General features: G+C 34.2%; 8 protein-coding genes and 1 non-coding gene across 12 annotated transcripts in view; 3 read left to right on the top strand and 6 right to left on the bottom strand.

Annotated features, from left to right (window-relative positions):
- LOC144196622 (plexin-A1-like) overlaps positions 1-11,160 on the bottom strand; it is a 247,589-nt gene extending 236,429 nt beyond the window's left edge. The window contains exon 1 of the mRNA XM_077716977.1: positions 10,967-11,160. The gene's annotated coding sequence lies outside the window, so the exon portion shown is untranslated. The remainder of the gene's footprint in view (positions 1-10,966) is intronic.
- A 34,881-nt stretch (positions 11,161-46,041) lies between these two features.
- On the bottom strand, positions 46,042-84,234 carry chchd6a (coiled-coil-helix-coiled-coil-helix domain containing 6a). Of its 2 annotated transcripts, XM_077731329.1 has the most exons (9): positions 84,195-84,230; positions 84,035-84,128; positions 82,777-82,849; positions 82,503-82,626; positions 81,180-81,300; positions 70,533-70,616; positions 65,993-66,063; positions 56,370-56,505; positions 46,042-48,653 (listed from the first exon to the last, which is right to left on the bottom strand). In XM_077731329.1, exons 2-9 carry the CDS (start codon positions 84,116-84,118, stop codon positions 48,630-48,632), a joined length of 717 nt encoding a protein of 238 aa, XP_077587455.1. In that variant the 5' UTR covers positions 84,119-84,128; positions 84,195-84,230; the 3' UTR covers positions 46,042-48,629. The 2 variants fall into 2 exon arrangements, with proteins under 2 accessions (XP_077587455.1, XP_077587444.1); XM_077731318.1 differs by having other exon boundaries at positions 84,035-84,234.
- Positions 84,235-86,554: 2,320 nt separating this feature from the next.
- Positions 86,555-97,494, bottom strand: LOC144205024 (E3 ubiquitin-protein ligase TRIM39). The gene is made up of 4 exons (XM_077729057.1): positions 96,918-97,494; positions 92,764-92,903; positions 88,968-89,135; positions 86,555-87,281 (listed from the first exon to the last, which is right to left on the bottom strand). Exons 1-4 carry the CDS (start codon positions 97,407-97,409, stop codon positions 86,573-86,575), a joined length of 1,509 nt encoding a protein of 502 aa, XP_077585183.1. The 5' UTR covers positions 97,410-97,494; the 3' UTR covers positions 86,555-86,572.
- A 5,474-nt stretch (positions 97,495-102,968) lies between these two features.
- On the top strand, positions 102,969-103,899 carry LOC144200661 (heart- and neural crest derivatives-expressed protein 2-like). The gene has a single exon (XM_077722911.1). The coding sequence runs from the start codon at positions 103,034-103,036 to the stop codon at positions 103,652-103,654; it is 621 nt and encodes a 206-aa protein (XP_077579037.1). The 5' UTR covers positions 102,969-103,033; the 3' UTR covers positions 103,655-103,899.
- Positions 103,900-110,156: 6,257 nt separating this feature from the next.
- On the bottom strand, positions 110,157-166,832 carry hdac7a (histone deacetylase 7a). The gene is made up of 26 exons (XM_077723952.1): positions 166,634-166,832; positions 165,948-166,021; positions 139,449-139,627; positions 138,087-138,177; positions 137,471-137,591; positions 135,845-135,945; positions 134,573-134,695; positions 134,383-134,492; positions 132,728-132,829; positions 131,704-131,875; positions 130,328-130,533; positions 129,064-129,252; positions 128,004-128,226; positions 126,973-127,106; positions 125,750-125,870; positions 124,228-124,277; positions 122,462-122,569; positions 121,114-121,169; positions 120,452-120,539; positions 120,263-120,382; positions 120,086-120,183; positions 114,524-114,642; positions 112,606-112,739; positions 112,460-112,541; positions 111,528-111,666; positions 110,157-110,599 (listed from the first exon to the last, which is right to left on the bottom strand). The coding sequence occupies exons 3-26, from the start codon at positions 139,593-139,595 to the stop codon at positions 110,557-110,559; spliced, it is 2,877 nt and encodes a 958-aa protein (XP_077580078.1). The 5' UTR covers positions 139,596-139,627; positions 165,948-166,021; positions 166,634-166,832; the 3' UTR covers positions 110,157-110,556.
- Positions 166,833-207,313: 40,481 nt separating this feature from the next.
- LOC144201360 (vitamin D3 receptor A) lies at positions 207,314-250,346 on the bottom strand. 3 transcript variants are annotated; one of them, XM_077723939.1, is made up of 10 exons: positions 250,247-250,346; positions 249,149-249,311; positions 230,445-230,592; positions 228,839-228,969; positions 217,293-217,477; positions 215,785-215,884; positions 215,522-215,699; positions 211,366-211,517; positions 209,680-209,796; positions 207,314-208,632 (listed from the first exon to the last, which is right to left on the bottom strand). In XM_077723939.1, the coding sequence occupies exons 3-10, from the start codon at positions 230,588-230,590 to the stop codon at positions 208,379-208,381; spliced, it is 1,263 nt and encodes a 420-aa protein (XP_077580065.1). In that variant the 5' UTR covers positions 230,591-230,592; positions 249,149-249,311; positions 250,247-250,346; the 3' UTR covers positions 207,314-208,378. The 3 variants fall into 3 exon arrangements, with proteins under 3 accessions (XP_077580065.1, XP_077580048.1, XP_077580056.1); XM_077723922.1 differs by having other exon boundaries at positions 215,522-215,702; XM_077723930.1 differs by lacking the exon at positions 249,149-249,311 and having other exon boundaries at positions 215,522-215,702; positions 250,247-250,310.
- Positions 250,347-261,377: 11,031 nt separating this feature from the next.
- Positions 261,378-261,449, top strand: trnaq-uug (transfer RNA glutamine (anticodon UUG)). The gene has a single exon. It is a non-coding gene; the product is annotated as a tRNA-Gln (tRNA).
- Positions 261,450-261,670: 221 nt separating this feature from the next.
- On the bottom strand, positions 261,671-280,574 carry calcrl2 (calcitonin receptor-like 2). The gene is made up of 13 exons (XM_077729313.1): positions 280,434-280,574; positions 273,232-273,289; positions 271,564-271,738; positions 269,084-269,191; positions 268,902-269,014; positions 267,768-267,859; positions 266,402-266,531; positions 266,172-266,325; positions 264,995-265,055; positions 264,791-264,857; positions 263,513-263,731; positions 262,380-262,421; positions 261,671-262,314 (listed from the first exon to the last, which is right to left on the bottom strand). The coding sequence occupies exons 1-13, from the start codon at positions 280,481-280,483 to the stop codon at positions 262,036-262,038; spliced, it is 1,548 nt and encodes a 515-aa protein (XP_077585439.1). The 5' UTR covers positions 280,484-280,574; the 3' UTR covers positions 261,671-262,035.
- A 3,808-nt stretch (positions 280,575-284,382) lies between these two features.
- itchb (itchy E3 ubiquitin protein ligase b) overlaps positions 284,383-288,358 on the top strand; it is a 25,653-nt gene continuing 21,677 nt past the window's right edge. Inside the window, exons 1-3 of the mRNA XM_077717367.1 lie at positions 284,383-284,468; positions 285,644-285,785; positions 287,860-287,984. Of these exons, the coding sequence (XP_077573493.1) occupies positions 284,399-284,468; positions 285,644-285,785; positions 287,860-287,984 (337 nt within the window). The 5' untranslated portion in view covers positions 284,383-284,398. The remainder of the gene's footprint in view (positions 284,469-285,643; positions 285,786-287,859; positions 287,985-288,358) is intronic.

A 288,358-nucleotide genomic window follows, 5' to 3' on the forward strand; every position in this document is an offset into this window, starting at 1 on the left:
TAGTCAAACGTGGGGCAATTTCAACGTCCGTGTCGCTATACTTTCAAAACCCCTGAACGTCAAGGTGCATTGGCTCCGTTTCATCATTTTTCTGAGCCCGTTTCCATTTGGCTCAGAGCGTAACAAAACGGAAGCGTTTACTTTCAACAGCACGCCGCTTATGTGCTCCATCATCCGTGTCCCTGGCGTCATACAACGCTTTAAAACGTGGCGTGTTGAGGTGGAATTTGAAGGTGACAGAATTGTACGTGACGATTAAAGAAGGATGGAGTATAAGGCGCAAGTAGACATGAAGTTTTAAAAAAATATTTGACGGATGGACATGGTAAGACAAAGATAAAATGGCGTAGAATGTTGACATGACGCCAAGATAATTATAAGACTTAGGACTGGTCGCTAAAATGATCATAAGGTAGAGTGGTTAGCACAAGAATGGGAAAAGTACGGCCGGCGGGCCACATACGGGCCCGCTAGGCTTTTTAACCTGGCCCGCCGACGTTGTCCAAAATGTTTTTTTTTGTTTTTTTGTTTTTGTTTTTTTTCCCCAAGATGGCGCCGTCACACAGAAGCCAGTGGCAGTAGCTGTGTCCACTCTTATTTGTTTTTGTGTTTTATAGCCCCTCTATCTTTTTAAAAATGATTTTAATATTTCCTTATACATTCCTTTTTACTTGACTTTATACTTTATACTTCTTACTTGAATGATGAGTGATGAGTATGTTAATACTTTAGTCCTTTTTTTCTCTTTGTTTCATATGTACTGTTAACGGATGCACTTTTTTATATGTTTTTTTGTGCTGACCAGGCCCTTTTCCTCATACCCACAACTAGGGGCAATTTAGAGAGTCCAATCAGCCTACCATGCATGTTTTTGGAATGTGGGAGGGAACCAGAGTACCCAGAGAAAACCCACAGAATCCCAGAAAGAACATGCAAACTCCACACAGGTGTTCAAACCAATCACAGGGCACAATAAGACAAAGAAAATCCAATCATAGCGAGGGTCAATTTAGAGTGTCTAATCAGACTACCATGCATGTTTTAGGAATGTGCGGGGAACCGGAGTACCCAGAGAAAACCCACAAAAGCCTGGAAAGAACATGCATACTGCCCACAGGTGGGCCATCCAATCACAGGGCACAATTTAGTGTCCAATCAGCCTACCATGCATTTTTCTGGAAAGTGGGAGGGAACTATATTACCCGGAGAAAACCCACAAAATCCCGGGGAGAACATGCAAACTCCACACAGCTGAACCAACCTGGATTTGAACCCAAAACACACTAACCACTCCTCCACTGGGCCAGTAAACACATTTCAGCAAAATATGATAAGTCAAAGCATAACCTTTCCCCTTAATGTTCAAGTGTATAAATAAGTTCTCCGGGTCACGACCCTGTCTGAAAACCACACAAAAGTCCAATCAATTCCACAAATCCGAAATGGTACGCTCCGATAAAACGTAGCACAACTTACACCAGTGGTGTCAAACATACGGCCCGCGGGCCGGATCCGGCCCGTCTGGTGGTTTGGTACGGCCCGGGGAAGAAGGCTGCATTGTATAAAAAAATATGAATTTTCTTTAAAATGTGTAGCTTTGTATTATCCGCTAGGGGGCGTAGTGTTTTAGTATGTGCAGACAACATGAATTGACATTTATTTATGTTCTTATGTTATTCTCTTGTTCATAATATATTGTTCATAATATAAAAGGAAAATTGTGTTCATAAACATTATGATAATTGACTCATTCTTTGCACTAATTATTAGTATTAGTGACTAATACAAAAGTGGAAAAAGTGGGTTTATTGTTAGTTCTATGTTATTTTCCAATGAGTTTACTGGTCCGGACCGCTTGATCTCAAATTAAGCCGTATTCGGCCCGCAGACCAAAGGGAGTTTGACACCCCTGACTTACACGCTTCCTTTTTTCATGAGCAATGAGAGGATGCGGCGTATGGTTGGCTAATCCTGTTCCTCAAAGTCAGACCCAACCTCGCAGTCACCTCACTTTCTCACATTTGACTGAGCACTCAACAAAATGAGGTGAGTTTCAATTTGTATGCGAGATGATCACAGGGTGGGTCAGTCTCCTCTCTGACTCAGCAGTTATGGTTCCTTCATTTATTTCATCCTCGACACGGAGCCAAGTGGGGCTCGTGCCAGGATTCCTTCGATGTTTAAAGCGCAAACGTGGACCGCAAAGTAAACTTCTGTCGGATAGTAGCATCATGAACTTAAGTCGTGCTGTTATAATGAAGATCGAGTCTTTCTACTGTACTTTTACTGTAAGTTGAAGGTTCCCCCAGAGACAATGAAGGTTCATCGGATGCCTATGACAGTCGATGGCAGCAGCTGGTGTTAAATTAGTGGTCTTATTGATATTTTGGTATTAGATATTTAGATATTAAACTCTCATGAATATCATTTTGAGAGCTGGTTTCAACAGTACTTAGATATTAAACAGTACTTAGATATTAACCTCACTCTCATGAATCAACAGTAGATATTTAGATATTAAACTCTTGTTTAGAGCTGTTTTCAACAGTACTTACGACCAATAGACCGGGGACCAAACGTCCGGGGTGACCAAAACGTCCGGGGCGACCAAAACGTCCGGGGCGACCAAAACGTCCGGGGCGACCAAAACGTCCCGGGCGACCAAAACGTCCGGGCGACCAAAACGTCCGGGCGACCAAAACGTCCGGGCGACCAAAACGTCCGGGCGACCAAAACGTCCGGGTCGACCAAAACGTCCGGGTCGACCAAAACGTCCGGGTCGACCAAAACGTCCGGGTCGACCAAAACGTCCGGGTCGACCAAAACGTCCGGGTCGACCAAAACGTCCGGGTCGACCAAAACGTCCGGGTCGACCAAAACGTCCGGGCGACCAAAACGTCCGGGCGACCAAAACGTCCGGGCGACCAAACGTGAGAAAATATAGTACGTATTTTAGAACTGCTATTTTTGTACTACTCTGGACTAAATCAGGGTTGGGCAAACTTTTGGGCCCGGGGGCCATATTGAGTTTAAAAATGTGACAGATGGGCGGGGTCAGCACAAGATAGGATACATATAAAAAAGTGCATCCGTTAACAGTACATATGAAACATAAACAGAAAAAAGGACTAAAGTATTAACATATACTCATCATTAAAGTATAAAGTACAAAGTCAAGTCAAAAGGAATGTATTAAGAAGTATTAAAATGTCACTTAAAAAAAGATAGAGGGGCTGTAAAACACAAAAAAACTAATAAGACTGGACAGAGCGCCATCTTGGTGAGAAAAAAACAAAAAAATGTCCAAAAAATTATTTGGACAACGTCAGCGGGCCAGATTAAAAGGTCTAGCGGACCAGATGTGGCTCGCAGGCCATAGTTTGCACAACCTGCACTAAATAAGCACAGGAATTTCTCCTATGATGTCGTGAATGACACAATTCAAATTAAAAATGATCGGGAAATGAACAAGTAAGCAACAATTACCCTAACAAAAGCAGACTAGCATGACCAGGTTAAATAACCAATGAAAAATATGACAAAAAAAACTATATTTCATAGCTCTAAATTGGCCTTTTGTTTGCATTCGCGATGCACTGATTATTCTGCCGCCTCAACGGTTTAAACCGCGGACTAAATTGGTCCTTTGGGACCGTGCGGTACAAACTGTATGCTCTGCAAATGAACAAAAAAAAATGCTAAAATGATTTGAATCGCTGACTAAACATAAGCGGAATAATCCAAGCGCACTCTGACTTGCGAGGGAAAACGTGACTTCAGAGCAGGTGTCAACATCTTAAGGTTCTCTGAGCAAGTTGATGTTTTCATCTTGAAGTGTTTTGTGTTTACTAAGCTGTCACATCAGCCAATGGGGTCTCCTTCCTCGAACAACAGGGACTATTTAGGTGGAGACACTCAAGTTTGATCTTTTGCTAAAATGATAGCAAGAACTTCAAATGCCTTTTTTTTCTACTTTTACGACTCCATGTTTTCCATCAAAGTACCGTATTTTCACGACTATAAGGCGCACTTAAAAGTCTGAAATTTTCTCCAAAATAGACAGTGGGCCTTATAATCCAGTCCGCCTTATATATGGAAAAAACAGAAAACGAAAAACCACCACTGTCGGATATTAAAAAAACACAAACGCCTGAACTGAAACAATACTGTTAAATATGCAGATGCCATCTTAGTTTACAAAATCTTCCATCATATAGCTCCTCCCCCACTGCAAGATTTTATACAAAAAAAATCCTAAACATCAACAATGGCTGGCTCTAGAGGTGACTGTAAAGTAGTGAGTGCTTCATACCTGGAAGTCAATAGCAATTACCGTATTTTCACCACTATAAGACGCACTTAAGTCTTACATTTTCTTCAAAATAGACAGTGCGCCTTATAATACAGTGCGCCTTATATATGGAAAAATGACATTCATTGCGGATGCGCCTTATAATGCGGTGCGCCTTATAGTCGTGAAAATACGGTAGGTGCATCAAGTTACTTTTACAAAGGAAGAGTTTAAAAAAGGAAAATAAGAGAGTTAAAGTCCATTCAAAACACTTGAATGTATCATAATTGACATTAAAGTTGGAGTTCTTTATAGTACAGAATATGCAGAAAGCCATAGACTGTATTAGCTTGAATAAAATATGATGTTTTTGCATTGTATTTTAAATGAAAAGGGGTAGGTCGTCTTATAATCGGGATCTAGACATATTATAACCAATCATAAGACTTGATGGCGAAATCTGAACACTTTGATTGATGGTTAAGTGAATGCCTTGAATGTCATTATTCAAGTATAATTGGATTTAAAGCTTCACTTTGAAGTGCACACATAAATAATCAATACATAAGTAGTCAACATGAATGTGTTACCTCGACAGACGAGTGCTCCAACATAAGAGTGATTTGAGATACGAATAAAATTTTGGGCAGATATTTAAAGCAAACAAACCTCGATAGGTTGCATCTGAAAATCAGGGTGGAGGCGGGGATAATAGAGCCAACCCGGGAGAAGGTATCAACATTTAAACCAAAATTTGAATTAAGTTTAGTGTAAAGTTGGATTAAATTTATTTTTGAGTGTGTCTGCATCGTAATCCAAGTTCATTAAAAAATACGTTATGTTACAAGCGTGTTGCCATGCAAAAAGTCTCTCTCCTCTCTGCGAAATCAGTTTAAATTTAGTACTAATAAACAAATTTTAGTACTATTAAACCACTAGTTATTTGTTACTTTATTAATAAATGGCCAATTTCAACAAAAAAAATGTTTTTCCAATCCAATATCCTGTTTTGGGTGATTTTTCAAAGGGTTGAAACAAATTAATTAGTTTTTAGTTCATTTCTATGGGAAACATCCATTCGAATTACGAGAAAATCAACATACGAGCTCAGTCCCGGAACACATTAAGCTCATATCTCGAGATCCCACTGTAGTCCGGTACAAAAAGTCTTTAACTCAGTAAAAAAAACACAGCAAACGGGAAGTATTGGCCAACTCAAACTAGCTGATAAAATACTCATAATAGTCATTGAAACAATGTTTTTCTACCATCTCATACTTGTATCTGATATTCAACTCAGCTCAAAAGCAGAAAGAGAGAAGTGCATTTAACCGACTTCCACTGCCACTGCAGCATGTAAAATTTAAATGTCACATCTCAAAGCGTCACATGGTATGTGTAACAACATCTTGGGACGTGTTGGAAGAAGCTTTTCCAGGGTGCGAGATGGCCATCCAACACACCGCGGGTGCTTCAAGTACCAAGCCATTCGGTACACACAGACCGCGGGGTGCATGGTTGACTATCAGCGGAGATCTCCAACACCACCCCCCAACTGCTCTATAGACACACCACCACAGCTGAAGCGGTGGGCGATTTGGTCAAAACATGGCAGTTTCTCACCATAGGCAAGGTGGCATAGAGCCCAAAAAAATGGTGTCATTGTTTTGTTATTTGCATGCCAGGCGGGATGACTCCAAAATGTGATATTTTTGAATAAACGTCATATAAAAGAACAGTGATGTGATGGGAAATGGAGCTATAAGTTGCTGTTAAGGAATATACATTAGTTTGTTTTAAATATGATAGATGTTTGTGAAGTCGATGTAATAAAATACTAGTAAATTTGATCCAGCAAAAAAATATATATATATTTTAAAAAATGAGTATTTTTCCATATTTTATACATGTTTTTGCAAATATTGCGATACATTTGGTCAAGCAAAAAAAAAATTGCGTATTTTTTGATCATTTTAAATCAAGTGTGTTAAAGTGGCGGCCCGGGGGCCAAATCTGGTACCGCCACATCATTTTGTTTGGCCCGGGAAAGTAAATGATGAGTGCCGACACAGTTTTAGGATCAAATTAAAATTAAAAGTTGACTCTAAAATGATATTTTTGAATAAACGTCATGAAAAAAGAACTGTAATGTCACGGTAAATGGAACTAAAAGTTGCTGTTAAGGAATATTCACTACTTGGTTTTAAATATAATAGATGTCTTCGAAGTAGATTTAATAAAATACCAGTACATTTGATCCAGCAAAAAAAAAATATATATATATATATTTTAAAAATGAGTATTTTCCATATTTTATACATTTTTTGCAAATATAGCAATAATTTTGGTCCAGCAAAATATAAATAAAAAAACAAGGAGACTTGGATGTATTTCCCATATTTTATGCGTATTTTTTGAACATTTTAAATAAAGTGTGTCAAAGTGGCGGCCCGGGGGCCAAATCTGGTACCACCACATCAATTTGTGTGGCCCGGGAAAGTCAATCATGAGTGCCGACTTTCTGTTTTAGGATCAAATTAAAATGAAGATGAATATAGATGTATATTAAATTTCCTGATTTCCCCCTTTTAAATCAGTATTTGTAATTTTTTAATCATTTTTTTCTGTGTTTTTAGTTCAAAATCCTTTTGTAAAATCTAACAATATATTTTAAAAAAAAAAGCTAAAATAAACATTGTTTTAGATCTATAAAAAATTGAATATTCAGGGATTTTAATCGAGTTCTTTTAATCCATTTATTTAAAAAAAACTAAATATTATATCTGAAATGGTCCGGCTCACATGAAATCAAGTTGACGTTAAAGCGGCCCACGAACCAACCCGAGTCTGACACCCTTGTTTCATATTGAGTACGCCGTACAACATCTTTTGTTCGAGTACTTTTTTTTGCAATAATAGCAATATATTAGGTCCAGCAAAAAGAACAAGGAGACTGAATCACTGACTACCACACCTGTCCACTTACAAGTCTTTTCCCATATTTTTATCATTTTAAATGGAGTACACTGTATAACAACTTTGTATGTTTTTTGTAAAAGCTCGTTTCAGCCATTTTGGCTCTAATCTGGATCGTCTCGGTCACTGGAATCAGACAAAAAACATCATAACTAATTGCTAATATTGTCATAATTTAAGCATGATATGCACATTCCCCTTTTCACTATATAAATATAGCGCATCAGCAAGCAATGTACCCAAAAAGTCAAGCTGTCAGCGTCATACAGCGACATCTACAGAATCTTGAATGTACTGCAACCAACTGATTGCGCACCTCGTCCACTTTGTAGAAAATTCTAGACTTTTAAGTGCGCCTTGTATGGTTTTTAATCGCTTAATAAGGGGAATTGCAATCATTAATAAGCCAAGTTTGACATTTTTGCGTCGTATAGTGTTAACTACCGTATTTTCACGACTATAAGGCGCACTTCAAAGTCTTAAATTTTCTCCAAAATAGACAGTGCGCCTTATAATCCAGTGCGCCTTATACATGGAAAATGTCATTCATTGGGGGTGCGCCTTATAATGCGGTGCACCTTATAATGTGGTGCGCCTTATAATGTGGTGCGCCTTATAGTCGTGAAAATACGGTAATCAATATTTCAGAGTCCTTTAAGAAGTAGTGATGCACATTATTGGTTCTTTTTATGACATTTGCAATAAATGCACTTATTTTTATGACATTTTTTTCATTTTTAAGGTTGAGTTATTAACTTCTGTGTGGCATTTTGTAAAAAAAAACACTTGATTTAAGGGGAAAAATGATTCCGTTCTTTAACCAAAGACCACCAGAAATTAGGAATCAAACCCACACTGCCCACACCAAAGTCAGCCGGATGAACCACTACACCGTCGGGCAACGGACGGGAACTAATTTAAATTAAAAAAAAACAACAACTCTGGAACTGAATGAGGTAATTAGGTTACAGGCAGCCAGAAGCAGACGCGGCATTAGAGTCAGAATACTGAGTCACTTTGAGAGCCAGTACAACGCATATTTACATACGAGACAAAATATGAGTAAGAAGCAGATGAATACAGCTTTGCCAAATGTACTATCACCTTCTAAGTAAAAAGTAGTATTTGTTATAATTGCAAGTACGGAAAAAAACTGTTAACTTGCCTTAATTTGACAAGTTGGATAGAAAGAGCCGAAATTTGAAAAAGAGTCAAAAAGCCACACTTGGTCAAAATCAGCCTAAAAAAATACAATCTATCAAATTATTATTTTTTAAATATATATATATATATATATATATATATATATATATATATATATATATATATATATATATATATATATATATATATATATATATATATATATATATATATATATATATATATATATATATATATATATATATATATATATATATATATATATATATATATATATTTGGTTTTTGATTGTCCTGATGAATTTCCAATTGAATGCTTTTAAACACTTGGTGTCAGAATCTACCAAATTATTATTTTTTTTAAATATATTTTTTTCAGATTTTTGATGAATTTCCAATTGTATGTTTTTTTTGCTTAATGCTTTTTTTATACAAGTATATTCAGATTTAAAGCTTCACAACCAAGTTTTTTTAAATGTATTTATTTGTATATTAATTTATTAACATATTTTTACCCATCTAATTTTGTCTAAAATGTATTTTTCTGTGTCTGTATTCTCACCCTCTTGCTACCGTAACGATGAAATTTCCCCAAAACGGGATGAAGAAAGTTATTCAATCCAATCCAAAGTGCACAAAAAACAACAAACAGCCAAATAAATAATCATAAAACGAATAATCAATAAATAAGTAACATGAAAGTAAATTAAAGTGCACAAATACTAACAACAAACAATGAACAGTTAAATAATATTAAGAGCGACCAAAAATAGGACAAACATAAAACAAGGCAAAGCGTCAAAGTATATAAAAAATCTGATAAGACACAACGAGCCGTCTTCACTTTGTCCGGAAGCCACATACGGCTCGAGAGCCGCGTTTTCACTTCCCCTGGCTTAATTCCTTCAAAAGTGCACCAAATCAATTCATGATTTGGTTCAATTCAGTAACAGCAAGCCAAAATCTGAGCCGCGTTCATTTCTGGCCGTTAGCCACATACAGCTCGTGAGCCACGTTTCCACCTCACCCTGGCTTAATTCTTTCAAAAAGTCCAAAAAGTGCACCAAATCAATTCATGATTTGGTTCAATTCCGATACAGCGAGCCAAAAACAATGAGCATACCTGTCAACCTCGAACCATTTGTGATCTTACCAAATTTTGTTTTCGCCCTTACATATATGTATAAATACATGGAAAATCTTACCACTTTACTTTTTTGTAAAAAATCACGAACAACAAGTAGAAAATGTATGTTTATGTGTTTATTGCTTTCAAAGTTCCACTACAACAGCTTCCTACAAAAATTGTTCCAATACCTGGTGCATTCAATAATATTTTAATGTGCGTTCACATGACATTTGTTGTACAACAGCTGATCAAATGAAAGTAAACATAAACAAGGGAACAGGAAACGGAAATCACATGGTGAAAGTGTTACAAAACGAAATGTTTATCATGATCTTTTTTTTTTAGCCAATCAGAGGCGCCGGTACATATATCACTTGGCAGACATGCGTTTCCGGGAAGAAACAATGGCGGATGGTGAAAAATGGCTAGAAAGTGCCTTAATTTATTTTTTTTTCTCAAAATCACCGTTTAGCGTACCATTTTCATGTGTACAGCGTACCAATATAAAAATGGGCTTTCAGTTGTACCAATTACGGCGAGAACGTACCAGTTGACAGGTATGAATGAGCCGCGTTCATTTTGGCCAGTGCCACATAAGGCTCGAGAGCCGCGTTTTAGCCTCCCCTCGGCTTAATTCATTCAAAAACTCCACAAAGTGCCCCAAATCAAATCATGATTTGGTTCAATTCCGATACAGCAAGCCAAAAAACAACCAGCCGCGTTCATTTTTAGCCGGAAACCACATACAGCTCGACAGCCGCGTTTTCACTTCCCCTGTCTTAATTCACTCAAAAGTGCACAAAGTTCAAAATTTGGTTAAATTCCGATACAGCGAGCCAAAAACTGAGCAATAAATGTGTTATTTTTTTACTGACCAAAACTTGAAACCCCTAAAAAAAAATCACTTCTTAAATAAAACATAAATCATCTTTATATACTGAATCAGTTTGCATATCGTCCTGGCAATCTTTTTCACAAAAAAATGCAAAATAAATAAATAAAATAAGTTGCTGTATCACAGTGGGCGGTGTCCCTAATGTATTGGCCACCTTAAGAAATTTTAAAACCTATTACCTGAAGGTGTACCTAATATTTTGACCAGTAGGTGCACGCGTGGAAACGAAGTAAGACTTTGCCATGGAGTGTTTAAATAATTGCAAGGAGAGTTCTTGTATTATAGCCGTGTTCTAATATTTATGGGCCCCCAAGGACCCCCAGACGGACGAAACGGAACCACAGCAGCCTTTTGTACTGCTGCGTAGAAGCCAATTTTGTCCATTTGTGCAAGCGATTAGGACATTTTTGGATGTTTAACATGACAAGGAAGAAAAAAATGGGGATTCTATGAGTAAAACATGACATTCGGTTGCATGGATCTAAAAAAAGGCTAAAAAGTTGTGTACTTACTGGTGATAAGAGTCCTGGTTGACGTATTTTGGCGTCTGAGGAAAAAGTCTTGGGGAAGAAAAGGAAGAAGGAGGCGCAGTCAGTCGTTTACATTCCCGGACGAGATGTGGAGATGGAGCGTTGCTCCGAAAAAGCTCGATTCCGAGGCTTCCTGCGTACACGAGAGCAGCAGCCAACATGAATGAGAGCGAGCTTGTTTGACTCAGACATCCAATAAAGCAGAAAGAGAGAGAGAGAGAAAATCCGAGGGAGAGTAGGAGGGGAAAAGAGGGAGGAGAAATGTCGCCCTCTGGCGGTGGAGTTGGGTATAGCGATTGGCGAAGTGCTGTGTTTGAATACCTGTAAGTGGCAGTATTGGACTCGAGGAGTTTATTAGGGATGGTTTAGTCCAAGTGTGTCAAAGTGGCGGCCCGGGGGCCGAATTTGGCCTGTCAAATCATTTGAAGTGGGCCGGGAAGGTAAATTATGAGTGGTGAGTATCTGTTTTAGGATCAAATTAAAATGAAGAGTATGGATGTATATCAAATTAGCTGATTTCATCCCCTTTAAATTAATAAGTGTAATGTTTTAACATTTTTTGGTGTTTTTAGTTCAAAAATCATTTTGTAAAATCGGAAAATACACATGAAAGCTAAAATAAACATTGTTTTAGATCTTTAAAAAATGGAATATTCAAGGATTTTAAGTATGAATGAAATTTATGCATTTTTGTGCAAAATTTCCTGGTCTGGGTTTTGAAAAAAAAGTCAGCTCCAGCACCCCCCGTGACCCTTGCAAGGATAAGTATATTAAAAAAATGAATGAGTACAATTAGTAGTACTTGAGTAAAAGTATTTTGAAGTAACACTTGTTTTATTTGATTAATTTTTAGGCTATTTTGCAGACCTCTTCATTTCAAATTAAATACTTTAACCAACATATTTCATAAATTTCAACATAAACTGTTTTAGTCATTGAAATCAGCTCCTATAATATTCATTTATAAAAGCTTTTGTCTCATATTTCTAATAACCACACATTAAGCTCTTACACATTACCTCAAGTTGTAAAAATGAGAGTAAAACATTCAAGCAATGCTACATTATGTTTATTATTATAGATGCATTTTGCACGGTTGCTGTGCCTCATAATGGGAGCTATTTCAAATGTTTTTTTCATAGTAGAGCAATTTTGGATGGTACAATAAAAGCTAGGATTTTGAGAAGTATTTTCAACACAGTACAGTACAACAGCTACTATAGTAACACGTTTTTTTGTATATAAATGCACTTTAGAAGCAGTTAAAAGTCATATTTCTATCAGTGTTAGTAGTGTCACTTACCATTTGTGTGTAGTATCATACATTTCCAAAGGATTAGTAGTTTCCAAGGTAAATACTGTTGATTTATGTTATAATACTTCATTTTTCTCACTGATTTTGCAGGGTTTGACTAGATTTGTCATTATTTGGACACATTATAGAAGTATTTCGAGCAAAAACTGGAATAAAGGGACAAATAGGGCTTAAAATCTGGGAGAATTCGATTTACAAACAAAAGTACTGGAAAATGAGGAACACCTGGGCAAGACACAAGATTAGGCTGGGGGAAGCTGATTGGTCAATGTGTTTGTGAACTTGATTGACATTTGCACAGTAAAGACAAAAGACAGGCAACATAAAATGAAAGAAAGGAAAAGTACTTTTAGTCATATCACTTGGTAATGTTTACTTACATTTTTAGATGATTTTCTGTTAATAAAACTAAGATAAGAAATGTTTTTTTAATTTTTGTTTATTGAAAAAAAGGGACAACTTTGACATCAAGATTATCTTCTTCCTATATACATATGTATATTAATTTATTTGTTTATTTTCTTAACTGCTCACTCTCACAAGGGTCGCAAAGGGTGCTGGAGCCTATATATAAATATATATATATATATATATATATATATATATATATATATATATATATATATATATATATATATATATATATATATATATATATATATATATATATATATATATATATATATATATATATATATATATATATATATATATATATATATATATATATATATATATATATATATATATATATATATATATATATATATATATATATATATATATATATATATATATATATATATATATATATATATATATATATATATATATATATATATATATATATATATATATATATATATATATATATATATATATATATATATATATATATATATATATATATAAGACAACAAAAAAATACTAAACATTGCTCTTCTTTGTGTCTTTTCAATTCCTTCACTATTGTAATCCTCAACATGTCCAGCATAATGCCCCCTAGTGGCCAAAATGCCCAAACCACAAACCACACATGAACATCATTCCCCATTCATTCCAATACAGAAACATCATTCAAAACCCAATAATTTGAATTACAACTGTAATCCAAGAAAAAAAACTACCATTAGCTACATACCATGGCATATTATTCAGATTATTAAAATGGTTTCATGCTATTTTACGACACTCATTCCGTGACACTGCAATCACCTTTAAGGCTTCCATGTGAATATTATCTTGATATCCATGCTTGACTAAGTGACAAATCAGCAAATCCACACACGCGCACACACACACACGCGCACACACACACACGAGCACACACACACAAGCACACACACACACACACACGAGCACACACACACACACACACACACATACACACACACATACACACACACATACACACACACACACACACACACACACATACACACACATACACACACACATACACATACACATACACACACACACATACACACACAAGACAGAGGATGTGGTAAATGGGATGATACTGCTCAAATTACATAGCTTGCGACCTGCACGTCCCACTTGAAACATTTCCTGTAATGAGCACCATTTTATTCATGACAAGCGCCACCTTGAAAGCACATTGATAAGAATAATCAATTATATATATTTTTTTATTACCGATATAACTTGGGGAAATGGGCGATTTGTGATGACGTCATGCTGATCATCATCAAAGCATCGATTTTTCATGTGACTTTTGGCGAAGGATGTTTTTCATTTTCTCCGACCTGGAAAATAATAATAATAATAATAAAAAGAGGAAAATACACAGTGAAGTGATTGTTCTTGTAAGTCAAGAGTCTTCTGGCCCTGCTGTTCATTGGCTATCATGCACGTTGCTTAAGGGAAGTCCCAATACAATAACTGCTTGTTAATACTTTACCTGCTATGGGCAATATAGTTCGAGCTATGGTGGTCAAATTAAGGGAAGATATGAAGATTAGTTAGATAAATTGAGATAAATTGCTATTTTTGTGTCTTTGATTAAGAGTCCAAATCTATAAAATGTTGATAGGTGATTAAAATTGAATTAATTGCTTTTCTTGTCATTACAAAAGTACTATAATGATATTTAAAATGTCACCAAAAAGTACACAAATAACAACAAATAAATCATTAATAAATAAAAACAATAAATACAAAAATAATAAATAAATAAGAAGCCAACATAGGTACTCAACAACATGAATCAAGAAGTGCAAAAGTAACAAAAAAAACACAAAATAAAAACAAATAAATATCTAATAAATAAAAACAATAAATAAAAAAGTAATAAATAAATAAGAAGCCAACATAGGTACTCAACAACATAAGTCAAGAAGTGCAAAAGTGACAAAAAATAAATAAAACACAAAATAAAAACAAATAAATAATTAATAAATATTACCAATAAATTAAAAAATACATAATAAATACATAAAGAAGAAGTCAACATAAGTACTCACCCAGAAGTGCACAAATAACAACAAATAAACAGACAAATAAATAATAAATAAAAATAACAATAAATAAAATAAGTAAGTAATAAATAAATAAGTCATCAACCTAAGTACTCATTAGGAAGTGCACAAATAACAACAAATAAACAGACAAATAAATAAAAATAAGAAATAATAAAAATAAAATTAAGTAAGTAATAAATAAATAAAAAGTCAACATAAGTACTTATTGGGAAGTGTACAAATAACAACAAATTAACAGACTAATAAAATAATCTATAAATAATAACAAGAAATGAATAAATGAAAATAATTAAGTAATAAATAAGAAGTCAACATAAGTATTCATTGGGAAGTGCACAAATAACAACAAATAAACAGACAAATAAATAATAAATAAGTAAAAAAATCATTGAGTAAATAATAATTAAATAAAAAGTCAACAAGATAAATAAGTCGGGAAGTGCACAAATAACAACAAAACTGACAAATAAACAATTAATAAGTAAAAATAAAAATCCTTAAGTAAGTAATAAATAAATAAGAAGCCTACACAAGTACTCAACAACATAAATAAGTCAAAAAGTGGACACATAACAAATAAACTGACAAATAAATAATCAATAAATACAAAATCATTAAGTAGGTGATATTTAAGAAGTCAACATAAGTACTCAACAACATAAATAAGTCGGTTTAAAAGGGAAAAAAATCATGTATTTCCTCTAAATTCTCCTACTACTAATACTAAATCATTTTGCATTACTCCAAACATGCCAAACAGCTTTAATGACCATATCTGGCAACCCAAACCATAATATTCCACACATCTTTTTTTAATATTGAACTCCCCCACCACACAAAATGCATCTCCCATTATTGACACAAACGAGAATGATGAAAAGAAACGACAACAACAAAAAACCTGGTGCAGATGATTGGACCCAAAAAGAAAAAAAAAAACAAAGCAATTCTGTTATTTTTTTATTTATTTCCTAGTTTAAAGGACAAGCAAGCATCTGAGCTCTCATTTTGTCCCTCCTTGATCTCTATCACACATCTAACAAAAGGCAGACGATGCACACCCGCAGATACCCAAGCGCGTTCATCCACCCACCCACACGGGTAGCCACGTCCACGGATGAAAAGGGGACCGTCTACTACTTTCAAGACCGTTTGGTTGCTTGTGTCTCCTCTGGATGCATCCCTAATTACAGTTCGGCTCTTCACGGTCCGCAAGGGGAAGCTGTTAATTCTACCGCTAGCTGTAGGCGTTCGACCTTTGTAAGAGTTCATGTGCTCGGGTGTGTGTGTGTGCGTGTGTGTGTGTGTATATTTGCTGAAAACTAAACAAAATGGCCCCAAGAATTAGTAAAGGAAAGCTATGATTTCCAGAATATGGGTTTTGTGTAGAAAATTAACTGTAGACATGCTTAAAAACATTATTTATTTGGGTGGTTTAGTGGGTTAGTGGTTAGTGAGTCGGTCTTGCAGTTTTGGGGTACTGGGTTCGAATCTAGGTTGGTTCACCTGTGTGGAGTTTGCAAGAATTAGTAAAGGAAAGCTATGAAGTTCAGGATATGGGTTTTGTGTAGGAAATTAACTGTAGAAATGTTTAAAAACATTATTATTTATATGGGTGGTTTAGTGGTTAGTGAGTCGGTCTTGCAGTTTTGGGGTACTGGGTTCGAATCTAGGTTGGTTCACCTGTGTGGAGTTTGCAAGAACTAGTAAAGGAAAGCTATGAATTCCAGGATATGGGTTTTGTGTAGGAAATTAACTGTAGAAATGTAATTTTTTATTTATTTTTGAGTGGTTTGGTGGATAGTGGTTAGCAAGTCGGTCTCGTAGCTTTGGGGTACTGGGTTTGAATCTAGGTTGGTCCATCTGTGTGGAGTTTGCATTTTCTGTGTGGGTTTTTTTGTCTGGGTACTACGGTTTGCTTCCACATTACAAAAAAACGCATGCTAGGTCGATTGGACACTCATGTCATAAAGTGGTGGTTCGGGGGCCAAATCTGGGCCACAACATCATTTTGTGTGGCCCGGAAAACTAAACAAAATGGAAATGAAATCCAGGATATGGGTTTTGTGTAGATAATGAACTGTAGACATGTTTAAAAACATTATGATTTATTTGGGTGGTTTAGTGAATTAGTGGTTAGTGAGTCGGTCTTGCAGTATTGGGGTACTGGGTTCGAATCTAGGTTGGTTCACCTGTGTGGAGTTTGCAAGAATTAGTAAAGGAAAGCTATGAATTCCAGGATATGGGTTTTGTGTAGGAAATTAACTGTAGAAATGTTTAAAAACATTATTTATTTGGGTGATTTAGTGGTTAGTGAGTCGGTCTCGCAGCTTTGGGGTACTGGGTTCGAATCTAGGTTGGTCCAACTGTGTGGAGTTTGCAATAATTAGTAAAGGAAAGCTATGAATTCCAGCATATGGGTTTTGTGTAGGAAATTAACTGTAGAAATGTAATTTTTTATTTATTTTTGAGTGGTTCGGTGTTGTAGTGGTTAGCAAGTCGGTCTCGTAGCTTTGGGGTACTGGGTTTGAATCTAGGTTGGTCCATCTGTGGAGAGTTGGCATGTTCTGTGTGGGTTTTGTGCAGGGTACTCTGGTTTCCGCCAACATTCTAAGAAAACATGCATGCTAGGGTGATTGGACACTCATGTGTTAAAGTGGTGGTTCGGGGGCCAAATCTGGGCCACCGCATTATTTTGTGTGGCCCGGAAAACTAAGCAAAATGGAAATGAAATCCAGGATAGGGGGTTTTGTGTAGGAAATTAACTGTAGAAATGTTTAAAAACATTATTTATTTGGGTAGTTTAGTTGATAAGTTGTTAGTAAGTCGGTCTCGCAGGTTTAGGGTACTGGGTTCGAATCTAGGTTGGTTCACCTGTGTGGAGTTTACAAGAATTAGTAAAGGAAAGCTATGAATTTCAGAATATGGGTTTTGTGTAGAAAATGAACTGTAGAAATGTTTAAAAACAGTATTATTTATTTGGGTGGTCTAGTGGGTTAGTGGTTAGTAAGTTGATCTCGCAGCATTGGGGTACTGGGTTTGAATCTAGGTTGGTCTATTTTTGTGGAGTTTGCATGTTCTGTGAGGGGTGTGTCTTGGTGCTCTGGTTTCCTCCCACATTACAAAAAAAAACATGCTGATTGGACACTCATGTGTTAAAGTGGCGGTTCGGGGGCCAAATCTGGGCCACCGCGTCATTTTGTGTGGCCCGGAAAACTAAACAAAATGGAAATGATATCCAGGATATGGGTTTTGTGTAGAAAATTAACTGTAGAAATGTTTAAAAACATTATTATTTATTTGAGTGGTTTAGTGGATTAAGTGGTTAGTAAGTCGGTCTCGCAGTTTTAGGGTACTGGGTTTGAATCTTGGTTGGTTCACCTGTGTGGAGTTTGCAAGGATTAGTAAAGGAAAGCTATGAATTCCAGCATATGGGAAATTACAAGTGTGTTTTTCAACAGAAATTTCCTCTCATACCAAATATGGTCATCTGCAATTATTCCACCAATAAAGCATTGGATGAACTTTGATATGCAACCCTGCTCCGCCCCCTTTTTTTTTGCTTTTATTCGACCACATCACCCCCTTTTTCTCTCTCTATCTCTCTCTCTTTCTTGCTCTGGACCAATTTAGGGTAGCAAGGCGATGGTTATCTAAATGCAAAGTGATGCTGTAATAGGGATGCTGTAATAGCATGCACAGAGACGGCATAAATGCTTGGCAAGACCCGGAGATGGTTGTGGGGGGTTTCGGAGGATGGAGGGGGTCTCTCTCTCTCTCTGGTGACGGAGATAGGATGCATACACACACACACATGGAGGAGGGAAAAAAAGAAGATTGTGCTTTTATGGAATGGAGATATGAGAGGAAGGGAGCCCGAGAAATGAAAGTAAATGAGCAAGTAAACGAAAGAGGAAAGACTAGAAATGTCTGTGTGTGTGTGTGTGTGTGTGTGTATTGTGTGTGTGTGTGTGTGTGTGTGTGTGTGTGTGTGTGTATGAGTGTGTGTGTGTGTGTGTGTGTGTGTGGTTGGGGGAGGGTGAGAGTAATGTATAAAAGGACAGATTGTGCATAAAATAGTAGTGGGCAGGGTTTAGGACAGGGGTGTCAAAGTGGAGACCCGCGGGCCAAATCTGGTCCGCCGCATTATTTTGTGTGGCCCGGGAAAGTTAATCATGAGTGCTGATTTTCAGTTTTAGGATCAAATTAAAATGAAGAGTGTAGATATATAATAAATTACCTGATTTTTGTCCCTTTTAGATCAATAATTGTCATTTTTTTATCATTTTTTTTCTGTGTTTTTAGTAAAAAAATAATTTTAAGAAATCTAAAAATATATTTAAAAAAGCTAAAGTAAATATTGTTTTAGATGCATAAAAAACGGAATATTCAGGGCTTTTAATCCAGTTCTTTTAATCCATTTATTTAAAAAAAATCAAAATAATTTTAGTTTTTTTTAATATATATATTTTTAGATTTCACAATGATTTTTGGACTAAAAACAAAAAAAAATGGAATAAAAAAAATTATATTTATTGATTTAAACGGGGAAAATCAGGAAATTTAATATACATCTATACTCTTCATTTTAATTTGATCCTAAAACAGAAAGTCAGCACTCATAATTTACTTTCCCGGGCCACACAAAATAATGCGGCGGTCCAGATTTAGCCCCCAGGCCGCCACTTTGACACCAGTTGTTTGTCTCATTATGCCCTGCGATTGACTGGCTATCTAGCTGAGACAGACACCAGCACCCCCCCTGCGACAATTAACTAAATGAATATTTAAAAACATTTTTTACAAGTATTTTGACTTCCAAGTCCCTAGAACAAAATCCTCAACTGAAATACTGGAAATGTAATGGCAACCCAACGTGACTTCCCTCATTAATTTTATTTTGCTTCCTCGAGAAAAAAATACATTCTAAAGCCCTTATCTACCACAGAGACCAAACCACAACAATTAAAACTAATCATCATGCATGAATTAATCACCCCTCCCCCAATTCCATTGCAGTGCTTTGCCCCAAAGCGTCATTTTTTTATTCCTTTTTTTCATACCTCTCAACCTCGGCCAATTGCATCCCTTATTAATAATTGCAATGTTGCTAATTAAGCGATTAAAAAAACATCGTACAAATGCAACTTTGGACATATTTACTCACATAGGGAGCACTTAAAAGTCTAAAATTTTCTACAAAATGGACAGGGCGCCCAATCAATTGATGCGCCTTTTGTATGCAGTAAATTCAAGATCCTGTAGATGTCGCTGTATGACACTGACAGCTTGACAGACATTGATTGCAATACTAACAAAAATATGTAAAAAAAATGGCCGCACGCATTACAGGAAACAAAACGTTGATATTTTCCCTATTTTACGTATTTTTTCGTATATAAGTCGCGTCCACGTATAAGCCGTACTCTTAAAATTGCCTTAAAATTGTTGAAATGTACAATTTGGCCACAAATTAAGTAGTACAATTTTTTTACAGTGTGTGTATTCGTAATCTCAGATGAATATGGCACAAACATTTTTTTTGTGTTGGGTCAAATTACGGGATTTTTTTTGCATATAAGCCGTACCCTTAAAATTGCCTTAAAATCGATGAATTGTACAATTTCTCTCGTATAAGCCGCCCCCTGATTCACAATTTTCCCTTCCATATTCATGGTTTCAATAGGGAGTACAAAAGTCTTATTTTGAAGGGAAAATAATAAGAAAAATTATCATATTTCTGAGCTACTTTATAAATCGTCTACTCGATTGCACATTCCAAAAGAATATTTAGTAATAAATGTGTCTGCCAAGGGTCCAACGATATAAATCAGGGGTGTCAAACATACGACCCGTCTGGTGGTTTGGTACGGCCGGGTAATAAAGTTGCATTGTATAAAAAAAAATATAAATTTTCTTTAAAATGTGTAGTTCATGTATTATCCGCTAGGGGATACACAGTTTTAACTGTGTAAAAGTGTTGTTAAAATTGCACATAATTTATTTATGTTCTTATGTTATTCTCTTGTTCATAATATATTGTTCATAATGTAAAAGGAAAATTCTGTGAATAAACATTTTGATAATTGACTCATTTTTGCACTAATTATTAGTATTAGTGACTAATACAAAGGATAAAAAAGTGGGCTTATTGTTAGTTCTATGTCATTTTGCAATGAGTTTACTGGTCCGGCCCGCTTAATCTCAAATTAAGCTGTTTTCGGCCCGCAGACCAGAAGTTTGACACCCCTGATATAAATGTTTATACATTTTATTTATTTATTTTCTGGCATATTGACAACCTCCACGTATAAACCTTAAAAGTGCCTTTTAATCATTGAATTTTACAATTTCTCTCGTATAAGCCGCCCCCTGATTCACAATTTTCACCTCCATATTCATGGTTTTAATAGGGAGTACAAATGTCTTACTTTAAAGGCAAAATCTTAAGAAAAATTATCGCACGTTGTATTTCTGAGATACTTTATGAATCGAAAGGATTATCCGCTGGATTGTCACGTAGCAGTCGAGTTTTAAGCAAGTAAAGTCTCTGGGTGCAATAATAGCATTGGATACACATTCCACAAGTATCAAGGCTGATATTTTAATGATCGACCGCAAGACCTTCGATCAGCCTTAACAACTATTGGGATGTGCCGACATAGTAAACACTAGCAACATATGTATCAAGGCTACCCGCGTTTGGCCATTCAGAGCACGTTTAGCTACAGTAAAATGGCGGCGCCCTAAGTGAGCAATGGCAGGTACAAGTAAGTGAGTTTTTCATGTTTTAGGCAATATAGATTTTTTTCTTGAGTTTCATTCATAGACGACAAAATTAATTTTGTTAAGCATTTTAGCATGACAATATTAGCAATTGATAATGACGTTTTTGGCTAGTTCTAGTGACCGTGACTATCCAGATTCGGGACAAAATGGCTAAAACGAGATTGGTTTTACGAAGAAAAAATAACGTACTTAAGAAAATCATGTAAAAAAGTTGTGATATAGCCCACAGGTGTCAAAGTGGAGGCCCGGGGGCCGAATCTGGCCCACCGCATTGTTTTGTGTGGCCTGGGAAAGTAAATCATGAGTGCTGACATTTTGTTTTAGGATCAAATTAAAATGAAGAGTATAGATGTATATTAAATTTCCTGATTTTCTCCCTTTTAAATCCATAATTGTAATTTTTTGATCCATTTTTCTGTTTTTAGTTCAAAAATCATTTAGTAAAATCTAAAAATATATTTTAAAAAATCTAAAATAAACATTGTTTTAGATCTATAAAAAACTGAATATTCAGGGCTTTTAATCCAGTTCGTTAAATCCATTTATTAAATAAAAATCCAAATATTACATCCAAAATGGTCCGGCGCACATGAAATCGAGTTGACAAAAAAAAAATGTATCATTTTTTTCCTGTTTTTAGTTGAAAAATTATTTTGTAAAATCTAAAAATATATTTAAAAAAATCTAATATAAACATAGTTTTAGATCTATAAAAAAAACTGAATATTCAGGTCATTTAATCCAGTTCATTTAATCAATTTATTTTAAAAAAAATCTAAATATTATATCTAAAATCATCCAGCCCACATGAAATCAAATTGACATTAAAGCGGCCTGCGAACCTGACACCCTTGGCCCTTGTACACAATATGAAATGATCAAAAAACGCATACCGTATTTTCATGACTATAAGGCGCACTTAAACGTCTTAATTTTTCTCCAAAATAGACAGTGCGCCTTATAATACAGTGCGCCTTATATATGGAAAAAATGTCATTCAATGTGGGTGCGCCTTATGATGTGGTGCGCCTTATAATACAGTGCGCCTTATATATGGAAAAAATGTCATTCAATGAGGGTGCGCCTTATGATGCGGTGCGCCTTATAGTCGTGAAAATACGGTATAAATTGACAGGTATATTTGAAAGTATTAGTTCTTACAGGCTTCTAATTCTTTTTGCCCAATGGAAATGGTGCGAGTGGAGACGGCAATGGAAAGACAAGTAGGGGAGTGAATATGTTATTAATTGCTCTGACGTGGATAAGATGAGTGGATCGCAGGCAGACATCCCACCAACACACTCTCCTCCAATTACATTTCAATTAACAACAGTCAGCCAGGCGTCACCTCAAGATGTGCGTACGAGATGATTGCTCTGTCAGTCACACAGCATTTGCAATTTGCCCAGCGCTATCCCTCTTTTAACACCAGTTCTTTCTTTCAAAATTCCTTTTTAGTCGTCTTCCTTCCGCCCTAAGGAAAGAAACGGGTTGGTGTAACAAAAAAAATAATGGACATTTTTTATAGGGTAGAATTGTTTTTGGATTTCAGTTTTTTCCATGTATAAAGTGGATTGGATTATAAAGCACACTGGATTATAAAGCGCACTGGATTATAGGGCGCACTGTCTATTTTGGAGAAAATGTAAGACTTTTAAGTGCGCCTTATAGTGGTGAAAATACGGTAATTGCTATTGACTTCCAGGTATGAAGCACTCACTACTTTACAGTCACCTCTAGAGCCAGCCATTGTTGATGTTTTGGATTTTTTTGTATAAAATCTTGAAGTGGAGGAAGAGCTATATGATGGAAGATTTTGTAAACTAAGATGGCATCTGCATATTTAACAGTATTGTTTCCGTTCAGGCCTTTTTGTATTTTTTTTAATATCCGACAGTGGTGGTTTTTCGTTTTTGGTTTTCAGTTTTTTCCATATATAAGGCAAACTGGATTATAAGGCGCACTGTCTATTTTGGAGAAAATTTAAGACTTTTAAGTGCGCCTTATAGTCGTGAAAATACGGTAATAAAAAGTAGTCCAGTCATGATGTCATCAATGCGATTCCTGAACTCTCAACATGTTATTGACCATTTCTTTGGCCTTTTTTGATGCAATTACTAATTCTTATTGAATATTTTGTTTCCACCTCTTCTAAAATGATGTAATATATAATTTTAACTTAATATCTTTATTTTTTTTTCCTGAAAAAAATCCGCGAAGCTCTGAGTCCGCGATAGCTGAAGCGCGAAGTAGCGAGGGAACACTGTATTTGATTAAAAAAAAACAAGACTGATTCAGTGCAATGGTTTAGTACCAATCAAGCCTGTCCCTTGTTAAACTCCATAAGAAGTTAAACTGACTGACTATTGGGTAAATGCAGCAGTCCGCTGACCTAATCCCTCACCCTTATTCACACTCAATCCCTCAAGCACCTTCTTGCCCAAATACCGTCTTTTGCTTCCCTTCTTCTGGAACAATGTACAGTGTTCCCTCGCTACTTTGTGCTTCAGCTATCGCGGACTCAGAGCTTCGCTGATTTTTTTCAGGAAAATAAATAAATAGAAAAATTTTAAGATATTAAGTTAAAATTATAAATGACATCATTTTACAAGAGGTGGAAACAAAATATTCAATAGGAATTAGTAATTGGATCAAAGAAATGGTCAATAACATGGTGAGAGTTCAGGAACGGCATTGATGACGTCATGGCTGTTTACAGGCGCATCTTCACCGCCCAAAAAAAAAACAATGTTCACAACTCCCAATAACGATGTTTCTTACGTGCAAAAAAACTGCAGAAGATCCTCCATCCGGACTACTATGATGTTTTTGCTTCCTGGTGCTTTTTTGCACGTTTCTTTAAGCATTTTTGAAGGGGCACGCCTACTTCACGGAAACGCAGCTATTGCGGGAGGGCCCGGTCCCCGTTAACAGTGATAAGCGAGGGAACACTGTACACTCGCCACAAGCCCGGCGATGGACTGCCTCGACCCGCCTGCTCGCTGTGATAGTAAAAGCTTTAATGAAAACACAGTTTGAGGGATGAGAATTGAATTTCATACTTGGGCGCGTCGACACTACATGTGCTTCTCTTTAATAAAGACAGGGAAAGCCAGGGAGAAGCCGAGCGACCATTCGCTAAGGCTATTTCGCTTGGGTTGTATTTACATTGGTTTTAATGGAGAATGAAGGAATGAAGTTGTACCAATTAAATGAAGGGGAAAGTTTACCTGCTTGTCAGCTGTATTTTACTGTAAGAATGATGGGAAATGGGAATTCATTTTCCTCGGTGTGTAAGGGGAGGTCCTTTCTGAAAATTGGGATATCAGGACAGAAAGTATAAGACAGTAAATCAAGGGTGTCAGACTAGGGTTGGTTCGCGGGGTGCTTTAACGTCAATTCGATTTCATGTGGGCCTGATTATTTTAGATATAATATTTAGATTTTTTTAAATAAATTGATTACCGTATTTTCACGACTTAAATTTTCTCCAAAATAGACAGTGCGCCTTATAATCCAGTGCGCCTTATATATGGAAAAAACTGAAAACAAAAAACGAAAAACCACTAGTCGGATATTAAAAAAGCACAAACGCCTGAACTGAAACAATACTGTTAAATATTCAGATGCCATCTTAGTTTACAACATCTTCCATCATATAGCTCCTCCCCCACTGCAAAATTTTACACCAAAAAATCCAAAACATCAACAATGGCTGGCTCTAGAGGTGACTGTAATGTAGTGAGTGCTTCATACCTGGAAGTCAATAGCAATTACCGTATTTTCACGACCATAAAGCGCACTTAAAAATCTTAAATTTTCTCTAAAATAGACAGTGCGCCTTATAATCCAGTGTGCCTTATATATGGAAAAAAACTGAAAACCGAAAACGAAAAACTACCACTGTCGGATATTAAAAAAACACAAAACGCCTGAACTGAAAAAATACTGTTAAATATGCAGATGCCATCTTAGTTTACAACATCTTCCATCATATAGCTCCTCCCCCACTGCAAGATTTTATACCAAAAAAATGCTAAACATCAACAATGGCTGGCTCTAGAGGTGACTGTAAAGTAGTGAGCGCTTCATACCTGGAAGTCAATAGCAATTACCGTATTTTCACGACTATAAAGCGCACTTAAAAATCTTACATTTTCTCCAAAATAGACAGTGCGCCTTATAATCCAGTGCGCCTTATATATGGAAAAAACAGAAAACCAAAAACCACCACTGTCGGATATTAAAAAAACACAAAACGCCTGAACTGAAACAATACTGTTAAATATGCAGATGCCATCTTAGTTTACAACATCTTCCATCATATAGCTCCTCCCCCACTGCAAGATTTTATACCAAAAAAATGCTAAACATCAACAATGGCTGGCTCTAGAGGTGACTGTAAAGTAGTGAGCGCTTCATACCTGGAAGTCAATAGCAATTACCGTATTTTCACGACTATAAAGCGCACTTAAAAATCTTACATTTTCTCCAAAATAGACAGTGCGCCTTATAATCCAGTGCGCCTTATATATGGAAAAAACAGAAAACCAAAAACCACCACTGTCGGATATTAAAAAAACACAAAACGCCTGAACTGAAACAATACTGTTAAATATGCAGATGCCATCTTAGTTTACAACATCTTCCATCACATAGCTCCTCCCCCACTGCAAGATTTTATCCCAAAAAAATCCAAAACATAAACAATGGCTGGCTCTAGAGGTGACTGTGAATGAATGATGTGGGACTAGAATAGTAACTTCCCAGCACTGTCAAGTAAGCCTCCGTCGGGTGAGATCTTTGTTGGAAGGACTTTCCCTCCTGACAGCGAGTTTACCGTCAGGGTCGGATGACCCGGCTTTGCGCCTGGGAGAAAACAATGCATTGTGGCTAAAGCGTTGTGACAGGCTTGCCCTTTTTACACGAGGAAGAGGATGGAAGTATGCTTGCTGGTGAACCACTGCTTGTGAGTGGGAAGGGAGGGTGACGGATGCAAATGTGATTGGGCCGCAGAAAATAAAGTAGTACTAATTTTTACTGTGTATGTGATCGTAATCTCAGATAAATATGGCACATATTGGGTCATAATACCGTATTTTCTTGCATATAAGCCACCTTTGCGTATAAGCCGTACGCTTCAAAGTGCCTTAAAATCGTTGAATTTTGACCATTTCTCTCAAATAAGCCAAACCCTTAAAATTGTTGAATTTTACAATTTCCCTCGTATAAGCCATACCCTTAAAAACGTTGAATTTTACATTTTCCCAACGTATAAACCAGGGGTGTCAAACATACGGCCCGCCTGGTGGTTTGGTACGGCCCGGGGAAGAAAGCTGCATGGTATAAAAAAATGAATTTTCTTTAAAATGTGTAGTTCTTGTAGTATCCGCTAGGGGGTGGAGTGTTTTAGTATGTGCAGACAACATAAATTGACATTTATTTATGTTCTTATGTTATTCTTTTGTTCAGCATATATTGTTCATAATGTAAAAGGAAAATTCTGTTAATAAACATTTTGACAATTTACTCATTATTTGCACTAATTATTAGTATTGGTGACTAATACAAAGGAAAATAGTGGGCTTATTGTTAGTTCTATGTACTTTTGCAATGAGTTTACTGGAATACTCAAATTAAGCCGTATTCGGCCCGCAGACCAAAGGGAGTTTGACACCCCTGGTATAAGCCATACCCTTAAAATCGTTGAATTTTACAATTTCCCTCGTATAAGCCATACCCTTAAAATTGTTGAATGTTACAATTTCCCTCGTATAAGCCATACCCTTAAAATCAATGAACGTTACAATTTCCCTCGTATAAGCCATACCCTTAAAATTGTTGAATGTTACAATTTCCCTCGTATAAGCCACACCCTTAAAATCAATGAATGTTACAATTTCCCTCGTATAAGCCTTACCCTTAAAATCATTGAATTTTACAATTTCCCTCGTATAAGCCATACCCTCAAAATCATTCAATTTTACAATTTCCCTCGTATAAGCCATAACTTTTAATATCATTGAATGTTACAATTTCCCTCGTATAAGCCATACCCTTAAAATCATTCAATTTTACAATTTCCCTCGTATAAGCCATAACCTTTAATATCATTGAATGTTACAATTTCCCTCATGTAAGCCATACCCTTAAAACCATAGAATTTTAAAATTTCCCTCATAAGCCGCCTCCTGATTCACAATTTTCACCTCCATATTTCTAGTTTTAATAGGGAGTACAAATGTGTTACTTTGAAGGGAAAATCTTAAGAAAAATTATCGTACGTGCCATTTCTGAGATACTGTACAAATCGATTGCTGATTTGCTAATTCCTAAAAGATGGATAAATTCAAAAAGGAAGTCATGTGAGCAGTACAACAAAGAAGTGTATCCATAGCGGTCTAGTTTGTCATCCCTAGATAAAATGTCGACGCCCTGAGCAAGCAATGGCAGTGAGTTTTTCAGTTTTTATGCAAGATACGGTTAATTTTTTTCTTGAATTGCTAAGAAACATTGTTCTAGATTGAACAAAAAACACAATTGAGATGGAAAGGCTTCAAAAATGTCCAGGTGAAGTGAGGATACTTGACTAGAGAGGAAATAAAGTTTGAAGAAAAGTCAAATTGCTGTAAAGATAAACCACTTGTTTTGTTTTACTGGTGAAGATTCGATGAGGCCATGCTGACATCCATCTTTAACCTATCTAACATTTTCAATCAAAAAAAAATCAGACTCGGTCGCAGGGATTAAAGATTTTCCTCTTGCTTTATCACAAGTCTTGTTCTGAGTGGTTTGCAGTTGCCCTTTTTTCTCAATTGATTTAATCTGTTCAACTTTACCGCAAAAGCATCAAATACAGCAAAACTGAAATTAAATTAGATCATTCACTTGCCCACATGCATTAAATGTATGTAAATGAGTCATAATCTCTGCCTAATCTGGTTTGGAAACGAACATAAAGTGTCAAAAATCATAGTTTTTATAAACTCCTGTTGGTACATTTGACAAGTACCGTATTTTCACGACTATAAGGCGCACTGCATTATAAGGCGCACCCTCAATGAATGACATTTTTCCCATATATAAGGCGCACTGTATTATAAGGTGCACTGTATTATAAGGTGCACTGCATGAATGGCGCACCCTCAATAAATGACGTTTTCTCTTCCATATATAAGGCGCACTGGATGATAAGGTGCCCTGTCTATTTTGGAAAAAAAATTTAGACTTAAGTGCGCCTTATAGTCGTGAAAATACAGTCCGTTTTTTTTAAAGATTTTTTGTTTTTATTCTGCGTGGAGGCCACTATTGGTTGAAGTACTATATAGTACAATATATTTTTTTGCATTTATCAGTGTCACTACAGATTTTGTTGTTTTCCAGCCTTGTTCTATTTCAAACTTGACTGTAGAAGCTAAATGCCGTATTTTCACGACTATAAGGCACACTTAAATGTCTTAAATTGTCTCCGAAATAGACAGTGCGCTTTATAATCCAGTGCGCCTTATATATGGAAAAAACCTGAAAAAAAAACAAAAAAACACCACTGTTGGATATTAAAAAAAACAAAAACGCCTGAACTGAAACAATACTGTTAAATATTCTGATGCCATCTTAGTTTACAACATCTTCCATCATATAGATCCTCCCCCACTGCAGGATTTTATACTAAAAAATCCAAAACCTCAACAATGGCCGGCTCTAGAGGTGACTGTGTAGTGAGTGAGTGCTTCATACCTGGAAGTCAATAGAAATTACTGTATTTTCACCACTATAAGGCGCACTTAAAAGTCTTCAATTTTCTCCAAAATAGACAGTGCACCTCATAATACAGTGCGCCTTATATATGGAAAAATGTCATTCATTGAGGGTGCGCCTTATAATGCGGTGCACCTTATAGTCGTGAAAATACGCTACCGTATTTTCCATATATAAGGCGCACCACATTATAAGGTGCACCCTCAATGAATGACCCATTTTATTTTTTCCATATATAAGGCGCACCGGATTATAAGACGCCCTGTCTATTTTGGAGAAAATTTAAGACTTTTAAGTGCGCCTTATAGTCGTGAAAATACGGTGGTAGCCATCAAAATATCAATTTGCAACAAAAGCGCAAACAAGTTTGGAAACTTTGCTCTAAATATCGTCAAGTCCTTCAAGTTTTACGGCCATTGCTCGTGCGCCAAGTAAGGCAGAGAGGCTTTCTGTCAAGAGAGGAAGAAGAACTAACTCCCGTCTCCCATCCAGCTCCAGGAAAATGCCAGGTTGTATTTTCAGCCTGAACGGATGGGACGTACATGGCGGAACCATCAATGTCAGCCGAGTACAGTATCTAAACGAGCCCCAGTTAAAGCACTGACAGGTTGGAGAGGTAAGACCAGAAGAAAAAAAACGGCACTCTAACTGTCGGTTTGCCCAAGGGTAGGTCGGCAACCCAAAATGTTCAAAGAGCCATATTGGACCAAAAAAAAAAAAAAACAAACACCATATTTTCACAACTATAAGGCACACCCTCAATGAATGACACATTTAAGTGATTTTTTACATATACAAGGCGCACTGTATTATAAGGCGCACTGTCTATTCTGGAGAAAATTTAAGACTTTTAAGTGCGCCTTATAGTCGTAAAAATATGGTTAAAATTAGCCTTACAATTATTAAGATTGCTTGTGTACTAAAACCATATTTAAACCAAAAAAATATATTCCCAGCCCCTTATCCATTCTCAAACTTTTTCAAAATATTCCAGGTAGCCACTAGGGCGGCGCTAACAAGCCTCATGCGACTCCAAAACCTAGAGTTGCTGACACCTGGGTTACCTGGTCAATACCAGCCTTTATTTCTCTTATTTGTTCCGAATTCAAGTTTTTTTTTTTTAAATACACGCACTCCATTTGACATTTTTTGTTACATAGTCCAAATTTGTTGAGATTTATTACCGCAACAAATTAAACGAGAATTGGTTGTTAATACCTGCTTAGATTTTGTTAACAAGGAATTAAGCAAATCTAAATGGATGAGCCGCCGAAATGATTAATTTTGACAAATTTTTTACAATTTTACGTTTATTCTACAGAAAAAATTAAGATTGCTTGTGTACAGAAACCATATAAAAAATATATTCCCTAACCCGCATTTTTAAGGCGCACCCTCAATGGATGACATTTTTTCCCGTATATAAGGCGCACTGGATTATAAGGCACACGGTCTATTTTGGAGAAGATTTCATACTTTTAAGTGCACCTTATAGTGGTGAAAATACGGTAATTGCTATTGACTTCCAGGTATGAAGCACTCACTACTTTACAGTCACCTCTAGAGCCAGCCATTGTTGATGTTTTGGATTTTTTTTGTATAAAATCTGCATATTTAACAGTATTGTTTCAGTTCAGGCGTTTGTGTTTTTTTAATATCCGACAGTGGTGCTTTTTCGTTTTTGGTTTTCAGTTTTTTCCATATATAAGGTGCACTGTATTACAAGGCGCACTGTCTATTTTGGAGAAAATTGAAGACTTTTAAGTGCGCCTTATAGTCGTGAAAATTCGGTAGTCCAAATTTATCGTTATTTATTCCCGCAACAAATAAAACGAGGATTTGTTATTCAAATCTGCTTAGATTTTGTCAACAGGGAATTAACCAAATCTAAATGAATGAGCTTCACAATCCCCCAAAATGTTTAATGTTATATTCTTACTTACTTCTTTCTTAGTAGCTCTACATGTTCTCTCTGGGTAGTCCCTCCCTTGGAAACAATCATAAAGCGTAGTGATGCAGCTCGGTGACCAACTCCTAAGCCAAAAAGGAACAAAGTCCCCCAGCTCAAAACCCAAAGATGTAATCCTCTTCGTAAAGCCAGCTTTCTTTTCCAGGGGAAACAATGGTTTCATTTTGTACCAAAACCATGTTCAACCTTTTACTGGAAAAAACAAAGAGCAAAGAAAATGAATTAAAAAAAACAAATTCCCAGCAAAGTAAAGCAACAAAAAAATTGTAAAACTACATAACGCCATCTTGTTTTTGTCTTTTAATGTCATAACAAATGCAAAAGTATTTAAAAATAGAGAAAATCATTCAAAAAATACAATGATAGTACATTAAAAAGGATTTTTTGATCTGCAATTTAGTTTTTTTGATTTTCGTTTTTGGTAAGAAGAATAAAAGATAGTATTTTCTTCCTTTTTTTGGGGGGGGGGTGACCTTTCTTTATCAAGCTTCAATGCATGACCAATCTTCTTGTTTTCCTTCAAGTCAACTTTGGCTTAAATGTCACCTAGTGAATCAGCAGTGATCCAAAAGATAGTTCGCTTGTTTATAGTAGTGAAAAAAACGCTTTATACCTATTTTCACCTGTCGTGACAATAACTTTTTGGGGTAGGGGTGTTAAAAAATATATACAGTGTTCCCTCGGTTATCGCGGTTAATGGGGACCGGGACCACCCGCGATAAGTGAATTTCCGCTAAGTAGGAATTCCCCTTCAAAAATGCTTAATTTGAATTTAATTCCAAAAAAAAAAGGTTTTTTTTATTTTTATTTTATTTTTTTACCCCCTGTATACAGTACACCATATAGAATACGGGTAGAGAGAGTGAAATTCATGTTATAACAAAAAAAACTGTAAAATATGTTGTTTCAATGTAATATTTGTATTTTTTTAATTTTATTTTTTTTCAAAAAAAATCCGCGAAGCTCTGAGTCCACGATGGCTGAACCGCGAAGTAGCGAGGGAACACTGTACACCATATAGAATACGGGTAGAGAGAGAGTGAAATTCATGTTATAACAAAAAAAAAACTGTAAAATATGTTGTTTCAATGTAATATTTGTATTTTTTTTTTGTGAACACTGTATATATACTTTTTTTTACCCCCCTATATACAGTACACCATATATAATACGGGTAAAGAGAGTGAAATCCATGTTATAACAAAAAACTGTGAAATATGTTGTTTCAATGTAATATTTGCATTTTTTTTCCAAAAAAAATCTGCGAAGCTCTGAGTCCGCGGTAGCTGAACCGCTAAGTAGCGAGGGAACACTGTATATCTAGAAGCATCTAACTTTTTTATTTTATATTTTGCTTAAGAAACCATCTGTGTTGACTATTCAGAGGAAAAACAACATGTATTTATTTGCACAGACCAGCATTTTTTTACAACTTTCGACTCTGAAATACATATTATAAGTACATTTTATTTATTTATTATTTTTTCATTATATTCATTCTTCAAGTGGAAAACGGGTCATATTTTTATATACAGTGAGTGGTATCTCGACATAAGAGGAATTTGAGATAAGGTGCATAAGGCGCACTGCATTATAAGGCGCACTGTCTATTTTGGAGAAAATGTAAGACTTTTAAGTGCACCTTATAGTGGTGAAAATACGGTAATTGCTATTGACTTCCAGGTATGAAGCACTCACTCACTACTTTACAGTCACCTCTAGAGCCAGCCATTCTTGATGTTTGGGATTTTTTTGTATAAAATCTTGCAGTGGGGGAGGAGCTATATGATGGAAGATTTTGTAAACTAAGATGGCATCTGCATATTTAACAGTATTGTCCAATTTCAGCCATTTGGTTTTTTTTTTAATATCCCACAGTGGTGGTTTTTTGTTTTTGGTTTTCTGTTTTTTTCCATATATAAGGCGCACTGGATTATAAGGCGCACTGTCTATTTTGGAGAAAATGTAAGACTTTTAAGTGCGCCTTATAGTCGTGAAAGTACGGTAATTGCTATTGACTTCCAGGCACTCACTACACAGTCACCTCTAGAGCCAGCCATTGTTGATGTTTTGGATTTTTTTGGTATAAAATCTTGCAGTGGGGGAGGAGCTATATGATGGAAGATGTTGTCAACTAAGATGGCATCTGCATATTTAACAGTATTGTTTCAGTTCAGGCCTTTTTTTAATATCCGACAGTGGTGTTTTTTCGTTTTTTGTTTTTTCCATATATAAAGCGCACTGTATTATAAGGTGCACTGTCTATTTTGGAGAAATTTTAAGACTTTTAAGTGCGCCTTATAGTCGTGAAAATACGGTAATTGTTATTGACTTCCAGGTATGAAGCACTCGCTACTTTACAGTCACCTCTAGAGCCAGCCATTGTTGATGTTTTTTTTTTGTATAAAATCTTGCATTGGGGGAGGAGCTATATGATGGAAGATGTTGTAAACTAAGATGGCATCTGCATATTTAACAGTATTGTTTCAGTTCAGGCGTTTGTGTGTTTTTTTAATATCCGACAGTAGTGGTTTTACGTTTTTGGTTTTCTGTTTTTTCCATATATAAGGCGCACTGGATTATAAGGCGCACTGGATTATAAGGCGCACTGGATTATAAGGCGCACTGTCTATTTTGGAGAAAATGTAAGACTTTTAAGTGCGCCTTATAGTCGTGAAAATACGGTAATAAAAAGTATTCCAGTAGAAATGTATGTAGCGTTACCTGTAGTAAAAGGACTCCATGATCACAATTTGTATGAGACCATTATGTGGAAAAACAGCTTGTTTTTGTGCATTTTTCCATTCTTCCCTCAGCACCTATTGCCATGGACACTGATAGAAAAAGCACACACACATTGAGACTGAGTCACCGTGATGGCCTCCATGTTTTTTTTACCTGCCAGCCAAGACTCCATCAGTAGTAGTTGCCTGGTTAAGTGGCTCAGGGTCTACTCTAAAAGTGGGATGTGTGTTGACAGCACGCACTCTTCTTCTCCAACTTCCTTACGTGGTTTCCTTCAGGCCTGCTTAAGGGATCCTTTTTTTTTGTTGTCTTTTTGGTTTTACGGTTGTACTGTCAGATGATTTGTGTACTGCTGTTACATTCAGTGCATATTGCTTTTGAAAATTGTGTCCGATTTGGAGGGATATGTAAGTGCAAGGGTGCCCCCTGTGGTCGTTTTACGAAAATCATCTTTTTTTTTTCTGAGACGAATTTTTCGTGGTGTGGCTAACGTTTTTCAAAGTAAAATATTTTAATTTTGTATTATTTATATATATTTTATTATATTTATTTGTTTTGTATATGTATTTGTTAATTGTATTTTTTTGTCTATTATATTTATTTTTTATTGTATGTTTATTATACTTATTTGTTCATTGTATTTATGTGTCTATTATATTAATTTTTTATTGTATTTATTTTGTTTATTATACTTATTTGTTTATAGTATTTATTTGTTTATTATATTTATTTGTTTATTATATTTATTTTTTAAGTATATTTATTATTCTTATTATTTTATCATTTAGAATTTTTCTTTTTTTCAATATTTTATTTTTTATTTCTATTTTTTTATTATTTTAAATTGTTTTCAATTATTCTTTCTTTTTTAATGGCAAAACAATTGCGGTTTCTGCTAACGATAATTTAAATTATTGAGTCCATAGCTCTATTGTGTTCATCATGAAAACTTAATTCTATGATTGAAATTAAATTATAATTATTTACACATATACAATTTTTTTTTATTGACAAAAATATTTTTTAGTCAAACATTGTACAAGTTGACAGGTATGCAACTCCAATACCAAATTTTCATAAGGCGCACCCTCAATTAATTACACATTTTAATTTTTTCCATATATAAGGCGCACTGGATTATAAGGCGCACTGTCTATTTTGAAGAAATATAAGACTTTTGAGTGCGCCTTATAGTCGTGAAAATACGGCATTAGAGTTGTTCACCTGTCAACTTGAACATTTTCTCATAGTTTTTGTCAATAAAATTCGGTTTTACAAAAAAACGTACTTAAAAAAATCTCATACAAAAGTTGTTATACAGCGTACACAATTTAAAATGATCAAAAAGAATGTATAAAATATGGGAAAACGTACAAGTTGACAGGTATGCAACTCTAATACCGAATTTTCAAGACTATATTACGCTCCCTCAATGAATGACACATTTAACATTTTTTCCCATATATAAGGCGCACTGGATTATAAGGCGCCTTGTCTATTTTGAAGAAAATTTAAGACTTTTAAGTGCGCCTTATAGTCGTGAAAATACAGTATTAGAGTTGTATACCTGTCAACTTGAACATTTTCTCATAGTTTTTGTCAATAAAATTTGGTTTTACAAAAAAACATACTTATAAAAAATGTAAGACTTTTAAGTGTGCCTTATAGTCGTGAAAATACCACAAAATGTACTTTAAAAAAATCCTGTACAAAACTTGTTATATGGCGCACACAATTTAAAATGATTGAAAATGGGTATAAAATACAGGAAAAACGTATAGGTTGCCAGGTATGGAGTACGTACGACTTATGGGACTGTTCCTCTTCTCATTTTCTAGTGTGTGTGTAAGTGTGTGTGTATGTGTGTGTCAATCAGTGCACCAGGGGGGGGGGGGGGGGGGGGGTAAAGCAGGACCTGTGCCATGCATCATTAAGTTGAGTTTGGCTCCAAACCTGTGGATGGAGTGGTATAAAAAAATGTAGTGTTGCCATGGTTAGCTAAATAATGATGTCCAGGGGCAGTTTCAGCCGTAGACTGCCTGCTAGAAAATAAATTGATGTTTTGCCGCCGGCTCATTGTTAATAATAGATTTCTAGTTTGCAGGTGAGCGTTGGCTGGCTGTACGTACTCAACTAATCCACTCATAATGTGAGCTGCTAAAAATGTTGCCATTTTAAATGTGGAAAATATGGGCTTCTCCAAGTTTACATAGGCATACTAAAGTTTAGCCATTTTGTACTGCAAATAACTACAAGGAATAGAATGTGTTGATCTAATGTTGGTCTGGTGGATTGAGTGGTTAGGCAGTCAGTCTCACAGTTTTGGGGTCATGGGTTCAAATCCAGGTTGGTCCACCTGTGTGGAGTTTGTATGTTCTTCTCAGGGTTTTGTGGGTTTTTTACAGGTACTCTGGTTTTCTCCTAAAACATGCATGGTAGGCTGATTGGACACGACAAATCACAGGTGTTAAAGTGGCGGTCCGGGGGCCAAATGTGGCCCGCCGCATTATTTTGTGTGGCCCGGGAATATGAATTATGTGTGCTGATTTTCTGTTTTAGGATGAAATTAAAGTGAAGAGTATAGATGTATATTAGATTTCCTGATTTTCGCCCTTTTAATCAATAATTGTATTTTTTTAATCGTTTTTTTTGTGTTTTTAGTTCAAAAATCATTTTGTAAAATCTAAAAATATATTTAAAAATACGTTAAAATAAACTTTATAAAAAACTGAACATTCAGGGTTTTTTATCCAGTTCTTTTAATCCATTTATTAAAAAAATCTACATATTGTATCTAAAATGGTCCAAAATAAATTAAATTTCACGATTTTCCCCCTTTTAAATCAATAATTGTAATTTTTTAATCATTTTTTTGGTGTTCTAGTTCAAAAACTTTTTTTGTAAACTCTAAAAATATATTTTAAAAAAGCTAAAATAAACATTGTTTTAGATCTATAAAAAACTGAATATTCAGGGCTTTTAATCCAGTTCTTTTAATCCATTTATTAAATAAAACTACATATTGTATCAAAAATGGTCCAAAATATATTAAATTCCATCATTTTCCCCCTTTTAAATCAATAATTGTATTTTTTAAATCATTTTTTGGTGTTTTTAGTTCAAAAACTTATTTTGTAAACTCTAAAAATATATTTAAAAAAGCTAAAATAAACATTGTTTTAGATCTATAAAAAACTGAATATACAGGGATTTTAATACAGTTCTTTTATTCCATTTATCAAAAATATCTACCTGAATATTCAGTTTTTATACATCTAAAATAATGTTAATTTTAGCTTTTTTTAAATATATTTTTAGATTTTACAAAATGAGTTTTTGACCTAAAAACACAGAAAAAAATTGATTAAAAACTGACAATTATTGATTTAAAAGGGAGAAAATCAGAAAATTTAATATACATCTATACTCTTCATTTGAATTTGATCCTAAAACAGATACTCACCACTCATAATTTACCTTCCCGGGCCAAATTTGGCCCCCGGTTCACCACTTTGACACCTTAAACTCTTAAGTGCCCCCTATAAAGGAATTGCAATTATTAATAAGGGGAGCCATTGGCCGAATTTGACAAGTATTCAATCATTCAATTGTCCTGATTCCAAAAAACTTCAAACATAAAGTTCAGTCAATGGATTTTATGAGGGTAATTGTATTTAACGTCTACCAGTATCTGAAGATTACCCCTATCAGAAAAGACCCTTCCTACCTTATCTACCCATTCTATATTCATCCTTGTCATCAACAATAAGTGAACATATAAAAAAATGACCATATAAACCCACCCCCATCAACGCAATTTCATCTCCCCAAAGAACCTTTCACAATAAAAGCGTATTGTAGAGTAATGACAATAGCCAGATAAAGAAAAGCCACGGCATTATGAAGTATTAAGCCACTCAGTACCGAAAGCAGCATTACAAAAGAAGAAAAATAACAGATGATGAAAGCAAGGATGAGTGTTAAGAAAAAAAATGGCAGCCAAGTTTGAAGAATAAAAAGTGGAAAACCCTGATAAAACGTAGTGCTAATCCGGGGCTCCGAGACAGGGATTAAATTGCTCTCTAACAGCGCGACGGTGGAGGTTAAGTAGGCTGTCCATTCCCTAAAACACCTCTCTTTTTCTCATCCTTTCTAATGGCATTAGAAAGGTGGAAGTCTTTAATCAGGGTTGAGGAAGACACACACAAAATAGGCTCGTGTGATTGGTTGTGCATTGATGAGGTAGTGACATGGTATGGTAAGACAAGACAAAGGGAAAAGTCACCTGACCAGAATTTTAGATATACAGTGTTCCCTCGCTACTTCGGGGTTCAGCTACCGCGGACTCAGAGCTTTGTGGATTTTTGGGGGGAAAAAAATACAAATATTACATTGAAACAACATATTTTAGTTTTTTTTTGTTATAACATGAATTTCACTCTCTCTACCCGTATTCTATATGGTGTACTGTATACAGGGGGTTAAAATATATATATATATATATATATATATATATATATATATATATATATATATATATATATATATATATATATATATATATATATATATATATATATATATACATATACATATACATATACATATACATATACATATATATACATATATACATATATATACATATATATACATACATATACACACATATACACACATATACACACATATACACACATATACACACATATACACACATATACACACATATACACACATATACACACATATACACACATATATACACACATATATACACACATATATACACACATATATACACATATACACACACCTATACACACATATACACACATATATACACACAAATATACACACATGTACACATACACACACACACTTACACACATTATACACATATATATATATATATATATATATATATATATATATATATATATATATATATATATATATATATATATATATATATATATATATATATATATATATATATATATATATATATATATATATATATATATATATATATATATATATATATATATATATATATATATATATATATATATATATATATATATATATATATATATATATATATATATATATATATATATATATATATATATATATATATATATATATATATATATATATATATATATATATATATATATATATATATATATATATATATATATATATATATATATATATATATATATATATATATATATATATATATATATATATATATATATATATATATATATATATATATATATATATATATATATATATATATATATATATATATATATATATATATATATATATATATATATATATATATATATATATGATAAATAAATACAAAAAAAATTGGAATTAAATTCAAATAGCATTTTTGAAGAGGAATCCCTACATGGCGGAAATTCACTTATTGCGGGTGGTCCCGGTCCCCATTAACCGCGATAAGCGAGGGAACACTGTATTACAAAATTCTTAGTTGTACCCTGGGATTCCGTGGGTTTTCTCCGGGTACTCCGGTCTCTACCCACGTTTTAAAACCATGCTAGGCTAGGTGAACACTCTAAATTGCCCGGATAAGTGGTTAGTACTTTGGGCTCACAGTTTTGAGGTCGAGGGATCGATCCCAGGACGATCCTGAATAAAGTTATCCAATCCAAACTTCAATATGTAGAATTTGTATGTTCTCTCCGGGCTTGCGTGGGTTTTTTCCAGGTACTCCGGTTTTTACACACATTTTTAAACCTTGCTAGGCTGGGTGAACACTCTAAATTGCCCCTAGCTATGATTGGTTGTCAGTTTTCTTGTGCTCTATAATTGGTTGAGCTCTGATTTACTGGTACCTGAGGTAAGCTAGAATAGGCCCCAGCACCCCCATGGCTCTTGTGGAGGTAAAGCAATTTAAAAATTACAAATATAGATGTCAAAGGGGGAAAATCAGGAAATTTAATATACATCGATACTCTTCATTTGAATTTGATCCTAAAACAGAAAGTCGGCACTCATGATTTACTTTCCCGGGCCACACAAAATGATGCGGTGGGCCAGATTTGGCCCCCAGGCCGCCATTTTGACACATGTTCACACTACTAGACGATCCTTTCCTTCCTCCTTTTCACAGTATCTCAGAAATACCACGTGCGATGATTTTTCTGAAGATGTTCCCTTCAAAGTAACACATTTGTTCTCAGTATTAAAACCATGTACATGGAGGTGTAAATTGAGACTCGGGGCGGCTTATACGAGAGAAATCGTAAAATTCAATTCTTTTAAAGCACTTTTAAGATTCATAAAATCAAAATGTATAAACAATTATATCACTAGACTGTTGGCACACCATGAATATGGAGGGGAAATTCTCAAATTCAATGGTTTTAAGGGCTTATACGAGGGAAATTGTAAAATTCAACGATTTTAAGGGTGTGGCTTATATGAGGGAAATTGTAAAATTCAATGATTTTAAGGTATGGCTTATATGAGGGAAATTGTAAAATTCAATGATTTTAAGGGTATGGCTTATACGAGGGAAATTGTAAAATTCTACAATTTTAAGGGTATGGCTTATACGAGGGAAATCATAAAAATGTACAATCTTACAAGACACTTAAGGTTTATAAAACAAATAGATAAAATGTATAAACATTTACATCGCGAAGACCAGGGGGGTCAAACATATGGCCCGCGGGCCGGATCTGGCCCGTCTGGTGATTTGGTACGGCCCAGGGGAGAAAGCTGCATTGTATAAAAAAAAAATATGAATTTACTTTTAAATACTGTAGTTCTTGTATTATCCGCTAGGGGGCGCAGTGTTTTAGTACGTGCAGACAACATGAATTGACATTTATTTATGTTTTTATGTTATTCTCTCGTTCATAATATATTGTTCATAATGTAAAAGGAAAATTCTGTTAAGAAACATTTTGATAATTTACTCATTCTTTGAACTAATTATTAGCATTAGTGACTAATAAAAAGGAAAAAAGTGGACTTATTGTTAGTTCAATGTCATTTTGCAATGAGTTTACTGGTCCGGCCCGCTTCATCTCAAATTAAGATGGATTCGGCCCGCAGACCAAAGTTTGACACCCCTGCGCTAGACCCTTTTTTTACTAAGTATCTATAGGATTTTTTTCCTTTTAGACCTGAGTGCTACGCTATTTAAAAAAAGTCTTTAATGTCATTTTTTCAGCTCCTCTGTAATAGTTTGAGGGGAAATCATATGCACCATATTTCCATATGCTTTCTTTCCAGGCATTTGACATGTTTGAGAACAAGCCAGCTGTGCAGACTCTAACAGTGTATCCCAACCTTTTTTGAGCCGAGGCACACTTTTTGCATTGAAAAAAATCTCAAGGGACACCACCATCTGAAAATCTTTGTCGCCTATATTTATAATAGTTATTCTCATCCAAGTTTTATCAGCAGAAATCGCATCCAAAATTATTCCAAAATCTAATTTTTCACAATGACCTAACTAATGTCACGGAAATTTGGCCTGTGGACCCTGAACAACTTCCGGTTTGATTGATGCAAATAACCAAGTAAAGTTATTGATCGCATCATTTAATGATTTTTCTCTAAATATTACTTAAATCTCCTAATATTCCGCAAAAAAAAATGTTCTCACACAGACTTTACGTCGGCAAAAGTTGATGCCCTAGAAACCAGACAACTTCCGTTTCGACTTAGAGAAAAATAAGCAACAAAATTACTGTTTCACAACTTGAATCAAATAATAGTATAATCTACAATTTAATGTTCATCATATTTTGATTTGAACCTTGTAATAGTTCCATTTTAATCTCCTTATATTCATATTAATATCTCTCTCTCAATATCACATTGTATGACTTCTTGCAATTTCCCACGGCACACCAGTGTGCCGCGGCACAGTGGTTGGGAAACACTGGAGGAAGAGGTGACCACCTCTCTATTTGATTGACTCCACATAATACATTTTTACTCAAGTGGCTACATTTCCTTTCTGGTGGCCAGTTTTGGTGTTGGTGGTAATTCGTTTGCCGCATCGAGCGAGACTCTAAAACACGAACATGTGGACATTTCTTCATAAAAGAAATCACGCAGCCTTGGCGAAGGGGGGAGTGTAGGCATGCATATGTTGCTACGGAAACAGTGTCAAGTGAAGGCTGCGGCGAAAATGAACAGGGATGACGTTTAGTGCATTCAGATAGCGTACTTGCTCTCCTCCTTCTTAATCCCATGCCATGTGCAATTACTACTGCAGCTGCGGAGGGTGACGGAGGGTAGTTTAGGGGGGGGGGGGGGGGGGGGCTGTTTTGTATGCAAGTGCAATTGGACAAAGATTACAGACCTGGAAATGGTCACCAAAATTGGATTAGAATACATAGGAGGTAAAAATCAGCTTGGCTTTATCACAATTTGTCAAATAACAACAGAAAGGAAGATATTCAATATTATGTTAAATAGTGTTGTGGTCGTAATTTTGTTCATTTTATAGCTAGGCTATAAGACAGGTGTCAAAGTGGCGGCGCGCGGGCCAAATCTGGGCCGCCGCATCATTTTTGTGTGGCCCGGGAAAGTAAATAATGAGTGCCGACTTCTGTTTTAGGATGAAATTAAATTGAAGAGTATAGATGTATATTAAATTTTCAGATTTTCCCCCTTTTAAATTAATAGTTGTAATTTTCAAACCCATTTTTTCTGTATTTTTAGTTCAAAAATCATTTTGTAAATATATTTTAAAAAATTTAAAATAACATTGATTTAGATTTATAAAAAAAACGAATATTCAGGGCTTTTAATCCAATTCTTTTAATCAATTTATGTATTTTTTAAAAATCAAACGTCAAAAATAATTTTGTTTAGCGTTTCATCTGTTTATCTTTCCTCCATTTTGAAATGAAAGACCGTATTGACCGAATTGTCCGTATTTGTCACCTTGCAGTTTCAGGCATGTCAAGTCTAATTTATGCGCATATAAGCCGCAGCATTGATTCAGTCATATTTTTTAAGTGACAAATACGGCTTATATGCGAGTAAATACGTAAATACAGACAAAAAACATTAGCAATTGGCTTGTGATTTAGAAGCACTTAAGATTGTGTTCTCAAATAGCGCATTTTACATTAATTTTCTCAACCGCTTATCCTCGTCAGGGTTGCCGACACCCTCGACCAATCACAGGCGAGCATTTTACCGTATTCTTAAACTCCATTGTTGACCAAACCAAGTACAATAACAATTAGAAAAAGATTACTATGATCTGTTTCATTTATAAATGTTCAGACTCCTTCACTGTGTAATTCAAATGTAGTACTACATTCACATATTACAAAAAACATTATATTAAAAGTATTACCTTCTTTCCTTCGTTCTTGTTATCAGCAACGCTTCAGGAGGAATTTCTTAAACCAGAATTAAGTAGCTCCAAAAATTTGGGATGGTCTCTGGAGCCCGAGTGAGGAAAAAACCCTAATTGGAAAATGGACAAATCCAATTGGAGGAAACCAATAAAACAGGCCCAGACAAAAATTGATAGTACTCAAAACTTAATATTTTGCCACACAATCTTTCGAAGCAATCACTGCAATCAAAGGATTTCTGTAAGTGCCAATAAGATTTTCTTTTCCATCTGTCAACAGCCATTTTGGCCCACTTCTCACTAGCAAACAACTCCAGCTGTCTCAGGTTTGAAGGGTGGCTTCTCCAGATGGTACGCTTTAGCTCAGATGTGGGTAAACTACGGCCCGCGGTCCACATCCGGCCCGCGAGGGGTTTTAATCTGGCCCGCCGACGATGTCCAAATAATGTTTCTTATTTATTTTTCTTCCCAAGATGGCGCCGTCACGCGGAAGCCAGTGGCAGTAGTTGTGTCCACTCTTATTTGTTTTTCGTATTTTACAGACCGTATGTCTTTATTTAAATTTCATTTTACTTTTTACATTTCTTTTTACTTTACTTTGTACTTTATACTTTACTTTGTACTTTATACGATACTTTGTACTATATACTTTACTTTGTACTTCATACTTAACTTTGTACTTTATACTTTTTACTTTACTTTGTACTTTATACTACACTTGTTTTTATACTATACTTTGTACTTCATAGTATACTTTGTACTTTATAGTATACTTTGTACTTAATACTATACTTTGTACTTTATAGTATACGTTGTACTTTATACTATACTTTGTAATTTATACTATTTACTTTACTTTGTACTTTATACATTTTACTTTACTTTGTACGTCATACTCTACTTTGTACTTTATATTATTTACTTTGCTTTGTACTTTATACATTTTACTTTGTACTTTATACATTTTACTTTAGTTTGTACTTTATACTTTTTACTTTAGTTTGTACTTTATACTTTTTACTTTACTTTGTACTTTATAATTTTTTCTTTACTTTGTACTTTATACATTTTTCTTTACTTTGTACTTTATACATTTTTCTTTACTTTGTACTTTATACATTTTACTTTACTTTGTACTTTATACATTTTACTTTGTACTTTTTACTATACTTTGTAGCTTTTACTATACCTTGTACTTTTTACTACACTTTGTACTTTTTACTTTACTTTGTACCTTTTACTTTACTTCATACTTTTTACTTTACTGTGTAATTTTACTTTACTGTGTAATTTTACTTTACTTTGTACTTTTTACTTTACTTTGTACGTTTTACTTTACTTTGTACTTTATACATTTTACTTTGTACTTTACTTTGTACTTTATACATTTTACTTTGTACTTTACTTTGTACTTTACTTTGTACTTTACTTTGTACTTTACTTTGTACTTTACTTTGTACTTTACTTTGTACTTTACTTTGTACTTTACTTTGTACTTTACTTTGTACTTTACTTTGTACTTTACTTTGTACTTTACTTTGTACTTTACTTTGTACTTTACTTTGTACTTTACTTTGTACTTTACTTTGTACTTTACTTTGTACTTTACTTTGTACTTTGCTTTGTACTTTGCTTTGTACTTTACTTTGTACTTTACTTTGTACTTTACTTTGTACTTTACTTTGTACTTTACTTTGTACTTTACTTTGTACTTTACTTTGTACTTTATACTTTTCTTCGTACTTTATACTTTTTACTTTACTTTGTACTTTATAGTTTTTACTGTACATTGTATTTTATACTTGAGTCCTTTTTTCTGTTTATGTTTCATATGTACTGTTAACGGATGCACTTTTTTATAAGTATCATATCATGTGCTGGCCCGGCCCATCTGTCACAATTTTGAAAGTCAATGTGGCCCCGAGCCGAAAAGCTTGCCCACCCCTGCTTTAGTTACATGTGATGTTAAGATCCAGGCTGAGAACGCCACGTCAGAAAAGTCTAAAGGTTTTCCTCTTCACCATTCTTAGTTTTTGTCTGTTTTGGGAGAGTAATCCTGTTGGAAGACTCGTGAGCAGTGACTGAAACTAAGCTTTATGACACTTGACAGTAAAGGTTTCTGCAAAAATGTCTTGATTCAATGAATATAATGCTAAAAAGCAGACCCAGAACTTTGTTGATTTACCTTCATGTTTCCCAGTAGCAACAGTTTTTCGTTTCTGGGTTCACCTAATTTTTGTGTCAAAAAACAGAGCTCATAAAAATCCTTTAAAAATGCCAAAACTAGACATTTTCAGGGCACGTTTTAAGGAAAACATTCTTTGGACCGATAAGACAGAACTGCAGTTTTTGGTTAAAAACCATGTTAACTCTATGCTAGGTAGACTTTGACAAAATAGAATGTAACATTGATTGGACCCTTGTGGATTCTATTAACCAAAAGAATACTGACAAGTTCAAATAGGTCATTTAAAGTTTAATAAAATAAAATAATGCAAATAAGTCATCGCCTTGACCAGAGGTCAACAACTCGTGGTTCTAGAGCCCCAAAGTGGGTCTTGGATCCAACTGTTGGGGCTAAATGTGCCTGCTAAGTAATTAGCATTTGATCAAATAGGATTTTATTATTATTTGTCCATTTTTAAATATTGTTACATTGAAAATACAATGGTTGTATTACTTTTGTCACCCAAATTAGGCATCACATCTGCCAATAGGTGCGAGTAGTTAAGATCTTGAGCCCAAATCCTGAACCCTAACCGACCCCAATTTTTTTAAAAATAAATAAATGTTTTAAAAATGTATACTAACAGAAAATTTGGATGGTAAAGTAAGAAATAGGTGTCATGAAATAGTTATATTGGAATTTTGGATAAAACAGAGAAGGCGCTGTAATGTAATTGCAATTGGAGGCGGAGCCTAAGAGCCAAAACAAGAATTTAAAGATAAAATATAAACACGTACCAGTACCGTTAAGAGTGAATTTTGTAAAAGCTTCAAATTGTTGAATATGCAAAAGAAACTATGCATATATATTTCAGCAAAAGGATTTTTATTAAGTAAAATATTTATGTATGTATTTATTTATTAACTTACTCATTACCTATCTATTTATGTCTAAAATGTCTTTTTCTGTGTCTGTATTCTCACCCTCTTGCTACTGTGTCAATGAAATTTCCCGAATACAGGATAAATTAAGTTATCCAATACAACCTGGATGCTGAGCAGGCATTTAAACAGTTGAAATTAAATCGAAGATCTATATTATCATATAAAAGATGTTTACAGTCTTGTTTGACTACGATTTCGTTACTAATGACTTTAATGCTTTAATCTGTTATCAGACTCGGGTTGGGAGTTCCGGGTCCTCACAAATGGAAAATATTAAATTTTTGGTTTAATTCGGGCCTGAAAAATCAAGGTAATTTCTCGGGTTTAGTCCGAGTGGGGTTTTTGGACCCATTGGGTCGGATTTTTTCAACCCGATCTTACCGCTAACACTCGTTTGCCCATTGCAAATCGGTCTAACAACCCGAATTATTTCAGCCTTCAACGTCGCCAATGTAGTATTGAGTTTTTTGGCTGTTACGCGGAATGTACGCAATTGGGACTCTGGCAAATTTTGCATCATATCTGTGAGCAGATGTTCTCTACCATGAACTTTCCAAAAAAAAAAAACGACTACTAACCCCTGACAGATGTCGTCTTACGCTCATGTTCGAAACTTAAAGTGGCCTAACCTGATGTGATATGTACCATATTTTCACGACTATAAGGCACACTGCATTATAAGGCGCACCCTCGAGGAATTACATTTTTTCCATATATAAGGCGCACTGTATTATAAGGCGCACTGTATTATAGGGCGCACTGTATAAAAAGGCGCACTGTATAAAAAGGCGCACTGTCAATTTTGGAGAAAATGTAAGATTTTTAAGTGCGCCTTATAGTCGTGAAAATACTATTGACTTCCAGGAATGGAATTTTTTGTATAAAGTCTTGCAGTAGGGGAGGAGCTATATGATGAAAGATTTTGTAAACTAAGATGGCATCTGCATATTTAACAGTATTGTTTCAGTTCAGGCGTTTGTGTTTTTTTAAATATCCGACAGAGGTGGTTTTTCGTTTTTGGTTTTCAGTTGTTTCCATATATAAGGCGCACCCTCAATGAATGACATTTTTTCCATATATATAAGGCGCACTGTCTATTTTGTAGAACATGTAAGACATTTAAGTGCGCCTTATAGTGGTGAAAATATGGTAATTGCTTTTGACTTCCAGGTATGAAGAAGCACTCACTTCACAGTCACCTCTAGAACCAGCTATTGTTGATGTCTTGGACTTTTTTTGTATAAAATCTTGCAGTGGGGGAGGAGCTACATGATAGAATATTTTGTAAACCAAGATGGCATCTGCATATTTAACAGTATTGTTTCAGTACAGGCGTTTGTGTTTTTTTTAATATCCGAAAGTGGTGGTTTTTCGTTTTCGGTTTTCTGTTTTTTCCATATATAAGGCGCACTGGATTCTAAGGCGCACTGTCTATTTTGGCGAAAATTTAAGACTTTAAAGTGCGCCTTATAGTCGTGAAAATACGGTATGTCGAGATTTAACAGCCAATTATCTAGGGACTAATATTTTGTTAAACTTAATTTTTTTTGTCAAAATGACCGATAGCTTTAGGTAATTCCTTTTGATTGGCAACTTGAATAGACACCAAAAAATTTCTGACCCCTGGCCTTGACAAATCAAAGTTTCTGAGTGAAATAGTAAAGCATACATTTTAAAAGCAGTGCATTTGAATACAATAATGTTGAACATAAACCAAAAACATTCATCTTTTTGATCGCCAAATAGAAGCAGAGTGAACTTGACATTTCTGTGACGCATGAAAGAACCTTGAATGCGTCTTCACTGTCTTCAATAGCGCAAATAGCTTCAAATGATGTAGTCAAAGATTGATTTGGAACTAGAGAGTCAGACCTCAAACTCAATATTGACTTTTTTTTCTTTCTTAAAAAGCCGCAGTGCAGATTTATAAGTGTAATTTCAATGGACGTAAACGGAGATAAATAACACAAAAGAACATTTCGACATCAAAACGTGCTAACGGCAGTTTTTAAGTCTGCCATAATTCAACACAGGTTTATGATCAAAGATGAGACTAAAAAAAGCTAGTATTGTCTTCATCCTTGGTTCACCGTGTACTTCTATAAACAAAAACAGAGAAAATTGAGCAAACGTTAAAAAACAAAAACTATGATCAGAGTGACCAATGTCAATAGAATAAAAAAAATTGCATAAAAATGAAACACATTTAGATACATACCGTATTTTCACGACTATAAGGTGCACCGCATTATAAGGCGCATTGTATCATAAGGCGCAATGTATTATAAGGCGCACTGTATTATAAGGCGTACTGTATTATAAGGCGCACTGTATTATAAGGCGCACTGTCTACTTTGGAGAAAATGTAAGACTTTGAAGTGCGCCTTATAGTGGTGAAAATACGGAAATTGCTATTGACTTCCAGGTATGAAGCACTCACTCACTACTTTACAGTCACCTCTAGAGCCAGCCATTGTTGATGTTTTGGATTTTTTTTGCATAAAATCTTGCAGTGGGGGAGGAGCTATATGATGGAAAATTGTGTAAACTAAGATGGCATCTGCATATTTAACAGTATTGAGTATTCAGTTCAGGCGTTTGTGTTTTTTTTTTTTAATATCCGACAGAGTTGGTTTTTCGTTTTTGGTTTTCAGTTTTTTCATATATAAGGCACACTGGATTATAAGGCGCACTGTCTATTTTATAGAAAATTTAAGACTTTTAAATGCGCCTTATAGTCGTGAAAATACGGTAATTCCAGTCCTCAAAATTGCTTTTAAATCGTTGAATTTTATAATTTCCCTCGTATATGCCATACCCTTAAGATATAAGTTATAAGATATGTTTTTTTTCTTGAATTTCATTCATAGACGTCAAAATAAATTCTGTTAAGCGTTTTTTCTGTTTATCTTTTCCCTATTTTGAATTAAATAACCATATTGGCTGCATTTTCTTGCATTATGCCATTTCATCTTTGCAGTTTCGTGCATGTCAACTCTAATTTGTGCGCATATAAGCCGCACCCTTGATAATTTTTTGTGCGACAAATATAGGGAATATGCAAGAAAATACGGTATCTATGACTACCTTACTACCCTAACCAACTTTTGTCCTAAATCTAAGGGATTCACTCATAAAAAACAGGGTTTCCAAAACTGTCAAAAATTAAAATCCTAGTTTTCACCTTATTCATTAAAAAAATAAAGTAACCAAGGGCATCTTACTGATAATTACCAACCAATCAACAGTCTTTTTCAAAAGAAAACAACTGCAAAATCCAATAAATGACATTTATTGTATTTTTGCAGTTGTAACAACATGCAAAACCACTCAAAAATCTCTTTTTTATCTTAACTAATCACTTCAATAGCAGAACACATGATTATTTCACTTTGCAAAACACTAGAAAATCAATTAAACGGGTGAAAAAAAAAATAAAGGCACTTTGGACAAACTATTGGAAAAAATCACAGAACCAATTTGAAAGTTTCAGTTTGAAAGTCCTCAAAACAGCCATTAAAAAAAGGGAAGAATAATGTGATGCTATTTGTTTATTTATTGACCAGAAGATATAGAAGAAAGAGAAATTGATCTCTTGGGGACTACAGGTTCGAACTGGGGTACGATCACAAAAGAAGCATAAAAAAAATAAAAAATAAAAGATGAGAGGCAGATAGAAAAATGGACAAAAGGCTTTTGAAAAAAAAAAAACGATGGACCACTTTGATAATGTGGTGGCTTGGGTGCAAAATAAGAAAAGGAAAGGAAAAAAATTGTGAGAAACCCCACTGCTGCACTCTCTTATCCCAGCGGGGGGTGCTTGAGTTCCTCAAACCTGCTTCTTGTGCAAGTTGTAAGTAGCAAAACCGAAATTCTTTGCTTTTAAAGGAACTCAAAGGCAACCAAAGTGGAATTATCAAGGGTTATTGTGAAGATGGGTTGTGAACTTCTATGTTTTTCTTGTATTTCATATGTTTTTTGATCATTTTAAATTGTGTACGCTGTATAAATACTTTTGTATGGGATATTTTAAGTACTTTTTTGTAGAAAACTATCTTGTTTTAGCCATTTTGGCTCTAATCTGGATCGTCACTGGTAGCAGATAAAAACGTCATTGTCAATTGCTAATGTTGTTATGCTATTAGCATGATACGCACATGAGCATTATCAACTTCCACCTTTATCACTATATAACTATAGCGGGTCAGCAAGCAATGTACCGAGACAGTCGAGCTGTCAGCGTTATACTGCGCGTGACTGGACGTTTGGTCGCCAGTCTTTTGGTCGCCAGTCTTTTGGTCGCCAGTCTTTTGGTCGCCAGTCTTTTGGTCGCCGGTCTTTTGGTCGCCAGTCTTTTGGTCGCCAGTCTTTTGGTCGCCAGTCTTTTGGTCGCCAGTCTTTTTGGTCGCCAGTCTTTTGGTCGCCAGTCTTTTGGTCGCCGGTCTTTTGGTCGCCAGTCTTTTGGTCGCCAGTCTTTTGGTCGCCAGTCTTTTGGTCGCCTGTCAAATGTACTTAGATATTAAACAGTACATAAATATTAACCTCTCTCTCTTAGATATTAAACTCTCTCTCTCTCTCTCTCTCTCTCTCTCATGAATATAATTTTGAGAGCTGGCTTCAACAGTAAACTCTCTGTCACCATTTGACTGATGACCAAAAGACCGGCGACCAAAAGGGACCAAAAGGTTGGCAACCAAATGATCGGCGACCCAAAGACCGGCGACCAAACGTCCGAGCACCCATACTGCGACATCTACAGAATCTTGAATTTAATGCATACTGATTGGGCATTTTGGATCAAATTTTAGACTTTTAAGTGTGCCATATGTGGGTAAATATGTGCCGAAAATTCCCCTTTTCACCACTTCACCGTTTCGCGTTACTCGGACGTTTGGTCGCCGGGACATTTGGTCGCCCAGATGTTTGTTCGCCAGTCAAATGGTGACAGAGAATAAGTACTGTTGAAAACAGCTCTCAACATGAGTTTAATATCTAAATATCTACTGTTGATTCATGAGAGAGACGTTAATATCTAAGTACTGTTTAATATCTAAGTACTGTTTAATATCTAAGTACTGTTTAATATCTAAGTACTGTTTAATATCTAAGTACTGTTTAATATCTAAGTACTGTTTAATATCCAAGTCCTGTTTAATATCTAAGTACTGTTTAATATCTAAGTACTGTTGAATCCAGCTCTCAAAATTATATTCACAAGAGTTTAATATCTAAATATCTACTGTTCATTAATGAGAGTTTTACTATATAAATATAGCGTGTCAGCAAGCAATGTACCCAAACAGTCAAGCTATCAGCGTCATACAGCGACATCTCCAGAATCTTGAATGTACTGCACCGACTGATTGAGCTCCTCGTCCATTTTGTAGAAAATTTTAGACTTTTAAGTGCGCCCTATGTGAGTAAATATGTGCCTCGTTGCATTTGTACGATTTATTATCGCTTATCGGGCGGATAAGTGGTTAGCGCGTCGGCCTCACAGTGCGGGACCAGGGTTCAAATCCAGGGTAGTCCACCTGTGTGGAGTTTACATGTTCTTCCCAAGCCTGTGTGGGTTTTCTCCGGGTACTCCGGCTTCCTCCCACATTGCAAAGGCATGCATGGTAGTCTGATTGGACACTCTAAATTGCCCTTAGCTACGAGTGATTGGTTGTTTGTCAACTTCTGCCTTGTAATTGGCTGGCCCCAAGTCAGCTGGGATAGGCTTTAGCACCCCCTGCGACACTAGTGAAGATAAAGCTAAGATAAAGATGAGATTTATAGCTTAATAAGGGGAATTGCAATTGTTAATATGGGTAGAAAATGGCCGATGTTGAGAGGTATAGGTTCACACTTAGTGAGGTGTGCAAAAAAATGGCTTTTTCTTCGTCTTGTTTGGGAACATTGCAGTATTTGAAGGCCAGAAAAGGCACAAAAGAGGCGGTAGATTTGACTCTTCGATAGCATGCGGCAGAGCAACAAAAGGTTGCGGGAAAAAGAGAAAGAAAAGTGAAGTGATAATGGGGGAATGGGACAAAGATGGTGGGCTGATAATGAGAATGAGAAAAAAAATGGAAAAGAAGGAAGGCTGTGCACATTTTACAACAGAAGGCTTAGAATGATGAAGGTAGGTGGGCGGGTGGGTCATGTCATAATGGGTGGGACGTCTTATAACACATTTTAAATCCTCGTTTGGATCAACGAAACAGTTTCTGAGTAAAGTGATGAAATTTAACCAGAAATAAATTGAAATATGTCTCTTGTAACTGTATAAATATGGCATTTCTGTGTCAATTTACACTTTTTTGTAACTAAACATGACTTTATATTGTTTTAAACACTCTAAATATTATTTTATTTAAATAGAAACTGTTTCTGAGTAAATTGATGATATTAAACCAGAAATAAATTGAAATATGTCTCTTGAAACTCTGAAAATGTTGCATTTTTGTGTCAATTTACACTTTTTTTGTAACTAAACATGAATTTATATTCTTTTATAGACTAAATATTATTTTTTTAAATTGAAACAAAGTTTTTGAGTAAATTGATGATATTTAACCACTAATAAATTGAAATATGTCTCTTGAAACTCTGAAAACGTTGCATTTTTGTGTCAACTTACACTATTTTTGTAACTAAACATGACTTTATATCGTTTTAAGCACTCTAAATATTATTTTTTTTAAAAATAGAAACAAACAGTTTTTGAGTAAAGTGATGATATTTAACCACTAATAAATTGAAATATGTCTTTTGAAACTCTGAAAATGTTGCATTTTTGTGTCAAATTACACTTTTTTTAACTATACATGACTTTATATTGTTTTAAACACTCTAAATATTATTTTTTTTAAATAGAAACAAACAGTTTTTGAGTAAATTGATGATATTTAACCACTAATAAATTGAAATATGTCTCTTGTAACTGTGAAAACATTGCATTTTTGTGTCAATTTACACTTTTTTTTAACTATACATGACTTTATATTGTTTTAAACACTCTAAATATTATTTTTTTAAATAGAAACAAACAGTTTTTGAGTAAATTGATGATATTTAACCACTAATAAATTGAAATATGTCTTTTGAAACTCTGAAAATGTTGCATTTTTGTGCCAATTTATACTTTTTTTTAACTATACATGAATTTATATTGTTTTATACACTCCAAATATTATTTTTTTAAATAGAAACAAACAGTTTTTGAGTAAATTGATGATATTAACCACTAATAAATTGAAATATGTCTCTTGAAACTCTGAAAACGTTGCATTTTTGTGCCAATTTACACTTTTTTTTAACTAAACATGACTTTATATTGTTTTAAACACTAAATAATATTTTTAAAAATAGAAACAAACAGTTTGAGTAAATTGATGATATTTAACCACTAATCAATTGAAATATGTCGCTTGAAACTCTGAAAATGTTGCATTTTTGTGTCAATTTACACTTTTTTTGTAACTATACATAACTTTATATTGTTTTAAACACTAAATATTATTTTTTTAAATAGAAACAAACAGTTTTTGAGTAAATTGATGATATTTAACCACAAAAAAATTGAAATATATCTCTTGTAACTCTGAAAACGTTGCATTTTTGTGTCAATTTACACTTTTTGTAACGAAACATGACTTTATATTGTTTTAAACACTCTAAATATTATTTTTTTTAAATAGAAACAAACACTTTGAGTAAATTGATGATATTTAACCACAAATAAATTGAAATATGTCTCTTGAAACTCTGAAAACGTTGCATTTTTGTCAATTTACACTTTTTTGTAACTAATCATGACTTTATATTGTTTTAAGCACTCTAAATATTTTTTTTTAAATAGAAACAAACAGTTTTTGAGTAAATTGATGATATTTAACCACTAATAAATTGAAATATGTCTTTTGAAACTCTGAAAACGTTTGTGTCAATTTACACTTTTTTGTAAATATACATGACTTTATATTGTTTTAAACACTAAATATTATTATTTTAAATAGAAGCAAAGTTTTTGAGTAAATTGATGATATTTAACCAGAAATAAATTGAAATATGTCTCTTGAAATTTTGAAAACGTTGCATTTTTGTGTCAATTTACACTATTTTTGTAACTAAACATGACTTTATATTGTTTTAAACACTCTAAATATTATTTTTTTTAAATAGAAACAAACAGCTTTTGAGTAAATTGATGATATTTAACCACTAATAAATTGAAATATGTCTCTTGAAACTTTGAAAAAGTTGCATTTTTGTGTCAATTTACACATTTTTTTAACTATATATGACTTTATATTGTTTTAAACACTAAATATTATTATTTTTAAATAGAAACAAACAGTTTTTGAGTAAATTGATGATATTTAACCAGAAATAAATCTAAATATATCTCTTGAAACTCTGAAAAGTTGCATTTTTGTGTCAATTTACACTTTTTTGTAACTAAACATGACTTTATATTGTTTTATACACTCTAAACATTATTTTTAAAATAGAAAAAAATATTTTCCAATGATTTGGTAGATAAAAAATCCCACTTTAAATCCAAATAACTTATTTTTGAGTTCAGTTTAAAACCTTGTGTTGCCAATTATTCACCATCTTTACTGTTAACATTGTATTTCGCCCCCCTGTGGTTACTTCAATTGCTTCGGGACATCTTCCCCAAGCATTTTTCATCATATTAATTGATCTGTTTTTTGATAAGTCACGAAGACATGTACAGGTAGAATCATTATGTTGTATTCCAATTACATTTCACACTGGGTTTGTCCTGCATCTCAATCAAATTTTTTTCATCTCAATTACCTCATTTGATTGCCTTATTATCAACGATTTATCTTCACAAAGTAAAACTACAGTCATACCTCTACTTACGAATTCCTCTAAGTACGAAATTTTCAGGTTACGAATTTTCTATATGCAAATAAGGGCCTTAAGATACAAATCCCCCCAAAAAAAGTAAATGTATTTCCTTACCCGTTATTTTATTTTGGAAAAATCCTTGCGACACTCTACTGGGCTTTCTCATTGGCTGTCACTCAACAACTACTATCCATTTTTCAAGATTCTCAAGATAAACAAATAAACTACCGTATTTTCACGACTATAAGGCGCACCACATTATAAGGCGCACCCTCAATGAATGACATTTTTCCATATATAAGGTGCACTGTATTATAAGGTGCACTGTATTATAAGGTGCACTGTATTATAAGGCACACTGTATTATAAGGCGCACTGTGTTATAAGGCGCACTGTCTATTTTGGAGAAAATGTAAGACTTTTAAGTGCGCCTTATAGTCTTGAAAATACGGTAATTGCTATTGACTTCCAGGTTTGAAGCACTCACTACTTTACAGTCACCTCTAGAGCCAGCCATTGTTGATGTTTTGGATTTTTTTTGTATAAAATCTTGCAGTTGGGGAGGAGCTATATGATGGAAGATATTGTAAACTAAGATGGCATCTGCATATTTAACAGTATTGTTTCAGTTCAGGCGTTTGTGTTTTTTTAATATCAAACAGAGGTGGCTTTTGGTTTTTGGTTTTCTGTTTTTTCCATATATAAGGCGCACTGGATTATAAGGCGCCCTGTCTATTTTGGAGAAAATTTAAGACTTTTAAGTGCGCCTTATAGTCGTGAAAATACGGTAAACCTGGTCTACATCGTAACCCAAGTTCATTTAAATTTGTTTTTGTTATGTTACAAGCGCGTTGCCATGCAAAAAAGGAGGTTATACCAAGTGTTTATTTTTCTATTACCACTGGATGTAGAAAAACGCAAAAAGAAAAACATTTTAAAAAAGCACTTACCCTCTTTGCCATATTGATGCATCGCATATATTCTTTGGCCAGATCTGAACATTTTAAAGTTTGCTGCCCATTGACCTTGTAGCATGATAGAATCTGAGCTTGAAGGCCTGGGCAGACGGCAGTAGTACTCCGAGACCTGCAAAAAACGCACACAAAAAAAAGAGAAATGTATGATATAGTGCTGGGATGTCAAACTCCCTTTGGTCTGCGGGCCGAATCCGGCTTAATTTGAGATCAAGCGGGCCGGACCAGTAAACTCATTGCAAAATTACACATACTAACAATAAGCCCACTTTTTCAAAACTGTATTAGTCACTAATACTAATAATTAGTGCAAAAAATGAGTAAATTATCAATATGTTTATTAACAGAATTGTCCTTTTACATTATGAACAATATATTATCAACAAGAGAATAACATAAGAACAAAAATAAATGTCAATTCATGATGTTTACACATACTAAAACACTGCGCCCCCTAGCGGATAATAAAGAACTACAAATTTTAAAGAAAATTCTTTTTTTTTTTTTATATAATGCAGTTTACTTCCCCGGGCCGTACCAAACCACCAGACGGGCCGGATCTGGCCCGCGGGCCGTATGTTTGACACCCTTGATAGAGTGAATAAATTTGAGCTGGAATAATGGTAGTTAATGATTGCTACAAAGCCACAAAAAACATCATTTTTTTATTTTAGCTTTTAACGGAGACCTTTATTGACTTTCATTTGTTGTGTTGATCCTTTGTTATTGCAGCCCTGTATTTGAACATGACGTTAAAAATTGTTTTCTTTACTTGTTTAATAATGGATCGTTTTATTTAATCATTTAAATTGGATTCTTTGTTATAATATTCACAGATAAAGTGTCAGGCTAAAAGACAACTTCTATAATTTATATTTTTGTGTGTTATTGGTTGTTTGAGGCTGCCTGGTGGATAAGTGGTTGGTGTGTCAGCCTCGCAGCTTTGAGGTTCTGGGTTCAAATCCAGGTTGGTCCACCTGTGTGGAGTTTTTAATCATTTTTTCTGTGTATTTAGTTTAAAAATCATTTTGTAAAATCTAAAAATGTATAATTCAAATGAAGTGTATAGATGTTTATTAAATTTTCATGATTTTCCCCCTTTTAAATCAATAATTGTCATTTTTTAACCCATTTTTCTGTGTTTTTAGTTCAAAAATAATTTTGTAAAATCTAAAAATATATAATTCAAATGTAGTGTATAGATGTTTATTACATTTTCATGATTTTCCCCATTTTAAATCAATAATTGTAATTTTTTTAACCCATTTTTCTGTGTTTTTAGTACAAAAATAATTTTGTAAAATCCAAAAATATATAATTCAAATGAAGAGTGTAGATGTTTATTAAATTTTCATGATTTTCCCCCTTTTAAATCAATAATTGTCATTTTTAACCCATTTTTCTGTGTTTTTAGTTCAAAAATCATTTTGTAAAATCTAAAAATATATAATTGAAATGAAGAGTATAGATGTATATTAAATTTTCATGATTTTTCCACTTTTAAATCAATAATTGTAATTTTTAATCATTTTTTCTGTTTTTCATTCAAAAATCATTTTGTAAAATCTAAAAATATATTTATAAAAATCCTAAAATAAACATTGTTTTAGATCTATAAAAACTGTATATTCAGGGCTTTTAATCCAGTTCTTTTAATCCAATTACAAAAAAAAATCTAAATATTATATCTAAAACTATTTTCCCCATTTTGATATAAATGACCATATCGGCCACATTGTCTTACATTATAGCATTTTGTCTTTGTCACCATGCAATTTCGTACATCTTTTTATGCGCATATAAGCCGTACCCTTGATTCAGTCTTCATTTTTTTAAGCGACAAATGCGGCTTTTATGCGAGAAAATACGAAAAAACAGACTAAACACTACCACTTGGTTTGTGATTAAGAAGCATTTAAGATTGTGTATTCTCAAATAGCACATATTACATTCATTTTCTCAACCACTTATCTTCGTTGGGGGGGGGGGGGGGGGGGGTCGACAACTGCGGCTTATATGCGAGTACAGTGTTCCCTCGCTAGTTCAGCTATCGCGGACTCAGAGCTTCACAGATTTTTTGGGGAAAAAATAAAAAAATACAAATATTACATAGAAACAACATATTTTACAGGTTTTTGTTGTTGTTATAACATGAATTTCACTCTCTCTACCCGTATTCTATATGGTGTACAGTGTTCCCTCGCTACTTCGCGCTTCAGCTATCGCGGACTCAGAGCTTTGCAGATTTTTTTCAGGGAAAAAATATATAAAAAATGTAAAGATATTAAGTTAAAATTATAAATTACATCATTTTACAAGAGGTGGAAACAAAATATTCAATAAGAATTAGTAATTGCATTAAAGAAATAGTCAATAACATGGTGAGAGTTGAGGAATGGCATTGATGACGTCATGGCTGTTTACAGGCGCCCCAAAAAAACAATGTTCACAACTCCCAATAACGATGTTTCTTATGTGCCAAAAAAATGCAGTAGATCCTCCATCCGGACTACTATGATGTTTTTGCTTGGTGGTGCTTTTGTGCACCTGTTATACGTTTCTTTAAGCATTTTTAAAGGGGCACGCCTACTTCGCGGAAAAGCACTTATTGCGGGGGGTTCCCGGTCCCCATTAACCGCGATAAGTGAGGGAACACTGTAATGTATACAGGGGGGGTAAAAAAAATGGAATTAAATTCAAATTAAGCATTTTTGAAGGGGAATCCCTACTTGGCGGAAATTCACTTATCGCGGGTGGTCCCGGTCCCCATTAACCGCAATAAGCGAGGGATCACTGTAAATATGTTGTGTATGTATACCCGGGTTCCACTAAAGTATATTTCCACGCAAAATGAATTTCCCCAGACTCCCATACACCCATACAATTAGATTTAACCCATCTTTTATGCCATGTTGCCTCAGAAAGGCGTAAAAAATATGCTGAAACAATTCAATGAATTGAAGCCGAAGAAAAAAATACAATTTCCACCCACGTAACCCATTTTAGCAAAAAAAAAAAAACGTGCGTGTGTTTCCCTGCAAATAATACAATTAGCGCAAAATAACATCTTCTGGAGAGAAAAGGATAATTCTGATAGAGCAGAAAAATAGGCTTTGACAGACTGAATTAGCCACGCTTAATTAGCAACGTGGGTTGTAAAATAATTGGTTTTAGCTCGTCTATCGGTGCGATTGTTAACAACAGTAGACTGCCTTGGGTACATCCTTTTTAATGGAGACTGACTGATTGAAGCTGAGATCAACAAGTTATATATGCACGCCCACTTTAGTTAGTTAGACAGCCCAAGCACACAAAGTATCGTACATGACACGCGCTATCTAGTCAACGTGCCAACATATCCAATTAGCGAAAACATACTGCAATTCTGTGGAGAGTATTTAACTCTAGATTTAATTGGAAAACAAATTAAAGGTTCCTTTCGTTTTTCATATGCGGGAGGAGGGCTGACCTGAGCGTTTTAATTGTGGCACATCTGTATGTTATCACGAACCGTATGACAGTAAAGTTCGTGTAAGTATGAGGAATATTGCTTAAAAATGAAAAAAATGAAGAAAGAGAGATGAAATATGAAGTTGTTTGGGTTTTTTTATGCGAATTTTTTTGAAAATGGTCAATTTTGCTTGAATTTAATCTGGGTTTTTGAGTTCTTTGTTTTATAACACAAAAAAATAGAAGATAAAGTGCCATTTTTACATAAATAATTGTAAATTTTAAACCTATTTTTTGTTTTTAGTTCAAATATCATTTTGTAAAATCTAAAAATATATAATTCAAATGAAGAGTATAGATATATATTAAATTTTCATGATTTTTCCCCTTTTAAATCAATAATTTGTCATTTTTTAACCAATTTTTCTGTTTTTAGTTCAAATATCATTTTGTAAAATCTAAAAATATATGGTTCAAATGAAGTATGAGGAATATTGCTTAAAAATGAAAAAAAAATGAAGAAAGAGAGATGAAATATGGGGTTGTTTTGGTTTTTTTATGTGAATTTTTTTGAAAAATGGTCAATTTTGCTTGAATTTAATCTGGTTTTTTTTTGAGTTCTTTGTTTTATAACACAAAAAAATAGAAGATAACAAAGTGCCATTTTTACATAAATAATTGTACATTTTTAACCTATTTTTTGTTTTTCGTTCAAATATCATTTTGTAAAAGCTAAAAATATATCATTCAAATGAAGAGTATAGATGTTTATTACATTTTCATGATTTTCCCCCTTTTAAATCAATAATTGTAATTTTTAAACCAATTTTTCTGTTTTTAGTTCAAATATCATTTTGTAAAATCTAAAAATATGTAATTCAAATGAAGAATATAGATGTATATTAAATTTTCATGATTTGCCCCCTTTTAAATCAATAATTGTCATTTTTTAAATATTTTTTTTGGTTTTTAGTTCAAATATCATTTTGTAAAATTTAAAAATATATATAAAAATAACTAAAATAAACATCTTTTAATTTGAAATAAATGGCGAGATAAAATATGAAGTCGTTTTTTTTTTTTATCGGAATATTTTTTTTAAATGGTCAATTTTGCTTGAATTTAATCTGTTTTTTTTGAGTTCTTTGTTTTCTAACATAAAAAATAGAAGATACCAAAGCGCCATTTTTTAAATAAAGATAAGTAGTTGTCTTTTAATTTGAAATAAATAGCGAGATAAAATATGAAGTCGTTTGGGTTTTTTATCCAAATATTTTAAAAAATAGTCAATTTTGCTTGAATTTAATCTGTTTTTTTGAGTTCTTTGTTTTCTAACACAAAAAATAGAAGATACCAACCGCCGTTTTTAAATAAAGATAAGTAGTTGTCTTTTAATTTGAAATAAATAGCGAGATAAAATATGAAGTCGTTTTTTTTTATCCGAATATTTTTAAAAATGGTCAATTTTGCTTGAATTTAATTTGTTTTTCGAGTTCTTTGTTTTCTAACACACAAAAAATAGAAGATACCAAAGCGCCATTTTTAAATAAAGATAAGTAGTTGTCTATTAATTTGAAATAAATGGCTAGATAAAATATGAAGTCGTTTGGTTTTTTTTATGCGAAATATTTTCTTAAATGGTCAATTTTGCTTGAATTTAATCTGTTTTTTGAGTTCTTTGTTTTCCAACCCAAAAAATAGAAGATACCAAAGCGCCATTTTTAAATAAAGATAAGTGGTTGTCTTTTAATTTGAAATAAATGGCCTTCAGCAGTGAAGCCAAAGGCTGCTGATAGCATAAAAGAACGTATTAAAAATGGCGCCTGAAGATAATATGGCTGCAGAAACGACAAAAAAAAACATGTCTACAAGCTACATAAACTGAAATTCTTTCTGATGGCTTCAATTTACACGGGTTGCTGCAGGTGTCCATGTTCATCCTTGTCAGGCCTTGATTGGGTTTTTAATTAAAATGAGCTACCGCGGTAATTTTAACTTGTTATGTGCTGATAAAATGGGTATCAGAACTGGCAACCTCCGTCCACCCAATTTTAGGAGTTCCCTTGGCCACTTTTTGGAGTTTTGTGGAGTGAATGAGATTTACCCAAAAACTGACATAAAATGTAACAAAAATAACAGAGTTCATTTTATGGGTGCGGCTTATATGCGAGAAAATGTAACAAAAATAACTCCGGAATTGAATTATTGTTTTTATTGTTATTACACAGGTATAATGAGATTCAAAGCTTTCACTTCGTGGATTCCCTGCAGAATTGCTCCTAAATATTATTCTATCGTGCGACCAAATAACAAAAAAAAAAAAATAGTTCAAAACGCCACTTTTTCGCTTCACACTTATGACATAGATTACGGTAATCCAGTAATTTCACATTAGTTTGAATTCAGTTTGCACAATTTCCTAAACCAAGGGTGTCAGACTCGGGTTGGTTCGCCGGCCGCTTTAACGTCAAAAAAATGATGTGGCGGGCCACATTTGGCCCCCGGGCCGCCACTTTGACACCAGTTTTTTTTTTATAAGTGGATTAAAAGAACTGGATCAAAAGCTCTGAATATTTAGTTTTTTATAGATCTAAAAAAATGTTTATTTTAGCTTTTTATATATATTTTTAGATTTTACAAAATGATTTTTAAACAGCAAAAATTGATTAAAAAAATACAATTATTGATTTAAAAGGGGGGAAATCTTTTTTAATCATTAGGTTCCATAAAAGTGGAAAACAAGAAATATTTTTATATATTTTTAGATTTTACAAAATGATTTTTGAACTAAAAACTGAAAAAAATGGATTAAAAAATTGCATTTATTGATTTAAATAGGGGAAAATCAGTAAATATAATATACATCTAAATCTTCATTTAAATTTGATCCTAAAACAGAAAATCAGCACTCATGATTTACTTTCCCGGGCCACACAAAATGATGTGGCGGGCCACATTTGGCCCCCGGGCCGCCACTTTGACACCAGTTATTTTTTTTTTATAAATGGATTAAAAGAACTGGATCAAAAGCCCTGAATATTTAGTTTTTTATAGATCTAAAACAATGTTTATTTTAGCTTTTTATATATATTTTTATATTTTACAAAATGATTTTTAAACAGCAAAAATAGATTAAAAAATTACAATTATTGATTTAAAAGGGGGGAAATCTCTTTTAATCATTAGGTTCCATATTAAAGTGGAAAACAACAATTATTTTTATATATTTTTAGATTTTACAAAAGGATTTTTGAACTAAAAACTGAAAAAATGGATTAAAAAAATTGCATTTATTGATTTAAATAGGGGAAAATCAGTAAATATAATATACATCTAAATCTTCATTTAAATTTGATCCTAAAACAGAAAATCAGCACTCATGATTTACTTTCCCGGGCCACACAAAATGATGTGGCGGGCCAAATTTGGCCCCCGGGCCGCCACTTGGACACCATTTTTTTTTTAAAATAACAACAACCATCCACATGCACAGCCTTTACACACCTGCTAAATTGACCATTTCTCAGTCTCGCAGGTAAAACGCAACACTCTATAAATGTACAGTATTTGAACGTAAAATCCTATTTATGCGAAAATGTGGGTGACTTTGCCACTGTAGGAATAACTGGAAGACTCGTTTCTTTTAAGTAAAGCTTTGATTATTTTTTTTTCTTCTTCAGTAGGGACATTATAAAAGAAAATGTTCTGACATCCCGTCAGGCTATAAAATTGGTGAGTGAGTGTATCTTTTTCTGTATATTCTCTGTGACTGATCTGGCAAAAAATATAAACAGTGAGATTGGATACTTAATTAACAGTGTTGCCTGTTATTTTTAATCTCTGACGGCAACAGGGGAGACGAATAAGAACACAGACAGGCCTCAGACTTGTGAACCATGTAGAAGAGCTTAGGGAGACAAAGAGAAGTGAAATTGGAAAATAAGAAAGCTGGGAATTAAAGAAAAAGGAAAGTTGAAAGACACAAAAACACATCATGGCAAACTGAAAGACTATTTGTCATAGTTTATGTGGAGTGATTAATAAACAGACGCTTATCAGTGCCAAACCATATTGTTACTGTATTTAATTTCCTTACTTTGACTACAGATTATTGGTTAGATGCCATTTTGTTCACGACAAAATGAAAAAAGTGTTTAATGCTGTTGTGTTTCAGAGAAATCTCAAAATACTTCAAAGGTATTTGTCATGTGTTGTTATTTTTTTTCTAATCGTAGCTTAAAAATGTCTACAAAAAAATAATCGTCATTTAAGGTGGAAAATTTTAAAAACCTATAAAGGTAACATAGTAAGCATAATCGGTCAATCAGGTTTTTTATTGTATTTTTGTGACTATTTTCATCGTATGATTTTTTTTTTAGGGAAAATCAGGTAGAATGACGTAGACAAATATTTTTGTACCGTATTTTCACGACTATAAGGCGCACTTAAAAGTCTTAAATTTTCTCCAAAATAGACAGTGCGCCTTATAATCCAGTTCGCCTTATATATGGAAAAAACAGAAAACGAAAAACCACCGCTGTCGGATATTAAAAAAACACAAACGCCTGAACTGAAACAATACTGTTAAATATGCAGATGCCATTTTAGTTAAAAAAAATCTTCCATCTTATAGCTCCTCCCCCACTGCAAAAAATCCAAAACATCAACAATGGCTGGCTCTAGAGGTGACTGTAAAGTAGTGAGTGCTTCATACCTGGATGTCAATAGCAATTACCGTATTTTCACCACTATAAGGCGCACTTAAAAGTCTGACATTTTCTCCAAAATAGACAGTGCGCCTTATAATACAGTGCGCCTTATCCTACAGTGCGCCTTATATGGAAAAATGTCATTCATTGAGGGTTCCCCTTATAATGCGGGGTGCGCCTTATAGTCGTGAAAATACCGTAACTATTTTTTCTTAAATCTGCAATACTAAAAATATATTTTTGTACTCCTGTGATTGAGTATGATTCCAAATTCCTAAAAAGAACTATAAACCACTAAAAATGAACCAATTGAAAGAATCATTCATGAGTTTTACGACGCAGACGGGGCGCAGACACTAACAGAATCCTGCCTATCAATGACCTCCAATCGAACAAGTAGGGATTTCAAGTGCATTTGTTAATACAAACATAACTCTTATGTTATACATCTTAATCATAACGGGTAAAAAACTTCCCTAAAGTACAGGTTATAGAGTTGTTATACGGCGTACACAATTTGAAATGATAAAAAAAACATAGAAATCACGGGAAAAACATATAAGTTGACAAGTATGAGACAATAATAGCATAGCAATCTGGTTTAAAATACAAATTACAAGCATAAAAGACAGTTTTCTATGTTTTAAATATATATATATATATATATATATATATATATATATATATATATATATATATATATATATATATATATATATATATATATACCCAACTTAAAACTACTACTGCGAGTCTGATAAGACACACTGTGTATTCATTATTTATCACGCCAAGTGTTTTCCAGAAAAAAAATAGTTTTGTTTTAGATTTTTGCATTACGCAATCCATTCTCTATCAAACTGATGTCATGGTAAAATATCCGGATAGGACATTTTTGTGGCCTCGTATGGTGGTATTTAATACTTTTTTAAAACTTAAGTGGGCTTGGTACACATGTATTTTTGTCCACATGCCAAAAACATGCTTCAAAAATTCAAAGATGGCGCTCAATTCCAGATAGACAATAAATGAAACTTTAAATAGTGATCGCCATTGGTAAGAATTGAGATTTCTCCATGTTATGGTTTATGAAAGGTCCACGTTGAAATGCCGGAACCAGAGGGAGTGAATGCATTGTTTGTATCTGCTTAATTAAAGGTAGCAATTAAAACACTTATCATATTAGCCAGGTTTGCCCTGGAGAATGTAGAAATTTAACCGGTTACAAAATGAGGAAAAGAACAGATCCATATCTATGACTGCTTATTAGCCAGAATGTTGTGTGGGTGGTAGATGTGAATTAAATGTGTGTGTGGGTGTGTGTGGGTGTGTGTGGGTGTGTGTGGGTGTGTGTGTGTGTGTGTGTGTGTGTGTGTGTGTGTGTGTGGTCAGTGCCTTGAGGTTTTTATCCAAAAAGAGGAAAAATTGTGTGTATCTTACCTCACGTTTGATTCCGTTTCGGATGCGGCTTGGTGGAATTTCTCCTTGCTCTGTTCATAGTTTTCCAAATTCTAAACAGATAAAAAGACAAAAATTTGGTCAGATAAATGTGTATGAATTCATACTTTATTGAGTTCTCTTTAATTCATGAATGGATCTTGATGTAATTTTATGGGTACTGTATTTTCTCGCATATAAGACGTATGTGTCGCAATAAAGTGACTAGGGTTAGGGTGTGTTTAAATACAAAATGGTTAGGGTTAGGGTTAAGGTTAGGGTTGGGGTGTGTTTAAATACAAAATGGTTAGGGTTAGGGTGTGTTTAAATACAAAAGGGTTAGGGTGTGTTTAAATACAAAATGGTAGGGTTGAGGTTAAGGTTAGGGCTAGGGTTAGGGCTAGGGTTAAGGCTAGGGTTAGTGTTAGGGTTAGGGTGTGTTTAAATACAAAATGGTTAGGGTTAAGGTTAAGGTTAGGGTTAGGGCTAGGGTTAGGGTTAGGGTAAGGGTTAGGGTTAGGGTTAGTGTTAGGGGGTTAGGGGGGTTGGGGTTAGGGTTAGGGTTAAGGCTAGGGTTAGTGTTAGGGTTAGGGTGTGTTTAAATAAAAAATGGTTAGGGTTAAGGTTAAGGTTAGGGCTAGGGTTAGGGCTAGGGTTAGGGCTAGGGTTAGGGCTAGGGTGTGTTTAAAAACAACATGGTTAGGGTTAAGGTTAGGGCCAGGGTCAGGGCTAGGGTTAGGGCTAGGGTGTGTTTAATTACAAAATGGTTAGGGTTAAGGTTAGGGCTAGGGTCAGGGCTAGGGTTAGGGCTAGGGTCAGGGCTAGGGTTAGGGCTAGGGTGTGTTTAATTACAAAATGGTTAGGGTGTGTTTAAATACAAAAGGGTTATGGTGTGTTTAAATACAAAATGGTTAGGGTCATGGTTAAGGTTAAGGTTAGGGCTAGGGTTAGGGCTAGGGTGTGTTTACATATAAAATGGTTAGGGTTAAGGTTAAGGCTAGGGTTAGGGCTAGGGTTAGGTCTAGGGTTAGGGCTAGGGTTAGGGCTAGGGTTAGGGCTAGGGTTAGGGCTAGGGTTAGGGCTAGGGTTAGGGCTAGGGTTAGGGCTAGGGTTAGGGCTAGGGTTAGGGCTAGGGTTGAGGTGTGTTTAAATACAAAATGGTTAGGGTTAGGGTGTTTAAATACAAAATAGTTAGGGTTAGGGTGTGTTTAAATACAAAATGGTAAGGTTGTGTATAAATACAAAATGGTTAGGGTGTGTTTAAATACAAAATGGTTAGGGTTATGGTCAAGGTTAAGGTTAGGGTTAGGGCTAGGGTTAGGATGTGTTTAAATACAAAATGGTTAGGGTTAAGGTTAGGGTTAGGGTGTGTTTAAAAACATAATGGTTTGGGTCAGGGTGTTTAAATACAAAATGGTTAGGGTTAGGGTGTGTTTAAATACAAAATGGTTAGAGTTAGAATTGGAGTTAGGCCCATCTGTCAAATTTTTAAAGTCAATGTAACCCCCGGGCCAAAAAGTTTGCCCACCCCTGATCTAAACTCTTGTAAGGAGAACATTTTTGCAAAGTCGAATAAACTAAACGGTAGTGTAATCTCGTTGCACAATGAGCCCCTGCATACAGGCACAGAAATGTGGCACACCTGATTATACAATGCATAGAAAAAAATGCTAAACTGCTCGCTCTCTCTCTTTCTGTCCTTCATAGCTGCACCCGCTGAGGGGTGTATCAACAAACATTCGAGGCTCAATAGCAAACACAGCTTGTAGCACCCGTATGCCAAGCTGCCAGTCTTCCAAGGCCTCAGATTCACTAACGGGCTGCTAATTTTAGTCTCAGATCTGACACCAGAATTGTGGTGCAAAGATTCCCTCTAAGGCACCAGTGCCAAATCTGGCCCGCCGCATGATTTTGAAATGATGGAATTACGGGTTGGCTCCATTGGCCCCGCCTCCACCCTGACTTTCAGATGCAACCTATTGAGGGTTGTTTGCTTTTGTATTCCCTTCAAAATATTCCCAAAATGATGCACACTAATGTCCTCACAAAAGGATAATGCATGACCTCTTGCCAACAAGAAATAGTATATATGTACTCCTCTCGTATTAGCGAGGAAGCTCCGCCATTTGCACTAAGGTGAAAAAATACTGAAAAAATGCAAAGCTCCGCCTAGTGCTCGTGTAGAGACATTACACGAAATAGTTGGGGGGAGAGTGACATTGGCCATCATGTTCTTATGAGCAGCCTATCCTGTCCACTGTCTGCTCATAAATCTAAATTTGTCTCGTATCTCAAGGTAAATATTTGTCCCAAATTTGACTCGTATCTCAAGATAAATATTCGCCAGAAATTAAACCCGTATCTCAAGATAAATATTTTTACCCGAAATTAAACCCGTATCTCAAGATAAATATTTTTACCCGAAATTTGACTCGTATCTCAAGATAAATACTTCCCCGAAGTTTGACTCGTATCTCAAGATATAATTTTCCCAGAAATTAGACCCGTATCTCAAGATAAATATTTGCCCGAAATTTGACTCGCATCTCAAGATAAATATTTCCCAGAAATTTGACTCGTATCTCAAAATAAATATTTGTCCAAAATTTGACTCGTATCTCAAGATCAATATTTGCTCAAAATTTGACTCATATCTCAAGATAAATATTTTCCCGAAATTAGACTCGTATCTAAAGATAAGTATTGCCCGAAATTTGACCCGTATCTCAGGATAAATATTTGCCCAAAATTTGACTCGTATCTCAAGATAAATATTTTGCCGAAATTTGACCCGTATCTCAAGATAAATATTTGCCCGAAATTTGACTCGTATCTCAAGATAAATATTTGCCCGAAATTTGACTCGTATCTCAAGATCAATATTTGCTCAAAATTTGACTCATATCTCAAGATAAATATTTTCCCGAAATTAGACTCGTATCTCAAGATAAATATTTTGCCGAAATTTGACTCGTGCCTCAAGATAAACATTTGCCCGAAATTGACCCGTATCTCAAGATAAATATTTGCCCGAAGTTTGACTCATATCTCAAGATAAATATTTGCTCAAAATTTGACTCGTATCTCAAGATAAATATTTGCTCAAAATTCTACTCGTATCTCAAATTACTCGTATGTCGAGGTACCAATGTATAATGTATATTATATTTCCTGATTTACCCCTTTTTAAATCGATAATTGCAATTTTTTAATCCAATTTTAGTTCAAAAAGGATTTTGTAAAATAGAAATATAAACTAAAAGATCACAACTTCCTAGCTTGGCAATTAACGTACTTAGCACCCCTGTATGAGGGTATGTGCAATTGTATATATATATGTGTAGTAATATTATTAATACTTCCCCCTCTCTGATTTCAATAGAACAAAGAGCTTACATTTGAACAGCAGTGTGCATATTTTAACAGTTTACTGCAAAATGTTAGTAGTTACATAGCAGTGGGAGGAATTGCTTTCCAACTAAAGGCCATACAAAGGTTCTTATTGGTTGGCACCTGTTGAGAAAGCCCCCTTTTTCTGTCCTGTAAATGTCATAGAGTTGAAAGGGTATGAACACAAATAAGGCTCCCTGCAGTGGCGGACTGTTGCTAAAATCTCTGATCTTTCACATTTGCAGAAACATCAGTTGTGTTTGCTTAACTTTTTTTTTTTTTTTTTTTTTAAAGATATTGAATGTATGTAGAGTGGTACCTCGACATACGAGTGCCCCGACATACGAGCAATTTGAGATCCGAGTAAAATTTCGGGCAAATATTTGTCTTGAGACAGGAGTAAAATTTTGAGCAAATATTTATCTTGAGAGACGGGTAAAATTTTAAGCAAATATTTGTCTTGAGAAACTAGACAAATTTTGAGCAAATATTTGTCTTGAGATACGAGTGAAGTTTTGGGAAAATATTTGTCTTGAGATACGAGTGAACGTTTTTAGCAAGCGTTTGTCTTGAGATACGAGTGAAATTTTGAGTAAATGTTTGTCTTGATATACGAGTAAAATTTTGAGCAAATATTTGTCTAGAGATATGAGTAAAATTTTGAGTAAATATTTGTCTAGAGATACAAAAACAATTTAGAGCAAATATTTGAGAAAAATTTTGATATACGAGCAAACAGCTCATAAGAACATCATGGCCACTGTCTTTCCCATTTTCAGCAATATTTAGAAGGGAATACAAAAGCAAACAACCCTCGATAGGTTGCACCTGATGTTATGTTCTGTTACGAGCTTGTTGCCGTGCAAAAAAGTAATTTGTTACTTTGTTAATAGATGACGAATTGGAACAAATAATAATGTTTTTCCAATCCAATATCCTGTTTTGGGTGTTTTTTCAGAAGGTTGGAACCAATTAATTAGTTTTTAGTTCATTTCTATGGGAAACGTTCATTTGAGTTTCGAGAAAATCAACATACGAGCTCAGTCCCGGAACGAATGAAGCTTGTATCTCGAGGTACCACTGTACTAATGTAAAGGATGCTCTTAAGGTGATTTTAACAAAACTTAATTCATGAGTGTATATTTATATTTACCCCTTGTTCCAGTTGTGCCACTTGCTCCTTGTAAAAAGCTTCAAGTGCTTTCAGTCGTAAATCTTTCTTCTGGAGTTCTTCAGCCTGCAAGAAGACAACCACACATAAAGTTGGATTTGATAAAAAATAAAGTACAACCCAGGCATAATAAACCAGTTCAAACATAACCACAGTCAATGTATTAATTGTATTTATCAGCTTTTTAAATAAGCATAGGTGTATAAAGTGAATATATAAAAATAGACAATCATTTGTGCTTGTTTTGACACATTTAACCAATAACAACGAAAAACACAAGAAAGTGAAACTAATGTATAAGACCAGATGCGTTGGATAGCATATTTATGCAAACTCATCCCAGAGTAAGAAAAATGAATAATCCAAGATATGTTAACAGTACTGTGAAGCATTAAGACAGATTTAACTTGGGGAAACCTACATACACTAGGAACACGATTCATCATAATTATCAGGGCTGTTGAACGTAAAATCAAAACAGATGCGTAGTCTGTACAAACTGAGGCCAAGAATAAAGTATTGTGATCTGGTTCATGCTTCCACCATCAAGGCACAGTAAAACTACTGTATTTTCACGACTATAAGGCGCACTTAAAAGTCTCACGTTTTCTCCAAAATAGACAGTGCGCCTTATAATCCAGTGTGCCTTATATATATATATATAAAAAACAGAAAACCAAAAACAAAAAACCACCACTGTGGGATATTAAAAAAAACACAAATGGCTGAAATTGGACAATACTGTTAAATATGCAGATGCCATCTTAGTTTACAAAATCTTCCATCATATAGCTCCTCCTCCACTGCAAGATTTTATACCAAAAAAATCCAAAACATCAACAATGGCTGGCTCTAGAGGTGACTGTGTAGCGAGTGAGTGCTTCATACCTGGGAGTCAATAGCAATTACCGTATTTTCACCACTATAAGGCGCACTTAAAAGTCTTAAATGTCTTCCAAAATAGACAGTGCGCCTCATAATCCAGTGCGCCTTATATATGGAAAAAACTGAAAACCAAAAACCACCACTGTCGGATATTAAAAAAACACAAACGCCTGAACTGAAACAATACTGTTAAATATGCAGATGTCATCTTAGTTTACAAAATCTTCCATCATATAGCTCCTCCCCTACTGCAAGATTTTATACAAAAAATTCCATACCTGGAAGTCAACAGTATTTTCACGACTATAAGGCGCACTTCAAAATCTTACATTTTCTCCAAAATAGACAGTGCGCCTTATTATACAGTGGCCTTATAATACAGTGCGCCTTATAATACAGTGCGCCTTATATATGGAAAAATGTCATTCATCGAGGGTGCTCCTTATAATGCAGTGCGCCATATTGTCGTGAAAATATGGTACATATCACATCAGGTTAGGACACTAAGTTTCGAACATGAGCGTAAGACGACATCTGTCATGCGACATCTGTCATTTTCTCCAAAATAGACAGTGCGCCTTAAAATCCAGTGCGCCTTATATATGGAAAAAACTGAAAACGAAAAACCACCACTGTGGGATATTAAAAAAACAAACGTCTGAACTGAAACAGTCATCATATAGCTCCAACTTCTAGTTTTATACTTTTTTTTCTACCAGTGGTGTATTTAGGATTGATTTTTCAGAATAAGTAGCCCTATATTTGACAACCCTGATCGGTAGAGCAGACGATGCACACAATAAATGGGTAAAAAATGACAGAAATTCCATTGCGATATTCTAAAAAGAACTATGAAAACCCACTTAGTCCTTCCCAGTGGGCATTGCATGTATGGTGTTTCTGTCAGATAAAATCTGCAGTCTATCCCCCCTTCTTACTACATTCTCCCTTTCTCATTATGTACTCCGCTGGGTTTATTTAACACATAGCTTCCAGCAAGACAATAACTTAGCACTCAATAATAACCTGACTTGTAATTAGAAGCAAGTTGCTACAGAGAGAAAGAGTAGGACAATCTACATCATTATATCTAACAGTATTTTTTTGGTTATATACATTTACAGCATTGTTAGTAGTGTATTTTCTCGCATATAAGTCGCATCCACGTATAAGCCGTACCCTTAAAATTGCCTTAAAATCGTTGAATTTTACAATTTCTCTCGTATAAGCCGCCCCCTGATTCACAATTTTCAATTCCATATTCATGGCCTGAACATAGACAAGTTCAAAAAGGAGGTCATGTGACCAGTACAACCAGGAAGTGTGTCTGTAGTATGTCTAGTTTGTCATCCCTAGGTAAGATGGCGGTACTCTGAGCGAGCAATGGCTGGCAAAAGAAAGTTTTTTCACTTTTTATGCAAGATACGGTTTATTTTTTTAATGAATTTCATTCATAGACGTTAAAATAAATCTTTTTAAGCGTTTTATTTGTATATTTTTTCTTGTTTTTGAAATAAATGACCATATCGGCCACAGTCTAAATTGTGCGCATATAAGCCGCAACCCTAAATACAGTCATCATTTTTTTTGGTGACAAATATGGCGTATAAGCGAGAAAATACGGTAAATGTATTCTTCCAAACTAATATCCTACTTTTCAGTGTTTTTTCGGGATGGTGGGAACTGATTAATTTGTATTTTACATTAATTTTGTTATTTTACATGGAAAAACTTGATTTGACATACGAGTGAATTTCCACCCAACCTCAGGTCCCACAAAGAATTAAGCTCTTATCTCAAGGCATCACTGAAATTTCACCTGACAAGTGTACAACTCTTACTGTACTCTTTTTAAACCATAAATTAAGAGTTGTACAACTGAAACTACGATTATTCCACAAAGTTTTTCAGCAAAATATTAAAATAGGGGAACAAAAATTTCTTATCCAGCTTTGTTTCTTTTTAAAACAAATCCACTAAAATAATACTCAATATTTGGGGGGTGTCGGAGCAAAGACGACATACAGTGCATGCTAGAGTGCTGCCACACACACACACACACACACACACACACACACCTAAACACACACTTTTGGGCCATTATCTTAACATGCAGAACCATATCAGTTCCTTCAGATCACAATTACCGATACAGGTATTGGCTTATCAGCACCTCCGTCTTTTCCTCTCCTGTCTGCTCTTTTGTTCAACATTTTTCAATCCACTATAGCCTCTGTTATCTCCTCAATACTCTCATTTTTCTCCAGTGCTTTGTACTTTTTTAATCCATCTTTTTATTTAAAAAAAACAACCCAAAAATCCCATGTATTCTTCTGCATTTTCCCTTCATTTCATTTATTCCACGGGTGTCAAAGTGGCGGCCCTGGGGCCAAATCTGGCCCGCTGCATCATTTCGTGTGGCCCGAGAAAGTCAATTATGAGTTCTGAATTTCTGTTTTAGGATCAAATTAAAATGAAAAGTATAGATGTATATTAATTTTCCCGATTTACCCCAATTTAAATCAATAATTGTAAATTTTTAATCATTTTTTCTGTGTTTTTAGTTCAAAAATCATTTTGTAAAATCTAAAAATATATTTTTAAAAAATCTTAAATAATCATTGTTTTATATCTATAAAAACACTGAATATTCAGGGATTTTAATCCAGTTTGTTTAATCCCTTTATTAAAAAAATATCTAAATATTATATCTAAAATGGTCTGGCCCTTAAAATGAGAAGTATAGATGTATTTTAAATTTCCTGATTTTCCCCCTTTTAAAATCAATAATTGTAATTTTTTAATCATTTTTTTCTGTGTTTTTAGTTCAAAAATCATTTTGTAAAATCTAAAAATAAATTTAAAAAAATCTAAAATAAACATTGTTTTATATCTATAAAAAACTAAATATTCAGGGCTTTTAATCCATTTATAAAAATAAAAACTCTAAATATTACATCTAAAATGGCACCCTTTCATTTTCTCCCCTTGTAAGCAATCTACCAAAAAAATGTAATAACTCATATAGACAACATACATTAGGCAATACGTATATTCTTTGAAAACATCCACCTAAAGTATGAAAATCCCCCCAAAAACTGCAACAGCTCGCCTTGAACTAGTTTCCACTCATTTCAGTTGCTTATTATCCAAGAACTCCAATTTCTTCCTAAATAAACAGTTGAAGAAGTACATGATAAAACAGGAGGGAATTCAGCATTTAATATATAACATGGAAATGAATCTTGTCCTCATCTACATCCGCTTTCATTTCACCAAGCGTGAACACAGCTGCTTCTTTCAAATGCATTACTAAAGTCTGAATAAGCTCTTCCCGAGTCAGAAAGACGGAGGGGGCGGGGCCACCAATGCCGGATCACCAGCTGACGACGTGTCATTAAGTGTAAACAAGGCAGGTAGGTAAGTCTAATCAAAGAAAACATCTGGATCGATTTGCAAGTGCGGCTTCACCAGCTGATTGGCTGACGAGAGAGAAATTGGAACTCGAGTACTATTCCTTTAAATGGAAGTCTTGGGGTTTAAATAAGGTGGTGAGTTGTTTCAGCACCAGGTGGAGCCACTTCAATTAAATATAGCCCTTACTTTTCAAATTTTTTTTTAGATCGTAATGCTTCATATTGCAGTGGTACCTTGACATACGAGTGCCTCGGACATACGAGTAATTTGAGATATGAGTAAAATTTTGAGTGAATATTTGTCTTGAGATAGGAGTAAAATTTTGAACAAATATTTTTCTTGAGATAGGAGTAAAATTTGGAGGAAATATTTGTCTTGAGATAGGAGTAAAATTTTGACTAAAATTTATCTTGAGATAGGAGTAAAATTTTGACTAAAATTTATCTTGAGATGAGTAAAATTTTGACAAAAAATTATCTTGAGATACGAGACAAATTTTCTGAAAATATTCATCCTGAGATACGAGTAAAATTTCGGCCAGATATTTATCTTGAGATACGAGTAAAATTTCGGCCAGATATTTATCTTGAGATACGAGTAAGATTTTGAGCAGATATTTATCTTGAGATAAGAGTAAAATCTTGGGCTGATATTTAACTTGAGATATGAGTAAAAAAAATTGAAGAAATATTTATCTTGAGATAGGAGTAAAATTTGGAACAAATATTCATCTTGAGATAGGAGTAAAATTTTGAACAAATATTTATCTTGAGATAGGAGTAAAATTTGGAACAAATATTTATCTTGAGATAGGGGTAAAATTTGGAACAAGTATTTATCTTGAGATAGGAGTAAAATTTTGAACAAATATTTATCTTGATATGAGACAAATTGTGAGCAAATATTTATCTTGAGATACGAGTACATTTGAGCAAATATTTAACTTGTGATATGATATAAATTTTGGGCAAATATCTTGAGATACGAGTAACATTTTGAGCAAATACATATCTAGGGAAAAAAACAAGATATTCCATTTATGAATAAAAATAATTTGGCTCAACTTGTCTTATTGTACATATTTGAAATATACCATATTTTCACGACTATAAGGCGCACCGCACTATAAGGCGCACCCTCAATGAATGACACTTTTCTCCATATTGAAGGCGCACTGTATTATAAGGCGCACTGTCAATTTTGGACAAAATTTAAGACTTTTTAAGTGCAACTTATAGTGGTGAAAATAGGGTAATTGCTATTGACTTCCAGGTATGAAGCACTCACTACTTTACAGTCACCTCTAAAGCCAGCCATTGTTGATGTTTTGGATTTTTTTGTATAAAATCTTGCAGTGGGGGAGGAGCTATATGATGGAAGATGTTGTAAACTAAGATGGCATCTGCATATTTAACAGTATTGTTTCAGTTCAGGCCTTTGTGTTTTTTTTAATATCCAACAGTGGTGGTTTTTCGTTTTTGGTTTTCTGTTATTTTCCATATATAAGGCGCACTGTATTATAAGGCGCACTGTTTATTTTGGATAAAATTTAAGACGTTTAAGTGCGCCTTATAGTCGTGAAAATACGGTAATCTTAAAGCACAATAATAAATATATTTCTATATGTTCAGTTTGAATAAAATAGAGCTAAAATGCAAGTTTTTAGGACTGTAAAAGAAGCTATTGGAAGAGAAGAGTCCATATCAGCAAAGATTAACAGAAGAACATGTGCAGGGGAAAAATAATAACTCAAAAATCATAAACCATAAAATAACTACTGCATCACCAAAAGCAGAAAAAATGGGGTTGTGTCCCTGCCAAAATGTCAAGGATGGTTTTGTTGCCCCCTGGTGGCCCAAAGTGGAGGTGGTAAGACCACCAATGTACTTATACACAAATAAATAAAAGTATACACTCTATTTTTCAGTTTTATTTAAGCATCTAAGCGGATTTAAAGTAGAAAAACTACCATTTTTGGTGTTCCAATATTTTTCATTTTTTATGGCATTCATATTTTTATTATGCTGTAAATACTTCCAGTCTGTGAATTTTTTGGTGGGACTTACTCATTTTTATGTAAGCCGATTTTTTATGACTTATAAATATTAATAAGATGAGTTTGGTTTAAATAGGACTACAAATGTAAGTCGTTTTTCTTTCTAGTGTTTAAATGGGACTACAAATCTAGAAAGTGGAGTTTTTTTCCTTCTTTAGAGTACAAGTCTAGATCATGTGAGTCTGAATGATTTTTTTAATATGAGCACAAATCGAAAAGTTGAGGTTTTTAAAGTAGAGTGAACATAACTTTGATTTTTACGATGAAAGAGCCATTTTTGTGGATTTGAGTGGAAAAAATTAGTGATATGACATTATGTATCAGTCAAAAGTCTCATTTTTAGCCATCAGGTGACTTGTATGTCATCTACATAATAGGTAAATATGAATATTGTACTTGTTTTTCATTCATATTTAAAAAAATACTGTGTTTTCTCGCATATAAGCCGTTTTAGTCACTAAAAAAATGATGACTGAATCGAGGGTAAGGCTTATATGCGCATAAATTAGACTTGAAATGCACAAACGCCATAAGCTATGATAATGCTATGATATGGTAATTTATTTCAAAATAAAAGAAAAGTTAAACAGATAAAACGCTAAATGAAATGTATTTTGACGTCTATGAATGAAATTTATTATTTAAAAAAATGCATTTTGAATAAAAATGGGTAAAAAAAAACGTACTTTTGCCTGCCATTGCTCGCTGAGGGTGCCGCGTTCCTACCTAGGGATGACAAACTAGACTGCTATGGACCCACTTCCTGGTTATACTGGTCACGTGACTTACATTTTGTATTTGTCTATGTTCAGGCAACAACCTTTCGGAATTTTTGATTCATATAATATCTCAGAAATAGCACGTGCGATGATTTTTCTTAAGATTTCCCCTTCAAAGTAAAACATTAGTACTCCCTATTAAAACGATGAATATGGAGGTGAAAATTGTGAATCAGGGGGAGGCTTATACGAGAGAAATTGTCAAATTCAACGATTTTAAGGCAATTTTAAGGGTACGGCTTATACGTGGATGCGACTTATATGCGAGAAAATACAGTAAGTGAGGAAAATCCCATTGGCTTCGTCTGATTTGTTTCCTGCAATGGGCAAGGCCATTTTGTGACACATTTTCGTCTTCTGTACAGATGGCTGTGCATGTGAACTTTAACTTTATTCGTGTGAAATATTTGTCTACGTTTTCTAAAGGTTTGCTGCGATTTTGCTTTGTATTAGTCACTAATACTAATAATTAGTGCAAAATAGAGTAAATTATCAAAATGTTAATTAACAAAATGTTCCTTTTATATTATGAACAAGAGAATAACATAAGAACATAAATAAAGTATGTGCAATTTTAACAACACAGTTAAACATATATTTAGGTGTGTTGTACATACACTGCGACCCCCTAGCGGATAATACAAAAACTACAAATTTTAAAGAAAATTCATATTTTTTTTTATACAATGCAGCTTTCTTCCCCGGGCCGTAGTACCAAACCACCAGACGGGTTGGATCCGGCCCGCGGGCCGTATTTTGACACCCCTGAATTGTAGAACCATGCATAAATCGCTGAGATAGGCTTAAGCACCCCTACTACCCTCTTGATGACAACCATTTCAGAAAATAAATATTCTAAAACCATAAATCTGACTTTTTACCACATTAAAATAACATTTAAAAAATGAGAAGAAATAAACTTCCCCCTACTTAAGCCTTCCAAGCACGAAAATATCCATTTATTTTTTTTCTTCCACGATAATAAGAAAATAGTCCATTTGAATTCCAAGTGAGTAAAACGGCAAGCTTCCTCACACACTTGACTTGCATGTGTGCGTATAAGAATGCACAAGGTAGGAAAAGTGTAATTACAAGGCGCCTTTGGCATCAAGCACGTCCAGTCTTGCTGGACTAGTTGTTGCGCTCACTATGTCCCTCTAGTGACTTTCTATTAACGGCGAGAGAATGTTGGAGTGAAGATAAGGCTTCTGCTACAGCCTGCCTTATCAAAAAGCCAGAGAGGGAAGAAGAAGCAAGCAAGGTGCAAAAAAATAAAAAAATAAAAACCGAAGAGTCACATGAAATAGGCCATGGCTGACGTGTAAAACAAGCTCTCCTCTTTCCTCCCAAGCAATCCACCACTACTACGCTACTCCTATCTCCAACGCCAGGAAATTCTCAGGGAGCAATTTACCACTTGCACTGTGCTGATAATGCGGTCTGCGGGGCAACAGGCTGGAGGTGATGGGTCGGGATGGACGGGGGGTGAAAGAGCAGGAGAGATACGGTAAAGCGGATGACGGTGGGAGGACAATAGAAGAATGTGAGGAAATGGTGGGAAGTGGAAAGTAGGGGTTTTGGGGATGGGAGGGAGAGCACCCAAGTGGAGATGAAGGGGGGGAAATGGGATGTAATTATGATCGCACTTTGGGGTGAAAAACTGGGGTTGAGAAGAAATTTGTCAGAATTAAAATAAAAACAAATGGCTGAACTGGGATAATGCTATTAAATATTCAGATGTGAAAATCTACCATTACAAAGCTCCTCCTCCACTGTAAGATTTTGAACAGAAAAAATCCAACATATAAATAAGGGCTGGCTCTAGAAGTGACTGTGTAGTTCCTTTAAAAAGAGTGCTAAATTAGCCAAAGCATTTTCAACCTGTAGAAGAGACTAAAGATGGAGATCTTACATATTTACATATGTTCATAAACATTAAGAACTACTGTGTGTATACATGTACATCAATGTGTATGTATGTATATGTATATGTAGGAATATGTATGTATGTATATGTTGGAATATGAATGTATATGTATATGTAGGAATATGTATGTATGTATATGTAGGAATATGTATGTATATGTAGGAATATGTATGTATGTATGTATATGTAGATATATGTATGTATATGTATGTATATGTATGTATATGTATGTATATGTATGCATATGTATGCATATGTATGTATATGTATGTATATGTATGTATATGTATGTATATGTATGTATATGTATGTATATGTATGTATATGTATGTATATGTATGTATATGTATGTATATGTATGTATATGTATGTATATGTATGTATATGTATGTATATGTATGTATATGTATGTATATGTATGTATATGTATGTATATGTATGTATATGTATGTATATGTATGTATATGTATGTATATGTATGTATATGTATGTATATGTATGTATATGTATGTATATGTATGTATATGTATGTATATGTATGTATATGTATGTATATGTATGTATATGTATGTATATGTATGTATATGTATGTATATGTATGTATATGTATGTATATGTATGTATATGTATGTATATGTATGTATATGTATGTATATGTATGTATATGTATGTATATGTATGTATATGTATGTATATATAGGTATATGTAGGTATATGTAGGTATATGTAGGTATATGTAGGTATATGTAGGTATACATGTGTGTATGTATATGTAGGTATATGTAGGTATACATATGTGTGTATGTATATGTAGGTATACATATGTGTGTATGTATATGTAGGTATATGTATGCATATGGTAGGTATACATAGGTATACATATGTGTGTATGTATATGTAGGTATATGTATGCATGTATGTATGTATATGTAGCTATATGTATGTATGTATGTAAGTATATGAAGGTATATGTATGTATATGTAGGTATATGTATGTATATGTAGGTATATGTATGTATATGTAGGTATATGTATGTATGGATATGTAGGTATATGTATGTATGTATATGTAGGTATTTGCATGTATGTATATGTAGGTGCATGTATGTATGGATTATATACATATTTCAGAAACACGCTTATTTATTTATATATTTATTCGTGTATTTATTTATTTATTTGTTAACTTAATTAATACCCATCTATTTATGTCTAAAATGTATTTTTCTTTGTCTGCATCCTCACCCTCTTGCTACTGTGACATCAACATTTCCCGAATACGGGATGAATAAAGTTATCCAATCCAATGAATATGTTCATTATTATTTTCCGTCTATAGGGGAGTAATATAGAGTGACGAGTGGGTTTAGTTGCACGTTACGAAGTGAAACATCAAGTTTTTATCGTCCCTAGCTTTTTTTCAATGCTTTCCATGGCTCAAATTTGATAATAAAACCTCCCAAAAAAATCCAATAACCTTCATCAGGTTGCTCAGTCAATAGTCCTTGTAATATATTTAATTGAATGTAAATTGAAAAGGTTTTGCAAATGATTAAATTCTGTACCAAGTGTCTTGTCTTCTCGGCCTCCTCCCGCGTCTGTTGTCTCTCTTGACTCATCTTTTTGATAATGTCCTCCTTCCTCTTTTCTGTCTCCTCTTTCAGAATCTTATTTTGGCGATCAGTCCTGGAAACACACACATGCAAAATCATATTTTCAGTGACAAGCTTCCATAAAAGTCTAAATTCCCTTGCCTTAATATAACCTACTACAATGGTTTTAACGTTAAATTCCTCAAGGGGTCAGCATAGACCACAGTTTGTTGGAGTGATTGTACTTCACTGAAATGATACTATTTGACGTTATTTATAAATTACAGATTGTTGCGCCTTGAGCAGCCATTTTGGCTCATTATAATATGATAATTGTGCAGTAATCTTCTTTGTTTTATCATGTATTGTAATGAAAACAAAGTGTAGCATTTTTTACGTGTTTTTTTTAAGTTAGTTAGTGAAGATATAAAGCATGAAATAATCAAAAAACATGAGTAGTTAACTTCTTTGCTTTGGTTATTGCACAAGTAGGTTTAAATGTAGTATAACATAAGATTAAAACTGTTTTTTTTTGTGTATAGGAATCAAAGTTAATTTAAATTAATTGTGTTAATGGTGAATTACAAACAATACAAATATTTTTTTCCATTGTAATATCCTGTTTTTGTGTTTTTTAGACGGCGGATACAAATTACTTTGTATTTAAGTCATTTCTATGGGAAACGTTGATTTGAGATAGGAATAAATTTGAGATGCAAATAAATTTGAAATGCGAGTAAATTTGAGATGCGAGTAAATTTGAGATGTGAGTCAATTTGAGATGCGAGTCAATTTGAGATGCGAGTACATTCGAGATACGAGTACATTCGAGATACGAGTACATTCGAGATACGAGTACATTCGAGATACGAGTACATTCGAGATACGAGTACATTCGAGATACGAGTACATTCGAGATACGAGTACATTCGAGATACGAGTACATTCGAGATACGAGTACATTCGAGATACGAGTAAATTCGAGATACGAGTAAATTCGAGATACGAGTAAATTCGAGATACGGGTAAATTTGAGATGCAAGTAAATTTGAGATGCGAATAAATTTGACATACGAGCTCAGTCCTGCAATGCATTAAGCTCGTATCTCAAGGTATGACTGTTGTTAGATTAGACATGAATAAAGCTAATGTATAATACAAAAACAAAGAAAATAAATAAAAACATAGATAAGTTAAGTTAGCATAGCATTTGATGGGGCTAATATGAATAGATACAGTTGCCCATATAACTTATTTGGTAAGAACCTGAAATGAATAGTCATAATTAATACTAACCTTAACTGATCTTCCTTGACTTTAGCAGTTGTTTTGCTCAGCCTGGATTGGGTGCTTGATATGGTATGTTGCTGAGGGTTCTGGTTTCCGGGTTTAGTGCTGGAACTTCCACCAAAAGTCAGACCTGGAGTAAACATAGAGTTAATAACCAAAATAATATGGCTAATTCAATAGAGTTGGTATTGTGTGATTTTATGACAGATATATGAAGTCAGAAGGACTACAATGTGTTAAAATATTAAGTACAGTCTACTACAATAAAGTGCAAAAATACCTTTATTATTCTGTACTCGCTTTGGAGGAATATTGGCCACGCCCCTCATTCTCGTAAGAACATCTTCGGAAAGCTAAGCCAAAAGATGCAAAATTATTGTTAATTTGACAAAAAAATACGGTTACTCGGATGTTTGTACTGTTTAATATGTAAGTACTGTTGAATCAAGCTCTCAAAATTATATTCATGAGAGAGAGTTTAATATCTAAATATATACTGTTTTTAACAGTACTTAGATATTAAACAGTACTTAAATATTGAACTCTCTCTCATGAATCAACAGTAGATATTTAGATATTAAACTCTCGCTCATGAATATAATTTTGAGAGCTGATTTCAACAGTACTCGGATGTTAAACAGTACTCGGATCTTAAACAGTACTCAGATATTAAACAGTACTCAGATGTTAAACAGTACTCAGATGTTAAACAGTACTCAGATGTTAAGCAGTACTCAGATGTTAAGCAGTACTCCGATATTAAACAGTACTCCGATATTAAACAGTACTCCGATATTAAACAGTACTCCGATATTAAACAGTACTCCGATATTAAACAGTACTCCGATATTAAACAGTACTCCGATATTAAACAGTACTTAGAAATTTCATGTATACGTTTCTGGTCATAGGACAAATATATACATGGACGTTTCTGGTCATAGGACAAATATATACATGGAGTTATTTAGGGAATTATATTACTTTAACAGCAGGTTGTTTTGCGGATTTTAATGTGTTATTGGACTGTCTGAGAGTGTCTGATCTGGCAACCCTGCCAATGGTTATATCAACCATGGTTGTAATAATAAACGCTCGCAATAAATTAATATGAAATTTATATAATGTATCTTTGCTTTATGATGCATCGTATAGCAACAATTTAATCGTAAATCACTGATTAAAACCGGGGATTTGGGGAGATGCATCTCACTACGACGTAACCAAAATTATGCCAAATTCATCCATACATAACCTACACGTTTAATGTTGTATTTAAACTGATTATCAACATGAGTAGCGATAATTCATAATATTCCATCGGTCGGATGGCAATGACGGTCGTGTATCAACCTGCATCCCTTTGCATCCTCCATACATTATCCCGACCTGATTGAACACTTATTGTCCTTTTAAGAAAGTTTAAATAGACGACACAGTGTGTGTTAGCATGTTAGCGGCTAACACTTGTCACCGGGACGTATACACACTAAAGTTAGCATAGCCTATCAAATTAATGCTAGCTGAATTAGCATTACCTTGATTCCACGAAGAATTCTGACTCTGTCCTCGTCATCCATACCAAAAGAGACTTTTCTGGTCGTGCTTTCTCCCGATCCCATTCCGGTTCTACCGTGTTGTTATTCGAGATTATTTTGTAGAGCAAAATATTTATTTTCTTTTAACTTAATATTGTGTCCCTGCTCAATGACAGACTGCTTGACAGGAGGTATCGGGTTGCCAGTTTGGAATATCATCCGCTTTTCAAGTTTATCACGTGATTTTATTTTTTTATTGGTGTATTATTTATTCGTGTATTTGGGGTAGAAGGTTGTTTTAAACATTTTACAGATTCCGATTAATTTGTCGAAATGTTGGTCTGTATATTTTATATACTTCAAAATTTAAATACACATCCGGATTTTTACACTAACATGGCAACCGCGTTAGTATTGAAACGTAATAATAATTTAAAGTAATTCTATTTGAATGAAATTAAAATAATATTTCTGATATCAATCGCATTACATAAATATATTCTATATTTAATACTGGATTCAAAGATTTTATGACATTTCCATGTTTATTATAGTGACAAGAAAACACATAATCAAGACAATTCATTTATATATAAATACGTATCACAATTTAAATTCACATTCAAGTGTAAAAGAAAACAAAATAAACAAAGAATGATTTCCTTTTTGATAACAATCATCGTGTGGCATATCAGACATTTATTAATAACAGTTTTATGTTGCATTAACCAATAAAAACACCCAAAACAATTGACTGAATGAATAATGCCTTTGTAAACAGCCTATTTTTATTAAGATTAAAATACCCAATCTTCGTGTACTGTTATACTAATGTAACAAATGAATTAAAAGTGTATTTCTGTATGAATATATGAACATTTTGGAGTATTGCTTCAAACTAGACATTTAATAGTAAATATATGATGCAAATCCAGTATGGTTAGTTCAGGGGCAATATTAATAAACGGAAACCAGAAGCTCAGCAATACATTGATATAAGTAGAAGTCAAGAAGTAACCTCCAGTCTGGGAAAGTGTTATTAAAACGTGTCTTTTCAATTCTCCTGTCTTTAGTTTATCCTCAACTTCTTGCTCCTCCATTTTGGGGATGCCAGGTCAAAATAGATGCTGACTTCCGAGGGGAGTTTTCCTCAGTTAGTATCCACACATCGTTTTTTAGTATACAGTAATCCCTCGAATATCGCAGCTTCACTACATTACAGATTTTTTTCTGAAGGATTTTTTTTTAATTGTGAATTTGATAAAATGTGAAAATCCACGCTGAAACTCATAAGCAGAAGCCACTCCCACTGTCTTGCTACTAGGAAAATGGCGTAAAACAAAAACTCAGCACTGAATCATTTTTTGAAGTTCATAAAAATGTGAAAATTCACGCTGAAACTCGTAAGCAGAAGCCACGCCTGCTACTAGGCCTCAACTGAAGTAATAAATATATATATATATATATATATATATATATATATATATATATATATATATATATATATATATATATATATATATATATATATATATATATATATATATATATATATATATATATATATATATATATATATATATATATATATATATATATATATATATATATATATATATATATATATATATATATATTAAATAGGGGTGACTGTACCCCTATTTTTATAAGCATTTATTTTCTTAAAAGTCAATAGTTTTAGTATATATTTTTTTTCTCAGGAAAACAGAAACCCGAGCCGAACCCTAAGTAATGATGGACATTTTAAGGTACATGTGTTAAAGTGGCGGCTCGGGGGCCAAATCTGGCCCGCCGCATCATTTTGCGTGGCCCGGGAAAGTAAATCATGAGTGCCGACTTTCTGTTTTAGGATCAAATTAAAATGATGAGTATGGATGTATATTAAATTTCCGGATTTTCCACCTTTTTAAATCAATAATTTTATTTTTTTAATCCATTTTTTCTGTGTTTTTAGTTCAAAAATAATTTTGTAAAATCTAAAAATATATATAAAAAAATCTAAAAAAAACAATGTTTTAGATCCATAAAAAAACTGAATATTCAGGGATTTTAATCAAGTTTTTTTAATCCATTTATATAAAAAAAATCTAAATACTATATCTAAAATGGTCCGGCCCACATGAAATCGAGTTAACGCGACCCACGAACCAACCCGAGTCTGACACCCCTGTTTTAAGGGCTCGAACTCCTCGAAACTAAACACGGCGGACAATTTTAGATAGTATATTTTGATTCCTTTTATAAATAGTTTAAAAGCCCTGAATATTCAGTTTTTACAGATCTAAAACAATGTTTATTTGAGCTTTTTTTTCTTAGCAAGGGAAAATGTCTTCTCATCATTATGTTCCATATTAATGTGTAAAACAAACAATTTTTATATATTTTTAGATTTTACAAAATGATTTTTCAACTATAAACAGAAAAAAATATTAAAATAATTTCAATTATTGATTTAAAATGGGGAAAATCAGTAAATATAATATACATCTCTTCTTCTGTCCATCCTTAAAAGAAATCTCACAACCCACACTGCAGTGTAATCCAAGACTGTGGCGTTGTCGAATGGATACTAAAAGCTGGGTATACTGTCTCTTTAAATGCAACCTTAAACGTATAAAGATGCTCCCGTTGACCTTTAATACTATGAAAAATCAACGTACCACCCTCATAGTCCAACGCTACCTCAATCTTCACCGGCTGGACTTTCATTTCACGCAACACCACGTTAGACGAAGACTTACAAACCGTCAATTTTCCACTTTTCCACTGGAGGCGCCATGACACCGAGTTATGACCCAATCGGCTATGGTCACCACGGCGTGGAATACTTTTGTAACACACCCCCAGTGACCACATACTCTCAGGTCCGACTTCCACGACCCAAACATGCTCGCCATTGGAGAAACCTTCGTGGCACATGACCTGCGGGGCGCTGGTAAATCGTTCTTTATGGTCGGCGTACGTCTGCTTAACGTCGATGTATTTAACCGTACGCTGGTCTGCGCTTAGTTGCAAGTTGGGGTGAGTTGTGGAAGGGTTAAAGGTCAACTCCAAAGGGTTGAAGAGGATGCAGAGGAAATCAGCCAAGCGGCTCATTTCTGCTCGGAAGGCATCCGTTCGGAGGCCTTCTTGCATTTGTTTGGTGTTGAGTGGCGCTTTTGCGGGTATGTTGCAGGCAATTGTTACCGTGGCGGCCGTCCTAAGCCTCTCTTCGATTGATAGAAACCTAAGAAGAAGAAAATGTTCAATTAGGTATGTTAGCATGGGTATTTTGGGGAGGTGGAAGGAAATTGGAGTACCCGGAGATATGCCACGCAAGCCCAGATGAGAAAATATGCAAATTTCACACTGGGAGGAACCATCTGGGATTGAGTCCTCGACCCTAGAACTATGTGGGTGATGCGTTACCCACTTCTTCACCGGACCGCCAGCTTTAATTAGGTGAAGTTACTATTTATATATATATAATATATAAATTATATATATATTATATTATATTATATTATATTATATTATATTATATTATATTATATTATATTATATTATATTATATTATATTATATTATATTATATTATATTATATTATATTATATTATATTATATTATATTATATTATATTATATTATATTATATTATATTATATTATATTATATTATATTATATTATATTATATTATATTATATTATATTATATTATATTATATTATATTATATTATATTATATTATATTATATTATATTATATTATATTATATTATATTATATTATATTATATTATATTATATTATATTATATTATATTATATTATATTATATTATTATATATATTAATATTATATATTATATATTAATTATATATATTTTATATTAAAACTAACTGAACCCACACTGAAGAGAAAATATGCAAATGCCACACAGTGAGGACAAGTGAAGTTACTATTTTAATTTTTTTTATTTTATTTCAAATATCAAAACTAACTGAACCGCACATGAACATCACTTTTTTTTTTTTGGGTTAAATATGCCATAATATCAGAATTCTGTATTCACCATTCTTGTATTTTCAATACTATGTTTATGTATTTGGGGATTATTCTTTCATTTTATTCTCACTCAGTTCGCGGAGGGTCCTAGAGCCTATATTTCATTTTTTTTTAATAAATGGATTAAATGAACTGGATTAAAAACCCTGAATATTTTGTTTGTTTTATAAATCTAAAACAAAGTTTATTTTAGCTTTTTTAAATATATTTTTAGATTTTACAAAATTATTTTTGAACTAAAAACAGAAAAAAAAGATTAAAACATGACAATTTTGATCTAAAAGGGGGAAAATAAGGAAATTTAATATACATCTATACTCTTCATTTTAATTTGATCCTAAAACAGAAAATCAGCACTCAAGATTTCCTTTCTCGGGCCGCACAAAATGATGCGGTAGGCCAGATATGGCCCCCCGGGCCCCCGCTTTGATACCAGTGATTTAGGGTGTCCAATCAGCCTACCATGTAAGTTTTTCGGAATGTGGGAGGAAACTAGAGTGCCTGGAGAAAACCCACACAGGCAAAACATGCAAACTCCACACAAATGGACCAACAGGGATTCGAACTCTGGACCCCAGAACTGTGAGCCCAACGCGGAAACCACTAATCCACACTATGCTGTCCGCACTTTCTGATCAATATAATATTAATACAATGAATACATTAAAATGAATAAAAACTGAGAAATAATTTCCGCCAAATGACACTGGAATTTTTGTCAGTTTTTTGCCTTAAATTAAACGAGTGCCCCATAAATGATTAATTTTCAACTAAATTTACATTAAAATCTCCCAAGTTTGTTTGGTGGGGGTAATTCTAAAGAATAACTGGTAAATAAATGGGTGTAACCTTTATTTCGGTCGATTACATACTTGTTAATGAAGCTGCAAGATTCCGTCAAACTGAGGGCATCATTTGCACTTTCCAGAGCGTCCACTAGTAGCTGCTGTTGCTCCTCAAGTCCACCTACACCCGATTGCCAGGTGTTTTTACGTTGGGTTTGCTCGTCGTCCAGAAGTTTATGCAATCGCTCACGGTACCTGAACACACCACCAGAAGGAAAAAAATGATTCCAATTCATCTTATTAAGCGATAATAAATCGAAAAAATGCAATTTAACACATATTTACTCACATAGGGCGCACTTTAAAATCTAACATTTTCTACAAAATAGATGACTTAGCCAATCAGTGTGCACCAAATTCAAGATTCTGTAGATGTTGCTGTATGACGCTGATAGCTTGACTTTCTGGGTACATTGCTTGCTGACACGCTATATTTATATAGTGAAAAGGCGGACAATATTAGGCGTGAACAATGACGTTTTTGTCTGATTCCAGTGACCGAGACGATCCGGATTAGGGCTGAAATAGGTCAAACAAGCTTGGTTATACAAAAAAATGTACTTAAAAATACAGCATACACATTTTGGAATGATCAAAAAACCTCTAAAATACTGGAAAAACTTATAAAATGCTGGAAAAACTTATAAAATACTGGAAAAACTTCTAAAATACTGGAAAAACTTATAAAATACCGGAAAAACTTCTAAAATACTGGAAAAAACTTATAAAATACTGGAAAAACTACTAAAATACTGGAAAAAATATAAAATACTGGAAAAAATCATAAAATACTGGAAAAACTTCTAAAATACTGGAAAAACTTCTAATGTACTGGAAAAAACTAAAAAAAATACTGGAAAAACTACTAAAATACTGGAAAAAAATTATAAAATACTGGGAAAAACTTATAAAATACTGGAAAAACTTATAAAATACTGGAAAAACATCTAAAATACTGGAAAAACTTATAAAATACTGGAAAAACTTATAAAATACTGGCAAAACGTATAAAATACTGGAAAGACCTTATAAAATACTGGAAAAACTTATAAAATATTGGAAAAACTTATAAAATACTGGAAAAACTTATAAAATACTGGAAAAACTTCTAAAATACTGGCAAAACGTATAAAATACTGGAAAGACCTTATAAAATACTGGAAAAACTTATAAAATATAGGAAAAACTTATAAAATACTGGAAAAACTTATAAAATACTGGAAAAACTTCTAAAATACTGGAAAAACTTATAAAATACTGGAAAAACTTCTAAAATACTGGAAAAACTTCTAAAATACTGGAAAAACTTCTAAAATACTGGAAAAACTTCTAAAATACTGGAAAAACTTCTAAAATACTGGAAAAACTTCTAAAATACTGGAAAAACTTCTAAAATACTGGAAAAACTTCTAAAATACTGGAAAAACTCATAAAATACTGGAAAAACTTCTAAAATACGGGAAAAAAGTTGCCATGTATGATAGTCAGTGAGTCAGTTTACTTGTTTTTTTAGGGTTTTTTGCAGGATTAAATTTTTTACTATTTATTGTTAAGAAGACGCATAAAATATTGATCAAAATGAAGCAAAATTTTGTTAAATTGGTGCTTTTTTTTGCCAAAGAAGAACATTTTTGGGGATATGCAATTAGATTAGTATGCAAATAAGGTCAACAACTATGTATACACATATATATAGAATTGTACTAAATACACACCATATACAGTGAAAATCAAAGAAAAATATTAAATTTTGCAACTAAAAATTAAGGTTGTTTGCGCATATAAGTCTGTCGATATTTGAGTTTTAATTTTAGCGCATTTTTAGTGCGTTTTAGTGCATTTTACAGTGTGAGAATTTGGCAATGGAAAATAACAAACATGATATGAGAAGTATAAAATGCTGATGGATGTTTTAGAACAAAAGAAGACACGCATTTCTTTCTCCGATAGTCATCATGTGATCTGGTTCTTCTGGTTTCATTGTGCTTTGCAATAATAAGGGTTGTGATGATAGGACATAACATGCTCGGAATCATACTTTCCCAACCATTATTGAGCCAATGTGTACTAAACAGTATTATTTTCCACACCACTTACAAGATCACAGCATGTAGATAAACTGGTTGGTATGGAAATTTGCTACTGTAATTTATCGGAACAGGATTATTTGTCTATATATGTCTATATATATTTAAAAAAATAAAAATAAATAAAATAAAAAAAATATATATACATAAATAAAACTACAACAAAAAAATATATGTTATTTAATTCTGGTGTATATATATATATATATATATATATATATATATATATATATATATATATATATATATATATATATATATATATATATATATATATATATATATATATATATATATATATATATATATACTAGTTTATATATAAATATATATAAAAAAAATTAATAATAATATTTTATATATATATATATATATATATATATATATATATATATATATATATATATATATATATATATATATATATATATATATATATATATATATATATATATATATATATATATATATATATATATATATATATATATAAAATATTATTATTAATTTTTTTTTATATATATTTATATATAAACTAGTTGGTATGGAAATTTGCTACTGCAATTTATCGGAACAGCATTAATTATGTCTATATATATATTAAAAAAATAAAAATAAATAAAATAAAATATATATATATATATATATATACATAAATAAAACATTTAAAAATAGATATTTTATTTAAATCTGGTATATATATATATATATATATATATATATATATATATATATATATATATATATATATATATATATATATATATATATATATATATATATATATAATATATATATATGTATATATATATATATATATATATATATATATATATATATATATATATATATATATATATATATATATATATATATATATATATATATATATATATATATATATATATATATATATATATATATATATATATATATATATATATATATATATATATATATATATATATATATATATATATATATATATATATATATATATATATATATATATATATATATATATATATATATATATATATATATATATATATATATATATATATATATATATATATATATATATATATATATATATATATATATATATAAATGTCATTTCAATCTGGTGTATTTATGTATATATATGAAAACAAAAAATAAACATTACAAATAAAATATGTCAAATAAATCTGGTGTATTTATGTATAGATATAAACACATACACATACACCAGATTTAAATGACATATGTTGTTTATTTCTTATTTTATTTTCTATTTTCGAAATGAATAGTTTATTTTGCCACATATTGTTGGAAATTGCATTTCCCATCTCGTTTTCTGAACTTTTTTTTACCCTCACTTGTGTCACAGGGGGTGCTGGAGACGATCCCAGCTGACTAAGATAACACCCTGAATTGGTGGCCAACCAATCAAAGGGTACAATAAGACAAACAACCAATCACTTTTGGCAATTTTGGAGTGTCCAATCAGCCTAACAAGCATGCCTTTGAAATATGGAAGGAAAACGGAGTACCCAGAGGAAACCCACGCAAGCCCAGGGAGAACATGCAAACCTCACACAATGATAACCGACCGGGAATCGAACCTCACACAATGAAAACTGACCGGGAATCGAACCTGCCTTCATTATTTTGAGGTCGATGCCCTAACCACTCATCCCTATTGTTGTAAATATGCAAAAAAAAGTGTGTTTTTTTTTTGTCTGCAGCATTACCCGTCAATCAGTTCAGCCATGACATCCACGGTGGTGACCGCCTTGTTGACCAGTTTGTCTCCAACAGTTTCGGAGAGTCCTTGCTCTTCCTTCACCCTCTCCACCAAAAAGTTGGTCATCTGCAACCTGTTGGAAACCACCTGCAAATGCACAAATATGATCTATATGTCATTCACTTGATGCAGAAACAACACAAAAACTTTGTATTGATTGGCATACAATGAATAAGATGGAATGATTTCAAGTCACATGACTGTTGCCTCATTTTTTTTCATTAGCAGATAGCTGTACTGTCTTAGAAAAGTGTACTTGACCGCTAAAATTGTGTTTTTATTGTACTGTCCAGATTCTAAAACACAGAGAATACAATAATAATAGCATAAATAGTATTGTGTAGTATTGTATAGTGTATTATAGTATTGTATAATAAACGTTTCATCGTACATTATTATACCATATAGTAAATATCGTATTGTAAATTTTGTATAGTAAATATCATATCGAATAGTAAGTCTTGTATTGTAAATTTTGTATCGTAAATATATCGTATAGTACATTTTGTATAGTAAATATATCGTATAGTAAATTTTGTATAGTAAATATCATATCGAATAGTAAGTCTTGTATTGTAAATTTTGTATCGTAAATATATCGTATAGTACATTTTGTATAGTAAATATATCGTATAGTAAATTTTGTCTAGTAAATATCGGATAGTAAATATCGGATAGTAAATATCGTATAGTAAATATCGGATAGTAAATATCGGATAGTAAATATCGGATAGTAAATATCGGATAGTAAATATCGGATAGTAAATATCGGATAGTAAATATCGGATAGTAAATATCGGATAGTAAATATCGGATAGTAAATATCGTATAGTAAATATCGTATAGTAAATATCGGATAGTAAATATCGTATAGTAAATATCGTATAGTAAATATCGTATAGTAAATATCGTATAGTAAATATCGTATAGTAAATATCGTATAGTAAATATCGTATAGTAAATATCGTATAGTAAATATCGGATAGTAAATATCGTATAGTAAATATCGGATAGTAAATATCGGATAGTAAATATCGGATAGTAAATATCGGATAGTAAATATCGGATAGTAAATATCGGATAGTAAATATAGAATAGTAAATATCGGATAGTAAATATCGGCTAGTAAATATCGGCTAGTAAATATCAGATAGCAAATATTGTAAAGTAAATATCGTATACGAAATATCGTACAGCAAATATCGGACAGTGAATATCGTACAGTAAATATCGTACTGTAAATATTTTACAGAAAATATTGTACAGTAAATATCGTACAGTAAATATTGAACAGTTAATACACTATCGTAAATTTTGTATAGTAAATATCGTATGGAGTATCGTATAGTAAATATTGGATGTTAAATATCATATTGTAAATATAGTATTGAAAATGTTGTATCCTAAATACTGGATTGTAAATAATGTATAGTAAATATCGAATGGTATATATCAAATGGTAAATGTCATATCATGAATATAATATCACAAATGTCGTATCATTTATATCGTATTGTAAATTCCGTATCCCAAATATCGTTTTGCAAACTTTGTATCGTAAATACTGGATTGCAAATATTAAATATCATATAGTAAATATAGTATCATAGTACAGTAGTAGGATAAACATAATAACTAGTCAGTAGCGCATAGCATGGAATAATAATTACAAAATAATTAGTGCTATTATAAATGCTACCGTACAGATACTTCCCTCAGGGTACTGTTATGTTGTAGATATAATGTACGAATAATTATTTCGTATAGTAAATATCGGATAGTAAATATCGTATAGTAAATATCGTATAGTAAATATCGTATAGTAAATATCGTACAGTAAATATCGAATAGTAAATATCGTATAGTAAATATCGTATAGTAAATATCGAATGGTAAATATCGTATGGTAAATATCGTATGGTAAATATCGTATGGTAAATATCGTATGGTAAATATCGTATGGTAAATATCGTATGGTAAATATCGTATGGTAAATATCGTATGGTAAATATCGTATGGTAAATATCGTATGGTAAATATCGTATGGTAAATATCGTATGGTAAATATCGTATGGTAAATATCGTATAGTACATATCGTATAGTAAATATCGTATAGTAAATATCGTATAGTAAATATCGTATAGTAAATATCGTATAGTAAATATCGTATAGTAAATATCGTACAGTAAATATCGTACAGTAAATATCGTACAGTAAATATCTTATAGTAAGTATTGTACAGTAAACATTGCATAGTAAATACCGTATCATAAATTTCGTATGGTAAACATCATACTGTAAGTATATTATAGTAAATATTGGATGTTAATTATTGAAAATTTTGTATTCTAAATACTGTATTGTAAATATTGTAATATAGTAAATATCGTATCGTATGGTAAATACTGTAATATAGTAAACATCGTATCGTATGGTAAATATCGATGGAAACATCATATTGCAATTATCGCATTGTAAATTTCATATCCAAAATAACGTATCATAAAGATTGTATCATAAATACTGGATAAATATAGTAACTAGTCAGTAGAGCATAGTAGTATTGAATAATAATTACAAAATAATTAGTGCTATTAAAAATGCTACCTATACATACTTCCCTCAGGGTACTATTATGTTGTAGATATAATGTACAAATAATTATTATTTCATAATATTACACTCACATTAATAAATACTCAATTAATAAATATTCAAATAAGCATCATTTTAGAATGACAAAACCACTTTTAAGCAAATTATCCACAAACATACAAACAAATACGACGTTTTCCTACCTTACTGCGGACCTCCAAAGCCCTCCTCATCTCCCCCTCCGCAACACTAAAGGTATTGTAGTATTGTATCGTATAGTAAACGTTGCATTATTATACCATATGGTAAATATTGTATTTTAAATTTTGTATAGTAAATATCATATCGTATAATAAATTTTGTATAGTAAATATCATATCGTATAATAAATATTGTATTGTAAATTTTGTATTGTACATTTTGTATTGTAAATTCAGTAAATATATCGTATAGTAAATATCGGATTGTAAATATTGTATAGTAAATCTCGGATTGTAAATATTGTATAATAAATATCGTATAGTAAATATCGTATAGTAAATATCGTATAGTAAATATTGTATAGTAAATATCGTATAGTACATATCGTTTAGTAAATATCGTATAGTAAATATCGTATAGTAAATATCGTATAGTAAATATCGTATAGTAAATATCGTATAGTAAGTATCGTATAGTAAATATCGTATAGTAAATATCGTATAGTAAATATCGTATAGTAAATATCGTATAGTAAATATCGTATAGTACATATCGTATAGTACATATCGTACAGTAAATATCGTACAGTAAATATCGTACAGTAAATATCGTATAGTAAATATCGTATAGTAAATATCGTATAGTAAATATCGTATAGTAAATATCGTATAGTAAATATCGTATAGTAAATATCGTACAGTAAATGTCGAACAGTAAATATCGTACAGTAAATATCTTACAGTAAATATCTTACAGTAAAAATTGTACAGTAAACATTGTATAGTAAATACCGTATCATAAATTTCGTATGGTAAACATCGTGCTGTAAGTATATTATAGTAAATATTGGATGTTAATTATTGAAAATTTTGTATTCTAAATACTGTATTGTAAATATTGTAATATAGTAAATATCGTATCGTATGGTAAATATCGTATGGTAAATATCGATGGAAACATCATATTGCAATTATCGCATTCTAAATTTCATATCCAAAATAACGTATCATAAAGATTGTATCATAAATACTGGATAAATATAGTAACTAGTCAGTAGAGCATAGTAGTATTGAATAATATTTACAAAATAATTTGTGTTATTAAAAATGCTACCTATACATACTTCCCTCAGGGTACTATTATGTTGTAGATATAATGTACAAATAATTATTATTTCATAATATTACACTCACATTAATAAATAGTCAATTAATAAATATTCAAATAAGCATCATTTTAGAATGACAAAACCACTTTTAAGCAAATTATCCACACACATACAAACAAAAACAAAGTTTTCCTACCTTACTGCGGACCTCCAAAGCCCTCCTCATCTCCCCCTCTGCAACACTAAAGGTCAAAAGGTCATGGTTCTGATGCCGACCCTCCATAAAACACTTGGAGCACAACAAGGTCATATCAGTCGAACAAAAGTACACAAGCGGACTCCGATGTACGTTGCACTCCTTCCCCGTCTCCTTCTCAGACGATTGGTCGCCAGGGATTTCCGTCAACTCCTTGTCCATCATCGCCGGCGGCGGAGGAGACCGATCGGGGTCGGAATTGGACGCGATAAAACCATTAATGATACTTCCCAGTTTAAAGTTCTTCTGTAGGGATTGAGCACCCTCAAATTCCACTCGGCATTCTGGACATTGTAGTTTTTTATCGTTGTTTTCGATGATTTTGAAAATGCAAATTTGGCAGTAGTTGTGGCCGCAAGGGAGAACTACAGGGTCCAAAAAAAGTTGAAGACAGATTGGACAACTTAGTTCTTCTCGCATAGAAAAATTCATGATGAAGGATTATGGATCATTGGATGATGAGATGTGGCTTCTGTGGCTCCGAGATGGAAAATGAAAGGAAAGCGACAAACGTTGGCTTGTTGTATGATTGACGGCACGTGCACATGCGCGTCAAGAGGAACGACATTCCTTTTTTGAGCAGGTGAAAAAAAAGAAAAACAAACACTCTGTGAGGTGTGTTGACGGTAATAATATGACATGCATTGTTTTTTGCAGGGTAGTTTGAGCATGTTGGATCCAGTTGGCCATGATATAATATTTAGATTTTTTTTTTATACATAAATGGATTAAAAGAACTGGATTAAAAGCCCTGGATATTTAGGTTTTTATAGATTTAAATCAATGTTTATTTTAGCTATTTTTAATATATATTTTTAGATTTTACAAAAATGATTTTTGAACTGAAAACACAGAAGAAATTGATTGAAAAAGGGCAATTATTAAAAGGGGGAAATCAGGAAATGTAATATACATCTAAACTATTCATTTTAATTTGATCCTAAAACAGTGGAGAGCAATATGCAACCATCAAAAGAGCCATACCCACCCAGCAAAAGAGCCACACACGGCTCTTGAGCCATCTGCACCAATCAAAAGAGCCACATACGACTCTTGAGCCATATGAACCCGTCAAAAGACCCTTGTACGGCTCCCGAGCCATATGAACCCATCAAAAGAGCCATGTGTGGCTCCTGAGCCATATGCACATATCAAAAGAGCTTTGTATGACTCCTGAGCCATATGCACCCATCAAAAGAGCCACATATGGCTCCCGAGCGATATGCACCAATCAAAAGAGCCACATACGGCTCCCGAGCCATATGCACTCATCAAAAGAGCCACTTACGGCTCTCAAACTATACACACCCATCAAAAGAGCCATGTACAACTCCCGAGCCAGGTGCACCCACCCATCAAAAGAGCTGCATACGGCCCCTGAGCCATATGCACCAAATGAGCCATGTACGACTCCCAAGCTATATGCAGCCTTCAAAAGAGCCACATATGACTCCCAAGCTATACGCACCCTTCAAAGGAGCCATGTACGACTACTGAGCCATACGCACCCATCAACAGAGCCATGTATGACTCCGAGCCATACGCACCCATCAAAAGAGCCAAATACGACTCCTGAGCCATTTGAACCCATCAAAAGAGCCAAATACGACTCCCGAACCATATACAACCATCAAAAGAGCTGCATACGGCTCCTGAACCATAGATTCCCTACCCCTGAACTAAAGGATACATCATTAATTCATTCATTTATCGTCACAAGGCTCGCGGGGGTGCCTACCCCGGCTAACCACAGATAGAACACAACCTGAATCGATGACCAGCCAATGGTAGGCCACAATGGGAAATGAAATAGCCAGGGGTAATTTAAAGTTTTCGACCAGCTAGCCTAGCATGTTTTTTGCGATGTGGGACAAAAAACAGAGCACCCAGAGAAAACCCACGCAAAACATGACAAGGAGCCACCTGGGATCGAACCCTCGACCTCAGAACCGTGAGGTCGACGTTCAAAACACTTTAAATAGTCAATATTTTAATTGCGAAATGATGTTTGAAGTGATCACGTTGGACGAACGCTTCACACGGTTGTTTTGGGGCGGATTGTAAATGTGGGAACTTGCTTTGGTATACACAGTGCGAATGAGTCATAATGTGGGTAAACACTACAGGGTGAAATACTTCCCGTTTTCACCTGAAAGACTGTCAACAAGCAACTGTCAGCTGACTTGTTGCACAGAAATGATAGCATCAAAATAGAAAAAAGAAGAAAATAATACATCTTGTTTTGTTCAGAAGAAGAACAAGAACTTCATGTTATTGATCCCGCCTTCATTTCTTGTTGTGTTCATTATTCATTTACGTAAACAGAGATTCTATATTTAGTGCCCAAGTGAAGTTGTTGTTTATTACTTATCTATGTTGATGAGTACTTATTTTGTATGTTGATTGCTAGTTATTTTATATATTGACTATTTAGTTACTTATAGATTATTTATTATTATTTATTGATTTATCAGTTCATGTTTGTTTGTTGTTGTTATTTGGGCACTTTCCTACTTATTTATGTTGTTGAATATTACTTATTTATTATTTTGACTACTTATTTATTTATTATTTCTCAGTTCATGTGCTCGTTTGTTGTTGTTGTTGTTGTTATTTGGGCACTTTCCTACTTATTTATTATGTTGACTACTTATTTATTATGTTGACTACTTATTTATTATGTTGACTACTTATTTATTATGTTGACTAGTTTTTTATTGATAAGTTATCTATTTGTGTGTTTGTTTGTTGTTGTTGTTTGTGCACTTCCCTACTTATTTGTGTTGTTGACTACTAAATGTAAACTACTTTTTTAGTTACCACTTACTTATTATTTATGTTTCAGTTGTTTTTATTTGGGCACTTTCCTTCTTATTTATGTTGTTGACTATTATTTATTATGTTGACTACTTATTTATTGATTATTTATCAGTTCATGTGCTTTTGTTGTTGTTGTTATTTGGGCACTTTCCTACTTATTTATGTTGTTGAATATTACTTATTTATTATGTTGACTACTTATTTATTTATTATTTCTCAGTTCATGTGCTCGTTTGTTGTTGTTGTTTGTGTACTTCCCTACTTATTTATGTTGACTACTAATAATGTAAACAAATTTTTTATTCACCACTTATTTATTATTTATCTGTTTGTGTTGTTTTTATTTGTGCACGTTCCTACTTATTTATGTTGTTGACTACTACCTTTTTACTATTATGTTGACTACTTTTTATTTAGTACTTATTTATTGATTATTTATCTGTTTGTGTGTTTGTTTTTTGTTGTTATTTTTGTACTTCCCTACGTATGTATGTTGTCGACTACTACTTATAATGTTGACTATGTTTTTATTTACTACTTATTTATGTTTTTGTGTTATTTTGTTGTTGTACTTTGTGTATTTTCCTACTTATTTATGTTTTTGTGTTATTTTGTTGTTGTACTTTGTGTATTTTCCTACTTATTTATGTTTGTGTTATTTTGTTGTTATTTGTGTATTTTCCTACTTATTTATGTTGTTGACTACTTATTATGTTGACTATGTTTTTATTTACTACCTATTTATGTTTTTGACTACTTATTATGTTGACATTTTTTATTTACTACTTATTCATGTTGTTGACTAATACTTATTTATTATGTTGACTATGTTTTTATTTCGTACTTATTTATTGATTATTTAATCGTAATTATTATAGAATTCACTTAAATTTAATTAATACTCAGTTAATTCTAAAAAGAAGCTCACAGGTTGTTTTTTTTCAGATTAAGATACGTAATGGAATCTGGCATCATGCATTTTTTCTTCAGGTCACACAAGTCCCACAGAATGTTGATATTCTAGTTTAAGATTTTCTTTTTTCAACTAATACTTTCTGACAGATAAAAGTCAAATCTTATCATCTTTGCTTCATCAAACATTTAACCTGTCCTTAACATAAAATTATTGCGAGGGCAAATCTTGATGCCGCCAACTGACAAATGTTTTCCCACGGGCAATAAAAACAACCTAAAAGAATAGTTTTAAGTTAGGTTATTGCAAAAAACTGTATAAAAATAGTTTTTGCATGGCAACATGCTCATAAAGTAATAAACTAATTTAAATGAACTTGGATTATGATGCAGACACACTCAAAAATAAGTTTAATCTAACCTTACACTAAACTTAATTCTAATTTTGTTTAAAATTTTGATACCTTTCTTGTCCCGGGTTGGCTCTTTAAGCCCCGCCTCCACCCAGAGTCTCGTATCTCAAGATAAATATCTGCTCAAAATGTTACTTGTATCTCAAGATAAATATTTGCTCAAAATTTTACTTTTATCTTAAGATAAATATCTGATCAAAATTTTACTCGTATCTCAAATTGCTCGTATGTCGAGGCACTCGTATGTTGAAGTACCACTGTATCAGATCCAAAATGATCCGGCCCACATGAAATGGAGTTGACGTTAAAGCGGCCCGCGAACCAACCTGAAATTTGACGCATTTGCTCTAAGCCACTGGTGTCAAAGTGGCGGCCCGGGGGCAAAATCTGGCTCGCCGCATCATTTTGTGTGGTCCGAGAAAGTAAATCATGAGTGCCGACTTTTTGTTATAGGATCAAATTAAAATAAAGAGTATAGATGTATATTAAATTTCCTGATTTTCCCCCTTTTAAATCAATAATTGTCATTTTTTAATCATTTTTTTCAGTTTTTAGTTCAAAAATCATTTTGTATAACCAAAAAATATATGAAAAAAGCTAAAATAAACATTGTTTTACATCTACAAAAAAACGGAATATTCAGGGCTTTTAATCCAGTTCTTTTAATTACATTTACAAAAAAATATCTAAATATTATATCCAAAATAGTCCGGCCCACATGAAATCAAGTTGACATTAAAGCAGCCTGCGAAGCAGTCTGACACCCTTGTTCTAGACCTACAACCAAAAAGGAGCTCAAACAAGAATAAAACCCACCATTGAGTTGACCCTAGCACATTCTCAACTCACTTTTTAAACACGGTTACTTCACCCTACCGGCAAATTACCATCACAACATAGTTTGTATAGACCAGGGGGTGTCAAACATGCGGCCCCCGGGCCGGATCCGGCCCGTCTGGTGGTTTGGTACGGCCCGGGGAAGAAAGCTGCATTGTATAAAAGAAATATGAATTTTCTTTAAAATGTGTAGTTCTTGTATTATCCGCTAGGGGGCGCAGTGTTTAGTACGTGCAGACAACATGAATTGGCATTTATTTTTGTTCTTATGTTATTCTCTTGTTCATAATATATTGTTCATAATGTAAAAGGAACATTATTTTAATAAACCTTTTGATAATTTACTCGTTCTTTGCACTAATTATTAGTATTAGTGACTAATACAAAGGTAAAAAAGTGGGCTTATTGTTAGTTCTATGTCATTTTGCAATGAGTTTACTGGTCCGGCCCGCTTGATCTCAAATTAAGCCGTATTCGGCTCACAGACCAAAGGGAGTTTGACACCCCTGGTATAGACGATACCTCACAAAAAATAAAATGAATAATGTGGTGTTGTACTAGAGGAGGGCTCAAAACTACAACAAGAAGAAGCGGGGTGGAGGGACCAGAACATGTTTCGGAGAAAAATCTGGAACCAATAAACTCGGGGGAAGCTTCCACAACGAAACCTAAACGTCACCAACGTCTGATTTGATTGGCTATCCCGAGACACCTTATTCCTTTGATCACAGTACTCGATAGTTTAAGTTTCCCGTTGTAGGAATCCAAAGAAAAAAAACAGTAAGACCTACTCACCAACCAAGCAGTGAATCAGATGGGCGGACCCGGACCGCTAAAAAACACATGGATGTCTCCTCCCTTTTCTGTAAAAAAGTTAGATTCCAGTTTCTGTTGGATCAGATGCAGCTTGAGGAGCAAGCAGACATGACGGCCATTGTGGAAGAACACCCGTGGCCTCCCCGGAGTGAAGATGCAGAAGAAAAATGGCGGTAAATCGTAGCTAAAAGTTCCTGAACAAAAAAAAAACAAAGTTTGAGACGAAACGTAAGGATTTTGGATGAAAAAACTACAAAAATGAGGGACGAGGACCAAACTAGCGCTAATCCTTTAGCGGTTTCCAATCAGGACAAGTCCGGGAAACAGATGTCCAACACTTGTCCTGTCCTAGTGGCGACTCCTGGATTCCGTAGACGGAAACGGCACCCCGTCACACCTGAATCGGACGACTTGTCCTCAGTCCCACTAATGGACAACGAGCTTAAGGACGAAATCCAGATCGAGACATCAACAGGAACCAAGAAACTGAAAAAATGTCCTCAAATTCCGCAAACGTCTCCAAGGAGTTCCTTATCTCCAGTTCTGGGTTCGAACCCTGGACCGTCGTCTCCTCTGGAGGATCCACATGGACAACGTGATATCGCTAATATCCGTGAGAGACAGAGGACGCAATCTCTCAACGATGCTTTTGCGTCTTTACGTCAAATTATTCCAACGTTGCCTTCGGATAAACTCAGTAAAATTCAGACTCTTAAATTAGCATCACGTTATATTGATTTTCTGTATCAGGTGTTGCAAAGTGATGAGATGGATTCAAAGAGTAATGGATGCAACTATTTGGCTCAAGAAAGGTTAAGTTATGCTTTCTCAGTTTGGAGGATGGAAGGGGCTTGGTCCGCCATGTCTGCTGGACATTAGTTTCATTTTTAATTTAATTTTTTTATGAAAATTTGTCATTATTTTTAACTTACAAGTCTCAGGTAATGTCATTGGATCGTCTTATTGGTCAAGGAAAGACTGTGACTTTTGATTAAGAACAAGAATGCTAATTTTATGCTAGTTTTTCCACTACTTTTGGAACAAAAAGGTACAATTCCGGAATAAGAAGGGTTGGTATTGAAGTATACCTGTCAACTTTTAGGTTTTTTTCATATATTTTATACTTTTTTGGTCATTTCAAAGTGTGGAGGACAAATAAGGACTTTTGTACTGAAAAAAAAGTAAGTTTTTTGTAAAAATGATCTGTTTTTAGGCATTTTGGCTCAAATCTGGGTCCTCTCGGTCACTAAAACGTCATTATCGATTGCTAATGTTGTCATTTCCACATTTTTACTTGATAAATATAGCGTGTCAGCAAGCAATGTACCCTGAAAGTCAAGTTGTCAGTGTCAAACAGTGACATCTACAGAATCTTGAATGTATTACATACAAAAGCGCCCTATGTGAGGAAATATTGTACATATTATTGTACATTATCGCTTAATAAGGGAATTGCAATCATTAATAATGGGAGTAATTAGCCGAAGTTGACAGGTATGCTAAAAGTTGTATCTTTCGCATACAAAGTATTTTTCTACGATTAAAAATAAATCTTACTATTGGTTATGGTCATATTTTGTGGCCCCATTTGTCATCCAATTGTAGTAATAATGTTCTTGGCATGTATTTTTTAATTGGCAGTAAAAAATGTATATATATGTATATATCAGTTTGTTTATTTGGGGGTACAAATGACCTGACAAAATGGCTGCCATTGTAAAAAGTGTCATTTTTTATATAAACATTATTTTGTACATGATCAGAGAACTGCATTTTACTTCTAATACTATACGAAGATTGTATTTTCTTCTTTAGCATTATTTTTTGAGGTTGCCATATCCAAATATAACAATATCAACTTTATGAGATTTTTAACTATATTTTATTTTTTGATTTTAGCAACTTTTTCCTAAAAAATGAAGACATTTTAGAAGTTTTAAAGCCGAAAAAGTCCAGTAAAATATTCGTCGCATTCGACTTTTGTTTACATTCAAACAGCTGTTTTCTAGAGCTTGATTATTTTCTTCAAGATGGCAGCACTACACGTTATAAACATTCTTTTTTTGCTTCTACGGGACATCGCTAACTTCAAAACGTAGCATAGCATTTGTGCTATTTAAGCCTAATTTTTGAAAAATCTGGACTTTGAGCAACCATCTTTGATTTGAACATTTACACTGTTGTTTTTAACCATTAGCGCTAAGCTAACATTGTGCTAATGTGTGTTTATGACGGGCAAACTTCTCTAACTTCAAAACGTAGCATAGCATTTTTGCGATTTAGGCCTAATTTTCGCAAAAATCTGGACTTTGAGCAGCCATCTTGGATTTGAATGTCATTTACACTGTTGTTTTTAACCTTTAGCGCTAAGCTTACATTGTGCTAATGTATGTTTTTGACAGGCAAACATCGCTAACTTCAAAACGTAGCATAGCATTTTTGCTATTTAAGCCTAATTGTCATAAAAATCTGGTTTTGGAGCAACCATTTTTGATTTGTTATGTCATTTACACTTGTTTTTAACCATTAGCGCTCAGCTAACATTGAGCTAATGTGTGTTTTTGACAGGCAAACGTCTCTAACTACAAAACATAGCATATTATTTTTGCTATTTAAGCCTAATTTTCACAAAAATCTAGACATTGCAGCCACCATTTTTGATTTGCTATGTCATTTACACTTGTTTTTAACCATTAGCGCTAAGCTAACTTGTGCTCATGTGTTTTTGACAGGCAAAATCATCTTTTATAACTCAGTTTAAAGCAAGTGTGGCGAATAAATTAAACACAAATAACAAAAATTTGAAAATGTGTAATCAGAAGGATAAAAAATACTTATATCTATATAATAATCTTATTTTTTCAATAGAAATTATGTATTTTGAATTAACCCTGATAAATTTGAGTGTGTTTTAAGAGTATAAATCTTTAAAAAAAAACATAAAACGAGGCACAACATATAGAAAACATGATAAGAAGCAAAAAAGCTGCATTAATTTTGTCCAAGAGCCACATACGGCTCGAAAGCCACCCCTGGTTTAAAAAGCTAGATTTCAGGCTGTTTTTTTGCTCATTATCAACAAGCGCGTGGAAAAAAAGTCCGCACTGCCGCCTGCCAGTCTTCGGTCGAGTTCTTGCGTGTGTTCTTGTGCCAAAAAAAAAAACCCTTGCAACCGCTTGCAAATTCTTTCCTCTCAAAATGTGCTTGCTTTGCACAAAAAAGTGCGCGATACAGTCGCGGCAAAGCTGACGTTGAAGACTAATGAAAACAAACGGCTTTTAAAAAAAATGAAGAAAAAAAACGATGAATCATGTGCGGTGGCATCAAAGGGAAAAGGTCTATGCGGGGGCTAGTCGGGGCCCTCCCACTGGGCCCCTAAAAACCACAAAAAAATAGGGAGGAAGTGCAATCTGATTTATGAAGAGCACATATATAGGTGTAATAATCGACCTCCTGCCTTCATCTAAACCAGGGGTGTCCAAACGGGGTTTTTTCAACTAGAAAAATCAAAGGTCGGGAAAGGTGGACGGGAAATGTGAGGGTGGAAATTGGTAGGGGGGGAATGTTTTTTTTAGGTCTTTAGGTAAAAAAAAAATGGGATAGGTATAGTTATCTTAAAAATAAATAAAGGTTATTGGGCGGCACGGTGGTAAAGTGGTTAGGATGTTGGTATCGCAGTTCTGGGGTCGAGAGTTTGGTTGGGTGTTCTCATTGGGGCTTGTGTGGGTTTTCTTTGGGTACACTGTTTACTTCCACAGACGGGGTCAGAAATTGAATGAAAACTGTTATTAAATAGTTTTATGCAATTTATAAGATTCATTTATGTGGTCACATAATATAATATAAAATGTAATCTAATCTTTAATCTAAAATATAATATAATAATTTAAACTCGAATTTCTAATCTAAAATATATTATAATAATTTATACTCTAATCTGTAATGTAATATCTAATCTAGTTTCTAATCTAATCTTTATTCTAATGTCTAATCTATAACAGTCTCTAATATGTCTTTTCTAATCTCTAATCTAATCTAATATAATCAAATTTAATCCAATCTAATCAAATCTAATATAATCCAATATAATATAATCCAATCCAATTTAATCTATTCCAATTTAATCTATTCCAATCTAATCTAATACTATTTAATCTAATCAAATCTAATCTAATACCATTTAATCTAATCAAATCTAATCTAATCAAATCCAATCTAATCCAATCCAATATAATCCAATTTAATCTAATCCAATCCAATTTAATCCAATTTAATCTAATCCAATCCAATCTAATGTAATTTAATCCAATCTAATGTAATCCAATCTAATCTAATGTAATTCAATCCATTCTAATGTAATTCAATCTAATCCAATGTAATCCAATCTAATGCAATGTAATCCTATCCAATCTATTGTTATCCAATCTAATCTAATGTAATCCAATCTAATTTAATGAAATCCAATCCAATATCTAATCTCATTTTACATAATCTATATATATATTTATATCTCATTGTATTTACGTAATACCAATAGAGACATTCTCTATTCTTTTCAACATATAACAGCAAAATCGTCATTTTCCGAAAGTATTTCTTTTTTTTAATCAGGAGGAAAAGACAAAAAGTACAAAATAGAAAATCTTTCTATACACATGGTAAGAAACTGGAAGAAAATACTATAACACATACAGTAAAGGTCATTAGAAAAGAAGAGCATTAAATCCATTTCGACAGTATTACTGCAAGTCCAGTTAGTTAAGAAGAACTACCAATACACATCCACCTACTCACACGGCTGATGTGTATTTTGGTCTTTGGGAATTATATTTACAGTGTTTTTTTGTGTGTTTTTTTTACCTTTAATACACTTAACCTCCGCAAAAAAAGGTAGTTAAGAAGAGGAAAGCCGTACTGGCCTTTGCATAAGACAACAAACGTGCCATTTGTGTTATTATGATCATAACAGATCACCCATAACAGTATTAAAAGTTCAGTATGCGTATACACACATACAAATATACACACACACACATCCACATACATTTTACTTCATGGATACTTCACATACAGACTCACCGTGTTTTCTATAAATGAATAAAACCTTGTAATAATAACGGTTTTTGGTCATTGGTCATTAGGTATATCATTCAATTTTTTTAAGACTGAAAATGAATCTTGTCCTGACTTGAGCTACATTTACACTGCATGATTCAAGTGATACTAAAACTAAAAAAATAAAGCTATGGAATGAGATGTTTTCACATCAGAATTGGATTCAATAGGAAATGTAGATTAGAAATATGACATCATGGGATGGTTAAGTTTTACAGTACAGTGGTACTTCGACATATGAGTGGCCTGATTTACGAGCAATTTGAGATACGAGTAAAATTTCGGGCAAATATTTGTCTTGAGATACGAGACAAATTTTGAGCAAATATTTGTCTTGAGATACGAGAAAAAATTTGAGCAAATATTTGTCTTGATAGGAAACAAATTTTGAGCAAACATTTGTCTTGGGATACGAGTGAAATTTGAAGCAAATATTTGTCTAGAGATACGAGTGAAATTTTGATCAAATATTTGTCTAGATATACGAGTAAAATTTGGAGCAAATACTTGTCTTGAGATACGAGTGAAGTTTTGAGCACATATTTGTTTTGAGATAAGAGTAAAATTTTGAGCAAATATTGGTCTTGAGATACGAGTAAAAGTTTGAGCAAATATTTGTCTTGAGGTACGAGTAAAATTTTGAGCAAATATTTGTCTTGAGATACGAGTGAAATTTGGAACTATTTGTCTTGAGATACGAATACAATTTTGAGCAAATATTGATCTTGAGATACGAGTCAAATTTTGAGCAACTATATGTCTTGAGATACACGTACAATTTTGAGCAAATATTGATCTTGAGATATTAGTCAAATTTTGAGCAAATATTTGTCTGGAGATACGAGTGAAATTTGGAGCAAATATTTGTCTGGAGATACGAGTAAAATGTTGAGCAATTATTTGTCTTGAAATACGAGTGAAAATTTGAGCAACTAGTTATCTGTTACTTTGTTACTAGAAAGCGAATTAAAACAAATAAAAATGTTTTTCCAATCCAGTATCCTGTTTTGGGTGTTTTTTCAGATGTTTGGAACAAATTAATTCGTTTTTAGTTCATTTCAATCTTTGAGTTACAAGAAAATTGACATACGAGCTCAGTCCCGGGCCGAATTAAGCTCGTATCTCGAGGTACCACTCTATTTGGGTTGGTATTAGCGGGCGTAAAGAGGTCTTAAGACATGGCAGGTTGAAGATAAATGCATATAGCGTTCTATAATATGGTAAAAAACAAAAAACGAGTGAGTGCGAATGTTGGGTTTTAAGAAAAAAACATATTTAACCCAAGTTTTGCAAATTCTTACACTTCACATTAAGGAATGAACAGTGCAATGAAGCATTCAGGAGGACCTTAGCCATTGGTCTTGTGTCTTCATACTCCCCTAGTGGTCAAACTGTATTTAGAACATTTGCAGAGCTGCCAAACGTCAAAATTCAGATTTAGTCGTAAAATAATAGGCTTTTTTTCTTAGATATATTGGTATAATCATTTGTTTCAGATGTTTCAGACACATTATTTTCTGTATGAAAAGAGAATCTGGTGTTTGTCATTATTTCATACCTGTCAATTTATACTTTTTTGATCATTACAAATTCTGTTCGCCGTTAAACAACTTTTGTACGGAATTTCTTTAAGTACGTTTTTTTTTTGTCAAAATAATCAGTTTTATTGTACAACCGATTTTATTTTTTTGCAAAATTGATCTCGTTTTTTTGTAAAACCAATCTCGTTTTTTTTTGTACAACTAATCTCGTTTTTTTGTACAACCAATCTTGTTTTTTTGGCAAAACCAATCTCGTTTTTTTTGTACAACTAATCTTGTTTTTTTGTACAACCAATCTTGTTTTTTGGCAAAACCAATCTCGTTTTGTGTAAAACCAATCTCGTTTTATTGGTAAAACCGATCTCGTTTTTTGGTAAAACCGATCTCGTTTTTTGGTAAAACCAATCTCGTTTCTTTTTGTAAAACCAATCTCGTTTTTTTGTAAAACCAATGCCGTTTTTTTAGTAAAACCAATCTCGTCTTTTTTTGTAAAACCAATCTCGTTTTTTTAGTAAAACCAATCTCATTTTTTTGTAAAACCGATCTCAGAATTATGGTAAAACCAATCTCGTTTTCGGTAAAACCAATCTTGTTTTTTGGTAAAAACCAATCTCGTTTTCTTGTAAAACCAATCTCGTTTTATCCATTTCGGCCCAAAAACTTGATTCTTTAAAAAGAGGGTGTCGTCTTATATTCGGGCCAATATAATATATGTTCCCAAAAATAGATTTTAGAAGTAAAAAGTGGCATGTAGCAAGCAAAGCTGAATAGTGGGGTTTGGACGTCTAAAGTCCTCCAATTGGTCCGAACCGGGAAGGCAAAGTTGAGGCAAAAAAGACAGCAAACCGCATTAGGAAACATTGCAACGGCGTATGTGTCTTCACAGAGGCACAATTCATGGTCAGTCAAGTTCCTCAAACATCTCGTATTGCTCTTTGGTGAGGTTTCACAAGGTTACCGCCGATTGTTTCTCAGCGTTGAGCTGCTTCTACCACCTGGATATGTCGGTGTGGTGGCGAGGTCGTCGGTTCCACCCTCGCCGCCCGTCGCCGTGCCCTTGAGCAGTACTGGAAATCCGGCGAGGACGGGTTTGGCCCGCCTTGTTCCCAAAGGTGAGACCCTTGGTCACATGGAGCTGCTATCATGTTCCATGGGTTCATCTGGAAGGCTGAAAGAACATTGGAGGTAAGCCCCTTTGTTTCACTGCTTCAAATCCAATGAATTCTGCCAAGGAGGCTCTAGAGCCGTATGCGGTTTCCAGCCTAAATGAACATGGCTCTTTGCTTCTTATTTGATTTTGTAGATACTGTGGTTCCAAATTCAAATGAAGAGTATAGATGTATATTACATTTCCTGATTTTACTCCTTTTAAATTAATAATTGTAATTTTTTAATGATTTTTTTCTGTGTTTTTAGTTTAAAAAACCATTTAAAAAAATCACAAAAAAGCTAAAAAAAACATGTTTTAGATCTATAAAAACTAAATATTCAGGGCTTTTAATCCAAAACAAAAATAAGTGTAATTTTTTAATCAATATATTCTGTGTTTTTAGTTCAATTTCTTTTTTGTAAAATCTAAAAATATATTGAAAAAAAAGTTAAAATAAACATTGTTTTAGATCTATAAAAAACTGAATATTCAGGGCTTTTAATCCAGTTCTTTTAATCCATTTATATAAAAAAAAATCTAAATATTATATCTAAAATGGTCCGGCCCGAACAAAATAGAGTTGACGTTAAAGTGGCCTAGAAAAATTTAAAAAGGAAGTCATGTGAGCAGTACAACCAGGAAGTGTCTCCGTAACTGTCAAATTTTTTCGAAAATTTCATTCATAAACGTCAAAATAAATATAGTTTAGCATTTCATCTGTTTATCTTTTCTCTATTTTGAAATAAATGACCGTATCGGCCATATTGTTTTGCATTTCGTCTATGTCACCTTGTAGTTTCGTGCATATCAAGTCTTATTTATGTGCATATAAGCCTTACCCTTGATTCAGTCTTCATTTTTTGGCAAAAAATACGGCTTATACGCGAGAAAATACAATACATCTTTGAGAAACCCTTTGTAAATGTATGAAACTGAAGTTTTGTACCTCTTGCTGGAAAGAACTCCAACAGAAAGTGAAGCCAAAGCATTTACGGCATCTGTTTCTTCGCAGTCCCGTCTCTGAGCGGCCAGGTAGGACAAACCCACAGAGCCACTGTAAGCCTTGACGCTCTGCCAGTACTGGCCTAAAATACACAAAAATACCAAAAATATACACAGAAATACACTAAAATACACAAAAATACACAATACACATACACAAACATACACAAACACACACAAAAAATACACAAACATACACAAACATACACAAAAATATGCCAAAAATGGACAAAAAATACACAAACAATTTACAAAATACACAAAAATACACAAAAATACACAAAAATACACAAAAATACACAAAAATACACAAAAATACACAAAAATACACAAAAATACACAAAAATACACAAAAATACACAAAAATACACAAAAGTACACAAACATACACAAAAGTACACAAACATACACAAAAATACACAAACATACACAAACATACACAAACATACACAAACATACACAAACATACACAAAAATATGACAAAAATACACAAACAATTTACAAAATACACAAAAATACACAAAAGTACACAAAAGTACACAAACATACACAAAAGTACACAAACATACACAAAAATACACAAACATACACAAAAATACACAAACATACACAAACATACACAAACATACCCCAAAATACCCCAAAAATACCCCAAAAATACCCCAAAAATACACAAACATACACAAACATACACAAACATACACAAACATACACAAACATACACAAACATACACAAACATACACGAAAATACACAAAATACACAAACATACACAAAAAATACACAAATAGTACAGAAAAATACACAAAAATACACAAATAAGCATCGGAAGCAGACTTAACCAGATTTTTTTTAAACAACACTCCAAATACTCACTTTGAATTTGTATGACCGTCTGCAGGGAGCGGATGGCGTTATCGTTTGGGTTCTGGAGCAGCACTTTTTCGGACAACGAGTCCTAAAATATAAACCAAAATGTTAAGAATTTTACATAAAGACGGTTAACGCCGAGAGTGGCTCACCTGAGCGCCTAAAAGTGCACTAACGCACGCCTCGGATGCGTCGCAGATGGCCGTGAGGTCGTGACCTCCCTCCAGGGACAACACCAGGCGGCCACCCGCGAGGGACATCAGCTGACGAGTCAAAAAGCTGAAACCTGGAAGACAAGGCGGACAAATGACTTACAACCTGGCAACCTTGGTCAATTACTCCCCTTATTAATGATTGTAACTGCCCTTATTACGCGATAAAAACAAAACACGGCACATATTTACGGCCATAGGGTGGACTTAAAAGTCTTAAATTTTCTCCAAAGTGGACAGGGCGACCAATCAATCAGTGCGCCTTGTGTACGCACTAAATTCAAGATTATGTAGATGTCGCTGACAGCTCTGTCAGCATTTGACTGGCGACCAAAAGACTGGGGACCAAACGGCGACTAAAACGTCCGAGCCACAAAAACATCCTGGCGACCAAAACGTCCGGGCGACCAAAACGTCCGGGCGACCAAAACGTCCGGGCGACCAAAAACGTCCGGGCGACCAAAAACGTCCGGGCGACCAAAAACGTCCGGGCGACCAAAAACGTCCGGGCGACCAAAACGTCCGGGCGGCCAAAACGTCCGGGCGGCCAAAAGCGTCCGGGCGGCCAAAAACGTCCGGGCGGCCCAAAACGTCCGGGCGACCCAAACGTCCGGGCGACCAAAAACGTCCGGGCGACCAAAAACGTCCGGGCGACCAAAACGTCCGGGCGACCAAAACGTCCGGGCGACCAAAACGTCCGGGCGACCAAAACGTCCGGGCGACCAAAACCGTCCGGGCGACCAAAACCGTCCGGGCGACCAAAACGTCCGGGCGACCAAAACGTCCGGGCGACCAAAACGTTCGGGCGACCAAAACGTTCGGGCGACCAAAACGTTCGGGCCACCAAAACGTTCGGGCCACCAAAACGTCCGGGCCACCAAAACGTCCGGGCCACCAAAAACGTCCGGCCGACCAAAAACGTCCGACGACCAAAAACGTCCGACGACCAAAACCGTCCGGGCGACCAAAACATCCGAGCGACCAAATGTCCGGGCGGCCAAACAACCGGCGACCAAGCGTCCGAAATGGATAAAACCCGATCGATTTTACAAAAAAAAAAAACGTACTTAAAAAAATCCCGGACAAAGGTTGTTATACAGAAAAAAACTACATCTCAAAACGTATAAATTGACAGGTATAAAATAATAACGAGCTATCACCAGCCAAGCAAATTGACGTTAGCATCTGCTACTCTCGCTTTAGTTCAGGGGTGTCAAACATACGGCCCGCGGGCCGGATCCGGCCCGTCTGGTGGTTTGGTACGGCCCGGGGATTAAAGTTGCATTGTATAAAAAAAATGAATTTTCTTTAAAATTTGTAGTTCTATTATTATCCGCTAGGGGACACAGTGCTTTAGTACGTGCAGGCAACATGAATTGACATTTATTTATGTTGTGGTTATTCTCTTGTTCATAATATATTGTTCATAATGTAAAAGGAAAATTCTGTTAATAAACATTTTGATAATTTACTCATTCTTTGAAATAATTATTAGTATTAGTGACTAATTCAAAGGAAAAAAGTGGGTATTGGTCCGGCCCGCTTAATCTCAAATTAAGCTGTATTCGGCCCGCAGACCAGAAATTTGACACCCCTGCTTAAGTTGAACGCCGCGTACCTATATTTGTTTAAGAGGAGCAAACGGTATATTTGAACTTCTTGCCGCACTATGCCAAACAACAATCACTATAATTATGGTTAACATCATAGATGAGTCCTGCTTTTTAGTCTAAACTTGACCTGGGCTATAATAATCTATTAATACCTCTTCGTAGTAATCAAAGTTCCTGGTTTCTCCGAACGCAACATTGCTAAAGAAGAAGAGATATTTGAGTATGTGGTTAGAAGTTTCGCTTACATTTGGCCGAGACCGTGTACCCCCCGAGGGGTGCGGGGTTGCCCTCGGCTGCGTCGAAGCCAGCGGAGACCAGAACGACGTCGGGGGCAAACTCCTGGGCGATGGGCATCATCACCGTTCTGTATTAGCACAAAAATATGTGTCGGTTAGAGTGGGTGGGAAATTATGCCTAATGAGGTTAGCACAGGGGTGGGCAAACTTTTGGGCCCGGTGGCCACATTGACTTTAAACAATTTAATAGATGGGCCGGGTCAGCACAAGATATGATACATATAAAAAAGTGCATCCGTTAACAGTACATGTGAAAGGACTCAAGTATATACATACTCATCCCTCATTATTAAAGTATAAAGTGTTCTAGTATAAAGTATTCTAGTATAAAGTATTCTAGTATAAAGTATAAATTATAAAGTATAAAGTACAAAGTAAAGTATAATGTACAAAGTAAAGTATAAAGTACAAAGTATAGCATAAAGTACAAAGTATAGCATAAAGTACAAAGTAAAGCATCAAGTACAAAGTAAAGGGTAAAGTACAAAGTAAAGTATAAAGTACAAAGTAAAGTATAAGGTAAAATAAAAAGTATAAAGTACAAAGGAAGTATAAAGTAAAATAAAAACCATAAAGTATAAAGTACAAAGTAAAGTCTAAAGTACAACGTAAAGTATAAAGTACAAAGTCAAGTATAAAGTACAAAGTGAAGCATAAAGTACAAAGTAAAGGATAAAGTACAAAGTAAAGTATAAAGTACAAAGTAAAGTATAAGGTAAAATAAAAAGTATAAAGTACAAAGGAAGTATAAAGTAAAATAAAAACCATAAAGTACAAAGTAAAGTATAAAGTAAAATAAAAAGTATAAAGTACAAAGTAAAGTACAAAGTAAAAAGTAAAGTAGAAGGTAAAATAAAAAGTATAAAGTACAAAGGAAGTATAAAGTAAAATAAAAACTATACAGTACAAAGTAAAGTATATAGTAAAATAAAAAGTATAAAGTACAAAGTAAAGTATAAAGTACAAAGTAAAGTATAAAGTACAAAGTAAAGTATAAAGTACAAAGTATAGTATAAAATACAAAGTACAAAGGATAGTATAATGTACAAAGTAAAGTAAAAATTAGAAAGTACAAAGTAAAGTAAAAAGTATAAAGTACAAAGTAAAGTGTTTTTTTTTTTATTTGCGTTTTTTTCTGGTCTAAGTCAACTGCGATAACCGAGGGATTACCGCAATAAGCTATGTATCAACTTGAAAATAGAGTCGTTAGGATTCATCGCTACGTGAATGTAGCGAGTACGTGTCATGCCATGTGGCATGAGTTATTATCCTTTTGGCGACATAACGTTCTGTGACTCAATGGCTCGGTATTTGTTATTGGCACCTTGGTACGTTCTTTCTGTATTTGGATCACCACAGTGAGTCATTTTCAGGTCATCAATTCAACCATTCAATGATCAGTGTTGTTATCTTCCAACACACACACACAAAAATACACACATTAAAAACAACAATGGCGGAGTTTTTAATGCGACATTGTTGTTGTGGGAATATCCCTCAAACTTTTTACACAAAGGTGAGGTTATCAACTAAGCCCCGCCCATTTTTTTGCAATCTATTTTAAGTGTTTTTTTTTTAAACAAAAGAAACAATACAACAAACTTTTTGATGGGGAGAAAAAATACAGCGTGACATTCATTATTGTCTTTCTGAATGTCAAAGTTTGCTGTTCGGTGAACATGAAATTCAAACAAAACCCTGCGAAAACTGGTTGTCGTCAATGATATTGTCAAAATAATAAAAGCATTTTTTTATGGTTTTAAAGAGAGTATACGATCAATGTTAAGAATATATGTGATCTATCATAAGATGGAATTTTGATCAGAATTTAAGAGTGAAAAATGGCAAATTTGGGGCGATTTTTTTGGGGGGTGGGGCTTGTCATTTGGTTTATAGTTTGTCATCTGTAGGTAAGATGGCGGCGCCCTGAGTGAGCAATGGCAGGCACAAGTAAGTTTTTTCATGTTTTATGCAAAATAAGTTTTTTTCTTGAATTTCGTATTTTTTTAAAGTTTTTTATCTGTTTATCTTTTCTCTATTAGGAAATAAATGACCGTATTGTCTTGTATTATGGTGTTTTGTCTTTGTCACTTTGCAATTTTGTGCATGTCAAGTATAATTTATGCGCATATAAGCCGTACCCTTGATTCAGTCATTTTTCTTTAGTTACAGATAAGGCTTATATGCGAGAAAATATGGTATATGTATTTCTATTTCTATGCTACTTCCAAGTATTGGCCTTGTTTGGTTGATATTTTAACTTTTAGTTAACCTTTATAACCTTTGTCACTTTGCAATTTTGAGCATGTCAAGTCTAATTTATGCGCATATAAGCCGTACCCTTGATTCAGTCTTTGTTTTCTTTAGTTACAGATGTGGCTTATATGCGAGAAAATATGGTATATGTATATTTCTATGCTACTTCCAAGTCTTGGTCTTGTTTGGTTGATATTTTAGCTTTTAGTTAACCTTTATAACCTTTGTCACCTTGCAATTTTGTGCATGTCAAGTCTAATTTATGCGCATATAAGCCGTACCCTTGATTAGGTCATAATTTTCTTTAGTTACAGATATGGCTTATATGCGAGAAAATATGGTATATGTATATTTCTACGCTACTTCCAAGTCTTAGCCTTGTTTGGTTTATGTTTTAACTTTTAGTTAACCTTTATAACCTTCATCACCTTGCAATTTCGAGCATGTCCTGTCTAATTTATGCGCATATAAGCCGTACCCTTGATTCAGTCATCATTTTCTTTAGTTACAGATGCGGCTTATATGCGAGAAAATACGGTATCTGTATATTTCTATGCTCCTTCCAAGTATTGGCCTTGTTTGGTTGATATTTTAACTTTTAGTTAACCTTTATAACCGTTGTCACCTTGCAATTTTGAGTATGTAAAGTCCAATTTATGCGCATATAAGCCGTACCCTTGATTCAGTCATCATTTTTTTTCAGTTACAGATGTGGCTTATATACGAGAAAATATGGTATATGTATATTTCTATGCTACTTCCAAGTCTTGGTCTTGTTTGGTTGATATTTTAGCTTTTAGTTAACCTTTATAACCTTTGTCACCTTGCAATTTTGTGCATGTCAAGTCTAATTTATGCGCATATAAGCCGTACCCTTGATTAGGTCATAATTTTCTTTAGTTACAGATATGGCTTATATGCGAGAAAATATGGTATGTGTATATTTCTATGCTACTTCCAAGTCTTGGTCTTGTTTGGTTGATATTTTAGCTTTTAGTTAACCTTTATAACCTTTGTCACCTTGCAATTTTGGGCATGTCAAGTCTAATTTATGCGCATATAAGCCGTACCCTTGATTAAGTCATTGTTTTCTTTAGTTACAGATACGGCTTATATGCGAGAAAATAAGATATATGTCCCTTCCAAGACCTTGTTTGGTTGATACTTTAACTTTTAGTCAACATTTATCATTTTGGATCACATGTTTGCCCTGTGTTTTTATGCTAATTTTATGAAAAACATTTTTTAATTCCCAACCTGGCAACCATTTCCCTCCATTTCCCCACTTTTCCCACTGGTAACCAGGACACAAACATTTGAAAACCACCTAATTAATCCGTAAAATCATTTTTTTGAAATATTTAAATGCTGGTCATAACTCTGGCATTTCCATTGCCGTGTAAATTTCAACTTTATAAATGACAAAAGGGCGATAAAATACAGCTAATAACATTTAGTCATGCTCCTTTGAATTTTTCTGTCATGCTATTTTCTTTAAAAAAAAACAACAAACGCAACAAAAAACTTGACTTAACAGTAAATTGGTTCAAAAACTAAGTGAGTAACTGAGAACAATTGTTTAGTTGTTAGTTCTTGCTTGTGAAAAAAGGTTAAAGGTTTCCATTGTGTTGAACATTTTGGGAAGAAAACTCTGTTTTTTGGCTAAACACGACTTGAGTTTGGGCCAGTCGGAAAAGTTCAAAGTCAAAGTTAACCAGTCTGTTTCCCATTAGAGGCCTGTCACTCTCCTCACGTCATTGACAACATGAAAAAAAGAGGAAAACAGTCCATCTGGAATCCATTTACCTTCATTATTCTGCCCCGGGATTTTGGAGAAAAGCCCCTCCACTCACCAGCCTCCCCCAAAACCCCCCGATTTACCCCACCATCATCATCATCATCCTCTTTGTAACACACACACACACATGGGCATAAACATACGTAAACAAATGCTGCTGTCATGACTGCATGCAGATGGACAACATGAGCTCATCGTGAAAATTGAGAGCACGCAGAGATAAATTGCGCATTCCCGCACAGTGAGGGGAAAACAACAAGAAAATACAAAGAGGAAAAAGACCAAATGAAATGTAAAGAGAATACATGATGGGAAAATAGGTATATACTAGTTTTTGTTGGCAAGTGGTTGTGCGTTATACTATTGTGAGGACATTTGTGTGCATCGTTTTGGGAATATTTTGAAGGGAAGACAAAAGCAAACAACTCTCGATAGGTTGGATGTGAAAGTCAGGGTGGAGGCGGGGCTAATAGAGCTAACCCGGGAGAAGAAAGGTATCAAAATTTAAAACAAAATTAGTATTACGTTTGGTGTAAAGTTAGTTTAAACTTATTTTTGAGTGTGTCTGCATCATAATTCAAGTTCATATAAATTTGTTCATGTTACGAGCAGTATTCACACATTTGGCCGCCGAACGTTTGGTCGGCCGGACGTTTGGCAGAAAGTTTACTGTTGTAATCAGCTCTCAAAATTATATTCATGAGAGAGTTTAATATCTAAATATCTACTGTTGAAACCAGCTCTCAAAATTATATTCACCCGGGCGACCAAATGTCCGGGCCACCAAACGTCCGGGCCACCAAACGTCCGGGCCACCAAACGTCCGGGCCACCAAACGTCCGGGCCACCAAACGTCCGGGCGACCAAACGTCCGGGCGACCAAACGTCCGGGCGACCAAACGTCCGGGCGACCAAACGTCCGTTTACGAGCGCTTTGCCGTGCAAAATCCTTATAATTTTAGAACTATTAAACACATTTTATCACTATTAAACCACTAGTTATTTATTACTTTGTTAATAGAGGCAAATTAGAACAAATAAAAATGTTTTTCCAATCCAAAATCCTGTTTTGGGTGTTTTTTTTCAGAGTGTTAGAACAAATTAATTACTTTTTAGTTCATTTCTATGGGAAACGTTCATTTGACATCCGAGAAAACAACTGCTAATGTGTTTTAAGCGCTAAGTGCAGTGTAGACAATCATGTTTTTTTTTGCTAGCAACCAAAGCTAGATGCTGATTGGCCAATAGGCTCAACAAAAACCAGCATCAACACCCACAAATGACATTTATTCAGCCGCAAAGCAGGAAATAACATCTTAGAGGGAAAAGTTAACAGCAAAAAAATAGTTTGAGAAGTGGAATATCCAACACAATGTATAAAAATGAATAAAAATTATTAATTGGTGCATGCAAAATAAGTATAAAGACATTAAAATCTGTATTTTTTTTGTCCTCACCTGAATGCAGCAAGGTACTCGGCGTCCCCCATGGGAGGGTCCAGTCCCCCTGTCCATGCTACATTTACGTTAAAACCTTCACCAGCACCAGAACCAACCTAAAAAATATATAAATTTTGTGAGAATTCATCTCTTGTACAGTCTTATCTCTTATTTTTCAAAAGTTTTGACACCCACCTCGACAGGTGAACCGCTACCCGGAAAAAAGTTGCCATGATCATAACGATGAAGCGACATATAAAGGACACTTGGGTCACTGTAAAAAATCTCCTGGGTCCCGTTACCATGGTGAACATCCTATTAAAACAGATGAGAAGATATTAATATGATTATGAACCCAAGCAAAAAATGTGTAAATGTTCTTACCCAATCAACAATGAGAATTTTGCTGACACTGAGTTTTTGTTGAAGTTGTTTAGCAGCGACGGCCACTGAATTAAAGTAGCAGAAACCCCTGAAAAGACAAAATTCAGGGAAAAGTTAATGTAGGATCCATACCTGGCAACCTAGGCTAATTGTTTCCCTTATTAATGATTGCAATTGCCCTTATTAAGCGATTAAAAACCATAAAAATGCAACGGGGGATATATTTATTCAAATAGGGAGGACTTAAAAACATAAAAGTCTCAGATTTTCTCCAAAATGGAGGTTGCGCCCAATCAGTCGGTGCGCCTATTGTATGCAATACATTCAAGTTTCTGTAGATGTCGCTGTATGACGCTGACAGCTTGACTGTCTGGGAACATTGCTTGCTGACGCGCTATATTTATATTGTGAAAAGGTGGAAGTTACTTGCGCTTAAAATATGACAATATTAGCAGTCGACAATGATGTTTTTTTTGTCTGTTAACAGTGACCGACACAATCCAGATTGGAGCCAAAATGGGTATAACGTCAACAGTTTTACAAAAAAACGGACTTTAAAAAAATCCTGTTTAAAGTTGTTATACTATTTGAAATGATGAAAAACCTCATAAAATACGGGAAAAACGTATGAGTTGACAGCTATGTAAATCAAATGCACTTACATTGGGTTGGACGGGTCGGCATGGTGCCCTGGTGGTCTGACCACAGCAAAGCCATTCTGTTTGTAAACAAAGGCATGAAAAAGCTTATCAATTCAAGTAAATATCAACACTTTCTTAAAAATGATTCAAATGCTCATAAATATACTACTACTACTACTACTACTACTACTAATAATAATACTAGTACTCCTCCTAATATTACTACTACTACTACTACTCCTCCTAATACTACTCCTACTACTCCTCCTAATACTACTCCTCCTCCTCCTAATAATACTACTACTACTACTCCTCCTCCTAATACTACTACTACTACTACTACTACTCCTCCTAATACTACTACTCCTCCTCCTAATACTACTACTCCTCCTCCTAATACTACTACTCCTCCTCCTAATACTACTACTCCTCCTCCTAATACTACTACTCCTCCTCCTAATACTACTCCTCCTCCTCCTCCTCCTCCTAATAATACTACTCCTCCTCTTCCTAATACTACTACTACTACTATTCCTCGTAATAATACTACTACTACTACTATTCCTCGTAATAATACTACTACTACTACTATTCCTCGTAATAATACTACTACTACTACTAATACTACTACTACTACTACTCCTAATATTACTACTACTACTACTCCTCCTAATACTCCTCCTCCTCCTCCTAATAATACTACTACTACTACTACTCCTAATATTACTACTACTACTCGTTAATATTACTACTACTCCTCCTAATAATACTACTAATACTACTCCTCCTAACAGTACTACTCCTCCTCCTCCGAATAATACTACTACTCCTCCTCCTCCGAATAATACTACTCCTACTCCTCCTACTACTACTAATACTACTACCAATACTAATAATACTACTACTAATACTATTAATAAAAATAATACTTTTTTTGTTCCCTGAAAATTTGGTTGGGGGAAAAAAATTACGAATATATAAACAAGCTTGTAGTTTAAATATCGTCACCTTCAATAAAAATAAAAAGAACAATAAAATTGTTCGTAAAAACAGCCACTAATTTTTAAGTTCCCTGAAAAGTCTGGAAAAATGACGAATATTTCAATTTGAAATGTAGATCACAAAAAAAGTTATTTATATGAATTTTTTTTCTTGATTTTCATAGAAAACAACAAAAAGCCTTTCCAGATGTAGCCTTGACAAACAGGTGGTATACTACATTGGGGGAAACAGGGCAGGCTGTCTGTTGAATTGACATAACAGTGTGAAATGCAATAAATGGGAGGATGGTGCAAAAAAAAAAATCAAAAAAAAATACATTTTCTACTTTGGCATGATAAGATAAACAGCAAAATAAAAGTCTTCTCACCTTGAGCTCACCCTTGGCTACTCTGACAGCCAACTCGACGACACTACCGGCGGCCATGCGTGACGCTGTAGAAGTATGCGACTCATTCCAGATGGTATCGTTGTCAACCTGCAATACGTTGACAAACAAAATCACTAGCTATAGCAAACAACCCATCAGACATCTTTACAGCAGCTGCCAAGGTTAAATTAAAGCCTCAGTTGTCCCACTTTCCTCATGACAACTTAAGATTTCATCCCTACCGTATTTTCTCGCATATAAGTCGCATCTGCGTATAAGCCTTACCCTTAAAATTGCCTTAAAATCGTTGAATTGTACGATTTCTCTCGTATAAGCCGCCCCCTGATTCAGAATTTTCACCTACGTATTCATGGTTTTAATAGGGAGTACGAATCTCTTATTTTGAAGGGAAAATCTTGAGAAAAATTTCATCTTTGTCACCTTGCAGTTTTGTGCAAGTCAAGTTTTATTTGTGCTTATATAAGCCGTACCCTTGATTAAGTCATCTTTTTTTTTGGTGCTCGGACGTTTGGTCGCTGGTCTTTTGGTCGCCGGTCAAATGATGACAGAGAGTTTACTGTTGAAACCAGCTCTCAAAATTATATTCATGAGAGAGTTTAATATCTAAAAGAGAGAGTTTAATATCTAAGTACTGTTTAATATCCAAGTACTGTTTAATATCCAAGTACTGTTTAATATCAAAGTACTATTTAATATCGAAGTACTGTTTGATATCGAAGTACTGTTTGATATCGAAGTACTGTTTGATATCGAAGTACTGTTTGATATCCAAGTACTGTTTGACATCCAAGTACTGTTTAATATCGAAGTACTGTTTAATATCAAAGTACTGTTTAAAATCTAAGCACTGTTTAATATCTAAGTACTGTTTAATATCCAAGTACAGTTTAATATCCAAGTACAGTTTAATATCGAAGTACTGTTTAATATCCAAGTACTGTTTAATATCCAAGTACTGTTTAATATCTAAGTACAGTTTAATATCTAATTACTGTTTAATATCTAAGTACTGTTTGACATCTAAGTACTGTTTAATATCTAAGTACTGTTTAATATCTAAGTACTCTTTAATATCTAAGTGCTGTTTAATATCCAAGTACTGTTTAATATCCAAGGACGGTTTAATATCTAAGTACATTTGATCGGCGACCAAAAGACATCCAGTCAAGATATTTTTTTGTTAATAATACGGCTTATATGCGAGAAAATACGGTAGGTCGTGTTTAATATCTCCTGAAGAAAAAGGAGAAACTAAAAAAGCAGTAAAATACAATTTCTTTTAAACACAGGCATTCCAGTTATTGATAATATACCAACAAAAGAAATGAATCACTGCTGAAAACTGTGGTTACTTTTTTAAAGCTTGAAATTGACTTCCATTAAAAGTTTTAAGCAAGTTTTAAGTTCAAACATTTGAAAAGACCTCATTAAAAACAACTTTCTTTTTCCTATTTCAAGGCTAAATCAATTTATACTCTTTAATTCAATTGTTCACTGAACGGCACCATTTTTTTAACCCCCAAGAGAATTAAAATTGGGTTTTGTTCATTATGTGTTTTTTTTTTGACACATTGCTTTTATTAGTCATGGTCAGAGGTTGTCAAAATCAGTGTAGAAATGTTTCTTTTATCCTTCTTTTTCATTCAAAGCCATGAAAAATAAGGATTTTATTTCTTCAACATAGAATAGGCAATTTTATGATGTAATGTCATAAATCATTTTTAAATATGAGATTTTAAACTTACCCCGACACCTCCACATGGCAACATGACGAACGTCCTTTGAGAAAGGATTCCTGTGGAAAGGTTTTCAGTTAATTAGCATAATAGTGTTACAGTGGTACCTCGAAATAAGAGTTCTCTGACATACGAGCAATTTGAGATATGAGTAAAATTTTGAGCAGATATTTATCTTGAGATATGAGACAAATTTTGAGCAAATATTTATCTTAAGATACAAGTAAAATTTTGAGCAAATATCTTGAGATACGAGTAAAAGTTTGAGCAGGTATTTATCTTGAGGTACAGGACAAATTTTGAGCAAATATCTTGAGATACAAGTAAAATTTTGAGAAAATATCTTGAGATATGAGTAAAATTTTCAGCAGATATTTAGCTTGAGATACGAGTAAAATTTCAAGCAGATATTTATCTTGAGGTACAGGACAAATTTTGAGCAAATATCTTGAGATACGAGTACAATTTTGAGCAAGTATCTTGAGATACGAGTAAAATTTTGAGCAAATATCTTGAGATACGAATAAAAATTTGAGCAGATATTTATCTTGAGATACGAGTAAAATTTAGAGAAAATATCTTGAGATACGAGTAAAATTTTGAGCAAATATCTTGAGATACGAGTAAAATTTTGAGCAAATATCTTGAGATACGAGTAAAATTTTGAGCAAATATCTTGAGATACGAGACAAATTTTGAGCAAATATCTTGAGATACGAGACAAATTTTGAGCAGATATTTATCTTGAGGTACGAGTACAATTTTGAGCAAATATCTTGAGATATGAGTAAAATTTTGAGCAGATATTTATCTTGAGATACGAGTAAAATTTTGAGCAAATATTTATCTTGAGATACGAGTAAAATTTTGAGCAAATATTTATCCTGAGATATGAGTACAATTTTGAGCAGATATTTATCTTGAGATTCGAGTCAAGTTTTGTGGCAGATATTTATCTTAAGATATGAGTAAAATTTTGAGCAGATATTTATCTTGAGATACGAGTCAAATTTTGAGCAGATATCTTGAGATACGAGTCAAATTTTGAGCAGATATCTTGAGATACGAGTCAAATTTTGAGCAGATATCTTGAGATACGAGTAAAATTTTGAGCAGATATCTTGAGATACGAGTAAAATTTTGAGCAGATATTCATCTTGAGATACGAATAAAATTTTGAGCAGACATTTATCTTGAGATACGAGACAAATTTTGAGCAGATATTTATCTTCAGGTATGAGTACAATTTCGAGCAGATATTTATCTTGAGGTACAGGACAATTTTAAGCAAATATCTTGAGATACGAGTGAGATTTTGAGAAGATATTTAGCTTGAGATACAAGTACAATTTTGAGCAGATATTTATCTTGAGATACGAGTACATTGAGCAGATATTTATCTTGAGATACAAGTAAAATTTTGAGAAAATATTCCTCTTGAAATACGAGTAAAATTTAGAGCAGATATTTATCTTGAGATACGAGTAAAATTATTGCCGGGGAAAAAATGACAGTGTGTGTTGTAACAAACCTGCTAATTTGCGATTGTCCAGTTTGAGCCGGTTGAGCGGGTTGGTGCCATAAAGCAAGACATGGCGCTCTGTATGGACGGACTGCAGTTCTTCCAACGTTGCCTTACGTCCTCGAATGCTCTTTTGACAACAAAATCAATCTGGTCAGCATATTTAAAAATGCTAATTTAGCACTAGGCTACGAGTATCCCATTGTTGTAACACCGGATTGGACACTGAGTAGATTAAATATGCAGCATCAATCAATCGAAAAATAAACATTTAGTCATTTTGTGCTACATTCTGTATATACTCAAAACAGGGGTGGCGAACACGTGGCTCCTGAGTCACATGTGGCTCTTTGCTTCTTATCATATTTTGTTGATATTGTCTACTTGTCCCGTTTCATGTTTGTCTTATTTCTATTGTCTCTTACAGTATGCTCAAATTTAGCAAAGCCCATTCAAAAGAAATCTTAAATTATTCATGCATTTTCTGAACTGTTTTATCCTCACTAGGGTCACAGGAGCCTATACCAGGTGACTATGAGCACCAGGCGGGGAAAACCCTGATTCGGTAGCCAGCCAATCACAGGGCACAATGAGACAAACAAAAAATCACTTGTTGCTAGGGGCACAATTTCGAGAATTTAGAATGTCCAATAAGCCTAGCATATATGTTTTTGTAATGTGGGAGGAAACCGGAGTACCCGGGAAAAAAACCCACGCAGGCCGGGGAGAACATGCAGGCAGGTGGACCGACCTGGATTCGAACACAGTACCCCAGGACTGCGAGCCAAATGCACTAACCACTGGGCCACCATGATAATTTTTTTATTTGTTTATTTTTTTATTTGTTTTAATTGTTTTATTTGTTCTGTCCGTTCATTTTTATTTGTTTACGTGTTTGTTTACATGTCCATTTGTTTGTGTTTATTTGTTTATGTGTTTATTTGTTTATTTGTTTATGTGTTTATGTGTTTATGTGTTTATGTGTTTATTTGTTTATTTGTTTAATTGTTTATTTGTTTATTTGTTTATTTGTTTATTTGTTTATTTGTTTATTTGTTCATTGTTATTTATTTTTTATTTTTTTAAAATAATAATTTAGGCAGATTGGATTATTTTTATGATGTTTCTGATGTAAGGTCTTACAATTTAAAATGTTGGCTCTTTGTGTCTAACTTGTAACTCCGCCCCTTGTCCTAAAAATGAAGAGACAACTAATAAGTGTGTATTTGTACCTCACACTGCCCTCTCAGGCCTCTCTCCTGTAGTCTGGACCATATGCTCTGTATTCTCCCAGCATGCTCTGGGTGATTACTATTGTCCCCACAGGCACACTGGTGCTTCAGCATCTGAGAATCATACACCAGGCCTGCAAAAGCAGAAGAACCCCTCATGAAGATATCACAAAAAACGTACATGTTAACTTTTAGCCCATATTTTTTCGATCATCATCATCATTTCGATCCCCAAGTTTTTCGATCATTTCAGTTTGTCCACGCCAAGGGTGTCAGACTCGGGTTGGTTCGCAGGCCGCGTTAACGTCAACTTGATTTTAGATATAATATTTAGATTTTTTTTTAATAAATTGATTAAAAGAACCGGATTAAAATCCCTGAATATTCAGTTTTTTATAGATCTACAACAATGTATATTTTAGCTTTTTTTTAAAATATAATTTTAGATATTACAAAATGATTTTTGAACTAAAAACACAGAAAAAATTGATTAAAAAATTGCAATTATTGATTTAAAAAGGGGAGAATCAGGGCATGTAATATAGACATAGTACTCTTCATTTTAATTTGATCCTAAAACAGAAAATCTAATTGATTTCACGTGGGCCGGACCATTTTAGATATAATATTTTTGTTTTTATGAATGGGTTAAAAGAACTGGATTAAAAGCCCTGAATATTCAGTTTTTTATAGATCTAAAACAATGTTTATTGTAGCTTGTTTTTAAATATATTTTTAGATTCTACAAAATTCTTTTATAACTAAAAACACAGAAAAAAATGATTAAAAAATTACAATTATTGATTTAAAAAGGGGAAAATCAGGAAATTTAATATACTTTTATACTCTTCATCTTAATTTGATCCTAAAACAGAAAGTTGACACTCATGATTTACTTTCCCGGGCCACAAAAAATGATCCGGCGGACCAGATTTGGCCCCCGAGCCGCCACTTTGACATTGTGGTAAGATGAAAGAAATATTTAAAAAAAAACGTTAAAAACGTTTTAAAAAAAAATGCCTCTCACTCACCAGTAGTGAAGCGGAATTTGCCACCAGCCTCCTGCCCGGTGAGGTTTAGAGGTTTTTCGGGTAGAGTAAGAGACGTGGAAGCCGGGGATGACTGTGCTCGTGACAAGGGCCGGTGGACGCCCAACGTGCTGCAGATGGCGCCGCTGCGTAGAATGGGAACGGTCAAGGTCTCCATTTGGCGATGCAACTGCTGCAGCTGTTTTTGTTGTTCCCAAAGTAACGACTGAAACATAAGAGAGGTACAGTGTTCCCTCGGTTATCGCGGTTAATGGGGACCGGGACCACCCGCGATAAGTGAATTTCCGCGAAGTAGGGATTCCCCTTCAAAAATGCTTAATTTGAATTTAATTTAAAAAATATATAAATTTTTTTTAAATATTTTTTTTAATTTTTATTTTTTTTCACTTTTTATTTTATTTTTTTTACCCCCTGTATACAGTACACCATATAGAATACGGGTAGAGAGAGTGAAATTCATGTTATAACAAAAAAAAACTGTAAAATATGTTGTTTCAATGTAATATTTGTATATTTTTTCCAAAAAAAAATCTGCGAAGCTCTGAGTGCGCGGTAGCTGAACCGCGAAGTAGCGAGGGAACACTGTATTGACAGCTATTGGGAAGGACAAAATGTCAATGCAAAAAAGTGGAACTCGCTTATTGAAACTAAAAATATAGACAGAATAAATATGGGAAAATAGTACAAATGTTAGAAAAAAATCAAGAAAACAGATTCAAATGAAGGTCCAAACAATGCAAATGTTTTAAAAATACGCTGAAACATGATAGACCCATCCAGAAGTAGATAGCACCCTCTAGAGGACAGTAACTGAATAACAACTAAGGATGATTTTACTAGTTATATTCACTAGTTTAGCACTTTAGACCACTCAACTGGTTTCAAATGAAGGTCGAAACAATGCAAAAGTTTTAAAAATAAACTGAAACATGATAAACCCATCCAGAAGTAGATAGCTTCCTCTAGAGGACAGTACCTGAATAACAACTAAGGAAGATTTTACTAGTTATATTCACTACTTTTGCTCTTTTAGATCTCTTACCTGGTTTAATATGAGTGCATGCTGAAGGTTCATCTGCTCTTGACTACTAGATGTTACTGGCTCCGCCTCTTCCCGCAATCTTACGCTCTGATAGGCTGATTCTGACGGTGATGAGCCGCCATCTTCTGAGTCCATATCTTCGGATGGTATTTGATGAAGTCGGGGTTTTTCACTGGATTTGGCCATGAGCTTTAAAATATGCATACAAAGTATGTATATTATTAGTACGTTATATATATTACTGACAAAAAGTCAAATTTGACACTGATAGATATGTATACCATGATTATAGGCCTTTTAAATAATATAATGGTTTAGCTTAGCTCTTTATGGAATTTACTAGACCAGCATTTTATTTTATGCACTTCTCTGTGTATTACATTAAATTGAATGCCTTTGATGTCATTATACATAAATAACTCCATTAATAATTTGACATACGAGTACCCTTAATACGAGGAATTTGAGATAAGAGTAAAATTCCGAGCAAATATTTACCTTGAGATATGAGATACATTTTTTTCATATATAAGGCGCACTGTATTATAAGGCGCACTGTCTATTTTGGAGAAAATTTAAGACTTAAGTGCGCCTTATAGTGGTGAAAATACGGTAATTGCTATTGACTTCCATGTATGAAGCACTCACTACTTTACAGTCACCTCTAGAGCCAGCCATTGTTGATGTTTTGGATGTTTTTTGTATAAAATCTTGCAGTGGGGGAGGAGCTATATGATGGAAGATGTTGTAAACTAAGATGGCATCTGCATATTTAAGGCGTTTGTGTTTTTTTAATATCCGACAGTGGTGTTTTGTTTTTGTTTTTCAGTTTTTTTCCATATATAAGGCGCACTGGATTATAAGGCGCACTGTCTATTTTGGTGAAAATGTAAGACTTTTAAGTGCGCCTTATGGTAGTGAAAATACGGTAATTGTTGTTGACTTCCAGGTATGAAGCACTCACTACTTTACAGTCACCTCTAGAGCCAGCCATTGTTAATGTTTTGGATTTAATGGTATAAAATCTTGCAGTGGGGGAGGAGCTATATGATGGAAGATTTTGTAAACTAAGATGGCATCTGCATATTTAACAGTATTGTCCAATTTCAGCCATTTGTGTTTTTTTAATATCCGACAGTGGTGGTTTTTCGTTTTTGGTTTTCTGTTTTTTCCATACATAAGGTGCACTGTCTATTTTGGAGAAAATGTAAGACTTTTAAGTGCGCCTTATAGTCGTGAAAATACGGTAAATAAATTCTGCTACCTTGCCAAGGTGAGTCTGCTGTTTTAATCGCTCCAGTAGTTGCGTGTTGTGATGCTGTTGGAGAAGATGTGAGTGAAGGGTCCTAGGGCTTTGTGGGAGGGGCTCTGAACGTGTTCTGCTGAGAGGCTTGTGGGCCTGTGTGCCACCTGGAGACAGTTGGTCCGAATGCGGGGAAAATTGAAGAGGGACTGATTCGAGTCCTGGAACTAGTTGGAGACAGATGGAGAGAGGGTAACAGGTATTACAATGTGTTCCAGGAATAGAAACAGAGTTAAAAAAAAACATATTAAAAGAGAAATATGTGGACAAATTACATTTAAAGGCAGGGGCGGGCAAAGTTTTAGGCCCGGGGGCCACATTGACTTTAAAATTTTGACAGATGGGCGGGGTCAGCACAAGATATGATACATGTAAAAAAGTGCATCCGTTAACAGTACATATGAAACATAAACAGAAAAAAAGGACTAAAGTATTAACATACTCATGACTCATTATTAAAGTAAAAAGTATAAAGTACAAAGTCAAGTCAAAAGGAAGGTATTAAGAAATATTAATATTTAGTTTAAAAAAAGATAGAAGGGCTGTAAAACACCAAAAACAAAGAAGAGTGGATAGAACTACTGCCACTGGCTACCATGTAACGGCGCCATCTTGGAAAAAAAAAAACATTAATTGGATAAAGTCGCCGGGCCGGATGTGGCTCGCGGGCCATAGTTTGCCCATATCTGACAGAGCCTTGGCAAAGTTCGATATTTTCATTATACTTATTGCAAGAATGTACTGCATTGAGCATATTTTATGGATGACAAGTCTCCATATTTTTTAATAGTTTGGCTGGTCATGGTCATTTATATTCAAGTCTGATTTTTATTTTGTCAAAATATAGACTTCCATCTTCATAATTAGTTTCACGGTGATCTATGAGGTTAGACCTAATGTGCAAACTACGGCCCGCGGGCCACATATGGCCTGTTAGGCTTTTTAATCAAGCTTGCCGACGTTGTCCTAATATTTTTTTCCCCAAGATGGCGCCGTTACACAGAAGCCAGTGGCAGTAGCTCTGTCCATTCTTATGTTTTTTCGTATTTTACAGCCCCTCTATCTTTTTTTAAATTTTAATATTTCTTAATACATTCCTTTTTAATTGACTTTGTACTTTATACTTTTTACTTTAATGATGAGTGATGAGTATGTTCATACTTTAGTCCTTTTTTCCTGTTTATGTTTCATATGTACTGTTAACGGATGCACTTTTTTATTTGTATCGTATCTTGTGCCATTTTTAAAGTCAATGGGACCCCCGGGCCCAAAAGTTTGCCCACCCCTGGTTCAGATTGAGCCAAATTGAAATCCAATCTATTAAGCGTGTGCTTTACCAGTGAGTAGTGGACCATGCACCAATCCGGAAGGCTCCAAGATGATGACAGGGAGTCGTGAGCTGAGTTGCCCCGCTTGATCTTCTCTGCCCAGTGGCAACAAGACCTGCGGAGCTCCGGCTGCCACTAGGGGGCCTCGACTAAGCTTCAGAGGGGAAAGATCACCTTCAACCTGCAAAACAGACGTTCAAATTGCCTTAAAATCGTTGATTTTGACGATTTCTCTCGTATAAGCTGCCCCCTGATGAACAATTTTTACCTCCTTATTCATGGTTTTAATAGGAAGTACAAATGTGTTACTTTGAAGGGAAAATCTTAAGATGCATCATCGCACGTGATATTTCTGAGATACCGTATGAATCTAAAGGATCTTCTGGATAGCGTATTCCGAAATTCCGAAATCTAATTTTGTCATTTGGTGTGTAGAGTCTTTGTCACTTTGCAGTTTCATGCATGTCAAGTCTAATTTGTGCGCATATAAGCCGTACCCTTGATTGATAGCCATAATTTCGGTTTATATGTGAGAGAAAATACAGTACTTGCATTTTTTTGCCTAGTGGTAGTCCTATGTTTATTTTGAAAGACAACTAGGAAAAAAATGTAATTGTAGGCCGACTGAGTGGTTAGTTCATTGGCTTTACACTTCTGGGGTCGAGGGTTCGATGCCAGGTTGGCCCTTATTGTGTCGAGTAAGCATGTTCTCCCTGGGTTTGCGTGGGTTTTCTCTGGGTACTCCAGTTTCCTCCCACATTCCCAAAAAAATGCATGCTAGGCTAGCTGGTTGAACACTCAAAATTGCCCTTAGCTATGATTGGTTATCCCATGTCTCCTTGTGCCCTGCTAGGAGCCTGTATTTAGCTGGAATAGGCTCCAGCACCCCCCGCGACCCTTGTAATGATAAGTGTTTTAGACATTTTAAGTTTTTTGTTGTTTTTAATCACATTCCTGCCATGGGTGAACATATTTTTTTTTATAAGTTGGATGTTTTTTATAGTTTAGTAGTTATGGGGGTGCTAGAGCTTACCCTGGCATTGGCTGGTAGTCCTAGAGTAATGGTGGGCAGCGTGGAAGGACTTTGGATGGTGAAGTTTGCAAGGGTGCCGTCCCTGAGCAGTAACCTTTGTGCCTATAAAAAAAAAACAAAAAAAAATATTTAGAATATTCACAATTATAGGGAAAATAGAAGCAAACATTTAATAATTTCCAAAATCTGAGATTTAACAGTTGTTAATCAGGCCTAGAATTTCATAATATGGTTATTAACGATGCTTTGTAATCCTGGAAAACACAGGTTAAGAACATTTGCCTAATTAGACACGACATGAATTACACAAGCGCAGCAGGTGTGTTGCCATGTTTTTTTTTACATTTCTGTGATTAAATCAATTATGTATAAACAGCTGACACACTCGGCTTGTGTGCCGCTGCATTAAACATGTTATTAGTCACTTTTTGGCCACAATCCAAGCACAAGAAACGACGCTTCTTATAATACATTTTTGCTGGTGTGAAATGAGTTGGTTTTCCATTTCATAATCACAAGTTAGATTCTATAAAGAATAAAAGACTTTGGCATTTAAATACATTGAATTTAGTTGATGGGTTTTGTGGAAACATTAATGAAACTGATTTGGCAACTGTTTTTTTAAAGAATTGTTTTGTTTGAACATGAACAGATATAACTTATGGTGCACAAGTGTAATATTTGGTTTTCTATAAGAATTAGGGTAAAAAAGTCAAATATGGCATAACATAATACTTTTGAACTAATGTACTGTATGTAGGCCGTTTTTACGATGATTGTGATTGTTGTATTAGTATATCTAGTGTTTTAATTACTACTTATATTTGTACTATTTACTACTTATGTATTGATTTTTTTTAAATATTATTTATTGATGATTTGTATGTTATTATTTATATATTAGTAATTATAAATTGATTAGTTATTATTAATTCATTATGTATAGTTATTTATTGATTATTTATTATGTATTGATTATTTATTATGAATATTTTTTAGTTTTTAGTTATTGATTATTTTTATTATTAATATTTGTTTAGTTTTTATTAATTTGTTATTTTTATTATTATTTATTATTAATATTTTTTAGTTTTTATTTATTGATTATTTTTATTATTATTTATTGATTATTTTTATTATTATTTATTGATTATTTTTATTATTATTTATTGAATATTTATTAATATTATTGATTGATTCTTTTTTATTTATTGAAAATGTATTAGTATTATTTATTGATTTATTTTACTGTTCATTTTTTGCTTGTTATTATTTTTGCACTTACCTACTTATTTATGTTGTTGACTACTTATTTATTGATTATATTATTATCAGTTATTCTTATTTATTCCTTTGTTTGTTGTTAATGGGGCTTTAAATCTCATCATACTTGTATAATAACAATAAAAGCATTCAATTCAATATGAAGCAACTAAAACTAAAATTAAATATTTTTATCCTGATTGCAGTGACATTTTTGCCCACCAGTCTTGCATCTCGAGGATCCCGGGGGTGCCGCAGACCATCCCAGCTAACTACACTAAGACCCTGATGTGGTTCCCAGCCAATCCCAGATCAGTCTTACATATTTCACCTTTAAAATTCAGCGCTATGTTTGAAGACGAGAGATGAATAAATTCCAAACATTTGTTCACCTCATGCGACAAGCCGCCAGCAGAGGGCACCAGCCCATTTTCAGTGGGAAGACTGTCATTAGGGGAACTACAGCCGGAGACTGGGGTGCTACTACTGCTGGGTGAAGAGTCTGCCAGAGAAATAACAACAACAACAAAATGTCAGAATATTTAACATACACATTGGAATGCAATGCGACCGATCTTTTACCCAGAGTGTCAGGTACTCGGTGTCTAACGGTGGGCGGGGCGCTCTCTTTGCGGGTCAGGGGGCTCTGGCGGGTGTTGAGATGTTTTTTCAGCTTGTGTTTCACTTTAAGATTGGGTTCTGATGCTGAAAATGAGAAGAAAACAATTAATTTGTGCATTGGGGAAGTACTTCAGGAGCTCATTCGAATTTAGGGGAAGGGAACCTATGGCTCTGGAGCCGCATGTGGCTTTTTAATGGGTGTGTATGGCTCGGGGTGTCAGACTCGGGTTGGTTCGCGGGTTGTGTTAACGTCAACTCAATTTCATGTGGGCTGGACCATTTTAGATATAATATTTAGATTTTTTTATATTTTAATTGGATTATAATAACTGGATTAAAATCCCTGAATATTCAGTTTTTTATAGATATAAAACTGTTTATTTCAACTTTTTTTCTTAATTAGGGAAAATATCTAATAAGCATTTGTTTTTCATTTCAAATGGAAAGTTTTCTTTTTTAAATTGCCTTAAAATCAATGAATTTTATAATTTCTCTCGTATAAGCCGCCCCCTGATTCTCAATTTTCACCTCCATATTCATGGTTTTAATAGAGAGTACAAATGTGTTATTTTGAAGTGAAAATCATACTTAGATGTGGTCAGTCAATATTAAAAATAAACTTTGAAATACTGAATTCCATGTTTTAGCCAGATTATCTTTTGTCTTCTGTTTTTACCTTGAATCAGTTTATACAGATACGAGCAAACTACGGCCCGCGGGCCACATACGGGCCGTTAGGCTCTTTAATCCGGCCCGCCGACGTTGTCCAAGTAGATTTTTTTTCCCCCAAGATGGCGCCGTCACGCAGAAGCCAGTGGCAGTAGCTGTGTCCACTCTTATTTGTTTTTCGTGTTTTACATCCCTTATATCTTTTTTTAATTGACATTTTAATATTTCTTAATACATTCCTTTTTACTTGACTTGCTACTTTATACTTTTTACTCTAATGATGAGTATGTTAATACTTTAGTCCTTTTTTCCTGTTTATGTTTCATATGTACTGTTAACGGAAGCACTTTTTTATGTGTATCGTATCTTGTGCTGACCCGGCTCATCTGACACATTTTTAAAGTCAATGTGGCCCCTCCCCGGGCCCAAAAGTTTGTCCACCCCTGGTTTAAATATTAAAGTGGAGAACCGGGAAAAAATGAGGCTATTTCAGCTAGATTAAATATATTCCATCTACGGAAACCATTGACAATTTGACAAAATATTAGCTAATGTGCATTTTACCTGCCCGACGCAGGCGGGTGCCTTCTGAACTCTCAGACGAAGACATTGAAGGCGGTGAAACCAGAGGTTGGGAGGAAATACTTGGATCCGGACCTAGTTTCCTGTGAGCACATTGAAAAAATTCCCATTACATTTGAAATACAGTCATGCCTTGAGATACAAGCTTAATGCGTTCCGGGACCGAATCTCAAATCAATGTTTCCCATAGAAATCAACTAAATATAAATTAATTTGTTCCCACCCTCTCAAAAAAAATGCCAAAAAGAGGATATTACAATGGAAAAACATTTTATTGGTTGTAATTAACCATCTACTAACAAAGTGACATAAAACTAGTGGTGTTGATGTTTAATACTAAAATGAGACATTATTTTATAAAACGGGAAGTTTGTGGATGTGGAGAGATTCGACGGATATGCTCTAAATTTAACTTAAATAAACTTAGATTCCTATACACGAAGGGTGCCGACGCTTTAACGGCAATTTGATTTCACGTGGGCCGGACCATTTTAGATAGAATATTTCGATTTTTTTAATAAATGGATTAAAAGAAGTGGATTAAAATCCCTGAATAATCTCAATGTGTTCGATTCTCGTGTAAATTACGGTATTTACTGTTATAACTCCTTTTTTTCTTCTGTCATTATAGTACTTACTGTTATAACTAGTTTCTTTGGCCTTGAATTAATGTCCTTGTTATTCTAAATGAATGTTATCATCTGTAAATTGTTATTCTAAATAAATGTTATTATCAGTAATTTGTTTTTATTCCAACTCAACAAGGATACATTTTGCAAGTGCAATCAGTTAATTAGAGTCAGGTGCTACTTATTTTAAAGACACCTGATTGGTTAAAATGTCGGCACTGGATCGGTAGGAACAAAAACCAGGACCCACTGCGGCCCTATGTGGAACCGATTTGAGACTACTATTCTAAATGAATGTTATCAGTAACTGGCTGTATAAATTTGTACACACACACGACCGGGGGCGGGGCGAGCGCGTCAGCTAAATGTTCTTTGGCTAGATAGTCGGTCGGCCAAATAGTCGTTCGGCAAATTCTACGTTCGGCCAGATGGCCTTTCGGCGAGTTGGCTGTCGGCCAAATGTCAGTTGCCTAAATGTCTTTCGGCTAGTAGGCCGTGCGCCCTTTGACACACATGCTATACACACTAAAAAATAATTAATCTTACGTTACACTAAATTTAAACCTACTTGCACAATAACCAAGGCAAATAAATTAATGTATTTTACCACATACACTAAAGTTTTACAATTATTTCATGTTTAATATCCATTATCATCATATGCATTTTCTTAGCACTATCCTTCATTGCATCGGCTTGCTTTAAATCTATAATTTTTCCCTTAAATCTTCACTAACAAACGCAAAAAAAACAAAAATTCCAATGCCCCGCCCAGTGCTCGTAGTCTCAGCCACCTGGCTGTTTCATATGCTCATATATAAAAAAATTTCCCATATCTCAAGACAAATATTTGCTCAGAATTTTACTTTTATCTCAAATTCCTCGTATGTTGAGGCACTCGTATATCAAGGTATGACTGTATGGTTACATGTTTTAAGCAGATGATGTATAGTACATTTGTGTAAGAATGCTATATTACCTGTAGGCTACAGATGTAGAAGTTAATGAGTTGGAACTTGTTCTTTCAAGTGCCGCTTGTTTTTGCTTTTTCAAAATAACTTCCTGGAGTTTCTGTTTCACCAAAGAACTGGCAACCGCACCTGTCCCAGCGACCAATCAGAAGACATTCACGAGTTAGGTTTGTCCAACAAATGCTTACCAAACATCCTTCAAAAATCTGATTTTTTTTCGCAAAAAAACTACGAAATCTGCCTTGAGTTTTAGTGATTTTGGTCCGTTTTACAGGTTTAGATCACTTGTTTTGTGTACCTTGTGTCGATTGGATAATTTGTGGTGACAGAAGGTGTTTAAGTCAATATTGACTCAATGACTAGTGTTCATATTCAATGCTATATTTAACTCTACGTCAGTCAGGTTATATTTAACTAAAAGTAGACAGTTTCCTGGAACACGAAAAAAAACATATAGATAAAGAATAAACAAAAAACGCTGTCGTTTTAGATGAGAATAGAACTTGATTTGTCATGGTAAAGTGAACAAAAAAAATTGTCTGTTTTTGTTTTGAACCGACTTAGTACTAAGATTTTGAAAGAAACGTAATTAAGTTAAAGGTGACTTTTATATTGTACACTTACTTTGTTGACTCTTGTCTTTGTTTTTGAGCTGCTGCAATTCTTGTTGCTTCTCCTGGTGCTCCTGTTCACGTCTCCGTTGCTCCATGTTAAACTAAACACAAACGTTGCAAAGTTGTTAAACTGATTTTACTAACTGACATATACATACATATATACACATATACATACATATATGCACACACATACATATATACACATATACATACATATATACACATATACATACATATATGCACACACATACATATATACACATATACATACATATATACACATACGTACAAATATACACATATGCATACATATATACACATATGCATACATATATACACATATACATACATATATACACATACATACATATATACAAATACATACATATAGACACATATACATATATACACATATATACACATATGCATACATATATACACATATGCATACATATATACACATATGCATACATATATACACATATACATACAGACATATATACATACATACATATATACACATATACATACATACATATATACACACATATACATACATACATATATACACACATACATATATGCACATATACATAAATATATACACATACATACATATATACACATATACATACATATATACACATACATATATACACATACATACATATATACCTATATACGTATATACATATATATACATACCTATATACATATATACACATATACACATATATACATATATACACATATACATGCATATACACATACACATGCATATACACATATATACACATATACACATGCATATACACATATATACACATATACACATATATACACATGCATATACACATATATACACATGCATATACACATATATACACATATATATACACATACATATACACATATACACACATATATACACATACATATACACACATACACACATATATACACATATATACAAATATATACACATACTAATATAAATGTATACATATATACAAATCTATCTATATATGGGTGTATATGTATATATGTATTTGCTTTTTGTTTTGTTTTATTTTTGTATTTGTATTATTTTATTTCATTTTTTTTTTTTTTTTGGGGGGGGGCAATTTATTAATACCTATATATATGGCTGGTGTGATTTATACTCACTCACTCGGGCAAATCAAAAATACAGTAATTGATTGACAGTCATACTATAAATGCATTATTAAAATAACCATTACTTGCTGTGTAAGCTGTCAATTTGATTAGTAAACGGATTCCAATTAGGGTTGATTGACACAGTACCGATTAGAGAAAGGAGCCCTATTTAAAGACATGGGAAAAGTTTTTATAGATTTTTTCATCGTACCCGTATGTGCTGTTGAAGTTGCTGTTGGGAAAAGGAGGTGCGGGTCTGCGGGGAGAACGGGCTGAGTAACAACGGAGGGTGCAGGGGTGTGAGGAGCGCCGTTTCGGAGCCAGGGCGCATCCCCCGCTCGCCGACCCTGAGGTCCATGGGAAATGAGGTGACGCACAACACGCAGGAATCTGTGACGTCAAAAAGATAAGATGCAACAATTCAGTGTCTCAACTACTTTTGCACCAAATGGAAAAAAAAATGGGAACACTTAAATCAAAATGTACCAAAATATTTTCCTGCCAGGCCACAAACTTTCCAGTAAATAAATTCCATTCCCACAAAATTGAACAAACCGAATAATGGTGACAAGAAAACATCATTACACTGTAGATTATAATATTTTATGAACTGGCTCCATCTTTCTTCTAAAATAGTTTTACATAAGCATAACTTGAAAGTTTGTATAATATATAGTTTGTATGATATTTACATGAACCATAAACTATCCATTCTGAAAAAAAAAAAAAAAAAAAAAAATATATATATATATATATATATATATATATATATATATATATATATATATATATATATATATATATATATATATATATATATATATATATATATATATATATATATATATATATATATATATATATATATATATATATATATATATATATATATATATATATATATATATATATATATATATATATATATATATATATATATATATATATATATATATATATATATATATATATATATATATATATATATATATATATATATTTGCACAAAAAACTATAAGTCCGCATGGAGTGTTACCTTGGCATACGAGTCCCCAGACATACGAGTGCCCCGACATACGAGTGCCCTCGACATACGAGTGCCCCGACATAAAAGTGCCCCGACATACGAGTGCCCCGACATACGAGTGCCCCGACATACGAGTGCCCCGACATACGAGTGCCCCGACATACGAGTGCCCCGACATACGAGTGCCCCGACATACGAGTGCCCCGACATACGAGTGCCCCGACATACGAGTGCCCCGACATACGAGTGCCCCGACATACGAATGCCCCGAAATACGAGTGCCCCGACATACGAGTGCCTCGACATTCGAGTGCCTCGACATTGGAGTGCCTCGACATACGAGTGCCTCGACATACGAGTGCCCCGACATACGAGTGCCCCCACATACGAGTGCCCCCGACATACGAGTGCCTCGACATACGAGTGCCCCGACATACGAGTGCCCCCACATACGAGTGCCCCGACATACGAGTGCCTCGACATACGAGTGCCCCCGACATACGAGTGCCCCCACATACGAGTGCCCCGACATACGAGTGCCCCCACATACAAGTGCCCCCACATACGAGCAATTTGAGATACGAGTCAACTTTGAGCAAATATTTACCTTAAGATACAAGACATATTTTGTTATACGAGCAGAAAGCGGACCCGCATCATTTTGGGAATATTTTGAAGGGAATACAAAAGCAAAAAACCCTCGATAGGTTGCATCTGAAATTCAGGATGGGAGGCGGGGCTTAAAGAGTCAACCCGGGAGAAGAAAGGTATCAAAATGTAAAAGAAAATTAGAATTAAGTTTAGTGTAAGGTTAGATTAAACTTATTTTTGAGTGTGTTTGCATCGTAATCCAAGTTCATTTAAATTTGTTTGTTATGTTACGAGTAGGTTACCGTGCAAAAAATCCCCCCCCCCTGCGAAATCTGTCTAATTTTAGTACAATTAAACACATTTTAGTAATATTAAACCACTAGTTATTTGTTACTATGTTAATAGATGGCGAATTTGAACAAATAAAAATGTTTTTCCAATCCAATATCCCTATTTTTGGTGCTTTTTCAGAGTTGGAACGAATTCATTTGTTTTTAGTTCATTTCAATGTTTGAGTTACGAGAAAATCAACATACAAGCTCAGTCCCGGAACGAATTAAGCTCTTATCTCGAGGTACCACTGTATTTGGGTTGGTAGTAGCTGTCATAGGTTTTTTCATAGGGTGGGAACCAATTAATTAGTTTTTAGTTCATTTCTATGGGAAACGTTCATTTGAGTTACGAGTAAACCAACATACGAGCTCAGTCCCGGAACGAATTAAGCTCGTATCTCGAGGTACTACTGTACTTACAAACCCCAAGTTTAACATGTCAGAAAAAAATGACTTTGAATGGCTTCTTATTCCACAGTAACTTTAAATGTCATCCAAATTTCTAATTTTAAAACATATTTTCACTCTCTGGCTGTCTTTTACTGACATAGACGGGTAGACACATTCATTTCCATGTTCTTTGCATGCTGCAGGGCATATTTGCATTTCAGGCTTGAGTCAATGGGAACTATTGCCTCATCTGGCACGGAAAACAAGATCCAGGAAGGGAAAAACTCAGGAAAATGCTGGGGGGTGCACACACACACACACACACACACAGACACACACACACACACACACACACACACACAGATACACACATGCCTTGAAGCAATTTGGTGTGACATCATTGTTGTGCTTGTTAGTCAAATGTCAACCTAAGGAGTGCGAAGTAAATGCCATTCATTGAGAAGGTTGCCATAGTTTGCTAAAACAATCCCACATAGTTCATTGAGGTAACATACCTGTCAACCTCTATGTTTTTTTCACGTATTTTCTAGGTTTTTTTATTATTTCCAATTGTGTACGCCGTATAATAACTTTTGTACAGGATTTTTTAAGTATTTTTTTTTTAAACGATGTGGTTTTAGCTATTTTGGCTGTAATCCGGATTGGGTGGGAAAACTTTTGTGCCCGGTGGGCCATATTGACTTTAAAAATTTGATAGATGGGCCGGGTCAGCACAAGATAGGATACATATAAAAAAGTGCATCCGTTAACAGTACATATGAAACACAAAAGGATTAAAGTATTAACACACTCATCTCTCATCATTAAAGTAAAAGGTATAAAGTACAAAGTAAAGTAAAAAGTATAAAGTACAAAGTAAAGTAAATAGTATAAAGTACAAAGTACAAAGTAAAGTAAAAAGTATAAAGTACAAAGTACAAAGTACAAAGTAAAGTAAAAAGTATAAAGTACAAAGTAAAAAGTATAAAGTACAAAGTAAAGTAAAAAGTATGAAGTACAAAGTAAAGTAAAAAGTATAAAGTACAAAGTAAAGTAAAAAGTATAAAGTACAAAGTAAAGTAAATAGTATAAAGTACAAAGTACAAAGTAAAGTAAAAAGTATAAAGTACAAAGTACAAAGTACAAAGTAAAGTAAAAAGTATAAAGTACAAAGTAAAAAGTATAAAGTACAAAGTAAAGTAAAAAGTATGAAGTACAAAGTAAAGTAAAAAGTATAAAGTACAAAGTAAAGTAAATAGTATAAAGTACAAAGTACAAAGTAAAGTAAAAAGTATGAAGTACAAAGTAAAGTAAAAAGTATAAAGTACAAAGTAAAGTAAAAAGTATAAAGTACAAAGTAAAGTAAAAAGTATAAAGTACAAAGAAAAGTAAAAAGTATAAAGTACAAAGTCAAGTCAAAAGGAATGTATTAAGAAATATTACATTTAATTAATTAAAAATTAATAAATTAAAAGAGGGGGTGTAAAACACAAAAAACAAAGAGTGGACAGAGCTACTGCCACTGGCTTCCGCGTGACGGCGCCATCTTGGGGAAAAAAACAAAAAAAAACATTATCTGGACAACGTCGGTGGGCCGGATTAAAAAGCCTAACGGGGCCGTATGTGGCCCGCGGGCCGTAGTTTGACCATGTCTAATTTAAGCATATGCATATTCCACGTTCACGACATTAATACAGCGCGTCAGCAAGCAATGCACCCAAACAGTCAACTTCATACAGCGACATCTACAGAATCTTGAATTTACTGCATCCTGATTGGCCAATCCGTCCATTTTGTAGAAAATTTTAGACTTTTAAGTGTGCCCTATGTGAGTAAAAATGTCTAAAGTTGCATTTGTACATTTTTTTATCACTTAATAAGGGCAATAACAATCATTAATAAGGGGAGCAATTGGTCGAGGTTGACAAATATGAGGTAATATAACACTGTGTCAATCTGTCAAATTGGCGACCAATCTGACTAAAAACCAAGACTGGCAAGAAAGAAATTCTTGACTAAACGTATTCACTGTTAATGAAGCAGATCATGAGAAACAAGGCAGTTGTTGTCAGGGAGGAGGATTATTCTCTGTGTTTTAACAAAGACTGTTACAAGTGGGAATACCAGTATCACTCCCTGACTCCCAGTGGTTATAAATACACACTTGTCTAACATTTACTAACAGTTATCCTTTTGTGTCTACAAGGGAAAACATGCCTACGCATGTATACATACACAACTGATAAATCCTGTAAAGTCACATCCACTTTGCAGTTATTGGGTGTGTGAAGGGTCACATCAAGTCAGGTTTTTATTTTTTTTTTTGTAGAGGAATATCAGACGAGGGATGTCAAGATAGTATACGTTTGTCCAGTATTTTATACGGTTTTTAGATCATTTCAAATGGTCAACTCGATTTCATGTGGGCCGGACCATTTTAGATATAATATTTAGATTTTATTTTTTATAAATGGATTAAAAGAACTGGATTAAAATCCCTGAATATTCAGTTTTTGAACGGTCTAAAACAATATTTATTTTAGCTTTTTTTTCATACATTTTTAGATTTTACAAAATGATTTTTGACCTAAATACACAGAAAAAAATGGATTAAAAATTACAATTATTGATTTAAAAGGGGAAAAATCAGGGAATTTAATATACAACTATACACTTAATTTTAATTTGATCCAGCCATTGTTGATGTTTTGGATTTTTTTTGTATAAAAAATGCAGTGGGGGAGGAGCTATATGATGGAAGATGTTGTAAACTAAGATGGCATCTGCATATTTCACAGTATTGTTTCAGTTCAGGCATTTGTGTTTTTTTAATATTTGACAGTGGTGGTTTTTCGTTTTTGGTTTTCAGTTTTTCCATATATAAGGCGCACTGTATTATAAGGCGCACTGTCTATTTTGGAGAAAATTTAAGACTTTTAAGTGTGCCTTATAGTCGTGAAAATGCGGTAGTAATAACCAATCCGTGAGTTCCTTTTAGCAGTGAACTTGAGAAGTACACCATTAAGTACACAACGTTTTTTTCCAATAGTTGCTCCTTCATTTTATTTTAACTCCAAAAACCACAATATAGTGGACCTCCGAAGGAAGAAATACTTTGTTTAACCACTTGGCAGCTTGGCTTCTCATGATTGGATGGATACACAATGTCCTTTGGATGTGAAAATAACTGATAATAGCAGACTTCCCATGTAGGAAACAGTACTTTAAGTGTAGAAAGAACAATGGAAATGTTCTGTGAGTGACCCTCGACAACCACATTTGTTTCCTCTCCTGTCATTTTCTCGAAAAAAAATCAGTATAAACTACAATGTATGTACATCCGCTTCAAAATGATATCCGATGATGGTCCAAATTAAGTTAAAATTGTGCATAATGCTCTTAGAAGGAAAATATTTGAAATCTGCCACAGTATGTGGTCCATCTTTATTGCATTTAAATAGGATCGTTTCAATGGAACAATTTTCTGTATGCGTCTTTTTTGCATGCAAAAACGTTTCATTTACATGTAGAATGTGTTTGAAGGGTGACAGATTAAATGGGTATTTACATAAAAATTGTTTTGTGACGGGAACCCTCATAAAAAGGCTTAAAAAACAGTTTAGCTGATGTTTTTTATTTATTTTTAAGTGAAAACAATGTTCTGTAAATTGATAGAAGCCCAGAAGAGTGTATTAGAATAATACCTTGACATACGAGTGCCCCAACATAAGAGAAATTTGAAAAACGAGGAAAATCCGATATTTTTTTATGTGTGTGCGTATGTTAAGATTCTCTCGCTACGTTTGTCCAAACCGTTTATCGTAGAGAGTTTAAATTTTTTTATGGTGGTCAGAAACGGCTGTCTGATTCTAATAAACGAGAATGGTTAAATATCTTTAATAGATAAATAAATAAATATCATTTAGAAAGTCTCATGGGTGACAGATTAAATGAGTATTTACATGAAAATTGTTTTGTGATGGAAACCTCATAAAAATGCTTAATAAAAACAGTTCAGCTGATGTTTTTTATTCTTTTTTTAAGTGAAAACAATGTTCTGTAAATTGATAGAAGCCCAGAAGAGTGTATTACAATAATACCTTGACATACGAGTGCCCCAACATACGAGGAATTTGAAAAACGAGGAAAATTCCGATATTTTTTTTATGTGTGTGTGTGTGTGCGCATGTTAAGATTCTCTCGCTACGTTAGTTTAAACCGTTTATTGTACAGAGTTGAAATTTGTTTGCGTGGTCGGAAACGGCTGTCGGATCCTAATCAACGAGAATGGTTAAATATCTTTAATAAATAAATAAATATCATTTAGAAAGTCTCATGGGTGACAGATTAAATGAGCATTTACATAAAAGTGGTTTTCTGACGGGAACCCTAAAAAAACGCTTCAGCTGATGTTTTTTATTCTTTTTTTAAGTGAAAACAATGTTTTGTAAATTGATAGAAGCCCAGAAGAGTGTATTACAATAATACTTTGACATAGGAGTGTCCCAACATACGAGAAATGTGAAAAACGAGGCAAATTTCGACAATTTTTTGCGTGTGTGTGTGTATGTTAAGATTCTTTCGCTACGTTTGTCCAAACCGTTTTTCGTAGAGAGTTGAATTTTTTTATGGTGGTCAGAAACAGCTGTCGGATCCTAATAAACGAGAATGGTTAAATATCTTTAATAAATAAATAAATAAATATCATTTAGAAAATCTCATGGGTGACAGATTAAATGAGTATTTACATAAAAAATGTTTTGTGATGGGAACTCTTGTGAAAAACGCTTAAAAAAACAGTTCAGCTGATGTTTTTATATTTTTTTTAAGTGAAAACAATGTTCTGTAAATTGAACAAAGCCCAGAAGAGTGTATTACAATAATACCTTGACATACGAGTGTCCCAACATAAGAGAAATTTGAAAAACGAGGAAAATTCCGACATTTTTTTGCGTGTGTGTGCGTATGTTAAGATTCTCTCGCAATGTTTGTCAAAACCGTTTATTGTAGAGAGTTGAAATTTTTTAATGGTGGTCGGAAACGGCTGTCGGATCCTAATAAACGAGAATGGTTAAATATCTTTAATAAATAAATAAATAAATATCATTTAGAAAGTCTCATGGGTGACAGATTAAATGAGTATTTACATAAAAATTGTTTTGTGATGGGAACCCTCATAAAAACAGTTCAGCTGATGTTTTTTATTATTTTTTTAAGTGAAAACAATGTTCTGTAAATTGAACAAAGCCCAGAAGAGTGTATTACAATAATACCTTGACATACGAGTGCCCCAACATACGAGAAATTTGAAAAACGAGGAAAATTCTGATATTTTTTTTGCGTGTGTGTGGGTATGTTAAGATTCTCTCGCGATGTTTGTCCAAACCGTTTTTCGTAGAGAGTTGAATTTTTTTATGGTGGTCAAAAACAGCTGTCTGATCCTAATAAACGAGAATTGAATATATTTTGAATTTCTCCAAGTGTGTAAATTCAACTTTAATTTGTCAAACCTGAAAGCAGAGTTGATGTATGAATCGTTTTTACATGATGTGCCTTAAACGCACCACATAACTGATTGGTCGTAACATAGAACGATGTCTACCCACAACGATTTTTCCCAAGGACACACCCGCATTCTTTTTTTGGAAAATTGTTTGACAAAATTCCCAATTTAGATCCAGAACTCATGATGTGTTCGTTATTACATTTGAACACAGTAACGCTGTCTACAAAAATAGAGTGTCTGGTGTGCAATTTTAGGACCGGTTGAACAGGTTGAACTACAATAAGACACTTGCTCCAGGTTAACAATTGTGCGATAATAACAAAATGGGAAGACAACAAGAGAATACTGAAGCTTAAAAAAAGGGGAAAAGAGAATTTTAGAGAGACAAATGTGGCAAACTGCACTTCTGCCAATGTTGGCGGATAATGTGAACTATTGTAAAGCAAGTGAATCATTAACACTTCCTACTTTATCCACACTTTCAAAGTTTTTTTTACATTTACTTCGTCCAGATACTGCAAATTTGAAATCCCTCCAGAATTTTGAAGTAGACAAAAAAAGTTTAGAGTTTAAAGTTGAGGAAAATTTGATTTGACATATGAGCTTGGTCCTGGAACGCATTAGCTGTCATGGGGGAAAAAAACTGCAAATAAAGTATTCTTTCAAATCTTTACAAAAATTGGACTATTAGTTTTCGATGATTCTGAAAAAATGTGTTTTATGAATTATCCCAACATATGAGAAATTTGAGATACGAGGAAAATTCTGAGCATATTTTTGCATTGAGATAAGAGAAAATTTTGAGATACAAGCATACAACAACTCTAGAAAAACAAGTGGTGTACGAGTGACTTAACTAGCTTTTAAAGTGACTGTGTATAGTAATTAAAGTTAATTTAAGTTAAATGTACAGTTTCTGTTATGTAACAGTGTCACAAAAGTGTAGTGTCGTAGTTAAGAACTCCATACAGTACTGTACTTAATACTCATGTCACATTTTATTGCAGGTTATAACTACTACATATGTATTTGTCACTTTAAGAGCATAGGTGGTGAATTATAACAATTCAAAACATGTTTTGAATTGCGATATCCTATTTTTAGGTGTTTTTTTAATACGGTGGGAACGGATTAATTTGTATTTAATTTGAGGAAAATTTGATTTGACATATGAGCTGGGCCCAGGAACGCATTAAGCTCGTATCTCAAGGTATTACTGTAAATTATTAAAAAAAATTCTGGCAAATTTTTGGGACACTAAAAACACATAGCAACACTAGTTAAAAGTGTAGTGTCGTAGTTAAGAACTCCATACAGTACTGTACTTAATACTCATGTCACATTTTATTGCAGGTTATAACTACTACATATGTATTTGTCACTTTAAGAGCATAGGTGGTGAATTATAACAATTCAAAACATGTTTTTTCATTGCGACATCCTATTTTTAGGTGTTTTTTTTTAGAGGGTGGGAACGGATTAATTTGTATTTAATTTGAGGAAAATTTGATTTGACATATGAGCTGGGTCCTGGAACGCATTAAGCTCGTATCTCAAGGTATTACTGTAAATTATTAAAAAAAATTCTGGCAAATTTTTGGGACACTAAAAACACATAGCAACACTAGTTAAAAGTGTAGTGTCGTAGTTAAGAACTCCATACAGTACTGTACTTAATACTCATGTCACATTTTATTGCAGGTTATAACTACTACATATGTATTTGTCACTTTAAGAGCATAGGTGGTGAATTATAACAATTCAAAACATGTTTTTTCATTGCGACATCCTATTTTTAGGTGTTTTTTTTTAGAGGGTGGGAACGGATTAATTTGTATTTAATTTGAGGAAAATTTGATTTGACATATGAGCTGGGTCCTGGAACGCATTAAGCTCGTATCTCAAGGTATTACTGTAAATTATTAAAAAAAATTCTGGCAAATTTTTGGGACACTAAAAACACATAGCAACACTAGTTAAAAGTGTAGTCTCGTAGTTAAGAACTCCATACAGTACTGTACTTAATACTCATGTCACATTTTATTGCAGGTTATAACTACTACATATGTATTTGTCACTTTAAGAGCATAGGTGGTGAATTACAACAATTCAAAACATGTTTTTTCATTGCGATTTCCTATTTTTAGGTGTTTTTTTAGAGGGTGGGAACGGATTAATTTGTATTTAATTTGAGGAAAATTTGATTTGACATATGAGCTGGGTCCTGGAACGCATTAAGCTCGTATCTCAAGGTATTACTGTAAATAACTAAAAAATGTCAGTCATGAGCATTTTCACCAATTTTTTGGAACACTAAAACACATAGCAACACTAGTTATGTTTGGAATAATTATTAAATTGTTCAAACTAAACTTTAACCACCCTTATAATTGATTCTTAATTAACTCACATTAAAATATCAAAACAAATGACTCAATGAATGCACAAAAAAACAAAAAAGGGTTTGGGATTGTCAGTTGGTGTGCAGCTGACTCATGCCACATAGGCAGTTTTGATTCATATTTGACATAAAACAGGCAAAATTAACATTTGGTTTTCCCTCATCCTTTTAAAGAATTAAAAAAGGCTAAAAAAATAATGTGATTTTCAAATTATTCATTCATTTTTAAGTGACTGTGTATCGTAATCAAAGTTCATTTAAGTTCAATTCACAGTTTCTGTTACGTAACGTAGTATGTATGTCTAAAATGGGGTTTTTTTACCCAAACTTGGATTTTTTTGCAGACCCTAAAACTGTGAAAATCCTACATCATATCAATATTTGGCCTTTAAAAAGTTGACCTTCAGGCTAAAAAAAAAATGGAATTTTCCATTTATTCCTTAATTTTTAAGTGACTGTGTATCGTAATCAAAGTTAATTCTAGTTAAATTCACAGTTTTTATTACATAACATAGTATTTATGTCCATGTCTTTTACTGTGTCTGTATTCCCATCTTCTTGCTAATAATGAAATTGCCCGAATAATCTAATCTAATCTAATCCATATTAACATTTTTGTCTTTTTTTTCCCAAAATGTGGATTTTTTTTATACTCTAAAACTGTCATTTAAATATTTAGCCTCTAAATCATTCACCCTAAATTCAAAGAGCAAATGATTCAATTTGGAAAAACTATCTTCACGATTTATGTTGCAACTCTGGAGACAATTTACCGTATTTTCACGAATATAAGGCGCACCGCATTATAAGTCGCACCCTCAATAAATGACATTTTTTCCATATATAAGGTGCACTGTATTATAAGGCGCACTGTATTATAAGGCGCACTGTATTATAAGGCGCACTGTATTATAAGGCGCACTGTATTATAAGGCGCACTGTATTATAAGGCGCACTGTCTATTTTGGAGAAAATGGAAGACTTTTAAGTGTGCCTTATAGTGGTGAAAATACGGTAAATGCTATTGACTTCCAGGAATGAAGCAATCACTACTTTACAGTCACCTCTAGAGCCAGCCGTTGTTGATGTTGTTTTGGATTTTTTGGTATAAAATCTTGCAGTGGGGGAGGAGCTATATGATGGAGGATGTTGTCAACTAAGATGGCATCTGCATATTTAACAGGATTGTTTCAGTTCAGGCGTTTGTGTTTTTTTATATCCGACAGTGGTGGTCTTTGGTTTTCAGTTTTTTTCCATTTGTAAGGCGCACTGGATTATAAGGCGCACTGTCTATTTTGGAGAAAATGTAAGACTTTTAAGTGCGCCTTATAGTCGTGAAAATACGGTACCCCAAAAAAAACTGTGCTTACTTTCCAAAATATGAAACAATAACTCTTCAAATTGCTGTATTTTTCTGCAGCTAAAATGCATTGATTTCCAGGAATTTCAAGGACCACCAAAAAACCTTATAATCAAGTCACAAAATTTGTCTACAAAAAAAACCCCAGTAGAACTAGTGTCGCAGTAACAGCTGTCTCTAAAATTAGCCTCCACTCCCCTTTAGTCATCTTTTACAGACGGTTACATCCTCTTTTTAAATCCTTCCCTTCATTCTTCCTCAAAAATCATCATTATACTAACGACAAACTTTAATTGACCTTAAAAAACACCATTTCATTCCAAATCATATAAAAAGGGAGATTATAACCAACTACAAAGGCCTGATAAAACAGGAAATTGATTGGATAACATTCTCCTACCTTGTACTTTGGTCAGCAAGTACAGATCAGGATACATGTCTGATAATCTTTACAATCCATCCCATTAACAACATGCATGGTAACCGTGGAAACAGTTCGCAGAGCCAGGCAGGAAGTCAAGTCTATAAAAACACAACAATGAGAGCACTAGGGCGGCTTCCTGTTTAAGAGCTGAGTTTAGACGCACATTTCCTCCCTGGCTCTTGTTGTTAGGTCGCTGCTATAGCGCCCTTGCGCACTTAACATTGATGTATGTGGCGTTCTACCTGAGAAAGAAAGCTAATCACATGCTTAAAATTGTGTATGTGAAAATAATTTGGGCCTGGAGACCTGTTCAACTAAGGTGTATACTCTAATTACCGTATTTTCACGACTATAAGGCGCGCTTAAAAGTCTTAAATTTTCTCCAAAATAGACAGTGCGCCTTATATATGGAAAAAACAGAAAACCAAAAACCACCACTGTCGGATATTAAAAAAACACACAAACGCCTGAACTGAAACAATACTGTTAAATATGCAGATGCCATCTTGGTTTACAAAATCTTCCATCATATAGCTCCTCCCCCACTGCAAGATTTTATACCAAAAAATCCAAAACATCAACAATGGCTGGCTCTAGAGGTGACTGTAAAGTAGTGAGTGAGTGCTTCATACCTGGAAGTCAATAGCAATTACCGTATTTTCACCACTATAAGGCGCACTTAAGTCTTACATTTTCTCCAAAATAGACAGTACGCGTTATATATGGAAAAAAATGTCATTCATTGAGGGTGCGCCTTATAATGCGGCTTACAGTTGTGAAAATACGGTGGCAACACTAGGGAAGTTTGGGTGAAAAGGGAGATTTGATGACCATGACAATTTGAAGAAGGGATGATATACGTAAATGTGTAGGAAAATAATTCCAAACAATGTGCGAAGAAATACAGTCATACATCTACTAATGGATTCTACAACTTTTTCGTAATCTGGATTTTTTGTAAATCGAGCAGTACTTTATATGTAAATTCTGTAATCCGTTCCACGGACCTCAATAAAAAAGCCTTTAAATGTGAACGCATTGTCCCACTTTGGTATGAAAGAGTTTCTAAATTATTCTGGTTTCTAAACGATTCTGGTTTCTAAACGATTCTGGTTCCTAAACGATTCTGGTTTCTAAACGATTCTGGTTCCTAAACGATTCTGGTTTCTAAACGATTCTGGTTCCTAAACGATTCTGGTTCCTAAATGATTCTGGTTCCTAAATGATTCTGGTTCCTAAACGATTCTGGTTTCTAAACGATTCTGGTTTCTAAACGATTCTGGTTTCTAAACGACTCTGGTTTCTAAACGACTCTGGTTTCTAAACGATTCTGGTTTCTAATGAGGAGAACAACCACTATTATTTCTTCAAGTTGTCTTCCTGGACAATCATTTTAAGTACTTCACGTTTTTTTATTTATCGCGGGCATGTCTGGTCTCAATTAACCGCGATAATCAAGGGATTACCATATTTAGGTGGGCCTCCTTCCCAATAGTCCATCTAAAAAAGTACTAAAATCAGGTTATTTCAGGTGATAGCTGCTAATTTTGCAACGTTACACGTACAATTTTTTTTTTAAAACCAACAGTCGATCTGGAAAGGGCGGGTTCAGATCAAAATGCAGTACATAGCACCCCTATGAATAGCTTGGCATTGAAAGTCAGGTTCTTTAATTAGTCTTTAATTAGTGCCAGGAACAAAATCGTTTTATATCATCTAAAATGTTTTTGTTTTTCTAAACCAAGCAATTGTATAACTTTAACTATCCCAATATTCGATGACATTTTTATATTATAAACCATTTTTACGTCTCAAAACTCAATCAAAACTCAACAATTGTCAAGTTGAACAGTTCTGGTTTTCTAACCAGGAGAAAAAAAACACTGTTATTTCTTCAAGTTGTCTACTTGGATAAATACCGCAAAAACTCGACATGCTACAGAACAAACATTTTTAGACTCTTGGAACACGAATTCTTAACAGCGAATAAAACAATCTACAACTTGCTTCACGCCAAAAAAATACAACTGTTGTAGACACCCACACACACACACACACACACCATAAAACTCTTATAAACATTCCACAGATCCGTGACATCTTCCACTTGACTAAGGGGCGTGCGTCATTGGCCTAAAGCTAACCACAACTACACAAAAGGTATGCAAAAATGATTGACATGCGACAAATTAAATTATTTTTATTTCATTTATGGCTGCTATGTACAAGTATAGCTACTTCGTAAAGCTACACACCAAATATATTATACAAAACAGCATGTAATACAGTCTGTTTCTTTGTAAGTGTAATTACTGAAAAACATACTTGGCAACCTTGGCCAATTTCTAACCTTATTAATGATTGCAATTCCCCTTATTAAGTGCTAAAAAAAACGTACAAATGCAACATGGCACGTATTTAAATACTCATTTAGGGCAAAATTAAAATTTTCTCCAATGTGGACGGGGTGATCAATCAGTGGTGACCAATCCGTGGTGCCCAGCCACCGTCCATCAGAGAAAAAAATATTTGTTTTCAATCTCGCCCTACTATTTGAAATGAGAAAAGTATTTATAATAATAATAATAAATAGTTGCTATCTTGCTTTGGACTTTTTTATGCCGTCATGGGTGCCGTTCATGCTTGTCTAGGTACATTGCTTGCTGACACGCTATATATTCATATATTGTGAAAAGGCAGAAATTTGACCCGCCGCATCATTTTATGTGGCCCGGGAAAGTAAATCATGAGTGTCGACTTTCTGTTTTAGGATAAAATTCAAATGAAGAGTATAGATGTATATTAAATATCCTGATTTTCACCCTTTTAAATAAATAATTGTCATTTTTAATCATTTTTTTCTGTGTTTTTAGTTCAAAAATAATTTTATAAAATCTAAAAATATATATAAAAAAAACAGAAATAAACCTTGTTTTAGATCTATAAAAAATGGAATATTCAGGGAGTTTAATCCAGTTCTTTTAATCCATTTATTTAAAAAAAATCTAAATATTATATCTAAAATGGTCCGGCCCGGATAAAATAGAGTTGACGTTAAAGCGGCCCACGAACCAACCCGAGTCTGACACCCCTGGCTTAAAGCATGAAAATATTAGCGGTCGACGATGGCGTTATCATCTGCTACAGGTGACCAAGACGATCCGGATTAGAGCCAAAATGGCAAAAACGAGATTGATTTTACAAAAAAACTTTTGAAAAATTCTGTACAAAAGGTTGTTATACGGTATACACAATTTGAAATGACCAAAATAACGTATAAAATACGGGAAAACGTAATAAATACAAGAAAAAAGGTAATAAATACAAGTAAAAAGGTAATAAATACAAGTAAAAAGGTAATAAATACAAGTAAAAACGTAATAAATACAATAAAAACGTAATAAATACAATAAAAACTTAATAAATACAATAAAAACTTAATAAATACAATAAAAACTTAATAAATACAAGAAAAACGTAATAAATACAAGAAAAACCTAATAAATACAAGAAAAACCTAATAAATACAAGAAAACCTAATAAATACAAAAAAAACGCAATAATTACAAGAAAAACTTAATAAATACAAGAAAAACTTAATTAACACAAGAAAAACTTGTAAATTGACAGATAGGGAAAAATACTTATTTTGATATTCATTCATATATTTTACTTTTCATATATTCCTGTTCTATGCCACTCATGCTCACAAGGGTGCTGGAGGCAATCCAGCTGACTCCGAGTAAATTACCATCTAATTGCGGTTTTGACAAACAAATTTTCACACTCACAATCTAACCGAGGGAAAATTTTGATTGTTCAATGCGAGTATTTTTTTCTTGTCAAAATGACTCAGCAAAAATACGTCTGGAATTTCCAAGAAAATTTTTCAACAACAAATGAAACAATCCTTCAAAGTCAAATGTTTGCAAAACTGTAGAAATAGCCCCGTTGGCTAAAATGTTTCTTCCAGCTGCTACAATATATTTCCCAGTGGAATAAAGAGGAAAGCAAAAAATACACAGTATTTAAAGCCCTGCATTTCTGAGTAACTTCCTGTTCATTTCTGTCGAACTATCAGATAAACCACAAGACTTTAAAAATGAAGTTTCTATTGGACTCAATGTAAAAAATCACAATGAAAAACCATACCTAAAAAAAAAAATCAACCCCAATCTTTCCCCAAATTCAGTGGCGGTCCGTGAATTTCAACAAATCAATCCAACCCTCAAAAACAAATTTATGGCAAAAAAAACCTCAACTGCAGCTACAGCTGCGACACAAAAATAATCAAAAAATAAAAAAATGGGTAAAAATCCACTTCTTAGCAGCATTTATTGATTAAATACAAACACTGAAGTTTAAATAGAAAATACTGGAACTTTTCAGATATTAGAACCGATCCCTGACTATCATTTCCCCGGGAAGAAGGTGGCGATAAACGTCGATATGTCTTTAAAACGTCTTGAAAATGGCTTTAAATCAACACAATAATATACTTTCTTGTGCAGCTAGCTCCAGATACAGTTTAGTAGCTGTGGCTAATCACTAGCTAACATAGTTGGTGAAAGCCATGACGTATCCCTCCGCCTGCAAGAAGGCATTGTGGTGTTGCCAACTCGAAATCTGATTGGTTAAAGCAACACGACCCTTGTTTAATGCAGCAGAGCCTGCAGGACTGATTGTGAAGGCCTTGAGGCAGATTTCTGGCCCTAGCAACAAATAATAGCTGAAATGTGATTGGTTAAATGCTTCAATATAAAAAATACACATTTGGAAGCAGTGCAACCAGAGGGAAATGCAATGAAAGGAAGCTAACAGGAATTATTTAATGAGTATTGATGGACAAAATATACCGTATTTTCACGACTATAAGGTGCACCATCAATGAATGACATTTTCTCCATATATAAGGCGCACTGTATTATAAGGCGCACTGTCTATTTTGGAGAAAATTTAAGAATTTTAAGTGCGCCTTATAGTGGTGAAAATACGGTAATTGCTATTGACTTGACCAGGTATGAAGCACTCACTACTTTACAGTAACCTCTAGAGCCAGCCATTGTTGATGTTTTGGATTTTTTTTGTATAAAATCTTGCAGTGAGGGAGGAGCTACATGATGGAAGATTTTGTAAACTAAGATGACATCTGCATATTTAACAGTATTGTTTCACTTCAGGCATTTGTGGGTTTTTTAAAATACCCGACAGTGGTGGTTTCACGTTTTGAGTTTTCTGTTTTTTCCATATATAAGGCGCACTGGATTATAAGGCGCACTGTCTATTTTGAAGAAAATTTAAGACTTTTAAGTGCGCCTTATAGTCGTGAAAATACGGTAGCTGAAATGTGATTGGCTAAATGGTTCAATATGGAAAACACACATTTGGAAGCAGTGCAACCAGAGGGAAAAGCTAACAAAAGGAAGCTAACAGACGATTTGGAATGATTTAATGAGTATTGATGGAGAAAATATATAATATATAATTCCGATATTTCTTAGGGCAGCATAGAAGGCCCACCACTGCCCAAATCCTACCACAGGATCTTATCACATTCGCTAATCCCCTTCGACATCAAACACATTCTTCTTATGTCACAACTTAGATAAAAAACACTCGACACCGCATCTTTTTTTACAGGATAACCCTAGTTTATCTTCTGACATACTTGAAGACAACACACAGATGGTCAGACGTTATCAAACCCGCAACCCAAAATACACACAAGAAACAAAAGCCCATGTTTAATAACCGTGGTTCAAATTGCAACCAATAGGGGGGTTTACGAGCGAAATATTGAACCTAGCATTCTTGATTTCAAGCCATCTGTTCGGGGTGTAACTGAATCTTGTTGCTTCAATTCTTTCCACAAAAAACAGGATAATCAAGGGGGTGACGGATGGAAGGATGATGGATTTGGTTATTGGTGTTTTAGAATGGAGTAATCGGGAAAATGTGGCAACATGGTGACTGACGTATCTGTATACCTGTCAACCTATGTTTTTTTTTTCTCCATATTTTAAACGTTTTTTTCTGTATTTTATACGTTTTTTTCTGTATTTTTTTACGTTTTTTCAGTATTTTATGTTTTTTTTCTGTGTTTTATACGTATTTTTCTGTATTTTATACGTTTTCTTCTGTATTTTATACGTTTTCTTCTGTATTTTATACGTTTTCTTCTGTATTTTATACGTTTTCTTCTGTATTTTATACATTTCCTCTGTATTTTATGCGTTTTTTCTGTATTTTAAGCGTTTTTTTCTATACTCTATACATTTTTTTCTGTTTTATACGTTTTTTTTTTCGTAAGTTATACATTTTTTTCGTATTTTATACGTTTTTTTTCGTACTTTATACGTTTTTTCGAATTTTATACGTTTTTTTCGTACTTTATCCATTTTTTTTTCTTAGTTTAGGTTTTTTTCTATATTTTATACATTTTTTCCGTTTGATACATCTTTTTGTGTATTTTATTGTTTTTTTTCCATATTTTATACGTTTTTTTCTTCTTATTTTATGTTTTTTTCCATATTTTATAATTTTTTTCCCTATTTTATAAGTTTTTCTCCGTGTTTGATACATTTTTCTTTGTATTTTATAGGTTTTTTTTTTTTAATTTGATACAGGTTTTTTTCGTATTTAATATGTTTCTTTCGTATTTTATAGGTTTTTTTCCGTATTTGGTCCGTTTTTTTCCATATCCACATCTTTAAAAAAACATTATATCTTTAAAAAATAATCATTAGAAATATCACATATTTAAATAAATAAATACATCAAAAACTGCAGCTGAAATTAGTGGCGGACCTTTTCTCAACATCAGTCCTATTTTAGCCAATCAACTGCAAGTAACCTATACTTTGCTTCCTTTCTTATGACATCAGTAATACACAATTTCATATAAATAGAAAAAAATGACCCTTTTGAAATGTTTGGGCAGCTCATAATTTAGTGCCAAGCAGATTCCCAGCTTGTGTTTAACTACTGCTTTCTCGATTATTAAAGGTCTGAGAAATGAGTGATCGCAAATCCATAAAAACTTTGACAACCATCTTTTTACATAAAGGCAATTTTATCAATGCACTCTTTAATCCTTCAAGTATTACAGAGTGGACTTGATCAAAGCTCAACTTTATTGTTTCCAACTAGCGAAGCAGAAACAGAACAAGTAAAGCAAAAACAAACTAATTAAAGGACAATAAGAAAAGGCCTTGAACTTGTTATATTGACTGAAGAACTATGTCAAAAGAACCACTTGAAACTGAGCATGTTTTTGTATTCAATTCCACCATTGTTTGAAATTCCTTGCAATAGAACACAATACAACCGTTTTATAAAGATATTTGTTCTTATTTGTTTGAGTAATAAGTGGTTATTGGTTGAATGATAGGTCGAGACATCACATGATTCCGTGCTATCTATTCTACATCAAGAAATCTGTCTGTCATTATTCTCTTGATGACTATCAAACTTGTTGTTGCCTCTCTGTAAAAGTCGAGTCATTCTGTCTTATGAATATGCGCACTCTCACACGGACACACTAACAATCCTGCAAATACATAATAAAAATTACAGACTAGTATGGACAAATAGGTCCATAAATGCAAAAAAAAAGCTTACACTTGACAAAAAATACAGAAAAGGTCCTGAAATTTAAGTGATTTAAAGCAGGTATTACTTTTCTTTGTTCATTGTCCAGTAGAATTATAAAGAAAAAAAATATATATATACATAGAAATACATATATATATATACATATATATACACATCTATATATACACACATATACACACATACACATATACACATGTATACACATGTATACACATATATACCCACATATATACACACATATATACACATATATACACATATAAACAGATACACACATATACACATATACACACATATATACATACATATACACACATACACATATACACATACATACATGCATACACATATATACACATATACACACATACACATATATACACAAGCCCACATATACACATATACACACCTATACACACATATACACATATACATATATGTATACACATATATACACATATATATACATATATATACACATATATACATATATGTATACACATATACACATACATATATACATATATACATATATGTATACACAAATACACATACATATGTATACACATATATACATACATATATACACATATCCACATACATACAATATACACATATATACATATATACACATATACGCATGTACATATATACACATATATACACGTCCACATACATACAATATATACATATACATATACACATATATACATATATACACACATATACACATCTACATATATACACATATACGCATGTACATATATACACATATATACACATATACACACACACTTATATACACATACACATACATACACATATACACACATATACACACATATATACACATATATACACATATATACACATACACTTGTATACACATATACACATACATACACATATACACACATATACACACATATATAAACATATATACACGCATGTACACTCGCATATAAGCCGCCCCTGCATATAAGCTGCACCCTTAAAAGTGTTGAATTTATAAAATACAGGGGATAAAAACTATCTGATTACTAGACCAGACAATCAATATGATCACTGACGTGAGACACCCATTAGCATATGTCTTAGCTCAGCTCAGACAACATTAAAATAAGGTAACCCAGTCCCAAAAAAAGCCACCATTGGTTGGACTACACTGTAATCGAAGGCAGAAAGGATCCTTTTATGGGTGTCATGTCGCACAATGTGGTGTTACTACAATAGAACTTGACTTGAATTACACAACAAAACAAACAGCACAATTGAAGACGTTAAGGAAGCAGTTTGAGCCAATTTGTCACCATTGAAAAAAAAAAAAAACTATGAACTACAAACAATGAAAAAGGTTACGATAATCATATTTTAGCTTGCTAGCATTTTCCTGTCATGCATAATTTGTTTTCTAGACGCGACTATTTCCAAGTTTTACACCAAGGGTGTCAAACTCGGGTTTGCGGGCCGCATTAACGTCAACTCGATTTTATGTGGGCCGGACCATTTTAGATATAATATTTTTATTTTATAAATGGATTAAATGAACTGGATTAAAAGCCCTGAATATTCAGCTTTTATAGATCTAAAACAATGTTTATTTTAGCTTTTTTAACATATTTTTAGATTTTTTTTTAAATTATTTTTGAACTAAAAACAGAAAAAATTGATTAAAAAATGACAATTATTGATTTAAAAGGGGGGAAATTTTATAAATCCAAAACAATGTTTAATTTAGCTTTTTTGTAACATATTTTTAGATTTTTAAAAAAAAATATTTTGAACTAAAAACACAGAAAAAATGGATTCAAAAATGACAATTATTGATTTAAAGGGGGGGGGGAAATTTTATAGATCCAAAACAATGTTTAATTTAGCTTTTTTTTTAACAATTTTTAGATTTTTACAAAAATATTTTTGAACTAAAAACACAGAAAAAAATAATTAAAAAATGACAATTATTGATTTAAAAAGGGGGAAATTTTATAGATCCAAAACAATGTTTAATTTAGCTTTTTTTAACATATTTTTAGATTTTTAAAAAAATATTTTTGAACTAAAAACACAGAAAAAAATAATCAAAAAATTACAATTATTGATTTAAAAGGGGGAAAAATCAGGAAATGTACTACACATCCTGATTATTCCATTCCTGGAACTTAATACCAATTGCCATATGTGAACTACCCACTTTGAACCCTTTAGCCAATCAAATTGCGATCACAACGCTGTCTAAAACTATGCTACGCTACATGTATGTGTGGGTGTGTGTGTATGTTTCATCATTCACTTCAACCCACACAAAAGGACCGAAGATAGAAATTAGCCCTCGCCTACAATCGCCCATATTGACATTAACGTGAATATGAATATGTTTTTTAAGATGTACTGATGTCCCTTTTTAAATAAATCAAACTTACGTGAACGCAACCTGCGCATGGCTACGTCTGCTAATGATTGAAACAGTAGCCGGCTATTTTTGACCTATGGAAACAAACAGCTCAATTGTGCTGCCTGGGGGTGCATGAGATGACTTGATATGCCTAGGGTAGTGTGTATTATACTCCCTGAGAGACCACCAATTTTTCGATGCTTCTAATCTTGAATTTGAGAACCAAATGAGGTACCAGAAAAGAACTGCTAATATGCTTTTACACTGTGTAAGTTTTGAAAGCTACAACCAACCCATGGGCATTTATCAGTGTCAAATCAATTCAACTTGTATTTATAGTACTTCTTTCGCTAAATACATCCTGCTGCGGTTGGATAGTAAAATTGTCAGTTCTTGTTCTTCAAATTGAGATGTACAAATAGTAGAAAAGGTTAGAAATCGAGGCATCTGTTTTTACAAGAGTTGATTCCTATGGTGTTTGGGGTGGAGTATCATCATAACCTCAGTTGTACTACCAAAGGTGACCACTTGAGTGTAAAACATGGTGTCAAAGTGGCGGCCCGGGGGCCAAATCTGGTCCTCCGCATCATTTTGTGCGGCCCGAGAAAGTAAATCATGAATGCCGACTTTGTGTTTTCAGATCAAATCAAAATGAAGATGTATTTTAATTTTTCAGATTTTCCCCCTTTTAAATCAATAATTGTAATTTTTAATCAATTTTTTCGGTGTTTTTAGGACAAAAATTTTGAAAAATCTAAAAATATATTTAAAAAAAAAAGCTAAATTAAACATTGTTTTAGATCTATAAAAAACTGAATATTCAGAGATTTTAATCCATTCATAAAATATAAAAAATATCTAAATATTATATCTAAAATGGTCCGGCCCTTAAAATGAAGACTATAGATGTATATTGAATTTCCTTATTTTCCCCCTTTTAAATCAATAATTGTAATTTTTAATCCATTTTTTCTGTTTTTTGTTCAAAAATAATTTTGTGAAATCAAAAAATATATTTAAAAAAAAGCTAAAATAAACATTGTTTTAGATCTATAAAAACTGAATATTCAGGGATTTTAATCCATTTATAAAAAATAAAAAATATCTAAATATTATACCAAAAATGGTCCGGCCCACTTGAAATCAAGTTGACGTTACCGCGGCCCGCGAACCAACACGAGTCTGACACCCCTCTTGCTTTAGACTTTACAAATCGGCACGTAAATCTAAAAAAACAAAAGGGATGGAGAACATTTGAGTGAATTCAGTGAAGCGTCAGTGTTTATCAGATGAGCGTGAAGGCAGAAACAATACTCAAGTCAGCTGCTTGAAAACCAAGACTAGGAAAAACAGAAACATGAGCGCCACCACCACAACAACGACAGCAATTGCGTCTGTTGTTATCGAAGTCTAAATTTCTCCCCCAAACAAAACATTCTCAAGTGAAGCGATAAATGTGGAAAGAGTAAAGGCAATCACCCACGTTATGTGATTTGGTTCAAGTCAAACTTTCCTTTGTTACAAGATTGTTGCAAAGAATTTTAAGTCTTTCTTTGGGCTTTATGGGGACAGGACTGACTGGTTCCTACATATGCTAAATCTCATTGTCTGAATGTGTACAGCTTGGGTAACATTTTATACATTGTGTTCTACTGTAGTTATTTGTTCCAAGGCTGAACGCATTATGAATATGTTATGCTACCTATAATAAGCGCAAACTAGCCGGTGTGCTAGTTTCTAACATCTAGTACGAGTGCAAAATGCAGAGTTTTTGTGCATTGCAACGAAAATCCATCCTTAGCTTATGTTAGCATGTGTGTTTGTGTTAGCATTCCAAAATTTTGTTAGCTAAAAGGTGATTTTTTTCCATTTCAATAGGAAACTTTTGTTGTAAAGAGGGTGGCAAGGTGGTAGAGTAGTTAGCATGTCTGAGAGTTTAATATCTTAGTACTGTTTAATGTTTAAGTACATTTGACCGGCGACCGGCTACCAAAAGACCGGCGACCAATCGACCGGCGACCAACCGACCGGCGACCAACCGACCGGCGACCAACCGACCGGCGTCCAACCGACCGGCGACCAACCGACCGGCGACCAACCGACCGGCGACCAACCGACCGGCGACCAACCGACCGGCGACCAACCGACCGGCGACCAACCGACCGGCGACCAACCGACCGGCGACCAACCGACCGGCGACCAACCGACCGGCGACCAACCGACCGGCGACCAACCGACCGGCGACCAACCGACCGGCGACCAACCGACCGGCGACCAACCGACCGGCGACCAACCGACCGGCGACCAACCGACCGGCGACCAACCGACCGGCGACCAACCGACCGGCGACCAACCGACCGGCGACCAACCGACCGGCGACCAACCGACCGGCGACCAACCGACCGGCGACCAACCGACCGGCGACCAACCGACCGGCGACCAAACATCCGGCGACCAAACGTCCGGCGACCAAACGTCCGGCGACCAAACGTCCGGGCGACCAAACGTCCGGCGACCAAACGTCCGGGCGACCAAACGTCCGGCAACCAAACGTCCGGCAACCAAACGTCCGGCAACCAAACGTCCGGCAACCAAACGTCCGGCAACCAAACGTCCGGCAACCAAACGTCCAGTCACTGATTTCAAGATGACCGCACTAGTCGTCCCGTCTCCCAATAGGGTACCACAAGTTTTTTTCTAATTCTTATTCCTTGTAAAAAGCTATTTTTCCCAATTTTCAGACCACCGCAAAGAACACAAGTAGGAGTTTTGGCATTTAGCTCCCTCTACAGACTGCAGTATGCAAACAATGCTATAAATATGGTTCATAAATTTAATATTTTTAATTAAATGGTTTATTTACCAGGCGGAACAACGTGTAATTGACAATGAAACATGTATTATTCAAAAGTTTAAGTCCAGAAACACAATTTCAAAACTGCTTAGCATTCCACACACAAAAAAGCCCTAATTCTCCACAATACTTGTCTCACAACTCTATCAAAACATCCTATATTTTGCATATGACTTTATCAACGTGACAGTATCTCATGACTTTTAACTAATCAAACAATGGGTGGCCTAAAGGAAAACTAATTCAACTGGCGAACAATAGTGAAAGAGCCAGTGTCAATTGCAGTGTGTGTGGATAGCACATATGTAACCAGATGCTGTAAACCATGGCCATGACTTCACCGACTTTTTTCCACAGGAGCTCAAACACACACACACACATCTCTACACACCCCCATTGAATACAACCGCAATGCAGAGTTAGCATACAGTTGTTCGAGGCTGGTACGAGATGAGCCAACCATCTTTCTTTCTCCCACCAGATGTCTATTGTAATATTACATCGTGCGATCACACGGGTTTGTACTTCTCACAGCAGAACACACAAAAAACACAAACAGCTGGCTAACTCGTTTGCGGCAAGCCCAGCCCTAACATTTGGATCTGATACAAGATGTCTTCAAACAAATTATCGGTTGTCTCTTTAACCAATGGGAAAGGTGAGATTAAAGTCAACGTGCCAATCATAGTTATACTTACCGTATTTTCACGACTATAAGGCGCACTTAAAAGTCTTAAATTTTCTCCAAAATAGACAGTGCGCCTTATAATCCAGTGCGCCTTATATATGGAGAAAACCGAAAATGAAAAACTACCACTGTCGGATATTAAAAAATCACAAATGCCTGAACTGAAACAATACTGTTAAATATGCAGATGTTATCTTAGTTTACAAAATCTTCCATCATATAGCTTCTCCCCCACTGCAAGATTTTATACCAAAAAAATGCAAAACATCAAAAATGGCTGGCTCTAGAGGTGACTGTAAAGTAGTGAGTGCTTCATACCTGGAAGTCAAGAGCAATTACCGTATTTTCACCACTATAAGACGCACTTAAAAGTCTTAAATTTTCTCCAAAATAGACAGTGCGCCTTATAATACAGTGCACCTTATATATGGAAAAAATGTCATTCATTGAGGGTGCGCCTTATATATGGAAACAACTGAAAACCAAAAACGAAAAACCACCACTGTCGGATATTGAAAAAAGACAAACTTAAAAGTCTTCAATTTTCTCCAAAATAGACAGTGCGCCTTATAATACAGTGCGCCTTATAATACAGTGCGCCTTATAATACAGTGCGCCTTATAACACAGTGTGCCTTATAACACAGTGCGCCTTATATATGGAAAAAATTCATTCATTGAGGGTGCGCCTTATAATGCGTTGCACCTTATAGTCGTGAAAATACAGTAACTCCAAAAATATGTGGAACGTAAATTGCATGAAACCCTTGATCCACACTAGTATTATCATAACAGACGGCAGACATCATTTCATGCAAACCCAAATGAAAAACAGAGTGAGCGACAACCGTCTTTCCAAATAGGCCAACACCTGTTCTGTGCTTTTTTATTGCCTTTCCCTCACAATCTAACCACTTAGATCATCATGGCGGCTGGAAAAAGTGTAGTCACCAGAGGCGTTAAAGAGACTCAAAGAAGAAAAAAACTCAAGATGTCATTCTAAAAGGGGGGGTTTGCGGAGTGAGTGGCGTTTTTCCACGTCGACGTCTCAATGTCGACTAATGTAGGCCAGTTTTGATGATGTCAATAAAAATGTTATAGTTATTGGTTTGCAATGTGGTCATAAACTTACCTGCCACCTGATGAAATATGTTGAATTGCCCTTGTTTATATCTTTATGGTGTTCCCAAACAGTGCTGATTCCATCTGTGGGGACAAACGTGCAAATTACATGCAAATACAATAAGAATGTTAAAATTTATCAGTGTATTCCCATCACTTTAATAACCGTGAGCCCATGTCGCCTGTCATAAAAAAATATTTTGTTTTCAAGTTGCAGGCAGTTAAGTAATACTGATAAAAGTTTATGAGATGTTGTTATACTTCCTATTGTACACCTTGGTGTATGCAAATATACACAAACTTGTCTAATATTTAACCCCGGATAGGAGTGAATGAATTACGCAATGTTTGTGCAGGTATTGCTGGGGCGACACAATGAAAGCTGCTTTACTATGCACAATACCTAAACCTGTACTGATGGGGGATAAAGAATTACATGGAGTTGAACTCAAAACGCTAAAAGAGGAAATATAAGTATGATATTAGAAGTAAAAGTATGGTTTATTGCGTTAAAGTTGAATAATGCTATAAAATACGACTCTTCTGACGTGACATTGAAGGTCTCACACGCTGCAAGTGAAAACACCTGTGCGCCTCCCCGCTTTGAAAAAAGTTTGCAACTCCCAAACGACGTCGCCGATCAAACGGAAAAAGAACGCGAATCAACTCCCAGAAGTTCGCGCGACGAATCCCTACCTTGGAAGACAACATTCGAACCGTATGAATCCAAAAGTCGTTGAATTAAATCCACCTAAAGTCCATACATCCGCGGGGAACCTGAAGTGGACTTGACAGTGCTGTTGTCAGCAGGCTTTTACAACGGAGCCGAGGAGGAGGAAGGAAAAAAAAGAGAGTTGTCGCGGCGAAGTTGCTGAAAGAAAGTCCGTCCCCTCCGGTCCGTCCCCCCCGGTCCGTCCTCCCCTTCCCCCTTTTCTCATCCTCCGCCTCCGTCGCTCTCCTGCTGACAGAAATAGAAGGCGAGGAAGGCGGGTTCCACCAAAAATAGCCTCGATTCGACGCGGACCCGGATCATTGTTTTCTTCAATGGCGTCTTCCCATTGGATGGTCGCGACAGCCAATCAGCATGCGTCTCCGTGCAGTCTACTTTTCCAATTAACGCGTGTTGCCATTGACGACTATAGACGTCCAATCTATTTAAACTGGGGGACAGTGGGATGAAAAAGGCCGATTGGACGCCTATCACTTATGCAGATTTTTTGTCATTGTTTTTTAAAATATATCTATTGGCGATACTGATCCGTTACTGACCCCAAATCATAATTTTAGACCATTAAATATGTAACTAATAAATGATAAATCCTATTTTTATTGTATTTAAGTGAGCACTAGTGGTTCCTCTTGAAAATATTACAGTAGACATAAATCAGTAACTTTCTTGAATAAGATCACTCATTTTCTGAACAAATTTTTCCTCACAAGGGTCGTGCGGGGGTGCTGGAGCTTATCACGGCATCATGTGGGTGACACTGAATCGGTGGCCAGCCAATCACAAAACACAAGGAGACAAACAACCAAGCATAGCTAAGAAAATTTAGACTGTCGAACCAGCTAACCTACCCTGCATATTTTTTAATTACCCAGAGAAAAACCAAGCAAGCCCAAGAGAAAAAAAACATTGGGTAACGAGGGACTTGGCACGGAAACGTGGTATAATACAAACAAAGCAGACAATCCGACCAAAACTAACAAACACACAGGGTTTAAATAGATTGACAAAGGCTGATTATCAATGACAAGCAGCTGGTCACAAGAGGAAGGGAAGCCTGGAGGGCCACAGCAGGTGAAAAGCACAGGTATAACAATAGGTATAACAAAACCAACAAACACCAATTCACCCTAAAGTGGATTTTCTCTGGGTAATTCGGTTTCCTCCCACATCCCAAAAACATGCATGCTAAGCTAGCCGTTTGAACACTCTAAATTGCCCCTAGCTATGATTGATTGTGGGTCCTCCTGTGTGGAGTTTGCATGTTCTTTCTGGGCCAGTGTGGGTTTTCTCTGGGTACTCTGGTTTCCTCCCACATCCCAAAAACATGCATGCTAAGCTAGCCAGCTAAACACTAAATTGCCCCTAGCTATGATTGATTGTGGTTCCCCGTGTTTGGACTTTGAATGTTCTCCCTGGGCCTGTGTGGGTGTGAATGATCTCCCTGGGCCTGTGTGGGTTTTCTCAGGGTACTCTGGTTTACTTCTATATCCCAAAAACAGGCATGCTAAGCTAATTGTAGAGTAAATTGTTTTTAGCTGGTGTTATGGTGGTTTGTCTCAGGGTTAGGGTTAAGATTAGAGCCTGACATCAGCTGGGATAGGCTCCAGCACCCCCTCACAACTAACAGTTATTTGTTTCCGATGATTGGTTGACTTTTCATCGTCTTTTTCGATCAAAGCATTCGTAACGGTTCCAGGGTGGTGCATGTGAGAAATACTGAAACCAAATGGCGTGACCGTCTACCACACTGGGGTGCCCGCCGCACGCCAATTTAGTTTCAGGTGTCCCACTGCCGCTGGGGGAAAGCAAGTTCCTTTCTTAGAAGACCTCTCTGCGTGGGTGTGAAGCACCACATTCTAAGCTATGTATGTCTATGTGAAAGTGTACACGCTCAATCCGTTCAATTACACAATCTGCCGTGAAGTCTGAATCACATCCGGTTTCAAGCTGAAAATAACAAAACCACATGGTGACAGAAAAGTAGTGCAGCAAGCAACCGCCCACAAGGAGAGAGCGCCACACACACATACACACACACACACACACACACACACACACACACACACACACAAAACATACACACTCCAAGTAATTCATATTTTCCACAAACATCTAGTTCATACATTTCCGTTACAGAGGAGTTGTTCTATTGAATTGAATGCTTTTGTCATTATAAAAGTAATGATGAGTTTTAGAGCTTCAACACAGAGTTCCTAAATAACAATAAACAGACCAAATAAATAATGAATAAAATAATAACAATAAATAATCAATCAATAAGTAATAAATAAATGAGTAGGGATGATATCAGTAAGTCATATAAAAGTAGTCAACAACATAAATAAGTTGGGAGGTGCACAAATAACAACATCAAACAAATAAACTAACAGATAAATAATCAATAAATAAGTAATTAATAAGTAGTCAACATAATAGATAAGTAGTTGTCAACATAATAGATAAGTAGTCGTCAACATAATAGATAAGTAGTCAAAATAATAAATATGTAGTCGTCAACATGATAAAAAGGAGTAGCCAACATAGATAAGTAGTCGACATAGATAAGTAGTCAACCTGGATAAGTAGTCAACATAGATTAGTCCACAGAGATGAGTAGTCAACATAGATGAGTAGTCAACATAGATAAGTCGTCAACATAGATAAGTAGTCAACGTAGATAAGTAGTCAACATAGATAAGTAGTAAACATAGATAAGTAGTCAACATAGATAAGTAGTCAACATAGATAACTAGTCAACATAGATAAGTAGTCAACATAGATCAATAGTCAACATAGATAAGTTGTCAACATAGATAAGTTGTCAACATAGATAAGTTGTCAACATAGATAAGTTGTCAACTTAGATAACTAGTCAACATAGATAAGTAGTCAACATAGATCAATAGTCAACATAGATAAGTTGTCAACATAGATAAGTTGTCAACATAGATAAGTTGTCAACATAGATAAGTTGTCAACATAGATAAGTTGTCAACATAGATAAGTTGTCAACATAGATAAGTTGTCAACATAGATAAGTAGTCAACATAGATAACTAGTCGACATAGATAAGTAATCAAGATAGATAAGTAGTCAACATAGATAACTAGTCAACATAAATAAGTAGTCAACATAGATAACTAGTCAACATAAATAAGTAGTCAACATAATAAATAAGTAGTTGTCAACATAACAGTTACATTGTCTTGTTTTCTTTCCAGTATATACAAAATATGATAAAAAGCAAAGAGCCACATTCATTTCGAAAGCCATATGTTCGCCGCCCCTGCATTGGCCAATTCAGGGGTCGGTTGCGGTCTACTTTTCACGAATTTGTCGCCTCCCATTTGTTGCAACAAAGCTCTTGGAAGTGCTGACAACCTTGGTTAAGTGAGCTCGATAGCATGTCGCGGTGAAGCAAGTGGATGACTCCTATTCCCAGATTGTTTGGAAACAAAGTTTTATTGACGGCATGAGTGAAATTAAATCATGGCGTCGGCGTCATAGGATGGATGGACTCGACGTGCGAAGATAACTACGGAGGTAGAAAAGGGGAAGAAAGAAATGAAAAGTGGGGGGAAAGACAGAGGGAGGTTGAGAGCACTATAATAATGTTTGGCCTTGGCCTGCCAGCGGGGTCTTTCCCCTTAAGAAGCCAACAGGAATGTAAAGAATGCGGCATGAGAAGAAAAAGTTGAGGAGCCAATGGAGGGGGTCGACTGGGCCTTTGGAAGACACAAAAGGGGGAAAATAGCAAGAAAGAAGAGTGGATATATATTTGGCTAGATTAAACAACAACAACAACAAAAATATATATATATGTGTATGTATATGTATGTATATATATATATATATACATATATATATATATATATATATATATATATATATATATATATATATATATATATATATATATATATATATATATATATATATATATATATATATATATATATATATATATATATATATATATATATATATATATATATATATATATATATATATATATATATATATATATATATAATATTTTATACACATTTATACACATTTACACACATTTATACACATTTGTACACATTTATACACATTTGTACACATTTATACACGTAGATACACATTTATACACAGATACACATTTATACACAGATACACATTTATACACATTTATACACAGAAACACATTTATACACATTTATACACAGATACACATTTATACACATTTATACACAGATACACATTTATACACGTAGATACACATTTATACACATTTATACACAGATACACATTTATACACATTTATACACGTAGATACACATTTATACACAGATACATATTTATACACAGATACACATTTATACACAGATACACATTTATACACAGATACACATTTATACACATTTATACACAGATACACATTTATACACACATATATATATATATATATATATATATATATATATATATATATATACATACATATATACACATATATACATATATACACATATATACATATATGCATATATGCATATATATACACATATATACATATATATACATATACATACATACATACATATATACACATTTACAATCCCCCAAAACTGCAAGTGACAATGAAATAAAATTGGTAAAACACATCATTTAATTATCATATTTTGCCTACAAATGCGAATGAGAAGCACGACTCGGACAAAAGCATAAAAAACTAGCTAGTCAACATAAGTAAACTAGTAAAATTACATCTGAATGGCAATAAAACCAAAAGATTTGCAGCCATTAGGAATCCTTAAAGATGTAAGCCCTAAACCACCAGAGGGTCAAAGGTCAAGAGGGGTGATGAGGTCAGAGTGGGCCCAGCAGCTCTACTTAGAACAGGATATCCTGTGAGGAAAACCCATCTGTCTCCCTCTTACGCACTCTCGTTCGGCCTCTTAATGTCGCACGGAGGGCACGGCGAAAAAGCGAGGTGTAACCTTTCACTTGGCGCACCAGAGAAAACACAAGCTGAGAAATCCTGCTTTCATCAATCATCGCTGACATCGACCAATGACAGCCATGTTTGCCCGCGGTCCCTTTCCGCAACGGGCTAACTTGTACGTCTATCGGCTCCCGCGCAAATCTCTTTCGCCACCGAGATAAATTTCCTCGCTGAGACAACAAAGTAACGCTATCTTATCTCGGCAGACGGTCCGTTCGTATCCCGAAAAAATAAAATCATCCGGTTGGGCATGACAAAATACTGCCCATCTCCTTTATAATTCAATAGTTAGCACTAGTACTATTTTAGCTATCTCATCCAAACAGCTAGATCAGGGGTGGGCAAAGTTTTGCGCCCGGGGGCCACATTGACTTTAAAGATTTGACAGATGGGCCAGGTCAGCACAAGATACGATACATATAAAAAAGTGCATCCGTTAACAGTACATATGAAACATAAACAGAAAAAAAGGACTAAAGTATTAACATACTCATCACTTATCATAAAAGTCAAAAGTATAAAATACAAAGTGAAGTAAAAAGTATTAAGTACAAAGTAAAGTATAAAGTACAAAGTAAAGTATAAAGTACAAAGTAAAGTATAAAGTACAAAGTGAAGTATAAAGTACAACGTAAAGTATAAAGTACAAAGTAAAGTATAAAGTACAAAGTAAAGTATAAAGTACAAAGTAAAGTATAAAGTACAAAGTAAAGTACAAAGTAAAGTACAAAGTAAAGTACAAAGTAAAGTACAAAGTAAAGTACAAAGTAAAGTACAAAGTAAAGTACAAAGTAAAGTACAAAGTAAAGTACAAAGTAAAGTACAAAGTAAAGTACAAAGTAAAGTACAAAGTAAAGTACAAAGTAAAGTACAAAGTAAAGTACAAAGTAAAGTACAAAGTAAAGTACAAAGTAAAGTACAAAGTAAAGTACAAAGTAAAGTACAAAGTAAAGTACAAAGTAAAGTACAAAGTAAAGTATAAAGTACAAAGTAAAGTATAAAGTACATAGTAAAGTATAGAGTACAAAGTAAAGTATAAAGTACAAAGTAAAGTATAAAGTACAAAGTAAAGTATAAAGTACAAAGTACAAAGTAAAGTAAAAAGTAAAGTACAAAGTACAAAGTAAAGTAAAAAGTATAATGTACAAAGTCAAGTAAAAAGTATTAAGTACAAAGTTAAGTAAAGAGTATAAAGTACAAAGTTAACTAAAGAGTATAAAGTACAAAGTTAAGTAAAGAATATATAGTACAAAGTAAAGAATATATAGTACAAAGTAAAGTATTAAGTACAAAGTTAAGTAAAGAGTATAAAGTACAAAGTAAAGTAAAAAGTATAAACTATAAAGTACAAAGTAAAGTTAAAAGTATAAAGTATAAATTACAAAGTAAAGTAAAAAGGAATGTATTAAAATTGTAATTTAAAAAAAGATAGAGGGGCTGTAAAACACCAAAAACAAATAAGAGTGGACACAGCTACTGCCACTGGCTTCCACGTAACGGCACCATCTTGGAAAAAATAAATAAATAAATAAACATTATTTGGACAACGTCAGCGGGCCGGATTAAAAGGCCTAGCGGGCCAGATGTAGCTCGCGGGCCGTAGTTTGCCCACCACTGAGCTAGATAAACAATGGACAAACTGAAAACAGAAAATGAGATGAGATGAGATCTCTAATACAAAAAAAAAATGTAACAAAACCAAGAAGTTCAAATAAAGGAAAAATCCAACTCGCTCTTTGTCTTTGCCGTCATGGCGTTGGACTTCGTCACCCCGCGTCGCCCTTTCCGTGCCGGTCCTCCCACCCTCGGCCATAGCTGGAATTCATTAAGTGATGAATAGTTATTTGTGTTTTCTTAGGCTCAATAGCGCCACCCCCGACCTATGTGGCCATGGTGGGAGATAACCAAACATTTGCCGTGATTAGGGGAATAATTAGCCAATTGTCCTCTAACCTACCCGGCAACCCGAGGGGTCAAAGTGGCATGGGGTTCCCAGGTGGCTTAGTATCCGGCAGATTATATAGTGGAGTGGTTTTATGGTGTAGACAGGTGACAGAAAGACCCCTAAAATATTTGTGTACCCCGGTGGGTACTGGAATTTTAGTCCATGTATGTGATAACCATCCCAGTGGGCCGAGAAAGTGGGATTTGTTGGGGTAGTGGGATGTCGAAATCGATATGTATGTCCTGCTTCCTGTGGTGAGAGGAAGTGCTACCATTGCTGTTTTCTTATCAGTGGTGACAGAGCCAATGGGGGTGGGGGATGCTGGAGGGTGGGCAAGTCGCCGAGATTCAGGGAAACCAATCGAATGGTGTTACAATTAAATAGGTTGATTATTTGTGGATGGTCATTGTAATGTTAATTCATGTAGTGACTTTTTTATCTGCTTATTTTTGTGGCTTATTCAATGTTGACTGCTTAACTATGTTGACTATTGTTTATGTATTATGTTGACTACTTATTTATATAATACTATTAATATTCTTATTTATTGATTATTTGTTTGATTTCTTTTGTATTGATTATTTATTTGTAAACTATTCTATTGATTATTTATTTGTATTAATATGTATTGATTATTTCTTTGTATTATTATGTATTGATTGTTTATTTGTAAGATTATTTATTGGTAATTTAGTTACATAATTGTTTATTTATAATTTATTTGTATTATTTATTATCTATTTGCATAAGTATTTGTATTATTTATTATTTATTTGCATAAGTATTTGTATTATTTATTATTTATTTGCATAATTATTTGTATTATTTATTTGCATAATTATTTGTATTATTTATTTGCATAATTATTTGTATTATAAATTATTTATTTGCATAATTATTTGTATTATTTATTATTTATTTGCATAATTATTTGTATTATTTATTATTTATTTGCATAATTATTTGTATTATTTATTATTTATTTGCATAATTATTTGTATTATTTATTTGCATAATTATTTGTATTATTTATTTGCATAATTATTTGTATTATTTATTTGCATAATTATTTGTATTATTTATTTGCATAATTATTTGTATTATTTATTTGCATAATTATTTGTATTATTTATTTGCATAATTATTTGTATTATTTATTTGCATAATTATTTGTATTATTTATTATTTATTTGCATAATTATTTGTATTATTTCTAATTTATTTGCATAATTATTTGTATTATTTATTATCTATTCGCATAATTATTTGTTGATTATTTATTTGTATTATTATTTATAGATTATTTATTTGTACTATTATTGATTGATTACTTATTTGCATAATTATTTATTGATTATTGATTTGCATTGTTATTTGTTGATTATTTATTTGGATACCTATTTATTGTTTTTATTGATTGTTTATTGTATTAGTGTTTATTGATAGTTTATCGTATTATCATTAATTAATTGTTTATTTGTATTATTTTAGCCTGTGTGCTTCCTTTCTTCGGGTACTCCGGTTTCCTCCCACATTCCCAAAAACATTCATGCTAGGCTAATTTAGCACTCTAAATTGCCCCTAGCTACGAGTGTGAGTGTCTTATTTATTTGTCTGTGTTATTGTTATTTATGCACTTTGTGGTGACGCTTTAAATCTCATGACACTTTTTACAATAGCAATAAAAGCCTTCAATTCAATCAAAAAAAAATGCAAACATGAACTTTCTACCCTAATTTGCAAACTTGCAAGTTCAACCTCATACAAAACACAGTTCGGGTCGGTCAAATTAAAGATGGAGACTGTAAAACCAAACTTTACGTCACTAAAAGGACAACAGCTGGGATTTAGGAAGCCATATTTCACAAAAACTGCAAAAAAAATCGAGTTTTCTTGTCCAAAACTCTTCAGTCGCACCTGGTAAAGACACAATAGGTCTGACAAAGATATAGGGGGGAAGGGGTGGTACTTTTAGGGGCTCAGGGTGGGGAAATTATGAGTTAGATAGATTGTCCCAGATGGACACAATCCACTCCCTCCTTTTATAAACAGCATCTGGCTTCTCGTTATTTTTCCACACATTTCCCAATTTGGAATTCCAGCCTGTAAACAAAACTTCTGGCAACCCAACCACAAATCATCTTGCGTGTCTTCTAAGCAATTCATTGTTTTTGGGGACCCCTTACAAGTGCCCCTACCCCCTAATTTCGGCCATTTTCAAAGGTAAACATGCCACTAAATATCAAGCTGACTCATTTCCATTGTGGGTGGTTCTGTTTTTAATTTTTTCACCACTCTAATTGCTCTTTGCAAGACTTTTTTAAAGAAATCCAGTAAAAAATAAATGATAAATGTTAATGAAATGAAAGATTATTTTATGGTACTTTGTATATTTCATAAATAGTTACTGTTTTTCTTCCGTTTGTGTCTTTTAAAAGCGTGGGAGTAACCTCGAAACACCGCGTGGAAACCACAGGGCTCAAAACAACGGGAGGAAACTGGTAACTTGAGTAACTTTGACTAAGGGGAGAGAGAGAGAGGGGGTGAAAGGCAAGAATAGGGGGTGTAGAAGACAGGGGAATGATGGTAAGGGTGTATTGCAGATGGGGAATGTCAATGGAGTTCATCCTAGTAATGAAAGCATGACTGTAGATGTTTTTTATACGTTTTTTGATCATTTCAAATGGTTTACGGCGTATAATAACTATTTTTTTGTAAAACTGGTCTTGTTTTACCAATTTTGGTTCTAATCTGGATCGTCTTGGTCACTGGTAGCATATGAAAACGTCCATAATATGCACAAATGCGTTTTTCACCCCCGTTTTCAGTGTTTTTTCCCAGTTAGTTAGTGCAAATGGTGTATATACTGTATTTTCACGACTATAAGGCGCACTGGATTATAAGGCGCACCCTCAATGAATGACATTTTTCCTATATATAAGGCGCACTGGATTATAAGGCGCCCTGTCTATTTTGGAGAAAATTTAAGACTTTTAAGTGCGCCTTATAGTCGTGAAAATACAGTACGTTTTTCTTTTTTTTAGGATTTTTTGTTTTTATTCTGTGTGGAGGCGACTATTGGTTGAAGTACTATTGTTTATTCAATATATATTTTTGCATTTATGAGTGTCAGCACAGATTTTGTTGTTTTCCAGCCTTATTTTATTTCAAACTTGACTGTAGAAGCTAAATACCGTATTTTCCATATATAAGACGCACCACATTATAAGGCGCATCGCATTATAAGGCGCACCCTCAATGAATGGCACATTTTTAATTTTCTCCATATATAAGGCGCACTGGATTATAAGGCGCCCTGTCTATTTTGGAGAAAATTTAAGACTTTAAAGTGCGCCTTATAGTCGTGAAAATACGGTACTACTTCTTGTTGGCAAGTGGTCGTGCGTTATCCTATTGTGAGGACATTTGTGTGCATCATTTTCTGAATATTTTGAAGGGAATACAAAAGCAAACAACTCTCGATAGGTTGCATCTGAAAGTCAGGTTGGGGGCGGGGCTTAAAGAGCCAACCCGGGAGAAGAAAGGTATCAAAATGTAAAACAAAATTAAAATTAATTTTAGTGTAAGGTTAGATTAAACTTATTTTTGAGTGTCTGCATCATAATCCAAGTTCATTTAAATTTGTTTATGTTATGTTACGAGCGTGTTTCCATGCAAAATTCCGCCCCTAGGCGAAATATGTCTAATTTTAATAATATTAAACACATTTTAGTACTATTAAACACATTTTAGTACCATTAAACACATTTTAGTCCTATTAAACACATTTTAGTACTATCAAACACATTTTAGTACTATTAAAACACATTTTAGTACTATTAAAACACATTTTAGTACAATTAAACCACTAGTTATTTGTTACTTTGTTAATAGATGGCAAATTAGAACATAAAAAAACATTTTTCCAATCCAATATCCTGTTTTGGTGTTTTTTTCAGAGGGTTTGGAACAAATTAATAGATTTTTAGTTCATTCCTATGGGAAACATTCATTTGAGTTCCGAGTAAATCGACATACAAGCTCAGTCCTGGAACAAATTAACCTTGTATCTCAAGGTACCACTGTACTTACAAAACACAAGTGCCAAGAAAGTATCAAAATTTAAAACAAAATTAGAATTAAGTTTAGTGTAAAGTTAGATTAAATTTATTTTTGAGTGCGTCTGCATCGTAATCCAAGTTCATTTAAATTTGTTTATGTTATGTTACGAGCCTGTTGCCGTGCAGAATGCTATCTAATTTTAGTATTAAACACATTTTAGAACTATCACACCACTATTAATAGATGTTGAATTAGAACCAATAAAAAAAAATTCTAATCCAATATCCTGTTTTTGGTGGGGGTTTTTTCAGTCGGTTGGAACAAATTAATTTGTTTTTAGTTCATTCCTATGGGAAACATTCATTTGAGTTACGAGTAAATCGACATACGAGCTCAGTAGAGGAACGAATTAAACTCGTATCTCAAGGTACCATTGTATATCTAAAATGGTCTGGTCGCGTGTTACCCTATTGTGAAGACATTTGTGTGCATCATTTTCAGAATATGTTGAAGGGAATACAAAAGCAAACAACCCTTAACACAACTTTAATAACATATTTAATATTTAATAATATTCAACACATTGTAGTGCTATTAAACCACTAGTTATTTGTTACTTTCTTAATATATGGCGAATTCCTGTTTTTGTGTTTTTATTTAGATGGTTGGAACCAATTAATTAGTTTTTACTTCATTTCTATGGGAAACATTCATTTGAGTTACGAGTAAATCGACATACGAGCTCAGTCCTGGAACGAATTAAGCTCGTATCTCGAAGTACCACTGTACTTACAAAACACAAGTTTAACATGTACCAAGAAAGGTATCCAAATTTAAAACAAAATTAAAATCAAGTTTAGTGTAAGGTTAGATTAAATGTATTTTTGAGTGCATCTGCATCATAATCCAAGTTCATTTAATTTTGTTTATGTTATGTTACGAGCGCGTTGCCGTGCAGAAGTCTATCTAATTTTAGTATTAAACACATTGTAGTACTATTAAACCATTAGTTATTTGTTACTTTGTTAATAGATGGCAAATTAGAACAAATAAAAACATTTTTCCAATCCAATATCTTGTTTTTGGTTTTTTTTTTAAGATGGTTGGAACAAATTAATTTGTTTTTAGTTCATTTCTATGGGAAACGTTCATTTGAGTTACGAGTAAATCAACATTCGAGCTCAGTCCCGGAACGAATTAAGCACGTATCTCAAGGTACCACTATACATCTAAAATGGTCTGGCCCACATGCATTTAAATTGACGTTAACCAACTTGAGTTTGAAACCCTTGTTAAAAAGCAATGAGAAATGTCGATTATTCCTCCCTTTACCCACATTCCTGACCCCAAGCCCCAACTCCCACGCAAGTCTCCTCATCACACACCCGCACAAACACACATTCTCACTCGAAGTCATCATATCTAGTGATGGGGGGCGACTTCCCCGAGTGGTGGCAGACTCCCCAAGATCCCTCTTTACAATGGCCCTATATTGTAGACCTCCTCAGATTACACATACAAGGAGATGCATTACACTCTGCTAATTCAATTTCCTGCCCTGTGGGTCAACTTTGGTGTATTTGTTAGCATGTCTGTCTGAGTAAACTGACTCGTTCTTGTTCTTTCCTTGCGCATTATTCAATGGAAGTTAACACACCGTATTTTGCGTACTGATATATAAAATGTACTACTATAAAAATCCTAAAGGGAAAAACAAACTATATAAATCGGCTGATACGTCATATTTTTGGGGGTTAAATGTATTTTTCATTAGTTAAAATAACAATAAAGAACAACATTTTATAGATATATTTAACCAGAACACAATAGTGATTGTTCATCTAAAATAATCTGTGCGTAAATATGTGTGTATATATATATATATATATATATATATATATATATATATATATATATATATATATATATATATATATATATATATATATATATATATATATATATATATATATATATATATATATATATATATATATATATATATATATATATATATATATATATATATATATATATATATATATATATATATATATATATATATATATATATATATATATATATATATATATATATATATATATATATAAATTGAATTTTAGACATAATATTTACATTTTTTTTAATAAATGGATTAAAAGAACTGGATTAAAAGCCCTTAATATTCAGTTTTTTTTATAGATCTAAAACAATGTTTATTTTAGCTTTTTTTAAATATATTTTTAGATTTTATAAAATGATTTTTGAACTAAAAACACAGAAAAATGGATGAAAATATGACAATTATTGATTTAAAAGGGGGAAAAGCAGGAAATTTAATATACATCTATACCACAGGTATCAAAGTGGCGGCCTGGGGGCCGAATCTGGTCCTCTGCATCATTTTGTGTGGCCCGGGAAAGTAAATTATGAGTGCTGACTTTCTGTTTTAGGATCAAATTAAAATGAAGAGTATAGATTTATATTACATTTCTGGATTTTCCCCCTTTTAAATCAATAATTGTAATTTTTTAATAAATTTTCCCCTGTTTTTAGTTCAAAATTCATTTTGTAAAATCTAAAAATATGTATTTAAAAAAAAGCTAAAATAAACATTGTTTTAGATCTATAAAAAACTGAATATTCAGGGCTTTTAATCCAGTTCTTTTAATCCATTTATTAAAAAAATCTAAATATTATATCAAAAATGATCCAACCCACATAAAAATCAAGTTGACGTTAAAGCGACCCGCGAACCAACCCGAGTCTGACACCCTGAATCTATACGAACCACCATTTGCGATTCTAAGGCGTCTACACGACATAACCTCACTGACCTAAATTAACATTGAGCCTTACATTCCGCAAGGTTGACACCATCCTTAAATAGAAAAATATGCTACGATGATTTGTCATGACCACCCTCACACAACCATTTTTTTCCCCCAAAACTTTACGTCGTAGACATGTAAATGATCCAAAAATTACGAATTGGGCGGAAATCCTCAATACACAGCAACATCAGTTTGGCATACTTAAAAAAATAAATAAATCAACATTCTTATTGCTTCATCTTTGTCATGAAAACATTGAAATAGTTTACAGGCCTGTTTTGGCATGTCCCATAAGAAGACGTATGTCATACTGGGTGGGACTTTCACATTCTCATTTGGATGTCCACGCCATCCATTTCCAAAACATCACCATCAAGCTTCCATACTTTTAATTTGCAGCGAGATGTAACATGGAGTCAAAAAGGCGGGATTTAAGGGAACCAATCAGATTGGGAGGTCATATCTGTCCAATCAAATGGGTTGATCATTCATTGCAATGTTAATGTAGTCACTTTTATACCTACTTATTTATGTGACCACTTGTTCAATGTTGACTACTGCTTATATATTATGCTGCCTACTAATTTATTGATTATTTGTCTGTTTATTTATGTGTTTGTTGTTATTTGTGCACTTCATGCTGAATACTTATCTATGTTGACTATTAGTACTTATCTAGTATGTTGACAACTTATTTATTTCTTATTATAATTTTTTAAAATTTATTTATTGATCATCTATCTGGCTGTTGTTATTTGGGAACTCCCACAACCTATTTATTATGTTGACTACTTATTTACTTATTATTATTAATGATTTATTTGTATTATTATTTTTGATGATTTATCTGTTTGTTATCTATATTGACTACTTATCTATGTTGAGTACTTAAGTAAGTTTACTACTTATCTAGGTGGACTACTTATCTATGTTGACTACTTATCTATGTTGACTACTTTTCTATGTTGACTACTTATCTATGTTGACTATTTAAGTAAGTTTACTACTTATCTAGGTTGACTACTTTTCTAGGTTGACTACTTTTCTATGTTGACTACTTATCTATGTTGACTACTTATCTATGTTGACCTCTTATCTATGTGGACTACTTATCTATGTGGACTACTTATCTATGTGGACTACTTATCTATGTGGACTACTTATCCATGTGGACTACTTATCCATGTGGACTACTTATCTATGTGGACTACTTATCCATGTGGACTACTTATCCATGTGGACTACTTATCTATGTGGACTACTTATCTATGTGGACTACTTATCTATGTGGACTACTTATCTATGTTGTCTACTTATTGATGTTGACTACTTATTTACTATGTTGACGACAACTTATTTATTATATTGACTACTACTTATCTATTATGTTGACTACTTATTTATTTCTTATTATTAATGATTTATTTTTATAATTATTTATTGACAATTTATCCGTTTTTATGTTTGTTGTTATTTGTGAATTTCCCCTACTTATTTATTATGTTGACTACTTATTGATTTTTTATTATTAATTATTTATGTTTATTATTATTTATTGGTTTGTTTTTATTTGTGAACTTCCCCAATTATGTATGTTGTTTGTTACTTATGTTGTATTATATTTACTCCTACTTATTTATACATCATTACATCCATTTCCAAAACCTCCCCATCAATCTCCCATACTTTTAATTTGCAGCGAGACATAACATCTGTCCACTTTCCCACTGTTTCTTTCTCATAAAATGTGTTTATCAGACGTGTTTAGCACATCTGAGCAAAATATAACAATGAACGCATACAAACACACTCAATCCAGATGTGTTTTTTTCAGTTTATGACCTTCTAGATATTAAAAGTACGACTTGTCTGATGGCTTTAAAGCATCCCGCACATTTTTAGTCGCTGACTTAGACTGAACTTTAGCCTGTAATGACATACGAGAAAAGATGTCATGCTTGTACACAATTGATTAGTGTGTGAAGATGATTTGTTGTGTATTTCCATGTCTCCCTTCTCTGTTTTGGATACCAGTCTCATCTGCTTAAACTCACTAATCAGGCATGCTGGTAGAAAAACAGGGCGGTCTAAACATTCAATCTTGACTAAACTACAGTGGTACCTCGAGATACGAGCTTAATGCTAACCCTAACCCTAACTTAAACGAACGTTTCCCATAGAAATGAACTAAAAACAAATTAATTTGTTCCAACCCTCTGAAAAAACACCCAAAACAGGATACTGGATTGGAAAAAATATTTTCTTCTGGTTCTATTTGCTTCATACCTGGAAGTCAATAGCAATTACCGTATTTTCACGACTATAAGGCACACTTAAAAGTCTGAAATTTTCTCCAAAATAGACAGGGCGCCTTATAATACAGTGCGCCTTATATATGGAAAAAACAGAAAACGAAAAACCACCACTGTCGGATAATAAAAAAACACAAACTCCAGAACTGAAACAATACTGTTAAATATGCAGATGCCATCTTAGTTTACAAAATCTTCCATCATATAGCTCCTCCCCCACTGCAAGATTTTATACAAAACAATCCAAAACATCAACAATGGCTGGCTCTAGAGGTGACTGTAAAGTAGTGAGTGCTTCATACCTGGAAGTCAATAGCAATTACCGTATTTTCACCACTATAAGGCGCACTTAAAAGTCTTACATTTTCTCCAAAATAGACAGTGCACCTTAAAATCCAGTGCGCCTTATATATGGAAAAAAACAGAAAACCAAAAACGAAAAACCACCACTGTCGGATATTTAAAAAACACAAACGCCTGATGTGAAACAATACTGTTAAATATGCAGATGCCATCTTAGTTTACAAAATCTTCCATCATATAGCTCCTCCCCCACTGCAAGATTTTATGCCAAAAAATCTAAAACATCAACAATGGCTGGCTCTAGAGGTGACTGTAAAGCAGTGAGTGCTTCATACCTGGAAGTCAATAGCAATTACCCTATTTCACCACTACAAGGCGCACTTAAAAGTCTTAAAAGTTCTCCAAAATAGACAGTGCGCCTTATAATACAGTGCGCCTTGTATATGGAAAAAATGTCATTCATTGAGGGTGCGCCTTATAATGCGGTGCGCCTTATAGTCGTGAGAATACAGTATTCAAGTGATGGAATTTAAGCCGAACAAGAGCGAAAGCAAAAAAACATGGTGGAAAAGAACATAGGGGGTGGGATTATGTGGTGTGGGACCCCTTGATGCCAGCAGCTGCTGCTGTTTTGTGGGTTGACATTACATCAATAGGTTTATTGAAACGGCTGGGAAGCTTTTCTCCACTTGACCTACTTGAAGACTGTTACCGTTATAGATGACATGCAATACTCCCTGATTACACATCGCTCACTCACTTCCCACCAACACATATTGTTTTGTCATCTTGTTGCTCAAAAATGGGCTACATTAAGACAACCAGGGCCTTGAAATGACTTGGAGATTTCAATGTTGTTTCTTGGAAATTTAGAAGGGTATTGGATGTAATGTTGAGCATTATGCTGTTAATACTATTAAGTGAGTGCTGGAGTGGAGTCAATTGGGCGGAGTTTAGGGAAACCAATCAGATTGAGAGGTCATTTTGGTCCCATCAAATGGGTTGGTCATTCATTGTAATGTTAATGTAGTCACTTTTATATCTACTTAATTATGCGACTATTTATTCAATGTTGACTGTTTATCTATGTTGACTACTGCTTATATATTATGCTGACTACTTATTTATTTAATACTTATTTATTGATTTTTGTTGTCTGTTTATTTGTTTGTTTGTTGTTATTTGTGGTCTTTTTCATGCTGACTACTTATCTATGTTGACTATTAGTACTTATCTATTATGTTGACTACTTATTTATTTCTTATTATTAACGATTTATTTTTGTTATTTATTGATCATTTATCTTTTTGTTTGTTGTTATTTGTATTTGTAAATGTATTATGTTGACTACTACTCATGTATTATGTTGACTACTACTCATGTATTGTGTTGACTACTACTTATGTATTATGTTGACTACTACTTATGTATTATGTTGGCTACTACTTATGTATTATGTTGACTACTACTTATGTATTATGTTGACTACTACTTATGTATTATGTTGACTACTACTTATGTATTATGTTGACTACTACTTATGTATTATGTTGACTACTACTTATGTATTATGTTGACTACTACTTATGTATTATGTTGACTACTAATGTATTATGTTGACTACTAATGTATTATGTTGACTACTACTTATGTATTATGTTGACTACTACTTATGTATTATGTTGACTACTACTTATGTATTATGTTGACTACTACTTATGTATTATGTTGACTACTACTTATGTATTATGTTGACTACTACTTATGTATTATGTTGACTACTACTTATGTATTATGTTGACTACTACTTATGTATTATGTTGACTACTACTTATGTATTATGTTGACTACTACTTATGTATTATGTTGACTACTACTTATGTATTATGTTGACTACTACTTATGTATTATGTTGACTACTACTTATGTATTATGTTGACTACTACTTATGTATTATGTTGACTACTACTTATGTATTATGTTGACTACTACGTATGTATTATGTTGACTACTACTTATGTATTATGTTGACTACTACTTATGTATTATGTTGACTACTACTTATGTATTATGTTGACTACTAATGTATTATGTTGACTACTACTTATGTATTATGTTGACTACTACTTATGTATTATGTTGACTACTACTTATGTATTATGTTGACTACTACTTATGTATTATGTTGACTACTACTTATGTATTATGTTGACTACTACTTTTCTATTATGTTGACTACTACTTTTCTATTATGTTGACTACTACTTTTCTATTATGTTGACTACTACTTTTCTATTATGTTGACTACTACTTTTCTATTATGTTGACTACTACTTTTCTATTATGTTGACTCCTACTTTTCTATTATGTTGACTACTACTTTTCTATTATGTTGACTACTACTTATGTATTATGTTGACTACTACTTTTCTATTATGTTGACTACTTATTTATTTTTTATTATTAATTATTTATGTTTATTATTATTTATTAGTCATTTGTGTTTTTTGTTGTTATTTGGAACTTGCCCACTTGTATGTTGTTGATTACTTAAGTTGTATTCTATTGGCTCCTACTTATTTATTACTTATTATTGATTATACAGTTTTTATTATTTATTGATCTTGTATCTGTTAGTTTGTTGTTATTGTTATTTTTTATCTTCCCTACTTATTCATGTTGTTTACTACTATTAAGTTGATGACTACTTATCTATCATGTTGACTACTTTTCTAATACTTATTATTGTATATTTTTTATTATTATTTATCAATCACAAGAAGGTTCAATCCAATGTCATCCTCTAAATTTTCGAGGTAAAAAAGTTTTTAAAAAACCCACCTGGGAAGAAAAAAATGCTTATTTTTGATTGCATTAATTATAATGACATCATTGAGATGGCTGTGTGGTCACAATGACGACACCTGTGAGAGTTGTTAATAGAGACGCGTGTCAACTTTAAAATCTGCTCCCAATTTTCTCATTAGTGAGCCGTCAAATCGCTGCCATTTCTACGAGGCGGCCAGATAACGATAAAAACTCAACGTGGCCTCAATAATAGCGTCTTTAGTACTAACTTTCCTTCCAAAAAAGGCTGAAATGGTTCACACATTTGTCCTTCAAACCTTTAGACAACAAAATATATTCTGGATTAACACCAATAAATAGCTCTTAAATAATACATATAATCAAGGACGTTTTTTTTATTTTTTATGTAACCTAACATTTTTTCCTAATGGTGTTTTGAGCATAAACTATTGAATAAATTATGTCTTTCAGTTTCATGACATAGTTGGAAAAAATTCGGGTGTTGAATAGCACAAGTACCCAAACTGGTGTCAAAATGTAACAGTTTAAAAAAAAATGGATTTGATTCATTTTTAAGCCTATTTAATCAGACTAGTAAACCTTCATGATTTAATTTTACATAGTTAATTACCATAATTTCACGCCTATAGGCCGCACCGCATTATAAGGCGCACCCTCAATGACTGACATTTTTTCCATATATAAGGCGCACTGTATTATAAGGCGCACTGTATTATAAGGCACACTGTATTATAAGGCGCACTGTATTATATGGCGCACTGTATTATAAGGCGCACTGTATTATAAGGTGCACTCACTGTCTGTTTTGGAGAACATTTAAGACTTTTAAGTGCGCCTTATAGTTGTGAAAATACGGTAATTGCTATTGACTTTCAGGTATGAAGCACTCACTACTTTACAGTCACCTCTAGAGCCAGCCATTGTTGATGTTTTGGATTTTTTTGGTATAAAATCTTGCAGTGGGGGAGGAGCTATATGATGGAAGATGTTGTAAACTAAAATAGCATCTGCATATTTAACAGTATTGTTTCAGTTCAGGCGTTTGTGTTTTTTTAATATCCGACAGTGGTGGTTTTTCGTTTTTGGTTTTCCGTTTTTTTCCCATATATAAGGCGCACTGGATTATAAGGCGCACTGTCTATTTTGGAGAAAATTTAAGACTTTTAAGTCCGCCTTATAGTCGTGAAAATACGGTAAATTAAGTCCTGGCGTCATCCCCTACTAGCATAACAGTCATTAGCCAGTTATTTTTGTAGACAATTGTCTTCTGTGGCCCATGACGGAGCCAGATGTGGTTGATAGATTTGCGACCTCTGAATACCGAGCTCGCGTGGATTTTGCGAGGGTGTGAGGATGGATGGATGGAGGAAGGAGGTGAAAGGGGAATACAATAGACCCGAGCAAACATGTAGAAAGAAGGGAGGCCGTGTTTCCCAAATACGAGCTAGTCAACAGGAATTCAGCTATTTATTCTCCCGCTTTTCTTCGGGTGACTTTCCCACCAAGATGAAGACACGCGTATACAGATGGGTTTTGTCCGAAAGAGGCCGCGGCGGCGCAAGTAAGAGCAACAGCTGTGGGGATTAGAGAGATGGAATGAGAAAAAAAATAAGGGAAAAAATGGAATGTGTGGGCGGACAAACAGTACAAAGTCAAGGAGGGGATGGGAAGGGTCTGCGGTGGGCATTAGACTCACTTAGCTGGCTTATTAACCCTGCTGTCATGTTGTTTTCTTGGGAGAAATATCGACTGGATGGAATTGTAAAGGGCGAAAAAGTCGCAGAAATTGCAATACGTTTGATTCACAACTTAGAGGACCTCATCAAGACTTAATACTAACCATTTCAGTCACTATGTACCTACTTGTTTATGTGACCATTTTTTCATGTTGACAACTACTCATCTATGTTGACTACTTATCTATGTTGACTACGTATATCTATGCTGATCACGTATCTATGTTGACCACATATGTATGTTGACTACTTATGTATGTTGACTACTTATGTATGTTGACTACTTATCTATGTGGACTACTTATCTATGTGGACTACTTATCTATGTTGACTACTTATCTATGTTGACTACTTATCTATGTTGACTACTTATCTATGTTGACTACTTATCTATGTTGACTACTTATCTATGTTGACTACTTATCTATGTTGACTACTTATCTATTTTGACTACTTATCTATGTTGACGACTACTTATCTATGTTGACGACTACTTTTTCAGTATGTTGACTACTTATCTATTTTGACGACGACTTTTTCAGTATGTTGACTACTTATCTAATTTATTTTGTTGACTACACATCTATGTTGATTACTTATCTATGTTGATTACTTATCTATGTTGATTACTTATCTATGTTGACGACTACTTATCTATTTGGACTAATCTATGTGGACTACTTATCTATGTGGACTACTTATCTATGTGGACTAATTATCTATGTTGAAGACTACTTTTTCAGTATGTTGACTACTTATCTAATTTATTTTGTTGACTACACATCTATGTTGATTACTTATCTATGTTGACTACTACTTGTTTAGCATGATGACTACTTATCTATGTTGATTACTACTTGTTTAGTATGTTGACTACGTAGTATGTTGACTACTTAGTATGTCGACCACTTAGTATGTCGACCACTTAGTATGTCGACTACTTAGTATGTCGGCTACTTAGTATGTCGACTACTTAGTATGTCGACTACTTAGTATGTCGACTACTTAGTATGTCGACTACTTAGTATGTCGACTACTTAGTATGTCGACTATTTAGTATGTCGACTACTTAGTATGTCGACTACTTAGTATGTCGACTACTTATTATGTTGACTACTTAGTATGTCGACTACTTAGTATGTCGACTACTTAGTATGTTGACTACTTAGTATGCTGACTACTTATCTATGTTGACGACTACTTATTTAGTATGTTGACGACTACTTACTTAGTATGTTGACGACTACTAATTTAGTATGTTGACGACTACTTATTTAGTATGTTGACGACTACTTACTTAGTATGTTGACGACTACTAGTTTAGTATGTTGACGACTACTTATTTAGTATGTTGACTACTTATCTATGTTGACGACTACTTATTTAGTATGTTGACTACTTATCTAAGTTGACGACTACTTATTTAGCATGTTGACTACTTAAATATTTTGTTGACTATACATCTATGTTGACTACTACTTGTTTAACATAATGGCTACTTATTTATGCTGTCAATTACTTAGTATCTTTAAACTTTTCACCCCCATTGAGGATTGACAGTACATTTCCCGGATCAGTTCTAATCAAATGAGGGATTCAAATGACATCACACTTGTTCCTTTGTCTCAGTTCCTTTGCAAAAGTCTGTCCTTTCCACCATGTTCTCGTCTTTATTCTCTCATTTGTCATTAAATTATCGTCCATCATCACCTTCTCGCATCCTATTTCGACATTAACACCCGCATATTTATAATCTGGGAATCCATAACATAGCTAAGATAGCATAACATAACATAACTTCGTTATCATTTCTCCGTTCATAGCTTTCAAACTTTCTTCTTTCCTGTTTTTTGGTCGTTTAAGTCCTTTTTTTGTGTGAGAAGCATGCCAGAGTACAATTACCAGCTTTTCCTCACAAAAGCAGTCGTATTTATCCTTGCGGTATTCCTAAAGTTTATTTTCAGTCCTCTTCAGGGACGACACATCTGCGGGAAAAGCGACGGGCCCACAACGGGTGTTTTCCCTGTGGGGATCATCGTCGCTTGCGTAAAAATAGGAAGGGCTTTTCTGGGTAGTGGAATTAAAGCTTGCCCAGTTACTCCTGTGGGCGCTCATTCTTACGATTGTGGACATCTTTATTTGTTTTATTTTTATTTTTTTTGCATGTCTTGTTCGGGTTTTTTTGTCTTTTTATACATTCCTTATATGGAAAAAAAGATGGCTTTTGGAACCGACATAATGGATAACTGTGAACTTTTACGTTTTGCCTGTATTTTATACGTTTTTTGATCATTTCAAATTGTCTACATGTGTCAAAGAGGCGGCCCGGGGGCCAAATCGGGACCGGCGTTTCATTTTGTGTGGTCCGGGAAAGTAAATTATGAGTGCCGACTTTCTGTTTTAGGATCAAAAAGAAATAATATAATATATAATATAATATTTAGATTTTTTATACATGTATTAAAAGCTTTCAATATTCAGTTTTTTAGACATCTAAAATAATGTTTATTTCAGCTTTTATTTTAATATCTTTTTAGATTTTACAAAATGATTTTTGAACTAAAAACACAGAAAAAATTGATGAAAAAAAATACAATTACTGATTTAAAAAGTGGGAATAGCAGGAAATTTAATATACATCTATTCCACAGGTGTCAAAGTGGTGGCCCGGGGGCCAAATCTGGCCCGCCGCATCATTTTGTGTGGCCCGGGAAAGTAAATGATGAGAACCGACTTTCTATTTGAGGATCAAATTAAAATGAAGAGCATAGATGTATATTAAATTTCCTGATTTTCCACCTTTTAAATCAATAATTGTCATATTTTAAATCATTTTTTTCTGTGTTTTAAGTTAAAAAATCCATTGGTAAAATCTAAAAATACATTTTAAAAAAAGCGAAAAAAAACTGTGTTTTAGATCTATAAAAACAGAATATTCAGGGCTTTTAATCCAGTTCTTTTAATCCATTTTTAAAAAAAAAAAATCTAAATATCATATCTAAAATGGCCCACATAAAATCAAATTGACGTTAATGCGGTCTTTTTAGTACAAAAAACATTTTGTAAAATCTAAAAACATATTTTTAAAAAAGCTAAAATAAACACTGTTTTAGATCAAGGGTGTCAAACTTGGGTTGGTTCGCGGGCCGCTTTAACATCAACTTAATTTCACGATGATTTTAGATAAAATATTTAGATTTTTTTGTATAAATGGATTAAAAGAACTGGATTAAAATTCCTGAATATTAAGTTGTTTTTATACATCTAAAAAAATGTTTATTTTTGCTTTTTCTTAATATATTTTTAGATTTTACAAAATGATTTTTGAACTAAAAACACAGAAAAAATGATTAAAAAATTACAATTATTGATTTAAAAAGGAGGAAAATCAGGAAATTTGATATACATCTATACTCTTCATTTTAATTTGATCCTTAAACAGAAAGTCGGCACTCATGATTGACTTTCCCGGACCACACAAAATGATGCGGCGGGCCACATTTGGCCCCCGGGCCGCCACTTTGACACTCTTTGTCCCCAAGGTTTCCATGCAAAACGTGTTCAACCCGTCCAGAGGTCGTACACGGGCGGGCGGGGTGTCCGCACTGAAAGTGGACATTGGGAGCGTGGGAATGCGGTGAGGGATTTTTGTGGTATTTTTAATGTTTGTTATTAAATATTACCGCAAGGGACCGCCAGCCAACCCCAGACTCTCCTCCGCGGCCTCCGCCTGTTTGGCCGCCTCCCACTTGATCTTCGAACAACAATGAAAACGAGTTGGCTGGAATCAAAATGACACCTGAGCAAAAGGCCAAATAAACGCGGCGTGGCTTTAAATAACCGGCGTTTATGAGGGAAAAAAAGGGCCCGTCGAGGTTATAAAAAGCGCCACGAGTTGTTCGGGAGGAACTAAAAGGAATTTAAAGTGAAGGGTAATGCTAGGGACTGTTGTGCGACAGCTGTTAGAACAGATATGGGCAAACTAAGGCCCGCGGGCCACATACGGCCCGCTAGGGTTTTTAATCCGGTCCGCCGACGTTGTCCAAATAAGGTTTGTTCTCCGCCCCCCCCCCCCCCCCCCAAGATGGCGCCGTCACGGGGAAGCCAGTGGCAGTAGCTGTGTCCACTCTTACTTACTTTTTTGTACTTTATACTTTTAACTTTTTACTTTTTTGTACTTTATACTTTTTTGTACTTAATACTTTTTTGTATTTTATACTTTTTACTTTTTAGTACTTAATACTTTTTTGTATTTTGTACTTTGTGTTTTGTACTTTACTTCGTACTTTATACTTTTTACTTTACTTTGTACTTACACTTTTTTACTTTACTTTGTACTTTATGCTTTTTACTTTTTTGTAATTAATGCTTTTTACTTTTTTGTACATTATACTTTATACTTTACCCTGTACTTTGTACTTTTTACTTTACTTTGTTCTTTATACTTTTGACTTTACTTCATACTTTATACTTTACTTTGTACTTTAGGCTTTTAATTTTTTTGTACTTTATACTTTACCCTGTACTTTGTACTTTACTTTGTACTCTGTACTTTATACTTTTTACTTTACTTTGTACTTTATACTTTTTACTTTACTATGTACTTCATACTTTTTACTTTACTATGTACTTTATACTTTTTTACTTTACTATGTACTTTCTACTTTTTACTTTACTATATACTTCATACTTTTTACTTTACTATGTACTTTATACTTTTTTACTTTACTATGTACTTTATACTTTTTACTTTACACCTTATACTTTTACTTTAGTTTGTACTTTATACTTTTTACTTTACACCTTATACTTCTACTTCAGTTTGTACTTTATACTTTTTACTTTACTTTTTACCTTACACTTTTTGCTTTACTTTATACTTTACTTTGTACTTTATACCTTTTACTTTAATGATGAGTGATGAGTATGTTAATACTTTAGTCCTTTTTTCTCTGTTTATGTTTCATATGTACTGTTAACGGATGCACTTTTTTATATGAATCGTATCTTGTGCTGACCCGGCCCATCTGTCAAATCTTTAAAGTCAATGTGGACCCCGGGCCCAACAGTTTGCCCACCCCTGTGTTAGCATGCTATCGGGATTTAGGGTCAAAGTCTTACTGAACTTTTATTAATATATTTCTATTTTTTCATAGCTATGCCTCAGTTATAAAGATTTATGTTGTGTGTTGACGTTGCATTCCTCCGGCTGAAATTGGCCTTGTTAGTGTGGTTTGTGGCCTGCTTGAAAATACACAATTCATACTCCGTCCAATCTTTTTTGGGAGATTGAAACAAAATTGACAGCATTTCATGCCAGTCGCTGTCATTCCAGTTCTCGATGGTTTTAGTTGCAAGAAATTGGCACTGCTTAACACAGTGTCACTGAAAACTAAATTAAAACATTCTTAAGACGGTGACGAACAGGGTAATGAGGCTAGGCAGGGTTGCATGCAACTTCAAAAATGTCCTTTCCCAAAATGTAAATCAGGCATTTAAAAAAATAGTGTATATATACAAATGCAGTATTCCCTCATTTTTTGTAGTTAATCCGTTGAGTTTAATATCAAAATACATTTACATATATATATATATATATATATATATATATATATATATATATATATATATATATATATATATATATATATATATATATATATATATATATATATATATATATATATATATATATATATATATATATATATATATATATATATATATATATAGTGAGTATATGTATATATATATACATATACACATAAACATACATATATATGTATAAATATACATGTATAAATGTAAATATACACATAAATGTACAAATATATGTATAAATGTACATATATATGTATAAATATACATATACACGTATAAATATACATATACACGTATAAATATACATAATGTATAAATATACATATACACATAAATATACATATATATGTATAAATATACACATACACATAAATATACATATATATGTATAAATATACATATACACGTATAAATATACATATACACACATAAATATACATATACACAAATATATATTTAAAAAAAATATATATATAAATATATGTAAGATTATAGTTATATTATATTTAGTCTTAAACTACATTACTAATAGTCTAAGACTTACTTTTAGATTTTATTCGATACAGAAATAAGTTGAGACTTTTAACATCGAAAAAAAAAATCCAGTTTTGCCGACCATACCAAAAAAAAAACCCGTCAGGAAATCCTCCTGTACAAACAAGCGAGTAATCTGTCGGGGACGCTAAAATTCAAGAATAACACGACGGGAATGTGCTTCCACCGTTCAACGTTTGGAATTGTTTCAACAGAAACGTACATGCTATTTTTTTCCTGTGTTGGGTCAGACTGGTTTTGGGTTTGGGGGGGGTTCGGGGGGGCTCGGAGACTATTTGGTGGAGGGGACGGCTCGCTGAGGAAGTCGTCAAAACAGGAAGTGTTTTATGTAGCTGAAACATTCCGTTTTTAACTCTCGCAGGCAGGCCAAAATAAAGAACCGACTCAGCACTCCACTTTAGCTGGATTGGGGCTATGTAGCAAATGTGGAGGTCAGGTGACCGGTGCTTTGGTGGGTATCGCTGAGGTGTGTGTGTGACCTTAGGGTGTGTCCTCACCATGTAAAGTTTGCATGATCTCTCAGGCTTGCGTGGGTTTTCTTTGGGTACTCCAGTTTCCTCACACATCCCAAAAACATTTATGCTAAGCTAGCTGGTTGAACACTCTAAATTGCCCCTAGCTAGGATTGGTTGTCCTTTAGCTCCTTGTTTGTTTTTCACTATCTAAAACAAGGGTGTCAGACTCGGGTTGGTTCGTAGGCCGCATTATAACGTCAACTCGATTTTATGTGGGCCATTGTAGATATAATATTTAGATTTTTTTTTAATAAATGGATTAAAAGAACTGGATTAAAAGTCCTGAATATTCAGTTTTTTATGGATCTTAAACAATGTTTATTTTAGAGTTTTTTAAATATATTTTTTGATTTTACAAAATGATTTTTTGGACTAAAAACACAGAAAAAAATATTTAAAAATGACAATTGTTGATTTAAAAGGGGAAAAATCAGGAAATTTAATATACATCTATACTCATCATTTTAATTTGATCCTAAAAGATAAAGTCGGCACTCATGATTGACTTTCCCGGGCCACACAAAATGATGCGGCGGGCCAGATTTGGCCCCCGGGCCTCCACTTTGACACATATGGTATAGATGTATATTAAATGTCCTGATTGTTCCCCCTTTTTAAATCAATAATTGTCATTTTTTCATCCATTTGTGGTTTTTAGTTCAAAAATCATTTTTTTAAACCTAAAAATATATTTAAAAAAAAAAAGCTAAAATAAACATACCAAAAAAACTAAATATTCAGGGCTTTTAATTCAGTTCTTTTAATCCATTCATTAAAAATAATCTAAATATTATATCAAAAATTCAATTTTTCAGTTCAATAATAATTTTGTAAAATCTAAAAATATATTTAAAAAAAAATCTAAAATAAACATTGTTTTAGATCTATAAAAAAACTGAATATTCAGGGCTTTTAATCCAGTTCATTTAATCCATTTATATAAAAAAAATCTAAATATTATATCTAAAATCCAGCCCACATGAAATCAAGTTAACATTAAACCATCCCGCGAACCATCCCGAGTCTGACACCCTTTCCCTGGGAGTATTTCTACACACCACGGGGGTCAAAACACATGGCGCAGGGTGGTACGGCGGCTCATGTTTGGTTGCATGCGGCGGTGAATGGCGAGATGACCCCACAAAGCGGTGAAAGCGTTAAAGGAAGACATTTGGTAAAAGGATTCCACAGCTTGGTTCTTGATTGATAGCGACAATTACACTGTGTGTGTATGTATAAATATGTGTGTGTGTATTGTGTGTGTATGTGTATATATGTGTGTGTGTGTGTATGTGTGTGTGTGTGTGTGTGTGTGTATGTGTATATATGTGTGTGTATGTGTGTGTGTGTATGTGTATATATGTGTGTGTGTGTATTGTGTGTGTGTGTGTGTATGTGTATATATGTGTGTGTATGTGTGTGTGTGTGTATGTGTATATATGTGTGTGTGTGTATTGTGTGTGTGTGTGTGTTCGTCATGTCGCCAGCGGCTTTCTGACCTCGTCTGGAGGTTTACTGATCGCAGCCAGAGATTCTTTTCCAAAACCCATCCCTCCCTCCCTCCCTCCTTCCCCTTCGTGTTTCTTATGTGCGTCAGCAATGATACCGCAACCCCCCCCAAAACCCCTCCTCCCCCCCTTCTCGCATCCCATGATCCTCTTTGGTTTTCCAACATCCCCACCCTTTTGGCTTTTTTTTGGGACCCCACCCTTTGCTCAGTTTAAAGATTGTTATGTAAACAGGCTGTCTTGTTTCTTAGTTTGTTTAGTGTAAATAGTATACAATTTCTTGCAAGGGGGTGCTGGGGCCTACTCTAGAGGGGGGGGGGGGGGTGAGTACAACTAATACATGTCGACATATAGGTTTTTTTTAAAGTTTTAAGATCATTTCAAAGTGTACACCGCATAACAACTATTGTACGAGTTTTTTTAAGTACGTTTTTTAGAAAACATATCTGGTTGGTCGCCAGATATTTGGTCGCCGGATGTTTGGTCGCCCGGACGTTTGGTCGTCCGGACGTTTGGTCGCCAGAGGTTTGGCCGACCGGACATTTGGTCGCCGGACGTTTGGTCGACCGGACATTTGGTCGCCGGACGTTTGGTCGACCGGACATTTGGTCGCCGGACGTTTGGTCGACCGCACATTTGGTCGCCGGACGTTTGGTCGCCCGGACGTTTGGTCGCCCGGACGTTTGGTCGCCCGGACGTTTGGTCGCCCGGACGTTTGGTCGCCCGGACGTTTGGTCGCCCGGACATCTAGTCGCCCGGACGTTGGGTCACCAGACGTTTGGTCGTCGGACGTTTGGTGTCCGGACGTTTGGTCGTCGGACGTTTGGTGTCCGGACGTTTGGTCGCCGGACGTTTGGTCGCCGGACGTTTGGTCGCCAGGGTGAATTTAATTTTGAGAGCTGGTTTCAACAGTAAAGTCTCTCTCATACTGTCAAACGTCCGGTTACCAAACGTCCGGCAACCAAACGTCCGGCGACCAAATGTCCGGCGGCCAAGCGTCCGGCGACCTAACGTATAAACCAATAGTAGTACATTATACTAGTGAGGCAGTCCAGGTTGTTCATTCATTTTGCGGACCGCTTATCCTCACAAGGGTTAAAGGAATCAAAAATCAAGTTTCCTCTGTTACAAAGTTACGACATACTGTAGCATTCCAGTAAATGTGAATGCGTCACAGTGTGCTGGATGTGACTGTGCAGTATGTGTGTGTGTGTGTGTGTTTGAGTGTGTGAGTGTGTGGGGAGAATGTGTGTGTGTGTGTGTGTGTGAGTGTATGTGGGTGTGAGTGTGTGTGTGAGTGTGTGAGTTTGTGTGAGAGTCTGCGAGAGTTTGCGAGAGTTTGTGTGAGTTTGTATGAGTTTGTGTGAGAGTTTGTGTGAGTTTGCGAGAGTTTGTGTGAGTTTGCGAGAGTTTGTGTGAGTTTGTGTGAGTTTGTGTGAGAGAGTTTGTGTGAGTTTGTGTGAGAGTTTGTGTGAGTTTGTGTGAGTTTGTGTGAGAGTTTGTGTGAGAGAGTGTGTGTGAGAGAGTTTAAGAGAGTGAGTGTGAGAGTGGGAATGTGTGTGTGTGTGTATGAGAGTGTGTTTGTGAGTGTATGTGTGTGAGAGTGTGTGTGTGTGTGTGAGAGTGAGTGTGTATGTGTGAGAGTGAGTGTGTGAGTGTGTGTGAGAGAGTGAGATAGTGTGTGTGTGTGTGTGTGTGAGTGTGTGAGCCCGTGTCTTATTGTGTCCAAATGCTGTCCAAAAAGACGGAGCGGCATGAAAAGTAAGTTGCTTGAATCAAAAGGGGGAGGGGGAAAAAACAAAACAAAAATCCTTAGTTTTATGTCACCAAGGTCCATTTCAACGATGTCAATAACGCCATTAATCTAGCTTTAAAAGTAGTGTCGGACTGGAGTGCCCTCTGCTGGTCAACTATTTTTAACAAATGAGCAATTTACCCAATTTTTGCATTGCGTTGCACAGCAACATTTTTTTAGATATATAATAAAACACTGAAGGACAGCCATTTCTTCCAAAAAGTTTATCAGATTATCACGATAATAATAATAATAATGTTATTAAAAATGCACTTTTGGAGAAACATCCCTACTTATTTATGTTAACTTCTTTATTATTTAAATTGTTATTATTCATTAATTATTTCTTTGTCTTTTTCTTATTATCACGATAACAACAACGTTATTAAAAATAAACTTATTTATTACTAACTCATTATTAGTTTTTAGTCATTTTTATGATTAAATAATTACATATTTCAGTTTAATTGTTGTTATCATTTGTGCACTTTGTGGTTAAGCTATAAATTTCATTATAAACAATCTACCACAATAAAATAAATCATAAAACATGCCAGAATTCAAAAAAATCCTCCAAAAAAACTGTCCTAAACTGTTTATGACCATTTTGTAAAGCTGCTTTTATTTATGATTTGCTCCAAACATATCAATATGTTCATTTTACTAGTTACAATGCATGTCAAAGTACAATGAACCAAAAAGAAAACAAAATAAAGGAGGAAGCCAGAATAATAGAATTCCTGTATGTACAAAGTACTTCCTGTTGAAGACGGTCGTCAAAATAAAATGTTCCAAAAAATGGAGGCATAGTTAGCAATGGTGTGAGGATGAAACGAGGTTTGGCGGATTTTACTGCACGGGTGGTGGACTTAACTGCAACTACAACTGGGGTACTGCTGGGGAGCGGAAAGGTCAAAGGTCGCAATAATGAGAAACTTGGTCAGGGGTGGCCAACAACTTTGACATAAAGAGACTAAATTTTCAAATGTGAGAGTTAAATAGTCACATTTTAAGTTAAAAAATACACTCTGCCAAATAGAAAAAATATATATATATATAATTTGTAGTTTTTTGTAATGGGTTCTGATTAATTTGAGTGTGTTTTAAGTGATAATAAAGAAAAATATGAAAGAGCCATAGTACAGTAATCCCTCGAATATCGCGGAAAATTAGACCAAAGAAAACGAAGGACTAAAAATCCCATTTATGTTTTTTATTTTTAATCACTGAGTACTTACATTTTTAAATGTATACATTATATTTAGATATATGAACTAAAATATCCATTTACCCTTTTTTAATTTTTATCATAATTTATATTATATTTAAAGTACTTACATTTTTAAATATATGCATTATATTTAGATTTATAAACTAAAATTCCCATTTTTTTAAAAAAAATGTATATCACTGTGAATACAGTATTTAAAATACTTAGATTTTTAAATATACAAATTATATTTGTACCTTTTTATTAAATTCAATGTGTGTGCAGTATTTGAAGTACTTTTACAAGGACTAAAGCTCCCATTAATTTTTATTTTTTTAAATTTATATCACTGTAAATACAGTATTTAAAGTACTTAAATTTTTAAATCCAAAAATTATATTGAGATATTAAAATATAGTATTTTGACTTGCTGTAATATTAAATATACACTTTGATAACTGTCCTTGTGTACATACTTGTATTTTTGTATCAGCGCAAAAACATTTATTATGGTAGTAATAATGCTACTTTGCATTTTTTTTGTGTATTGCGGCCATGTCTGGTCTAAATTAACCGTGATATTTGAGGGATTACTGTAGATTACTATAGCAATTTATGCTAAGAAGCAAAGAATCTCCTTCATTTTGACTGTGACCCATATGTGGCTCGTGAGCCGCATGTTCGCCACCCCTGAACTGAAGTCATTTTTTTGTCAAGTCAAATTGCGGTTACATAAACACACACATTTGAAGCAAGTTTTCACAAAACACGAAGCGAGCCGTGCGAAACTCCCAGGCACGAAATTAGCATCGACGTTAGCACGACAAAAAAAGAGAAAAAAGCCCTGATATTATCCCAAAAATAAGGCTGTGGGTTGTAGGCACACCAAGGTACGACTGAGCTGAGCAATTATGTGCATCGGTTGAATGTTTGCTAGTTTTTTTTTCACTTTAAAAAAAATTGGACATGGATTAAAGATTGTACAAAAATAAAAATTAACGTACAAGTGCATCGTTGGCAAAAAACTGCTGGTGAGAGAGAAACAAGTGCACTGTGATGTTCTGCATTTGAAAGAGTGTGTGGGAGTGGCCTAAATGGGCGTGGCCTAAATGGGTGTGGCCTAAATGTAGGTGGAGTAAAAGCGAGCTAGCGGATTTCGGTTCAAAAAGAGGTAGCGAGACAAGAACTACAGCCATTGGTTACAATTTGCGGCTTAAAAATTGGGGCAAATGATCAGTGCCGGGTTTCCCAGTTAAATAAATTGGACATTTGTGAGCATTTATGACAGTTAATGAGTTATAATGACTTAAAAATAAGATTTATGTATTTTTTAAATGCTCTTGAAGTCGGAAATAGGCCAAATTTGAGGTCATGTGACATCTTCAATGAGGTTTTTTAACTACAGTTTATTGTTTATAAATAAATAAAAGTTGATTTATTTTTTTTATGATGAAAGCAGCATTCAGATTTTTTTTAAACATATGGAGAAAAGGAATAAGCGTTAAAGATTGGAGTTTTGGTTTGGAAATGTGTTTTTTTTTAAAGGCTAACGGAGAAAGTGTCTTGTTAGCCGTTAGCATGCGAAAATGAGGGAAATTTTATAAGTTTGGGTTTTTCACAGTGGAAAAAAAGCACAAAAAAGGCATGTGTATTGTTGTTAGAAAGTAGAATCCATATTTTACAATTCAAAAAGTAAAGTTTGAAGAAAAATAGGCGCTAAAGTAGCATTTGAGAACCTTTAGCTAAGAATGCTAATGTATAGCTCTTCCCTCAAATTGCCTGTTTTTTTATTTAATTTTTTACAATTTTAAGACAGTTTGAAAAGTATTTTGTTTAAGTAGAGCTTCGTACCTGCATATTTTTTTCACATCAAGACAATATTATGAGCAAAAAAATGTTTTTCAAGAAATGTTATTTCTGTACATGATTATTAGCGGTAGCTGGTCTCGTACTTTTTCAGGTTAGTATATTTTTTCTTTTTTTTTTACATTCCCCTAATAAAGTATTTTTTGAGATATCAGCACCATATTTTACTTTTCTATTTTTGTGATGTTATTTTCCGACCACCAAAAAATATTGCAATTGTTTGTTTTTTTCCCTTCAAAAGTATTATTTTTTAGCCATGCCGGCTTTTCCGTGCCTTGTATTGGTTAAAAAAATATATGCGGACTTCTCGTATAGAATAGTCAAAAACCCTTGAGTGAAATACTTAATAATACCACTTGAAATGTGAAATAGTACAACTATTCAAACCACAGTACTGCTATACTTATTTGAAAGATGTATTGAGTGTTTTCAAGGCAATGTTTATTAATTTTATTTGATTTTTTTTTAGATATCAGCAATGTTTTTTTAAGGTGCCAAAATAAAATCAGTTAAAAAAAAAATAGTATTTTTCTCCTTCCAATTTACATTTTATTTATTAATTTTTGAGTTTTTTACATTGTAATTTAACTCAATTTTAATTGAATTTTAGCATACCTGTCAACTTCAGCCAATAGAAATGATTGTCCTAATTAATCTATAATAAAATATATTCACAAAAAAATTTCCCCAATGTGGGCAGGGCGCCCAATCATTCAATGCGCCTTGTATATGCACTAAATTCAAGATTCTGTAGAGGTTGCTGTATGACGCTGACAGCTTGACATTGCTTGCTGACACGCTATATTAATATAGTGAAAAGCCATATCATGCTTAAAGCATAACAAAATCAGTTTTTGTTGGCTACAGGTGACCGAAATGATCGAGATTAGAGCCAAAATGGGTAAAACCAGATCAGTTTTCCCAAAAAAACTTCAAAAAATCCTGTACAAAAATTGTACACAATTTGAAATGATAAAAATAAAACGTATAAGTTGACAGGTATGCTTTTGTCAGATTAGTTTGGACTTTTTGATAGACATTTGCGGCAAATTACTGTTTAATCCTTACTGAGAACTTCAATTTTGTTTAAAAATTTTTTTAAAAAAAAAATCTTGCTTTTTTTGGTGTAAATTAAGACATTTTATCACTCGGATCAACCCACCCGAATTTGTAGGCTCTCAAAATTCATAAACATAGCGAGTTTGTCAGCTTATCATCTTGTGTGTGATATGTCAAGTTAAAAAAAATATCCAGCATTTTAAAAAAGGCTCAAAAAAGAGAAAATGACTGCAAATATACTGTATACTGAATGTAGTATGTGCTAAAGGGAGAGGTAGTATGTATGCGTGTCTGGTTAACGCAGAAAAAAGTGATGATCTGCTAATTAGGATGAAAAAAATGCGACTCACGGCGACCAGTCGAATGGCAACTGGCCAAAAACGGTCATCCGGGATGAGAGAGTGTTTTATGTTTGGTTCCCTTCTAAGCTAATTACACCAAAAGTCATTTTGTACATGTTTGAGGTATCCGGTTTTGGTGGTGTGTAGTGAGAGGTTTTTGGTAAGGGTGCTTTAACCACCTTAGTTGGCTTTCTTTGGTCCCAGTGAGTTTGTAAACCAGTTTTTGGCCCTCGTAGTGGACTGCTCTATTTAGTTTTTTTGTTTGCGAATGTTTTGCTCAGTGCTGCCAATCACAGGTCATTGTTGGAACTGCAGCTGAAATGATGAGAGGGGGGAAAGCTTGAATTTGGGTGGTGGAGTTTTGGTTGTGTTTCATGTACTTTGGATTTTTGGTGAGATTTGTTGAATTTTTGGAACATGGATGTGCAGTAAAATCTCGTTTATTGCGGTTAATTGTATTCCTGAGTGGGCGAATAATGTTTTTTATGATGTCTATTTAATAGAATTTAGACCACATGTGTTAAAGTGGTGGCCCGCGGGCCAAATCTGGTCCTCCGCATCATTTTTTGTGGCCCGGGAAAGTAAATCATGAGTGCTGACTTTCTGTTTTGGGATGAAATTAAAATGAAGAGTATAGATGTATATTAAATTTCCTGATTTTCCGCCTTTTAAATCAATAATTGTAATTTTTTAAATCATTTTTTCTGTGTTTTTAGTTCAAAAATAATTTTGTAAAAACTAAAGTAGAAGTAAAGAGTGGTGACTTTCTGTTTTAGGATCAAATTAAAATGAAGAGTATAGATATATATTAAATTTCCTGATTTTGCCCCTTTTAAATCAATAATTGTAATTTTTTAATCCATTTTTCTCTGTGTTTTTAGTTGAAAAATAATTTTGTGAAATCTAAAAAATTATTTAAAAAAAAGCTCAAATAAACATTGTTTAAGATCTATATAAAAAACGGAATATACAGGGCTTTTAAAACCCGCTCTTTACTATGATTTACTTCCCAAAGGGAGACACTGCCATCTAGTGGCTAGTGAAATACTCTCAATTGTGACATGTGTAATTCATGTTTGTATTATTGTTCTTACAGTAAAATACTTCGGCCAATTGCTCCCCTTGTTAATGATATCAATTCCCCTTATTAAGCGCTAATAAACCATGCTAACACAACGCGGCACATATTTACCCACATCTAAATCAGTCGGTGGGCCTTTTTGTATAAACTAAATTCGAGATTCTGTAATTGTCGCTGACAGATCGACTGTTTGGGTACATTGCTTGCTGACACGCTATATTTAAATAGAGAAAATGTGACATTTCATACTTAAAGCATGACAATATTAGCAATCGACGATGACTTTTTCATACCAGCGACCGAGATAATCCGGATTAGAGCCGAAATGGGTAAAACCAGATCGGTTTTACAAGAATAACGTACTTTTTTGTAGACGGACTAAAGTTGTTATACAGCGTACACAATTTGAAATGATCAAAAAACAAATTAACAGGTATGTAGTGGATCCGTGAAGTAGCGAGGTATTACTGTACTCCATTTTGATTGTTTGTGTGGCTTTAAAAGCCAAATTTTTGCATTTTTTGGGGGCAAAACTTCTTAATTTCTGACTCCTATTCTACTACCAAGGGACCAAAGAAAGCCGGGTGTAAAAGCACCCCAAATAAGGCTACTGAGGTGGTGCTGCGAACCTGGGCGGAGTCATCTTAGGACTCAACGGTTTTGGGATTCAAACACCCCAAAAAGTCCAAGATTTCAATTCCCTGCCTCCCTCAAAAACTCGAACTAATCCTTTTTCTAGAAACATTATGTTTTGTTTTTAAGTCAGTTAGACATCATCACACTTTGGGTCCAACAGGCGACCAGTTAAGCGACCAATCCCGGGCCCCAGTCGATAATCCTTCTTGATTTTCCATCCAAGGCTTTGTCAAAGTCCGATAAAGGGTTAATGGGGTGAGTTTTAGATCTCATTCGTGTATCATTTGTTTGTTTTCAGAGTTAAGATGATGTTTGTCGTTGAGTTAAAGCTGTGGTGAGTTTGTCGATTGCAATAATGGCTCCTGAAGATGAAGAGGCGGTTGTCGGTTGTTATGAAGAAGGTTAAAAGGGTTAAAGATAAGGTTAACTTTAACACCCATGCTGGTTAACCCTCAAAATGTCAAGTTAAGTTGAGGCAGTGGGGGTTGACCATTATGCTAATGGTTGATATGGCTAGCTTTAAATCCTGTAAAGATGTATGATGGTAGAAAAACGGGTTGTTGAAAACCCCAGTTTTGCTCAAGCATATGAAAAATAGGCTCCAAGAAGTCGGAAATCCATGAAAATTCCCAGCCGGAGAAAAAAAGCTATGGCTAGTTTAGGGGGAATGCGGATTAGCGCTAGCAAGAAAGAACTTCCATAAAGTACGGGTTTGTTGATTTGAAACAGGATACTTGTCATCAGTTTTGTCGGAATTCCACATGAAAGTTCGGGTTGAAAAGTCGGAAATGCATTTTTGATTTTTTTTTCGTATAATCTGCCGACAGGATTTTTTTTTTTATGTACAGGGCAGATTGAGCAAGTGGTATTTACAAAGCTTGTCCACAGGGGGAGCGCTAGGCCTGCCAAGTCGGTAATTTTTTCTATTTTTTTTTTTTAATCGCTCGGCAAAAAGTACATTTTTTTTCTACTTTTTGTTTTTGTTGTAAATGAATTTATATACAACGTTTGCTCTTAAGTTAAGTTAAGTTCAGGTGAATGGAAATTTTCTTTGTAGGGCACAATGGATTTGACGTCTAGCGCCACCAATGGCAAAAAATATAGTTAAATTGAATTTAGAAGGAAAAGAATACACTGTTAGCAGGGCTTTAGAAAAAAAATATTTCATTTTGATTGCATTTATTGGATTTTTAAATATATTTTTTGTTAATTTTTTATATTAATGTATATTCGGTAAAAATACAAAAATAGAAAGTGACTATTTATTTTAAATTTTGAGTGTTTTGGATTATTTTTATTATTAGTACAATTTGATGCAGATTCCTCTTTATTTTGCATAGTTTTGGAATAATTTTTCATATTAGCTTTGTGTTTTCACATATTGGATCATTTTAGTGCAATTTAGCATACGTCACATTGCCCCTAGTGGTGGCCTCTGGTATCTGCATTTATTTTGCTACATATTGTTATTTCTGGGCTATTTTTAAGTGTACATTTGTTAAAAATATGACTTTGGAAAATATTTGCATGGTCAAACATTTTTTATAATTAAACAATTTCTAGACTTGATTAGAATCAATAATTTAAATATAGATAGCATTAAAATTAATATGAGGACATCACATTTTAGGTCATTTAGCCAACATTTTTGTTTTAAAAAAAATGGTACATTTTTGTATATACATGGTCTTAATGACGTTTTGATTTTTTTATTGTTTTGTGTTTTTTTTTAAATTTCCAAAAATAGTAATTTTTTCATAAATTAGTCATAAATTTGCTTATATTTATTATTATACAATTTTTCAATTGCTGAAAAGCTAGTTTTTAACATTAAAATGATTGGATTTGTTTTCCTAAAATTTAAGGTTTATGCATAATGCACTTAGATTATTATTATCTTAACTTTTAAAGTCTGGAGGCCTGGACTAATATGATTAAATTAACGATTTTTAGCTTACAGTAGCCATTATCTGGGTACGATTTTGAAATCACAGTGATTCAAAGAGCTTCAAAAACGTTGTTTTCTGATTGTAAGCTTACGCTGGACATATGGTCAAAAGATCGGATTCAACCAAAAAAAAATTCCCTGAGTTAACAGCGAGCAACGATTCGCTGCTTTTTTAGCGTCTATAAACTTCACAGGTCCAAAAAAACAAAACAAAAACTTTTTTTTTTTTTAAAAACAATCGAGAATTTCAGGGCCTGACCTTACGCCCCCTTGTGGTCCACCAAAAAGTTGTCCTACTCTTCACACATCGGTATGGGACTCCCTACAGTGCATTTGTCTTGTCAATGCGGGTTAAAAATAAGACACAGAGAAGAGGAGGGGCCTTCAAATCATATAAAGCTGGCTTTCCCAAACATGGCCATTTTTTAAAAAACATTTTTAAGGGATTGTCAGAGTCAAATATATTTTTTTCCCCGCATAAATACGTGCAAAATATTCCAGGACTTTTGGGGACAATTTTTTTGTGCAAGTACATATTGGGTATAAATATTTCATAGGGGGCACCACAGAGTTGTTTTTGTTGACATAACTTTTTTGTTGTTGTTATTTGAGGACTTTTCTACTTATGTATGTTGTTGATTACCGTATTTTCTCGCATATAAGCCGCACCTGCGTATAAGTCTCACCCCAAGATTGCCTTAAAAATCGTTGAATTTTGCTATTTTTTTGGGTATAAGTCGCACCCCAAGAATTGCCTTAAAAATCGTTGAATTTTGCAATTTCTTGTGTAAAAGCCTCACCCCAAGAATTGCCTTAAAATCGTTGAATTTTGCAATTTCTCGAGTATAAGCCTCACCCCAAGAATTGCCTTAAAATTGTTGAATTTTGCAATTTCTCGAGTATAAGCCGCACCCCAAGAATTGCCTTAAAAATCGTTGAATTTTGCTATTTTTTTGTGTATAAGTCGCATCCAAAGAATTGTCTTAAAATTGTTGAATTTTGCAATTTCTTGTGTATAAGTCGCACCCAAAGAATTTTCTTACAATTGTAGAGTTTTGCAATTTCTTGTGTATAAGCCGCACCCAAAGAATTGTCTTAAAATCGTTGAATTTTGAAATTTCTTGTGTATAAGTCGCACCCCAAGATTGCCTTAAAATCGTTGAATTTTGCAATTTCTCGAGTATAAGTCGCACCCCAAGAATTGCCTTAAAATCGTTGAATTTTGCAATTTCTCGAGTATAAGCCTCACCCCAAGAATTGCCTTAAAATTGTTGAATTTTGCAATTTCTTGAGTACAAGTCGCACCCCAAGAATTGCCTTAAAATCGTTGAATTTTGTAATTTCTTGTGTAAAAGTCGCACCCCAAGAATTGCCTTAAAATCGTTGAATTTTGCAATTTCTCGAGTATAAGTCGCACCCCAAGAATTGCCTTAAAATCGTTGAATTTTGAAATTTCTCGAGTATAAGCCGCACCCCAAGAATTGCCTTAAAGTCGTTGAATTTTGACTATTTCTCTCGTATAAGCCGCCCCCTAATTCACAATATTCACCTTCATATTCCGGTTTTAATAAAAGTACAAATATTTTACTTTGAAGGCAAAATCTTAAGTAAAATAATCGCACAAGTAAGCAAGTTTTATCACATTTTAAGCAAAATATATTTTTTCTTGATTTCATTTATAGATGTCAAAATATATTTTGTTTAGCGTTTTATCTGTTAATATTTTCTCCATTTTGAAATTAATGACCACATTGTCCCTATTAATTCAGTCATCATTTTTTTGGTGACAAATACGGCTTATATGCGAGAAAATACGGTACTTATATATCATTTGTTGATTATTAATTTCTCCGATTGTTGCTTTAAATCTCATTATACATGTATAATAACATTAAAAGCATTCAATTCAATTATTTTCACTATTTGACAAGCTAAAAACGTGTGAATTAACGCTAAAATAACGACTTTTCATCTACCAAAACAAAGCTGAACACATTTTGAAGTAATTACAATATATCTAAGATTTTTGTATAAAACAAAAACTACTTGAGGATTCCTCTCAAACCAAATTTAGGGAAAGCCAGCTAGAAATAAACACAAAATCAACAAAATACTTCCTCTGAAGCAAACCTATCATCTTAAATATATATACACAATACTTTTTGTGTTTCTCTATAGTTCAGCTTATACATTATTTATATAGCATGATACATTCCTGGGGGGGAGGGGGGGGAGAAATTCCCTTTTGATTGACCAGCAAGGAATTCCAAGTGGGGTTCTCCAAGCAGACTATTTTTTTCCTCCATTTTCCTTTGTTTTTTTTTCATTGCTCCATTTCTATCAATTTCTGAAAGGCATTTTTTCTCCATCTTGGTCTTGGTTTTCTTTAAAAATGGCTGTCGTTTCTATGTTTGGGCTTATGTGATCATTGTGGATGGATAAAAAGCCTTGGTATTATTTTCCAGTTGAGTAAATGGACGACGTCATTAGAGCGATTAAAATCCAAGATCCACGGAAATTCTGAACTTCATGCATCTCACTAGTCTCCGTGAGGAAGGCGGGGCTTTCCCAGGGGGGGGTCCCTGCTATGAAACCTCGCCCCCAAAGACCTCCAAAACCAGTGGGGTGAGTTGCATGCTATGCTCAGGCTGGAAAGAGAGAGAACGGTACTGCTTGGAGTGCTCCTCGTTTAGACTGCGTAAGTCGGCCAATTTCTGGATCATTTTGGCGTAAAGAAGGCGTCCGCCGGGGTGGTTGACTCGGATGTAGGCCTGGAGGGTTTCCGACATGTGGTCCTGGAGCTGTTCCACGCGTCCGTGGTCTTGCACGCCGGGACGATCTGTGGGAGGAGCATAAGTGAAAACCGGAATTGAGATTTTCCATATACCGTATTTTCACAGCTATAAGGCGCACTTAAAAGTCTTAAATTTTATCCAAAATAGACAGTGCGCCTTGTAATACAGTGCGCCTTATATAAGGGAAAAAAATGAAAACAAAAAACTACCACTGTTGGATATTAATAAAGCACAAACGCCTGAACTGGGGAAATTCTGTTAAATATGCAGATGCCATCTTAGTTTACAAAATCTTCCATCATATAGCTCCTCCCCCTCTGCAAGGTTTTATACCAAAAAAATCCCAAACATCAACAATGGCTGGCTCTAGAGGTGACTGTAAAGTAGTGAGTGCTTCACACCAGCAAGTCAATAGCAATTGCCGTATTTTCACGACTATAAGGCGCACTTAAAAGTCTTACATTTTCTCCAAAATAGACAGTGCGCCTTATATATGGAAAAATGTCATTCATTGAGGGTGCGCCTTATAATGCGGTGCGGCCACAATCCATTCTCAAATAGTAGCTAGCTAGTAGTTAGCGTAACTATTCCAAGGTCTGCGCGCCGCTGTAATGTCAACTTGATTTCATGCGGGCCGGACAATTTTAGATATAATATTTAGATTTTTTTTTTAATAAATGGATTAAAAGAACTGAATTAAAAGTCCTGAATATTCAGTTTTTTAAATATCTCAAACAATGTTTATTTTAGCTTTTTAAAAAATATTTTTATATTTTACATAATGATTTTTGAACTAAAAACAGAAAAAAATGTATTAAAAAAATACAATTATAGATTTAAAAGGGGGAAAATCAGGAAATCTAATATACATCTATACTCTTCATTTGAATTTGATCCTAAAACAGAAAGTCAGCACTCATGATTGACTTTCCCGGGCCACACAAAATGATCAGCAGGCCAGATTTGGCCCGCGGGCCATGACTTTGACACTGGGGGATACGTGGTGCCCCATTAACCCATCCATAGCCTCAAATAATGTCAAGACATGATGAACATTTCATTATAAAAGATGAAAGTAAAGACAAACGTACCTGGGGAAAGCAGGCAAATGGCCATGAGCAACACGTGTTCCTCCTCATGAAGATTGAGTTTCTTCAGGCCAACCTGGAACTTGACCAATGGCTCCAAAAGCTCCAGAGTGTGACCCGCTACAAAGCACCACATCAATACTGACGTTATTGCACCAAAACAAGACTCCAAGCATGAAATCTCTCTCACGTATCCATACACACTCCGTCACCTTTTGCAAAATCATACCATTGTAGCAATATTTAAGTACTGTTTAAGATATAAGTACTGTTTCAGATATAAGTACTGTTTAATATATACGTACTGTTAAATATCTAAGTACTGTTTAATATCTAAGTACTGTTTAATATCTAAGTACTGTTTAACATACAAGTACAGTATAATATACAAGTACAGTTTAATATATAATAAGTACAGTTTGATATCTAAGTACAGTTTGATATCCAAGTACTGTTTAATATCCAAAAACTGTTTAATATCCAAGTACTGTTTAATATCCAAGTACTGTTTAATATCCAAGTACTGTTTAATATCCAAGTACTGTTTAATATACAAGTACTGTTTAATATACAAGTACTGTTTAATATCCAAGTACTGTTCAATATATAAGTACTGTTTAATATCCAAGTACTGTTTAATATCCAAGTACTGTTTACTATCCAAATACTGTTTAATATCTAAGTACTGTTAAATATCCAAGTACTGTTTAATATCCAAGTACTGTTTAATATCCAAGTACTGTTTAATATACAAGTACTGTTTAATATCTTAGTACGGATTAATATACAAGTACTGTTTAATATCCAAGTACTGTTCAAGATATAAGTACTGTTTAATATCCAAATACTGTTTAATATCTAAGTACTGTTTAATATCTAAGTACTGTTTTATATCTAAGTACTGTTTGATATACAAGTACTGTTTGATATACAAGTACTGTTTGATATACAAGTACTGTTTAATATCTAAGTACTGTTTAATATCTAAGTACTGTTTAATATCTAAGTACTGTTTAAAATATAAGTACTGTTTAATATCTAAGTACTGTCTGATATACAAGTACTGTTTGATATACAAGTACTGTTTGATATACAAGTACTGTTTGATATACAAGTACTGTTTGATATACAAGTACTGTTTGATATACAAGTACTGTTTAATATCTAATGACTGTTAAATATCTAAGTACTGTTTAATATCTAAGTACTGTTTAATATTTAAGTACTGTTTCATAGCTAAGTACTGTTTAATATCTAAGTACTGTTTAATATCAAAGTACTGTTTAATATCAAAGTACTGTTTAATATCTAAGTACTATTTCATATCTAAGTACTATTTCATATCTAAGTACTGTTGAAACCAGCTCTCAAAATTATATTCATGAGAGAGAGTTTAATATCTAAATATCTACTGTTTTCAACAGTACTTAGGTATTAAAGTCTCTCTCTTAGATATTAAAGTCCCTCTCATGAATATAATTTTGAGAGCTGGTTTCAACAGTAAACTCTCTGTCACCATTTGACCGGCGATCAAAACGGACCAAAAGACCGGCGACCAAACGTCCGAGCACCAACATTTTCATGTATGATGACTTTTCAATCTTAAGTGTGTGGCTCTCAAAGAATAACATGATACAAAATACGTATTGTTTACGATTCTCTCCCAACGGTCGAATTAGAGAAACTAACCCTTGGTGACATCGTTGATGCAGTATTTGAAGTCCGGCCCCCCACAGCTCCAGGACATGTCTTCAAGATTGAAAGACTGATTGGAGCGCAGCATGATTATCTCGATGGCACTCGACTTCAGTAGGGCGATCTGATCTTCTGCCGTTAGTTCTCTGCATAACATACACACAGAGTTACATGGTCCGTTAGAACAAGGGTGTCAAAGACATTTTTGTTGTGAGCTATACATCTACAACAGGGGTGTCAAACATACGGCCCGCGGGCCGGATCCGGCCCGTCTGGTGGTTTGGTACAGCCCGGGGAAGAAAGCTGCATTGTATAAAAAAAATGAAATTTCTTTAAAATGTGTAGTTATTGTATTATCCGCTAGGGGGCGCTGTTTTAGGACGTGCAGACAACATGAATTGACATTTATTTATGTTCTTATGTTATTCTCTTGTCGTCACGCGGAAGCCAGTGGCAGTATTTCTGTCCACTCTTATTCGTTTTTCGTGTTTTACAGCCCCTCTATCTTTTTTTAAATGACATTTTAATATTTCTTAATACATTCCCTTTTACTGTACTTTGTATTTTATACTTTTGACTTTAATGATGAGTGATGAGTATGTTAATACTTTAGTCCGTTTTTTCTGTTTTTGTTTCATATGTACTGTTAACGGATGCACTTTTTTTATCAGTATCGTATCTTGTGCTGACCCGGCCCATCTGTCAAATTTTTTAAAGTCAATGTGACCCCCCCGGGCTCAAAAGTTTGCCCACCCTTGATCTAGTACAGGGGTGTCAAACTCCCTTTGGTCTGCGGACCGAATCCAGCTTAATATGAGATCAAGTGGGCGGGACCAGTAAACTCATTGCAAAATGACATTGAACTAACAATAAGCCCACTTTTTTTCCTTTTATTAGTTACTAATACTAATAATTAGTTTAATTTAGAGTAAATTATCAAAATGTTTATTAACAGAATTTTCCTTTTACATTATGAACAATATATGATGAACAAAAGAATAACATAAGAACATAAATAAATGTCAATTCATATTGTCTGCACATACTAAAACACTCCACCCCCTAGCGGATAATACAAGAACTACACATTTTAAAGAAAATTCATATTTTTTTATACAATGCAGCTTTCTTCCGCGGGCCATACCAAACCACCTGACGGGCCGGATCCGGCCCGCGGGCCGTATGTTTGACACCCCTGGTCTAGTATGTGTCATCGTTTATCTTCAACCAACACAAGGCTTTAAAGATGGAAATTAGCCCACAGCTACAATCTTACACATATACATATAAGTTAATTAACATGAATATAAATATATTCATTTATATATACTGTCCCTAATTAAATAAATCAAACTCACCAAGAAAAACACCAAAAAAAAAAAAAAACACCGGCTAATCAACTCTCTCCAATGCCACAAATGAATCATATTGTACAAAAATATGGAATTAATAGTCCCCCTGCTGGTTGAACTCCATTTAGTCAACTAATTGACTTTCATGGCCGCCCCTTTGCTAACGATCTTAATTTATTTGTTTTCCATCTTCATAGAGGAAAAATGAAAATAAATAAAAGCCTATCTTTTTCTTCCGTTTGACTAATTCATTCATGACGTACGAAAGACAAAAAACGAAAATAAATCTGAATATTTAGTTGCCTGAACATAATGAATTCATTCTGTGCGTCGTCATAACCACTTTAGTGCACACTATGTTTCGTTCCGTCTTATTTCTATTCGGCGTATGCGTCGCTAGGCTCAGTGGGCGTTCCGCTAAAGACTATATCATTATAGAAAGGCCTTGTTTGTCCGGAAATCATTACGAAGCCTCTCTTGACATATGCGAAACAAATGTTGGCGGGCTGTTAAAAGTATTTCAAGGAGATTTGACGTCATTTATAATAAGACTTTGGCACCATGGGTTTGTAGCACGTATAGAAATACAGTACTGTCAAGCTTGATCAATCAATATTAAGTGATAATAAAATGACTATAAGGCGCACTTAAAAGTCTTACATTTTCTCCAAAATAGACAGTGCGCCTTATAATCCAGTGCGCCTTATATATGGAAAAACGGAACACCAAAAACCACCACTGTCGGATATTAAAAAAACACAAACGCCTGAAGTGAAACAATACTGTTAAATATGCAGGTGCCATCTTAGTTTACAAAATCTTCCATCATATAGCTCCCCCCCTACTGGAAGATTTTATACCCAAAAAATCCAAAAGATCAACAATGGCTGGCTCTAGAGGTGACTGTAAAGTAGTGAGTGCTTCATACTTGGAAGTCAATAGCAATTACCGTATTTTCACGACTATAAGGCGCACTTAAAAGTTTTCAATTTTCTCCAAAATAGACAGTGCGCCTTATAATACAGTGCGCCTTATATATGGAAAAAACTAAAAACGAAAAACCACCACTGTCTGATATTAAAAAAACACAAACGCCTGAAGTGAAACAATACTGTTAAATATGCAGATGCCATCTTAGTTTACAACATCTTCCATCATATAGCTCCCCCCCTACTGGAAGATTTTATACCAAAAAAATCCAAAACATCAACAATGGCTGGCTCTAGAGGTGACTGTAAAGTAGTGAGTGCTTCGTAACTGGAAGTCAATACCAATTGCCGTATTTTCATGACTATAAGGCGCACTTAAGTCTTAAATTTTCTCCAAAATAGACAGTGCGCCTTATAATCCAGTGCACCTTATATATGGAAAAAACCAAAACCAAAAACCACCACTGTCGGATATTAAAAAAACACAAACGCCTGAACTGAAACAATACTGTTAAATATGCAGATGCCATCTTGGTTTACAACATCTTCCATCATATAGCTCCTCCCCCACTGCAAGATTTTATAGAAAAAAAATCCAAAACATCAACAATGGCTGGCTCTAGAGGTGACTGTAAAGTAGTGAGTGCTTCATACCCGCAAGTCAATAGCAATTACCGTATTTTCACCACTATAAGGTGCACTTAAGTCTTAAATTTTCTCCAAAATAGACAGTGCGCCTTATTTATGGAAAACCGAAAACAAAAAAACACCACTGTCGGATATTAAAAAAAAAAAAAAAACGCCTGAACTGAAACAATACTGTTATATATGCAGATGCCATCTTAGTTTACAAAATCTTCCATCATATAGCTCCTCCCCACTGCAAGATTTTATACAAAAAAATCCAAAGCATCAACAATGGCTGGCTCTAGAGGTGATTGTAAAGTAGTGAGTGCTTCATACCTGGAAGTCTAGCAATTACCGTATTTTCACCACTATAAGGCGCACTTAAAGGTCTTCAATTTTCTCCAAAATAGACAGTGCGCCTTATATATGGAAAAAAACTAAAAACAAAAAACCACCACTGTCGGATATTAAAAAGAACACAAAGTCCTGAAGTGAAACAATACTGTTAAATATGCAGATGCCATCTTAGTTTACAAAATCTTCCATCATATAGCTCCTCCCCCACTGCAAGATTTTATACCAAAAACGTCCAAAACATCAACAATGGCTGGCTCTAGATGTGAATGTGTAGTGAGTGCTTCTTCATACCTGGAAGTCAATAGCAATTACCATATTTTCATCACTATAAGGCGCACTTAAAAGTCTTAAATTTTCTCCAAAATAGACAGGGCGCCTATAATCCAGTGCGCCTTATATATGGAAAAAATGTCATTCATTGAGGGTGCGCCTTATAATGCGGTGGTGCGCCTTATAGTCGTGAAAATACGGTACAAATGCAACGCGGCTTATATTTACTCACATAGGGCGCAGTTAAAAGTATAATTTTCTCCAAAGTGGATGGGGCGCCCTATCAGTCGGTGCGCCTTGTATATGCAATAAATGTAGGATTCTGTAGATGGCACTGTATGGTGGTGAAAGCTTGACTGTTTGGGTACATTGCTTGCTGACGTGCTGTATTTATATAGTGAAAGGGGAATGCATGTCATTCTTAAAGCAAGCTAATATTACTACTACTAATAATAATACTAATAGTACTTTAAAAAATCCCATACTAAAGTTGTTATACGCGAAATGACCACAAAAAAAAACGTAAGAGTTGACAGGTATGGACATATCACAAAAGACCATATTATGGAGTATTCTGTTTTTTTTTGGTGCAAAATTGTGACAAAAAAAATGTACCTGAAGCCTGGGATCATCTTGGCAAAACCTATGACCTTCTGAATGCTGTAGGACACCAAATCAGCCAGATGGGGCAGCATTGACAACTTGCTGTCTTCCTCACTGGAGTCTGGACTACTCGCACCATCTTGGTACATCATGAGCAGGTTGCTAAAGTTCATCTTGTTGTCCAATGACTCTGCTTGAGACGATGAATGGGCCAATCAGAAAGACAGGATTAAAAATAGGCCATTGGGAACCAATAAAAATCTCTTTAAACTTACCAGGCGAGTGATTGAAGGAGTCGGAGGACGCATCGGATAGAGAGTGAAGCGAGGCGGCTCTGCTGGCGCTACGTGTTACCGGACCTTCGCGTACTGGAGGCTATGTGGAAAAACACAAAGATGACATTTTGATTGAATTCCGATGTAATGGAATCAGGTATGAGGACGTGATGGCATTCTTTTTGTTATCCAAATAGTGTTTGGCAATTGAATGCGGTTAATTGATTGATAAAGGCAAGTGAAAAAGAATATAGTGGCAAACAAAAGGCAGTTTGTTGCTATCTATTAACAAAGTAACAAATAACTAGTGGTTTGATAGTACTAAAATGTGTTTAAGAGTACTAAAATTAGAAATATTTCCAAGAGAGGGGAGAGAAAAAGACTTTTTGCATGGCAGCGCGCTCGTAACATAAACAAATTTAAATGAACTTGATTACGATGCAGATACACTCAAAAATAAGTTTAATCTAACCTTACACTAAATTAAAATTTTGTTTGAAATTTTGATACCTTTCTTCTCCCGGGTTGGCTTTATTAGCTCCGCCTCATCAAATTTGTCTCGTATCTCAAGATAAATATCTGCCCGAAATTTTACTCGTATCTCAAGATAAAAATCTGCTCAAAATATTACTCGTATCTAAAGAAATCTGCACAAAATTGTATTCGTATCTCAAGATAAATTTTGGTCAAAATTTGTCTTGTATCTCAAGATAAACATTTGCAAAATTTTTTACTCGTATCTCAAGATAAATATCTGCTCAAAATTTGTCTCGTATCTCAAGATAAATATCTGCTCAAAATTTTACTCATATCTCAAGATAAGTATCTGCTCAAAATTTTACTCGCATCTCAAGATAAAAATCTGCTCAAAATATTACTCGTATCTCAAGATATCTGCTCAAAATTGTAATCGTATCTCAAGATAAAAATCTCCTCAAAAATTGTTTCATATTCCAAGATAAATTTTGCTCATATTTTACTCATATCTCAAGATAAATATCTCCCCAAAATGTTACTCTTATCTCAAAATAAACATCTGCTCAAAATTTTACTCTTATCTCAAATCACTCGTATGTCGGGGCACTTTTATGTCAAGGAACCACTGTTAAGAAAAGAAAATATTTCAAAAAAAATAAATAAATAAATAACAGTCCGTACTATATACGGTCTCGGTACGTCTCCAAAACTACAAAAGGAAGTAACCTTGAAAAGTAGATACTAGTTGAATAGAGGAGCCGTGTACGGAGTATTTGTGATTCATTTGTGATTATGACTCATGCTTGCTTCCCCCCTGAAGGCCAGATGCTCTTTCTACATTGGCCACAGCATTCTTTACAAATGAACAAAGTGAATCATTTGTATAAAAAAAGAGAGTTCCATTCCAAAAACTTTAGTGACAGTTCTTTAAAAAATTATAAGGTGTAATTACAGGATGCTTTTTGTGGTAATGACTGACCTGAAACTGAGTTGCATTAATGTAAGAGAAGAATATTTAGTGGTAGCCTCACCCTAAAGCGTGAGAAGTCTGTGTAGGAGGCATCGTAAGTCTTGTGGTGAGCTTCCACCAAGGAAGAGATGATCTGCGACTGTTCTTCGTTGAGACGAGGCCTCGAAGCTTCCTTGGCTGCTTCCTCCTCTTTCCTTTTCAGGATCATTTCCTTCTTTCTCTGGACTTCTTCGTCGGTTAGGATGACTAAAAAAAGCAAGAAAAAAAAAATATATATATATCATTTGTTTTTTGGTTGTTGTTTCTTGAGTAAAAGTGTTTTTAGAATTTGATTATGTTATATTATATGTGTCAAAGTGGTGGTCCGGGGGCTAAATGTGGCCCGTCGTGTCATTTTGTGTGGCCCGGGAAAGTCAATCATGAGTGCTGACTTTCGGTTTTAGGATCAAACTAAAATGAAGAGTATAGATTTATATTAAATTTCCTGATTTTCCTCCCTTATAAATTGATAATTGCTATTTTTTCATCCATTTTTTCTATTTTTAGTTCAAAAATCATTGAGTAAAATCTATAAATATATAAAATAAGCATTGTTTTAGATCTATAAAAAATAATCAGGGATTTTAATCCAGTTCTTTTAATCAATTTATTTAAAAAAATCTAAATATTATAAATCAATGAGTGTACCGTATTTTCACGACTATAAGGCGCACCGCATTTATTATAAGGCGCACCCTCAATGAATGACATTTTTTTCCATATATAAGGCCCTGTATCATAAGGCACACTGTATTATAAGGCGCACTGTGTTATAAGGCGCACTGTGTTATAAGGCGCACTGTATTATAAGGGTCTATTTTGGAGAAAATTTAAGACTTTTAAGCGCGCCTTATAATCGTAAAAATACGGTAATTGTTTTAATCATTTTTTTCTGTGTTTTTAGTTCAAAAATCATTTTGTAAAATCTAAAAATGTATTTAAAAAAAGCTAAAATAAACATTGTTTTAGATCTATAAAACAACAGAATATTCAGGGATTGTAATCCAGTTCTCTTAATCCATTTATAAAAAAAAATCCTAAATATTATATCTAAAATGGTCCAGCCCACATGAAATCAAGTTGACGTTAAAGCGGCCCCCGAACCAACCCGAGTCTTACACCCCTGCGTTACACAATTCTTGTTGCAATTCAAAACCGGTCCCAAACATAAATAAACAAGCAAGTGAACTTCCACTCCTTTCCACTAGTTGGCAGCACCCCCACGGCCACGGCTTGCAATCTGCCACATTTTCTCATCAATTGACCGCCTCTGCGTGCGTATAAGCCAGCCATGGGCAAACTACGGCCCGCGGGCCACATCCGGCCCGCGAGGCGTTTTAATTCGGCCCGCCGACGTTGTCCAAATAATGTTTTTTTTCCCCCAAAATGGCGCCGTCACGCGAAAGCCAGTGGCAGTAGTTCTGTCCACTATTATTCGTTTTTCGTGTTTTACAGCCCCTCCATCTTTTTTTAAATTACATTTTAATATTTCTTAATACATTCCTTTTTACTTTACATTGTACTTTATACTTTTGACTTTAATGATGAGTATGTTAATACTTTAGTCCTTTTTTTCTGTTTCTGTTTCATATGTACTGTTAACGGATGCAGTTTATGATATGTATCATATCTTGTGCTTAATCGGCCCATCTGTCAAATTTTTAAAGTCAATGTGGCCCTCGGGCTGAAAAGTTTGCCCACCCCTGGTATAAGCCGTGCCCTTAAAATTGCCTAAAAAATCGTTGAATTTCACAATTTCTCTCGTATAAGCCGCCCCCGACTCACAATTTTCACCTCCATATTCATGGTTTTAATAGGGCCTAAAAATATGTTACTTTGAAGTGATAATCTTTATAAAAATCATCGCACGTGGTTATTTTGATCGAGAATATTGTCTGCTGGATTGCACATTCCCAAAGGGTGTTTGTTGCCTACACATAGACAAATTCAAAAAGTAAGTCATGTGAGCAGTACAACCAGCAAGTGAGTTTTTTCGTGTTTTATGCAAAATATTTTTCTTGAATTTCATTCATAGACGTCAAAATTAAATTTGTCAAGCATTATTTGTGTATCGAGATTAATTGGGATCGAATTGAATTTCGAAACACAAATTTTGTGTTTTTAAGTATTCATATTCAGGTTTAAGTTGTTTGTTTTTACTCGTTTCGAATGTCCCTGCATGTGTCTCTTACAGCTGGCCTTGGATGTATAAGTGTCCTTTGCATTATTAACGTAGAAAGAAGATGGTCGAATAGTTTGAACAGTGTTTCGGGTTACTATTTTGAGTTGGGCAAGATGAAGGGCTCTCTGGGGAAACGGCTAACGTACTAGCGTGCTAGCGTGCCGTTTCCGCATGGTACACAGTATTATGTTACTCTGGAATCTTATATGCATGGAAACTGAAATATATTCCCAGAAAAGAAGAGTGCCTGATGAAGTTTCATTGCAATGGTAGAAGTTATCGTATTTATTGGAGTATAACGTGCACAATTTGTGACTAAAAATTGGTACAATTTTTTTTGTTAGTTTTTTAAGTGTTAATAGAACGGGCTCTTGAGCACCATCTGGTGGACAAAGACAGGTTTTACTTGTCCCAATTTAACAGCCACCGAAGGAACTTTGTCACCGGGATTCGAGTATAACGCACACACTATTTGTAACTAAAAATTAGTATACATTTTGTAAATTATTATTATTATTATTTTAGTTATTATTATTATTTTAGTTATTATTATTATTTTAGTTATTATTATTCTTTTAGTTATTATTCTTTTAGTTATTATTCTTTTAGTTATTATTCTTTTAGTTATTATTATTCTTTTAGTTATTATTATTATTTTAGTTATTATTATTTTAGTTATTATTATTATCTTAGTTATTATTATTATTTTAGTTATTATTATTATTTTTATTTTATTACTTATTATTACTGTAGTGTGAGCACCGACCAATAGAACGGGCTCATGAGCGCCATCTGGTGGACAAAAACAGATTGTTCCTGACCTAATTTAATGGCCGCCGAAGGGACTTTTTCTTGTATAACGCTCACCCAAACTTTGCTTCAGTTATTACGCAATAAAAATCTGTGCATTATATTTGAATAAATACTGTAACTACTGTGATAAATTTATTATTTGCCTATTGATTCATCTTAATAAAAAAAATTTGCAGAAAAATATGTCATAAGTTTTTACATTTGTATCCGTAATTCTTAAAATGGAGCACTGTATATTACAAAACATTTATATATAAAAAATATTATCTAAATACACAAATATTACTATCATAATATTAATATTTCCATTTTTCATTTTCCTGAATATGACTTTTCTGTGGACAATGTTTTAAATAGCCAAATATCATAAAAACAAATCCAAAAATGAATCATAATGGAGGAATTTGTTCTCAACAAACTACTCATTTTTCATTTTCTGAACCACTTATCCTCACAAGGGTCACTGGGGGGTGCCGGAGCCAATGCCGACCCTAAATCTCTAAACAACCCCCCTTGCCTAGATACCCTTGGGTAAAAAAATCTGACCAAACAAAACAACTATTAATACAAATATGAAACATAACTTCATCCCAGTCTTTCCATTGGATCTAACCCACCCAAAGTGTGTCTGTCTCAATGAATTACAACCACACTTCACCCCCCCCCCCCCTACAGCGTAACGTCACATGAGGTGTTTCCACTGTCACGAGGCTACACTTCCAGATTAATCCATTCACGAGTCCATCACCCCCTTCGGCTTTTGTCAACAGTGATTACGATTATACGCTCATGTACTGTTACAGCTGTACTAAATTGTCAACAGCTTGGTGTGAGAACACTAGCTGAAATTCCAAAACACAGATAGACCAGGAATGCCTGGAGTCATTTTTTTATGGCAGACACGGGATAAACAGAAACAATGGTCAGAAAATTGAGTTCTATCTTCAAAGAATATTGCTACGAAAATGTAGCATAGCAGTAACAAAGTTGGAGTTGAATGATATTATCGTATTTTCACGACTATAAGCCGCACCACATTATAAGGCGCACCCTCAATGAATGACATTTTTTTCATATATAAGGCGCCCTGTATTATAAGGCGCACTGTATTATAAGGTGCACTGTATTATAAGGTGCACTGTATTATAAGGCGCACTGTATTGTAAGGCGCACTGTATTATAAGGCGCACTGTATTATAAGGCGCACTGTCTATTTTGGAGAAAATCTAAGACTTTTAAGTGCGCCTTATAGTGGTGAAAATACGGTAATTGCTATTGACTTTCAGGGTATGAAGGACTCACTACTTTACAGTCACCTCTAGAGCCAGCCACTGTTGATGTTTTTGATTGTTTTGTATAAAATCTTGCAGTGGGGGAGGAGCCATATGATGGAAGATTTTGTAAACTAAGATGGCATCTGCATATTTAACAGTATTGTTTCAGTTCAGGCGTTTGTGTTTTTTTAATATCCGACAGTGGTGTTTTTTGGTTTTTGGTTTTCTGTTTTTTCCATATATAAGGCGCACTGGATTAAAAGGCGCACTGTCTATTTTGGAGAAAATTTCAGACTTTTAAGTGCGCCTTATAGTCGTGAAAATACGGTACTAACAATAAGCCAAAGGGACTTGAAGTATACTAACAATTATCATTAAAGTGGTACCTCTACATACGAGCATTTTGAGATACGAGGACAATTTCGAGCATATAACTATCTCTAGATACGATAAAAATTTTGAGATCCGAGAAAGCCAGGTGGCCAAGACATTTATCATTGTAGCGCACTGTCTTTTTCGCCTCATCTCTTTTGTGTATAACAGATATCTACGAGCACCGACCTGAGCGTAGAGCACAATAAGACAACCAATCCCTCGTAACTAGGACCGTTTTCAACCAGTTCGCCTAGCATGTTTTTGGAATGTGGGTGAAAACCAGAGTACCCAGAGAAAACCCACACAGGACCCAAAAGCTGTAAGGCCTGCATGTATATTGCCTATCAGTTTTGTCATTCTTCGAAGTAAACATAAACAACATTAGCCTGTAGATGTCAATACGTAATAAACTTAAAGGACAATGCTAACAGAAATAGCGACTTCTTAGCTTATTGGCTCTTGTAGTCCCTTTAAGGACAAATGCACTCACCCTAGAAATCCTAGAATGACTCGGTTCAGTGTGAGCTGGCGACCAATCCAGCGCTGAATGGCGTAGCCAGACAGATGGAGAAGAACGCCCCAAAAAAAGAGCAAAGTCTTATTGCGATGAGAGCATTTTCTGTTTTGGTTTGAACTGACTTTATGATTTAATGTGATTTTTATGCACCGTTTTATTTGAGGTTTTATTTCTGCTGTATTTCATTGGATGTAAAAAAACAACAACACTGAATTACTGTATTTTCTCGCATATCGACCCCTTAAAATTGCCTTAAAATCGTTGAATTTTACGATTTCTCGCGTATAAGCCGCCCCTGATTCACAATTTTCAGCTCCATATTCATGGTTTTAATAGGGAGTATAAATGTGTTAATTTGAAGGGAAAATCTTAAGAAAAAATATCGCATGTGGTATTTCTGAGATACTGTATAAATTGATTGCTTTATTGCACATTCCTAAAGGGTGTTGCCTGCACGTAGACACCAGAGATTTTTTTTTTAAATAAATGGATTAAAAGAACTGGATTAAAAGCCCTGAATATTATTTTTTATAGATCTAAAACAATGTTTATTTAAGCTTTTGTTTTAAATATATTTTTAGATTTTACAAAATGATTTTTGAACTAAAAACAGAAAAATGGGTTAAAAAATTACAATAATTGATTTAAAAAGGAGTAAAATCAGAAAAATTAATATACATGTATACTCTTCATTTTAATTCGATCCTAAAACAGAATGTCGGCACTCATCATTTACTTCCCCGGGCTGCACAAAATGATGCAGCGGGCCAGATTTGGCCCCCGGGCCGCCACTTTGACACACTCACGTGAGTAGACAAATTCATAAAGGAAGTCAAGTAACCAGTAACCAACCAGGAAGTAAGTCCATAGTGGTCTATTTAGTCATGCCTTACAGAATAACAAGTACCGTATTTTCACAACTATAAGACGCACTTAAGTCTTAAATTTTCTCCAAAATAGACAGTGCGCCTTATAATACAGTGCGTTTTATAATCGAGTGCGCCTTATAATCCAGTGCGCTTTATAATCCAGTGCGCCTTATAATCCAGTGCGCTTTATAATCCAGTGCGCCTTATAATCCAGTGCGCCTTATAATCCAGTGCGCTTTATAATCCAGTGCGCCTTATAATCCAGTGCGCCTTATATATGGAAAAAATCATTCATCGAGGGTGCGTCTTATAATGCGGTGCGCCTTATAGTCGTGAAAATGCAGTAGTTAAAATTGAATAACTAAATCACAGCCAAATTATACAAAAACACATTTTTACAGAACAACAAGTAATTCTTATTTTCCTCTCAAATTCTGTTATTCTTACTAAATACCTTCTTAACAACTATATTTAAAGTAACTTTTGAATAACTGCACTCTAGACTCAAAAAGCACAAAAGCAATGTTACATAACCCAATGATGTTGATGTAAAAAAAACAAGAACATTAACAGCATTTAAAAAAGGCCCCTGAAAGAATCTCACCGTCTATTTTATTTAGTTTTTCATCTCTTTTAAACTGTCATAATTAATTAGGCTTTCACTGCCTAACCAAATTCAACCATGCCAACAGTACACACTAATAAAACTTGTGCATTTGGCAGCATTGAAAAAGACACAGTTTGGTTCAGTGTTTGCCTATTTTTAAAGGGACAACTTTGAGCCAAATGGTTGCTAGTTTTAAGACTCAAGCTCTAGACGTGTATTGTTTTGGAAAGTGCCGGACAAAAAAAAACAAAGCCACATCTTGAGGAAGCCAAGAACCTGGCAAAATAAATGTTTACTTTTTTTGTAAAAAGGGACTAATTGGATGTGGTAATGCTCTGTCCTCAACAAGAGAGCTTCATGGGAGGGCCAATGTGGAGGAGGAAAACAACATTTGGAAAAAGAAGGGAAAAAAAAACAAGGCATTTTGTCTAACGACACGAAAAGTAAATAATAAAAACTGCAGAAATTTTGACAGTTTTTATTTTTATAAATTTGCCTTCAAACCAAATGTTGCTATGCAATATTAAATAAATAAAATAATTAATTGAAGACATTACTATTGGCAAAAGACACTTAATTTATCTCAAATATGGAAGTTTTACAAAAAATAAACAAACAAAGTTGGATGAATATGTTATTTATAATGTTATTTTGACTGTATTATTGTCCATTTGCATTCATTTAGCCTCTGTTGCTTTCATGCTAAAAACACATTTCCCCATCATCTTCTTCTCCTGAGCACTCTAGAAATAGCGTTCATCTCGCAACAGCGCCACCGTTCTCCGTGGTGGTTATATGGTGTAATTACAGTTTCAAATTATTGAATTTTTATCAAGTTTTTAACATTATCGTTGACAAAATATATTTCCTGATAATTATAATAAGTGTTTTATTACCTAGTTCTACTACAAAGTTTTAATTTTTTTTTACATGGGACTACAAACTATTTCACAAGTCCGGAAATAAATTGTTGTCCTTAAAATCTGGGGTGCCGGATCCAAACCTGACCATATTTTTATTTCTGCAAGGTCTAGTTTTGTGTTTTTTTTTTCCACAATTCAAGATTTATTGCAAAGTTATTTAAAAGGGATATTTTGGATACGGTATAAACCAAGTGACCCGCCCAAAAACTCCTGCAACATTTTTACATCTGTTCACGTAATCTCAACTATTTCAATTCCCAACATTGTTTTCCTCCCCAACAGATAAACGTCCCACAAAATTGGCTTTCTTAACGATTCTTCCTTCCCGAAAAACAATGTTCACAAGAAGTTGAAAACAACAACGTTGAAACATTTGGCAACCCCCATCATGTAACTACACACATCAAAAACAAAAGTAGAAACATTGATGCTAAAAATGAAAGCTTAAAAAAACAAAAATTGACCACAATAACCACATTGCTTCTCATTTTCTGCCCACCATCAGAACACTGTGAAATACTAAGAAAGTACATGTTGCCAATACATTGCTGGGAAGCCAAAAAGACACTAGAACAAGGGTGTCAAATATACGGCCCGCGGGCCGGATCCGGCCTGTCTGGTAGTTTGGAACGGCCAGAGGTATAAAGCTACATTGTATAAAAAAATATGAATTTTCTTTAAAATTTGTAGTTCTTGTGTTATCCGCTAGGGGGCGCAGTGTTTAGTACGTGCAGACAACATGAATTGACATTTATTTATGTTCTTATGTTATTCTCTTATTCATAATATATTGTTCATAATGTAAAAGGAAAATTTTTTTAATAAACATTTTGATAATTTACTCATTCTTTGCACTAATTATTAGTATTAGTGACTAATACAGTTTGGAAAAAAATGGGCTTATTGTTAGTTCTATGTCATTTGCAATGAGTTTACTGGTCCGGCCAACTTGATCTCAAATTAAGCTGAATTCGGCCCACAGACCAAAGGGAGTTTGACACCCCTGATCTACAACCATGTGAATTTAATTCTAAAACATGTTGCCACACCAGTTTGACACGCGTACATTAAGGCTCGAGTCTTGTAGCTCTAGAAATACTTGAATACTTGCAAAAATATATCCGTCAACTAAATTTTACCCACTAGTATCCTTATTAAATCAATCACTACATGACAACCTCACCATTTGAACATTTCAATTGGGATCCCGGTACCCGGACATTTCGTCGATTGGACACTTTGTCACCAGACAGTTTGTCCAACAGACACGTCGCCAGTTTTAGTACATGCAGACAACATGAATTGACATTTATTTATGTTCTTATGTACCATATGGTTCATGTGTGGCATTAGAGAGAGTTGATTATTCAGTGGGTTTTTTTTGGGTGTTTTTCTTGGTGAGTTTGATTTATTTAATTAGGGAGAGTATATATAAATGAAAATATTTATATTTATGTTAATGAACTTGTATGTATATGTGTAAGATTGTAGCTGTGGGCTAATTTCCATCTTTAAAGCCTTGTGTTGGTTGAAGATAAACAATGACACATACTAAACCAGGGGTGTCAATCAACCGGCCCGTCTGGTGGTTTGGTACGGCCCGGGGAAGAAAGCTGCATTGTATAAAAAAATATGAAATTTCTTTAAAATGTGTAGTTCTTGTATTATCTGCTAGGGGGCGCAGTGTTTTAGTACGGGCAAACGACATGAATTGACATTCATTTATGTTCTTATGTTATTCTCTTATTCATAATATATTGTTCATAATGTAAAAGGAAAATTCTTTTAATAAACATTTTGATAATTTACTCATTCTTTGCACTAATTATTAGTATTAGTGACTAATACAAAGGGAAAAAAGTGGGCTTATTGTTAGTTCTATGTCATTTTGCAATGAGTTTACTGGTCCGGCCCACTTGATCTCAAATTAAGCTGAATTCGGCCCACAGACGAAAAAAAATTGACACCCCTGATCTACAACCATGTGAATTTAATTCTAAAACATGTTGCCACACCAGTTTGCTACCCGTACATTAAGGCTCGAGTCTTGTAGCTCTAGAAATACTTGAATACTTGCAAAAATATATCCGTCAACTAAATTTTACCCACTAGTATCCTTTTTAAATCAATCACTACATGACAACCTCACCATTTGAACATTTCAATTGGGATTCCAGTACCCGGACATTTCGCCGATTGGACACTTTGTCACCAGACAGTTTGTCCAACAGACACGTCGCCAGTTTTAGTACGTGCAGACAACATGAATTGACATTTATTTATGTTCTTATGTTATTCTCTTGTTCATAATATATTGTTCAGAATGTAAAAGGAAAGTTCTTTTAGTAAACATTTTGATAATTTACTCATTCTTTGCACTAATTATTAGTATTAGTGACTAATACAGTTTTGAAAAAAGTGGGTTTATTGTTAGTTTTATGTAATTTTGCAATGAGTTTACTGGTCCGGCCCGCTTTATCTCAAATTAAGCCGTATTCGGCTCACAGACCAAAGGGAGTTTGACACCCCTGCGCTAGAAAATGTCTAAAACTTCACCAAATCTCGTATTGACAGATGTCAGCACGCAATTGTTTTTCCAAAACCTGTTTGTACGTATTTTAGCTTCGCTTCCCCATTGGTCATATTCTCTTAACATCACTACTGGTCACGGCAAGTTCTAAACTTAGCCCAAGTCACACTTTGTCTTTAGAGACTGTTGTAAATTCATTAGCTTTAAGCCAGAGAAGCTTAAACAAAGATTTTTCACATTGCCTAGCTCTTACTGTCATGGCAAATCAGGTCCATTTTCACACTCCACTTGATTCTATTGATGTTATCTTCATGGCTTCCTCTTTACTGAATGTCTTTAACTTTTTGATTAAACGCCATGCAGGAAGGAAACTTTTCCTAACTTGAAGCGTTTCACTGAGCTGACATCCTAACCACAATACAAACCCTCAGCAGAGAGTGATATGTAAGCTCAAAAAAATAATGTACTTAATGTATTTTGCCTTGTTTAATATACCTGAGTATATTTAATATACCTGATTATATTTAATATACCTGAGTATATTTAATATACCCGTATATTAAACAGCAGGGGTATATTAAATGGCGCACAAACGAAATGCTCAAAATAGCTAAAATCATTTAATATACCCGGGTATATTAAACGGCGAAATACGATAACAACAACACTAAGACATGATATACGATACGATATGTGACGTGTCAAAGCGGCGGCCCAGGGGCCAAATCTGGCCCGCCGGATTATTTTGTGTGGCCCGGGAAAGAAAATCATGAGTGCCAACTTTCTGTTTTAGGATCAAATTCAAAGGAAGAGTATAGATGTATATTAAATTTCCTGATTTTTCCCCTTTTAAATCAATAATTGTAATTTTTTAATCCATTTTTTCTGTGTTTTTAGTTCAAAAATAGTTTTGACGTTCTGTTTTAGGATGAAATTAAAATGAAGAGTATAGATGTATATTAAATTTCCTGATTTTTCCCCTTTTAAATCAATAATTGTAATTTTTTAAATCCATTTTTTTGTGGTTTTAGTTCAAAAATAATTTTGACTTTCTGTTTTAGGATCAAATTAACATAAAGAGTATAGATGTATATTAAATTTCCAGATTCTTCCCCTTTTAAATCAATAATTGTAATTTTTTAATCAATTTTTTCTGTTTTTATTTCAAAAATCATTTTGTAAAATCTAAAAATATATTGTAAAAAAGCTAAAATAAACATTGTTTTAGATCTATAAAAAAACTGAATATTCATGGCTTTTAATCCAGTTATTTTAATCCACTTATAAAAAAAAATCTAAATATTATATCTAAAATAGTCCAGCCCACATGAAATCAAGTTGACACCCCTACTCTAACACTAACACTGTAACTGTTACTCTAACACTAACAAAAACACTATAACACTACCGTATTTTGCTGTTAATTATATCTGCCCCAAAAAAATGAATGTATCAACAAATCAGAGAGGTCTGCTTACATTCTTTCATCATTCCAATGTCAATGCAGCGCTTGAGTCGGCAGGCTTGGCAGTGACGTCGGTTGTCTTTGGTGATGGTGCAGCTTCCATTGAATGGGCAGGTAAAAGCAGCTTTACGCTTCATACTTCGCCTGTAAACAGAGTAAAAAATTAGACCAAAACAGGCATTATTACTTAGACTGAAAAGCATACCTGGCAACTTATACGTTTTTCCCGTATTTTACAAGTTTTTGATCATTTCACATCGTGTACGTGATTTTTGAAGTACGTTTTTTTGTAAAAATGATCTCGTTTTACCCATTTCGGCTATAATTCATAGCGTATCGGTCACTGGTAACACATCATTGAATGTTAATATCGTGACCCTTTAAGCATAACATGAAAATGCGCATTCACCTTTCACCAATCCGCTTTTTCACTATATAAATATAGCGTGTCAGCAAGCAATGTACCCAAACATTCAAGCTGTTAGCGTCAAACAGCGACATGTACAGAATCTTGAATTTAGTGCATACTGATTAAGCACCCCATTCACTTTGGAGACAATTTTATACTATTAAGTGCGCCCTAGTATGTGAGTAAATATCTGCCATGTTGCATTGGAACGTTGTTTTTTTATTGCTTAATAAGAGGAATTGCAATCATTAATAAGGGGAGCAATTTGCCTAAGTTGACAAAAATAGAAAATTGTTCAGAAATAAGGTTCAAATTGAATTATAAATCAATGAAATCAAGAGTATGTCATTACCGACATCTTTGATTGCAAGGATACCAGTCGTGTATGATGATATTCAACAATCGTACAGTGATTAACATAACCTCTATCAAATGAATACCAGCAGAAAAAAATTGAAACCCAATATTTCCCAGAAGTAATAAAAAAAACTTTTTTTGGACATTAAAAGAGAAAATGTATGACACGAGTACCGTATTTTCACGACTATAAGGCGCACCGCATTATAAGGCGCACCCTCAATGAATGACATTTTATCCATAAATAAGGCGCACTGTACTATAAGGCGCACTGTCTATTTTGGAGAAAATTTAAGACTTTTAAGTGCGCCTTATAGTGGTTAAAATACGGTAATTGCTATTGACTTCCAGGTATGAAGCACTCACTACTTTACAGTCACCTTTAGAGCCAGCCATTGTTGATGTTTTGGATTTTTTTGGTATAAAATCTTGCAGTGGGTCTATTTTGGAGAAAATTGAAGACTGTTAAGTGCGCCTTATAGTCGTGAAAATAGGGTAATTGCTATTGACTTGCAGGTATGAAGCACTCACTCACTACTTTACAGTCACCTCTAGAGCCAGCCATTGTTGATGTTTTGAATTTTTTTTGTATAAAATCTTGCAGTGGGGGAGGAGCTATATGATGGAAGATTTTGTAAACTAAGATGGCATCTGCATATTTAACCGTATTGTTTCAGTTCAGGCGTTTGTGTTTTATTAATATCCGACAGTGGTGGTTTTTGGTTTTCTGTTGTTTTTCCATATATAAGGCGCACTGGATTATAAGGCGCACTGTCTATTCTGGAGAAAATTTAAGACTTTTAAGTGCGCCTTATAGTCGTGAAAATCCGGTAGATCTATTCTGATGACTTACCTGAAGAAGCCTTTACAACCCTCACAGGTCATCGCATTGAAGTGGAAGCCAGTGGCCTTGTCGCCACAAACTCCACAAATGCGTGGGGCATTGCGATCAAACTCATCTGGTCCCCCCAACGACGTAGTAACCGTCATGGGCTCCATTACTGCAGAAATACACAGAGAAAAAACAAAAATATAACATCAATTCAAAGGACTTCTTCATCCCATTGACAACTGAACACCTTACAAAATTCAATTTGAATGTCAACAAAGCAATCAATCTTAAAAAGTCTAAATTTCTACCAGTACTTTTCTGGCCAACATATAAGTACATAGTATGTACTTGGTCGTTGTTGGCTCCTATTATAAAAAATTATTGGCGGATTATTGTCAGCTGCACCCTTAAAATTGCCTTAAAATCGTCAAATTTTATAATTTCTCGCGTATAAGCCTCCCCTGATTCACAATATTTACCTCAACTAAAAAAAAATGTTTATATTGTTTTTGAAAATGCTACATTATCTATCTGGGGACTAGGGTTTGTTCGTGGGCCGCTTTTACGTCAACTTGATTTCACGTGGGCCAGACCCCATTTTAGATATTATATTTAGATTTTTTTTATTTATAAATGGATTAAAAGAACTGGATTAAAAGCCCTGAATATTCGTTTTTTATAGATCTAAAACAATGTTTATTTTAGCTTTTTTTAAAATATATTTTGAGATTTTACAAAATTATTTTTGGACAAAAAACAGAAAAAAATGTTTAAAAAATTACAATTATTGATTTAAAAGTGGGAAAATCAGGAAATTTAATACACATCTATACTCTTCATTTTAATTTGATCCTAAAACAGAAAGTCTACACTCATAATTTACTTTCCCGGGCCACACAAAATGATGCGGCGGGCCAAATTTGGCCCCTGGGCCACCACTTTGACACCTGCTATAGACTAATTTGCTTCACTAATTGTTCCCATAGAATAAATCGGGACGTTTCTATAATAAACATCAAAACTCAATCCAAGGGTTAAAAAAAATAAAGGGAAAGTCAAAGGAGGAATATTAGCCAAAGTTTTCCCAACATTTCCGGCTGAGTAAAACGATCTTAGGCACAGAGCGGGGGGCAACATCATAAATAATCCATGTTCGTGACTAAGAGAAGGAGTCATGTGAGGAGAAAATGAGCAAATGGGAGCAAAGAGAGGAGGTGGATTCACGCTATGTACTTGCGTGACCGGTAGTCACGTGCCCACAGCATGCAAGCAACATGCATTACAGCCTCCATTGAGGCATGTTAAATCAGGACAAAAGCATAAAAGCAACTGGTAGAGATAATGAAGACGAATAAGCCATTTCGTGGATTAGCAATCAAGCTACTTTAACTTTAGCGAGCAGGCAGTTTTGATGAAAAACTATTAGTTCAATAATTGTATTTTTTTTTCTCTTCGGTACTCAAATCAAAAACATTTATTGTTATCATAAAAAAAAGATGCGTATAACAAATTGGTGGTGCAACTCCACTAAGTGCGTTTTCTTGGTAAAAACATAATATAAAAATATTAAAAAAAGTCATGTGTAAAGTCGTAGATATGAAGTTTTCAGGTTACAAAAGTCTTTAAATTTGCAAATTTGACTATAAGGCGCATTTAAAAGTCTTAATGTTTTTCCTAAATAGATAGGGCGCCTTATAATCCAGTGCGCTTTATACATGAGGCGAAATTTTCTGATTACGAAAGTCTTTAAATTTATAAACTAGCCTATAAGGTGCACTTAAGTCTTAAATTTTCTCCAAAATAGACTGGGCGCCTTATAATCCAGTGCGCCTTATATATGAGGTGAAATTTTCTGGTTACGAAAGTCTTTAAATTTGCAAATTCGACTATAAGGCGCACTTAAAAGTCTAAAAAAAATTCCAAAATAGTATGTATCATTCATTGAGGGGGCGCCTTATTATGTGGTGCGCCTTATAGTTGTGAAAATACGGTGAGTTTTTACAACCAAAGTAAAATTTAAGGCTTTATTTGTGAAGTTCCACTGCTTATGTGTGTGTGTGTGTGTGTGTGTATGTATGTATATATATATGTATATGTACATATATATATATATATATATATATATATATATATATATATATATATATATATATATATATATATATATATATATATATATATATATATATATATATATATATATATATATATATATATATATATATATATATATATATATATATATATCTATATCTATATCTATATCTATATCTATATCTATATATATATATATATATATATCTATATCTATATCTATATCTATATCTATATATATATATATATATATATATATATATATGTGTGTATATATGTATATATGTATATATGTATATATGTATATATGTATATATATATATATATATATATATATATATATATATATATATATATATATATATATATATATATATATATATATATATATATATATATATATATATATATATATATATATATATATATATATATATATATATATATATATATATATGTATATATATATGTATATATATATGTATATATATATGTATATATATATGTATATATATATGTATATATATATGTATATATATATATATATATATATATATATATATATATATATATATATATATATATATATATATATATATATATATATATATATATATATATATATATACATACACACATATATATATATATATTATATACAGATTCTACCTCAGTACAACGTTGGCCATTCAAGTGCTTAGAAATGGCACCACTATGGTGGCACAATTATCGTCTCTGCAATTTCACACTTAATCAGCATGTAAGGCTCACTCTTGAGTTTAGCATGGAAAAATAATCATGTCGAATCAAAGCAGTAGGACATCTGGTTGTGAAGAGCCTTTACATTATTTAAATGTCTGTTTAAAATGTTCCATAACAGTTGAGGCCCAAATACCGTATAGCGAGAGTATAGTAAGGCAGCAGAGTAAAATGGAACAAATAGCAAAAGGGAAGTAGGCCCCATAGGTGGCACAACGGGGAGCATGGCCTACTTTTACCACCAGTTAGCTGCTTTGCAGAGTGGCCTCAGTTGGAGCCCGTCACAATAAAAGCTATATGAAATAGCCTCAAAATCCTACCATTAATTTGTAGATACTTGTCTACAGTAGTACCTCGAGATACGAGCTTAATGCGTTCCAGGACTGAGCTCGTATGTCGATTTACTTGTAACTCAAATGAACGTTTCCCATAGGAATGAACTGAAAATATTTTAAATTAATTTGTTTTAATCCCCCAAAAATAGGATATTGGATTGGAAAAATGTTTTTACTTGTTCTAATTTGCCATCTATTAACAAAGTAACAGATAACTAGTGGTTTAATAGTACTATGTGTTTAATGGTTCTAATGACTCCTATCTCAAGATAAATATTTGCTCAAAATTTTACTCAGATCTCAAGATAAATATTTGCTCAAAATTTTACTCAGATCTCAAGATAAATATTTGCTCAAAATTTTACTCAGATCTCAAGATAATATTTGCTCAAAATTTGTCTCGTATCTCAAGATAAATATTTGCTCCAAATGTCTCGTATCTCAAGATAAATATTTGCTCAAAATTTTACTCATATCTAAAGATAAATATTTGCTCAAAATTTTACTCATACCTCAAAATAAATATTTGCTCAAAATTTGACTCCTATCTCAAGATAAATATTTGCTCAAAATTTTACTCATACCTCAAAATAAATATTTGCTCAAAATTTTACTCCTATATCAAGATAAATATTTGCTCAAAATTTCACTCATATCTCAAAAAATATTTGCTCCAAATTTTACTCGTATCTCAAGATAAATATTTGCTCAAATTTTTACTCATATCTCAAGATAAATATTTACTCAAAATTTGACTCATATCTCAAAATAAATATTTCCTAAAAATTTGACTCCTATCTCAAGATAAATATTTGCTCCAATTTTTACTAGTATCTCAAGATAAACATTTGCTCCAAATTTGACTCATATCTCAAGATTAATATTTGCTCCAAATTTGACTCATATCTCAAGATAAATATTTGCTCAAAATTTGACTCATATCTCAAAATAAATATTTGCTCCAGATTTTACTCGTATTTCAAGATAAATATTTGCTCCACATTTTACTCCCATCTCAAATCTCTCATATGTCGGGGCACTCATACATCGAGGTATTACTGTATTCCAATTTGACCCCATAAATTGTAATGTCAACGGGCAGTTAGGAAAAGGTTTTTAGAGTAATGTAGTACATCTAAAATTCCACCTGTAAATGTCATCCATGTAGTTCTTATTCCAATCAGGTTATCAATGGAAGGACATCCAAATTAAGATGTACAACAGATTGCAATAAAATATGAACTTGGTAAATGTGGAAGATCTCATTGACAGCACACCAAGATGGAGATCAAATGTCAGCAGGCAGCAAAGTACACCTCTGACCTTCTTAACCAAGACTGTTTAAGAACAGCAACAGGAGAAGTCATTTCCATCTTGCAGTGTCAAAAAATCAAATGCATCATTTTCATTTATAGGACGAAATAATACTACTACTGATCATTCATTAATATATAATTAAAACCTCAAGTACAACTATTCCTGCTGTATTTTTAATCTGTACACCCTTAAAAATATAAAGTTTGGGGCTTTCACCAACTAATAATTTGACAACTTCAAAATTTTTTTGTTGTACAGCTATTTAAAAAATAATAATTTTGCTTTAATAATTGCAGGATATCTAAAAAATACACTCACTCTTTAGCACCTGTTAATTGTCTTTTTTATTTTTTTTATTTTGTTGATTAATGATTAAACTCATTGAATTATTGGAAGAAAAAACATTTTTTAAAAACAGGTAAAAATGACATTCAAGTCTAATAATGTCATTATTAACATCATTATAGTTCAAAATAATGATAACTTCCTCAAAGTAAAAACAATTATTTAAATGTATATCTTCATTAATATGTATTGTCCCCTTTATTAAATAGCTCAAACTCAAACACACAATTATAATTTATAACCAGTGAAATATTTATTTTTCATACCAGGGCAGATGCCACCAAAAAAAATCTTAATCATTATGAAAATTCAAAACAAAATTAGAATTAGGTTTAGTGTTAAGTTCAATTAAACTAATTTTTAAGTGTGTCTGCATAGTAATCCAAGGTTATTTAAATTTAGAAGTAGTGAACCCGCCCACCAAAATTTAACCGAGAAATAGCGAGGGATTACTGTACATTCCAATTCTAGCAATTTGGAGTATTTAAATTTATTATTTTAATATATTATCTAAATTTTCTTCTTTAGTACATTCACTATCAATTAATTACTGCGTTAAGAAAGTATTCTTTTACCAAGTACCATATTTTCACGACTATAAGGCGCACTGCACTATAAAACGCACCCTCAATGAATGACATTTTTCCCATATATAAGGCGCACTGTATTATAAGGCGTACTGTCTATTTCAGCGAAAATGTAAGACTTTTAAGTGTGCCTTATAATGGTGAAAATAGGGTAATTGCTATTGACTTCCAGGTATGAAGCACTCACTCACTACACAGTCACCTCTAGAGCCAGCCATTGTTGATGTTTTGATTTTTTTGGGATGAAATCTTGCAGTGGGGGAGGAGCTATATGATGGAAGATGTTGTAAACTAAGATGGCATCTGCATATTTAACAGTATTGTATCAGTTCAGGCGTTTGTGTTTTCTTAACATCCGACAGTGGTGGTTTTTCGTTTTCTGTTTTTTCCATATATAAGGCGCTTTGGATTATAAGGCGCACTGTCTATTTTGGAGAAAATGTAAGACTTTTAAGTGCGCCTTATAGTCGTGAAAATACGGTTTATGCGCAAAAAGTGAAGTTTTTACTCATGTTCAAGTACTTTCCAAATGCTAAAGTTAGACAGAATGTTCACATGAAAAATGAACATTTCCTACCATTACTTAGAAGCCATTAAAGTGAGAAAATAACAGTGGAAAACAACAGTGCCTCACAGAAAATGTGACTCATCTTGCTCTATTTCACCATCACATCATTCACTCTCTCTCACATTTGTCCAGTTAACGGATAAAGAACATCCTGAACACAAAAACACTTTGCTTTTCCAAACAAAATACTCCGCTTTTTGTGGTAAAACGAACTTTTAAAAATAAAAAAATACAAAAAATGTATATATATAATTCCAAAATACAAAATGCCAGTAAAAAAAATACTTCTTTCAAAAAAATCAAGCAAAAAAAACAAAATTGATGCCTTTAACCAGATCATTTTACACAACAAATTAATATTCATTGCACCAAGCTGTGTTGATACGATAAACAATGCAATAGAACAAATGCGGCATAAATATGAAGGAGCCGCCGCCATGTTTATTCACGACAGGACCAACAGCATGGGAGATTATATTTTTGCCTAGTACGCATCAAAAACAAACATTTTTCTAATCTTGTGTCTTAGAAAAGAGAATGTGTGTTGACCATTTAAAAAAAAAAGTATTAAATAAAAAACTGCATTGAGATGGACTTATTTATTGATTAAATATGACACTACCAAAAAATTAAACATTATCTGCATTTAAACAGATTTTGAACATGATTTTTTTTGATAGAATGCACCCCTAAAACATGGTAAAATAAAAAACAAAGGAAAAGTAGATGAAAAATTAAGATTTCAAACTCTTTTGAGTTAGTGTGTCAAAGTGGTGGCCCGGGGGCCAAATCTGGCCCACCGCATCATTTTGTGTGGCCCGGAAAAGGGTAAATGATGAGTGCCGACTTTCTGTTTTAGAATCAAATTAAAATGTAGAGTATAATTTATATTAAAATTCCTGATTTTCCCCCTTTTAAATCAATAATTGCCATTTTTTTATCCATTTTTTCTGTGTTTTTGGTTCAAAAATCATTTTGTAAAATCTAAAAATATATTTAAAAAAATCTAAAATAAACATTGTTTTAGATCTATAAAAAACTGAATATTCAGGGATTTGAATCCAGTTCTTTTTAATCCATTTATTAAAAAAAAAATCTAAATATTATATCTAAAATGGTCCGGCCCACCTGAAATCAAGTTGACGTTAAAGCGGCCCCTTGGTGTACGCCATATAAGAACTTTTGTACGTGATTTTTTTTAGTATGTTTTTTTCTAACACTCATCTCGTTTTACCTATTTCCGATTTAATCTGGATTATCTCATTTACTGGTAGCAGACGAAAACGTCGATTGCTAATATTGTCATGCTTTGAACATATGTCAATCGCATATGCTTTTCCACTATATAAATATAGCGCATCAGCAAGCAATGTACCCACACAGTCAAGCTGTCAGCGTCATACAGCGACATCTACAGACTGAATGTTGAATTTACTGCATACAGTTTGGGCACCACGTCCATTTTGTAGAAAATTTTAGACCTCTAAGTGTGCCTATGTGAGTAAATATGCATTAGTACATTTTTTATCGCTTAATAAGAGGAATTGCAATCATTAATAAGGGGAGCAATTGGCCAAGGTTGCCAGGTATGGACTAAATGACCATGTTGCCATGGACACAATTTTCAATTGAATCAAAAAAAAATGGTTCAAATCATTTTTATCTTACAAATGTAAATTCAGTAAAAATCAATGTAACACAACCAGAATCTTTAAAAACGAAGACAAACTTAATAGTTCAAATGACCAAGTTCTACCGGATGGACAATTGAATTTTATAACAATAACAGAGTATACTGCTTTGTGAATGACCGACACATACTCTAAAAAGGTGTATAAATAAAATATATATATATTTTTTCTTTAAGAACAATCAAGCGTGAAAAACTGTGGCCTTCAAAATATGCCATTGGTAAAGACCACAAAGCAAATTTCTCACTCGTGTACGGGCAAAAGAAGTATTATGTGGTGCTCTTGGTTGGCTACAGTTGCTATGAAAACCACGGTTGAAAAATAAAAAAATAAAAAAAAACATCAAGGACGAAAGATGACGTGTCATACGAGATGCCGACTGCACTTGTATGTGCACTAATGGTATCCTTACATTATGTAGTTCTCGGTACTTTATTTAATGTCTCGATTCGATTTTTCATAGTACTTTTACCCTATTTTCACGACTATAAGGCACATTTTCTCCAAAATAGACAGTGCGCCTTATAATCCAGTGCGCCTTATATATGGGGGAAAAAGAAAAACGAAAAAGCACCACTGTCAGATATTAAAAAAACAAACGCCTGAAGTGAAACAATACTGTTAAAAATGCAGATGCCATCTTACTATACAAAATCTTCCATCATATAGCTCCTCCCCCACTGCAAGATTTTATACCAAAAAAATCCAAAACATCAACAATGGCTGGTTCTAGAGGTGACTGTAAATTAGTGAGTGCTTCATACCTGGAAGTCAAGAGCAATTTCCGTATTTTCACCACTGTAAGGCGCACTTAAAAGGCTTACATTTTCTCCAAAATGGACAGTGCGCCTTATAATAGTGTGCCTTATAATACAGTGTGCCTTATAATACAGTGCGCCTTATAATACAGTGCGCCTTATAATACAGTGCGCCTTATAATACAGTGCGCCTTATAATACAGTGTCTTATAATACAGTGCGCCATATATATGGATAAATGTCATTCATTGAGGGTGAGCCTTATAATGCGGTGCGCCTTATAGTCGTGAAAATACGGGACATGTAATATTTCAAGTGGTTAGCGTGTCAGACTCATAGGTCAATGATCCTGGGTTCAAATCCAGGTTGGTCCACCTGTGTGGAGTTTGCATGTTCTACCCACAAATTTGTCATCATAAGTCCTTCTTCTAGAGCTGCTGTGAGTCATAGTGAAATTCACTCTCATTCCAAAGGTCTTGTGCCATTCCCAAAAAAATGTCAACCTCTCATGAGTACTCGCTCAACTAGGGCTTTTTAATTAACTTGATGTGACATAAACCATGTTTTACTACTTCGCTAAAAGCTCCGATGGTTCATTTGCCCGTTGCTCAGTGTACGCGTACTCTTAATATTGCAATTTTTTTCCGTTGACACTGTGGCAATAAGAGGAAAATTATTACTTTGTTTGTCTAACTTAAGCCTAAATTATCGCTTTGAGTATGACCATATAGGGTTCTTTTTTTACATTCTTTTTAAGATAATAAATTAAAATGAAACAAACTTCAATCCACAGATGTTTATAAACAAGACCTTCCCCTGTTTTTTTTTGTAATGCATTATTTAATTAACTTACTTTCTCAAATTCCTTAAAGTAATTACTGAGCAAAAAATAATTACACTTTGCAATTACATGATAAAATATATTTGTGTGTATATATACATATATAATGGTACCTCAGCATACGAGTGCCCCGACATACGAACAATTTGAGATGAGTAAATTTTTGAACAAATATTTGCCTTGAGATAAGAATAAAATTTTGAGCAAATATTTGCCTTGAGATAGGAGTAAGATTTTGAGCAGATATTTGCCTTGAGATACGAGTACAATTCTGAGCAAATATTTGCTTTGGGATACGAGCAAAATTTTGAGCAAATGTTTGCCTTGAGATACGAGTAAGATTTGGAGCAGATATTTGCCTTGAGATACGAGTAAAATTGTGAGCAAATACTTGCTTTGGGATACGAGCAAAATTTTGAGCAAATGTGTGCCTTGAGATACGAGTAAAATTTTGAGGAAATATTTGCTTTGGGATAAGAGTAAAATTTTGAGCAAATATTTGCCTTGAAATTGAATAGTCCGTTTTTTCAATGTTTATCTTAGCTTTTTTTACATATATATAATTTTTTAGATTTTACTAAATGATTTTTGAACTAAAAACACTGAAAAATATTGATTTTAAAAATTATAATCATTGATTTAAAAGGGCGGAAATCAGGAAATTAATATACATCTATACTCTTTATTTTAATTTGATCCTAAAACAGAAAGTCAGCACTCATGATTGACTTTCCCGGGCCACACAAAATGATGCGGCGGGCCAGATTTGGCCCCCGGGCCGCCACTTTGACACCTGTGGTGTAAGTGAAACTTATTTTTGAGTGACCCATTAGGAAATGATGCAGAATATGGTAGTAGCATAGTTAACCATTTGCAGATGTATGCAGATGAGCCCCTCAGTAGTCTCAATCCCTTGTGGGTGGCTAATTGTCCTAAAAAGCAATGGGCGGAGCCTCAAGTTGGAGACCTGCTGTGTTCGAACCAATCTCCTCGGTGGGCTCGCTGCTCTAACGGTAGCATCGGGAAAGAGCGAATGGGGAATGAAATGGAGCGTGTTCAGGAAAAAAAGAGGGTTTACTGCTGAGTGAAAAACCCTTAAACCGGGCCTCAACACACCAACACAAAGAGTTGGAAAGGACACAGGCTGAATCAGATTTGTGGCTTGTTGTTGTTGGGTTTTTTTTTCAGTTTTTTTTATTTTTCCTTGTTCTTCTCTCCTTTGCAGTTCCTTAAAATTTCTAAGAGTATGAAAAGCTTTACGTGTAGTACATCTTTAGATATATTTAGGTTTTAAAGAAAACAGAAGAAGCCTATCTGTATGTATGTATGTATATATAAATGTGTATATGTGTATATGTGTATATGTGTATATGTGTATGTGTGTATATGTGTATATGTGTATATGTGTATGTGTATATATGTATGTGTATACGTGTATACGTGTATACGTGTATACGTGTATACGTGTATACGTGTATACGTGTATACGTGTATACGTGTATACGTGTATATGTGTATATATATAAGTATATGTATAAGTATATGTAAAAGTACAAGTATATGTACAAGTATATGTACAAGTATGTGTACAAGTATATGTACAAGTATATGTACAAGTATATGTACAAGTATATGTACAAGTATATGTACAAGTATATGTACATGTATAAGTACATGTATAAGTACATGTATAAGTACATGTATAAGTACATGTATAAGTACATGTATAAGTACATGTATAAGTACATGTATAAGTACATGTATAAGTACATGTGTAAGTACATGTAAAAGTACATGTAAAAGTACATGTAAAAGTACATGTAAAAGTACATGTAAAAGTACATGTAAAAGTACATGTATAAGTACATGTATAAGTACATGTATAAGTACATGTATAAGTACATGCATAAGTACATGCATAAGTACATGCATAAGTACATGCATAAGTACATGCATAAGTACATGCATAAGTACATGCATAAGTACATGCATAAGTACATGCATAAGTACATGCATAAGTACATGCATAAGTACATGCATAAGTACATGAATAAGTACATGTATAAGTACATGTATAAGTACATGTATAAGTACATGTATAAGTACATGTATAAGTACATGTATAAGTACATGTATAAGTATATGTATAAGTACATGTATAAGTACATGTATAAGTACATGTATAAGTACATGTATAAGTACATGTATAAGTACATGTATAAGTACATGTATAAGTACATGTATAAGTATATGTATAAGTATATGTATAAGTATATGTATAAGTATATGTATAAGTATATGTATAAGCATAAGTATATATTTTGGTAAAGTCGTCCGTTCTTGGGCACACGATTACACATTGAAGGAACTTAGTGAGACAAAATAGTTAAATATTAAGATGAGTAAATGTAAGAAATGCTACTTTAAGCGGTCTATGTGGTCTTTGGCACTGTTGGCCACTAGTCGTCAACTCTGAGTGGAAGCCGAAGACTTTACAAGTCCTTCACGCATGTCAGGCCGTGTACTTAAATGGTTAGATGAGCCGCTATTTGGATTTATCTCACCAAGCCCCTTTAGAGCGCTTGAAAAGAGAGCTAATCCCACCAGCCACAACAACCGGAGCTTTAGCTACATTTATGTTGTTACCAACTCGCCACCATCGCCTCCCATACGGAATCCATTAGAAACTGTTCAGAGAGGATTTAGTAGTCACATGTGAATGCAATAATGCTGAATATTAATACTTTCTCCATTTCCTTATTGCTCATTTATTATTCTCAACGTGGCTTATCTTAGATATAGAAACTTGTGGAGTGGATAAATATGTCTGGAGTGGGCATTTTACGCATTTTGGTTGGGTAAAGAAGGGAAAAAGTGGAAGTTTAAAAAAAAAAAAAACAAGAGAAAGGATTGGATATAAAACCTGGTCTGGATTTAGTGTTTGTCTCGTTTTATCAGTAGAAGCCTAACCCGACTTAAACCCTATCGAAAATAAAAAATATAACGAAAAAACTTGATATAAAGCTGGTCCAGACTTTTGTGTCTAATTTGTGCGCATATAAGCCGTACCCTTGATTTGATCTAAACCTGGCTCATTTTATTAGTATTAGTCTAACCCGACTTAAACCCAATCAAAAGAAGAAGAAAAAACAAGAGAAAGGACTTGATATAAACCAGTTCTGGATTTAGTGTGTGCCTCTTTTTATTAGTCGAAGCCTAACCTGACTTAAACCCTATTGAAGTCTAATTTGTGCGCATATAAGCCGTACCCTTGATTTGATATAAACCTGGTCTGGATTTAGTGTTTGTCTCGATTTATCAGTGTCAGTCAAGTCCAGGGGTGGGCAAACTTTTGGGCTCGGGGGCCATATTAACTTAAAAAATTTGACAGATGGGCCGGGTCAGCACAAGATACGATACATATAAAAAAGTGCATCCGTTAACAGTACATATGAAACATAAAGAGAAAAAAAGGACTAAAGTATTACCATACTCATCACTCATCATTAAAGTAAAAGGTATAAAGTACAAAGTAAAAAGGAATGTATTAAGAAATATTAAAATGTCATTAAAAAAAGATAGAGGGGCTGTAAAACACAAAAAAAACAAATAAAAGTGGACACAGCTACTGCCACTGACTTCCGCGTGACGGCGCCATCTTTGGGGGGAAAAAAAAGCAAAAAATTGTCCAAAAAAATTATTTGGACAACATCGGCGGGCCGGATTAAAACGCTGGATGTGGCCCGCGGGCCGTAGTTTACCCATGTCTGGTCTAACCCGACTTAAACCCCAACAAAAGAAGAAAAAAACAAAGAGAAAGGACTTGACATAAAGCTGGTCTGGATTTAGTGTTTGCGTCTTTTTAACCCTAACCCTCTAACCCAACACGGTCAAACTACGGCCCGCGGGCCACATACAGCCTGCTAGGCATTTTAATCTGGCCCGCCAATGTTGTCCAGATAATGTTTTTTTTTCCCCCAAGATGGCGCCGTCCCGCGGAAGCCAGTGGCAGTAGCGCTGTCCACTCTTATTTGTTTTTTTGTGTTTTACAGCCCTTCTATCTTTTTTAAATGACATTTTAATATTTCTTAATACATTCCTTTTTACTTGACTTTGTACTTTATACTTTTTACTTTAATGATGAGTGATGAGTATGTTAATACTTTAGTCCTTTTTTCTGTTTATATTTCATATGTACTGTTAACGGATGCACTTTTTTATATGTTTTTTTTAAAGTCAATGTGGCCCCCGGGCCGAAAAGTGTGCCCACGCCTGCCTTAACCCGACTAAAACCCTATCAAAAGAAAAAAACAAGAGAAAGGACTTGATATAAACCTGATCTGGACTTTCGTGCATGTTAAGTCTAATTTATGCGCATATAAGCCGTAACCTTGATTTGATCTAAACCTGGTCTGGACTTAGTTTTTCCCTCGTTTTATCAATAGTAGCCTAACCCGACTTAAACCCTATTGCGATGTTTATTGAGAATGCCACAAATAACTACATCTGAATGAAAGTAGATGTGGTTTGTATGTGACCACATCTTTTACACTCATCTGTCATTGAAAGTCTGACCACTTCCCCTTTTTACCTTGACTTTTGACTCTTAAAAAACCTGCAGGAGTGTTTTCATTTCCCACAAAATGGTTTGTAACATGTTCAAAGAAAACATGGCCGTGGAAACCAAAAAAAAAAAGGTTTTTCCAAATGTTTTACAAACGTATAGCACGCCGCTTTTGTGTGAGTCCAAAAAACGCATCACAAGTACCCGATAATGTGCGATACCTCAGAAGATTTGAGGTTTTTAACCGTCCACAAATCTCAAGTGACGACAGCGTACGGTAATGTTTAAGATTAACGGAATTAGCAATAAATCTATTATTATTTTTTATCGTCATTTACTACGAACTACATAAAGGAATGGATTTTACATTTTGGTATATTTGGTTCTTTTATTTATATATATATATATATATATGCCACCAGAAATGTGTATTTAAGTTGCTAGTTTTTGACCAATCAATTGAAAAAGTGAATGTCATTTTAGAAATATTTAGATTTTTTTTTTTTATAAATGGATTAAAAGAACTGGATTAAAAACCCTGCATATTCCGTTTTTATAGATCTAAAACAATGTTTATTTTAGCTTTTTTTAATATATTTTTAGATTTTACAAAATGATTTTTGAACTAAAACCAAAAAAATGTTTACAAAAAATACAATTATTGATTTAAAAGGGGGAAAATCAGGAAATTTAATATACATTTATACTCTTAATTTTAATTTAATCCTAAAACAGAAAGGGTGACAAAGGTTGGTTCGCGGGCCGCTTTAAGGTCAACTTGATTTCAGGTGCGCCGGACCATTTTAGCTATTATATTTAGATTTTTTTTTTAAATTGATTGAAGAACTGGATTAAAATCCCTGAAGATTCAATTTTTTTATAGATCTAAAACAATGTTTATTTTAGCTTTTTTTAAATATATTTTTAGATTTTCCAAAATGATTATTGAACTAAAAACAGAAAAAAATGATTAAAAAATGACAAATATTGATTTAAAAGGGGGAAAATCAGGAAATCTAATATACATCTATACTCTTCATTTGAATTTGATCCTAAAACAGAAAGTCGGCACTCATAATTTACTTTCCTGGGCCACATAAAATGATGCAGCGGGCCAGATTTGGCCCCCGGGCCGCCACTTGGACACCAGTTTGAAATTTTATGACAACATCACTGCAATCCAATCACACTCTTCTCATTTTGTGCACATGTGGACAACACACTGTTGGCAATTATGTAAAATATCACAGCTATGCATGTTTTTTTTACAACCTGCCTGGAAGTCCGCAAAGCTCCTGAGCAACATGAATCTTTTCCATTCCAACAACCTTGGCAACAATCCGAGCCAGTGTTGGGAGCCAGTTCAGTTCTGGTTCAATAGTGAACTTACTGTGAACCAATTTGGCTTTCCACGCTCGGCGGAGCGCTAACAAGCCGAGCGGCGTGTCATTGTTTAAGTGCTGAAACTAATTGTAATGCAAATGTAGCGCTAATGTGCAAACGTGTCACTGTTCGCACCTCCTGTAACGTCAGAAAATACCCAACTAGATTTTTCTCTTTGTTCATTGGTGCGGAATTTGAAAGCAGTTGAATAAAATGGAGCCGGATAAAAGACTATGTTTATTGGTGATTTACCGTATTTTCACTACTATAAGGCGCACCGCATTATTAGGCGCACCCTCAATGAATGACTTTTTTTCCATACATAAGGCGCACTGTATTATAGGGCGCACTGTATTATAGGGCGCACTGTATTATAGGGCGCACTGTGTTATAGGGCGCACTGGATTATAGGGCGCACTGGATTATAGGGCGCACTGGATTATAGGGCGCACTGGATTATAGGGCGCACTGTATTATAGGGTGCACTGTATTATAGGGCGCACTGTATTATAGGGCGCACTGTCTTATAGGGTGCACTGTATTATAGGGCGCACTGTATTATAGGGCGCGCTGTATTACAGGGCGCGCTGTATTATAGGGCGCGCTGTATTATAGGGCGCGCTGTATTATAGGGCGCGCTGTATTATAGGGCGCGCTGTATTATAGGGCGCACTGTATTATAGGGCGCACTGTATTATAGGCCGCACTGTATTATAGGGCGCACTGTATTATAGGGCGCACTGTATTATAGGGCGCACTGTATTATAGGGCGCACTGTATTATAGGGCGCACTGTATTATAGGGCGCACTGTATTATAGGGCGCACTGTATTATAGGGCGCACAGTATTATAGGGCGCACAGTATTATAGGGCGCACAGTATTATAGGGCGCACAGTATTATAGGGCGCACAGTATTATAGGGCGCACAGTATTATAGGGCGCACTGTATTATAGGGCGCACTGTATTATAGGGCGCACTGTATTATAGGGCGCACTGTATTATAGGGCGCACTGTATTATAGGGCGCACTGTATTTTAGGGCGCACTGTATTTTAGGGCGCACTGTATTTTAGGGCGCACTGTTTCATAGGGCGCACTGTTTCATAGGGCGCACTGTCTATTTTGGAGAAAATTTAAGACTTTTAAGTGCGCCTTATAGTCGTGAAAATACGGTAATAATATTACAATTGAGAGCTAAATGGGTGGAAAAAATAACTGTTGAATTTTTCAAATGAAATTCATTTAAAGACATTATTGAAAAAGGAAAATTATTGTAAACTGAAAAATAATAGAATCTCTTTTGTCTTTGTCACCTTTTCCTAAATGTTGGGCCATTTTTTTTCCATAAACCAACCCTCTTATTGGCCAAAAACATTGGAATTTGCATTATGTCAATTGAATTGAATGCTTTTATTGACATTATACAAGTATAATTAAATTGAAAGATTCACTACAAAGTGCACAAATAACAACAAAATGCTCAAAAAAATAATAATTTTGTAATCTGGAGGAGCATAAATATTTACTTTATTAAATCTTGTAATATTTGTTGCACTAACTCATCTCTTCCCAAATTTTGTTTGGTTGAAATTCGCTTTTTTTTCCCTTGGCTAATATCAATTTTTTTTTTTTTTTTTTTTGAAATTGCTTTAAACAATTAAGTTTTCCAGTAAATGCTCAAACCTGAAATGATTTTTAAAAAATATATATTTATAAATAACATTCTCTGACATAAGCCTGAATAGCTTTATATTATAAATAAACTATATAAATAAGAGTTCATTTACATATGAGAAGACACATGGCCTATTTGTGCATATTTAATTTGTATTTCCGGTAATCTGGCAGCGCACATTTGACCCACCAATAGGCGGAGCCAACTCCCTTGTTGCCTAGACTATCTTTCTACTCTGATTGGCTGCTGAGGAAGGTACGTGTATTTGATTGACAGGTTCATTTCAGTGGCTACACACACAGTGGTGTAAGTAGGAGGCAGGCTGGATTTATTTTACGATATTTTTAAGGTTTATTTTATATACTTGGCTTGACTTTTTAACACTACATTTCTCTGTGGTGTGTGAAATTTACAAGACCTTTTTTATCACTTTACAGGGTCTTAAAGAGAAGTAATGTGGCAATGTTATTCCACTTGTGTGACAGTACAAAAACACCATTAAGGTCTTATTGCTATGAAATAGTCTTTGAAATTGTCTTTTTTAATTTTATTTGTTTATTCCAGTAGTTTTCTTTTCTTATTTTTGACCTTTAATTAATTAGCATTTTTTTACAGTTGTTATTTACCTTCTGATAAAATAAAATAAAATGTAGTGTTAATTGACATTGTTTTGGGTGGTGCTTTTTTTATTCTGACTTTTCATCAGCGGTAAATTGAAATGTCGTTAACTAATTCATTTAGTGCACAGGTGTCAAAGTGATGGCCCGGGGGCCAAATCTGGCCCGCCGCATCATTTTGTGTGGCCCGGGAAAGTAAATGCGTTTCTGTTTTAGGATCAAATTAAAATGAAGAGTATAGATGTATATTAATTTTCCTGATTTTCCCCCTTTTAAATCAATAATTGTAATTTTTTAATCATTTTTTTGTGTTTTTAGTTCAAAAAAACATTTTTTTAAATCTAAAAATATATTTAAACAAAGCTAAAATAAACATTGTTTTAGATCTATAAAAAAACTGAATATTCTGGTCTTTTAATCCAGTTCTTTTAATCCATTTATTTAAAAAAATATATAACTATTTTATCTAAAATGGTCCCGCCCACATGAAATCAAGTTGACGTTAAAGCGGCCCGCCAACCAATCCGAGTAAATTTGATTTTTCAATCAATATTTTCTTCAAAACAAAACAAAAAAAAAACATGATTTTAATCCAATTATGGATCAGAAAATATTTTTCCCACATAAACATAGCCACTGAGGCTTAACATACCGTTATACAAAACAGTCAATGCGCTATGGCGCTATGTTACCCATCCTTAGCTAAGCTCCTCCCCTTCAAATTAACTCTTCCAATGCCATTGACGACAATACAAATACACCACTCTCCCATTCATCCCCAAATCACATCAATTTGTCTCAAATAGACATCCACTCCTCTCAAACTAGAAACATTTAGCATCGTATCAAAACCCCTAAAACTGCCGTTCCTCCCAGATCCAAAAAATTGGACATCCCCAAACCATAACACCCTCATTTTCCTCACTCTTCAAGTTGCAACAGCGGCCACGTAACCGGTTATTATTGTTTCCCATTCGCAGCGATTCCCACATCGGCGCACAAACACACACGTGTGGAATGTGGAGGGAAGCGATACAACAAAACCACTACACACAAACACACATTCACACACACACATTGCAATGCGCGAGTGTGTATCTGCAATGCGAAATATCACGTGTAGCTCTCCCTTCAGGGGTGGAAAACAGAAGAAAACAGGGATGCTGGAAGTGGGTGTGAAAGTCTCTTACCTGATGTGGCATATCCACTCTGTGTGTACACTCAATGGTGGAGGAAGAGGAGGAGGAGGAGGAAGGGGCAAAAAATGTTGTGGTGGCCAAATTTTCCGAGCCAGATGAAAGCGATGGTTTAAGGAATTCTGCCTGAATAACTTTTCCTGGGGATAAAACCAAACTGCGAATAGAGAGGGGAAAGAAGGGGTGTGAATCACACAGAGTAAGGGAGTCGTGGTGGGTTTGAGTGGGAAGGGGGGGGGGTCCGGGATTCTGACATGAATGTAAAAAAAACAAAAAACGTAAACGTCACACGCGGAAACGTAAAAAAACCACAACACGTGACGCGTCTAAAGAAGTTGAATGTTTCACCTTTGACATCCAATCATGCGGTATGTAGTGGACGGACTAAAAAAAGAAGGCTCGTACCGTTAACTTAAATGATTAATGTGTTTTAAACCATAACTGGTCACTTTGAAATTTTACAAATAAGAATTTTAGTTAACGGTTTTTTACGCATTTCGGCGGCACGCAAGAAGGCAAGCCATAAACAACGTAAAAAAAACCACAACACGTGAACGCATCCAAAGAAGTTGAATGCTTCACCTTTGACATCCAATCATGCGGCGTATAGTGGACGGACTCAAAAAAGGTTCGTACTGTTAACTAAAACGATTTTTTAATATTTCAAAGTGAACCAGTTATGGCCAAAAACACACCGTGCTCTAAAAGCGCATGGATTTTTGATTTTTTTTTACGCATTTCGGAGGCACGCACGCGACGTCAAGGGGGCTAGCGATAAACAACAGTACGCGAAAATCGCAATTTTGGGTGTTTCGATGGAGCAAGATAGTTCAATGAGCATTCGACAATGGGAAAAACACGTTGTCTGACTGCGTGTATTGTCTCCGCAAGCGGCGGCGTGTCAAAATATAGCAGCCCGTTGCGAGAGGGGCAGCAACAACAACAGCTAGCACACTTTTGCCTGGCCCGAAATCGACTTGTGAAAAACAGCCGAAGAGGAGAAAAGAAGTAAACGCTAATGCGATCTTGGCGTGGACAAACCCTATTTTACCAGACGGCGTAAAAGACGTTTTAAAGTGTGAAATAACTTACATTTGTCAATCCGAAAGGGCGCATTAGTCCAGTCTAGTGGTACGTAATGTGCCTGCACCAGCGCTTCTTTACTGTCCCGCCCACTGTGCAGAGCCAGACGACATATCTATACATATCTATAATCTGCAGGCGTCCAATCACGGCGCTTCACTCCAGAACCATCTCTTCTCCCATTGGTCGAAAGAGCTTTCAATCTCGGTTGTCTAGCCAGCTGTCTCAGTGCCGTATAGGGGTGTGTCGTGACGTCACGTTCAGCCTGTTCTGCAGAAACGATTTAAAACAAAAAGATCTCAAAACACAATGACTTTACATTTATTTTTTTATATCAAAATTGGACTACTTTGAACAGCTATTTTTGGTAATTCGAAAATAAAGAAAAAGCATTAAAAACCTGCCATCCCAATACTTCCACATCACTTTTTTGATCATGTTGGACACACGACAATGTAGTGTGTCAAAGTGGCGGCCCGTGGGCCAAATCTGGCCCACCGCATCACTTTGTGCGGGCCGGGAAAGTAAATCATGAGCGCTGACTTTCTGTTTTAGGATCAAATTAAAATGAAGAGTATAGATGTGTGTTAACATTTCCTGATTTTCCCCATTTTAAATCAACAATTGTCTTTTTAAAATCATTTTTTATCTTTTTAGTTCAAAAGTCATTTTGTAAAATCTAATCTATAATTATAGAGGGTTCAATCACCTAGCCTACCTGGCAAAACTAAGTAGACGCAGATTAGGGAATATTTTAGATCCACCAAATTATTCAATCATTCATTTCTGTACCGCTTATCCTCACAAGGGTCGCGGGGGTGCTGGAGCTGACTTTTGTGCAAAAGGTGTGGGACACCCTGAATCTGTGGAATCCCTCCACATCCCTCATATATATATATATATATATATATATATATATATATATATATATATATATATATATATATATATATATATATATATATATATATATATATATATATATATATATATATATATATATATATATATATATATATATATATATATATATATATATATATATATATATATATATATATATATATATATATATATATATATATATATATATATATATATATATATATATATGTATTTATTTCTCAATTTACTTATTACCTATTTATTTATATCTAAAATGTCTAAAATTTCTGTGTCTATATTCTCACCCTCTTACTACTGTGTCAACCAAATATCCCCAATACCGGATGAATAAAGTTATCCAAACCAATCGAATCGATGGGCAGCCAATCACAGGCCATAATGAAACAAACAACCAATCATTGCTAAGAACAATTTAGACCATGAATGAGTAAATTATCAAAATGTTTATTAACAGAATTTTCCTTTTACATTATGAACAATATATTACGAACAAGAGAATAACATAAGAACATAAATAAATGCCAATTCATGTTGTCTGCACGTACTAAAACACCGCACCCCTAGCGGATAATACAAGAACTACACATTTTAAAGAAAATTCATATTTTTTTATACAATGCAGCTTTCTTCCCCGGGCCGTACCAAACCAACAGACGGGCCGGATCCGGCCCGCGGGCCGTATTTTGACACCCCTGATTTAGACTGCTAAATTATCCTAGCATGCTTGTTTTTATAACATAGGAGAATACCACACTAGCCCAGAGAAGATCACTTAACCTCCACACAGAAGGACCCAACCCGGGATTGACCCCTCTCGACCCCAAAACCGTGAAACCGACCCGCTCCCCACGCCTCCACTGAACCACCCTACATTATAGTCCTCTATACATTGACCCTGTCAAGTGTTGTATTGCGTGATATGTCTTCATGCGCTCATGTACTGGAATCTAGGCCATCCCTTGTGGCTTTGTGTCTGAGAGGAGGATCAGTCTATACCAGGGGCATCCTGGGATATGGGCGGGTTTGTGTGGGGAGCATGCGCACACCCGCACATATCCCTTCACATCTTTGAGTAAATGTCTTTTCTACTATGTAAATAAAACCGAAAATAATAGAAATAGTCGACAAAATGGCTTTAAAACGCACATAAATGGCTTCTATGTGACAAACTCTTCATAGTTTTCTCTCCAGAGCTTGAGTCAATCACCCCCCTTGCGCACAATCCCACAAACAAACACACACACACACACTTTTTGAGTCTTGGAAACAGCTGGAAAAGCAAATAGTCAAGACTGGAGAGTTGGCCTGCTTGCTTTCCTCACACATGACTGGACCATTACTTGGATGAATGCGGGCCTCACACCGATTTGTCGAAAATGCGAGAGCGCCGCGGCAACGGGCACATCTGAAGGAACGCCGCGGTCGTGACGAACGTGAGGAGGCCACACACGTCGTGCTGGATTAGGAATCTTGTCTTTGTCAACAACTGTCGATAAATTCAATCCATTTATTGGGTTTTTTTGTCAATGAGGCATGATGGAATGGGATAATAGTACATAACTAGGTCAGTAAGTCAGGTAATAGTGTAGGGCAAACTACGGCCCGCGGGCCACGTATGGTCCGTTAGGTTTTTTAATCTGGCCCGCCGACGTTGTCCAAATATTTTTTCCCCAAGATGGCGCCGTCACGTGTAAGCCAGTGGCAGTAGCTCTGTCCACTTTTATTTGTTTTTTTGTGTTTTAGAGTCACTCTATCTTTTTTTAAATGATATTTTAATATTTTTTAATACATTCCTTTTTACTTGACTTTGCACTTTATACTTTTTACTTTAATGATGAGGGATGAGTATGTTAATACTTTAGTCCTTTTTTTCTGTTTATGTTTCATATGTACTGTTAACGGATGCACTTTTTTATTTGCATCGTATCTTGTGCTGACTCGGCCCTTCTGTCAAATTTTTTAAGTCAATGTGGCCCCCGAGCCAAAAAAATTGCCCACCCCCGGTGTAGGATAAGGGTGTTAGACTCTTTAATGTTAACTTGATTTGATTTCAGGTGGGCTGGACCATTTTAGATATAATATTTAGATTTTTTTTTTTAATAAATTGGTTAAATGAACTGGATTAAAAGCCCTGAATATTCCGTTTTTTATAGATCTAAAAGAATATTTATTTTAGATTTTTTTAGATATATTTTTCGATTTTACAAAAAGATTTTTGAACTAAAAACACAGAATAAAATGGATTAAAAAATGACAATTATTGATTTAAAAGGGGGAAAATCAGGACATTTATTATATATCTATATTCTTAATTTTAATTTGATTCTAAAACAGAAAGTTGGCACTTATGATTTACTTTCTCAGGCCACACAAAATGATGCATTGGGCCAGATTTGGCAAAAAACAGAGAATAAAGACCATAAAATGGAATTTTGAGGCAAGAAAATAACAAACTGTAAACCATTTATGATTTCTAACTCTAAAAGCAAAATGTTTAGCTTTCTTCTTCTTGCTTTAAATGTCAGTGCATTTATGCTGACGTAATTTGTGACATTCCACCGCCAATTTGAAAGTTCTCCATTATTTAATTCATGTTAAATTTCCAATGTCCAATTTGACGTGTTGATACATTTAGTATCATAAAAGTTGATGCCCAAACAACTTCCAGTTCATGTTAGAAAAAATAAGCAGGACAATTATGTTATCTCTAATCTATAAAGTTCATCATATTCTGATTTTAACCTTATAACACACAGGTGTCAAAGTGGCGGCCCGGGGGCCAAATCTGGCCCGCTGCATCATTTTGTGTGGTCCGGAAAGTAAATCATGAGTGCCGACTTTATGTTTTAGGATCAAATTAGAATGAAGAGTATAGATGTATATTAAATTTTCTGATTTTCCCTCTTTCAAATTAATAATTTAAAATGTATTAATCATTTTTTTCTGTGTTTTTAGTTAAAAAATAATTTTGTAAAATCTAAAAATATATTTTAAAAAAAGCTGAAGTAAAAATAGTCTTAGATCTATAAAAAACGGAATATTCAGGGTTTTTAATCCAGTTCTTTTAATCCATTTATAAAAAAAAATCAAAATATTGTATCTAAAATGATCCGGGCCACCTGAAATCAAGTTGACCTTAAAGCGGCCCGCGAACCAACCTTTGAAACCCTTGTTATAACAGTTAAATTTTAATCTCTTAATATCCAAATTATTTTTTCTCCCTGAATTTCCCATTTATATGACTCAAATAAATAATTGTAATTTCTTAATCCATTTTTTCTGTCTTTTTAGTTTAAAAATCATTTTATAAAATCTAAAAGATATGAAAAAAAGATAAAATAAATATTCACATTAATATGAATTTTTATTGAATTAATATGACTTCTTACAATCCCCCTTTGGCACACCTGACCATTTCTCACAGCACACCAGGGTGCCGTAGCACACAGTTTATGAAACACTGTCTTAAACGGCACTATTTTTTCTAATGTGTTCATCAGTCCAAGTCCACATCACATAGCAAGAACATTCTCTCCTCGTTTTCAGAGTAAGGAACGCTTGTTTACCCTTACGGCGCCAAACACCCGCCTACTACCAAGTGTTCCTTTTTTTGACCTTTGCTCCAGTAAGCTGGGTCAAAAGTTACGCAGTGACAAATGGTTTCCAGTGAATATTCAAGTGTTTTCCAATACTCTGGAGGCCCACCTACTCCCACCAACCATCACAGCAGATGGTGTAAAAACATCCTTATTTTGCCAGTGTCGCATTTCCATTGAAACCACAAATGGAAGTTCTAGTCCAGAATTGACTGGCTTTTACCAGATGACAAAAAAACACACAAGGATACAACATTTGGAAAATTGATGTACAGTGGTACCTCGACATACGAGCAATTTGAGATACGAGCAATTTGAGATACGAGCAATTTGAGAGACAATAAATTTGAGATACGGGCAATTTGAGATACGAGTAAAATTTGAGATACGAGTAAAATTTGAGATACGAGTAAAATTTGAGATACGAGTAAAATTTGAGATACGAGCAATTTGAGATACGAGCGATTTGAGATGCGAGCGATTTGAGATACTAGCAATTTGAGATACGAGCAATTTGAGACACGAGCAATTTGAGATACGAGCGACTTGAGATACGGGCAATTTGAGATACGAGCGATTTGAGAGACGAGCAATTTGAGATACGAGCGATTTGAGATACGAGCAATTTGAGATACGAGTAAAATTTGAGATGCGAGCAATTTGAGATACAAGCAAATTGTTTTTTCAGAGGGTTGGAACAAATTAATTTGTTTTTAATTCATTTCTTTGGAAAACGTCGATTTGAGATACAAATAAATTGACATACGAGCTCATTCCCAGAACGAATTAAGCTCGTATCTCGAGGTACCACTATATATATATATATATATATATATATATATATATATATATATATATATATATATATATATATATATATATATATATATATATTTTTTTTTTTTCATTTGGAAATAAAGACTGCCTGGCCTCTTTTTGTTCTTTTTTGAACTAAGAAATGTTTTATTTTCACTTCATCTCAATGAAGGATGAAATTGTAAACTGTCACTCAGCCAACTTTTAACATTGACTTTCTCTTGTTGTTCCGTAAAATACCGGACGGACCACATTTTTATTGCAGACTGGAATGCCTGTCATGTTGTAGTTGTTGTTATTCTTCATGTGTATACTATTTTTTTCTATTTTATATCAAGATACTTCCTGAATTTTCCTTATAAGGACATTATATAGGCACTTGAGTTGAGTTAAGTGACCTAAAAATGAGAAATCCATCCCAATCTTTATCTTTCTGTTGCTTTTGTTTGACCTGTCTGCTGTTGTTTGGGTCGAAAAAAAAGCTGGAAAATCCAGTGGCAACCCAAACCATAGAGCCTTTGAGCTAAAGCCAGAGTTATACATAGAAAATAACACACTGGACGTCTGCACCCAACTGGCCACCATCAATCTTTCTCTCTCTCCAATGGCGTAAAACAACAAATTCATAAAAATAATAAATATTTTAATACTTCATGGATGTTTACAGAGTACATTTTAAAAATAAAACACGGTAGATATAATATTTAGATAATTTTTTGTTAAAAATTGATTAAAAGTCCTGAATATTCAGTTTTTTAAAGATCTGAAACAATGTTTTTTTGAGCTTTTTTTATATATATATTTTTAGATTTTTCAAAATGATTTTTGAACTAAAAAAATTGATAAAAAAACGACAATTATTGATTTAAAATGGGGAACTAAATATTTTAATTAGCCCTCAGCTACTATATATATATATATATATATATATATATATATATATATATATATATATATATATATATATATATATATATATATATATATATATATATATATATATATATATATATATATTTTTTTTTTTTCTGTTTGGTGGGTGGAGCTTATAATATAATATAGTGAACAAACAAACATTTTACTGAAGAATACTTGGTCCGATTGGCAAATGACCGGTGGCCAATTAATTTTTTGGAAGCATATCGGTGTTAGATTGGTTTTATAAGCCGAAAATACTTTAAGATTTCATGAGAGAAGTTTAATAAAGTCACTATGGAGAAGGAAGTCTGGTCTTGGCATGATCCATTGACAGTTTGGATGGGTTCTCCATGTAAAAAAAGTTGGAGAAGGACGGTGTCATTGTTTGCAAATGAACCATCTGCCACGTTCCTTACATTTGCGTAAGCGGCGAGCGAGCTGTTATGCAACCCAAGCTGACTCTGGAGTTGAAATGTTTTAAACAGCTGGGGAGTTTTTGATAGCTTGTTGTTGGGCCTCGTCAGGTGAAACAATATGCTTTCTGACACCTTCAGGTTAAAACATTCATGGCAGTGGGGAAATGGGGACTTGTTTGGGTGTGAGTGTGTGTGTGTGTGTGTGTGTGTATGTGTGTGTGTTTATGTGTCTGTGTGTGTGTTTGTGTGTGTGTGTGTGTGTGTGTGTGTGTGTTTGTATGTGTGTTTGTGTTTGTGTGTCTGTTTGTGTGTGTGTGTGTCTTTGTGTGTGTGTGTGTTTATCTGTGTCAGTCTGTGTGTGGTTGTGTGTCTGTGTGTGTGTGTGTGTTTGTGTGTGCCTGTGTGTCTGATTGTGTTTATGTGTGTGTGTTTGCGTGTGTGTATTTGTGTGTGTGTATGTTTTTGTGTGTGTTTGTGTGTGTGTGTTTGTGTGTGTGTTTCTGAGTGTGTTTGTGTGTGTTTCTGTGTGTGTTTCTGTGTGTTTCTGTGTGTTTCTGTGTGCGTATGTGTGTGTGTGTGTTTCTGTGTGTGTCTGCGTGTGTGTGTGTCTGTGTGTGTGTCTGTGTGTGTATGTGTGTATAATTGTGTACGTGTGTATAAGTGTGTATGTTTGTGTCTGTGTGTATAAGTGTGTATGGGTGTGTCTGAGTGTGTATAAGTGTGTATGTGTGTGTTTGTGTGTGTGTATAAATGTTTATGTGTGTGTGAATGCCTGTTAGTGTTTGTGTGTGTTTGTGTATGTGTGTTTGTGTGTGTGTTTGTGTGTGTGTTTGTGTGTGTGTTTGTGTGTGTGTTTGTGTTTGTGTGTGTGTTTGTGTGTGTGTTTGTGTGTGTGTTTGTGTGTGTGTTTGTTTGTGTTTGTTTGTGTGTGTTTGTCTTTGCGTGTGTGTGTCTGTGTGTGTATAAGTGTGTATTAGTGTCTGTCTGTGTGTGTGTGTGTGTCGCTGTGTGAGAGTGGGAAGACAATGTTTCAGACAAAAGCAAAAGGGAGCAAAGAGCACGCACAGGAATTACTAACCCAAAGTGAACTTTGTACACATGATGGTTATTTAATCCATGTGCTGCCTAAACTTGTGGTTTCATTTTCACTAAACTGTTCTCTGGTGTACTTTGCTTATCAAACTATGCAACAATCACATGCTCTTCATTTAACGCCCACCCAAACCCCCCTCGCCTGTAAGTATGAATATTACCCGTGAGCTTTTGGGTATGATGACACCCATTTGAAGTCAGAATGTGTCATTGACATGTTTCAAGTGTGTAAAGCCACAATTTACAGCCCATCTTTTCATGTGGTTTATCACTGCTCTTTTTTAGGGTGGGGTGTTAAATGGAGTCTATCTTAGTGGACTTTGGGCCGGGTGAATCCTAAAAAAAACTGTCATATTTCGAGGCGGGGATAGGAGACAGGCAAGCCAGGCAGTTGGTTGGGGCCCCAGCCAATAAAGGGGCCCCTGACTCCTGCCAACAAAGCTGCTCACATCACAGATTTTATGCTATCGTCTTTGGATATGTAGCGTTCAATCACTCAGCAGAGCATCAATGAAGAAGCACACCCTAGCAGAAATCGGTGTATGAATCTACATACATTCACAATACAAATATCCATACATACATATACATATGTACATACGCACATACATATGTACATATGTACATACATATGTACATATGTTCATATGTACATACGTACATACATATGTACATACGTACATACATATGTACATACGTACATACATATGTACATACGTACATATGTACATACGTACATATGTACATACGTACATATGTACATACATACGTACATATGTACATACATACGTACATACATATGTACATACGTACATACATATGTACATATGTACATATGTACATACATACGTACATATGTACATACATACGTACATATGTACATACATACGTACATATGTACATACATACGTACATATGTACATACATATAGTTACGTACATATGTACATACATACATTCACATTACACATCATACATACATACATACATACATACATACATACATACATACATACATACATACATACATACATACATACATACATACATACATACATACATACATACATACATACATACATACATACATACATACATACATACATACATACATACATACATACATACATACATATGTACATATGTACATACGTACATACATATGTACATACATACGTACATACATATGTACATACGTACATACGTATGTACATACATATAGTTACGTACATATGTACATACATATAGTTTTGTACATATGTACATAGATATAGTTACGTACATATGTACATACATATAGTTTTGTACATATGTACATAGATATAGTTACGCACATATGTACATACATATAGTTTTGTACATATGTACATAGATATAGTTACGTACATATGTACATACATATAGTTTTGTACATATGTACATAGATATAGTTACGTACATATTTACATACGTACATACATAGTTACATACGTACATACTTACATATATACGTACGTAAATATTTACATACGTACATATGCACATACTTACGTACATATATACATGTACATGCGTACATACATATGACTATACATACATACGTATGTACATACAAATATATATACAGTGTTCCCTCGCTACTTCGCGCTTCAGCTATCGCGGACTCAGAGCTTCGCAGATTTTTTTCAGGAAAAAAAACGCGATAACCGAGGAAACACTGTACATACATATGTATATACATACATATGTATATACATACATATGTATGTACATACATATGTACGTACATCCATAGGTACATATGTACGTACATACATAGGTACATATGTACGTACATACATAGGTACATATGTACGTACATACATAGGTACATATGTACGTACATACATAGGTACATATGTACGTACATACATAGGTACATATGTACGTACATACATAGGTACATATGTACATACATACGTACATACGTTTGTTGTTTAGGTAACTTATCCTTGTTTCTTTGAAAGTTCATACATATGCCAGTCTTCCATATCAGGACCTTCTATTTTTACCCCTTCCAAATTATAAGATGTCATTGTGGGATGGTCACTGTTGACCATAATAAGATATTAGCTTCCCCTCCAGACTAAACCAAGACTTCTGGCTTCCTGCTCTCACTTCTCTCCTCATCGCATATGGTCACAGTTTGGCGGGGTGAATGATCTGTCCCGCCTCTTCAAACCAAGTTAGGGACGGAAATATCAGTCAACATTAAAGTTCTGTTGTTTGTTTAACAAATCAACAACACCTCAGCTTGTTTGTCAAGTTTTGCCCCAAAACCCCACCGGGTCAGCCAAAAAGTGGTCAACTTGTGTCGGACCGCAAACACAAAGCGCTGTCCAGATAAAATCATCCTCACATTCCTCTTTTGATGGCATCGTACGAGGATGACCTCATGACCGCGATGACAAGCTAATGTCGATGCTAACGGAACACAGATGCATTTTCGTTTCAAGGCCGATTTTATTTCCAATGGTCAACTTTAGCATTTTTTAGCTAATGGCCGACGTCTTCCCACTTTGTGCCTGATTTATTCCAACATTGAGACGACATTCAAATCAGTTTAAATGCTACAAATTAATTTCATGAAAAAAACTAATTTGGACTAATTTGGACTACTTATGTATATTAATAATAATAATATTTTTTTCAATTGAGTAAACAAGAATAATACCCTTAGGCTCTACATGATAACATTGTATTTATTTATGTAAGTGGGCATTTACGTATTAATTTATACATGATAGTCGTTTTGTTTTGGGAGGTTTCCTCTCATAGTTAAAATATATATAAAAACTGCATGACAAACTGGGGTTAGTCGAATTTTAGCAAACATTAATTTACCTACATTATTTCTTTTTGCACTTATTTTCATTTCTATTGTGGCTAGTTAGAGTGCAGTGGTAATTTGCTACTCCCATGCGGCAACAAGTAGTCATCACAAGCTGATTGTTTGAATCGGAGAAGATAAAGTCAATGCAGCATATAAATGATTTTTAAGATAACATTTGCAGTAGAATAGAAATTATATGCGAAGAGGGTTGTGCGATAAATGTGTTAATGTGCACTGTACAATTGTATTGATTTAGTGTATGAAAATGCCGTGGGTCCGTGAAGACTCTTTCGCGCCACTTGAATTCGTAAAATTTGATTGGTGGAAAAGGAGGAAACAACTCGCGTTTGACAACGGGAACGGACGTCTTTCTCTTATTTGTTGTAAGTCTCGCCTAATGTTGTGGAATCCACGAAACAGCTTATTTCCCTTTGACATTAGTGTATATGACGTTTAAGTGTATATGACGTTTAATGAGTAACGTAGTACCGTTTGGTACATCTGAATTTTTTATAAACTGATTTCTGACGCATTTGTGCATCATCTGGTCCCATGGTGTAATGGTTAGCACTCTGGACTTTGAATCCAGCGATCCGAGTTCAAATCTCGGTGGGACCTCGTCCTTTTGCCATTCTTTGTCATTAAGTTACGGTTCTCCTTCATATGAATACTCAAACACGTATTTCTCCTTAAATCTATCTTGGGCGAATTCTATGTATTTATATGTTTTTACATTTTTCGAGGTCAATAGTAGTAGCATTGGTGTGCAATGCGGCTAATGACGCTTAACACAGGAATTTTGATAGTGACATGCAGAGGGACACCAACACAGCATAAAATATATTTCATCTGATTTTATATGACTTTTAATCATACATTTAGCGTGTGACGTATTCTTCATCATTATAAACTGCTCCGCACAGCTGCAATGAGGCTCGCAGTTCTCCCGCCTCACCTCAAGGTGGCGATAGTAACACCGGAGATTCTCATTGAAGCACTCAAAACAATAGAATTAGTGCCAGTATTAGCAAGCTAACAGAAAGTCAGTCCATTTTGACTTTTCAAACTGAAAAAAAAGATATACCTGCAATTCTAAAGACTCCCTTTACGAAATACAAATAAAATACTGTGATTTTTCCCCCTTTAAAGAGATAATACAAAAAAATAACAAAAAAAGCAAGCACATTTTTTTTGTGTTTACGCTTTACATGCTAGTGGACCGAAGCTTTTCGAGCGCATCTGATTGGCCGTTCCTATACGTGACGCTTCTCTCCGGTTGCCAGGCAGACAAACAGTGAGCTTTTTCGCCGATTTTCCAATGATTTTCGGGTTGTTCCGCGTTGACTGTGGCGCGACTGGTTTCTGTGATGGATGAGTTGCTATGGAAGCTGAAATGGGTGTGGGCAGTGGTGGTCTCTCCCCAACCAGTCTTGCCCCAAGCTGACTTCCACTGCGACCATTTTCTTTTCAACGCCGCTTGGGCCTGTTGGCAACCATAAAAAACTGGTTTTACACTGTTTTTAAAAATACGATTTGTTGTAAACATACCTCACTATTGCAGAAGCAGAATATAATAGCCACCATCAAACCCTGTGTGGAAAAAAAACTCAAATTTGTTAAAAAAACAATTCACTTTTATTATTTCAAGATGCATAAAACAAAGCGACACTGATTTTAGTCTTTGGATTTTCAAAACTGAGTAGAAATTGGGGCCTTCAGATTCACCTAATTATTAGTTCAATCATTTTCTGAACCGGTTATCTTCACTGGGGTTGTGGGGCGTGCTAGAGCCCATCTCAGCTGAGTTTTGGGCAAAAATGGTGGGGGAAACCCTGAATTACTCACAGTTAGGGACAATTTAGAGTGCTAAATTAGCTTAGCATGCATGTTTTCGGAATGTGGGAGGGAACCAGAGTACCCGGAGAAAACCTACGCAAGCCCAGGAAAATAAGGCAAATTCTACACAGAGAAGATCCACCTGGGATCGAACCCCACACCCCATAAATGTGAGCCCGGCACACTCACCACCCAAATTATGAATATGTTTCTCTTTCGTTTTCTTGTTTTTAATTCAAAAAGATTTTTTTTCCAAAATATCTAAATATTATATCTAACATTTTTCCTCTCTAACCCTTTTATTTTTTCACTGTAAATAAACAGATTTTTAAAAACACAATATTTACCTTTTTTTCCATTTAAATAAATAACCAAAGTTTAAAAGATAATATTATATAATATTTGCCCTCTTTTCTGATTAAAAAATAATTGTAAATAAATGTCAAAATTCCACTACAACAGAATATTTGCTATTAAGAGCCTCAAAGAGAAGAGTTTTACTAATTTTAATTTCCAAAAATGTACTAAATAACAACAGGTTAGAATGTAATGTAGATATAATATTTGCCCTTTTCTGATTAAAAAAAATGTAAATGAATGTCAAAATTCCACTACAACCGAATATTTGCTATTAAGACCCTCTAAGAGTAGATTTTTACTAATTTTAATTTCCAAAAATGATATATCGATCAGCATGATCGGAAAAGCTGAGTCGAAAGAGTAACTATGTATATTTATTAATGTATTATGGTATGTTTATTAATTATAATTATTTATAAAACTGTCCAATAATTTGTAAAATGTATTTTTTCTTGACAGCATTGCCATGGTTGTACGGTTCCTACCTGGAAATGGCAGAGGATATTGACAAAGAAATCATATACAGCCCGGCTAATGCGTCCTTCGGGCCTCCAGGGGAAAAGTATGAACTGGACTCCGAACAACGGGACCAGAATGAGCGTGGCTCTGACGGCCTTCATGTAGGCGGTGGACTCGGCGCAGTGGGTCTCCTTCAGCTTGGTGATCAGAACCCGCAGAATATTCACCAGAAAGAACAAGTTCACCTACACGCGCATACAGGTGGGTACAACAAAAATAAGAATGAAAAAATAAACAATAATTGGAGGTCATTTGAACAAATAGAGTAAGTGCATGAAACGTAAATAATAATTCATCGTGGGTGAATCCACTTTTCATGTTGCCTACTTATCTATGTTGACTACTACCTACTTATTATGTTGACTACTTGTTTATTTTATTGATTATTTATTAATTATTATTATTTATTGATTATTTATCAATTATTATTATTTAGTGATTATTTGTCAATTATTAATATTTATTTTATTGATGATTTACCAATTATTATTTATTTTATTCATTATTTACTAATTATTATTATTTATTTTATTGATTATTAATTAATTATTATTATTTATCGTTATCTATTAATTATTAGAATTTATTTTATTGGTTATTTATTAATTGTTTATTAATTATTATTTATTGAATATTTACCAATTACACTTATTTATTGATTATTTATAAATTATTGTTATTTAATGATTATTTATTAGTTTGTTGTTGTTATTTGTGCACTTGCCTACTTATTATGTGACTACTTATTTATTTATTATTTCTTTATTGATTGTTTACCGTATTTTCTCGCATATACGCCATATTTCTCTAAAAAAATCATGACTTAATCGAGGGTACGGCTTATATGCGCACAAATTAGACTTGACATGCTAACGCTAAAACGCAAGAAAATGTGGCCGATACAGTCATTTATTTCAAAATAGAGAAAAGATAAACCGATAAAACGAAAACAAAATTCATTTTGACGTCTATGAATAAAATTTAAGCAACAAAAATGTATCTTGCATAAAACGTACAACAACTTTAAGACAATTTTAAGGGTACGGTTTATGCGAAAAAAAACTAAATTTGTTTGATTATTGTTGTTAATTGTGCACTTTGTGGTCAAGCTTTAAATCTCATTATACTTGTCTAATGACATAAAGGCATTCAATTCAATGCAATAGTAAAGACGTCCAGTCCATTTTGACCAGTCAAAGGGTTTTGACATATAATGTCGTCAATGGCAGTGAAGTACTACTCACCAGGAGTGCAGCTTGAATAGGCCCGTGAATGATGTATACCAGGTGAGTGTGTGAGTTGATCCAACACCTAAGACGCAGAATTGTGCATTTTAACAATTTTGGGATTGAACCCTAAACCCCAGAACTGTGAGGCAGTCATGCTAACCACTCAGCTAGCCCTCAAAATGTAAATATAAGAAACCCCGGTGTATCTCAGTTGCTTACCTGTCATTAAAGAAGTGCCCACGAGCCACTGCATAGGTTATAGCAGGAACAACAGGAAAGCCTGAAAATATAAATCCAGGGTATATTAAATATATTGGCCCGAGTATAAGACGATCCTGATTATAAGACGACGCCCCTCTTTTTCAAGACTCAAGTATATCTGAAACAAATGATTATGACAATATATTCGAGATGAAAATCACCTTCTTTTGCCGAATTCAAATCATGCATAGGATTTTTTTTTTAATTTGTTCTAGTTTGCCGTCTATTAACAAAGTAACTAATAACTAGTGGTTTAATAGTACTAAAATGTGTTTTAATAGTACTAAAATGTGTTTTAACAGTACTAAAAAGTGTTTTAATAGTACTAAAATGTTTTAATAGTACTAAAAGGTGTATATTAGTACTAAGATTTGTATAATAGTACTAAAATGTGTTTTAATAGTACTGAAATATGGTTATTAGCACTAAAATGTTTTAATAGTACTAAAATGTGTTTTGATAGTACTTAAATGTGTTTTAATAGCGCTAAAGTGTGTATTAATAGTACTAAATTGTGTTTTAAAATACTAAAATGTGTTTTAATAGAACTAAAATGTGTTTTAATAGTACTAAAATTTGTTTAATAGTACTAAAATGTGTTTAATAGTTCTAAAATGTGTTTTAATAGTACTAAAATTTGTTTAATAGTGCTAAAATATGTTTAATAGTACTAAAATGTGTTTTAAATTACTAAAATGTGTTTTAATAGTTCTAAAAAGTATTTTAATAGTACTAGATTGTGTTTTAATAGTACTAAAATTTGTTTAATAGTGCTAAAATATGTTTAATAGTACTAAAATGTGTTTTAAATTACTAAAATGTGTTTTAACAGTTCTAAAAAGTATTTTAATAGTACTAGATTGTGTTTTAATAGTACTAAAATTTGTTTAATAGTGCTAAAATATGTTTAATAGTACTAAAATGTGTTTTAAAATACTAAAATGTGTTTTAATAGTACTAAAAAGTATTTTAATAGTACTAGATTGTGTTTTAATAGTACTAAAATGTGTTTTAATAGTACTAAAATGTGTTTAATTGTACTAAAATTAGACAGATTTTGCTCATATCTCAAATTGCTTGTATGTCGAGGTCATTCCAAAACAATTATGCTTAATTAATAATTATTTCCACTTACCCCAACCCAAGACATAGTACCAGAAGAGCTTCTGCTCCCCGACAAAAACGGCCACAATGATGAGAGTGTGAAGGTAGATTCCCTCGCAAAGCATCCAGAAATAGTTGGACGTGAAAGTGTACTGGACGAGTACGGCCAAAACTTTACAGTTCACCTGCGGCGGAGTAGGCGTGGCTTAAGACCGATCACAAAACGGAGACAAAATGGACGGTTTATCGTAAAGGACTTACGGGGTTACTCGTGTTCGTGGATTGGCTGTCGGCCACGGTCAGCGAGAGCAACATGATGGTCAAGATGGAGTTTAAAATGAAAGAGAGGAACATGTTCTTGTGGAGGGAGATTCTCTGGCAGCTGAGACTCCTGAAAAAGCAAAAAAAAGTTTTGGGGCAAATGGACGAAAATGGGAAATAATGGAAACTAACATACAATAATGCTAGCGATTGCTGATGTTAATCTATAAACAAAGGTTGTCAGACTCGGGTTGGTTCGCGGGCCGCTTTAACGTCAACTTGATTTCATGTGGGCCGGACCATTTTAGATATAATATTTAGATTTTTTTTGTATATATGGGATTAAATGAACTAGATTAAAGGCCCTGAATATTCAGTTTTTTATAGATCTAAAACAATGTTTATTTTAGTTTTTTTTTCAATATATTTTTAGATTTTACAAAATGATTTTTGACCATTTTAGATATAATATTTAGATTTTTTTTAATAAATGGATTAAAAGAACTAGATTAAAATCTGTGAATATTCAGTTTTTTATAGATCTAAAACAATGTTTATTTTAGCTTTTTTTAAAATATATTTTTAGATTTTACTAAATGATTTTTGAACTAAAAACAGAAAAAAATGATTAATAAATAACAATTATTGAATTAAAAGGGAGAAAAATCAGGAAATTTAATATACATCTATACTCTTCATTTTAATTTGATCTTAAAACATAATGTCTGCACTCATAATTTACTTTCCGGGCCACACAGAATGATGCGGCGGGCCAGATTTGGCCCCCGGGCCGCCACTTTGACACATGCGCTAATCCCTAATTCCGAAGCTAAAACAATTTAGAATTCTGTAAACATCTGACAAATCAACCTCCATGTCAGAAACAGTTTAAAAATACTTCCCAAAAAATTGTAACCCTGAAAAAATAAATAGTTTAGCGCGGTGAATAAAGTGGTTGGTATGTTGGGCTCACAGTTTTGGGGTCCTGGGCTCAAACCCAGCTTGTGTGGAGTTTGTATGTTCTCCCCTGGATTGCGTGGGTTTTCTCCAGGTACTCCGGTTTCATCCCACATTCCCAAAACTTGCAAGTTCGGCTGATTGGAAACCCTAAATTGCCCCGAGTTACAAGTGATTGGTTGTATGTCAGCTGGGATAGGCTCCAGCACCCCCTGTGACGCTAATGAGGATAAAATCGTTCAGAAAATGAATAAATTAATGAAAAAAATAAATGTATTACGGATAAAACATGTCGGGAGGAAAAAGCTAGTATGAAATTTGCTGCTTTATGAGATGATCGATTTTAAAGGTAAACAAAACTTAAGAAACACAAAAAAACAATAATTTTATTCCACAAGGACTAACTTACTTAAAATAGGAGAAGATGACGAGGCAGATGACAAGAGAAACAATGGACAGGCCATGACCCACCATAGCCAAGTAGTACAGACTGATGGCGAACTGCAAAAAAAACAATTACAAATAAACATTTACCAAGCTAATTTCCGTCAAAACTGCAAAATGTAAACACTGGCCCTTTAAATATACATGCCATACAATCATATCTTGATATAAACCCTGCCCAACAATGTTAAAAGCATCAAAAAATGAACATTAGCATTAGCGCCATGCAGCAGCATCGAGTCGGGAATGTCCCAAAATGGCCGCCGTGTAACGACAGAACAAAAATGATGAACAGCAGTCACGAGAGTAAAGACTGATGGCGAACTACAAAAAAAAACCAAGTACAAATAAACGTTTACTAAGCTATTTTCCATCAAATATACAAAATGTACAGACTGGCCCTTTAAATTTACATTCCATACAATCATATCTTGAAATAAACCCTGCCAAACAATGTTAAAAGCAACAAAAAACGAACATTAGCATTAGCGTCATGCAGTAGCATCGAGTCGGGAATGTCCCAAAATGGCCGCCGTGTAACGACAGAGCAAAAATGATAAACAGCAGTCACGAGAGTAAAGACTCATGGCGAATTGCAAAAAAAAAAAAAAACAAGTACAAATAAACGCTTACCAAGCTAATTTCCGTCAAAACTCCAAAATGTAAACACTGGCCCTTTAAATCTACATGCCATACAATCATATCTTGAAATAAACCCTGTCCAACAATGTTAAAAGCACTGAAAACGAACATTAGCATTAGCGTCATGCAGTAGCATCGCGTCGGAATGTCCCAAAATGGCCGCTGTGTAACGACAGAACAAAAATGATAAACAGCAGTCCCGAGAGTACAGACTGATGACGAACCACAAAAAAAGTACAAATAAACGTTTACTAAGCTACTTTCTGTCAAATATACAAAATGTACATACTGGCGCTTTAAATTTACTTGTCATACAATCATATCTTGAAATAAACCCTGCCCAACAATGTTAAAAGCACTGAAAACGAACATTAGCATTAGCGTCATGCAGTAGCATCAAGTCAGAATGTCCCAAAATGGCCGCCATGTAACGATAGAGCAAAAACGATATTTTCACCTTCCGTTTGTCTTTGGTGTAGATTTGACAAAGGGTGTAGTTAGACCACAATCTGTTACTCTGAGGGTGGATGAACCACTCGCCATTCGGGTTGCAAACTTTGGTCACTTTTTCTATTGAAACAAGATATTCCGGTTAATTGCGCAAGACTTATTCCACGTTATGATATCGTGCACTCTCACCGGCAGGGTCAAAATCGAGGAAGTATTCGGGACACATCTGGACTAATGTCCCTGGAGATGAATCCTCCCAGCATAGCCAACCATCCCATGTGCGGTTACAGTAATTACCTGCAGGGGGCGGTAGAAACAAGAGCAAATAAGCCATCTGCAGAGGATTGGAGAACACGGGTTGACCTGGATTCAAACCTAGGACGTGAGAACTGTGAGGCCGACACGCTAACAACTAATGCTATTTGTTATTTATGTTCACCAAATACATTTCAGGGCAAAACACGCATGCTAGGCTAAATAAGCACCCAAAATTGCCCCTAGTTATGAATGTGAGGGTGAATATGGAGTTTGTATGCCCTCAATGGGCTTGCATGGGTTTTCTCTGGGTACTATGGTTTCCTCCAACATCCCCAAAACATGCATGTTGGGCTAACTGAGCACCCTAAATTGCCCCTAGTTATGAGTGTGAGGATGAATGAGGAGTTTGCATGCTCTCCCCTGGCTTGCGTGGGTTTTCTGAGGGTACTCTGGTTTCCTTCCAAATCCCAAAAACACGCATGCTAGGCTAAGTGAGCACCCTAAATTGCCCCTATTTATAAGTGTGAGGGGGAATGTGGAATTTGCATGGTCTCCCTGGGCTTGCGTGGGTTTTCTCCAGGTACTCTGGTTTCCTCCCACATCCCCAAAACACGCATGCTAGGCTAACTGAGCACCCTAAATTGCCCCAAGTTATAAGTCTGACTTTGAGGGTGAATGTGGAGTTTGCATGCTCTCCCTGGGTTTATGTGGGTTTTCTCTGGGTACTCCAGTTTTCTCCCACATCCCCCAAACATGCATGCTAGGCTAAATGAACACCCGAAATTGCCCCTAGCTATGAGTGTGAGGGTAAATGAGGAGTTTGCATGCTTTCGACAGGCTTGCGTGGGTTTTCTTTGGGTACTCCGGTTTCCTCCCACATCCCCAAAAACATGCATGCTATGTTAAGTGAGCACCCTAAATTACCCCTAGCTATTAATGTGAGGATTATATATGGAGTTTGCATGCTCTCGACAGGCTTGCGTGGCTTTTGTTTGGGTACTCCGGTTTCCTCCCACATCCCCAAAACATGCATGCTAGGCTATGAGCACCTTAAATTACCCCTAGCTATGAATGTGAGGGTGAATGTTTTGAAAACGGTAAATCAACTACGACATGAGTTCACACAATGCAATCAAATCAGGATTTTATGTCCTTACAATTTTATATTACCTGTCATTAAATCGTGGTATTGAACATAGCGTCATTCACATTGTACGCATCAAGCCCGGGTTGCTCAAATGGAGACCAACAATAGACGGAAACCTGGTAGTAAGCAGGCCGCCGAACGGCATGATGGGAAGCCAATCACAAAATAACATGACCATGGTGGAATGAAGTTGAAAAAAAACTTTGCCTCCAAACAAAGGCCAAGTTTCCTCTCTTTCATACTCACATCCTCTTTGGCCACAACAATCATATATTTCAATGAATTACTGTAGCGTACAAAGGGCGTCTAAGGTGAATATGGTACAATTTGTACACTATTTGTATTGCATGTTTTGTAAAAAAATAATAATAATTCTCTTGGGTTTTGCAATCTATGATTAGATGCCATGTTGTCATGGTTAGAGATTCAAATGATGCCCGACAAGTAAAACCATGGTAAAATAATAGTTTTCAAAATAAAAGTTTGGTATGATCAAAATGCTGCTAATGTTTTCTCTGGCCGGACGTTTGGTCGCCAGACGTTTGGTCACCTGGACTTTTGGTCGCTCGGACTTTTGGTCGCTCGGACGTTCGGTCACCCGGACTTTTGGTCGCCGGACGTCTGGTCTCCGGATGTTTGGTCGCCCGGACGTTTGGTCGCCGGATGTTTGGCTGGACGGACGTTTGGTCGCCGGGCGTTTGGTCGCCGAGACCTTTGGTCGCCTGGATGTTTGGTCGCCGGGACGTTTGGTCGCCGGGACGTTTGGTCGCCGGGACGTTTGGTCGCCCTGACGTTTGGTCGCCCGGACGTTTGGTCGCCCGGACGTTTGGTCGCCCGGACGTTTGGTCGCCCGGACGTTTTGGTCGCCCGGACGTTTTGGTCGCCCGGACGTTTGGTCGCCGGGCGTTTGGTCCCCGGTCTTTTGGTCGCCAGTCAAATGGTGACAAAGAGTAAGTACTGTTGAAAACTATCTACTGTTGATTCATGACAGAGAGAGGTTAATAAAGTACTATTTAATATCTAAGAACTGTTGAAACCAGCTCTCAAAATTTGATTCACAAGAGCTCAATATCTAGTTTCTCTGCTAATTTTAAGAAGACATTGCAATTTTCTCGCATTGTTCCACTCTTAAAACCTCTTTTTTGAGGCTTAGTGTTACTAAAAATGGCCTAAAAACCGCATGCATGGTTAATCCTTTGACTGTGAAATAGCACAACCCACAGTCATTTTTCCCAAATGGCAGAATTTTTTGGGTTTACTTCACCTTCTTCGTGTCGCGGTGGATCATGGATGATCTTCAGGTAGCACTCAAATTGCGCAGCCAAAATCTGAGGACTTTTTGTTCCTGGTGCTGACGACATGTCAGCCAAATTCTCCATCTGATCCTGCAAGCTGAAGTCGTCACCCTCTCTGGAGCCAACATCCTGGCACTGTGCCACCTGTGAAATGGCGTCAGCAGGATTCATACCAAAACAGCCACTAGCACACCCAAAGTCGTCATTTATATTTTATTTGGACTTGCTTCATTGGTGTATCACAAGATAGTAATAAAAAAACATAACATATACTACTACTACTAATTCTAAAACTGTTACTACGACTACAACTACCACTGCTACTACTACTACTGCCACTACTACTACAACTACCACTGCTACTACTACTACTGCCACTACTACAACTACCACTGCTACTATGACTACAACTACCACTGCTACTATGACTACAACTACCACTGCTACTATGACTACAACTACCACTGCTACTATGACTACAACTACCACTGCTACTATGACTACAACTGCCACTACTACTACTACAACTACCACTGCTACTATGACTACAACTACCACTGCTACTACTACTACTGCCACTACTACTACTACAACTACCACTGCTACTACTACTACTGCCACTACTACTACTACCACCACTACTACTACCACTGCTACTACTACTAATACTATTACTACTACTACTACAACAACTACCACTGCTACTACTACTACCACTACTACTACAACTACTAATGCTACTAATACTACTACTACTGCTGCTACCACTACTACTACCAGTACTACTGTTACTACCACTACTACTGCTACTACTACTACTATGCTACTACTATTAATGCTGCTACCATGATTAACTCTAATACTATTACCACTATTGCTACTATGACTAATTCTGATATTACTACTCCTACTACTACCACTACTACTACTACTAGTACTACTGCTACGACCACTATTACTGCTACTACTACTACCACTACTACTACTACTAGTACTACTGCTACGACCACTATTACTGCTACTACTACTACCACTACTACTACTACTAGTACTACTGCTACGACCACTATTACTGCTACTACTACTACCACTACTACTACTACTAGTACTACTGCTACGACCACTATTACTGCTACTACTACTACCACTACTACTACTACTAGTACTACTGCTACGACCACTATTACTGCTACTACTACTACCACTACTACTACTACTAGTACTACTGCTACGACCACTATTACTGCTACTACTACTACCACTACTACTACTATTAATGGTACTACCATGATTACTTCTAATACTACTACTGCGACTATGACTAATTCTGATACTACTACTACTACTACTGCGCCTTTTAATGCAGTCCGTCTTATATATAAAAAACAAAACATTTTTTATGTAGGCCATTCATTTAAAGGGCGTCTTTTACTTCAATGCAACTTATAGTGCGGAAAATATGGTAGTGGTGTTTTGTTTTGTAAATGATTATTGAACATCAAGCAAGAATGGGAAAGAATTCCACCCACAAAGTTATAACAATAAAACAATTATCAATTGATACAGCCTCAAAATGATGTATACACCATGATATTGAAACAAAAACAATTCTCAAGAAGGGAATATTTTCATCTTACCTCTGAATTTAGCAACAGTGCAAATAACAACGACACTGTTGTAGTCCTCCACATGGCACTAAAGAGGAAACAACAAAACATATGCAAAGTCAACATTTGTGGTTTTTCAGTCCATGTTTTATCTATCAAGACAGGAAGTTCATTCTCCAGGAAAATACATGTGTTTATCATTTGGTACAACTTTGCCAATTTCCTTCAAGGGCTTCTGGATCACTAACCAATATTAAAAAAGTATAAGAATAGCGTAGAGTTTGGGTTTCGGCTAAAATAAGATTATCCTTTGAATCTTTAAACATGGTCGGAGTTTTGAAAGTCATATTTCATGAAGGCACAAATACATTTGATGGGTTATTGTTCTTACTTCTTATTTAAAAAAAAAAGCATGTTTTAATGGCGACGTAATGCTGGGAAATATTGTGACCCGAGTACACTGTGAAATCTGAAATATGAGGAAAATGCTGGGCTGAAAAGTCATATTTTATTCTGTTATGAGAAAATGCTAGAAAATATGCAGTGACGGACATAATGTGACTTAATTACAAACGGAAATATGAAAATGAATTGATGAGAAATGTAAGTCATATTCTCAGTTGAATTGAATGCTTTTACAAATGCAAAAAATAAATAATAATTAATAATAAATAATTAATACATATTAAATAAATAAGTCAAAAATAATAAATAAATAAGTCAAAAATAATAAACAAATCAGTCAAAAATAATAAATAAATAAGTCAAGCATAATAAATAAATAAGTCAAACATAATAAATAAGTCAAAAATAATAAACAAACAAGTCAAAAATAATAAATAAATAAGTCTATTTACAAGCTTTAGCGTAGAATTTCACAGTTTTATGAACTTTAGGGAAAAATATGTATTTATTTGTTTAAATAATTAATAGCGGAAAAAAGTGGTGAAGTGGTGAAGTCGCGATAAACGAGGGATTACTGTAGTAGTCAACATAGATAACAGGTTACATAAGTCATTAATTCTCTGATTCTCTCGCTTTATCCTCACTAGGGTCAAGGGGGTGCTAGAGGCTAACCCAGCTGACTTCAGGCACAAGGCGGGGAAAACCCTGAATTGGTGGCCAGCCAATCCCAGGGAGATATTCTAAAGTACTATTAAAAAAATTCTCATCAGGTCTTAATTCATCTCCAGCACCCCCGTGACTCCCATGAGGATAAAATAACTATAATGGCACCTACTTTTAGCCTGCTTTTTATTTTTTAACAGTTTCTTACAGTCACTAACTTTATTCCGAAAATTTGGCATAAACACTACCCCAATTAAATTGCATAATGTCAAACAATATTGAGCATTATAACCACTAAACTCGAGGACAAGTAGCCTTTGCAAAGATGACGATAACGAAGCCACCACCAAGAAGTGTGGGATTTTTCCAAGTAAAAAGAAGAAGGCTTTTGTTTAGAGGGAGATGAATTGCTGCCATCTTCCAAAAACTCCTTTAAAGGAACCCACTTTTTCTACTCTCTCATGTTTATTTAGACTGAAAGTCACTGTTAACTGTAATGTGTGTTGCATTTACAGTAACCATTGGGTGTGTGTATATGTATGTGCATATATATACACACACATATGTATATATATATATATATATATATATATATATATATATATATATATATATATATATATATATATATATATATATATATATATATATATATATATATATATATATATATATATATATATATTACTGATTTTATTCATTATGTTGACTACTTATTTATTGATTACTCATTAATTATTATTATTTATCTGTTCATATGTTTGATTGTTGTAATTTGTGCACTTCCTTACTTATGTTGTTGACTATTTATTATGTAACTACTTATTTATTTATTATTTTTGATTGATTTATTTATTATTTTTGACTTATTTATTATATTTTGACTTATTTATTTATTATTTTTGACTGATTTATTTATTATTATTATATATATATATATATATATATATATATATATATATATATATATATATATATATATATATATATATATATATATATATATATATATATATATATATATATATATATATATATATATATATATATATATATATATATATATATATATATATATATATATATATATATATATATACACACACAAAAATAACTATAGTAGAATTGGTTAATAATACCTGAATTCATTCATTCATGTCACGTTATTCGGGTTGCTAGTTGGGTATGTTTACCTTTGTATGCGTGTTCCCTGATGTGTCCACCAGGTGTTTGTGATTTATAATCAACCCAAGTCTGTGTATTTAAACCCGTGTGATTGTTTTGTGCACCAACACACCCCTCTTGTTTTCCTGCTTCTCGCTCCTGTGTCCTCACAAGGGTCGTGTTGGGTGCTGGAGCCTATCCCAGACACCCACTCACGCACCACAACCTAGTGGGAATCGAACCCAGACTCCCCAGACCCAAATCAGGCAGAAAAACCCCGGCCAAATTGGTTGATTCACTCCATAAACATGTTTCTTTTCTAAAATGTCAACCCATACAACCCAAGACCATATCTGCAAAATTAAGATACTTGAAACATTCCGCCGCTAATCCAGATTGTTTACACTCTTGTTAGCTCCTACGGGTAAAATAGTCTTGTTTTTATTGTTGGCAATGGGACTTCCAATCGTATTTGTTTAAGAAGATATGAAGGATCCCACATCCTTTAACCCTGCTTTAACAACCCCCACTGCTCGCCGGTCATGACGCAGGATGATGGGAAATCCAAACATGGTTGTTTTGCTTCACCAGATTTGGGATTATTGACCCTCACAGTGAGTGAAGTCGATGGCGGAGCAAATGTCGTGTGATATGAAACACGTTTATGGGTGGTTTTGTATACGTCTGCACCCCTAAAAACGATTCTTATTCATATGAAATGACATTAAATGTACATTACTTCCTTCAATATGAGTAAGTATTCCATTGAATGTATGTGACCACTTATTTATGTTGTTGACTACTTATTATTTTGAATAACAAATGATTTATTACTTATTTATTGAGTATTTATCATTATTATTTACTGAATATTTATTTGCGCACTTGATGGTGAATCTTTCAATTTCATTGTACTGGTATAATGACAAGAAAAGCGTGCAATTCAATTCAATTGATGTATAACACAACTTCTAACCACTACTACTACAGTTCTATCTAGTGGATGAATAACAACCCCCTACTACTACTACTGGTACCACTACTAATACTAATAATACTAGTACCACTCATACTACTACTACCACTACTAATACTACTAATACTAGTACCACTCATACTACTAATACTAGTACCACTCATACTAGTAATACTAGTACCACTCATACTACTAATACTAGTACCACTCATACTACTAAAACTAGTACCACTCATACTACTAATACTAGTACCACTCATACTACTACTACTACCACTACTAATACTACTACTACTACTACCACTACTACTACTAAAACTACCACTAATACTACTATTACTACTACCACTACCAATCCTACTACAACTACCACTAATACTACTACAACTATTACTATCACTACTACCACTACCAATCCTACTACAACTACCACTAATACTACTACAACTATTACTATCACTACTACCACTACTATTACTACTACAACTATTACTATCACTACTACCACTACTATTACTACTACAACTATTACTATCACTACTACCACTACTATTACTACTACAACTATTACTATCACTACTACCACTACTATTACTACTACAACTATTACTATCACTACTACCACTACTGCTACAGCAACCACTACTACTTCTAATACAACAATAATACACACTACAAATACCACTACTACTACTACTAATACAACAAGAATACACACTAAAACCACCACTACCACTACTATTACTACTAATACAACAACATCTAATACTATTACTACTATTTCAGCAACTACTACTACTACTAATATACAACATCTACTACTATTACTGCTACTTCAGCAACTACTACTACTAATACAACATCTTCCACTATTACTACTACTTCAGCAACCACCACCACTACTACTACTAATACCACAACATCTACCACTCTTACTACTACTTCAGCAACCACCACTACTACTACTTCAGCAACCACCACCACTACTACTACTACTACTACTACTAATAGTCACAAGGAACATTTTTTAGGTATTAATCAATTAAAAACCCCAAAAAGTAAAGGAGAATTGTCGCTAAACGCAAACTCCGAAAACAAAGAGACGAGGAAAGGGACCCAGCCTCCCTCCCCCATGCAGCACAAGTTGATAAAACGCAGTCTACCCTGACAAAAATCTCTGATACAGTCAGCATGACATCAAATTCACCCCTAAAATGACTCCCTTGAGCTCATTGTATCTTGCTTATGTCACCCCCACTTTGCCCCTGACAGAGTCATGCTTATTCTGTCGAGTAATTGTCTGAACACCTTCTACTCACGACTCAATCCTCCATGTCTAACATTCCATGCCTTTTCAAGCACAAATTTAGCACTGGTGAAAGCTTTAAAGCTCATTATACTTGTATAATGACAATAAAAGTATTCAATTCAATTCAAAATTACATTACTGATAAGTCACCGACATCAGAAATTCACTTTTTCTGATAGGTCGCTTCACTCAGAATATGAGTTACACTTTTTTTCATTTTTATGTTTTTTTTCTTCAGTGCTGATTCCTAGTGTTAGCATGGATTTTCCCGTTTTTATAAACTTTAAAAGAATAATAATAATAGTAATTAATAGTGGCGGCCTAGTGGAGCAAGTGGTTAACGCGTCGACCTAACAGATCTGGGGTCTTGGGTTCAAATCCAGGGTTGGTCAACCTGTGTGGATTTTTGAATGTTCTCCCCAGGCCTGTGTGGGTTTTCTCCGGGTACTCCAGCTTCCTCCCACATTCCAAAAACATGCATTCTAGGCTAATTTAGCACTCTAAAATTGCCCCTAACTACGAATGATTGGTTGTTTTTCCTCATTCTACCCTGCGATTGGCTGGCCAAAAGTTCAGGTTGTCACCCGCCTCTGGTCTAGAGTCAGCTGGGATAGGCTCCAGCACCCCCTGCAACCCTAATGAGGATAAAGCAGTTCAGAAAATGTGATTAATAGCAGGAAAAAAATGCAAACAAGTGGATTAGTGATAAGTGAAGTCGTGATAAGCGAGGGATTACTGTATAACACCATTTTTTTCCACTTTTCTTTTCCAGTTGATGGCTTAGTTCAGGGGTGTCAAACCAGTAAACGGACCAGTAAACTCATTGCAAAATTACATAGAACTAACAATAAGACCACTTTTGTATTAGTCACTAATACTAATAATTAGTGCAAAGAATGAGTAAATTATCAAAATGTTTATTAAAAGAATTTTCCTTTTACATTATGAACAATATATTATGAACAAGAGAATAACATAAGAACATAAATAATTGTCAATTCATGTTGTCTGCACGTACTAAAACACTGCGCACCCTAGCGGATAATAATAGAACTACAAATTTTAAAGAAAATTCATACTTTTTTATACAATGCAGCTTTCTTCCCCGGGCCGTACCAAACCACCAGATGGGCCGGATCCGGCCCGCGGGCCGTATGTTTGACACCGCTGGCTTAGTTAGTCCAAAGATATATTTTTTTCAAGGGAGAGAGGGCGATTGTGAGGGTCTTGTTTGTGTTATGAATCAAGGCTTTGCTGGGTAACAAGTGGGAAAGTGGGATCAAAGTGGCAGCCAAAATTTCTATTAATAACCACAGTGGCCTGGCAAGAGCAGACTGTTGCAGCCAAAGTTACAGTGGGAAGTGGAAGCTTCCCACGGGCAGATGATCCCACGCTCCCATACTTTTACTTCATTTACAATTCTTATTGAAGAAATCAGCCACATTTTGATTAAAAAAAAAACGATTATTGATAGACATTCCTCCACAATGAAAGCAATAGGACAGAAAATCCGAATAATTAGCGTCCAAGCCTCATTAAAACAGATTCTGTTGTTTGAGTTCCCATTTTTCTTCTGACTCATAATTACTTATTTTATTTAACGTGCTTAAATGGTGCTACACAAATAAGTTTCCCATGTATATAGCATTTTAATTATTTAAAAAAATCGACTTGTAATATAATCAGCAAGTACACAAATACAACACTAAATGATTAATAATCATGATATTAATGATCTCACAGGTATTTTATCATCAATAAGCTTTAAATATTGCAAAAAAATCAATAAATAGCATATTTTTTCTTGTACTAGGTGGTGTTTGCAAATTGGACCAATATTAATAGTTTTTTTTTTGCAACACTATATTGATTAGCGAGAAATTATTTATAAATACAACCCAATTAGCCTTTTACAATTTTTACATTGAGAAATGAACAAAGTTTTATGATTTGATGTGTGTACAATATTGTGAGTGCATGAATGTGTGTCAAAATGTTTGTTTTTGTTTTAAATCATTCATTTTAGTTCAATTTGTTTCGTTAAATTGCTTTAAAAAAATGTAATGAGACTTGTTGAGTGCATCTAATCCACTTCCACAACCTGAACATTAATTTAGTGGAATTATTATTGAATGAGACATACACACAACTAAATAATAATAGTAAATAAATAAAAATAAATGTTCCAAAAGACTTATAATTCAGTACTGAGTGGTTTTAATTGGAGATTTCACTCAAATTAATATATTTTGGGAATATTGGTCCACTTGAATTGAATTGAATGCCTTTAGTATTGTTTTTATTGTCAAAATTAAATCTTGACCATAAAGTACACACAATAAATAGTCATTAAAACGTTTATACATATACAATAAAATGAAGTAAGCTATAAAAAGTGTCCATCTTTTCTTATTGAAATTCATGTAAAATTATGCTCTTTTCCACTTTGTGTTAATGTAAAAAAAATTAAAACAATAATGACACATAATCAAGTGTTTTGAAACAGTTTAAGATCATGAATAACCTCAGATTTTGTTATTATTCAGTTATAATAAAAAAAACGTATACATTTAAAAAAAAATAAAAGTCATGTAATTATTTTCATGTCATGACTTTCAAGTGCAGACTTGCAGCCTGAATTAATTTAATGCATTTGACCAAATGCATGACAATATATGATTTCTTTAATAAGTTATTCATAGTTTATTATGTTACCTTTTGAGCGGTTGAGCGATCCGACGGACTTTTCCTTCCAAAATGCACATCCCTTCCACGATAATAGTCTCATGCTGCCCTTTGACAACAATGACCGTCCAACCCCAACCAGCAAAACACTCGTCCCCAAACAAGCCACTTCAAAGCCACCATAGCCATTGCAGAACTTCCCGTTTAACCTTTCAAAGTAAAACTATTCCTGCATCTCCTTTAAAGAACTATATAAATTTTATGATTATTTTACTTCTTACTTCTTTTAATATGTGCTTGGACAATAGAATAAACGATTTTACGCCAGCACTCATTAAAATTCTACTTTATAATATGCATTAGATTATATTATTTTTTAAACAATTCGCTATGGTTTTACAGGAAGAAAACGGAAAGTGAAAGTAAAGCAAAAACTTTGTAACTCCGTCGTTGTGATAGTCGCCCTAACATGATCAATTTACAAATAAAAACATGTTGTTAGGCATTTATTACCTTCAGATAAACTACTATACAAATTAAATGACTAGAACAAGACTTATGAAACATTGTGCCATGAGAATAGTAAAAAGCAAGACACTGCCGCCTGCTGTTTGTTAGTACACATTTTCTTGTTTGTAAACTTGTTTGTTTTCCACCTAGTTTTGGACGTATATGTGCGTCATTCCCACTGTTATGAAACAACAGAGTCCATTAACATGTTAGTTATATAAAACGGTCAGAATAATGTATACAAAAGTTAAATTGGAAAGTTGTAAAGTAAGGTGATGTCTATTTACATATGAACAGAAAATTTAGAAACTGATATTGACAAATTAAAAAAAATGCAAAAAACTAATTTAACCTATACTAACACTGTCATATGGGTCCAAATGTGTCCAACTGGGTGGATTACACAAAATGAACAATGTGTATTAATGGCCAATTTCAAGCAAATCATATAAGGAAGTTCGGAAAAATGAAACTGATAATAAATATCCTTGTGAATAAAATGATCACATATTTTTTATTGTCTGTTTTATATTTTAACAAACTTTAACTTGCTTTCCCTCTGTTACAATATAATTAAGTATACCGTTAATTTCTTAAAAACCAAACTCTTCGAAAATTGATTCAAAATTGACTCGTATTCCCGATTAATTTTGAGCGAACGACTCTGACTCAAAATGGCCACCAAGCGGCAACGCCCCTCCCACTACCCCACACCACACATTAAAAATCTCCCAAATACTGATAGCAAAAACAACTCTCAACTATCGTCCAATCCCAAACCCCCATACACACGCTCCGCCTTCGTCTCTTGTCACGTGACACGAGTTTGGGAAGATGGTCGAAGTTTCTACTTCCTCGAAGTCAACCCGCTACCAAAACAGTCCGCCTTAAAACCTCGGCTAATTCTTTAAACCGCCATCAATTCACGTTCCAAGCGTCTTCTTTAGTGAAGGTAAGGGAAAGCTAACTTATTAGCTGGCGAGCTAACGCGTATTTTTGAGTGGTGCACAAGCCGTGGACTTTGGGCTTGATGCTATCTCGATGATATTGGCCAGCAAGCTCGAAGCTAGCTTGGCTTTCTAGCTTTTTTGGCTTACTGACAAGCTAAACAAAACAAGACAGGACATGGCAACAACTCCGTCTAACATGTCCTTCCGTATAATGACAATAAAAGTATTTAATTCAATATATTTCACTTCTTATTTGGCACAGTCAGCGCACTTCCTCACTGTTTCTCGAGGAAATTAGCCTATGGTGTTAGCTCCTAACCATGCTAAATGGAGTACTAGATTACTTTATCCACACTAAATCCTTTTATAGAGTACACAAAATAGCCACCGGGGATTAATTGTGTGTTTTAAGAGTTTTATTTTTATAACTGTTTTCTTGGTTAGACGAGCATGGCCGAGTGTTGTTAGCTTTTCTTAGCTACAACAAGTATTCTTATGGAGTATAATAAACACACCGCGCCCAGGATTATAACCAACCAAACGTGTATTTCTTTCTGGTTAAATCATTAAGTCAAACAAACTAGTATAAATACTTTTGACAACTTTTGATAAAGATATATATACTTGGAATGTCTATAGAAACGCAGGGAAACCGAAACCGCCGTCCCCACGCGTTGAGTTATTTACAGCAACTCGTATGTCACATAAATATAGGTTATGTTACGGTAGTGTTTATGGTAGCACGATCTATTTTTTCCGATTGTCTGCTTTGGGTTGGTGACAGATTATCTGTGTGAATGACAGGGTTGACATGGTTGATTGCTGCTGTGCTTCTGAAACGCCAGAAATATATTGAAGTTATCAGGAATTGGGACAGATCACGTCATTTTTAAGGAATTGAAACCAGGTGTGAATGATCAGGATTTGGACGTCACATTTTTGGACGCTCCCAGACGTCCAAATTGTTGGACGTTCATAGACGTCCAATTTTCGGGCGCTCACGGACGTTCAATTTTGGGGCGCTCATGGACGGTTAATTTTTGGACGGTCATGGAAGTTAAATTTTTGGACGTTCATGGACGTCCAATTTTTGGACTTGTGGACGTCCAATTTTCGGGCGCTCACGGATGGTTAATTTTAGGACGCTCACGGACGTCCAATTTTTGGACGCTCACGGACGTCCAGTTAGGGTTAGGGTTGGGTTAGGGTTTGGGTTTGGGTTAGGGTTTGGGTTTGGGTTAGGGTTAGGGTTAGGGTTAGGGTTAGGGTTAGGGTTAGGGTTAGGGTTAGGGTTAGGGTTAGGGTTAGGGTTAGGGTTAGGGTTAGGGTTAGGGTTAGGGTTAGGGTTAGGGTTAGGGTTAGGGTTAGGGTTAGGGTTAGGGTTAGGGTTAGGGTTAGGGTTAGGGTTAGGGTTAGGGTTAGGGTTAGGGTTAGGGTTAGGGTTAGGGTTAGGGTTAGGGTTAGGGTTAGGGTTAGGGTTAGGGTTAGGGTTAGGGTTAGGGTTAGGGTTAGGGTTAGGGTTAGGGTTAGGGTTAGGGTTAGGGTTAGGGTTAGGGTTAGGGTTAGGGTTAGGGTTAGGGTTAGGGTTAGGGTTAGGGTTAGGGTTAGGGTTAGGGTTAGGGTTAGGGTTAGGGTTAGGGTTAGGGTTAGGGTTAGGGTTAGGGTTAGGGTTAGGGTTAGGGTTAGGGTTAGGGTTAGGGTTAAAGTTTTTGGACGCTCATAGGGGGTTAGGCAGGTGGGCTAGTGTTAAAGTTTTTGGACGGTCATAGACGTCCAATTTTTGGACGCTCACAGACGTCCAATTTTTTTACGCTCACGGACGTCCAATTTTTGGACGCTCACAGGCGTCCAATTTTTGGACGCTCATAGGTGTCCAGTTAGGGTTAGGGTCTGTCATAAGCAGGTGGGTTAGGGTTATATATAATATAATAATTATATATCTAATAATTATATTCATATATATATATATATATATATATAAATATATATATATATATATATATATATATATATATATATATATATATCTATATATCTATCTCTATATATATATATATATATATATATATATATATATATATATATATATATATATATATATATATATATATATATATATATATATATATATATATATATATATATATATATATATATATATATATATATATATATATATATATATAATTATATATATACATACATACATACATACATACATACACACATACATATATACATATATACATATATATATATATATATATATATATATATATATATATATATATATATATATATATATATATATATATATATATATATATATATATATATATATATATATATATATATATATATATATATATATATATATATATATATATATATATTATAGCTATATTATATAAATGTTAGTAAACATGTGCCTCATTGCATTTGTGCGTTGTTCTGAATTCCTTTCCAATACTTTGCAAAGTATAGCTAATGGGGATCCATTTTTTTTGTATGTTGGCATCATCTCAGTCCTATGTCATGGCAAGAGAAGTCACCAAGTCCGGCAGTTCCAATGGGTACCCTATGAAGGCACAGCTACAAATTATTGGTAAGTTCAATATTTATCTTTTTGTGGAGAGTATCACTCGTTTATTTTTTCAGTTCCACTTTCTCTCTAGGATTTTTATAATATTTTGTCGTCTTTATTACTCTTACTATTTCTTTCTCAACGTCATTATTTAATCTGCCAGGCCCAACGACCAATGGCAGCCAATGATTTAACAAGAAACCTTAAAATGTCCCAAAACCAACAAAATGCCCTAAAATCACCCCAAAGTAAGAAACCAACAAAAAATGCCCTAAAATCATCAGAAAGCAAGAAACCAACCAAAATTGCCCCAAAATCACCAAAAACAAGATACCAACCAAAATTTCCCTAAAATCATCAGAAAGCAGGAAACCAAAATGGCGCCATCAATGCCAGCCAATGATTTAACAAGAAACCTTAAAATGTCCCAAAAACCAACAAAATGCCCTAAAATCATCACAAAGCAAGAAACCAACAAAAAATGCTCTAAAATTATCAGAAAGCAAGAAATCAACAAACATTGCCCTAAAATTATCAGAAAGCAAGAAATCAACCAAAATTGCCCTAAAATCACCAAAAAGCAAGAAACCAACTAAAATTGCCCTTAAATCACCAAAAAGCAAGAAACCAACAAAAATTGCCCGAATATCACCAGAAAGCAAGAAACCAAAATGGCGCCATTAATGGCAGCCAATGATTTAGCAAGAAACCTTAAAATGTCCCAAAACCCAGAAAGCAAGAAACCAATAAAAATGCTCTAAAATCATCAGAAAGCAAGAAATCAACAAAAATGCCCTAAGATTACTAGAAAGCACGATACCAACAAGGGACAGCCCTTAAAATTCCTGCAAAATTAATAAAAATAATCCAAATTTTAAAAAGGTTGACCATCAAAAAAACAAATTTTAACCAATTGCTTCCCATTGATTAAGATAGATATGCAATTCAATAAATATCAGGCTTTGGATGTTCATCTTTTATTGCTGGAAGTCCAATCAATTTTGATTGGAAGGGGTGAATAACCATAAAAATGGATTGGACATTTAGTGCTTTCAACAACTACCATTTTGTTAGCATTTTTAGCTAAAAAAAATAAACATTAAATCTAATTGCCCTGAATGACTTTTCGGTTTCATAACAACATAATTTTCATGTAACTTTCTTCTGGGTTCGCTTCTCCCTTCTTCTTTTTTCAGTGCTATCAGCTAAACTGAAAGAAAACAAGAAAAACTGGTTTGGTCCCAGTCCTTATGTCGAAGTCACTGTGGATGGCCAGTCCAGGAAAACGGAGAAATGCAGCAACACTCGCAGTCCCAAATGGAAGCAGCCGCTTATGGTGTAAGTTTATGAAGAAAGATCACAGGTTGTTATTTGTTGACAGGAATGTAGAAAGTATTCGTCGGTTACGATGCCTGGAATTCCTCTGCAGTTAAACACGGTAACCAAGAAACAGTTCTCCCATGAATTAGTCATTGTGATGTTAGTGTCTTTGTTCTGTCTTTCTAGTACCGTATTTTCACGACTATAAGGCGCACTTGAAAGTCTTAAAATTTCTCCAAAATAGACTGGGCGCCTTATAATACAGTGCGCCTTATATATGGAAAAAACAGAAAACCAAAAACGAAAAACCACCACTGTCGGATATTAAAAAAAAAAACACAGGCGCCTGAACTGAAACAATACTGTTAAATATGCAGATGGCATCTTAGTTTACAACATCTTTCATTATATAGCTCCTCCCCCACTGCAAGATTTGATACCAAAAAATTCAAAACATCAACAATGGCTGGCTCTAGAGGTGACTGTAAAGTAGTGAGTGCTTCATACCTGGAAGTCAATAGCAATTACCGTATTTTCACCTCTATAAGGCGCACCTAAAAGTCTTCCATTTTCTCCAAAATGGACAGTTTTAGGATCAAATTAAAATGAAGAGTATAGATGTATATTAAATTTCCTGATTTAGGCCTTTTAAATCAATAATGGTCATTTTTTATTCATTTTTTTCTGTGTTTTTAGTTCAAAAATCATTTTGTAAAATCTAAAAATATATTTAAAAAAAGCTTAAATATACATTGTTTTAGATCTATAAAAAAACAATATTCAGGGCTTTTAATCCATTGACAAAAGAAAAATCTAAATATTATATCTACCATAACAACAGATTTAGTGCATTTCAATTTACCAAGTGTTCCAAAATATTAGCTGGCAATTCCCAATGCTTGTCCAAGACAGTTTGGCAATGTCATTAAAAAAATGAATTCCCTCTGGATATAAGCACAATTCCATAGTTGAAAATACTTTTTCCGTACAAAATGTAAGTGGATTATGACAATGTGAGCTATTTGCTTGCCTATGTCAGAGCCCTAAATAGGTTTTCAACACCATTGTCTGCTTTCAAAACAACACAAAGGTTTTTGCTGCTTACACAAGCGACTGTGGTTGGGGGACTGGAGACTGTAACAAGTGCTTTTTACCCACAAAATGTATATTTGAAAGAGAGGATATCATACCTGTCAACCTCTGCCGATAACTGCCCTTATAAATGATTATGATTCCCCATACAAACCCCCAAAAAACATACAAAAACCGCATGTTTACTGGCGGTAACTGGTTTATTACGAGGTGGCTCCTCCATGCTTGCTTCCATGATATTTACTCTATGTATATCTACACACATGCGCATGTCATACTTTATCGATATTGCAGTACGCACCGCTAAAAAATATGCATACGATTGAGGATAATTTTTGCTGGTATACCTTGACAATAGTAACGATGGATGACAGTAGAGTTGTTGGATACCAGCCTACGAGACTATCTGGATTTTAGCCAAAACGGTCTTGTTGAGATCGGTTTTCGTAAATATTGGCGATTTTTAAAAAAAAAATTCCCCGTACAAAAGTCGGTGTACGGCGTACATGATTAGAAATGGTAAAAAAAAGTATAAAATATGTGTAAAACGTACAAGTTGACAGGTATGGGATATAAATTGCAGTACATTAGTGTTTGAGCTCAGAACTACAGTAATCCCTCGAATATCGCGGTTTTAACTTTCACGGCTTCGCTACATTGGATTTTTAGTAAAGTTTTATATATATATATATATATATATATATATATATATATATATATATATATATATATATATATATATATATATATATATATATATATATATATATACACACACATGTACATGTACATGTACATATACATATACATGTACATATACATATACATGTACATATACATGTACATGTACATGTACATGTACATATACATGTACATATACATAATGCATAATACATAATACATAATACATATACATAATACATATATATATATATATATATTTTTTTTAATTTTGATAATGTTGTGAAAATCCTGAGTGGTTTATATTTGTTTTGGGCAGGATCGTGACTCCCTTCAGCAAACTGGTGTTTCGAGTTTGGAGCCATCAAACCCTGAAATCTGACATCCTTCTCGGCATGGCTAAATTGGACATTAGTGCAACGCTCAAGTCCAACAACATGAAACGTGAGTGTTAATGGCTTGCATGTACTATGCTTTCTGTCCGGGTTTAAAAGTGCAAGGAGAATCTAGAGCGCTGGTGTCAAAGTGGCGGTCCGGGGGCCAAATTTGGCCCGACGTATCATTTTGTGCGGCCTGTAAAGGTTAGACTTTCTGTTTCATGATCAAATTCAAATTATAGATGTAAATGGAAGAATTGCTGTTTTCCCCTTCTTAAATCAATAATTGTAATTTTTTGATACCAAATTGAGTGTTCTTTTTGTGTTGTTTTTAATTCTAAAATCATTTTAAAAAATCTAAATTTTATATCTAAAATGTTTCCGCTGTAGCCTTTTATTTTTCACTGGAAATAAGTTTTAAAAATGCAATATTTACTCTTT

Source organism: Stigmatopora nigra, chromosome 1 (assembly GCF_051989575.1).
Source record: "Stigmatopora nigra isolate UIUO_SnigA chromosome 1, RoL_Snig_1.1, whole genome shotgun sequence".
In the NCBI taxonomy this organism is placed as follows: Eukaryota; Metazoa; Chordata; class Actinopteri; order Syngnathiformes; family Syngnathidae; genus Stigmatopora; species Stigmatopora nigra.

Excerpts from the sequence above, each read along its gene's own strand:
- chchd6a (XM_077731318.1), bottom strand. The coding sequence starts at position 84,118 with ATGGGATCGGGAGAAAGCACGACCAGAAAAGTCTCTTTTGGTATGGAT. Across the intron at positions 70,617-81,179 it reads CCGAGAAGACAAGACACTTG|GCTGAAGAACTCCAGAAGAA; the intron begins GTACAGAATTTA and ends GTCTTCTTGCAG. Across the intron at positions 66,064-70,532 it reads TGGCACAACTGGAACAAGGG|AATTTGGAAAACTATGAACA; the intron begins GTAAATATAAAT and ends TTATCTGTTTAG.
- LOC144205024 (XM_077729057.1), bottom strand. The coding sequence starts at position 97,409 with ATGAATTTTTCTATGCGAGAAGAACTAAGTTGTCCAATCTGTCTTCAA. Across the intron at positions 92,904-96,917 it reads CTTTGGAGGTCCGCAGTAAG|GTGGTTTCCAACAGGTTGCA; the intron begins GTAGGAAAACTT and ends GTGCATTTGCAG. Across the intron at positions 89,136-92,763 it reads ATGGCTGAACTGATTGACGG|GTACCGTGAGCGATTGCATA; the intron begins GTAATGCTGCAG and ends TGGTGTGTTCAG.
- LOC144200661 (XM_077722911.1), top strand. The coding sequence starts at position 103,034 with ATGAGGGACGAGGACCAAACTAGCGCTAATCCTTTAGCGGTTTCCAAT.
- hdac7a (XM_077723952.1), bottom strand. The coding sequence starts at position 139,595 with ATGGACCTCAGGGTCGGCGAGCGGGGGATGCGCCCTGGCTCCGAAACG. Across the intron at positions 131,876-132,727 it reads GACTACCAGCCAATGCCAGG|GTTGAAGGTGATCTTTCCCC; the intron begins GTAAGCTCTAGC and ends TCTGTTTTGCAG. Across the intron at positions 120,540-121,113 it reads GCCGACCCGTCCAACCCAAT|GGGTTTCTGCTACTTTAATT; the intron begins GTAAGTGCATTT and ends TTGTCTTTTCAG.
- LOC144201360 (XM_077723922.1), bottom strand. The coding sequence starts at position 230,590 with ATGGAGCCCATGACGGTTACTACGTCGTTGGGGGGACCAGATGAGTTT. Across the intron at positions 209,797-211,365 it reads CATCAACGATGTCACCAAGG|CGGGTCACACTCTGGAGCTT; the intron begins GTTAGTTTCTCT and ends GGTGCTTTGTAG. Across the intron at positions 208,633-209,679 it reads CATTTGCCTGCTTTCCCCAG|ATCGTCCCGGCGTGCAAGAC; the intron begins GTACGTTTGTCT and ends CTCCTCCCACAG.
- calcrl2 (XM_077729313.1), bottom strand. The coding sequence starts at position 280,483 with ATGTGCATTTTGGAAGGAAAAGTCCGTCGGATCGCTCAACCGCTCAAA. Across the intron at positions 262,422-263,512 it reads ATATCCTCTGCCATTTCCAG|GGTTTGATGGTGGCTATTAT; the intron begins GTAGGAACCGTA and ends TTTTCCACACAG. Across the intron at positions 262,315-262,379 it reads TCTGCTTCTGCAATAGTGAG|GCCCAAGCGGCGTTGAAAAG; the intron begins GTATGTTTACAA and ends GGTTGCCAACAG.